Raw genomic sequence first — 227,960 nt, forward strand, 5'->3', positions numbered from 1 at the left:
GAGTGGAACGCAAACACAAATCCTAGAGAATATTTAGATCAGTGCAAATCCGTGTGGCAAACACAGTCAGGAACTAATCCAGACAGAGCTGGTCCCCAAAGGGACTGGTTCCGGGATGCTGTCTTAAGAGGGTTACCGTTGCAGGTTAAAACTAATATGGAGGATAATCCCGACCTCCCTGGATCAGAGCCTGGAGTATGGGATCGCCATCTGATGCATCATTTATCTAAACTCAAAGAGGCAAAACAAAATGAGGAGAGTGAATTAAAAACGTTACAAACTCACCTCCTGAAAATGCAATTAGCAGAAGCTAAACAGAAGGTTGGGGAAAAGAAAAAGGAGGGTAAAACACCTAAAATTATGTATCTCAGCCCCCTCAGGCTCCTCCATTTCCTGGAAATCGAGAAACAGCAGGACAGTGGCATCAGGCCCCGGTCCCATATCAGGGACATGCTGGTCGTTTTGGGGGACCGGGAGGGCCGAGAGCAAGGGGATTCCAGAGAGGACCACAGAGGAGACTGGGTAATGCTGATGTGTGTTATTACTGCAATGAGCCTGGACACTGGGCCCGAGATTGTCCCCATAAGAATGGTCCACCCGGAGGGTATGGGTGTTATGTTCCCGCCATGGCTCCTCCGGCCCGTCCATACAGAGGCAGGGGTGGCCCAGCACGCGGTGCACACGGACCACAACTCCAATTACCGGCCTGGGACGAGCCTAGTCTCTGGCCTGAGCACCACTGAAGGTCCCCACCGACCCCAGAAGACAGCGGGACTGTGTCCGGAAATAGCCTTCCTTTTCTGGTGGACACTGGGGCCAATTGTTCAACCATTAAACAGGCTCCTCCAAACACACTCTCCACCAGGACTACAAATGTCATGGGGTTCTCGGGGGCAAAACAGGTCCTGCCATATACCAAGCCTTTAAAGACTGAAATTGGTGGACAGACACTGAATCACAGTTATCTAGTCTCCACTGACACACCAGTAAATTTACTGGGTAGAGACATGTTAATAAAACTGGGAGCAACCATTTTATGTGGGACTGATGGACTGCAGGTTCACCTGCCCAATGGCATCCAGTTATGTTGTGGCAATAACACTTCTTTTTCACATGGACAATCCTTCCTCCAGCCACTGCAGGACTCAATGGCTGATATATACTGGGTTTTGCTGCAACCTGAAACCACAGCGCACAGAGGCATTCTCTCAGCTTTCCATCGGTGGAAATCCTGGGTCTTCACTCTGGCGCCCTATGTACCTCCTCCTGACCCCCCGCATGTCACCTTGTTTTATGATAGAAATAATTGTGAATGTTACCAGGAAAGCTTTCCTGACGAGTTAGAGGGTACACACTGGGACATCGTCACCACAGACATTTATGTAGCACCATAAGGAGTGGTGGTTGAGGTTCACTTGAATGAAGAGCAGGAAGTGTGGTTTAGGATGTGGTCTGATGGCGTGCCTCATGTCTCTTTGGCTCTGCAGCCGGGTCATGAAGCACGTGAACTTGGAGGTGTGTTAAAACGCTCCCTGAACCTACAGGATTGGCAGCCTTTAGCAACCCCTGACCTTTTTTACTCGCCCTCAGGGAACACTTATCGCATATTCAACCACTCCACGGATGTGAACATGCTCCAGTGTGCCACTGGAGCATGTTCAGTTAGACAGACACCATGGTAGGGAAAAAACAGACCATCCGCTGGCAGCTGCTATTGTGGAAAAAATGCCTTCCACCCTCTGGGCAGAGGGGCCCACAGATGTAGGCCTGATTCAATGTTCCCCCATTACCTTTCAGTTGACCACCGACCAACCAATATGGAAGCCCCAATACCCTCACAAACCAGCAGCAGAATTAGGCATTAAAGATACAGTGGAAGGCCTCTGGAACTCAGGTGTTTTAGAGTCCGCACATTCCTCTTCATGGAACACACCCATTCTGCCAGTGGAGAAAAAAGGGACGGGTAAATGGCGCATGGCACATGATTTACGGGCCATAAATGCATCTTTGGCCACCCCTACCGTTCCCGTGCCCAATCCCTATGTTGCTCTGACAAATCTTAACCCTGACCATTGCTGGTTTACCTGCATTGATCTGGCCAACGCATTTTTCTGCCTTCCTTTAGCTGAGGAATGCAGGGACATTTTCGCATTTACCTATAAATCTCATAGGTATAGATACACTCGTTTGCCGCAGGGATTCAGGCTTTCTCCAGGAATCTTCAATCAGGTTCTGAAAGACTCTCTCCAAGATTGCTTAATACCACCAAACACCACTCTGATTCAGTACGTGGATGACATTCTCCTCGCAACACCCACTGTGGCTGAATGCCTAGAGGCAACAGCAATTGTCCTGTCGCATTTGGCTAAAAAAGGCTACAAGGTTAGCAAAGCCAAACTTCAAATCTGCAGACGCCAGGTTTACTTTCTGGGCAGAATTGTTTCCCAACCTGGCACGGGAATGTCCCCAGCTCACCAATCTGCAGTTTTGTCCCACCCAAAACCACTCCTGGTTAAGGACATGTTGTCTTTCCTAGGACTCACAGGGTATAGCAGATCTTTTTTGCCCGGCTACACCAACCTCACTGCACCCCTTAGAGATCTTGTCAAAAAACAGGGCATGAGAAACCTCACTGCCCCGCTTGAATGGACCAGAGAAGCTGAAGAAGCATTCATTAACTTAAAAACCAGCCTCTCGCAAGCTGCATATTTGGCACACCCAGATTACACGTTGCTCTTCCAGTTGGATGTTTCTGTCACAGCACACACAGCAAATGGTGTGCTGTTCCAGAAAAAAAGGGGGGGGGGGGGGGGGGGGGGTTAGGACAGTCCTCATGTACATAAGTGTAATGCTGGACAACATGGAACAAAGACATCATGAGAGCACCCGACACGCAGCAGGGATGGCTAAAATAATCCAAACAACAGCTCATGTAGTGATGGGACATCCTCTTAACATTGACATCACATGGTGTGGTGGCCTTTGTGAACTCTCAGGCTTTCACACTCTCACCACTGAGACAACAGAGGCTGAGTAAGGTGCTGGAGGCCCCAAACATCACATACACACATGAAGGAATAAACATGGCAGATAGAATAATTACCGGTACACCACATGTCTGCGCAGAAAAAGTGGAGTTCAATGAAAAAATCAGACCAGATCTACAAAGTACATCCCTAACAGACGCCCGAAACCTGTACACAGATGGGTGCTGCTTCAGACATGACACAGAAGGACTTAAGGCAGCATACGTGGTGGTGGAAGACACAGGGACAGATTTTGTCACAGTACAGGCAGAGGAACTAACAGACGCACAATCAGCGCAGAGAGCAGACGTTTTTGCAGTAATAGCTGCTCTGGAACTAGGAGCAGGACAGAAGGTTAACATTTACACAGATTCCGCATACGCTACAGGAGCAGTACATGTAGAACTCAAACAGTGGCTGAGGACAGGATTCAGAACTGCAGGACAGAAACCCATTAAACATGAACAGGAAATGAGAAAGTTGGCTGAAGCTTTGTTCCTCCCTCAAGAAGTAGCCATCATTAAATGCAGAGGACATGACAGCAGTAACACCAGAGTAACACAAGGGAATCAAGCAGCTGACCAGGCAGTTAAACAGTGTGCAGGATATCAGCCCAGGCACATAATGCTGTGTTCAGAAGCAGGGTGGACACCAGAACCCACCCTGGAAGAAGTAATGAAATTACAAAAGGGGGCCTCTCCGGAGGAAAAATCAGTTTGGAAGGCTAGAGGGGGCTCAGAGGATCAAAGTGGTCTCTGGAGAAGCCCAGGTCTTGCCACAAGGTCTTACCAAAGTAGCCCTAGAAGAAGCACATGGAGTAGGACATGTGGGAACAACGCAAATGTTGAAAAATCTTGAACACCGATGGCACCCTTTTTTGAAACCAATGGCAGTGCATTGGATTAATTCAGGTGAGATGTGCAGGTAGTTCAATGTTAGACCAACCTTGAAGCCAGCACCTGGAAAGTTCCCAGTAGACCCAATAGCAGGAAAAGAGGTTATCATTGATTATACAGACATGACTGAGAGAGTAAATAGGTTCAGATATCTGTTGGTGTGTGTGGATGCATTTACTGGATGGCCGGAGGCATGGCCTACAAAAAAGGAAGACAGCAAATCTGTGGTGAAGTGTTTGATAAGTCATTATATCCCTAGACACGGTTTTCCAGCTAAAATAAGGTCTGACAATGGAACACATTTCAAAAATGAGGAACTCAAGGAACTGGAAAAATTTCTGGGACTGAAACACTCATTTGGCACTGTGTACCATCCACAGTCACAGGGGAAGGTTGAAAGAATGAATCAAACCCTTAAAACCAAATTGGCTAAAATCTGTACACAGACCAAAATGAATTGGGTTACGGCCTTGCCATTAGCTCTGATGTCTGTACGGAACATGGTTTGACCCCACATGAGCTGCAAACAGGGAGGCCATTTCCAGGCCCCCAAACAAGGTTACCGTTTCTCACTGAGTGTGAACAATCTATGTCTCATCGTGATTATTACAGATCTCCCCACAGTCTTGTTACAGCTTTCTCCAAACAGATCCCAGAAGAACCAGAGACCAGGGTCGGAACCACCACCTCGGAAGCCGAGTGGGTCCTCCTGAAAGTCATCAAAAGAAAGTGGTCAGAGCCAAGGTGGACCAGTCCATTTCAGGTCACAGGGAGGACAACCCATGCAGTCAGGCTGAAGGGCAAAGGCGCTAGCTACTTGGTATCACTGGAGCCAGTGTGCAGGAGCTGAACCACCTCAAAGATCCCTCTCCCAGGTCCAGGAAGATCTGAGCGAAAACACAGGAAAAGACAATCTCACTTCTCCCACCCAAGAAGGGGCAGAATAATCCCCGGGTGTGAGAAATTAGCCCGGGGTCAGTCTGCCCTGAGAGCTGAAGACAGAGGAAGAAGAGCAGAAGAAGAGGCGGAAGTGATTGAGTTTCCCTCTCACTAGGAGTGGTAGAGCTTCCCTCTCACTCCAGAAGGCATTGTTCGGCAAACATTTTATATTTTATATTACATTTTGATGTTTCTGTATCTTTTTCAGGTTATGATTTAACTTTATATGTTTATGTTTTAAGTTTCATAAGTTTAAAAAAAAATGAGTACCCAAAGCAAGGGAACTAGACTCTAGGAGTTTCATCATAGGTGGAGTGTTTCTCTCAGCACTCATTGTTACGTTTATCTTATGGTATTTTTGTGAACTTCCATTCCAGGCATGTTCTGAAAACCCCTCCGGAAAGGTGTCCAAAAGGTCTAAGGTAAACAAACCCAAGGACATGTGCCTTAAGCATTATGGGGGATTAGAACTAAATTACACATTAGGAGCAACTACCACTTTTCGGTTTGACCTGTGTGATGTCATGAAGTGTGGGAAGAATCCAACTGCCTGGAGGGTGTATGATGTGTATTTGTGTGCCAATCTCGACGTGTCCACCCAATGTGCTGCAGGCAGGACCATGAGTTTATATGGGGGAAACGAGCTTTGCGGAAACTGGGGTCACGCAGTGGGGTACATGGGTAGGTGGACACCCACCCTGACATATATAAATTCACGGAATCGAGAAAAAGCCAAACAAATCAGCCTGGTACGAAATGCGTTGACGCATAACACAACTGGGGGTGTCAATCCACTACTTTTGCCCATAAAATCGTTACAAGAAGGTTTGCATCGCACCTCTCAAAAGTGGGATGAGGTGATGTATTTCACTCTAGGGGTAGAGGTAACAGCACGGCCACACTTAACGACTGACCCGGCTCCTCTGTACCCAGAAGATACATGGGGTTACAATTGTATGTTGAAACTCACACAGGAGGCCACACCTGCTAATTGTACCACCCTAGCCAGTATTTTCCCACCAATATCTAACAATATCAAGACAGGACCATTCACTCCCCAGAGGCTGAATGGGACATATTCTTGTTTCAAGTTCACCTCAAACACCCCAAAGGTGAATGTAGGACAAATTCCCTTGGACTGGTGTAATACCACCACGTCTGGGAAAGTGATAGGACTTTGGGCATGATCAGGATTATATTACTACTGCGGAGGATATAGACTTCTCACTAATATACCAAAAATCACCATAGGAGTATGTGCAATGGTCAGATTGCAGGCCCCGTTGATTTTAATTGGTCCTAATATTACCTCTGTAACATATCAACAAGATAAGGCACTGGCACTCACTTGTAGGAGGAGAAGACAAATTATGAAAAGAAGCGCTTCAACCACTTTTGACCTGAGTCAGGGTTCCCCCACCTATATAGATGCAATTGGAGTTCCGCGAGGAGTCCCAAATGAGTATAAATTGCAGACCAAATATCAGCTGGATTTGAAAACATCCCTATTATAGCTGCCTTGTTCCCAGTAACGCCCAACAAAAACATAGACCGCATTAATTATATTCATTATAATGTTTTGCGTCTGGCCAATCTAACTCGAGATGCTGTAGAAGGTTTATCTGAACAATTGGCCCCAACTTCCCTCATGGCAGTTCAAAATAGGAAAAATAGGATGGCATTGGATATGTTGTTAGCTGAGAAAGGGGGCGTGTGTGCCATGTTTGGAGATATGTGTTGTACTTTTATTCCTAATAACACTGCACCGGATGGTTCAGTGTCAAAGGCTTTAGAGGGACTTAAGACCCTCTCCGCCACCATGCATGAACATTCTGGAATTGATAATGGATAGTGGATGACAGGCATATTTGGACACTGGAAGGGTTTGATAATGTCTGATGATTTCTATTGCAGTATTTGTAGCTATAATGGTGACCTGTGGATGTTGTTGTTGTTGGACCACTTGTTTGCTGAGTATTGGACTATCTGCACGTTGTTGGACGTCACTGTGCCTCTCCAATGGCATCAGCCATTTTGTATCCAGGACAGCCCGCTCCTACATATCCCATTGAGCATTGCGACTGATATGACTGGGCGTCCCAAGTCTGATGTCACAGGACGCTATATAGGAAGGCTCCGTTTTGAAAACCCGCCTTCAGCTGGAAACCTTGACACGGTTACCACGCAACTGGAGAAGAAGAGATCCCACGTGGAGTCTTCATTTATTCTCTCTCGTTGGCCAACGAACAATTCATAACTGAGGTCTCTGGACTAGGAAGGCCAGAAATTTCACTTTGCCGATCGAAGACGTGAGTTTAACACATAACTAAAAACACGGAGTTCGAGGAAACGAACCGCCACCGTGTTTTCATCCCAAGTCGACTTTGATGGTCAGATCATATTTTTCCTTTTCGTCAAGAAGGCCAAAGGACGGGGATTGACCGCTTTCTTGGAGTCTAACTGCGGACGCGCAGCCACGCTTCAAAACCCCCCTCTTTCCCTCTCACTCGCTGCCCATAAGGAAGCTTCACCAAGTAAAACCCATCTTTTATTTTAATCTTTTATTTCTTTATTAGAAGGCCTGGGCAGGGTCAGAGGTTGTAGAGCGATCAGAATCGCTAGTTAGGATCTCATGTGTTCTGAACGATATGTGCATGTAACTTTGTTATTGAAACTTTGATGTGTTATTTTGATATCTGGAGCCGCCACGTTCCTAGCTCTGTTTGTGTTTTACCATCTGGGAGTCAACTGTTATGGAATTTTCTTATCAAAGTGGGTAGAAGTTGACTCATAACAAGAGAAAATCCGGACTTTGTCTTTATAAGTTTTATTCAAAGGCATTCAGCGTTTGAAGACCCTGACCCTGAGGTTAGTCAGTGAAACAGAGCCACGAACAGAAATCACAAACAGTATTTATACCAAAAATGAGGGTGTTATCTCAACTTCAAAGAGTTTTAGAAATATGGCCCCTAGACCCTCCCCGGGTCAGAGTTAACAAAGTTATTTATGAGGGCACCCATCTACCTTCCCTTAAAATATACACTTCAGGAAGTGTTAACCATAAATCTCTCCAGCATTTGAATTTAGAGTCCATCTGCTCTAAATAACAGAACACTAATAAAACACAGAGGTCAGAGGAGAGAGGTGAAGGGAATATCAGAGCACTTTAAAAGAATTTTCCATTACACTCCTTTCTTCTGATTACAAGATAATCAAATAACTAAAAGAAAATTCTACAAAACCATCACCCAAGCTTATAATCAAAGTAAAACTAATAAAAGAAAAGAATATATAACAAATACATGTGTTATTTTATGGCTTTCTCTAAGATCTACTGTTCTCAAATTACTACCAAAACAAAGCTAAAATAATAAGGATAACAACACTTAAAAAAAAAAAAAAAAAAAACTCCAAATCTCTATATATATATACCACTAAAATGCTGAACATCAGTAATAACTCCCCAAACAATTTAGAGTTAGCACATCATTAAAGCATCTTAAGCAACATAAAATCCATCGGTATCCATACCTCCTGTGTAATACAAATATTTGGATCTTTAATCGGATTTCTAATACCCCGAATTCTATAAAGAGTTCCTGTAGAAGCACACGTTAAATTAATCTCACTAGAAAATCTACTAACATTTCTGCTTTTTCTTACAGTATAATTCCTCACAGTTTTGATGCATCAGTTGCCACCAAACATTATCAGTATGATCATAGTAGTCAGAAAAGTGATGAATCTCTCTTCGAATCCGCTGATGAATATTATTAGTCAGATTAACCACACATTGTCTTTGCTGTACCGTTCCCAAAATGAACACAAGAGTTATAAAAATATTTGCAATACCAATCATTAGCATCAGAACAGACCATCTTCCATTTAACTGCATCGTGACCTTGAAGTGGAATGTCCTTTCTTCTGGTACTGAAAGCAAACAGTTTTTTCCAAAGAAAACAAATTATAAACACAACTTAAAAAACAAAAAATTCTGCTGACTCTCCTGAGTGGCTTCAAGCTGCCCTGTTACCAGTCTGGTACAGGTGGGCGGTCGTAGGAAGCTCCTCTAGAAATATATCTAGAAACAGGAACTCTAACCTGCTGGAAGTTAGGCTTCCATAGTCCAACTAAACAACGGTGGAAATGAACACATTCAAATTTGTAATAATACCATAATGATAAATATCAAGCAATAAACATAAAAGTTAGATAAAAGCATCCGAGATATCCTCCTCAGAGTCAGTCTCGCTGTCAAAGTGGGAGGAAAGAATCTCTCACTGTGGTGTGTGTGCAGTGAGGCAAATGACCTTATGATTTCTAACTTTCAGGCAATGCGATGGCCTTAAGTAGATTCTGAAATAACGTTGCACTGCCCAAGGGATTATTGTGCCCTTGTAAGAACAGTGTTCTTCAACCACCTGTTCAATCACTCGCCAGTGATCAGCTTACAGTTCTTTATCTTGTGGTGGTCCGCTGTCCTCACACCTTTCAGCTGTGATGATCCAGTTGGAAGATGACTTGCGTCCTGGAAGCCAGATGAAGCTGGAGGAGCTGGAGCTTTCCTGCAACTTTCCTGGTTGTCTAGTAGGATCTGATATGGGCCATTCCAGCGCCTGGACTTCCTGTGTTTTCTCCTAAATTCTCTGAGCAGAATCCAGTCGCCAGGAATAAAGGACTGGAGGGTGGAAGTGGCTGTTTCTGGTAATGCAGCCTTCACCGTCTGTGAAACTTGAGAAAACACAGTGGACAGGTTTTGACAGTAAAACAACATCCTATCTTCACACAAAGATGTGGAAGAAAATTATCTTGGCAATATCCGCATGTCCAAATTAGGAGACCTGCCACACAGCACTTCAAAAGGACTGAGATTTGCCTGTGTCCTTTGTCTCAATCTCATATAAGTGAGAACAATAGGTAGAGCCTTCACAACACTTGGCTAATTTTCAATTCAAAGTCCCATTCTCAAACCTAAGTGCTTAACTACATGAACTTCATCAAAACATCCAACAAAATCAAAAGAATTGATCTTCAGACTTCACCTGATATACTAGCAGTGACCATCAGCTAAATATTCTGAATATCAAAAATGTGACATGATGTTTGAGGAAGGTCTGATTACAGGTCAACATTTCATAGTTTCAGAATACCCACAAAGAATTTCAAAAATGGTCTAATCTGTGGAGATATAAAATTTCACAAAAGAATCAACACCATAATTTCAGAGAGGTTTTCATAATGTGGTCTTAGGGAGCTATGCACCATTTATATAAACAAAGTACAACGTCTCTCTCGCATTGTCACTAAGTCCTCACTGGAGGTATGAGCTACCCTTTTTCCCATGAGTGCTAAAACTTTTGGAACCCCATGTTACTTTATTCTGACATTCCCCTCTTCTGGCGCAGGGTCCAACCCATGCGACAATCCAGCAAAACGTTTGTACAAAAACGTTTTAGTAACCAAGATCACATAACCTAGAACCAAAGAAATGAATTCTGACATAACTATGTGTCACTATGAATTTAACGAAAGCAACATAAAGAAAATCCAAATGTTTTTAACTGCAATTCAGTTCCATTAACAACTAAACACAAACTTTAGTCATTCAGTTCATCAATGTCTCACTTAGAAAGTAGTCACATATCATCTTGATTTGTCTTGTATGAAGATGAGTATTAGATTAATGGACATCTAATGTAATTCAGATGCATAAACCCTACAAATTGAATCTAATAAATAATTCCCACCAAGTATAAAGGCATGACTCTGATTCTTTATCAAAAATATATTCCTTACTTTTGGCATATCTTGAATTGTCAGCTAGCTTAATGGCACCAGGGAAACTTTCAATCTAATAAATCACCAATGATTCTGCATGCAAAACTAATTCTTCAAACTAGTTTAAACTATTTCATTAACCTTTTAGTAATAAAACACATAAATCTAAAAGTCATGCTACATCTTTAATCATTATACAAAAAAACATGTTTTTAAGGCAACAATCACTACAAGCATTTTGATTCTATTGTCTCTTAAACAGTGTTAAAACTCAGGAAGGGAGGTGCTGAGCGTTACCATGACAACAAAGGCATGAACCAATCTAGTAGGTGGGCGGAGTCAGGCAGAACTAACCTCTGATTGACAGCCTATGGGCGGACCCACAGTTTCTTCATTCCATCCCACATTAGTGTAACTTAAACTGCAAAACTGTTAACATGCACCTACCTCAGAAACAAGCTGCTTCTTAACTCTCCTGAAAACTCAAAGTTTAATCAATCTGGGATTTAGAAACATTATTCCAAACATGGATTATTGTTTCATGCAACATATAATCAAACATTCATACCAACAAAACAAAGACAAAACATCAGAGACAGACAAATGGCCAAATTTGAAGCTTCAAGAAATCAAAGAAATTTTTAACAATCTCTTTTCAGAATATGTTTTCTCAACCATATCTTTTAATGCTATAATTGATCAATTTTGTTATGACAATCGTCAGGATCCTTTTTAAAAATGAGTGCACATAGTCCAAAGAGATCTCAAAGTATTTAGAAGCACAGCAACAGTTTTCTCTTATATGAATCCAAATTTACTGATGCTGAAACCTTTTGCTAATTCTTTGTACTGCAACTCTGTAATAATAACTACAATCCTGAGAGTTATTGTTATAATTCTCTTTTTGTTTGGCTCAATTTGATCGCAGCTGTATAGCAGAATTTCAAGTTAAATGCAAAGAAGTATTTTTAATTTAATTCAATTCAAATTCAAAGATACTTTATTGATCCCCGAGGGGAAATTAGAAAAGTCAGCGTTGACATTTTCATGTTATACCCAAACTAAACAAAACTGCAGTGTTTGATTTAATCATAAATTAAGATAAGAAGCTTGTCTCCAAACTGGACTTTTCCCCACATAATGTTTCAAAAAAAAAAAAAAACATCATTTTCTTTAATTTGGCTATTTAAATTTTGAGAGTTGGGGAGAACTTATTACTAGAACCCCTCTTTTACAATCCAAATGGTGATAAATGTTCCAATATTTTATCTCTTAGTAATCTGAAATCACCTTGTGTATCTTTGTACTCCTATGTATTCCTTTGTTAGGTATTATTTAGTCAACTCAGAGGTAAGAACTATACAGTCAGAGTTACTTGTGACAAGGGTAGCCCACTTTGCAGTGAAACTACAAAGTTTTTGACACCCTATCTCTTTATTTATATGCACAGTTCAACAGACAGTTCAGACAGGGTGTGTGTGTGTGTGAGACGGAAAGGAGGCTGGTTCACACAGAGATAACAATGATCTCACACACACAGGGAGGAAGGCATAGTGCAGGTGCCTTGCAACACAAGGTTTTTACATGAGTGATAACAAGTTTTTGCACCCATCCAACAGTCCCTCCTTTTATCACAAGTAAAAACATTTAATATAAAAACGAGTAAGAAAAATACTTTGTATGAGCGAAAACCCACGGACGGTAAACAGATTATATTTTGTGGGAAATACTCATACGGCCCCGCCGCCCTCGGCGACCATTAAAAGTTAAATGTTGATTAATACTTGAAATCATAAAAATAAAATAATGATACTTGAAATCATAAAAATAAAATAATGATACTTGAAATCATAAAAATAAAAGAATGATACTTGAAATCATAAAAATAAAAGAATAATACTTGAAATCATAAAAATAAAAGAATAATACTTGAAATCATAAAAATAAAAGAATAATACTTGAAATCATAAAAATAAAAGAATAATACTTGAAATCATAAAAATAAAAGAATTAAAAAATCTGCCCTGTTTATGTCATCATTGTACTTTTTCTCATTTCACTTAAGCAACAACTTCTTCCGATTTTCTGCTGTAAGGTTATTTTATGAAATACAATGTATGAGTACACTCAGGCTTTTGATGTGATTTATTTACAACATGTCATCATAATCGTCCCCTTCATTTTCGTGCATTTCTACCTGGTTCAGTGTTGCATATGCCACCATGAACAATACCAGAAATTCTGTAGGAATGGATGTGCGTCATGTTCTTCCGTCAGTGTTCTGAGATGGGTCCCGTCTGATGTCCATCTCTTCTGGTTCGGTATCACCTCCTGTGGATCCTGCTTTAGATAGAGAAAGAGTCCTGCTACCAGAATTAAGCTCAGGCTTATCAGTCCTGTCCACATGTTACAGAGAGCCATTTTATAATTGGGCGCAGATCAGCTGTTTTCTTCACCGGTTTGAGACGCTGGGCCATCTTTGAACCCGGACTTCCTCTGCTACCCCGTCGGTTGGTTTGGCTCCTGTAACGGCAAAACTGGCTTACAGTGGCTTTTATGGATCCAGGAAGGCCTCTCTGCTATTTTCAGAACTGTGGGCGTTGTTAGGAGTATTTGAAACGGCCCTTTCCACCAAGGAGTGCTCCAATCCTTCCGGTGGAGTGTCTTAATCAGGACCAGGTCTCCAGGCCTCATTCTGTGGGATAGGAGCAGAGATTATCGGCAGACCACTGGACATTTGTTCTTCTTTTGTCTGCAACATTTTATTCATCCACTCAGCTAATGAAGGTTCCTGTTGTGCTTTCTCTATTTCATTCATGTCAGAGGGCAGAGAAAACGGTCTGCCATGTACTATTTCTTTGAGAATACAAATTCACATCAGCAACTTGGTGTCACGTGATCTCAGACTCAGAACACAGTGGGTGGAGTTATACAATGATGTACAGTAGGTGGCAAATGGAGTAAGACCGGTTTGATTTGGAGTTATTCTCATCCATAATTAACCAGGGATAGGCATTCGGGCCATGGCCTCCCTGTTTCTTCCATTGTTTTCCTTAATCGTTAACTGAAACCCTAATGCATTAGAACTTAGTTCTATTAATTTATTTACAAAATGAGTTCCGTTATCTGACCTTATAATCTGTGGGATACCATATGTGGGGAAGAAATGTGTCACTAGGTTCATCTATTACAACTAGGCAATAGTTCTTCCCCCGTGTTTGCAACAACTTATGCATGATCTGCAAAAATGATTTGCATAGTCAGAAATATTTATAGTGTAGCATTAATGCTTTACCAGATGTGACATATTCCCCCCTTGACACGTGGGTCTTCCCAATGTGTCACTGTAGCCGCTGTGTTGTATAACTTTTTTGGGAGGATTGGTTTATCTTCTATCTGATAGATGTCATCTTTTTTCTGTGCTCCTCTCTTTAGCCAGGCCTTTATTTCTGTCTTGGTTGCTGACTGTTGGGCGTCTTTCAGCACGTCTGTGTCTATAAATAGCAGATCTGACATTTTCTCTTTAATAGGTTGAAATGAGTTAGTTCTGTCCCTGATGATGTTTTAAAACTTCTATTTTGCCAAATCTTAGCATGGTGATGTATTGATCCGAAAACGTATTGGCTGTCTGTGTATATAGTAAGTATTTGTCCCTCATGTAATTCACATGCTCTTACTACAGCATATAATTCTGCTGTTTGGGCTGAGCATGTATTGGGTAGAGATTTAGCTTCTATTATCCTATCGATGGTTGTTACTGCATAACCAACTCTATTCTTTCCATATTCATCTTTAGATGCTGAGCCATCTACAAACACAACACATGAATCTGGTATAAGGGTTTGAGAAATGTCTTGTCTGGGTTTGGTGTCTTCTTCAACTTTTGCTTTATAAGAATGTGGTTTTCCATCTTCTGCAGTAGGTATTAGAGTACTTGGATTTAAAGGGCACATCTTTTTAGAGTTGTGTTTGGCTGTGATAATAATAGCGATGTCAGTGTGATATGCCTTGCATGTAGCGTCAGGTGCTTCTCTTAATATTCCTGACTTCAACATATCTTGTATTATTGGCTTAGTATCTTCTTCAGCTTCTGGCTTTAAGGGGTATTGGCGGACTAATGGCCTTTTTTCAGATATTAGTTTAACCTTGTATGGTGGGAACCCCTTTATAAGCCCTACATCAGTTGATGATTGTGACCACAGTTCAGGTGGGACAGCAGATAGGGCAGGATGCATGTTGCTCTCTTTGCTCTCAGCTAAGCCCTGTATTTGTCCCTCTGCCTCATCTAAATGTATCCTTAGATGGACTTTGACTGTCCACGCCAGAATGAGCTTCCAGATTCCTGTATTAGGATCCACCTTTGACAGTGTCAGTGCTGTTCCTGCAGAGGTTTAAAGCCTCTGTTTTTCCAAATTCTTATTATTCTTTTTTACCATATTTTATAAAGTAAGTCCTTATTACATTTAAAAATGAGATCAATATTTTTGGTAGTTGCTATTATTATAAATAATGGTTGGTTTAGTTCTTATTAAAAATAAAAAATAAAAACTCACTCACTGATGAACACAAAAAATGAAGGGCATATTATATCTTATAATCTTAGTTTATCTTACCCAGTTTTATAGGTACAACATACAGTTTCAGTCAGCTTTGTATTTAGTTCAAGTAACTAAAGTTTGTTTCAATTAACTAAAGTTTTCTCTATTTCAGTCCAGTCCAGTAATTCTGTTAAGGTTCATTTCATCTTATGTTAAGTTTGAGTCTAATTCAATCATTTTGAACCTGACTGGAAAACGTCTAAACGTCTGTTAAAATCTTTTTGTTTTACCATAGAGAACTGACCTAATATTATTATGGTAATGTTGAGGACTCTAATTTTTACATAACATGAATCAAACATTTATTTCACAAAAACAGAAAGTCAAACACAGACATTTGGCCACATGAAAGTTTAAATAACCTGTTTGTACAAGAATTGTGAAAAATTGAAGACAGATCTATGAACTTTCCTATGGTTATCAGTATTTTCAATACAGGTAGAACCTTTGCCATCTTTATATGATTTTTCGAAAAAGATTCTGGAAACCTTATTAAGATATAAGTTTGGCAAAGATAATCAGAACATCAGACCTTTATTAGCACTTTTAAGGTCCCTCAAAGATGCATTACAATGAAATCAGTCATTCCCATTCACACACATTCACACACTACTTCCTTATTTTTCTGTCAGAGTAATTTTTATTTGCAAAAATTTGAACATAATTTGACTTCTATTATTCTTAAAATGCACATTGTTTCCTCATAACCCCTTTGTTTCCACTAGGTCTGTTTTGAATGCTTCAATTCTTTTTTTTTATTCACCAAGAATCAATAAGGTGGTCTTAGTGGGGTCCACCTTAAAGGTGTTGTCTGTTGGGTGTCATGTTATCATTGTCAGGTCAGTGAGGTTCATAGGTCAGTCTGAACCTTGGTCATTTGTTCTGTGCACATAATGTTTCATAGATCCAGCCTATGATTAGTCAGCAAAACTTCCACCTATAGGAGAAAAATTGATTGTTAATGAATGAGCTGCATTTCCTAGGAACACTGTCTTCCTCCTGGATGAGCATCACCTGTTGAAAAACTTTCATCATTGTTTGTTTCACATATTCAATCAGATCTTTATATTATACCAGTAGGTGAAGTTGTTAGTATCTCATGTAGACTGACATATACTGTTGCATTTGGAGAGGATCTCAGATTAAATAAACTTAGTTAGAGCTTCAATCCAGGTTCATTTTGTGTCTGCAGACTTTAGCCAATTTTTCTTTTCTTTCTTTTTTTTTTATACATAAAGAGCAAGATTCAAAACATTTTCAAAAGGCAGATTGTGGCAGAATGTAGACAAAACTGCTTATTGATTGACAAAATAACATTCAAGCACACAATCACCATATTAAAAGGCTCTACTTCTAGAGAATCACTAAACTTCTGGGGTCCGGTTTTGGCCCGCGGACCTTGAGTTTGACACATGCAGAGGTAGAGTTACAATTTTTTTCAGACCTTTCAGCAGAGACAGGCTTCTGCTGTTTGCAGAAGTTTTATCTTTGTTTTCAGGCAGCTGCATCTCTTTGTCAAGGTTGTTTCACAGAGCTGAAATTTAACTTCTCTCAAAGAGGAAAAATTAAGAATGCAAACAATCTGAGCCAAATATGGAATTATTTCCCTGTAAAATGAATCTTTTGCATTTTATCATGATATTGTTGGTAGTATAACACCATAGAATGATTTTTAAAGCACCTGTTTCTCACTAATGCTTGCCTACAAAATCTTTTACTCTCAGATTACTTCTTTAACAACTCTAGTCATTGTTCACTGGGTTGTCCAGTTGGACAGTTTCCATGTTGTCCACATTGTCACCTCCTCTTTTAACTTATTTTACCACGTCCTCTAAAACCATCTCTTAGTCTTTATAATTTGGGGCTACCTTGGTATTCTAAACTGGGATGGGTGGCAGTCCGCCCCCCCCTTTATTTGTTTTCAGTTAAGCTGAAAGTTTTTTTTCTGTGCTTTTCTTAAGGCCTCAGTATTATGGCTATGTCAGTTAAAAGCTGCTCTTATTGTTGTTTTTTTTAATTCATCTTTTTGTTTTAATCTGTTTATCAACTGTGAGCACTCAGGGACTGAAAAGTCCCCTTTGAAATTATAACCTGGCAAGGTTTTTTATTGTCTCTTGAATCTTTTGAATGCATAATCTCCAGTTTAAGATCCCCGTGTAGTTTTAGGATTTCAGTGATAATTAAGTTACCTGAAAATCCGTATTTTTATGCCATCGTGCACATATTTCTGTTAAATCAGAGCTTTTTCTCTGTTCTTCCCCCATTGTTCTTTGTTATTTTTCTCTTTTTAGTTTTCATTATTGCTAATTTTAGATCCCCTTGTAATTTTAAGACATCCTTTGAATCTAATTTGCCCAAAAACCCATGTTTTTTATTTTTTATTCCATCTATGACAGATCATACCTGCTCCTTTTACATAGTTCTCCATAAACTTTACCTCCCCTTCTAAGTCAATTAGTTTACTTTGTTTCTTCTCCATTATGTTTTATGTTAGTTTAATTATAGTATAAATGTCCCAGATAAAAGGTCACTGGCATGAGACTTATGGAGAGGACATTAACACGGCCTTCTACTGCGACTAATTCGCAGCGGTGTTAATTTTCTGGAATGAAATCCGACCTGAATCTCCAAAGTCACCAGTACGTAGTTTTAATCTGGGCAAAAGAAAACACAGGACTAGCAGAATCCTGCTATGATTCTATTAAAATGCTTAGTCCTCCAAACACACACAACACAGTCACACAGTTAGTTTCAGGTACCTTGTAATTTTTCTAAGTTAACTTGGTGTTATTTTATGAGCTCAATTTACTCCGTTCTTTTTACTTTTATAGCGCTTATTCTATTCCCTCGCAGGGGAATAACCCTTAGTCGTTTTATTTGGCCCCCTTCTTGGCGGGGCCCTACCTTAATTTGTCACTATTCCTTTCACGGTGGAATAAAACCATCCCAATGCAGCGTCCTTACCGGCGACGCACTACCAACGACTTTTAAGTACTTTTCTTCTTTTATTTATATAGCGCTTACTCTATTCCCTCGCAGGGGAATAATCCTCAGTCGTTTTCTTTAATCCCCTTCACGGCGGGATTGTACCAAATTTGTCACTATTCCTTTCACGGTGGAATAAAACCATTCGAATGCAGCGTCCTTACCGGCGACGCACTACCAACGACTGTTAAGTACTTTTCCTATGAACTGTATTTTAAAACTGTCTCACCTCGGAGTTGACTTCTTGGTGACTCTTTGGACCCTGTGAGAGTCACCCCGCGCAGAGGAAGGCAATAACCCACTGGCCAGGTGTGAATTCACACACACCGGGACTTTCAGCCACTCCGGCTAATGGAGGCTGTGCAGCGGTGCTTCACTCGACGTCAGGCTTCCCCCACGGATCCCAGAGTCACTGTTAAAGCAAAGAGAAATAAGGTTATTGAATTAATCCGGCTTCGAAGGACCAATAAATGTTAGGTATTATTTAGTCAACTCAGAGGTAAGAACGATACAGTCAGAGTTACTTGTGACAAGGGTAGCCCACTTTGCAGTGAAACTACAAAGTTTTTGACACCCTATCTCTTTATTTATATGCACAGTTCAACAGACAGTTCAGACAGGGTGTGTGTGTGTGTGAGACGGAAAGGAGGCTGGTTCACACAGAGATAACAATGATCTCACACACACAGGGAGGAAGGCATAGTGCAGGTGCCTTGCAACACAAGGTTTTTACATGAGTGATAACAAGTTTTTGCACCCATCCAACATCCTTTAATCTTTAAACCCTAAGAAATCAAACAAGGAGACTTGAGTTTGAGCCGACCATCCTCTTACTGTTAAGAGGGCCTTTATTTCTTTTCTTTTCCTAAAATAAAGGATTTTACTTGCCTTTATTCCGTTATACAAGTCCTAACCTTGGTTCCAAAACTAAACTCTTCAACCCCAATCTGTGTCCCCAGAGTAGAAATTTTGAGTATTATTGCATTTCAAAGTCACCAAAATGACTGAAACTCATCATTGGCTTAGATCTATTTTAATAAGTAATCAGCCTACCTTTAATTAAGTATTATAATTTCAAGGACCCAAAATCTATGGCTTACAGGCTTCAGGAGTCCAGGAACCACAAGTTGAGTACTACTGCATTGAACAATGGTGTTAACTTTCTGCAGAGATTGAAGGATTGGCTAAATATATTGTTTCTGCTTGGACCATAATCAGATTTAAAATTATTAGTTCACAGCTCCTAATTTACCTCAGATCATATTTGCTTCTAACCCAGTTCATAAGAAGCTTCAGACAAACATTATGCTAAAAAAAAAAAAAAAAAAAAAAAAGAAAAACAGATCTGTTTTAAAATAAAGAAAAAGCATGCTTAAAAAACTTGTTACTGTGGTGGAAAATAACTCCACGGTTCTGAAGGCCTTTTCATGCAGAGTCTTTTAGGAAGCATGAGATTAGTTTAATTTTTGTGTGGTACCACTGTCCAATCAGATTCTTTCTAAATAACCCAATTTTTTCATACTCATTTTAAAGGTTTGTTTTACCAAGGAAAATGTGTTTAACAAAACCAATTACTCTCAAAAGTTTTAAAAGTTTTTAGCTAGTGATATCTTAGAAAACAACAAGTGTTTTAATATTTCTATGCAACACAGAACTGATCAGGTGTCCTTTCCTTCTCCAAAGGGAGAAAAAAGAACCTGCAGAACCAAACCTTTCATAGTTTTTTGTCAGGACCTGATATAAGGTACAGTGTAAATCAACACGCTGCATGAATCAGAAGAGGGAAGAAAAACCTAATATAACCTCTTCCCAGCAGCTGCTGTGAAAAACAATGAATTTGTACTTTCCATAAGCGTCAGTTAACACTTGTGGACAAAAACTGCACCAAACTGTAAATACTGTGTCAGAAACTGTATGAAGACCATCTGCAGTAGAACTAAGCCTGTTTTAATGAGGTCTCTACCCATTAGATTTATGGAATACAAAATCTGACAACAGAAAATAATACCTGAAGGAGAAACCCATCAGGTTTTACGCATGTGCTGGGTTTTAAAAATACTCCTTCATGAGATCTGTCCTGAGAATAACATAGAAACACTTGGTTAGTGCTGAGTTTTGGCGATGTTGTAACTTCCTCTGCTTTTAATAACTTTTAATAACTAGAATAATTGACCCTGAATATTCCACGACGAAAGAGAACTTGCTTCTCTGAAAGAATTAACTGGAAAGTATCAAATGAACTAAGTTATCACCTTTTTAAAGATACTTTTCTAACCCTAAAATAATATTTTAACCCGCTATATCTGTCAACGTCAAGCAAGCGTCACATGAGCAGCGGTTAATAAGCGTTCTTCATTGCAGAAAATAGGAAAAGATTTATGCAAATGTGTGTGTGTTTGTACGTTACCCCCATCAGTTTCTAAATCGCTCCAGAGTCAGACTGTCATGGCACACAGTTCTCTATCAGTTCAAAAAACAACCAGGCCCTTCCCAGGTCTGTTGGTGAGACATTCACTCATTCTTTGTCCACTTTAACTTCTCCAGGAGGGAGAAAGAAGAAACTTTGCTCCGGTTTCTCTTCTGCCCGCACAAGATGCTTTCAATATAAATCCAGTGTATCGCTCCGCTCTTCTGGCTCTTGCAAACAACATGGATCTTTGTCCATCTCAGAGGGTCCAGATTTCTTCTGAGTTTCGTTTTTTTTTCTTGTAGAAAGTCACACTGCGATTTTCAACATGCAGGAAGGCAGATCTCTCTCTTTCAGGCCGTGCTGGAGAAGCGTCTCTGGTGGAGTAGCCATGGAGAAGGGCAGGTTTCTAAAATCCAGACTCAAAAACGCAGATGTTGAACTCAAATCCCATATATGTGTGTATTTGTGTGTGAGAGAGGCAGAAGAAAAGTTTAGTATAGGTTCAGATTTTGTACAAATAAATATTATCAGTCAGTCAGTCAGTCATCCACCTTCCTTCCATAACATGAACTATACTCCTTTCTAAAACAACTTTCTTTTCGACTCTCTAATGTCCCTTTTCACTTTTACCTTCTTTTCCGACTGATCGCAATATTTAAGACAAACAAAACTTCCTTTAGGAAAGTTTTAACTCTTTAACCCCTTAATTGATGCACTCTGTGCTTTTTAATCTTTTCTTATGTTTTTTTTATTTTTCCATCAGCTGTTTTACTTGAAACTTTTTAAACTATTTAACTTATTTACACTCAAACTTCCACGCTGTGAAAAACCAAACTTATCTTCCAAATTAAAGCACATTTAACACAATCATCCCCACTTTTTCCTTTCATTATTTTATAAATCAGAGTATGAAGAAGGAGACACCCCTGATGCCTCAAGGTTCCGGAACCATTTTTTGTTTTTACCTGTTCAGCGGCACGTCTGCCCACTGGCTTTTCTCCTTTATGAGGTGTAGAAAATTGCTAAAAACCACCCGCAAAACCCTGTGTTTTGCTTTATCCCATCGATACCAATGAGAACCTCCCTGCAATTCCTTTTGCAGGGTAACCGGGCCCTCAGCTGATGTCCTCCCTCTCGCAACTCTGGAACCTAATTAATTAGTTAGGAGATGATGGTTAATGTGTAATACAAATAATAATATACATTATATCATACAGAGCAACTTCTCACCCAGATATATTTGAAGACAAATAGTTCGGATCTAATCAGCGGACATGAGGACTCCCCTCCGTAAAATGGAAGTGGACTGAGAACAACTCTCAGGCTGGCCAGGCGTCCGTGTCCCATCCTGCGGTCTCCTCTGGCACATTAGATCCTGTTCGTGACGCCAAAATTGTTGTGGAATTTTCTTATCAAAGTGGGTAGAAGTTGACTCATAACAAGAGAAAATCCGGACTTTGTCTTTATAAGTTTTATTCAAAGGCATTCAGCATTTGAAGACCCTGACACTGAGGTTAGTCAGTGAAACAGAGCCACGAACAGAAATCACAAACAGTATTTATACCAAAAATGAGGGTGTTATCTCAACTTCAAAGAGTTTTAGAAATATGGCCCCTAGACCCTCCCCGGGTCAGAGTTAACAAAGTTATTTATGAGGGCACCCATCTACCTTCCCTTAAAATATACACTTCAGGAAGTGTTAACCATAAATCTCTCCTGCATTTGAATTTAGAGTCCATCTGCTCTAAATAACAGAACACTAATAAAACACAGAGGTCAGAGGAGAGAGGTGAAGGGAATATCAGAGCACTTTAAAATAATTTTCCATTACACAACGCAAGTGCGCGGTAAGACTGGACTGTTAAAACGACCTCATGGTAAAATTCTCCATTTTCCTTTGTCTCCAATATCACTGCTCGCTAGCTTGCCGCCAAAAGCTTTATAACCCTTTGTCTGCTCAGGAGTTGGGGGAAGTTTTATGACTCAGAATAACTGAGTTACAGTGGAGCTGCGCCCCAATCTCCACTCGCCACCACACCCCTTTTGCATATTCTCATTCCTTCTGTTTGCCATAATTGCTGGTTGATTCAATACACACCCACTGCTGCTTGCTTTATTTTTGCTTAGTTAGATGTGTTACCCTTGTTATGTAGAATTTTGCATGTTGAGTAGGTGAAGATTAATAAATATTCACATAGATAAAAGAGAGCGTTTTGTGTTCATTGTGTGCAAAAAGTGATTCGTCAGTCAAGATAAGGTTAAAAGTTACACACGTTTCGGCAGAAACGGTCGATTAAACGGTGACATCTCCTGCAACAGTTATTAATTATTACGGAGTATTTAACGGTTGTAATTGTCAGAGGCGTGAGCCACAATTACAACACCAGAAACATCTCTGGTCTCGATTTATAAATGAGGATTCTGGTTAAGAGGTTGATTTTGTCAAAGTATGATTTTTAATTATAATTATTGATCAAGATTAATCAATCAATAATCATAACCCCCAACATTGTGTGCCATGCATTCGTTCTCTAATGGTGCGCCTCATCACCTCCGCAATTGAGCAGAGGGATCCAAAGATAACGCTGCCACTGTTGCAAATTGACCTTAACCAGGATGAGGACTCAGTGTGAATTCATGGACGCATAATAAGATGGATGCATGTTTTCTTAATGATTTTCTCGTTTTACAGGTGGTACAGTAATATTTTTACTTATTTCTACTTATTCTTAGAAGTACTTGGTTAAAGGAAATTTTAGATTGTGAACTCTTTTTGAGAGTTCAAAAGGGAGATTGTAGAATATAAACAATCTATGTGTGTAACTGGAATATGCAGATAGAGGAGAGGGGAGTAAAAGCATAGGGAGTGAAGATAGAGGTCATAAATTGGTGAAGGACAGGGGATTACCGAATGGGGGTGAAGAAGATAGGGGAGGATAAGCTTGCTAGAAGAAAATAACCAGAAGCACTCCTTATTTGGACATAAGGAACTGTTATGCTATACATGAGTGACATGATATATGTATATGTTGAACACACCCTTGAGACATAATAAAATGAGCTGGAACCAGAGGGTAGCAGAGTTGTTGCTCGCAGGTGTTCGGCTGGGGCATCTTTCTCTCACTCTGCGCAGAGGCGAACTTAAGTTGATTGAACTTTGTGTTTATTTCACTCTTTTGAAACCTGTGCCCAAATCAACGGACCCGGGGAAGCAGAGACGGCTTTGACATCTTACATAACCTTTTCTATGCCATGATCTGTTATTTCAAAGATACACACCAAGACCAAAATAATGTAGTCTTTTTACTTAAATATTTCAGTGAAAACTAAGAACATCTTCTTTTAGTGTGAGGCTTAAACTGCACATCAGTTTCCTTCAGATTTTGTTTTTTCGCAGGGTCACAGCAGGGGCTTGGTTTTTTCAGGCACAGTGGGCAATTTACAAGTTGCCACTTCATTACAAGGCAACACAGAGGTGAGCAGAAATAATTAGCTTTAACATATGACTATGCAACTTTCATAACATATATATATTTAAATCTTTTTCTATGTGTAGAACTGATAGATTTGTCAACATGCCCTGCCTGAGACAAGCCCCAGGCCAGCAGGAGGGTCAGGCAAAGTTTACTTATACATCAGGCCAGCTCTGGGTCAAAGGTTAAGTCCTTATGAAGTGCATGTTGGAGCTTCAGACTACCAATGACAGATCTGAGTTATCTGTACAATGATCGGCTCAGTGTCCAGTAGGGAGTTGTTTCTACCTCTGGCAGTGCCCTCAGCCACAGTAGGGAAAGGCAGGTAGCTTACCTCTCTAACATGAGAGCTTCTCTATTGTGCAGTTGAGAGCAACTATGTAACTAACTCACTAATTGTAAAATTAACACAAAAGGTTGATGGGTAGAGTAATATTTTATTGTTATATCTGTCATAATATTACATTTTATATAACAAAATATTTTTCTTTGCATTATTTATTTTCCCTTTTTTAAGGTGATTCGGAACTACATTTGTGAGCGCATTTAGTTCCGCGCCGAGGGCATTTGACTGTGACGCTAGAAGCTACGACGTTTCCGGCCAGCTCAGCGCGTCTCTCCTGTGGTGTTGTCACTTTTACAGCCCGCCCGTCCGTCAGACAAACGCTGCTGCCAACCAGCTGGGACTTTCTCCGGGTCGTGGACACAAAGCGGGACCTTTCGCAGAGATGTTGCTGCTGACGATGATCGCTCGGCTGGCGGACGGTCTGCCGCTGGCCGCTTCCATGCAGGAGGACGAGCAGGTTCACTTCTCAACCTTTCTACCCCTGTGGCTCTGGCTGCTGTAGCTCAGGCCTCGGAGGTTTTATAACGCAGTGACACGTTAGCTGACAAGTCTCAGGTGTGAGCATCATAGTTGGGGCCAAGTTTCCCCCAGATGTGAAGAACCGGAAGGGTTAAAAGCTCCTAATCGGGCTGGTGTTTTTATCAGCTGAGTGACATGTTAAAGCTTAAAACAGCAGGCCTGCCTTCCTGAACCAGCCAGCATCTTATATACAGCAGTAACTAGTCTCTTTTAATGTCAGATCTATTGTATTTCTAAGCATTCAGAAGCTGGATTAATAAACATTATCGCGGCTTTTCAACGTGGGTTTAGTTTAGCGGGTGCTAGCTTTGTTGATTTCTTCACCAAAAGGAGATGAATGAATGTCCAATAAGAGCCGCTAAGAGCTTTCGCAGTGGGCACCAGTTCAGTTAAATCACAAACCAAGGAGTGTCGAAGAAGTAGGGATTTCATTATAAATAGTCGCTATAACTGCTATAAATACAGTGCCTAGCAGAAGTATTCATTTTTCTCATTGTGTCACATTGCAACCACAAATGTCAATGTATTTTATTAGGATTTTATGCGATAGACCGACGGATAATTGTGAAGTGGGAGAAACACACATGACTTTTAAAATAATAATCTGAAAAGTGTGACATGCATTTGTGTTCAGACCCCTTTAATCTGATACCCATGAATAAAATCCAGTGGCAAGAGTTTGACTCATCTGCAAACCTACTGAGACATGACTGTCCACCTAAACCGATAGGCCAGGTAATCTGGCCTTTATGGAAGAGTGGGAGGGACATTTTTATACAGAAAGCCATGAAAAGTCCTGTTTACAGTTTGACTGAAGATATTTAGTGGAGAAGGCAAGCATTTGAATGCCCACAATGAAACATGGTGGTGGCAGCATCATGCTGTGGAGATGCTCTTCTTCAGCAGAGACAGTTAAGCTGGTCAGAGCTGATGGATGGAGCTAAATACAGGACTGAGGGACTTGAGCAGAGGTTCACCCGCCCTAAATATACAGCAGGCCTACAGTGGAATGGTTTAAATCAAAACAAAATCATTTGTTGGAATGGCTTAGTCAAAGTTCAGACCCAAATTTAACTGTGAATCTGTGGTGAGAAGTGAAAATTGCTGTCCCTCATCCAGTTTGACTAAGCCTGAACTATTTTATAATGAAAGGGCAAACATTTCAGCCTCTAGATGCACAAAGGTGGTAGAAACATTAGTGCCAAGGAAGCCATGTTTTAGAAAATAATTAGTCTAGAGAAGAAAAGAGCTTCCATGAGTCTGTTTTGTCAACATTGAAACATCCTGATTTCAAGCATGTGAAAGTTAGCTTCCCATACAAGAGACTTATGTCTACTCACCCTTTTGCCCAACAGAACTGCAATGGATAAAGGATCAAAAAGTCCTCCAAGAGCAACTTCCTCCAACAATCTAGATGTATTTTGTAATGATTAGTGTGTTCTACCCAATAATAGAAATAATGTTACTGGTAAAACAAACTGGCTCAATGATCCTCCCCAGCCTTACCTCCACTGAGAACCTGTGCACACTTCTCAAGAAGTGAGATGGATGAGAAGAAGTCACCAAGCTGTGATCAGCCCCAATGACTGATGAGACCAAGTTTAGTTTCTCACCATCAGACTGGATTTGGTCCAGAATCCAACGGGCCAGATTGCAGAGATTATGAGGAACGCTCATCTTGCTAAATGTTACCCTTCACCTAAATTTGATGCCTTTTCTAATTAAAGAAACATAAAACTTATGTAATGTTTAACTGTTCTGCAGAACACTACAGAAACTAAACTACTAAACTAAATCTAGAGTTGTAAAAGCTACAGAACAAAACATTTGTTTTCCTGGCCAACGGTTTAACCATGACTGTACACACTGCACCCAGACAGACGCTGTATAAGAGCCTCCAGAGGTCAGTACTGGTATGTAGGCATTGGGTATGCATCTGTGCACTAAATAAGAGGCCAATGTAACACAATGAGCTGTTTTACTTTGTGCTTACCTTGATTAGGAGTCTAATGTGTTTTTCTTCACTCTCTTGTGTGCTCTCAAAAAGGGAAGCGAGAAGGTTTGTTGTGCCTCTCCTCTGTGCTTCGTCATCTGTCTTTCTGTGATGCTGCAGTGATAAAACTGTCATTTACTGCAACTCGACTCAGCCTTAAAGGCCCCGTCTTCCCTGTTAGAAATAGCATGGTCTTTCATTTAAATGCATTCTCAAGGCAAGGAATTCAACCTAATGAGGAAAAGTAGTACAAAATTTGAACTGCAGGCAGTTAGTATTTTTTGTTTTTCCTCTTAGTAGTTAAATAAGTTATCACCCTCCTCCCCCCACGTAGAGACATTTGCTTGTTCATTCAGCCTGTCACCGTGCTCATAAAACCAGCCTCTTGTGTGTTATGATTAACATATTCAGCGATTTGTGCAATAACAGTTTTATTTTTTATTTTTTTTTAGGTGGGTCGAGATCTTCAGCAATACCAGACTCAGGCTAAGCAGCTTTTCAGGAAGCTCAACGAGCAGAGTCCCACACGGTGCACGTTAGAGGCTGGCTCCATGGCGTTTCAGTGAGTGTGAAAAACAATGTCGGCTGCCAAATGTTTGGAGAAAGAAAAGGATTAGAGCAGCCTTAAGAGACAGTGGTTCTCTTCAGAGGAAGTAAATAGTATGGGTCAAGTTTAACTGTGACAGCAAAACAAGATCACGATTTATATACCGTTCCCTTCAGATTTATTGGCTTCCTTTGTTATAATGTGTAGCCTTAAAATAAATTCTTTATTGGAGTGGTTTAATAATACAGTGAAATGTTTATCTCCATTCCTGTTGGTCACAGTTCCTGATGTTTTCCACTCTTTAATTGCTGCTCTGACTGTACATATGGCCACGTGTAGGTGAACAGCTTTGCCTGACCTTTGCAGATCAACACACATCTGCTGAATGGGAACCTGATCGGTAACCAGTTACAAAAAAATTTATGTTTATTTCCCTACTTACTGGATACCTCAAAACTAAGCAGTCCTTCCATTTTTGTCCTTGAAACCAATAAACCAATAGCATATACTTTGCACTTTTCTGATTTGAATAAAAATCACATAAAGGTTTTTCTGTTGGATTCAAAACTATCACCCCTATCAAGGAACCTGAAGCCCTTTTTTTTCCTGTTTAGTATGTTTTATTCCTTTTCTAAAGCTAAATAAAACTCCAGAATTGACCTCAGAAGAAAGCTGGAAATTGGCATCGGCCTGGGAAATCCTGATTAGTGCAGCTTTCCTTCACTGTTTGTTTTGGATTCCAAACATTTTTTTTTAACAAGTTAACTTCTCCCATTCACTGCTTTGTGCTTTTAACATGATCCCACTCTTTGGTTCTTCTTGCAGCTATTTCATAGAGCAAGGAGTGTGCTACCTGGTGCTGTGTGAAGCCAGCTTTCCCAAGAAGTTAGCATTTGCTTACCTCGAGGACCTGCAGGCGGAGTTTCACGAGCAGCATGGAAAGAAGGTCCAAACAGTATCTCGTCCGTACTCCTTCATTGAGTTTGGTAAGAAACACAAGACAGCTCTGGACTCTGAAACTACTACTGGCAGCATATGAGGACCTGTTGTGGTATTTTTATATTCAGCTCTAGTCAGAAGCTTATTCATACTCATTATGGGAAGGACTGTCATTTAGATTTTGGGCTTTAAATTATGTATCGGGAATTTTCTTTTCCAGTATAGAATTACACAACTTCAATGGCTTTTAAAACTAAGAATTAAGTGCATGAGTTTGAATTTACTGTTATTTTCAGAGAGTTGAAATTAAACATAAGGGCTCAAATAAATGCGTGCACCCCATTAATAACTGGTAGATGTTCGTTCGAATGTTTGAGAATTGCACACTTTTTTTGTAGCCATCAACAAGTGTCTGGCATATTTCTAACCAGATATTTGACCTCTTTTCTGGGAGGAACTGATAGTTTAGTAATTGACTCAGCTTTTGAACAAAGACAAGAGTGGAAATGTTCAATTTAGTTGAGGTCAGAGCCATTACAGAAACTTAATTTCACCCTGCTTTCTCCATTTCTAAACCAGTTTGATGTTTTATATGGGATCATTATCCTGCTGGAACACCTAGTAGTATCCATGTTTCAACCATCAGACACAAACTGCGTCTCCCTTTAATGAAATGGATTTGGATGGTATGGTTAGGGGCAACCCAGTCACCAAGGCTCAAGCCTATCATGAAATGGAAACCGCTGGAACACCAGCATCACCGTCCACTAGCATCAACATGGACTTAGAGGGTGCAAAACAAGAAAGAAGCTCCAAAAACCAACACCGTCAAGGTTGACTGACGTTTTCCACATTGGCAAGAAGTATTCTCGGAGGAGGCTTTCAAATCTAAGGACACTGTCAAGCATAGTGGTGGCAGCATCATACCGTGGGTGTGTTTATCTGCCAGTTGTACTGGAACTTTGATGAGGTGGATAAAATAGTATTTGTAACAGGAAAAAATCCCCAAGATACATCAAAACTCACTTTGAAATGTATAAAACAGAATAACATTAGTCTTCTGGAATGGCCCTGACCTCAACTTAATTAAACATGTTTGATCTATGCTTTAAAAGTCTGGGTCCTTTCCAACAAAGCAAACCAGTTTAATTGAACTCCACCTTTTTAAGAAGAGGGGTCAAATATCCAGTCTGTATTATGCCAGAGTGATTTACTTCCAAAATACTTCTCTGCAAAGACGTGCCACCAAATATTAGTGGAGGTGTATGTATAATTTTGACCCCATGTTGACTAAAGAAAGTAAACAAATTAAATTCTGGTCTCAATAATTTCGAAAATTATTGAAATTGCTTATCATAGGATAATTTTACCCTGAAATAAGAGCAGTGCAAAATAATGATTAAAAACCTCAATTATAGTCATGAGTTTTTAGCTGTTTTTTAAAAGACATCACCGAATCCGCAGTCCTTATACACAAGGGGATAGAGTTCCAGAGTTGGGGAGCTACTGTTGCAAAAGCTCTATCACCCTTAGTTTTCAGCCTTGTGTGATGTACAGCCAGTAGGACTTTATCGCATGACCTCAGAGACCTGGGGGGAATGTACGGATATAAGAGTTCACTGAAATAGGTTGGGGCTTGACCATGAAGACCTCTATAAGTCAGGACCAGAATCTTAAACTGAGCTCTGAATTTAATGGGGAGCCAGTGCAGCTGGATGAGTAACGGTGTGGAGAGGAAATACTTTGAAGATTTTGTCAGAAGTCTAGCAGCAGCATTCTGAACAACCTGGAGACGTTCCAGGGAGTTTTTGCTAAGACAGGTAAATAAAGCATTACAGTAATCCAAACGTGAGGAAATGAATGCATGGATAGCAATCTCAAGTTCAGAACGTGACACAATGGGACTTAACTTAGCAAGGTTACGTAAATGATAAAAACAAGAGTGAACCAGAGATTTGATGTGGGTATCTAAGGAGAAAGCAGTATGAGTCTGAACCTATGGGCTTATTAATGTTTCTACTGTTTCCTCAGACACCTACATTCAAAAAACCAAGAAGTCGTACATCGACAGCCGAGCAAGAAGGAATCTGGGCAACATCAACACGGAGCTCCAGGATGTGCAGAGGATCATGGTGGCTAACATAGAGGAGGTTCTACAGAGAGGGGAGGCTCTCTCTGGTCAGTCTGCATTTGTGAATATGTCCTGAAAATGTCTGCTTTGGGTGTGCACTCATGTTCTCTTCTTCATACAGCACTAGACTCGAAGGCCAGCAACTTGTCCAGCCTGTCAAAAAAGTACAGGAGCGACGCCAAATACCTGAACACCCGCTCCACCTACGCCAAGCTGGCAGCAGGTGGCGTCTTTTTCATCATGCTTATTGTCTACGTGCGCTTCTGGTGGCTCTGAGTGACAGGGGAGGAGGAGAAGAAGAGGAAGGAGGTAGAGAAGTGGAAAATGAGCCACATGCAGTCTGTGGACGTGGGGAGAAAGCTTTCGCTTTTGATGAAAAACAGGATCCCTGCTTCTTAAGGAGACTTTACAGACATGCTGTACCACTGCTCTGTCTGTCCTCACCTTGTCCATGTGTGGGTGTTTGATCTGAAGATAAATGATGTCAGAATGCTTCATTTTACTGTTAACAGTTATACAGTAATCTTCTCGAAGTTGCCCTGAATTTCAGAGTAAATTAGTAAACGTGTGTGAGAGAATGAGGGTTGCCTGTTTATGAAGGTGGTTTGTGGGTCAGTGAAGAGGAAAACGAAGAGCATTTTCTGTGTTGTGAGTTTCTAAAGCTGTTCTGAACTATAAAAGAAGTGTGTGGTTTAATCTTCTGTATGTCTAATTATACAGATGAAGGAACTAATCACCCTTATTCTTAAAGCCAGATCACATTACTTTGGCAATACTTGTTTTTTAACATCCTTATAGTTGGGATAACCTAATGGATTATACTCTAAATTCACAAATATATAGAAAAACATGAGATTAAAAGTAAATAAGGGTACATGATACAAAGCAAAAAAAACTTGCATAATTTCCTACTGTTAAAGCAAGTAAACCTGTCTGATTTTTGTGTTTTTCACGTCTATTATGGGATGCTGGTAACACTAAAAGTTATTGTTATTAAGATAATCTGCAGCTGCAGCTTAATTTGGCTCAAGCCGACCTGAATTTCAGCATTTTCTTGCAAGGTAAATGTGGATGCATGTGGCTAGGAACTCATTAATGTGCTTCATATTGCACACAGAAGACAGCACTAGAGATGCACCGATCAATCAACCAAAGATCAGAATCACAATTTTCATATTATGTACAAACGTCAGATCTGGTATTGTAAGATTTAATCTTTTGGCTCCCTGTTCTTAGCCTTTAACCTTAACATCAAACAGAATGCACTGTGCTGCACATTTTTCCAGACTAGACAAAGATTTTGCATAAATGGGGGAAATCTGGTAATTTGTTGTTTTCTCTTGGATTCAAAACTATCCCAAACAAAGAAGCACATTGTGTTTCTTAGATTAAGATCAGGATTAGGCTTTTATTTTCTGCCAAAAAACAGAAAAACAGTAGGTCTCACCTTGAGGAAAAAGCCTGATCGGTGCATCTCTAAAAGCAGCCTTGTTTTTTTATATCACTTTAGTCAACTAAGCAACAGAATCGCTTAATTCATGTTTCTATTGCCTCAGTTCTCAGTTAAATTTTTATTCTTTGTCTTATTAGGTTCAAATTTACATTAACCTTTTTAAAAGACTGGTGGGAATATTCTGAATTTACATTTACCATTAGTGGAATCGCTTCCACCAGTCCCTGTAAGTTATTAAATTAATTAAAGCTGCGATCTACGTAATCCATTTCTTAAGTTTTATGCATTGCTTTTTATAGCTGACAATGATAAGTTGGAGCTAAACCGAAACAAAACGTACAGTTGGAATTACTGGCACCCCTGAACTGTAAGCAGAATAAATGCCTAAATAAAAAAATACCTAACTTTGCAGAGGCTGTGGAGTTTAATAAAATGTCTGATGTTATCGATCATAATCGGTGAATTGACATTCGGGGTTCACAGGTTGTCAAACAGTGGTATATGAGTGGTGACACTTAGGCTTCCCTTATTGAACTCTGAAAAATAATGGGTAAATATGTAGCAAACTGGCTGTTGAGCTGCTAAGCCCAACAGGTCACAGAGGTGAGTAGTTGAAACACAATGATGTTTGCTTCAGATACTTGTCAGAAGGGAAGTGGAGTGGGGAATTACCCCCCTTGGCAACTGAAGCGGGAACTGGTTGCAGCGTACTGTGTTTCTTTTATCTCTGAAATTAGAACTTGGTTCTGGAAATAACATCAAAGCCGTTGTAACCGTGTTCTGGTTGCAGGTTGGAAAACCAGTAGGATTTCCAAATTGTAATGACAAGGCTAATTACTGTTAGCAAAACAAGCTAATAGCAATGTAAGTAAAGTTTATGTGTCAAGTGCCTTTCTCAGACAAAACCATCACAACATTAAAAATGAACTACCATAAATAAGATAAAATTATGGGGTTCCATTAGTGCCATAAATATGTCTATGTTAAGTGTATATGTAGTGTGTCTATGTCAGGTGTGTATGTTAGGTGTTATATGTAGTGTGCTTATGTGAAGTGTATATGTAGTGTTATGCTGACCTATAGCAATTTTAAATAAGGACCCATGCTCAAAATTTTTTTTCAGTTCTTAAAGAAATAAAAACGGAGGGGAAGTCATTACTGGCTTTATTTACTAAAATATGTAATTTGAAAATAAACCCCCAAAATGTCAGATTACTAATCTTCTAAATTAGGACGAACATTTTGGAACTATTACAGTTAGAAAATTCACGTTTTTTGTTTTTTTTCACTGAAAATGCATATATTTTTTTTCCAAACACTTATATTGAAGAAACTGAAACAAACATCATTTGTTTCCTGTTATTCAACTTGTGTTGACTCAGAATATCTTTTTATAGAATATCTTTTCAGTAAACCAATCTGTCAATCGAATGCCGCACTAAGATCAAGTAAAATCATTACAGAAGAATTCCCTACATCAGAAGTGATTAAAAAATTATAGACCTTCAAAAGAGCCATCTCAGTGGAGTGCAGTTTTTGAAAGCCTGACTGAAAAGGGTCAAAAATCTGAACCTTATATAGCTTACAATGTAAGTCTCTTAGGAATATGCATTGAAAGGACATAATGCCTTGCAAAAGTATTGAACACAAACTGCTGTGTATTGTAGTAAAACAACATAAAGTAGTATCTGATAGTGGAGTAGAAAGAGAAATATGCATGGTCTTCATTTTTTTTTTAGAAATACAAATCTGTAAAGTGTGCCATGCATTTGTACTCAGCCTCTTTTTCTCTAATAACCCAAAATGAAAGCTATTGTGACCATCAAGTGCACATAAACTGTTTTCATTGTTGAAACTATCTGTATTATCAAATAGTAGCCATTTTGAATTTTGGGGTTGTGGTTTGTAAAACACCTCCCTTTGTACCTCTTATTTTTCAAACTTGGAAATTTCTTGCTTTAAATGTGCAGTTCAAAAAAACAAGATCAATCTTTCCTTCCATCCTTAATTAGCTGCTATGCATTACAACAAGTTTAGCAACTACTGTTATGTGAAGTTCTATTGAATTTGCTGAAGATCATTTATAAGTGGCAGATTTAGCCATCTTTGGAGGTTTTCATGAGAATTTATGTCAGTCTACCTTATATTTAGAGCTCTTGGACAAGCTACACTTCAGGTCGCCGTTCTGCTGAAAGCATCACCTCAAATGCAATTCCTTGAAGCTGGTTAACACAGTTTACTCCTATGTGGCCCTATGATTGCTTTGATGTACAGTGCCCTCAGTATTGTCAGAAGCTGCAAAGCACTCTGTTCATTTACATTTGGTGTACTGATGCTTTCAAACTTTGGCACCAAGGTTATGTTTTTTTTTTTAAACCGTGTCCTGTCTGGCAGAGTAGCACTCAGAATTGTTGTCTGAGTGCCAAGAAGAAACTCAACAGATTTACTTTCACAAGTGGAGCATTACGGCAGATGCTATAATGCTTCGCTTGATATATATATATAGAAAATATTTATTAGGAACTGCTTTGGGATTATTTCAAATGCAATGGACACAAGAGAATACAAGATAACACCCTAGAAGACTTCTACAACTGCAGAAACGCATATGTAACAACAATGTTACTGCTTTCCTTTCATTAGCGGTGGACTCTCTGGCCATTGCTCATTGAGCTCTGCCTAGTCTAGAGCATGGCTTATGCAACCACCATATTTCACACTGCTTCAGGTCAGATCTCATGCTTTCACGAAACCACCATAAAACCCTCACACACTGCTCCAAGCTGGACTCATGTAGCATTGTGAAACATGCATTACATTTTAAATCTGGTCATTTTCAACTTTAGCTGGAAGTTCGGTAATTTTGACCAATACTATTAATATTTTAATCCCCACTGCTCTCTGTACAATGCAAAATCTTGTACAGACTACAGTGTCTTGCAAAAGTATCCCTTCAACACTTTATGTTGTGACAACTTGAATGGATGTTGTTGGGATTTCACACTGTATTCTCTAGAAGTGTGGTGTACTTTTGTATTCAACCTCCCCAAGTCAATACTTTGTAGAACCAACTTTCGCTGCAAATACAGATGTAAGTCTTTTAGAGTATTTCTCTACTAGCTTTGCACATCTAGAGACAGAACAATCTCAGTCAGACTGGTTAGAGCACATCTGTGAACATCACTTTTGGATCTGGAGTTTGGTTGAACCACTGTAACATATCTATAGGCAGAATTAAATGTGCACCTCAACTCTCCTGTTTCCACCAGAACTGTCCGTCGGGAGCTCCACAGGGTCAATATACACGGCCGGACTGCTATAGACAAAGCTTTGGTCACTCATGCCAATGCCAAACGTCGGTTTCAATGGTGCAAGGAGCACAAATCTTGGGCTGTGAACAATGTGAAACATGTATTGTTCTCTGATGAGTCCACCTTTACTGTTTTCCCCACATCCGAGAGAGTTACGGTGTGGAGAAGCCTCAAAGAAGCGTACCACCCAGACTGTTGCATGCCCAGAGTGAAGCATGGGGGTGGATCAGTGATGGTTTGGGCTGCCATATCATGGCATTCCCTTGGTCCAATACTTGTGCTAGATGGGCGTGTCACTGCCAAGGACTACCGAACCATTCTTGAGGACCATGCGCATCCAATGGTTCAAACATTGTATCCTGAAGGCGGTACCATGTATCAGGATGACAATGCACCAATACACACAGCAAGACTGGTGAAAGATTGGTTTGATGAACATGAAAGTGAAGTTGAACATCTCCCATGGCCTGCACAGTCACCAGATCTAAATATTATTGAGCCACTTTGGGGTGTTTTGGAGGAGCGAGTCAGGAAACGTTTTCCTTCACCAGTATCACGTAGTGACCTGGCCACTATCCTGCAAGAAGAATGGCTTAAAATCCCTCTGACCACTGTGCAGGACTTGTATATGTCATTCCCAAGACGAAGTGACGCTGTATTGGCCGCAAAAGGAGGCCCTACACCATACTGATAAATTATTGTGGTCTAAAACCAGGTGTTTCAGTTTCATTGGCCAACCACTGTATATGCATGCAACACTTTTTTTTGCAAATACATTTTTAAATAATTTTTCCGTTTCACCGCTGTGCAGTACTCTGTGTTGGATGTTGGTCTACCACATACATTTTTGCTAAAATACATAGATGTTTGTAGTTGTATCGTGGTGGAAAAAATAATTGTGGGGGGAGGGGGGTTGTACTGGGGCATAAATACTTTTGCAAGGCACTGCAAGTTAATTATTCTAAGTGAAAGGATTCACATAATAGCTCATGTCTGGTCACTTTAAACTGAGAGAAGATTAAGTGACTCAAAGTGGATTCACGTTGAGGTACTTCTCTCCCTCTACTCACAGCAGGAAGAGACGCCTTCTCTTGTTCTGTTCCTGTCTATGAATAAAATTATTTGCACAAAACAGGCTTCCTGTCTGTCACAGGGGCTTGACTTGTGCTGATACTTATCACTTTATGCAAAGCTTGGAAGTCTGGAGTGAAATTATCAGCTTTAAAAACTACCACTGGTTTAACCTGATGCTTTCCCCTGCAACATAAGAGCTTTCATCTGTGAACTGATTCTGTCGCTGAATAATTTACAGCAGAGGTTCTCTAAAATGGTTAGCTATTGAGCCACAAAATTAACAACTTCAGCTGGTTTACGTATACAAACATTGCTAATATACCACTTCAAACAAAGACAGTTGTAACAACATTATCTAATGAAGGCCTCAGTTTTTGTTACAACGTCATATATGTTAAATATGTTTTACAACAGGGGTGCCCCCAGAAAGTTTTCAAAAGGGCGGCCAGATGGGGGGCCACTAATAACCTTGGGGTGCATCTGAAAACCAAAAGCCAGCACAGAATTCCTGGACTTTTGTGCTGTCATATATGGAAACGCTATGAAGAATAAAAAAAACTCTTTTGCAACTCACTGAAACATGTACTCTCCTATCGTACAATTCATAATGAAAAAATATTGCACAATCTGGTGGCATGAAAGAAGTATATACCCCCTTACCAATTTCAGATGCTTTTGCCTTTTCTATGTCACATAGAAATGTTTTAGATTATCAAACTCATTGTGCTGTCAGACAAAGTCTGAAGTGGAGCTATTCTTGATTTATTTAAGTTATGTAATTTCAGGCAGAAATTGCTCTAAACGCCCCCAGGTTTAACAGGTTAAATCATAAATTAACTGTGATTAACCACATTTTTAGGTCAATTTCCCTAGCCACACCGAGGCCTCATTACTGCCTGATCTGCAGAATAAAAAAACATTTAAATAGAATCTGTCTGACCACATGAAGTTGGCTTAAAGATCTGAAAATGCAGCATATCATGTCCTGGGAGAGTTCCAAAGTGAAAACCATTGCTGACCAATAAAAATACAAAGGCTCATCTGGACGACTTGTTGAAACTGACAGAACCATGAATTCTGCTCTTGAGGAGAAAAAAATCCTAAAAGAGAATGATAGTAGCAGGACAATGATCCTGATTGCAGTCTCTGAAAGTCTCTGAATAAGCCTTAAAATAACAACAGAAAAACAAACCAAGAAAAAGGGACCTTATCAAAGACCAAACTTAAATCCAATTGAGATGCTGAGCCATGACCTTAAACAGGCTATTCATGCCTTCCAGTGTAGCAGAATTGAAACAGCTCTGCGCCACAATACCTCCACATAGTCATTTGTCACTTTTGCAGTTGGATGGCCAGCAAATGTCTATACTCACAACCAACTGACCAATATCCCCACCCAACCCCCCCCCCCGCGCCGAAGCCACCACCACCCCTTACACAACCCTACTGGGTGCTGTCACTGTCCTAGAACCACTGACGTACAGCATGCAGAATACTTCCAGGAAAAGACCATATTAATATAGCATGGTGGAAATATAAGTAAAACCAAACAGTCAACACAGGATTATGAAAAGGAAACTCTATGAGTCAGAGTACCCTCCCAGGTTCAGTATCTAAACGTTTAGTACATTTACATTTTCCAGCCCCAGGTTTTGTTGAGGAAAAGGATACATGCTGTCTCTCAATTGTTTTACAGTGCAACTTTTCCTTAAGATATTGTCTTACAGCAAACTAAGCTTGTTAAAGTGCTCTGTTTTAATAGCCATGCTGCTTTTGTCCAGCAGGTAGAGTGCTTTGCTCACTGTTGCACAAATGGAGCTGCAACACAGGGCTTAAAATCCTCTTCCCTCAGCAGCTAATGCATTTAGCTTAGCTTTAAATGTTATGTCAAACATAACAATTAGAAAACGGATTTCAAAGTTAGGCAACAGCACAGGATAAATGCCTGATGCAGCAAATGCGTGCTTCTGGCTCTCGGACTATAACAGTCTGAGTATTCGTCTTCAGATAGAACAGGAAACGTCAGAGAAAAAAATGAGAAGCAGCAGAGGGGTAGCGTGCCAAAAAACAAACCACAGGGCACAGGCTAACCTTTTCACCTCTCAAGGGAAGTGGAGTTTGTTACTGTTGTGATCAAATTTAACTCACTTTGTCATGTCCATTAAAACAACTTTAAGTTTTTGCAAAAAGCTTGTTTTAATGATTCTGAAGGCTGGTTTTTTTTTAGTAGTTTGCTCCTAAATGCAACCTATTGATTGCAGCGTTCTTGTATTTTGCAGCTTCGTCCATCCTGTCAGCCTTCCTCTTACTTTCAAAGTCTGCGGCCGTTGCCCAACCATTCTCTCTCCTTTAAAGCCTGGTTGGACCTGTGTCTGTAAGCAACCTCTCGAATCTTGCTAGTTCTGCAAAAATAGTAAAGGTCATAAGTGCATATAAATTCTGCAATTGTCTAAGTTCAGTCAAGTCTTAACATAACCAAGCATACATTGTGGTGGTAAAAGTTTAAAAAACGTTTTCTGCTCTAGAAGAAAGTAAATAAAACCTTGTGTAATTTGTGCGATACTTTCACTGTGATTAAAGGGGCGACAACATGCCCTACTGTTTCTCTTCAGTACTTTCTCTTCTTCCTCTGCACGTTACCATGGCAGCAGCGAGTGTGTGACAGTCATGTGAAAACGAAGCTGATTGGATTAAAATACTTTGCGCGATCAGAGGTCAGGAATACTGCACATGTACTAAACACACAGAGTCACATTAAAACACACACACACACATATTACGTCTTTCTGTCTTTACAATAACTTTGCATTGACTTCGATTCATTTTCCAATAATTCCTACGGCCTAACCCTGACTCTCACCATAAACCTAACCATTACCAGTACATACCCAACCTTGAACCTGACCAAAACGCAATTTATACCTTAGTCCTAAAACTAACCTCTAACCCCAAAACAGCACTTCTTCTTTTAGGGCTTAGTCTTTGGGGCCCAGAATCTATGTTCTAAGCAGTGGATTCTCAGAACGAAGATTACGTTGAGAAAATGGGCCTTACACTGTTATAAATGCTAGAACACATGGCTTTTGACAGAGACAGACTGAAACATTAGCTTTTTTTGCGCACTTAATCTGTGTTTCAAAACATACAACCTCTGGGGTAATCTGCTGCCAACTCATATCACCATATCTTGATTAAATGACCTGTCAAAGACGCAAACCAAACCACAGGACTGCACACCCAAACTTGACTTTAGAGTCTTGAAGCAACAGCACCTTAAATTATTAAATTACCTCAGCCTTCTACATATGTTTCAGACATGCTGACTGAAGGGTTTAGTTTGGTCTGTGGGTTTTCCACAGAGGCAAATATCCAGACAGAAAGCTTAATTAGAAATCCTTTGATGATTAACTGCTTGGATACTAATTTTATCTCGTTGACCAATCAAGACTTAGGGTGGCCTCGAAATGTGAAAACATGCACAATCTTGGGTTGTGTCAGCTCCTTATGATTTATGGGGCTGACTTTTCTGTGACCAATAAAAAAAATAAAAATAAACAATGTTAGGAACATTTACACCCATAAGCTGGTTAGTTTCCCACAGCTTTACACATTAGGCCACCACAAAATGCTATCAACTAGATGCTAATTGTGGCTCTGGCTGTATGTTGTCCTTTTAAAAGGTGATTTTCCTCCCCAGTCCCTAGTCTTCTACTGCTTCTTACAGGTTTTCTTCCAGGACTGCCCAGTATTTAGCTCCTTCAGCTAATAACTGTAGAGGCAGTTCTGCTTTTTTGTAACCCCTTGCTAATATACAGAACCACATTTATTTTCTTTTCACAATACAATGATGTGTTACTTTGAGTTGGTAGATTTTGGTTTAAAATAATCTTTGAATTTGACCAAAATGTTTCTTCTGACTGGAAGTCATTTTAACATTTTGAAGTGGCCCAGCCTGAGTCCCAACTTGAATCTGACAGAAAATATCTGCAGGAAAGATGGGCATCACATCGTTTATAGTTATCTGGAAATGGTTTTTTTTAAACAAAGAATTGTGATATCGTTATCGTGACAATAATAAACTCTCAGTATGGATACTTGTAATCCCCAAAAACTAACAGTGTGGTTGAGATGGTTACTTTCACTGTTTTTCTGCTGCTTGTTCCATAAGAGGATAGAAACAGTTGAGAATAGTTGAGAATATGATTCAGTGCAGTTATTATGTTCTTTTAAGAAGACCTCAACCTGATAGAACACTGTTGAGATGAATTAGAGCAAGGTCCAACATCAGTCTATGACCTCGCAAATGTGCTGGAAATCCAATTGAGATGCTGAGCCATGACCTTAAACAGGCTATTCATGCCCTCCAGTGTAGCAGAATTGTAACAGCTCTCCACATAGTCATTTGTCACTTTTGCAGTTGGATGGCCAGCAAATGTCTATACTCACTGACCAATATCCCCACCCAACCCCCACTCCCGCACCGAAGCCACCACCATTACCACCACCCCTTACACAACCCTACTGGGTACCCTGAGAGTACCCTCCCAGGTTCAGTATCTAAACGTTTAGTACATTTACATTTTCCAGCCCCAGGTTTTGTTGAGGAAAAGGATACATGCTGTCTCTCAATTGTTTTACAGTGCAACTTTTCCTTAAGATATTGTCTTACAGCAAACTAAGCTTGTTAAAGTGCTCTTTAACACTTTTAAGAAGTATTGTTGCGCTCCTTAATGTAACAGCAAGTTACCTACTCTATATTGCCAAAAGTATTCACCCCTTAGTTCCAGTGAAATGAACTCTGAATGCTGCAACATACCAAGAGATTTTGGACAATTCATGCTCCCACCTTTATGGTAACAGTTTGGAGATGGCCCCTTCTTCTTCCAACATGACTGTGCACCAGTGCACAAAGCAAGGTCCACAAAGACATGGATGAGAATGTTTGACATGGATGAGCTTGTCTGGCCTGCACAGAGTCCTGACCTCAACCTGATAGAACACCGTTGAGATTAATTAGAGCAAGGTCCAACATCAGTCTATGACCTCGCAAATGTGCTGAAAGAACGGTCAAAAATCCCCATGAACACGCTACTAAACTTTGTGGACAGCCTTCCCAGAAGAGTTAATGCTATAGCTGCAAAGGGTGGACCAAGGTCATATCGAACCCTATGGATTAAGAATGAGATGTCACTACAGTTCATATGCGTGTGAAGGCAGGAGATCAAATATTTTTGGCAATATAGTGTATTTGATGATGGAAAAGTCTCGTCTTTTAGAGCATGACTTTCCTTTGTCATGTTTTTTAATATGCAGTGACAAATTATCATAACTGTGCAATATATTGCCAAAACAAATGCATTGAATTTTTAAATACATTTAATCATCACTTTTATCATATTTAGAACTAAATACCACATACTTTTGTGATAAAAGATTAGGTCCGCATTGGCCCTCCTTACTATAGAGGGAGCTAAAGATTAGGGTGATAGCAAGAAGGCCCTCCAGCCTCAAAGACATGAAGCTAATCACCAAAGATGAAGAGTCAAAATTCCAACATGCAACTTTTTGTAAAATATAAATGAAAACAGAGCCAGTATATATATATATATATATATTTTTTTTTTTTTACTTATACATTACTTATTATACTTTGTAAGATGCCTGTCATTTCCTAGCAGAGTTGACTGAATGAAAATACAATAAAATCTAAATCTGCCAGGGGTATGAATAATGATTATTAGTTCATGAAGTATGGTTGTAAATTATTTAAAAAAAAAGTTCAGGGGGTATAAATAAACCAGAATATCAGCTCTCATGTTCGGTAATGTGGCACAATGGAAAAACGTCAAGGGGTATGAATAGATTTGCAAGGAGTTAAGTTATTTAAAGCCGACATTGGGGAAAACAAATTATTGTTTCATTACCAAAATAATTCAGACTTTGCATTTGTTTACCAAACAGAGACCAAAAGTCTTAACTGGAACATGTCTTACTCTTTAAGTTGGGTGAAATGACTAATGGTCAGCAAAATGTTAATAAAGGAAAAAGATTATTTAATTTAAAAACATGAAACAGATGATTTTGGGATGTTGTATTCCATAATCTAAAAATATTCCATAATCTTGTTTACATTGTTTTTATAAAGTAAGCTGCTTTGATGGTCAGCACTGTTGCCTTGAGAGCATAGGTACTCCAGTTTTCTCCCACAGTTCAAAAAAAGAAAATATACCAGGTTAATGGGAAGTTCAATGTGTGTGTGTGTGTGTATGTGTGTGAAATGTTGTCTGTCCTTTGAGTCAATGTGTCCTCATGTTCTGGCTTCTGACGTGACCATGGTGGAAGGCCTGTGACTGCTGGAGATAGGCACCAGCTTCCCTGTGACCCTGCACATGATTAAGCAGATATATAAAATAGATGTTAGGATGGAGGGCTACAATAAATCACTGAAGCCAAAGTAAAACACTTAAAAGTATTGCTGAATGATTGTGTCCTAAGGTCCTCAGGGAGCAGCATTAACAAATATGAATCCAATGTGTTAAACATTGCATAGGGTCAATATCTCCTGAGAAACACATGGTCATAAAACACTGCTATTGCATCCACAGAGAGGTAGGTTAAATATTTTTCCATGCAAAACACATATCACAAGAACTCATCAATAACAATGTCCTTGTCATGATTTGCGAATTTGTAGAAGGACAAAACTGCAGACAGGAGCCTGAAAGTAGCATGGTGAAAAAAGGGGTTAATAATGCACAAGGAGATTGGGACTAGGAACTGGGCAGTGGAACGTAAAAATCCAGTAATGCACAGTTAAAAAACCAGGAGCCTAAATACTGAGGGAAGACTGGAGAATGACATAGAATACAGCTGAGTTAATTAGATGATTAGGAACAGCTGTTGAAGACAGGAAACAGGCAGATTGAGGGAAGGTGAATAATTTGACAGAAATAACTAGATTAGATACAAAGGAATGTAAAAATCAAGGGGGAAACATACTAAAACACTGACTTTGAGGATAAGCTAAAATCCTTAATACAAAAAACAGACTAAGAAACTAATCAAAAAGGAATTAACTAATATGACAGAACCCTAATGGCAAAAATAATGTCAAGACCTTTGACAAAAACATAGTAAACAACAAGAACATAGTAAACAACAAGGAAATAATCTAAAACACAAAGACAAATGAAAACCAAAAACCAATCACTCAGGGATTGTTTCAATCCTCTGATCCAAAGAAAAATAACCTGGACGGTCATCAGTACTATCTTAACACATTTTGCTTTTGTCTGCTCTGTTCCAAACTGCTTTCAGTGTTGTAATTACAGATAAGGGGGTACATCACAGTTACCAAGGCCAAGGCTGTCTGTTGGAGCAGGGGGAACATTAATTAGAGAAGCAGCCGAAATGTTCAGTTTGCCACCGGTCATTTAGAAGATCTGAGCACATCACCCCCCACTGCTAAACGTGGTGGTGGCTGCATCTTGCAGCGGGGATGCTTTGTTTTTTAGGGAGGAAAAGTAGGTCTGGGTTGATGGAATGAAGGATGGAGCTAAATACAATGCAGTTCTAGGAAGTAAATATGTTGGACTCTGCAAAATGACTTGTAAATTGAATAAACATTTCCCTTTCAGCAATACAACAACCCTAAACATGCAGCCAGAGCTACAATGGCATGGTTCAGATTAGAGCATTACTCCGTCAATATTGCTCTTCATCCAATCTAACTTGGCATGAACTCTTCTACAAAAAATAACAAGGAACTATTTCAGTCTCAAGCAGTGCTAAACCAATCGAAACCTGCTGTACACCCTACACGCTTGCCTGAATACCTCCGGGGACAGAAACTTTGTTTCTACGTCTCCCAAGCTCTAAAACACTTTCCCTTCCAGCATTAGATCAGCTCACAGTTTGGGCAGTTATAAGTCTGTTCATGAGTGATGCTGGAGTTCATCCGTTGTTTTTTTTAAACCTAATTATAATGGATCAATTCGATGCTCCACTTTCATGTTTTGTGGTCTTCTACTATATTTTTTGAATGGATCTGAAAAGTGCAATATGAATGAAACTACTTCCTTACCCTCTCACCAAGTATCTACTCAGGTGAGCTGAATACAACTACACACCACACTTTTCCCTTTCATCAACCTTACAATGATCCATAACTGTGTGTTATGTTTAAACTTCTCTACAGCTTTATCCCCGGGCTGTCTGGTGTGTTCCCCCTTCAGGGGTACAAGAATAAATTTAAATGCCCGCTGCATTTTTAAAAATTCTGGTTTTAAGTTTTTGAAACCATGCATCCCTTGCCTTCCCCTTCACAAGCATGCTATACTTTGTGTTGGCAGATCTCATAAAACTTCAATAAAATACATTGATGTTTGTGGTTGTTAGATGACAAAATGTGGAAAACTTCAAAATGCTATGAATACATTTGCAAGGCAGATGCAGTATGGTGGGAAAGTGCAGCACAACAAGGACCCGCGGATGTGTCCATCATGTCATCCAGCTTCCCACCTCATACCAGCTGCTTTCTTGTGTCTTGTCTTTAACCATCTCCTGTCAAACGTCTGCCTCGTCCAATTAGAGCAAAGGGAATCTGTAGAGACAGCAGCTGTATGACAGAAATGAGGGCCATAAAATACAGAAGACTGAAAGAGGAAGTTGAGGGGGCTTGGCACCTTATTGCCACACAAAAATATACACTGATTCCTGGGAACTTCTCCCAGTGTAGTTTTTCTTTTCTTTGTTTTCTTTGGATTGAACCTGCATTGAATGTTGTCTCTGGTCAACGGCATCATCTTAGACGACTTTCCTGTGAGGAGGTGGCATGTCTACTTCAAAAATAGCTGGGCTGAGATTCTGTGTGCACTAGTAAGGTGTATAAAATATTTATACATGTGGACAAATGTAGAATTAAAGAGAAGATTGAAATCCCGGAAAATGAAAGAAGGAACTGAAAAGTCTGTCACCTCGGCATGTCGGTTTAACACAGAGCCATGAGTTGTAGCCCACTCACAAACACACCTCTGCATTACTGAATGTAAGTCAAAATGTTTTTGTAGAAGTTAACATGGTGTAATACACAGTAGGTAAATATTTGTCTGTACAGTAGCTTTTAAAGATTTACACACACCTACTAACATGCCATTTTTGTGATATAAAAAAATTAGACCATAAAAAGTCAAATTTCTTAATAAACACATTGAAAAAGAACCGAACCTGACCAAAGTGCTGTATACATAAGGCACTTAAGAATGAAAATGAAATAATATAAAATAGAATACAAGAATAAAAAAAAAAACAGTACAGGCAAAGAAAAACAATAAAAGATGGCATAACCCAACTTGATTTGAATGCCAAGGAATAAAAAGACGTTTTTAAACTGTGGCTAACATCCAAATTTGAAGGAACAGGATATTCCACTTTAGGCGCAGCAACAGAAAAAGCCAGATCGCCTCTGTTTATTAATCTGCCCCTCAAAGCATCTGCTCCTCAGACGTCAGTGACCTTTTGGGATATTACAAAGTTAGGAAACTTGACAGGTAAGCAGGTGAAAATGCATTTACATATATATGAATACACAAAATCTTGAATTCTAAAATGAACGGGAAGTAACTGAAGAGATGCCTGGACAGGTGAGATGTGGTCTTGCTTACGTTTCCCCATCAGAAGTGGAGTTGCTGCATTTTAGACGAGTGGAAAAAAAAACAGATGTTGGGAGAAACTAAAATAAAGGCTATTACAACAATCAAGGGGTGGATAATTTCAGAACATTTGAAAATAGAAGGAACACGTTAACCTTCGCAAGGGCCCCTTAGCTGGAAATTATGGTTTTCTCAACTGCATTGTTTGTTAAAGGAAAGTGTATTGTCAAAGATATCACTACGTTTTATTTCTATGAATCTAGGAGCCATGGTCAGATATTTATTTTTTTAACCCTAACCCTAACCCAGAATTAGATCTGTTTGTTTTTTAATTAGACCGTGAAAGCTGATGGACATGCATGACTTTAAATCATTTAGTCAGTGGTGTAAGGCATTCAGAGGAGATGCAGTGGTCTTCTTGTGTGTGCGATTTGATGTTTAAAATCGAACCAAATAGGGAGGACACCACAGGTGAGGGAGGCAGTGGAAGATCATGAACACCCCAGTCAAACAGTCGAGTTCCAGTCTTTGAGTAGGACATAAATCATTTCCAAACTTTTTCCACCTTTAATACAAAATACATCCTGGACAACTGAACTTGTAAACAACTACGTCTGTTAGCTGGAAAATACAAAAAATAAAAAAGGTTCAATAACTCACACTGATACTTGTTGAAACACCTATTTATCCAGTTTCACCGTTAAGTCGTCCTCGGTAGGAGTCTATCGGCATCCCACATTTTGGCTTTATCAGCAATCACCAAATCCAACAGATTGTTATCCAATTTATTTAGATATTTGTTTAAAAAATTACAATTTCTCTTCATAGCTGAAACACACACACATGCGCACACACGCACATCCGTGTTTTACTATCTTTATGAGGACTTTTCGGTTACTTCCATTGACTTCCATTCATTTTCCTTGATTTTTAGTGCTTAACCCTGACCCTAACACTAACCCTAACCCAAACCAGTTAATACCTAACCCTAACCCTAACAATAACTCAATTCATACCCTAGTCCTAAACCTAACCCCTGTCCCAAGAACAGAATTTGAAAAAGTGAGGACCAGGAAAATGTCCTCACTTTGTGATAAAAATACGAAAAATGGTTCTCACTCAGCAACAAGTACAAGAACACACACACAGTGTTAAACTGTTGGCTGGGAGGAGAAAGTGAGGGCTCATGTGTGAATTCCAGCAATGCCTGTCTTTTAACAGCTAGTGAATTTATGATACAATTAACCTGGGAAGACGAGTCCAGTGCACTCACTTTACACTCCATGACTTGTAGCGTGTGAGTTAGAAACACAAATATATATATATATATATATATATATATATATATATATATATATATATATATATTTATGTAACAAAAGTTGGATCTTCACTTTTGATGCGCAGCGGTGCAGATCTTTCTTTACACTAATGTTGCAGTTTAATCTTTGGTTTTTATGGTTTCTCTGGATATTATCCTCTAAGGTGAATCCAGTAGTTTAAATTAAACTTATCCTTCGAGAAGTAAGCATAGCCAAACAATATTTTACAGAGACAAGGGTCAGTAACTATGCCGGTGCTTCATCCCTCAGTGTGGCTATGCGCTGCACTTCAGCCCAGAGTTGTGCCGTTTTTGATCGAAGGAGTTGGGAACTAGGTTGGTGTTTTGTATGTGCGCCTGTGGGTGGAAAGTATAAACCTTTCAGGACCCAGATTGCACTGCCGAGGATGTTATTTTCCCACAGCGTGGTATAAATAGCCTGCTGGTGTGGGGTGATGGTGGGCATGCTGGGACGCTCAAGGGAGGATCCCATTCACATACAACAGCACATTCCTGTCCACCTGGCCTCACCACAGGTCAATTTACAGGATGTGTTCACATTCAGACACCCCTACTCCTTCTCCTTCTTCTTCTCACCTGTTCAGTCACCCCTCTTCTCCTCAAGACATTTGCCTCTGAGGGTTGTCTCTGCCAACATTACGCCGTGCCGTGGCGCTCATTGACTCTCCACCTTTTGACCACCGTGGAATGTGCCCAAGCATTCAGTCATGCACGCCGTCTTACTTTCTGACACAGACATACTGATAAAGTCCCCTCGTTCCAGCAGGAAAGTGACTGTCCAACATTAAATGAGTCTATCATGCTCTGCAACATACACTGCACTGCATAAGTATGACCTTTGCAGATTACCTCAGCTTTATATTAACAGATTGTACAATCAGAGTAAATCTGCTTCAAACTACTGCGAGCAAGGATTCCTCTGAGAATGTTTTTATTTTTTTTTATTTATGACTTGACTGCAATCTGTTTAATAAACAATGAAGCTGAAGCTTTTAAAAAACTTCCACAGGTATGTTTACCTTCCTTGGAGATTATCCCATGCCTAGCCAAGTAAATGATTACACCGACACGGAGTGGACTGGAGAGCTTTTTTTCACCTACGATAGCATCACTGTCCCCAGTGTTGACATTTGGGTCATAAAACTTGAAGTTCACACAGGAAAATTATTTAGCGCGATTAAATACTTGGAAACCCTTAAATCTGATTTATATCGCTCTCTAAATGAGAAGCTGGGTGGCTTCTCGCTCACTTGACTAGATGATTTTAATGCTGGTACAGAGAGATTTAACTCTAAACCCCACAGGGCAAGATTAAAACAACACCTTTAAACTTTATTCCAGAAATTTATTTCAAAGTTCTGCAGAATCTATATGCGAATTAATAAACAGATATGCTTCTTTACTTTTTTTTGCAGTGGCCTTAACATATCACTGAAAAGGGAAGAGGTGATTATCAAACCTAAATATACCTCCATTAGTTTCCTGTCTACGAGGCAGAGCTACGCAGAGAAACATTAAATAGACCTTGTTCGGAGCAGAAGTCATGAATGCATCTGAGGTATAAACGACACAACTGACTCTTTGAGGTTCACAAATCTCTACAAAGCTGCAGAATTCTTAGTTATGAATACTTGTATAGACTAAAATTTATCTCTGAGAACTCCAACAAAAACTGCATTAAATAAATAAGTGCATAAAGAGCATAAATGGTCTTTAAAGTATGGTAAAAGAAACCAGAACCTCAGTTCTGTTTAGCTGCTGATGCTTGCACATCATCTGCCACAGCTGAGTAATGACAAGTGTATCATTCCCTGCTGCTGCTAATTATAGAAAAGCATCAGATGCACACTTCACACTGGCTCTGATGTCCAAAACGTAAAGGCAGAGATTCTTCCTGAGTAGCAAGTACGGATTTGGTTTCCCATGGCTAGGGGACTGTGGGAATATGGCATGTTTATGGTTAGGGGGAGCACACAAGAGGACACATACCCTCCCCAGCATAATCAGTCAATACTAGCTGCCCTGTGAGAGCCGCGCTCTGCAGAATAAATCTACAGTCTGACAGCTGGAGTCACCCTGACTGATGAAGCTCCATATCAGTGTGAAGAGCCCCCCGACACTGATGAAGGCAGCTCTCTCATCAGCATGGCAGCTGCTGATGGCTCTGATCCAGGTCAAGTTTTATTACAGCTCCACAGTACACCTGATATACAAAGGGCTAATACTCACGGGAGGTGATTCAAAATGAATTGCGCTAAAGCTGAGGCAGTCAGGTCTCATTTTTGGTTTTCTTTCTTTTCAAAAGGTCTACAGACTGATATATATTTACAGTGCCTTACAAAATTGTTCCTACCCCTGGATATTTTTCACATTTTGTCACTTCACAACCAGAAACCTCAGAACTTTTATTGAGGAAATCTGTTAGAATCAGCAGCACAAAATAGTGCAAAACTGTGACATTTCGGTGAAGAAATTCATAGTTAAAAATCTGGAAAGTTTGGCATGCATTTATATTCAGCCCCACAAGTCAATACTTTTTAGAATAGTATTTTGGCTCAATTGCCACTGCTAGTTTTTTGGGGTATGTCACTATCATCTATTGACTGAAATTCTAGCAAAAGAACATTGTAGCTCTGGCTGAATGTAGAGGGTCTTTGTCGCGCTGGAAGGTGAACCTCCACTACAGTCGCAAGAATTTAATGACCTCCAATGAGATTATATCCAGGACCTTTTTGCATGTAAGGGAAAAGTTGAATTTTGGTCTCATCTGACCAGAGCACCTTTTTTCAACATCAGCCATCACTGTCTTCTTGCCACTCTTCCAGATTTTTTGAGTATATGGCTAATACTTGACCTTTTCACAGATTATTCCACCTGATCGGTGGAGCTCTGTAGCTCCTCCGGAGTTGCCATGGACATCTTGGTTGCTTCTCTAATTAATGCTCTCCTTGCCAGCCTGTGAGTTTCCGTGGATGGCCATGTATTGGTAGGTTTGTAGCTGTCTAATAGTTGTTCATTTTTGGATGATTGATTGAACAGTGCTCTGTGGGATGTTCCATGCTTGGGATTTTGTTTTATAACCTTACCCTGCTTTACCTTCTCCACACCTTCATCCCTGAACTGTCTTCTGTTGGTCGTTACAATCTTTTACCAAACTGACAAATTTTTGTTTGCTGTTATCTTTTGATTAGCTAACTTTAATTGTATTGAACAAAAATTAGAATTGTAGCTTAATTTACTGGGATCTGAATTTAACTATATTTGGTTGAAATGATTTGAATTGAACTTGGACCTCTATTTGAACTGGGTCTGTTTGACTACAACATATTAGAAAAATCAAATTAATTAATGTTTTCTAACAAACCACAGAGGCCTTCACTAAGCAGATGCATGCATACTGACATTAGATTATACACAAGAGGACTTTACTACTTAGGTGACATCCGAAGGCCAATGAATGAACTGGGATTCATTTATGGGTACCAGCGTAATGCATGATACACCTTTCAGGTTTTTATTCAGAAAAATAAAACTATGTATAATTTTCCTTGCATTTGAACATTATTTGCTACTTTGTGTTGGTTGATCACCTAAGAAAAAATAAACTGCATTGAAGTTTGTGCTTGTGACATTACAGTTAAAGTGGCTGGGAGACTTCTGAGAGGTGCTCTTTTCTGATTCAGCTATGTATCTTTTTACATTTTTCATGTCAAACCAGAAAATGGGATTTGGTGACTTTAATATGGCTGCTTAAAGTCATATAGCACTTTCCTAACACCTTGTTTTTAAGTGGCTGTTTTTTTTCCTCAGAGACATCTATGGTCTTTCATCAACGCACTAGCAAGGAGGAACTAATCAGTATTTTTTGCTTATGCGGCAGAGCCGCACCCTCTCTCAACCCCTCTCTTCCAAACTACAGAAGCCCACATCTGGAGTGACATCATTAAGAAAACAGCCCCGCAGACAAAATGATCCTCTAAGCAGATCCATCTCACATTATTATATACTCCTATACTGAGACTGGATCTACCAAAAGTTCATTTATAGCCCTACAAAAACGTTAAAAAGAATCAACTTACAAATTGGTAAGAAGTCAGAAGGCAGACAGTAGAAAACAAAAGTAAACACAAGGCCAAAAGGCAGGGTTTGTGAATATAAAGTGTACCAAATGTTTGAGCAACAACGCAGTGCCGCCCCCTCATAACAAACCACACATGCAGAGCAAAAGTCGGACAGCAACAAAAGCCCTCTTGGTTTGGACCCCCTGAGGAGATCAATTTGCTCTCCTCTGGTTCCAAGCTATTCAACAGGGTTGAATGGAGGACAAAGGACCGCTCGTAGCAGCAGGAGGTTCAGCAATGTTTTGCTAATGAAGTGTAAAGACAAACAAATGACCGGGATGAGACATACTCATGTCCTTTAGGATGAGCCTGTTATTTATACCTGGATTATTGACCTTAATAAGGGATACTTAGTCAGGATTTCTCTGCTCAATCATGGTTTATACAGTTTAAGTGACAGTTTAATGCCATTTCTATAAGATTGATGTATACTGGGAAAATACTGGGTCAGATGGATAATAAATCAAAAACTTTACCTTATTGAGAATTTTTATTTGTATTTACTTTGCCTACATATAAAAAGATAAAATATGTTAAATATATACATGACTGGCAATTACTTTCCTAACACAATCAGATCCAAAATCCCCTTTATGCTCTCCTTTACTGTCAAATACTTACACTATAAAAAGGAATTTTGTGGGTTTTAAAATTTTTACCATTTTAACCTCTACAAAAATCATATTAGGGATATCAATTTTATGAAAGCATTGTTCAATAATGGTTAAATTCCAACAAAATCACATTTTGTGGCAATAAATCTTATAAATAAAGCAGTTTGATTAGGATTTGACTGAAGATGTTGGTTCAATAAACCATTATTCTTGATCCTTGTGTGCGGTGACCAGAAGAGAACAGTAAGAACAGTATATTTACACAACTTTTATTATGACTGAATATGAATTATATAATATGATAATGAAAATAATTTATCAGGTATGGAACAAATTAATTTATAGTGGATCCCTGAAGTGTACAAACCCCTGTTAAAATGTTATTTTTTTATTTAAGAAAAATTAGACAATAAAAATTATTTTTCTACCTTTAATTTGACATTTATCCTATACAATTGAATTGAAAAACCAGGAAATCTGTTAGTGAAAAAGAAGTTAGAAATAAATAAGGTGCAGTAACCTGGTTGCATTAGTATACACCCCCTAAATTTAATACTCTGTTGTAAGAACACTTGATTGAATTGCAGCATTCAGTGTTCTGAAGTTCAATTATCGTCTCAAAACAATTCAGTCCATTCATACAGATTACAAACATTTTAGTTCATTGAATGTACGTGTGTGTATTTTAATGCAGCTACCTAAACACACTGCCTCCTTGTGAGACATGATGCAAAAATCAAGAAATAAGGCAAGGTATCTGAAAGATAACTGTTTACCTCTGCAGGTCTGGTTCCTACTTGGGTACAGTTTCCAGATGTCTGAAGGTGGCATCTGTTCAAACAATTATATACATTGTGTTATTACTGTTCAAACAATTATATACACAGTGTTCATGAGGGAGAGGGCTTGTTTTCTGTCCCAGAGAGGAACATGCATTGGTGTGAAATTTGTGAAACAACCCCCAACATAGAAACACCTTGTAAAGATTCTGGCTGAAACTGGTGAAAGAGCCATTATCAGCAGTGAAAAAAACACATGCACAGGCACTCAGAAAGGAAGAAGCTATTACTTCAAAAGTAACATAAGATTACAGTTTGTAAATGCAAAGACGGACAAAGGCCTTCATTTGTTAAAGTGCTTAGCCATAATGACACACATTACATTTGGAGGACAAGGGGGAAATCTTGCAAGCTTGAGTTTGCTATCCTAAATGTGAAGTACGGTGGTGGCAGCATCTTGTTGTGGGGGCATTCTGCTTCAAAAGGAAGGAACATTATGTGGACATATCAAAGCAACATAAAGCTTGGGCACAAATTGTTTTTCCTAATCCTAACGCCAGTATAGTTACAAAGTAATTTAAAGACAGCAAAGTCAATGTTTTGGAGTGGCCACCATAAAGACCTATAGGCAGGGCTAAAGTGCAAGGTGGCTCACAAGGTGGCTTACACTAGCTCCGTCAAAAGGAATGGGCCAAAACTCCAGTTGTATCTTAAATCCCAAATTATTTAAAGCAGGAAAAGTTTTTTCTTTTTTAATGTCAGACAATGACAAAAAAATGTGTCTTTTTAAACAGTATATGTACATATCAAATTTTTAACTGTTTACATATACAACAGTGATCAGTAATTGGACAGAATATGATACTATACTCAAACTGGATATGTTTCCAAAACTGATGAAAAGATATAAGAAAACGGGTTAGAAAACCTGCCAAAAGGCCAACAGCAACACTGAAGGAGCTGCAAAGATTTCTAACAAGTACTGGCTGTGCTCTGCATGTGACAATAATCCCCTCTATTCCCCACATATCTTGACAAAGTATTAGGGGTTTGTGAGACAGTAGTTTTTTCTTCCAATAAAACATAAAGGCTTGGCTAAAGTCTTCCAAAACTATCTGATGAAACCAAATTACAACTTCTAGGCCACATTTTCAAATGGCATTGTGGGTATAAAACATCACTGTGTAGAAACAACAACCCTACCCAGAATGAAAAATGGTCGTGGCAGCTTCATTATCTGGAATTACATTTCTTTAGATGGAACTGAGATTTTGTTTACCACTCAAATACCACTCATCAGTTTAGACAGAAAGCCTTCAGGTTTTAGCGAGAAAGATGAAAATGAAGACTTCCTGTTTCATCATGAAAGTGAGTCAAGCATACATCCAATTTAAGAAAAAAATGCTTCACAGATGCTTAGGAAAGTCCTAGCCAGAGCCCGGAACTAAATTTGATAGAAACTTTGTGTATTAACCCAAAGAGGACTGTGTGCAAGAGATGTCCGATCAGTCTAATATATTTGGAGAACTTTATCAGAGTAGTGGCAATGTTTTTCCAAGTCAAAGAAAAGAGATGATTAAGCTGATTTACAAAGAGCTTGAACTAAGCATCAGGATGCAAACACTTATAAATTATTAATGCAGCTATTGTATTGTTTACATTTCCATCTCTAACAGGTTTGTTTTGTTTTCCATATATTTGTCACATAAAGGGTGAAAAATTTTTTTTTTTAATGATTTATCATTCATCTAATGCATTTTACATAATTTAACCCTGGTGTATTGGATGTTGATGCTTTTAAAATGCTATAGTTTATCTACAGAAATAAAATGGAAGCAAAATGTAACACAATGTTTTGGCTTAATTCAGTGTAAGATAATAAGAGCAGCTTTCATCGCCACTAATAAAACACTCCTTAACCATTATGTGCTCATTAGAGATGAACTAGTCTGTTTTAATCCACCACTACGTTGTATGTAAAGTCTGTTTGTTGCAGCTCAAATTACCTTAAAGCAGTGATTGGCACCTCACTGTGGACCTGAACCCTGGGCACGCATTATGATAATGATTGGGTAGGCCTAACTCAAGGTGATTTAAAAAGCAGATACTGAGGCGTAGGTGTTAAAGGAGATACCAGGGGGAAAACGTGAATTTCACGGTAAGCAGAGAAGAAAGAAAACTCATTGAACGGGTTAACTTTGAGTCATACCAGACTCCGCCAGAAGTAGAAAAATGAGAAAAGAAATTCCTCCGCCACGACGACACTGAGAACGACTACTTCTATATTTTTACACCTTCTTTACCTCCTATCCTCGACAAAATATCAATTCTTTCATGAATATTTTTAAAGAAAATTTCGATTAATGCCGCCTTGTTTTTATAAAAAGCGTAATCTTAAAGACTTTAACTATCTTTTTTTTTTTTTTTTTTAATCTAACGAATAGATCCCCTGACTTTGCGCGGAAGGATATCTCTTTTTTTTTTTTTTTTTTTCAGTCGTGTTGACTTCAGCTCCAGCAGCGCAGAGAGGTGCGAGACTTTTTCAGCGCCGTGTGTACGCAGATGAAGTTAACTTTTTTCTGGGAGGGGGGTCATTTTTTAGGCACTTTTAAAGTAACAACTCATAGAACACATGTAGACGAGCAGTGAGATGTAAGTAAAAGCTGAGTTTTAACCCTTTAAAATTTGCGTTAAACCTCCAGTGAGACATTTTTATTTTTATTTTTTAGAAGTAACCGTTGAAGGGAGACAGCTCAACTTTTGGGCTGGCTGCCCTATGTGGATTTTACAGAAAATATGGAACACATACCCGGTTTCTTCCTGGGCACGGCTCTAGTCGTGGTCTTCTGCTTCACTCGGCTGACTCTCGGTAAGTTCTCTACATGTTGAAGACAAGTGGTGTTGGTAGGAGTTCATGGTTCGTCTCAAACACGTTTTGTTGCCTCGGCATCTGTAGGACATGGGGGCAGGTACAGCATCTCTTTGCTTCGCCTGTGTGCTTCCATCTGACTTTAAAGTTACGCGTCATGCCTCGAGAAAAACAAGTTAAAAGTTAGCAAAACCCTCTAACCTTAAAGGAAACTAATTCTGTGGTTCTTGCTGCCTTTGAATAAGTACAAGTGGTACGTTTATTCACACCTTTAAACCAAACCTCGCTTCTTTTTTTTTAAACTCCTAGTCACACGCTGTAAGTTTGAGTTTCACCTCCGTAAAATGGTGGCCTTCTTCCCAAAATGTTGGGAAGGAATGTATTTTGTTACATTTAGAAGGACTGTGGTCAGTTTAATCCGGTTAGTATGGCCTTAACTGAGCTGTGCTGCACCACTGTCCAGATGTTGTCAACCAGAGCTAAAGAATTCAAAATGGACACTTAACCTTCATTAGGCCGCTGTGCTGAATTAGAAGAGCTGTCAGTCATGATGGAGTTGAAGCTGTTTTGGGTTTTATGTTGCATATGCTGCAAAATCCATGGCTTTTCGGTCCTATCAAGAGACTGAGCTACCTGGCAAGTTTTTCCACCTGTTGGGTTAAATGTCAAGTGCATATCTTCACAGTGTGTAGGATAAAAGGACAGGAAGGGTGATACGCACACTGATCAGGCTTTTCCTGGCCAGTAAAAGTCTTTGGTTTTCTTTAAAATCTGACCTTCTGATTTCAAATTTTGACTGATTCAGATAATTTTATCTTAAAAATTGTATAAGTCCTCAGTTTTGTTTATGCAGCCCTTTAGTTATAAATAGTTGTGTAGTGATCAGGTAATTTGTGAATATAATCACCCTCCACAAACAGTCAGAAGTGGGGATCTGGCTTTTCCTTTTGGAAACTGATTTCCGATTTTCTTCGAGGTCTGAGCTGCCGATTTCTGATTTTCACTGATTCAGATTCTTCTTATTTTAACTATAACATGTACAAGGAAATAAATGGTGCTGCAGGTCCTTTTTATAGCGGTAGTCGTTTTGAATTCAACAAAAAGTTTAGGAATTACAGGATCATCCCCACTTACTCATCAAACGCATGATGCGTTATAAACCAAAAATAGGGAGTTCGTAGTTTTTATGTATTTAATTGATAGGAAAATAAGATTGTGATTTTTCTCAAATGCCCTCCTAAATAGGCTTCCTCCCACAGTCCAAAGACATGCCTGTTAGGTTAATTGGTAACTCTAAATTGCCCTTAGGTGTATGAATGAGTGTGTGCATGGTTGTTTGTGTGTTGCCCTGCAATGGACTGGCGACCTGTCCAGGGTGTACCCTGCCTCTCGCCCATAGACTGCTGGAGATAGGCACCAGCTCCCCCGCGACCCACTATGGAATAAGCGGTAGAAAATGACAGACTGACTGCCCTCCTAAATAAGCCGTACAGGACTGTGTGTAAAAGACCTTAAGTGAAACAAATCATGGATATTGGCTATCAGTAAGTTTTATAAACACGGCAGCCATATTGGATTCTGAGGTTGAGGTAGGTGAGAAACCTCTGACTCCTCAACTTCAAATTCCAACTTGAATGCATAATTACACTGTATCCTCTAAACAAGCATGCAGTGAATAGGTAAAAAGTATTTTTTCATCTGTTTATCTTTTTATGACATGACACTAAAACACTTCAGAGCTGCACAATATATCGAAACACAGTTATCATAGCAATATCAATGCAATATCAATGCTTTATGATGACTATAACCTCATCCATTTTGTGGATAATTTATGTCTGGTGAAGAGATGCTGATCATTTTGCAGCTTCACCATTTCGTACTTGTGCAGTTTTGTACCTAACTCATTTGACTTGTTCTCACCCAATGGGGGAAGGTTTCGTACCTCTTTGACAAGCGTTTTAAAGCAATTTTCTATTATCTGATTGTAGTCTAATTATTTCATATATTTGTATTTTCACTGAATATAGTGTGATACTCTTTGGCGTGGATATGTTACAAAAGTCGCTATGCAGTGTTTATGCAAACGTACCCAAATAGTAAAATATATTTTACATCAAAAAACTTGGGAAGCCTTTGCTGTGCTTTCATGCAGCATAGGTGACTTATGAATGGTCATATCAAACAAAAGAAGCAAACACAATGTAAAGGTGCTGCAGGCTGTGCAAGGAGAAACCCTGGAATGCTGTTGGTGTTTGACATTCCTTCCTCTGTTCGTTCTCCTTCTTTCTCTTAAGCACACACGCACTTAAAACTTAGTGCTCCATGATTTTCTATTCTTCCGCTTTTACCCGCTAATAATTGTTTTAGGCACTGTGGTGTACCATCCTATTTGAAACTATTGCAGCCTTTAGATTTTAACCCTTAATGGAACAGTTCAAAAACATGTTTATGGGCTCCTTTGTTGAGTCATATATATATATATATATATATATATTTATATATATATGTGTGTGTGTGTGTATGACACCCTCATCAGCTACTTTTCTGCAAACAACAGAGAGATCTATTCAGTTTATAACAGTTATTTCATAAATTCGGCATTCGTCTTTTGCTGACACTGTAAAATTGGTGATGATTCTGCTTTATTTTTTCATTGAGGTCACGTTGCTGTGCAATGTTGTAGAGTTACTAATGTCTCAAATATCTGTGCAAAACCTGGGTCAGCATGAGATTCTCACTGTATAAAATGACCTTAGGCAAATACACCACGGTTACATGCTATCACCACAAAACGTTAAAAAGACAATGTCCAACATGGTCTAATTGCCTTTATTTGAAACAAAAAACCAACAGTTGTTTGAACTGCTGCTAAAACAGTGTTACATGTAGAATATTACAGTTATCTACAACATTAATTTGTTATTGTGAATACTGATTTAGGGAAACGTAGAGATTAAACACCTGCATAATTTAATGCTGACTATTTGCAGACTATTATACTTTGTATGATGGTGTTTTTCTTAGGAGTGATGGGAGTCCTTTAATGTCCACACCATGACTGTCCGTGTGTTTTGAGACTGGAAATATTTTCAAACAGCTAAATTTGTCTTAAAAAAGTGAAATAGTCTTCTTTCAGCAAGCTGACTGGCTGTGCACAATAACATGTGAGGGTGCTATAGTTAAGTCAAGTTTATTTATTTAGCGCTTTTCAGCAACAAAGCACTCAAGGCGCTGTACATAAGGAAAAACATTACAATGATACAGAAAATCAAACAACAGAGGTAATTAAAAAAATAAAGAGAATAGAATGATGGATGAGAAAATGAAAGGAAAGTTGGACTGAAAACTTAACTAATAATGTTTAGATAACACATTCAAAGGCCACTCTAAACAAATAAGTTTTTAATCATTGAGAAAGGCATCATGGATATTGCTTCTCAGTGTTTGTGCTGCCAAAATCCCACACATCACTAATATCAGTTGCAAAGTGCAGCTGATTCCACACATTTTGCTAGCATAAACGCATGTATGTTTGTCATTTGAGGACATGTATATATGTCCTACAAAGTAAGCTATAATCAAATGAGTCAGTAAGTAACCTAAGATGTCAATGTTTCAATGAAGAACAACCCTAATTGAACAGCATTGATACAAAAAAAAAAAAAAAAAAATTTGATAAGGGAGAGAAACCTTGAATTTTGTGTGAATACTGCTCAAGAAACGTTTTTTTTTTTAGAATAAAATCAGTATGAAGAGACAGTTTACATTCCCAGTCTACACTGAGTAAACTCCACTTTGCATTCCTATCTCTACTCTTCATCTGTGTGTGGTCTTTTTTTATCTGACAAAATAGTTTTGATTTGTTTTGGGGGTTCGGCAACAGTGAAGCCAAATGCCTGCAGTACGATAGCATGATTTAAAACCTGAATGTGGCAGGTAGTTTTATTACACATTTACAGTGAGTGATTTGATGTGACTGCTGTTAACGGTTGCTCCTTCAAACATTTGTCCTGTGCCTGCTAACCTGTTAGTTTCCTATCAGTCACTGAGTGGTCATGTGAATGGCTTTAAATACATACATCTTGAAATGATCTTTAAGGAACATCGTTGTTTCAAATAACACAGATAGTTAGATAGTTTTCATTATATGATCCCTCCTGTGCTTTCTGACAGAAACTCCCCACAGCATTCCCTGTCAACCCCTCTATGTTATGTGGAGTTTATGTATGAACATCAACTGTTTAAAATGTCCTGACTAAATTGTGCATGCACATCTCGTATTCTGATTTGTGAAAACAGCTTACCCCCTTCTTACAAACTAAATTTAGATTATCTGGAATCTTAAATCATTACGTCATCCTCCCCTGTTTACATATTTCTTCGTGAAATATAGCCTTGCTTTGGAACATTTCTACTTTACTATTGTTTCCTCATGTTTTCTGTCATGATTTTGATGCATTACATTGTTGCATATACGTTTTCTAGGCGTCTTTGTGAGAAAATTTGCCTGACATAGATAAAAATGAATGAATAAACTCAAAGCATTTAGTTTTGATGGATGAGACTCTTTGCAAAAGCGCTTGCTCTAAGATTATTGCTGTCATTGCCTTCATAATTACACAAAACAAGGCGATTTAAGCTGAGTGCATCACAGCCTGGCAAGGCTGGGGCAAGCAGTTCGACTGATGAGTAGGTGCACAGTGTTCTCCTTCTTGAACAAGCGTAGGTGTCATTGTTGTGCCACACGACGTAGTGCTACTTGTTGGGTGTGGGCATACGGATGGTTACATATTTTAGCCCAGTGCGAAGTAGACAAGCCGCCATGCGTGTGTGTATTTGCTTGTGTGTGCGTATGCGTTGGCTTGTGCAAACCGACAAAGGCCAACAATTGTGCCATCCATGGTTTACTTCCATTTGACCAAAGCTGGAGCGTGGTGTGAAATGTGATTTATCTCCATCAAGTTTTATCCTATGCTCCGGAAGACAAAGATTTTCATTGAAGAGCCCACAACGCTGAATTATTTACTGACCTTCAGATTGGACTCTAATATTGTGGCTTCTTTTATGATAATCTGAGTTGAAATATCTTCTGTCTGATACGAATCAAACCATTCTTTTGCTTTCTTATCTATCCCTCTCCTCACTCCACACTACATTAGATTGGGTTTATTACTTTGGCCTGATATATTTAGAAAGTTTGTTTTATTGCAGATTAGTTAATTTTGTTCGTTTCAGTGAAATTTGGCCCCAACTCATAAAAAGGGCTTTAAACGATGCGAGTATGATGGAAAATTGTAAAACTTCGGTGTATCGTATGACTGATATCTAGTCCCAGCGTAATTGCTGCTGTTGAAGGTCACTTGTTGTGTCCGCCCTGTTGCTAGCATGTCCTTTTACCCTGAAGACAGGAAGGCAGAGTATGTGGAGGAAAGAGCTTAATACATTTAGCTACATGGTTCAATAATGCAATGTGACTAAGTAGCCCAAATGTAAGAAAATTGATCTAAATTTACTGATACAAAGATAATAGTCTTATATGTAACAGGTTTATCCACCCCTTGATTGAAATAAAGTAAAATGATTAGACATAATGCTTTAAAAGGAGGATAATTCTGAATATGAAAAGAGTGGGGAAAGTCCCTACAAATGTCTTTTCTGGACTGCTCACCTTGTTTTTGTCTCTTTCAATCACACTCTGACGCATGCTGACAGGGCCACAACTGACTTTTTGCCTATAATTTAATTTTCTTCTGCCCTTCACTTGAAACACACTTTTATATTTCCTCCCTACTGAACTGCTTTCATGTATTTTGCTCGTCATGGTGTGTTACTGTTGAATTTGTGCAGGAACCCGTGTCACCGACACAGACACAAGGCAGTGATATTTTTGAAACCTTCTGTATATGGAGTCTGTAGTACGTGAGGTTTAAGAGTATGGAAAACAATTCTAGAGAACTGGCTTCAGACATCCCACATAATCACACAATTTACCTGTTTTTGCTGGCGCTCGTCTATCTCTACAGTTAGACACCACCCTGAATGTGAAGCAGGTCTGAGACTAAAGACTGGAAGCCTGTACTTGAGATTGTGTGGATGGTTCCTGTGCTGTTGTGTGGGCCATTAAAGCTCCCTTCAGGGTAATAGTGTTTAGTTTGAGTTTCTCTTGCTTACTCTCTCTCTACTCCATGCTGAGCTAAAAGTATTTTATTGCAAATTACCATGGTAACGTTTTCACCTTGCTAGATAAAGAGGCTTGTGGAGCAATTCCAGGAAATTGGGTTACTTCCTCACTCAGCGCCAACAACTTCCTGCCCTCTCCTGTATGGAAATGTGCCAGTCGTCAGGGTAAGCCGCCTGTGCGCAGCGTTTTGTCTGCAGTTTCATAATGACTTCCCCTTATCAATCCACAGCTTTTAGCCCAAAACTTCATTTCTTTCACATTATTTCCTCCTTAACTCGTCTACCTCCAAAATTTAAATTTCTTCGTAGACTGGGCGAACTAGAGGTTTGCTGCTTTTTAAAAAAAATCCCGGATAGCAAAGGACAGTAATCCTACTGCTTAAGACATTGTTATGCCCCTTTGCTGTAAAACAGCCAAAATGTTAAAGCAAAAGCTTCATCCTGCACAACTACAGTAACTGCTCAGCTGTGATTTATGCTGTGCTGTAAATGCTGCACACAGTGTGGGGTATTTTTTTCAGTGCAAGCTAAGCTGCTTTGTAAGTTATCACAAACATCTCTGTACAAGAATTCATACCACAAACATTCATCACCTGAGTATCTGTGATAGGCCAATGTACCACCTTACAGATATAATGCAACAGGTTGTAGCATGTCATTAAACATTGAGATGTTCACAAATGGCCTAAACATTGATTTTATCACCCAGTCCTTTGCAGTTATACAACACAGTCTATCTAACTTTGACGAGTTAATCAGTGCGACTCTTATTTATAAATGATGAATACAACAACAGTGTCTTGTCTGTGTCTTTTAGCTACTGGAAAAGGTATTGCAATGTTAAGGGCGAGGGCTCTGTTTGATTATATTAGGTAAACATGGATTAACTGCATCGCTCACGCTGGGCTTTGCCGTACTTACTTCTTTTTCGGTAGTTTTGGAAAACATGTTTTCATATTGGAAAACATGTTTTCATATTGGAAAACATGAAAACAGAGTGCTCTTGGGTTTTAGTTTTTAAACTTTGGTATAAAGGCTTTTAGAGCATGTTATCTGCGCTTTCCAAACGTGACCACTTTTAGTTGTTTACCTTTTTTCAAAATGAGTAACTGGTTTCTGGTGCAATTGCAACTCGGTCCTCCATTAGAAAACATGGGCAATGTGGTTTCCTAAACCTCCCTCTGTTATTATCCTCATTATGGTAATAGTTGGTGGTAAATAAAGCATGACAACCATTTATTCTAATTGCAGACAAAGCATGGTTTGTCCTGTTTCCAGTGTTATAAGTTGGGGATAATATGGGTGTAGTTTTCATTGTTGATATTTAATATTAACTGGTTGCAGGGTGCAGTTGTTGAAGTAACCTAATGATATAAAGTGACTCTCAAACATGTACACACTCCTCTATGATTCCTGGCTTTTGATACTAAAAAAACTAAGAATAATTTCTAAACATTTTCCACCTTAATTATGATATATATCTCAAACTGTACACCTGAAAAACATACAAATCTGATAGGGGTAGAATAATTAAAATTAAGAAGGTGTAAAAACCTGCTTGTATCAGTGATTGTTGTTTTAATTTTACCATTCAGTCTTCTTGAGTTCACACTTGTCTTTAATTCTAGTGATTCTGATGAACCTAAAATAAAGTTCAGCTGTCCTAGTATCTGACCCTATCACAACGCTATCAAATCCCTAGGCAAGACCTTTTAGCAAAGAGATTAAATACCCCCGAAAAAACTAATAAATTACAGAATATTTAAAAAAAATCTGTACCACCAGCTCTGGGAAAAAATGTTTTGGAGACAAAATGAGAGCACCTTGACAAAACATGGCTATTTTTGTAAACTTGACATAAACCAGTCAAGGAGGCTGTCAGGAAGCCATCAGTAACACTGAAAAATATATTTTTTATACATAAACAGCGCTGGGCATCACCATAAGAGCACCATACCTTCAGTGAAACATGGTGGTGGCAGCATCGTGCTCTAGGGTTGCTTTTCTTTCGATGGAACTAAAATTGGGATTTTGTCAAGGTAGAAAAAATTATGAACACTTCCAAATGCCAGTCAGTTTTTACCCAAAACGTCCATGTATCTGCTAGAAAACTCAAGGTGTAGAGGGATGCGGGTTTTCACCATCACAGTCAGTCCAAGAACAAATTCATCTGAAGAAATGGAAAGTTTTGGAGTGCCTGGTCAGAGTCCAGATCTAAATCTGATGAGAAATCTGGGGGGTCTTGTAAGGACAGCTTTGGACAAGAGTTTGTCTCACAGTCTAATAGATATTGAGAACTTTTCCAGGGTAGAGTGGACAAATATTACCAAGTCAAGATGTTGCATGCTGATAGACTTTAACCAAAGAAGACTAAATGCTGAATTTGAATCCAAAGGGGCTCTAGGAAGTAATAGTTTAATGGATTTGTTTCCTTTTCAATCAATTTATAGGGGACTTATGTGGCAACAAAGGAGGAAAAGAATTGGAATTCACGTATCATGATATGACTGTAAGTCTTACATTCCTGGAATTTTAACAGGGATGTGTACACACTTGGGTGCAAAAGAAAGCATTATCTGTACTAAATAAATTGATTTTATGCTCTAAAGAGGGCACACTTGTGGTGAAACTGGTCTGATACTCTTTAATGCTACTGTTTGTGTTCATGTCCTTCCTACAGTTGCCAGAACATTTCATGGGGTTTAGCAGACCACTCAGATGTTTTATGTCTTCTCTGATGTTATCATCTGGAGGTTTTTTAAAACCTTAATCTGTTATTTGCAGTTTGATGGTATCTTTCAAGATACATCTACTATCAGTAGACTTACTTCAAGGCTCTTCTGCCTCACTAAATTGTTTACACTGTAGTTTGCTTTGTGCTGAGTTTGTTTCACACGTTCTTAGGCTGATCATGCCTACATATATCAAAGCACACAACACTAAAAGGTAAGATCCCCTTTGAAATCAGTCAGTCAGGTGATGTCCACACAGTGTGGTTATTGTTCTACTGTTGACCTGGTCGATCGCGCCAGTCAAGGTTCTCACTCCTGGGAAATATTTCTGTTTATGCTGCATTGATAGTGAAGTTTGAGAATAGCTTGGCAGAAAAGATCTAGTACCAGTGTTCACCCCCAATCTGAATGTTTGTGAACTTCCTCCTTGTTTTATTTTCCAACAAGTCTGTGTCGGAAACATTTTGTAAACTTTTATTCAGAAGTTTGGTAACCTCTGCAGGATGAGGTAATTGACTTTTGAGTGTCTGCTGATGTGGTATTATGCAGGATGTCCCAAATATGGTAAGATGAACCTGCTGGGGGTAATGGAGGCCTTTTCCTGGGCTGAGCTTCCGTTCTTTTTCTATCTCTATTTAATGAAAACGGATTAACTATTTTAGTTTAAAAGTAATAAAAACCAAAAGGGAAAGTGAATTCCATGTTACAGGCCTGACCAGATACAATTATTGTAAAAATAGATATACGTCTTGTCTCAAAACATTTTTCCATATTGAAATTTCTGCTTTTAGTGAAACCAATGTGAATTCTTTTACTGTTTGGCTTACACAGGGTGTCTTTACCTCTCATCTGGCTGGCTTCTGTGTAGAGGCAAGTTGTGTAGTCAACAACAACAATCTGTGTTGTTGTTGACTACACAACTTGCCTAAAGGAAAACATGTTCAGGTTTAATCAGACGTCTTTAGAGACGTTTTAAAAGCAAATCTGTGTCCTTTGTGTTGCTATGGATCTTCAGGTTGGTGGTCATTGTGGCTGCAATACCTTAAAATAATATCTCCTGTACGACCACATCAGTCTCTCAAATCTCGTCTAGTGCCAAACTGAAGTGCGGTCAGGATTGTGGGTATGTGTCTATGCTCTTAAAGTTCTTTTTACATTATTTTAATTGGCTTGTTTGGAAGTTGGCTGATTCTACTATGGCTATAGGAAAGAAAAAGCCAGAAATATCAGCCTTCCACACCCATGCTTGGCTGTTGGTATGAGATGTTACCATTTACAAATGTTCAGTTTGTTTTTCTAAAGCACATTTGCAGATGTTTTTTCAGATACAGCTTTGAGCTATCGTAGTGTGTTCTTCCTAGAGAGAATACTTTTACTTGGTCCAAAGAAACCAGGCTTTTCCAGTTGTTTTCCTGCTGATTAGTACGGGGCAGTTTCTCTTAGTCAACTCTGATATGGTAATCTGCCGGTCAAAAACAGAAAAATCAAAATTGTTGCGTTAAATATATCAAAACTCTGAACTCCTACCATTTTTGGAGAATAAACTCATCAAACTTTGTGTACCAGATGCACATACGCATTTATTGAAAGTCGGATAAAGCTTGGTGAAATGTGCTTTAATGTTTAATTTTCTGTTAGATTCAAAACTAATAACATGTAGCGCATTTCTGTCTTTTATTTTTTATTGCCCTTAGATCAAAAAATCCGAATCCTGTCGTATGGGATCCAACAGATCAGCCCTAAAAAAAAAACAGAAATCACTATCAGCCCGGAAAACCCTGATTGATCTCTAATTATTACTGATGCATTTTGCTTCTTGCCATTTTATTACCACATTCCTCAATGTCTGAGAGCAGCAAAACGTTCAGGCTTTTGCTCCTGTTAAAATGCATACACTTGGCAATGAGCAGTTAATCGAGCAACACCTGACTTCTACTTACCTGCTGAAACCATGAGGGATTTGCGTTTGCCTTTTGGCTCTGTTTTGTTAGTGTAATGTCATTTGCTATTTATCTGAGTTTGAGTTAATTAACTAATTGTAATACTTCCCCTGTCCTGATACGTAAAAACTTTGATTTAAATACAATTCTATTTCCTTTCACTATTCTTACAGTATTTGTATGATCTGCTTGACGTTCAATAGTCCTAAAATAGCAAAGTATTTTCTTTGGTGTTTTGTTATGCATCAGTAGTAAGATGACCTTTACATCACTTTTTTGCAAAAAATAGATCTAGTAGAGTGCACATGCAGGGTGAGTGTCTGTGAGTGTGTAGAGGCCTGTTGGGATTATAAATTTCATAGGGGTTTATGTATTGGATCTCCATGTCTAAACGGGTATGTCTGTTTGCCACACTAAACCATTAGCTTGCAGTTGCTTTCTGGTCTCAGCAGTTCAGAGATGCATCATCCATAGACCTTTGCAATAAAATGTGTCCCCACCTCTGACACTGCATAGCTACAGAAAACAGGACAAATATTGGTGTTTGTGTCATCATAAGGACTTCCTAAGTTGAGTGACATTGAGATTAATCTAGGTGCAGGAAGTAACACAACTGCTGAGTGCACTTCCTGTAATGCAATGACTGTTTTGCGAAGACATGATTTCTTCAAAATCAGCTGACCTACCCTCGTGTTTTATAAAAAAAAAAAAATTTGAATACATCTGAGGTTACTTAGAAAATAAAATACTATATAACCACTGGTTATAATTCATCCAAGTTTTCTTAACAAAAACACCCATCAGGCTTTGCTTTCCAGCCTTATAACATTAATAGATGAAATGTGAAAACTCCACTGTGGTTTGGCATGTTGTCTTGGCTTGGTGCGCATGAGGACCTCTTCAGCCACGTGTATCTGGTGGCTTGAAGGCACAGTGGCTGATGTGTCTGGCAGTCAGTGTTTCAGTGGAAGGGGAATAGTTGGGCTATGTTGTCTTCGTCAAGGTCTATTTTGTTTTCCTCTGCCTAGCCATCCAGCTTGCTTATGGTCGATGACTTGTTCCAGGATGGCTTTGCAGAGTCTTCTGCCTTATGCTGCTGCTAAAATAAGCAAAGGAGGAAGATTTAGACCAAGCTTTTGGGATCTTGCCATTTTCTTTAAAAGACTTTCAGGGGTAATGATCAATGCCAAGTTTAATTTGAACTTAGTTCTAGCTTCGATGTTTCTCCTTGTAGGAAAATCTTTTCACTGAGTATCAATATATCTTGTATCAATGGGTATACATAAAATATTTAGCTATTTTATTGAATAAGAAAATGAAAATTGTCATATAATCTCTGTGCTACTTTGTCTAGAAGAAAAACACGAACTGCAGCATATAATGGAAAATCATCTAATTTATTCAGAGGAGGTGATAAATGAGTCATTCTCATTATACACCAATATTTGAATTTCAATAAGGAAATCAGTGTTTCTGAAACTGCTACTTTTTGTTGCACTGTGAAGCTGTGAGAACTGTCAAATCTCTAATATTATTACAGTTGGAAGAGGACTGTTTAGTTTTGTTATTTATCAGAAATATTGTTCTGATTTAGAATTAATTGCACATTTTTCCAATATTTTGGAACCTTTAGCAGCAAGTTAATGTGAGTGTTACTCTGATTGTCTAACGTGACTCACGTCTGTTGCAGCTCTGCAGTGTGTGGATGATAAGGCGCCTTGTGTTAACAACGCGACATGCCTGACCTATGACAATGGCACCGAATACTGCAGGTAAGATCCTCTGGCTAGATGCACCACCAAACACAAGCTTTGCAGCTTAATTTCTGCAGTTCACACTGTGATCTGTGCACAGAGGTAAACACCCATTGTATTAATAGTTGACTATAAAAGCCCAAGCCATAAATATGGCTTCTAGATCAACCCCAGCCTCTTCAGGGGATCATGAGGTTTTGTTTGATCGACGCTCTGCTTTGTCTGACCAAGTCCATAAGCCCTGGGAACAAAACCAATTTGTTGGGGGTTATGTTGGGTACTATCTTGTTGCAGTAACCCTTTAGCTTAGGGAGGTCTAAACATATTTACTCCCTCCTACTCCTAATAATGCCAGAACAGCAAGGAGGCATATTCATTGCAAACAAGATTTATGGAAACTATGTGAAACTATCCAAATCCAAAGGAAATTGAAGTTATCTATCAAAGAGTGCCAAGTCTGTGTCAGCTAAAAGCTAAAAGTCACTTTGTTTCCTGCTACTGAAGTAATCAGACCATGTAGGAAATGTACTGTAATGTAAAGAGTGTAAAAATGACTACTTTTTGACGACTTAGCCTAGTTTGTAATTAGGTCTGGGCTTTCTTTTTAATTCTGTTGCCACTCCCAGGCCCAATTCCCAACAAAAACGTGCCATAGTGGGTTCATGAACCTGATCGTGTTTCATCAGATGTGATGAGAATGCTGCAACGTGTCTGTTCCCAGAGCTTTTGGAATGTTGGCTGCCATTGTAGAACGTGAAGATAAAACCTACAGCTCTTAATCACTATCAGGCAATTTTCTGTTTAACTGAAGGTCAAATAAACATTTTTTTCCTGCAGGTGCAGTTACCTGTTGTCACTTTGCATGTGTGTGAGAATAAAGCCTTGTTGGAGTCAGCTAGGCTTTCTCATTCCTCTGATGAGAAATCAAGGCACTTACATTTCATTTCTAGTAAATTATTGCATTGTTCAAGGCAGAAGAAGGATTTTTATTTAAAATTCAAGTCTCAATCATACCTAACGTCTGAAGTAAAGATGGTATGGGTATGACATTCTGTGACCTTCATGCAGCTTCTTAAGTCCCAAGAGATAAGAGATGGTTGGGATGACCACCTAAAGGACATTCATTGTGTTAAAACTGTTATGTTGGCAGACATCTTTAAACAAGCCACCAAAAAAGACTTGGCCTTATATTTGCAACTGTGTTTTCAGTGGAACAAACAAGCATTAGGTAACCTGTTCTTTACAATTAAATCACTCTAAAGCCACACTCAGATCAGTTACACTCCTCTGTGTGTATCGACACACACAAGACCTGAGGATGGGAATGAGATAAATTGGTAAACATGGTGGAGCCAGAGAAGCAAAGGATGTTGACCAGAATTGGATGATTTTTAGCTTGACTGACCATGCCGGTTTAAAATGTCATTTTGTCTTTGTTGTAGAACAAAAAACCCCTGTTTTACGCACACAAAGTGTTGTCACCTCTTTTCCACATCTCAATAATAAATGGCTGCTCATGGCAGAAAGACTAGGAAAACTATTTTGAATGGCCAACAAGTTGTGATCAGTGCATCTTTAGGTAGACTGGCTAGCAGCCCTCAGGACATACAAACAGGAGTTTCTGAACATAGAAGAGTCAGCTGACAGAGCGCAGGCCTAGTGTTATACTGATTAACTAGCGGATTTTTTTTCCTGCTGTTTACAAGCCAAAATGAACAACATGTACATTATCAAACAGACATAGGGTACGTACCCATGTGCGCACAGTTGCCTCTGGAGTTCTGTCTCTACTGCGTTGTCTTTCAAAAGACACATTGTGCAAAAATCTGATTATGTGTTTATTAGACTCTGCTGCAAATTAAAGCTAGTGAAACAGTCTGTGCAGCCTTTTGACATCAACCAGCTACAATATCACATGGATCCTAGTGGGGTTCAAACAGAGTAACTGAATAAATGAATAATCCTTTAATATGAAAAGCCAAAGCCAGAAAATACACACAATTACTTTATTTGAAAAAAATAATCTAAAACCACAGATAAATAATTGTGTGGCGTTTTGAGTTTTGAATTGTTTTCAGTTGGCATCAATTTATTCCCTCTTATGGGTTTTATGTCAACTAGCCTTTGGGATCTTCTGCTTATAAAACTGCAGTATTTAAGCATGTTTGCGTTGGTGTTGTGATCAGTTATATGTTTACCTGGTTTATGGGGTTTTGTTGATTCTATTTGATTATCTCAATCTCTACTACTAAGGAGAGAGGCTAAATTGGGCAGAAAGCAACTGTGCTATGGAGGGAAACTGTTGTTCAATCTAGTTATTCAGTGTATTGAGAGATATTTGGACAGGTTAAAGTTTCCATGTATTGTCAAAAATGTTACAAAGTGGAGCATAGCTATAAAGTGGATGGAAAAGGTTAATTTTTTTCAACATTTTAATTAATACAAAATCTGTAGACTGTGAAGCACATGGGTATTTAACCTTATTTTGTTAACCATAAATATAATCTAGTGCAGCCAAATGCCTTCAGAATACAGCTAATAAGCTATCGTGTTAGATGGGTGTTAGGTTTGTTAGGGAACATTACAAGACAAACCATATCATAAGGACTAAGGGGCCAGAAAAGTTTAGAGCAAGTTTAAAGCAAAGTTAGGTTATACTACTATTTCCCAAGGTTTGAAAATGCCACAGAATGCTATTCAATCCATCCTCTCATCATGGAACCAGGGAACCAGCTAAAACGTCCATAGCTAACTCTGGAGGAGCTACATAGATCCACCACTTAGTTGGGAGAATTTGTTGAGAGGACAACTGTTAGATAACTGCACTCCACAAATCTAGTCTTTCTGGAAGAAAACCATCGTTGAAAGAAAGCCAAGGTCATTTCATGAGACAGAAAAGCCCTCAAAAATCAGATATTGTGTTTTTCCACTTCACAGTTGTGCACTACTCTGTGTTGCTCTATCACATGAAATCCCAGTAAGCTACAATGAGGTGTGTGGTTGTAATGTGACAAAATATAGAAAAGGGGTTTGAATATATCTGAATGCTAGGTGAAGTGAGGTTTTTTTAAGACTGCTCAGAGCTCTGTCTGCATTAGGTTAATACACAAATGTGGTGTTTGAGTATCACATGTGAAGATCCTTGGCAGGTAGAAAGGAAGGGAGGTAGAAGAAGGAGGTGCTGATCCCAGTTCTGCATGGCTTCACTGACATACAGCACCCCAGTGCATTCTCAAAATTCAGCCGAGCTCATATTTTAGTCATGAGATTTTGAGAATTATCTCTTGTTTTTTTTAAACTTTCATTTAAAAGAAAACTTTTCTGCTTCCATTCGAAGATAATTAGATATGTGCCTACAATGCAATGGCATAAACTAGGACTCTTTCCCAAAAGATCTGACAATGTCGTGGAATTGTCTCGCATATGCAATCGTCTTTTCATAGAGCGAAGAACTTTGCTACAGAAAATTACCGTCTGTGGGAGAAGTCAGTTGGCTGCTTGTGCAGGGCAGGGTGCAGGAAAAGCTGTCTAACCGGTGAAACTACAAACCATCAGCTTTAGGTGTGAAAGGTGCATGCTACAAATAAGTCGCTGCGAGGATTTATGAATGTCAGCTTCAATAGTAGGCATTTGAAAATGACATCGAAGTGAACAGGGCACATGGTAACAGAAGTAAAACAATGGTTTTGTATTCAGGTCACTGAGGATTCATGTTTAACTTGAGCATGAGGCTGCACACCATGTTCATCGGATCTCCTGAACAACACCTCCTTGTCTTGTCTTGGCTTTGGTGCAAACTGATTACTTCTTCCTTCCTCTCATTTTGTGAAAAGGTTTTTTTTTTTGGTTTGCAAAGTTTTTCAACAGGATATTTGAAGAGATTTATGATGTTTTGTGGGTCTACTCCCTGTTTGATCTGACAGGTAGAATTAACCTGCAGGGGAGGCAGAGGAAGAGAAAGGGCCAAAACAAAAGAGGATGTCTCCTTTTAGGTAATTTGAGAAGGAATAGCTCAGAGCACAACTCCTTACTAATGATGAGAGACTGTCAGGCAGGGGGGATGGGAGACCAGGGAGAAGTGGAGAGGGGAGTATAATTTCCCTTCTTGCCTAGCCTCCTTCATCAATCTGTCACTCAGCCATCCATTTCTCAGTCCGTCCCACTGCTGTAGGGATTCAGATGCCTCTAGACAAATCACCTGGTATTAATCTTTGCGTGACTATTTCCTAACTGTAGAGGGGGTTAAAGGATCATACATCTTTAGTCAGTGTTTTTAATAATCACTCCTTTATCTGCATTTTGTATCTTATGGCTTTATGAGCTTTGTGCTGAACTTTCTTTTCCTCTGTTGTTTTTTCTATTAGTCACCAAATAAAATCCCAGAAGACTTTTTAGAGCTGAAGTGCCCGTCAGACTCACACACATACATACCTTTTAGGCATCCACACTAGGTTTTTGAAATGGTTTCATCATATGATTCTGACAAAAGTCCCCACATCCAAAAGTAGGGGACTGTAAGCCAAAGCAGTGATTTCTTAATCTTACACTCCCAAGATTTATCTTCTTTCCACAGCTCAACAAGCAGCAGTGAACTTGTGGTCCAGACGGGAACCACAATGATAAGAGTTTGATTGTAAATGTGTGCTTGAGCTCTTCTCTGCTGTTGTATCAGGACATTCGGGGCACCCTGAGCTGAGAGCCAGCTCATATGCTGCCACATAAATGCCTAGCTCTCAGTTAGTGCATGATTTCAATATTTGGATGTCTGCATTTTAGTTTTGCATGACTCATGTGCGTGACATTTCATTAGTGCCAAACAGCATTGCACCAACCTTATGTAGCTGTATCATTTGCCCTTATGCCCTTTGTCTTGTAAAGTTCCACTGGACCGGAAGCTGTACACGAATATTTGGATTCCTCACAAAGGGGAAGACTTTCAAAGCTGTGGGGAATGTAGCAACCAGACCATAAACCCACATGCAGTGCAATGACAAGTGGCCCTCTGTCACACATAAATGCGACACTTTGAGGTTAAACGTACCTCTTTTTTGTCATAAGGTCTCTAATTGTCCATACATGCATGATGATGATGATGAGTTTTTATTTGGCTGTGCTGTAGTAATGTTGTTTCAACTTAAAAATCCTAGTTAATGGGCTTCCCTGAAATATTTTAAATTACATTAATCCCAGCTGGGGTCAGTCCCTGCTGAGCTGGATGTGTCACCAGGGTCATATGATGAAGGGAGCCAAATAACAAATAAAAAAAAACGTACTTTGAAATGGAAAAAAATTTGAGATTTGTATGCAATTTAATTTTGAAGCGTTCTACCTAGAATCCTAAATCTAGTTAAAGGAAAAGTGGCCTTATCAGCAGAGAGGAGATGGGAGGAACAAATAGCAACAACATATTCACATCACTGTTCTTTAAAGTAAGTTTTACATTTATTGCAAATGAACTTTTAAAATAACATTCATTTATAACAAAGTCTTTTTATATTTTTTTTTATATCTCCTGAAAATCCAATTGGCAAAAACACATTTTCCAGTGTAACAGAAATAACAAATTAAGAGACACCTTTTAAAAACGTTTTACATGTCTTTGATTTTCTTGTTCAGCAGGCAAACATTCAGACAGAGACTGTCTCAAAAATCTACAGCTTTTTTTTTCAGTTTCTAAGCTATCATATGCTGTCATTCTGTACACTTAGAGCCAACCGTCAGGTTTTTTTTGTGTATTTCCAATTTAGCCAGTGGAGGACTATGCATAGCGTAAAATTAGATGTGGAGCTTTCATCTGCCGACCGACCCATTGTTGGAAACTTGACTTTAAACAACCACAGGAACAGGATAATGATAGAGCAACATCCAGAAACGGGCACTAGGAACATTCGCAGGCTGAATTGGACTTGTGCTGTGTACCGCGGCAACTACGAAGAGTCTTTTTGGATGCATTTCTAAACATGGCCTGTGATTTTTACCACTCCATGCTAGTGTGGACTCCACCCTAGACGACACTCCTTTTTCTGGTCAGCGTTGATGGTTTTAGTCTGCTTGCCTGACTTCCTTTTCTTTCTGGTATGTCTTGCGCTCCCTTTACTTTTCTTGGCTTTTTAATTCCACCTCATGTTACACTCTTCGTTTTATCTTTGGTCGTCGTTTGATTTGAGTAACTTTGACAAGAAAACCTTGAGCCCACCCAACCCTCCAAACCCACAGTGGCATTTTGTGCTCTTTTGTTTGAAAACGAGAAGTAAATGTTGGTAAATTATAGTGTGGCAATAACTCACCTCCAAATTATGAAAAGGAAAGTTATTATTGAAGTAAAATATGAGTTGAATTGTAGTTTATGTTTCTGTTGCCCTCCTTTATTCAGCAGCTGCTATAGACTGAACCACTCAGGGCCTTTTAGATGCAGCTTTCAAGCATTTATCATGTTTGAAATTATGCTGATGTTGGATGTTTTTATTGTATCTGACGGGTTTTTCATGCCATGGATATTAGTGTATGTAGTTTAAAACGTTGCAGTAACTTTTCATCAACAGCAGCAAATTGTCTATTAAACTAGAAATGTTAGTGTAGGTTAACACCAATTAGGTGCTTCCTGTCCCATTCTGAGTTTTGGTGGTGTTTGAGGTCTGACGTGCCATTTTCAATTTTTAACATCAGATTTGTGTTTTGTTTTTTTTTTTGGGTCAGGGATCTAATGTTATGTAAACCTTATTTAACAAATAGTTTTGAATCCAACAGAAAATGTATGAATCACCCAAACATCCACATTTATGCACCAAAGCACATATCCCAAACTAGTGCATGAAAGAACTGTTGGTTGAGTTATGATGGAAGTTCTTAATTGATGCATTTTATGAATTTGAAAGTAATTTCTCATCGCTTGATCTGCTGATCAGAGCCAATCATGGGAAAATTAGTCGGTACCGTTTGCTGCATCTGTGTTTTAAAAAGGCGGGAAACTAAAGAAATAGTGAGCTTATTACTTAAAAACTGCTTCAAATACAGACGTTTTTCATCCATTTATAAATAAGAAGCTTTTTCCTTTTTGCTGCATTTAATTTTCTATGAAAAAAAACATCTATTTGACTTGCAAATCACCAATGAGAGTTGGTCCAGGGAAACTGACCGGATGATTGATTTCCTCATTACTAATGTTTGCTTTATTTGTGTTTTTAAACTTAAATGTTGCATGATTTTCATGCATCTTTGTTAAAAAAAACTCAGTGAATTAGGCCACCTGTGCTCCAGTCAAGTGAGGGATTGATCTGGTTTATACTCTGTCATACTTCCCTAACACCAAGTCTTCATGACGGGCCACAGTGGTTCAACAAGTTATTAACCATAGCTGAGAATGGAATGGTAGCAAGAGGAGGTGGGGGCGGCTCGACTGTAGGTAAGGATAGCAATGTAGGTGGAAACATTTGGCAGTAATACAATCAGACAGAAGAAAATCTTTGGAGAGAGGAACTGGGAACAAAAGAGCTTAGTGATATAAGATGTGTTAGTTCACCGCTCACTGAAAACCCCCTACAGCTAGCCAGGACAGGCAGAGGTCAGCAAGGGAACGAAGAAAATGAAGGAGTACAGGGAGAGGGTGAAGAAGGGGTGTGCATAAGATGGGGGTGCTAATGTGAACCAGCTGTAGAAACCTGACACCTCAAGAGTGGGCTAGAAATGAGAGGTGGAGGAGTAAGAAAGAGAGGGATAGAGGGGCTGCTGGAAACAGCAGTAAACGAGGGACGGAGAGAAGAAGAGGGAAAAAAAAAAAGGCCTCCTGAAGTAAAACAAAGAAAGCCATAGATGACTGAGGCCGCAACTTTCTCTGCTGGCATGTTTTATAAAAGCAGAGGTGTTGGTGTGCAAACGTTTCTGTCCATTGATTTGTGGGGAAATATTTGACTTTAGCGTAGCTTTAGACATTTTTCAAAAGAATCACATTGGGACCAATGTTGTTTTTAACCACGGAGTGTGTGACAGAGTATTTGGTTAGAGCTTCCTCCGTGAGACACCACTCCCTCACAATAATGTGAATCATGCACAGCCATGTCTGTTTGCCTCTGGCTCTAGTGATAAAGCCAGCCGCTAATAATGAGCTCTCTATCTGGCTGCGAAACCTGACGGACAGGGTATCGTTTCCTGACGCCACTGCGTTTAGCTCTGTCAACAGTGGCTAGATAGCACCGATTGAATTTTAATAGAGCCTACCATGCATCTTTCCTGTCAGCACTTTTACATTTTCACAAAGATCCCTGACAAGCAACTAATTCTTGACAGGTGGGGCTGAGTTCAAAGAGACCTCCAGAACAGATGTTATAGCCATTGAGGAGCTCTGCTCCCTGAAACAACACAGAGAATATAATAAATCACCAGCAAACCCGCTGATTTAAAACATCTTCAAGTTCCTATGCCTCATGAGGTGTTATCACCTCACTTTGAAGATTTGGCTCATTTCTTTGTAAGTGTAAAAGGTAAACCTTGAATTAATCAGGACACCGGGTCCTTTGTGTGACACTCTGCTAATGTGATATATGTTGCAGGGCAGAAGGCCGTGTCATTACTCTAGGACACGGGCCGTAGAGGTGGCCCGAACAAAAACGAGCAAGCTTTATTCCCAGGACAGCCGTCTTGTTGTGATATCATGACCAAGCTGTGTTTGTGTTTACAGTGGGGAGTCAGACTGGGTGGGGGGGTGTCTCTCTGTGTATTTATGTGTCGTCTTGATTACTCGTGCGCTGCGATTCAGCCTAGCTGATACAGAGACAGGGACTGATTGACTGTGACCTCGTCTAATCTGAAATTTGTCTTGTTTTTGAAGATTTCACATCACTCATCTTGTCTGCCTGTGTACTGACTTCACGACACTATTTACGTAACTGACCTTTTCAAGGGAACTTTTTAGAATATCAAATCATATTTCCATAAAACACCGGTCACGTTGGTGTTGTTTGTTTTATTATCGTCTATAGGTCCCACAAGTTTAAACAAATATAAACAAACAAGTCTCTCTTATCCAGCATTTTCCTTTGACATTTATACAGTCACTTTGAAAAGTTAGGACATCCTATGTCAGTTTGTGGATTTTTGTAACATGTTAGATGTATGGATTTTTAGATGAATTTTAACAATACTGGGAAAGTAATATAACACAAATAAACAAAAAACACTAGAATATTCTGTAAATTGTAAAAAAAGGAATTACATTTATGGTGAGATATACATTTGGACACCAAAACATATGTTCCCGTATAAAATGGCTAAAATGAAACACAGGCCTACCACGGGTTGCACATGATTAGAACATCATTACTCTGCGTTTTGAAGGAGGTTTGCCCTGTGTAACCCTCAGAAGTGTCGTTTCGTGTGCTCCTGACCGATGAAGTGAGAGTGGACACCATGATTAGCTGTCTGAGGCCTTCATAAAGAAGGTTGTAGCACCTTATGCCAACATATCTAGGTCTGAACGTCAATGAAAGTTCGACCACAGCAGCAGACCTTTACTATTGTTGGTATAAAAGCATTTGTGTACAAGGAGGAAATTTAAAGACCAGACTGAAGTTTGCCAGAGAGAATGTCCACAATGGCCAGAGCTTTTGGAATAATGTTCTCTGTACCGATACGTCAAAAACCAAATTATTTAGAAGTTGTTTGTCATAAACCAGATACAGCATTCCAGTAGAAGAGTCTCATACCAGGTATGAAAGACAGAACTGGAGTTGACATGATTTGTTGATGCTTTGCTGCTGTAAGACCATACCAGCTCACCGTCATAGAATCCACCAATATTACCTTGTATCAGAAGGTTCCAGAGGAAAAGGTCAGGCCATCTGTAAAAAACATTACCTAAATTATACCGGCAAATCCACCAAGGACCGGCTGAAAACTAAGAAACCGAAAGTCCAGGACCGAGTCAAAGCCAAACGTTGATCTCACTGAGACGCTGTGGGGTGAAATGGGCTGCGAATGCAAGAAACCCCTCAAACATCTAACACTGGGGCAATGGCTGGTGTCAGAGACTGAATTTATTTCAGGCAAAGGGGGGAAACACTACCTATTAGGGGGTCGGATGTCCAGAGCTTTTTTTTTTTTGTTGTTTAATGCATAGACATGGACCTGGCTTTTCCAGGCTAATACTGCTTTCCAGTTTTCCTTGAGGTCTGACATTCATCTGCTGGTGTCATTTTTAAGGGTTATAACATTTAAAAGAGTAGAAGAGAGTAAAAATCAGCTGCAGGTGCCTTGATAGAGGTACTAGTTTTGAATCTAACAGAAAATGAAGGAACTACCAGATTATCCCCACTTATGCATCAAGCATGTGCCTAACCTTTTTCATATTTTTTAATATACTCAAAAAAAGGCTAGTAAGGTTCATGCTGTTAGGTGATGCTCTTGTAGACTGAATATAGGGGAAAACAATGTGATTTATCAGTGTTTAACTGCTCAGAGCCGATCAATTGAAAATTGTCTGACTACTGTCGCTGGCTGGTTTATTGGTGCATCTCTAGCCTAAAGAGACTGAAAAGCAGAAGAATAGGCATATTGCTCAGGACTTTTTTTTAGGCCTGTTTATAAGCTAGTGCCTTTGCAGATTACATGTGTAAACAGGCTCAATTAGAGTACGACTTCACTGTCAGATGTTTGTTGTTGAGAAGACTTTTTGGTGACTCACATATGGTACCAGGCAGAAGTTTCTAGGATGTGATCGATCTGTGAGCTTTTGCTTTGACATGATTCATAACTCCCCTCCATTCCCATGTGCTTACAACCTAATAGTTTCAAGCTGCTTTGGGGTGGAGCAGCAAATTTTAACTATATGTTAGACTGAATTTCTCACAATTCTCTACTCCACTACCTCATTTAAACGTTCCAGCACCGTTTTCTGCTTCTTCTCCTTATTTTTTTTAAATGTTTTACCAATCTGTTTGTTTGTAAAATTATTTAAAATGAGATGTTAACATACCCGTGTGTATTTACGTGTGTCAGTCCCTGCAACATGTATCTCTGCCCCCTATTGTGTTACCTGAGCTCCTCAAGGGAGGAAAGTTTAGAGGCCTCAGAAAGAGGCAGCAGGTTGCTCTGTCGCCCACGGTCCCCAGACAGCATGTCTACCATGTGCCGCTGCAGACACAAAGATGACGAATCTGTGCAGCATACACAGGAAATTACCAGACTACAGACATTTTTGTCACTAACAGTATACTATCTCTGACCAAAAACTGCCTCGCATAGAGAAGTAATGAGTGAGAGTGGGAGTGACTAAGAAATAACAGAGGAATAGAAAGTCACAAAGGGAACCTTGTCCCAGATAAGATCCCTGGTGGACACACTGTGCAACATTATAAATGTCTCCAAGCTGCCCAGCATGTGGATGAATCACTTTACTGAAAAAAGAAAGAAATCAAACTAAAAGGCTGATGAATTAGAATTTGTAGAGTGTAATTAGGAAAACACCACAACAATTACAATTTGTTTTTTAGTTGAATGAAATCTATAACTTGAATAACTTGTTATAAGATGTTAAAATGTTTTGCAAATTTCATTTAGCTTTTGTTTTTGGTTTCCGCCAGGCATAGCCAGCCACTACCATGTCATCTTACTCCATATCCTTCTGCTTTTTAACTTGTCATTGTCACTAGTGGCCCAGGTTAACCCTTCCACAGGACCAGTCCTCTGTGTTTTCTCTGAGGACGATTCACAGGGCAACAGCTCGGGGTTCACAGCACTTCCTGTAGCAATTTTAGGGTTAGGGTACGTATTCCTGTCTGCTCTTTCGGTCATAGGTGTGGATAAAGGTCATAGAGCAAAATGCAAACCACTCAAACAGAACAACAGGCTTTAAATAAACAAAGTCAATTAACCCTTAAATGTTCAAACTGACTGAGCACCACTTTCTCTTCAGGATCAACCACACATTTAACTAATTCTCTTACAGGGATGTGGTTCCCCACATACTGCTCTTTAGGCCACTTTATAGAAGCAGAAGGTCATTAAAACAAGTATTTACTGGTGCTCTTTTATGTGTGTTTTAGAACAGGATTTGTTTTGCAGATGATACTTGCAGCACGTGGTAGCAGTTGTCTGATGTGGTGTACTACATCCACCTAACTGAAACTCTCTTGTTTTGTCTGTTTGCGTCTCTTTAAAGCACTCTTACACAATTGTCTTCTTATTCACTTCATGTTTTTTTTGTATTATCTGCACTGAGTGCTGGTTTGCTTTAATTCCTTTGTGCTTTTGTGTGTTTGATCACTAATATCCATGTTTTTTTATGTGTGTACAGGTGTGCTCCAGGCTTTCTGGGAGAGTACTGTCAGCACAGCAACCCTTGTCAACCAGGATACTGCATGAATGGGGGGAACTGTTCTGTGTCCATGTCAGCTGGTGTACCTGTTCCGGGTAGCGCCTCCTGCACCTGCCCTTTGGGCTTCACTGGACAGCAGTGCCAGACTCCCCAGAACTCCACGTGTTATCCAAACAATCCGTGTGCCAACAAGGGTGTCTGTGCCTTGCTGTCCCTCGTCAAGTACAAGTGTGAGTGCACCAGAGGATGGACAGGTGAGGATGATGTTTCATTAACTTTTTGATCACTTCCCAGAACTAGTTGGTGCAAGACAAGCCACCAGCAAAATTCTTAAAAACCTAGGTCTCTATGTATTTATTTTATGTTGCTTCTGGAACTTTAAAGTTGTAATTTTCTGAGCTAATTGTTTTAACTCACTGAAAACTTCCCTAAACAGTTTCAGCTATTGTATTTGACTGTCTCAGCATCTTACAAAAAGAGGAGAGCTTATGAAGAGAAAAACATGAAAATTCCATCAAAGATTTTGAAACAGCTCTGATTGCCTAATCAGTTGTATTTTCCCCTTAAATGTCAGTTTTGAGTCACCGCTAAGCTAAAAATGTGACTGAAAACACAAAGATTATTTGCTTCTCTTTTTTTTTTTTTTGCATTGGGCCCTCTGTTGCCCACCTTCACTACTTTCACCAGCCTATTATTTAAATAAAATGTTGCCCAAATCTCAAACGTACTTTATGAGAAACACTAATGGGGCATTAGTCATGGAACTGTATGAGATTCTCAAGAAATGGGAACCTATAGTAAAAATACCACAGCAAATATAAAACTTGCTTTTATTTCAACCAAAAAATTTAATACTAATGCACCTCACAACTGCTGTAACAATATAGCCTATTGATTATTACTGCTATAATAAACATAATAACAAAACAATAAGCATTTATTGATTGTTTGTTTGTATTTTTTCTACAAAGATTCAAGCGACAATATGGAAAAAATGCCTACTAAATGTTGTAGTTGTCAAAGAAACACACTTGTTGTACAGAATATTAGACCTTTCCATTGTCCTGCTCTCTTTAGAGTAACACAAGTCTAACAATATGACATTCACTCTTAATTAATTCAATTCAGTTTTATTTATATAGCGCCAATTCCAGCAGAACCAGGCCCAGTGTGAACGGCCGTGTGCCACGGCCGACTCGGGGTTAGTGAGCCATGTGCTCGGGTAGCCAGCCTACAGTTTGCTTTTTAACACACATGATGCTCATAGTTTGGCAACTGTGGTTTTAAACAAGCATCACCTTAATATGAGGGATGGGTGGTACTCCTTTAGGGTGCACACCTATCTGTCCTTTTTTTCCCTGGAGACATTTCCAAACAGCAAAATCTGTCTTTCTCGTGAACAAAGGAAAAGTGTTGTAGCTTTCTTTAAGACAGCTGACTGGCAGTGAGCAGCTATTCTGGTCCATACAACCAGGAAAAAAGGCATTTCCCAGGTATCTCATTGAAAATGACTTTAAACCATATGAACTGTGTGATAAAGGTAACAAACCCTTAATAGTACAACTTGGATTTGCATTGTTTTACTAAACATCTGTAGGTAGTCACTTTTCCTAAAGAGCCTAAGGACAGCTAAAGCTCCAACGTTAAGCACTTTCTCCCCACAATTCCCAGGTCCACGCTGTGAGCATGAGGACAGCTGTCTCTCGAGTCCCTGTGCCAACGGTGGAAGGTGTAGTTCTCTGCCCGGTGGTAGTTACACCTGTTCCTGTCCTCCTGGCTACAAAGGTCCCCGCTGCCTTAATGACACAAATGAATGTGCAGACACACCCAATCCCTGCCAGAATGAAGGCGAGTGTGTCAACACCCCTGGCTCTTACAAGTGAGTTTACAGTGATCAGATGGGGAAAAAAATGTTGCTACTTCCAAATATTTTTCTTCAAGGAATAGCAGACGTTTTCTGCTGAGGCTGAGGAAGTGAATTAAATGAAACGGACTCTGCCTTTGCTCCAGGTGTATCTGTAAACCAGGGTTCACGGGCCTCCACTGTGAGAGTTCATACATCCCTTGCTCACCTTCACCGTGTCTGAACGGAGGCACCTGCCACCAGACCTCTGAAACCACCTACTCCTGCCACTGCCTTCCAGGTAAGTTTGTATCACAACAAAAGAAAGATAAAACCGCCACCGCACACTTAGTGAGAGATGTTTACATCAGGAGAAGAAATAAAACTCAATATAAAATTGTAACTCTGTGGCTGGTATTTATGAATAAATAACAGTAGCACTTGAGGTTTTTAATTCTTACACTCTGTTGTTTGAGGTGCAAACTGTTTGATCTAGGTGGTTGTGTTGTATTAGACACATAGCAGCAAGTTGCAGTTAGCTAGCGGACACAGCAAACACATACATTCACTGTTTATACTGTACCAGGACATGTAGACATACCTTATATTAAAATAAATGTACACAATGATTGTCTTTCATAACAGATGCATAATTACAACGATGAGCACCATATTTTAACAGATGCCTCTGTATTTCACTGATGCTAGGTTTTAATGGCACCAACTGTGAGAGTAACATTAATGACTGTCCTGGACATCAGTGTGCAAATGGAGGAACGTGTATAGATGGAGTCAATACTTATAACTGTCAGTGTCCTCCAGAGTGGACTGGTAAGAGCTTTTTTGTTTTTGGATTGTATGTTTTCTGTAGCGGTGGTTAAATTATTCCCCTTCCCAGATCTGGTCTGTGACCGATTGTCTCCTTTTAGACTCATGGCTTTAATAATACTATATATTTGTAACAATTGATTATATCTATACAAATAAACACATAATCTGCATGAAATGAGTTTTAAACCAGCCAGCGGAAACACAACCAACGAAACTATGAAATAAGATATCTTAAACAAAGTAAGGCACTGTGGGAAAATTAAAGTGTTTATATATTTTCAATCTTTGTCCAGAGCAACTTCCTTCTGGAAGTGCTTCATCGGTTTTGTTATTTTACCAGAAATGCGGGCTACCTCAATTCTGTTGAAAGTTGGTACCCAGAGTGTTTCAATTTAACACTTCCTCATCTTCATTATTTCCCATCCACAGGTCAGCACTGCACGGAGGATGTGGACGAGTGTCGGCTGCAGCCGAATACTTGCCAGAACGGTGGCACGTGCAGCAACCTGATCGGCAGCTACGTCTGCGTGTGCGTCAATGGCTGGAGCGGCCCCGACTGCTCTGAGAACATTGATGACTGCATGACAGCCGCATGCAGCCCAGGCTCCACCTGCATCGACCGTGTTGCCTCTTTTATCTGTCTCTGTCCCCACGGAAAGACAGGTGTGCTTATATTGAGAAGATAGAGTGAACTAAATATTTTTGAAATATTTCTTCTTTGAAAAGGAAGTTTTTATCTTGTTGAAGGAGCATGCTGGTGTACTTAGGGGAACTAATTAAACCAGGTTATTGTTAATAACTTAGAAATGACAGCAAATGACACTATTATCAAATTAGACTTGGGCCTGTGTGATAACCTCCAGTAAAAATATCACGTTATAATGGAGAACATGAGCTATATGCTTCTATTTAACACAGAAAAGCAATATTTTCTCCTCCCTGCTACAAAAATAGTATAAAATATTGGTTATTACAGTTCTAATGTTACCTAGAGCTTTTATTTTATTATTTTTATTTTGACTGATTCAAAGAACCCACTAAGTTTGGTAGCTTTCAAGTGACTGTTATGCAGAATAGTATGAGAGGGTGATTTAAGGAAAGTAACCAAATAGACTTTATTTATAACAACTGTCACAGATTAAAAACAACAACATGTATTACAATAATAACAAGCATAAAAATAGAAACACAGAAGAGAAAATGGAAAGTCATAAAAGTAGAGAGGACAAGGTGATAGAAAAATTACACAACGTAATATACACTGCTCAAAAAAATAAAGGGAACTCTCAATCCTAGATCTGAATGAATGAAATATTTTCATTGAATACTTTGTTCTGTACAAAGCTGAATGTGCTGAAAACAAAATCACACAAAAATCATCAATGGAAATCAAATTTATTTCAATGGAGGCCTGGATTTGGAGTCACACACAAAATTAAAGTGGAAAAACACACTAGAGGCTGATCCAACTTTGATGTAATGTCCTTAAAACCAGTCAAAATGAGGCTCAGTATTGTGTATGACCTCCCTACAACGTCTGGGCATGCTCCTGATGAGACGGTGGATGGTCTCCTGAGGGATCTCCTCCCAGACCTGGACTAAAGCATCCGCTAACTCCTGGACAGTCTGTGGTGCAACGTGACGTTGGTGGATGGAGCGAGACATGATGTCCCAGATGATCTCAATCGGATTCAGGTCTGATCTCACAAGGGGTCTGAGGATCTCATCTCGGTACCTAATGGCAGTCAGGCTACTTCTGGTGAGCTCATGGAAAGAAATGCCACCCCACACCATTACTGACCCACTGCCAAACCAGTCATGCTGAAGGATGTTGCAGGCAGCAGATCGCTCTCCACGGTGTCTCCAGACTCTGTCACGTCTGTCACATGTGCTCAGTGTGAACCTGCTTTCATCTGTGAAGAGCACAGGGCGCCAGTGGCAAATTTGTCAATCCTGGTGTTCTCTGGCAAATGCCAAGCGTCCTGCACGGTGTTGGACTGTGAGCACAACCCCCATTTGTGGACGTCGGGACCTCATACCATCCTCATGGAGTCGGTTTCTAACCGTTTGTGCAGACACATGCACATTTGTGGCCTGCTGGAGGTCATTTAGCAGGGCTCTGGCAGTGCTCCTCCTGTTCCTCCTTGTACAAAGGCGGAGGTAGCGGTCCTGCTGCTGGGTTGGTTGCCTCCTACGGCCTCCTCCACGTCTCCTGGTGTACTGGTCTGTCTCCTGGTAGCGCCTCTAGGCTCTGGACACTACAGCAAACCTTGCCACAGCTCGCATTGATGTGCCATCCTGGATGAGCTGCACTACCTGAGCCACTTGTGTGGGTTGTAGAGTCCGTCTCATGCTACCACGAGTGTGAAAGCACCACCAACATTCAAAAGTGACCAAACCGTCAGCCAGAAAGCATAGATACTGAGAAGTGGTCTGTGGTCCCCACCTGCAGAACCACTCCTTTATTGAGTGTGTCTTGATAATCGCCAAAGATTTCCCCCTATTGTCTATTCCATTTGTACAATAGCTGTGAGAAATTGATTGTCAATCAGTGTTGCTTCCTGAGTGGACTGTTTGATTTACTTGGAGTTATATTGTGTTGTTTAATTGTTCTCTTTTTTTTTTTGAGCAGTGTATAGTTACATTTTTGTAATCTTGACTGGTGGCTCATTTTTGGATCTGGATGGAGCATAACATCTCTGGGCAGTCCTTTTTGTCAGTACAGCCAGTACAGGCAGGAGTCCTGGCAGTAGTATCTCAAGTTTCTTACTTTTTTTTCTTCATATGGCTAAAGACATTTTTTACAAAAAAAGTCCTAACATGTTGTCTTTTGTCAGGTTTGCTCTGCCATAAAGATGATGCCTGCATCAGTAACCCCTGCAGAGAGGGCTCACATTGTGACACCAACCCCATCACCGGGATGTTCAACTGTAACTGTCCTCCGGGCTATAAAGGCAGCACCTGTAACGAAGACAGAAATGAATGCGACATTGGTGAGACAGTGTCTGAAAATGTTTCCCTGCTTAACTTTCTAAGCAGTTTAATGTATTTGTTTAAATTTCTCCTTCTGTTTGGTCATCAGGTCCCAACCCATGCGAGCATGGCGGTCAATGTAAGAACACTGATGGCTCCTTCACCTGTAAATGCGTGAGAGGTTACTCTGGGCCTCGCTGTGAACAGGATGTCAACGAATGTGCTTCCAGCCCCTGCCTGAATGATGGCACATGTCTGGATCGTATCGGGGAATACACCTGTATCTGCATGCCCGGTAACTTTCTTAAGAAACTGAAAATTACCAAACGAGTTGAGAAAGAAACAGCAAAGTGTAGCTTGTTCGAATTGTCTGTCTTTGTTTTTGTTTGCCTTCAACAGACAGCTAAACATAGTGTGTCCAACTTAAAAAAAAAAACATATTTTTGCTATGAAAGCATTCAGACAACATAAGTCCACCAAGATTGTACTTCTAATATCTTTATTTCAGTAAAAGCAATAAAACCATTTTTATTTTGTCTGGAAACGTAAAGTGATTTCATACAGGTGGAGTGGTTAATAAAAAAGAAGACCTTTGTTGTTTTAGTGCCTTGTTTTTATATACCTTGATGTAAATCCACTCAAAAAAATGTGTGTTTTCCCTAAATACTTACAGGATTTGAGGGGACTCATTGTGAGATTGACGTGAATGAGTGTATGAGCTCCCCCTGTCTGAACCAGGGTAAATGTGTGGACCAGGTCAGCCGTTTTGTTTGCCAGTGCCCAGCAGGTCAGTGTGGCACAAAGCTGGTTTTATCCATTTCTCTGACAGACCAAAGTCATTTTAAAGTTTTGCACACCTTGTTTAGTACATTGCTAATATCAGCTTGCTTTTCTGTAAAATGCCCTCAGGTTTCAGTGGAGAAATGTGTCAAATAGACATAGATGAGTGTTCCAGCACGCCCTGTTTAAATGGAGCCAAGTGCGTCGACCGACCCAACGGATATGATTGTGAATGTACAGAAGGTGAAGGCGAATAACCAAAGCATAAAGTTTGGCTTGAATTACAAAACTACCTGAATTCCTCCTTTGTTCCATAGCCAAACTTCTCCTGTTGTTGCTTTAACAAGAACTTTTCTCCACAGGGTTTACTGGTTTTCTTTGTGAGGAGAACATAAATGACTGTGATCCACCTCCTTGTCACCACGGTGTGTGTAAGGATGGCATTGCCACCTACTCTTGTGACTGCAGCTCTGGGTACACTGGCTCCATCTGTAACATCCAGGTCCAGGAGTGCCTCAGCAACCCATGCCAAAATCGGGGGCGCTGTATTGACTTGGTTGATGCGTACCAGTGTAACTGTCTACCTGGAACCTCTGGTAAGTCCTTGAGCTGTTTGAAAAGTTGACCAAATGGGTTGTTTTTTTCTACTCTCTTTATTCAGAAACAGTGTTATTCGCCAAGTTTGTGCACACAAACAAGGAATTTGACTTCAGTTCTGCTTTGCTCTCAATGAAGACGTTTTAAATTTAAATATATAAAAGGAAATAAAAATAAAGGTTTTTTCGTAAATATGTAACTATACGGTGTTTTTACAAAAGACGAGGTTGAATTAGTGCAAACAATCCTGGTATCGATCTAGGCACTTTAACTTTTACATGTTCACCCGAGGGACAGGCTAGGGGAAGAAGCCGTCTCTGTGGCGTCTGGTTTTTGCTATTAGCAATCTGTGGCGCCGACTTAGAGGTGAATATCTAAACAGTTGGGAGATGTCAGTTGCGTCCATTTTCGGCATTTGGATTGGCTGGGTTGGAGAGCTGAGCTGGTTGGTGGTTCTCCCTGGGCTGACGTTGCAGTGGCGGTGATGTTGTGTGTTTCCAGAGGCATGGTGTATGCTGCCTGCCGGGGACTGCATAGTGAGTGAGGTAATCCCGTCTTGGTGTGGGGTCAGGGGGTCCAGACTCCTCCGTGTCTGCCTCGCGTCCTGGGGGGCGGGTCTGTGAGTCCTCACTCCCCCCACTGAATATTCTAATGGAGAAACCTGATATACACAAGCGCGCTCACACATACACCCACAGATGAGGTGAATTCTGGTGTTTAGAGATACATGGTTATACTCTACATTCAGCTGCAGATACCACTAAATGCATCTTGTATTACCGTGTACTTTTTAGTAATGTTGTTGTATATACGATTGTTGGTTTTTTTTCTCTCTTTCTGCACGTGTAGAAGCAGTCTTATAGGGTGTTCTATTTCTTTTATCATTCTTTCTCTCTGCTCTTATCTCCTTCTCTCCCTTTTACCTTTTTGCCCTACCTCTCCCTTTCTTTCTTTTTTTTCCCCTTTTATTTCCGTCTCTGTGTCCGTTGCATTTGAAATAATCCCAAATCAATGTCTAATAAAGATGTTTATGTTCATATCAAGCGAAGCATTATGGCGAAGCCGTAATGCTTCGCTTGTCAAAGTAAATCTCTCGGGCTTCTTCTCGGCACTCAGACAACAATTCTGAGTGGCACTCTGCGATACGGACACATAAAAAAATAAATAAATAAAGCGGACCGAATGTGGCAGGTGTGAATACACCCATAGAAAACACTAATGAGAGACCTATGGTCAAAAATGTTGTGATCATGAAGGCAGTTTTTATCTGCCAGACATTTACTTTGTGTATAAGGAGATTCCATTTTTCCGTTTAAAGGAGAACGTTGAATATTCCTTTTGTGAAAAACTGCCATTTGCCAAATAATTGTTGCATAACAAAAAAACTTTGGCTTGTGGAGCATTTTAAAACTCCAGATAATTGGATAATTTGGTTAAGTACCACCCTTGGACCTGGTACTAAAGACTGAATAGTCTTTACTGCACTAAGCCTGTTGTCAGGTCGCCCTGTAAGGTTTTGTACTCCACTTCCTCTCCTCTGTTGTGCCTTCCCTTTATTTCTGTTTTCTATTTCTCACTTCACCTTTAGTAAGCGTTCCAATAATGTTAAGCACTAATGCTGTTCTTGCAACATCCCTGTGTTTTACTTGAAGTCTGTTTCAGTTCCTCTTTTATAAGGTCTTGCTAAATGCCCTTTATTTGGAGTCCCACGCCCCCTGGTGGTATAATCTAAAACATTATCAGTTTGCACAGAGATATTTTTCAGTGTTTCCTCTAACTTCAGCCTATACTTATTTCACATCAGCAATCAACACGACGCTTTTACTGTCTGATTTCTAAAAGTCTGCAAGTCGTATTTATTGACACAAAACAGGTTTGTTAAATTATTTGACTTCATCTTTGCATTTCTTTCTGCTTCAGGTATTAACTGTGAGGTAAATGAGAATGACTGTGACAGCTTCCCTTGTAAGAACGGAGAGTGCCAAGATGGCATCAATGAGTACAAATGCGTGTGCTACCCTGGATACACAGGTATGTATTTGCTTTGTGCCTGAATAAAATCAGTTATAATGATCGATACAGTTTGAGTTGCAGTAGGCCACTATACTTCTGATGTCGCTGACGTCTGAATAACTCTCCAACAGGAGATCGATGTGATGTCAACATCAATGAGTGCGAGTCAAACCCATGTATGAGTGGGGGAACCTGCAAGGATATGGTGAATGGGTTCCAGTGCCTGTGCCCACCCAGCACCTATGGCCCCCTGTGCCTTTCGGGGACTGATCACTGCGCTTCTCAGCCTTGTGATCATGGAGATTGTATCGAACAGCAGCATGGGTAAGAAAAACTGCTTATTTCAGGGCTTTAATGCCAAACAGTACCTAGGAACATTAGTTAACACACTTAAAATAATCAAAAGAAACATTTAAAGTTTCCGTTTGCTAAACTTGTTCTAACTCCTTTGTATGCTGCCTTCACACATACTGAATCTGTTTCTGGAAGCAAAGATCCATTAGAAACAGAAATATGAGTTCATTGTATACTCATACTAAATATTTTTTTCTATTAATACCGACAATGCCTGAACATGTTTTCACTCATTGAGATCAACAGGTAGATGCGGCTTCTTGAATCAAACACTGTAATCAAACTAGAGTAAAGAGGTGGAAAAGTATGTCACGTGTGTGTCAGCACAGATTTGCAACATTAAGTTAAAACAAATTAAGACTGCTCTTAGAGAATCTTAAGAGACTGCTTCTCACAAGAAACTTGGTAGGAAAAGACTCATAAATCGTCCACTGTGGTGAACCTAAGAGTTTCCAGTAAGAGAAAAGAATTTCCTGAAGAATAATGACAAAAAAGAGAAACACTGGGGAACATAGCTTGTTGTGACAATAAGAATAAGTCTGTATCAGCTGCTAAATCTTAAAATCTGATTTCATCTTATAATTATCAAACGAAAGGCAGCGGTCACTTTTTCCCATTTTAAGTATTACTATTAAGTAGAAGAAAAGGATGTATGGATATATTTCACAAATATCTGAAAAATGGGCTATAAGGATTTAGCCCATTTTCATCAGATACTTGTAAATCAAGTCCAGTGCAACCAGCTGCCCTCAGAAGTCATCTCATTGGTAAATAGTCCACCTGTGTGTAATTTGATCAAAGTATATACCCTCTAAAGGCCTCAGAGGTTTGTTAGAGATCATTAGTGAACAAACAGCATCATGTCCCACCTAAAAGAAAGCTACCATCAACTCATCTTGTCCAGAAGTTTTAAATGTATTTTTGTTTTGGTGAATCAAACGTAAAGAGGAATTTGCTTTTCCAAATTTGTACAATAAACTGTAACATGTCATATTTCACACACGGTGATCAGTTTAATGGCTAAGGTGCAGAAACACACCGACTTCACATTCTGAATCACTGGTTTCCGTCTTATCAAGGTACCGATGTGAGTGTAAGCCTGGTTGGGTGGGGCTACACTGTGAGCAGGAAAAGAACGAGTGCCTGCCAAACCCGTGCTCCAACGGCGGCATCTGCCAGGACCGACTAAATGGCTACACCTGCCAGTGCAAACCAGGATTCAGAGGTAATACAATGAATAGATTAAGCAAATAATACATCCATGGAACCTCTTAATGTTGTTCTCATTCCTCAGTATTTCAAGAAATTACAGGACAGTTTTATGAAGTAGATGAAACTGTCCTCTAATATTTAGGGAGATGTGACAAATGAGTGGTGAGTTATCTCTTCTCTTGTTAGGTGTCAACTGTGAAAAGAACGTAGATGAGTGTGCATCAGAGCCATGTCTGAACAAAGGCATTTGTAGAGATGGGATCAACAGTTACACATGCCAGTGTAGTCCACCATTCACAGGTTAGTAATGTTATATTTACACCAACTTGTAAAACCAGGGTTTGCCAGATGGAAATGGGACAACTTGAATGTTTTTTTTTTGAAAACAGGAAAGCACTGCGAAGTGGAGCAGGTTCCCTGTGCCTCCCATCCATGTGAGAGGGGAGGAGTTTGCCTCCCGTCTGCAGATTACACTTCTTATACCTGCCGGTGTCGACCTGGCTGGCAAGGTACCTGTTAGGGACAGATATTTGTTATTGTGCACAACTCAAATGCTGCTTGCTTTGCTAACAACATTTTTTTCTCCAAATAGGAAAACGCTGCAATGAAGACGTAAACGAATGCTTGAAGAACCCCTGCCTGAACGGTGGTCGCTGCATTAACAGCAATGGAAGCTACATGTGTAAATGTCAACGTGGATACAGTGGACACAACTGTCAGATAAACGTCAACGACTGCTCACCAAGTGAGTTTAACTAAACCTAGTTTATTCACCTCATTTTCAGTGATACTCAGAACCTTTAGCCCTTTTCTGATTTATTGTTTCATTTTGAATGTGCTTGAACTGGTCATTTTAGTCTTGGGTTTTTAGAGACCTTACAAAGTTATCACTGAAGCATGAGCATCAAAAGTGCAGATTGTAAACTATTATTAAAATCCTAACATCTTCTCCAAAAACTGCTGTAAAAATGTTGTATATTGATATTTTCTCCACTGTAAACATGTCAGTCCTTCAAAACTACTTCAGTCTCAAATATACATGTCTTATTATATATATTTATGGGGGTTTTATTCCTTTGAATGTTACTATGTGTACTATGCTACACAGTTTAATAAATTTAAAAATACTAAAATAATTTAGATAAAATAGATTTAAATAAAGTATTTGCTTATTATAATTATTATTCCCTGAGATGGATGAGTGAAAAGTAGCAACATTGATTCCTATTGATAATTAGTTCTTTCTGCAGTGTCAGATTGGGAAAAAACTAAAATGTTAGGGTCCCAACAAACAGCTGTATTTTGTATATACTTTTTTGTATATAATTTGTATATATATTTTTTTCTTTTAAAACCACTATGAATAATATAGTTTGAAGTGGAAATGTCAGTATATTTACTTAGATCCCCTCTATTTATAGATAAAGACCAAACAAAAATAAAGGATTAATGATTGGCAGCAGATGAGTGTGTTCATGGTTGTTTGTGTGTTGCCCTGCGATGGACTGGCAACCTGTCCAGGGTGAACCCTGCCTCCCGCCCATAGACTGCTGGAGATAGGCACCAGCTTCCCCACAACCCACTATGGAATTAAAAAAAACATGAAAAATTAAAAAACAAAATTACGTCTTCTGGCGAATTTGACCAATATCCATACAACGCAGCTAAAATACCTCAAAAGCAAAATGTTCCTAAGATCTATGAAGGGATAAATAAAGATTTAATTGAGTTCTGAAAAGTGTTTGAATGATAATTTTGGTCAGAGAACACCTCTATTTCCCCAACTTTGCCCTGTCTAGATCCGTGCCTGAATGGAGGCATGTGTGTGGACGAAGTGGCGAGTTTCTCCTGCGACTGCCGCCCAGGTTTCGAAGGGGAGCGCTGCGAGACTGATGTGAACGAGTGTGCCAGCCAGCCCTGCAGGAATGACGGCGTATGCCGCGACCACATGAACAGCTTCGTGTGCAAGTGCCCACCGGGGTTTAACGGAATCCAGTGTGAGCACAACATTCTCGAATGCACTGAGAGGTGAGCAACTTTTTATCCATACAGTCACTGTGTTACTACAGATAATAAATATTCAGCAATTTATCCTTATCAGGTGAATTTTATATTAAATTCATATCATAAGAAGAAGAAGTATCGTATGTATACTGGGTTTTTTACAAAAGAGGAAGACAAGGTTGAATTAATGCAAATATTCATGGTATCGATCTGGGCATTCTGACTTGTGTATTATTTTCATATTAAAAAACATTACTTTCCTGTTAATTTTCTCTCCAGCTCCTGTCTCAATAATGGCACTTGCATTGATGATATTAACACCTTTTCCTGCCATTGCCGGCCTGGTTTTTACGGGAAGTACTGTGAGTTTGAGGAGAACGAATGTGAATCCCAGCCCTGTAAGAACGGAGGCACCTGCACAGACGGCCTGGGGACTTACCGCTGCACCTGTCCTCTGGGATACAGTGGACAGCACTGTCAGGTAAAGTGTTTGGTTGCTCCTGCAAATGAGGAGCTGCACATATTTCTTTGGTTATAAAGAGACAATTGGTTTTTTCAGGATGTTAGATGTTGTGGATCTGCTTGGTTTACTTTGAGCTGTAATACTGGCATTGTAAACGCTCCTTGTTTTTTTGTTTGCAGAACTATGTGAACCTGTGCAACCAGGTTAAATGTGAAAACGGTGGCACCTGCTCTCAGACAGCTACGTCCTGGACCTGCCGCTGTCAGATGGGGTGGACTGGACTTTACTGTGATGTCCCCAACATGTCCTGTCAGGACTATGCTGCCAGGAGAGGTGAGGGATTGTTTCAGTTTCAAAATAATTGGCAGTTTATGCCAGTGTAATTCATGAACAACTGTTTAATGTGTGAACTACCTGGTTATCCTGAGCTATCTTCCTTATTTTTACCTCCGTCTTCCTCCCTCCCTGTTGGATGGAGTCAGGTTTAGCCTAAACCGGCTCAGTTATGGTTGAGGTGCAAACACACCCTCCATTTCTGCTACCTGTATGACCCCCTCTCTTTTCCAGTGGTTATGGTCAATCTGACAGAGAGAGGTATCCCAATCATTGTAGTTTCTAGTATAACAATGACCATCAGTGGGCTCTAGATGGACAAACTGTCTACTTTTAAGGCTAGGCTTAAAACTTTCCATTTTGATAAAGCTTATAGTTAGAGTGGCTTAGGTTATCCTGAGCTATCTCTGTAGTTATGCTGCTATAGGCTTAGGCTGCTGGAGGACATAATGACCACTTTCACCCTCTTCGCTACATTCTCACACTACTCTCCAATTTTGCATTATTTGCTGTTATTTCAGCTTTTAACTTTGTTCTCTCTACTTTCTCTTCCTAGAAGCTACACCTGGCTTGACTCTGTGTCTACCTGTGACACCTTTCTGGAGAGGGGCATCGTCCGAGCTTCTGCTGGCAACAACTTAATGCTCACCCTCTACCGATGATCCACATGGCCCTGTCTTTCAGTGTTTAACCCTTTCTCTCTCCTAGACATGGCGATTGACTGAGCTTTTACTGTGACTAACTCTATGTCCTCTCTTTCAGACTCTATCCTTGAAAACTGGCTCAGAGTTTATCTGTTCTTTCTTTCTAGGGGAAACAACTAAAGGAGCTACATCCATTAACATTTACTTTTCCTTCCCATAGAAAGGACTCCTGGATCAGTGCTTCTTTGTTCTCTTTGTGTCTCTGCTCTGTTCTCTCAAACCCCCAGTCGGTCGTGGCAGATGGCCGCTCACACTGAGCCTGGTTCTGCTGGAGGTTTCTTCCTGTTAAAAGGGAGTTTTTCCTCTCCACTGTCGCTACATGCATGCTCAGTATGAGGGATTGCTGCAAAGTCAACGCCAGTGACTGTCCACTGTCTCTACATGCTCATCCAGGAGGAGGGAATGCTGCAAGTCACTGACTGGATGCAATCTGCTGAGTTTCCTTAGACAGAAAAACCTATTTATCCTAATGGAATAAAAAGCTAACTCTGACTGCAGTGTTCAATGATTAGGATTAATTGGAATGTATGTACCTGACTTTTGTGAAGTGCCTTGAGATGACATGTGTTGTGAATTGGCGCTATATAAATAAACTGAATTGAATTGAATTGAAATTGAATTTATGTTGCTCCCTGTCTACATTACTACAGGTTTGGAAGTGGAAAATATATGTAAAAATGCAGGTCACTGTGTCAACGTGGGGAATTCCCATCAGTGTAAGTGCCAGTCAGGATACACAGGCAGCTACTGTGAGGAGATGGTGGACGAGTGCCAGTCCAACCCCTGTCGAAATGGCGCTACATGCAAGGATTATCAGGGCACCTATGAATGTGTAGTAAGTACATTCTAAGGTTTATTTGTCTACATGTCTCTGAAAGTAGCCGTTCAGTGGAACGCTCATGCAAATTCTATATTTGGACATTAACAAAAAAATAAACAAAGTCTCTTGTTTAATTGTGTCCAGTGTAAACCAGGTTACCAAGGAGTAAACTGTGAGTATGACGTTGACGAATGCCACTCCAAGCCCTGCTTCAATAGAGGAACATGTATCAACCTTATCAACCGCTTCACCTGTATCTGCCCACCTGGGACAAGCGGTAGGTCTAAATATCCGTTATCACTCATTAAGAGCAAACGAATCGGTGAATTTGTCTTTTAAAGCTTATTCAATACATCCTTTCACAGGATACATTGACTGTTAAAAACAGATATTTACATACAATCTTTTTTTTTCATAATTATTCACTTATATGTTTTAGGTCTGTTAGAATCCAGAATAAAGAGGAGGAGGAATGTTTAGATTGTTTTAAAACTTTCTCCAAATCTGACGTTTGAATAAATTTCTCAGGCTTGAAAGCTTCTCCTTTTTTATCAAATGTAATGATGGGTCGTTATGGTCAAACCTTTCAGATTTCATCAGATCATCATTAGAGGACATGTCTTCAAACATGAAGGTCATCTTCCTTTGCAAACTGTAATCAAACTTTTTATGTCCTTTTTTTTACCTCCGAGTGGCCTCTAAGCCCATGTCTGTACAGGACTCATTTCTTCATGGATCTTCACAAGCTTCTTTGCTTTTGTTCTTGGGTTCATTTAAACATTTCACACCTTTGGTGCGTTCATCTCATGGAAACAGAACCCGTCTTGTTCTTGAGCAGCCTGATGGGTGGACACTCCCAAGATGTTTGAAAATAATTGAACAGATGAATGCGGTGCCTTCAGAGATCCGTAAGGGTGAACCAGCCTTGTGAAGGTCCACAATTCTCTTCCTGATGTGTCGGCTGTTTTCTGTTGAGTTTCTCATGTTGGAGGCAGTGTTCAATATTTGATAAGACGCTTACAAAGCAAAGACTTCATCATTGTATTATTCCTATTTGAATGTGACAATTATAGGTAAAACCGCTTACCCTCTGCTGGTGCCTCCGGCTTTAACTGGAAGATAATAAAATGTTACATTTGGCTTGTAAAGATGCCATGAAGTGCACGTAAAATGCTCTCTTAAAGAAATGCTTTACTTGATGCATGTGTTAAGTAAGATCTTTTCACCTTCTCTGCAGGAGTCCAGTGTGAGGTGAATGAGGACGACTGCTCCCCCAGCCAAGGCTCCTCTGAGCCGCGCTGCAGAAACGGAGGGCAGTGCATCGACGGTATTGGCCATTACACTTGCTCCTGCCCTCCAGGGTTTGTTGGAGAGCGCTGCGAGGGGAATGTCAATGAATGCCTGTCTGGACCCTGCCATGACGCTGGCAGTCTCGACTGCATTGAGCTGGTCAATGATTATCAGTGCCTCTGTCGCCTCGGATACACAGGTATATACACTGTCTCCTCAAATTAGTGGTACGCACATGTACCACAAACTGATATAGTGGATGTAATGAAAGGCAAGTTTATTTGTATAGCACATTTCAGACAATTAAAAGAACATTGAAATGGCACAATTCTTTGACCTTTTCGTGGTCTTCTGTCTCTTTCTCCTGTACTTGCTCAGGGCGCCACTGTGAATCCATGGTGGACCTGTGTCTGTCTAAGCCGTGCCGTAATGGCGGCACCTGCTCCATGAACATGAGCTCGGTGCACGGCTACATCTGCACTTGCCCTCCAGTAAGTCCTTCTTAATGGTGGCCCTTTTTTCCCATCATTTTTACGATATGGTTATTTTAAATAATACTAATTTTTCAATGATCACAATCTTGGTTTTGTTTTATGTGTGTAATGGCACACACCTTTTAATTTCTAACGTTCACACGTTCATAATGTGAGCTGAACCCGATTAGCAGTCTTCTGTTGTGAAAAAGAAAAGGATCATTCCCAAGAGATAGCATCTAATGTGTAATTATTATTATTATTATGAGCTTTACTTCATGTAATTGTAAAGTTCTCCTCTGATTCAGTTTTAAGTTTCTGAATATGTTGACAATGTCTGTTTAGATACTGAAAATGTATATTATTTCCTTAATATTTTTGTATGTTAATTGGAAAGCTCTATATTGAAATATACCGTATTAAACATGATAACTCTGGAAGAGTATCTGTTGCTGTCCTGATTTATTTGAGCGTGCTCAGCCTATAAAATATTCAAGGTGGCAACATAGAAAAATAGTCTAAGCACAACTGACTTCCCATGAAAGGACACCAGATTAGTTCCTGTAACAATACAAATTTCTGTTTATGTGCCTGGAGTCCAGGCAGAAGGTGGCATTTGGCTGTCAGCTCTTTTCTTTCTTTTCTTGTCAGTTTCTCTTTACTAACTGCTTTTGTTTTCTACCCTAACTTCTTGCTACCTTTATGTTTTCATGCTTGCCTCAGAGGGCTAAACCATGGCTCAGGTAAAGTAGAAGCTTATTTGTGGGACTAACTTGTGGCCCTCATTGTAAAATTATCTACAAGGTTGTCCAGTGCTTTGAACAAGTATTCACACCCCATACTTTTCCTCAAATTTTCTTCTATTACAGCCTCTAGCTTTAACGTGTTTTTATGTGTAAGAACATTAAACTCATACCAGGATTTTTAATATAAAATAGCGTTGAAAATGTCAACACTGTGCTTTTATAGGGCTTTTCTGGATTCAGCTGTGGTGAAATAGGTGTAGAGGATTATAACTGTGCAAGGCTGGGTTGCCAAAACGGCGGACGCTGTCTGAGGTCACAGGCAGGATACCTGTACTGCCAATGCCAACCGGGTTTCAGTGGGTCACACTGTGAGAAGGAACAGTCGTGCTCTGTGCCCTGCCAGAACGGTGGAGTCTGTTTCAAAGATCCGTTGAACCCATTTCAGCACAGCTGCCGGTGTCTCAAGAACTTCTTTGGACGATTCTGTGAGAACAGAGTAAGCGTGTCAGAGCCTCCGAAATGTCCTTACGTGCAGTGTGAGCAGCACTCAGGAGATAACGTGTGTGATGATCAGTGCAACAACCATGAATGCCAGTGGGATGGAGGCGACTGCTCGCTCAACTGGCTGCAACCATGGGTTGGCTGCAAAGCCAGTGTTCCCTGCTGGGATCTCTTCAAAAACGGACAGTGTGATAAGGAGTGTGACAACCCTGGGTGCCTCTTTGACAGCTTTGAATGCCTAGATACGCAAACCAGCCCCTGCAAGTATGTCACTCTCCCTCTAATTCTGTTGATGATGTGTATAGAAATCACCACAAGCTAACTAACACATAATGTCCTGTGTTTTCAAGGTATGACAGGTACTGCAAGGACCACTTTGGAAATGGCAACTGTGACCGGAGCTGCTACACTGAGGCTTGTGGCTGGGACGGACTGGACTGTTCTAATGACGTGCCTGCCGATCTGGCAGCTGGCACGCTCATTATCGTGGTGCGACTGCAGCCGAAGGAGCTTCTTGGAGACTTGAGGGGTTTCTTGCGCTCCCTAGGAGCCCTGCTCCACACCAGCGTGCGGGTGAGGCTGAACGAAAAGAAGGAACCAATGGTGTACCCTTACTATGGAGTGGACTACCAGCAGAGACAAGCAGGTCGAAGGAGCAAAAGCAAGCGAGAGCTAGACAGAGAGGTTATTGGGTAAGAGCTGTTCATAATGGGAAGTGATTAAGAGACATCCTGTCCGGGGTTTCTACGCAGTCTGCCAATAATTTGCAAAATAATGGAATAGAATTCATATACATATGAAAATAGAACTATGGAAGCAGATTTTTATTTCCAGACTTTATTCCCACTCTTAGTGTAAATATTTTTACCTTCCATCCTTCCTCCTATCTGTCCTTCCTCCTATCTGTCCTTCCTCCTTTGTGTCCTTTATGTTCTGTCTTTTTTTTTGGTTTCCTTCCTTCCTTCCTCCTATGTTTTGTTCCATCATTCCTTCCTTACGTTCCTGCTTACTCAAAATCTCCTCTACCTCATTTTGTCCTTTTTCTTTTTATTCCTATTTTCTATCCCTCCATACCCAGTATTACCTTACTCCCTCATATACTTTCTTCTTTTCTTCCTTCCATACTTTCCTTCCTCAAGTATTTTCTTCCTTCTTTCTTTGCAGTTTCTGGTTTTGCAGCATCCACATTTAAAGCCCGCCCACTGTAGAGATATCTGCCATAAATTCTTAACTTTATATTTTTCGAATGGGTGTAAAGGAATGAGAACTGTGGAAAGTTGAGTCTGGGGAAATGACTGAATTTTTAACTCCTCGGTGGGTTAAAGTAATTAATCAGTGCATGTTTTGTTAACTAGTTTTGTGTTTTGACACAGGTCTGAGATGCATCTGGAGATCGATAACCGTGAATGTTCCAAGAGCTCCTCTTCTAATTGCTTCTCCAACACTTCTACAGCTGCCTCCTTTATTGCAGCAGCTCACATCAAGGCTGACCTGCCTTACCCCCTGGTGTCTGTCAGCAGTGAGTAGATTTATCATTGCACATGTCATTTTTGTCTTTTGATAAAGGACACCAGACTTTCTCTGAAATGTGTTCCAGTAAAAAGAGACAACTTGCCTTTTTGGTTCTTTAAGGCTCATTACTTCTTTTCTTCTTTTTCACCATATTATTATTCTGAACTGGATGATCAAAACTGAACACCACATCTGCCTTTCTTTCAAGCAGGTGATCCAACAGTGGACGAACCCCCAATATATCTAATCCTGATAGGAGCTGCTGCGTGTATCGTTCTCCTTATTTTGGTGCTGGGGGTGCTGGCAGCCAAGAAAAAACATAAACATGGTGTTCTGTGGCTGCCTGATGGTTTCTTGTCCACCAAAAACGACAAGAGAAGAGAGCCTGTTGGGCAAGACGACTTTGACATGAAGTGAGTGAATTTACGGTGTGGACTAAACAAGGGAAACCCAATAAATGAGAGTCCTGTAGAAACCTGAGATTTGTGTTAGTAATTGTTATGTCCTGGAATCAATGCATACAGCATACATTGTTGATTTCCTACAAAATCTGTTTTCTCCTCATGTTAGAAATTTCAAGACACATGATGACAGCATAGGTGATGGAAATCAGAGTAAGAGATGGCTTGAAGATGAAGCCCCATCCAAAAAACCAAGAGTATGTGAATGATGACTCAAACATGATTGTTTATGGTGTGTTTAGCTGTGAGTTTTGATTCAAGTTTTGTATTTTTAATTTGTATTTTGCAGACCGAAGACAAACCTCTGCTTCCCATCCCGATGGATGGAGGTGTCGACCACAGAGAGTGGACCCTGCAGCATCGCAAAGCTGCTGATATTACTCTTACTCCTCCACAGGCTGAATTGGATGCTGACTGTCTGGATGTTAACGTCAAAGGACCTGGTGAGAGGACGTTTTTTATATCATTTTACGTCTGAAAGTATGAGCAAATATGTTAAGTTATTAATTTTGCCCTTGCTCAGATGGCTTTACCCCTCTAATGGTGGCATCCCTGCGACATGGAACTGGGCCTGACTGTAGCCTGCATGGAGAAGAGGAAGACGAGAGTGGAGGAGACGAACCCGGACCGAGTGTTATTTCTGATCTGATTGCTCAGGGCGCAAATCTGATGGCTCAGACTGACCGCACAGGGGAAACTGCTCTCCACCTGGCTGCCCGCTACGCCCGGGCCGACGCTGCTAAGAGATTGCTGGACGCTGGAGCAGATCCCAATGCTCATGACAACATGGGCAGAACTCCACTTCATGCCGCTGTGTCAGCTGATGCGCAAGGAGTTTTTCAGGTAACTTTCTGATCGGGAGATATTTAAAACTAGCTCTAATGATGTAAGCATTTACAGAGTCCTGAAAAAGCAGTCATGGCCACGATATCACTTGTAGTGATATCAGAACCACAAAATCCAATGTATTTTAATTAGGAGTTCATAAGGCAGTGCGTACTTGGGGAGGCGGAAGAATTGATACTTAGGTTTCCAATATTTGTACAAGTAAAATCTAAAAGGTGCATTTGTATTCAGCCCTCCTTGGTCAGTACTTTGTTGAACCACCTTGTGCTGTAGTTAGTCCTGTAGGTCTCCACCAGCTTTACTCATCTAGCTCAGTAAGTTCAATAAGGATTGTCTTTTGGAGCCTCTGGGAGCTTTTCTTCCAGGAATGCCTTTTATCCTGTTTACTGTCACATTAACTCTGATCACCTTCCCTTTGCCTGCTGAAGAAAACTTGCCGCCACCACCATGGGGATGCTGTGATCTGTGATGTTCAGTGTTTTGTATTAGGACCAAAAAGTTTCATTTTTCTCTCATCTGAGCAGATGTTTGTGTCTTCTACATGGATGTGCATAAGCTTCTCATGACTTTCATCAATCAGTTGCTTTATTTTCGCCACTATTTCATAAAAGCCATATTATCCCACCCCAGCTGTGGATCTCTGCAGCTTCTCCAATCACCATTGGCCTTCTCCAGAACCTTAGCTCTGACCTGTCTGCTGGGTTCCTTGGTCTTCATGATGCCGTTTGTTCACTGATGTTCTCTTACAGACCTCTAGGTTCTTCTCAGAACATCTGGATTTACAACTTCAGATTAGAATTTAAACACAGATGGACTCTTTTTACTAAGTCAGTGACATCTGAAGGAAATTGGTTTTACGGATTAAGGTTGTTAAAGGGGCAGGACACCAGTGCGTGCCATACTTTTTTTCCAAAACCATATATATTGTTTCTTCCACTTCCCATGGTGTCGTTACAAAGTATCCCAATAAAAAAAACTGAAGTCTTTTGGCTATAATGTGAGAAAATGTGAAAAAGTATGACTACTTTTGCAAGTCAAAGCTTTTTGTTTGTGTTCCTCCAGATTCTGATCCGTAACCGTGCTACAGAACTGGATGCCAGGATGAACGACGGTACGACTCCACTGATCCTGGCAGCAAGGCTCGCTGTGGAGGGCATGGTGGAAGAGCTGATTCACTGCCACGCTGACATCAATGCTGTAGATGACCACGGTGAGGGAACGTTATACATGATGTGTGGGTTTACTGAGGAGTATTAATGTGGCTGCTCTAGGTGAGCAGAGCAGGCTCCAAGGTTAGATCCATCCGTCCAAATGGGAACACACAGAAGGATGACGCTATGTATTACAGGCTCTCATTTTAGATTCACGTTGTTCATATTTTGGGCAAATTTGTAAAAAGCACAGAATAGAACTTGAGATTAATTTGAAATAGACCTGCAGTGATTAAGAAAACTATCTTTTTAACCAAGCTGTCTTTTTTTCCACTGCTTAGGTAAATCTTCTTTGCACTGGGCAGCGGCTGTTAATAATGTGGAGGCCACTCTTGTGCTTCTGAAGAATGGTGCCAATCGTGACATGCAAGACAACAAGGTGTGTTATTATTCTTTTTATCTTGTGTTGTTTTTCCTGAAGTATCCAGAAAATGGTTTAACAGCTGAGCATAAAATGGGTCTATTAAAATAATCACAATATCTGCACATAAGTACAGAGTTTTTGTGACGCAGTTCAACCAGAAAAAAAATATTTACTAGTTTACTACCAGTAGTTGCTAAGCCAAGTGTGCACATTTGTTATTGTATGAAAGATAAAGGAATGTATCTGTTGGACCATCACTGAAATGTATGTTGTTATATGCTATATTTGTTTCAGGAGGAGACCCCCTTGTTTCTTGCAGCACGAGAAGGCAGCTTTGAGGCGGCTCAGGTTCTTCTTGACCACTACTCCAACCGTGATATCACAGATCACCTGGACCGGCTCCCGCGTGATACTGCTCAAGAACGCATGCATCATGACATAGTCCGTCTGCTGGACCAATACAATTTGGTTCACAGTCCACACAACGGGCCAAACCACATGGGTGGAAACTCCTCGATTATGTGCGGGGCTAACGGAGCAGGATTCATCGGTATGCGCAATGGACCTCAAGGCAAGAAGAGCAGAAGGGGAGGAGCTGGGGCGAAGGCGGGAGGCGTTGGCGGGGGGCCAAAGGAGCTTAAAGACATGAAAGCAAAGCGAAGAAAGAAACCTGCTGGAGGAGAAGGTCCAGGTTTGGCTGCTGCTGCAGGAGGAGGAAGTGGAGGTTGTGCAGGTGGAGGGAGCACCAATGGTGTAAAGGCAGCAGGTGGACTTCAAGAGAGCTCTGTCACCATGTCACCTGTCGACTCCCTAGAGTCACCTCGCTCCTACACGGGTGAAGTTTCTGTTGCAGCCTCCATTACAGCTAATTCCCCTCCTCTACTGAGCAGTCCCACCTCCAGAGCAATGCTGCCCCCTGTCAGCCACATGCTGGGACAGCAGCAGGGCTGGGTGGACATGGCCAAGCATGGCTACAACGGTCACATGTTTGGTCTCCTTCCACACCCGATGAGAGGAACACACCCAGTCATGAACCATTGCCAGAGTGGCATGATGACTCCCATGAACGTCACCATGAGCAGGGAGCAGCTGCCCTCCATCGTCACTTTCCAGATGATGCCAACGGGGACGGGCCAGGCCATGCTGAAGCAGTCTCAGTCGGGACAGGTGCAAGTCACACAGGCCCAGGGGCAGAACCAGAATCTGTGTCACACCCAGCAAGTACCGGGCCACGTCCACTGCAGCCAGGGAATGATTTACCCTGATCAGATGAATGTGGTGCAAGGTCCCTCACACAATCTGCAGCATCCCCATACCATCAATCACTCCAGTGGGATGGAGGGCCAGTCTCGACCGTTGCCACCTTATGCAATGCAGAGCCCGGTGGATAAATACCCAACACCTCCCTCCCAGCACAGCTGCATCAACACCGGTTCAGAAAGCACCACCCCGGGCAACCACCCGCAAAACGAGCACCCGTATCTCACACCTTCCCCCGAATCGCCAGACCCCTGGTCCTCCTCTTCGCCTCACTCTAATTCGGACTGGTCTGACATCACCACCAGCCCCACCCCGCTGGGGAACTCCCACCGCACACTGCCGTCTTCACGCCACACACACATTGCAGAGCAGGCGCAGATGCAGCCGCCGTCGCAGCAGATGCCGCAGCCCGCTCAGCAGCCTCAGCTCGGAAACACGCAGCTGTTTGCGTGAAGCCGCCAGAGGAAAGCAGACACAGACTGACACAAAAACACACAACCAGTGCCTTTCTCTGACCTCCGTGTTCGTTGAAATCTTAATCAGCCCCCTCCCCTTTTTGCATCCCTGTCTTTTTCCAGTCAGGAAAACAATGTATAGTTTGTATAACGTAACTCAGTACTTTCACCCAAAATCAAATTCTCTGGAGCAGAACTTTGACTCTAAAAACTTTTCCATAAATTTACATTAATCAGCCAAGACCTTTTCTCTTCATTTGGAACCAAATTTGCACAATAATAACCACTGCCACACCATCCAGGCGCATCCCAAACTGGTTCTGATTTCTGAGGGATCAAGAAGAGACTGTCGACCACAAGGAGCTCAGCACTTGTTGCTTCAGAAAAATAAGACTTTTTCTACACTGACACTCTAATCTGGAACGGTTTGTTAAATCTGTTTGCTAGATGCTACCTTCATGTGTTCTTCAGTGTTATGAACCTGCCGATACTAACTCCTGGTTGACACCGTTCACTCTAAATGTTTTTATTTAACAAGTCTAAATCAGTTAATGCTTTTATTAAATATGGAAACCTCCTTGCTGGTTTCTCTTTTTTTTTCTTCTTATTCCTGCTTATTTTGCTAAAGGCTAGTTTGTACAAATGTTCTGGAATGGTGGGAAAGACGAAAACATAAATGTTTTATGGTTCTACATTTGCAGTTTAGTTTGGTACATTGATTATCTCTGGAAGCTCTTTATGTGCAAACAGCAATGTTGAAATATTTATGTTTTATCCGTTTCCATTCTTAAGAAGTAGCGGAGGGATTCATTCTGTTGCTTTAAAAAAATATGCGTTGGTTTTGTTGATCGTTACCGTTGGTGTCTCCAGGTTTAATATGCTGTAAGAAGAAATGTACATACACTTAAAGCAGGTTCTGCTTGTTTTAGTTGAGCTAAATTTGTTGTTGCCCTCTTAAAGTGCCTGTTTTTTTTTATAAATATCTGCACTTCCTGAATGATTTTGAATGTTACAAAGGCGCATGTTCTTACCGTTAAACTGCCTCTCTTCTAAGCAGTTGTCTTCCAGAAATATATATATATAACCAGCTTTGCTTATCTACAATCAGCGTATGTCATGATTCATTACCAAGTCTGACCACGAGCAGTAAAACGTGGGGTTTCCTCTGTTAGTATTGTTTCAGCTCTGTGTTCACAGACAATCATAAAAATGTTTTAACTGTTGATGATTTAAAAAAAAAAAAAAAAAGAGCGAGAGACCAAATTTTGTTTTAGTCAAGCCAAAAATCCTCACTGTGTACATACATGTGTAAAAGTTTAAAAGACTTGCTTTTTATCAGAAGTAGGAGACGGAGCGCATCAACCAAAACGTTGAATCACTGTCAGCGAGGACGAACCAATCGATATTCCTGAACTTTGCCTTGGTTTCCGTACACACGGTGTCTCTTTGGTTTCACAAACCCATGTACTGTACGGTGACATGTCAGTCTACATTTTTAGTCATAACTATCTGGTACATATGCAAGGCTGTGTCTATGTTCTGTATATAAAATGTATTTCGTATGTTTACCATTCTTTTCTAAGTTAACCACATAGCCTGTATTATCCATGCAGTATGAAGTAGTTGTCACTATGTCTATAATATAAGGCAGAGCCGAGGTCGATTGAGGCAATGATCTGTTCTGAAAAAACAAAAAAACAATAATAAACCAAATGTGTTTACTTAAATAAAACCCTGATCTTAATAGACCTCTGCTTATGGTCATTTTTCTCAGTCATATTCTAAGGCTTTATCCCACTTCATGACTTATGCAGCACATTGCAAAAGTATTCACACCAGTTTTCTAATATATTTTACTGGGATTTTATGTGACAGACCGTACACAAAGAAGCACATAATTATAACGTGGAAGGAAACAAATACATAATTTGCTGTTTTTCTATTTTCTTTAATTAGCAAATTAAAATGTGAAAGTGCCATGCATATACTGTGAAAAAGTATTTACCCCCCTAAAAATGTCTTATGTTTCCCTCTTTTGTAAGACTTAAATGTTTCATCATCAAAGAAATATCAGTGAATATCTGACATGAATAAATAAATACTAAATGCAGTTTTAAAATGATTTCATTCATTTCAGGTATTAAGGGAAAAAAGCTATCACCCTACCCCACCCCTTGTTTAATCGTGAACTGTGATTAACCACATTTATGGGAAAACCGATTACTGTCAGACCTGTAGAATCAAGAATCCACTTGAATACTGTAGAGCCTGTCACACAACATGAAGTAGGCTAAACGTTCTAAAAAAACAACACGTGCTGATGTAAAAAAATTAAGAACAGATGAAAACAAAAACATTTTTGGGGCAAAATGAGTCTAGAAAGGGTTACAGCTTCTATTCTAAGGCATTGGGACTCCAGTTAGAGCCATCATCCACAAATGGAGAAAATAAAATGACTCCAAGAGTGCATTAAAGACTCGTGCAGGAGGTTCAGAAAAGAACCCAGAACATCATCTAAAGCCCTGCAAGCCTACTTCCCTCATTTAAGGTCAGAGTTCATGATTCACCAATAAGAAAGAGACAAAAAAATGGCCTCCATGGGTGAGTTCTGAGGCGAAAACCAATGTTGAGCAAAAATAACACAAAGGCCTGTCTCACGTTTGCCAAAAAAAAACGTCTTGATGATTCCCAAGATTGTGGGGAAGATATATCCTGAGGCAAAGGTGGACGTTTTTGGAAGGTGAGCGTCCTGTTAAATCTTGAATAAAACTAAAACAGCATTTCAGGGAAAAGACTTGATTCTCTCAGTCAAACATGGTGGTGGTAGTATGATGTTCTTGGGCTGCTATGCTGCTTCAGGACCTGGACGAGTTGCTGTAATTGGTGAAACTATAAATTTTGCTCTGCCAGAAAATCCTGGAGGAGACCTATGGGCGCAAATTCCATTCATGAATATTTAAGCTTTAAGTTTATATATGACAACAGATCCGCTGGACTTACCTCCCAGGTGGGGTCCATACGTCCAACCTCTGGACAGATGCCACTGAGTAATCTGCGCACACGGGTTGCTTAACGGAGCGCAGTTTATCAAACCGTGCAGACGGATTGCAGAAACCGAGAGCACAGTTTAGTACACCGTGAGCACGGATTTCCACCGGCTTTGTTTGTTTTACCCGCTGACGCCTCCCGGCCTCCGTACTCCAGCTGTTGAGTTGAAGTAATTTGTTGAGTCTTTTCTGTCTGATGGTGTCTGTCAGTTATGTTGCTGGGTCTAATATATTCGCTTTGAAACGGATGCAAACCGTCCATATGTATATTTACACCTTTCATCCATGTGGTATTTTAGCTCTCATGCTGACTCCAGATAGCTGCATGTTTATATGTTTGCAGAGGTTTTGAAACCTTGGCAAGCGAAGCGGGGTATGTCATGTTATAGATTTATATTGTTCTTAAGTTTACTTGCGAGTAACTGCATCAGAATCAGAATCAGAATCAGAAAAGCTTTATTGCCAAGTACGTTTTTGGACATACAAGGAATTTGTTTTGGCGTAGTCGGTGCAATACAGTACAAATTAAACAGTATAAACATATCTACAATATAATATAAATATATGTGCACAGTTTTAAGTGAGTGAGAGTAAATATAGAGCAGTATAAGATGCAAGAGCAATACAACAGTGCAGGTGATCATTGTGCAAGTAAAGCAGTGCAAGTAAAGCAGGAGTCCAAGCTGAGCGTTAATGTAACACATAGAGTTACATGCTATTCTATATAAAAAGTGTTTGGTTTTATGACTTGGAATCTTGCTTATTCGCATTTATTTTGTCTTTTATGAGAATGTAAAGCTACGTTATGAAGGCAGGACTATGGTGCAGTTTTCGAGGTCGCCACTAGGGGCGCGGGTGGTTTGTGAGTAATATTAAGAACAGATGTAAAAAATACAGTATATTTTTTTAAGTAAACAGTGACAATCTTCAGAAGCAGAGTTTGGATGCAGTTTATGTAGTATCTTTGAGACTGTGCGTCCATAAGACTGGTGAGTTGTGTATACTGTTCTATAAGTGTAATTTGTTAATTAGGTTTGTTCTGGACATTTTCTGTTTGCTCCTTTTACTTACTAGAAGATATACGTTTTTATCTTGAGTTGGTGATTTCTATTATATTTAGTCACCTTTTTCTAACTTGATCTCCACATTATAAGTGATTGAAACACAGGACTTGAGTAAATATTAAACTGTATATTTCATTTGTTACCAAATATAGTTAAGCCTACAAATAAGGGCCTTTGGGCCAATTAGTTAGGCTAAAAATACAGCTTGTGGCTGTAATATTGTATGTAATCTACTCATATGGTTAGGTTGTGATTACAGTCAATTATACACAAACGTTTGTGTATTCTGTTTTGTAGAACCACAATAACCCTTCCCTGGTACCTGAATCTCCTTATTAAAGAAAATGTAAAGCATCACCTGGCCTTACTTTCGACTTGGGGATCATAAAGCATTTAACCAGTGCATGCTGTACAAACACCATGGTAAACTGGTCGGTAATCTTAGAAATCACCATTACAATTAATTGATTCAGTTATGTTTAGAACTTTGTTTATCAAACACTGAATGAGCATTAATTTATGTTAATATGTTATATGTTTCACTGTGCTGCAAAGTGTTCTGGAGATGCCAGGATTATCCCGGATGCTCTGAAAAGGAGAAATAAATATCTGCACTTGTCAGAGACTCTTCTGGGATGTTTTGATGTCAAGGGCTTCTACATGTAGGCTGTGAAACTTTAAATGCTGGGAAGTGTTCTGGTGAACTTAAAATGCTTTTTTCTAGTCACTCTGAAATATAATTTTATAAAAACAAAAGACTGTGATAAGGTTTTTTTGCAGTTCCTATTAACATTACGGCATCATAGAATTTTTCAAAGTGAGTCATTGGTTTTGATTTTGTTGTGCCACCCCAAGATTTGTAATGGCCCCAGTGGCCCCCCTGTGAGAAAAATCTGGGGGTGCCACTGTTGCTAAACAGATCAAGGCTCAGCAGATATCGGCAGTTATTGTTAAAAATCCAGAATTTAGATTTTTATTAATTACAATAATAATACGAAAGAAATTATTATTATTATTAAAATACGATAAATTACACCCGCATACAATATATTTAAATAAATGTTTCTCTAAAGATTCTACTATAAAATGACACACCAGGTAGTGTCTTCAGATATTGAGTCATCCTTTGTGTCTGCTACTACTGCTCCATGCTGCTCAGCTTTGCCTCCGGTTGTTTTACTCAGTGGCATATTTACTGTAACCCTGGATTTACACTGTATCTGCTCCAGTTCGGTCCGGTCCGCTTGGAGCCGGAGGAGCTCCAAGAACCACATGCAGATCGTGCAATAAAAGCCAATGATAAATGCGGTAAAAGTCCAAAACAACTCATTCTGTGGAGGTTAAACCAGTTAAACTGCTTCACTTTTCATTTTGTGCATCCATATATTTTCCTGTGTTTTGTTCTACAGTGGGTAGTGCATTTAATGTTTAATTGTTCGGTTTATAATACCTTAGTTAATGTATATAACCCAGTAACTGATCTAATTGATCTAATGTTAACAACTGCTAATATATCACGTGTATATTTAAATGTATGTGTGTATTTATAGATCTAGTCCGTCTTTAGTAAATTATTTAGAAAATCTGGATGTTGTGCTGGATCTGTTCCTGGTGGTGCGTTTTTATTCATGCATACTGACTCCGGCCGTGAACCTGCATCTGGCAAAAATAAACTCTGGTCGATTTAGATGGCCGTCTGCACGCCGCAGCACTTGTGCTCTGCCATGTGATGAAAGCTGACTTTTTTCTCCTGACTGCTGCATCTCTGTGATAGTGACTGAAATATATCTAAAGAAACATCAGATTCTTCGCTGCTGTCTGTGTTGCTGCCATTGTAGCAGCAGTCAGTTTACGTGGCGGGGTTCTCCTTTGACGTCATAAAAGAGGGCAACAAAATCGCAAAGGAGTAGTGTGGAAATGCCTTTTTAGTAAACATTTATGACCATATATGTCAACAACTTCATTTCAGTGGCATGAATTTATTTTTTTAAATGTTTTATCAATGTTTCCCTTCCATAAATGTAATTGGATTTATCATAAAAATTCAATGTCACAGGCACTGTAAGGTAAAACAAACATGGGTAATGCAGCAAGATAGCAATCCAAAGTACACCAGCAAGTCTAAATTTAAATGGCTCAAACAAACAAGCAAATAAACTGAATACAGGTTTTGGAATGGCCATGTCACAGTTTAATTGACATGTCGTGGCACGTGACATTAAACAGACCCGTTTATTTTTGAAAACCCTTCAATGTAGGGCAGGGCAAATACTTTTTTCACAGCACTGTATCTATCTACTCAGCCACCTTTTCTTTGATACTCCTAAAACATTCCCAGTTCCCTTCAGAAGTCACCTAATCATTAAATGGAGTCCATGTGTGTTATTTAATATTACGTTAAATACAGAGTGTGTTCTTAATGCTGTGACTACATGCAAATAAACAGTTTCTGTAGATCAAACATAAATAAGTGGAGTCCTATCATCAACAGGACAAGAAATCCTCACATTTGAGGTATTACTTCATCTGAAAGCTTTTTCTGTTTAAAATCACTTTTAATAAATATGAATTAATGGCATACAGCCACTTACATCTACAGGTCCTTCTCAAAATATTAGCATATTATGATAAAGTTCATTATTTTCCATAATGTCTTGATGAAAATTTAACATTCATATATTTTAGATTCATTGCACACTAACTGAAATATTTAAGGTCTTTTATTGTCTTAATACAGATGATTTTGGCATACAGCTCATGAAAACCCAAAATTCCTATCTCACAAAATTAGCATATCATTAAAAGGGTCTCTAAATGAGCTATGAACCTAATCATCTGAATCAACGAGTTAACTCTAAACACCTGCAAAAGATTCCTGAGGCCTTTAAAACTCCCAGCCTGGTTCATCACTCAAAACCCCAATCATGGGTAAGACTGCCGACCTGACTGCTGTCCAGAAGGCCACTATTGACACCCTCAAGCAAGAGGGTAAGACACAGAAATAAATTTCTGAACGAATAGGCTGTTCCCAGAGTGCTGTATCAAGGCACCTCAGTGGGAAGTCTGTGGGAAGGAAAAGGTGTGGCAGAAAACGCTGCACAACGAGAAGAGGTGACCGGACCCTGAGGAAGATTGTGGAGAAGGGCCGATTCCAGACCTTGGGGGACCTGCGGAAGCAGTGGACTGAGTCTGGAGTAGAAACATTCAGAGCCACCGTGCACAGGCGTGTGCAGGAAATGGGCTACAGGTGCCGCATTCCCCAGGTCAAGCCACTTTTGAACCAGAAACAGTGGCAGAAGCGCCTGACCTGGGCTACAGAGAAGCAGCACTGGACTGTTGCTCAGTGGTCCAAAGTACTTTTTTCGGATGAAAGCAAATTCTGCATGTCATTCGGAAATCAAGGTGCCAGAGTCTGGAGGAAGACTGGGGAGAAGGAAATGCCAAAATGCCAGAAGTCCAGTGTCAAGTACCCACAGTCAGTGATGGTCTGGGGTGCCGTGTCAGCTGCTGGTGTTGGTCCACTGTGTTTTATCAAGGGCAGGGTCAATGCAGCTAGCTATCAGGAGATTTTGGAGCACTTCATGCTTCCATCTGCTGAAAAGCTTTATGGAGATGAAGATTTCATTTTTCAGCACGACCTGGCACCTGCTCACAGTGCCAAAACCACTGGTAAATGGTTTACTGACCATGGTATCACTGTGCTCAATTGGCCTGCCAACTCTCCTGACCTGAACCCCATAGAGAATCTGTGGGATATTGTGAAGAGAACGTTGAGAGACTCAAGACCCAACACTCTGGATGAGCTAAAGGCCGCTATCGAAGCATCCTGGGCCTCCATAAGACCTCAGCAGTGCCACAGGCTGATTGCCACCATGTCACGCCGCATTGAAGCAGTCATTTCTGCCAAAGGATTCCCGACCAAGTATTGAGTGCATAACTGTACATGATTATTTGAAGGTTGACGTTTTTTGTATTAAAAACACTTTTCTTTTATTGGTCGGATGAAATATGCTAATTTTGTGAGATAGGAATTTTGGGTTTTCATGAGCTGTATGCCACAATCATCCGTATTAAGACAATAAAAGACCTGAAATATTTCAGTTAGTGTGCAATGAATCTAAAATATATGAATGTTAAATTTTCATCATGACATTATGGAAAATAATGAACTTTATCAGAATATGCTAATATTTTGAGAAGGACCTGTACATCTCGTGATCTGCTTTTCAGGTTCACAAATCAAGTTCAATTCCACACATTTAGCCCCGCAGTTTGTACTTAAACCATCAGGTGACAGATGGTACCACAGCCGACTGTCCAGAATTGCTGCCGAGATTGAAATTTGGTAATAGTATCGAGCAGATAGATACTGAGAGATTATTTACTTTTGGAAGTGGTGGTAAAAGGCATAAACTGGTATGTGAATGGTTCAGAATGGATACACCAGAGGACAATATGGACTTTGATGAATGGACGCCAGTAAGTAGAGGGAGAGGACGCGGAAGAGGTAAAGCAGAAGAAGGAAAAATGTTAGACAACCAAAGGCGTAAAAGAGAGTTGGAAGAAAACAGTTCTGAAGAAGAGAGAGTAGTTAGGAAGAAAATTGGAAGGGAAGAATGTAAAATAATATTAAAGATAAAAAACGAAGAAGAAAAAGAGAACCTGAGTCCTATTTCACTATCTAGAGAAATAAAAAAAAAGATAGGAGATGTTGAAATGGTGAAGGTATTGAGAGATGGAAATATACTGGTGGTGTGTAAAACCGAAGAACAAAGAAGAAAGGCTTTACAAGTTGAAAACATTTGCAAGAAAACGGTGACAGAGAGGAAGATTATAGGAGAAGATACAATCAGTCGGGGGGTAATTTATGGCATTTCTCTGGAGGAAGATATAGACAAATTTTAAAAAAAGCATTGTTGGTGCAAAGGTAAAAAATCTCAAAAGACTGACAAAAAATGTAAATGGAGAAAGAGTAGGAAGCCTGTCAATTTTAATAGATTTTGAAGAAACAGTGTTGCCACAAAATGTCAAAATAGGATATCTGAGTTTCCCTGTGAGGCCTTTCATTCCTCCACCACTAAGATGTTTTAAATGTCAGAGATATGGTCATATAGCAGCTGTCTGCAAAGGAAAACAAAGATGTCCAAAGGGTGGAGAAGACCATCGAATTGAAGATTGTGGGGAAGAAGTGCAGGAAACATTTTGTAATTGTGGAGGGCAACATAGAGTCACATTCGGGGGATGTGAGGTAAAGAAGAAAGCAAAAGAAATTCAACAAATTAAAATGACTAAAAACATAAACTATGCTGAAGCAGTCAAAAATGTACAACATGAAAGATCAAGGGATGAAGGTCAAATTAGGATTCCAGATTATCAACAAAGAAAAGTAGAATCAGAGGAAAAAGTCACAATGTCTGTGGAAAAATTTATATTATTTGTAGCTTATGTCATTAACTGCATGGAACAGGCTAAACACAAAACAGAAAAGATTAAAATAATAGTCAGAGGAGCAGAAAAGTTCTTAGGGTTTAAAGAAGGAACTAGGGAATACATTAATAGAAAGTTGGAAACAGATGGAAGGCAAGGATGAACCCCAGCTGATAGAAATATATGATAATATTACAGTGGAATGAAAGAAGCTTAATTGCTAATGGACAGGAATTTAAATGGTATAGAGATGGAATTGATGGAAAACCAGAAATTATATGTATACAGGAGACATGGTTAAAACCAAACCTAGATTTTGTGTTTAAAGGGTACAATAGTATCAGAAGGGATAGACAAGAAGGAAGTGGAGGAGGATGTGGAATATTTATAAAAGAAGGGATACAATATCAGATATTAGGAAAAGGTAAACATTTAGAATACATAGTAGTTGAAATTTACAATAAAAAAGAAAAATGTAAGATACATTTTTATAATCCATGTAAAATATTATCATTTGAGTTGATCGATGAATTAATGGGGTATTTAGAAGGAAAAGTAGTCTGGTGTGGAGATTTTAATGCTAACAGCACATTATGGGGAAAATGTAATGATAAAAATGGACAAGTTATTGAAGAAATAATGGAAATGAAAAATTTGGTATGTATAAATGATGGAAGAGGAATAAGAATTAATGTAAAAACAGGTACAGAGTCTGTGATTGATTTAACAATAGTATCAAATTGTTTAGCCAATAACTGTGAGTGGGACATTGACAAAGATACAACAGTAGGTAGTGATCATTACCCCATTAAAATCATAACAGGAATATTAATAAATAACAGGAATACAGGATTATATAAAAGATGGAACTTTAATAAGGCTGATTGGGAAAAATTTAAATATTTAAGTCAAAAGAAATTGGAAGAAATAGATGAGTCAATTGATATAAATAGTTTAAATATAAATATCTGTAAAAAAATCTTACAGGCTGCAGAAGAATCAATAAAAAAAGGAGGAAGAAAGAACGATAAAAAAATTGTGCCATGGTGGACAAAAGATTGTAGTGAAGTAATAAAATTAAGAAATAAAGCATTTAAAATGTTAAAAAGTAACGCAATTTATCAGAACCTAATTGAGTACAAAAGAAAGCAGGCAAAAGTGAGAAAGATCATTAAGAATGCAAAAAGAGAATATTGGAGAAACTTTTGTAATACCGTAGGGAGAGAAACAAAAATTGACCAAATTTGGAAAACAATTAAAAGAATGAATGGTATTAGAAAAGAATATGGATATCCTATATTAAAAATAGATAATACAATTATAACGGAAGATAAAGAAAAAGCGGAAATATTAGCTAAAACATTTAGTAAAATTCATAGTTCAAGTAATATTAGTGACGAGGGAAAGAAAGGCTAGGAAATCACAAAGATGAAATATAAAGACTTAATGTGAAATAACGTAGATACGAATAAATTAATAAATGAACCATTTACAAAAGGAGAATTGAACTTTGTAAGCAGGAAAACAAAAAATACATCACCTGGAAAAGATCAAATTTACTATACAATGATAGAACATCTCAATGACAAAGCAAAAAAAAAAAATATTATAATTATACAATAAAGTCTGGGAGGAGGGAGAGCTGCCACAGAGCTGGAAGGAAGCAATAATTATTCCAATAGTTAAACCAGGAAAAGATAACACAAAACCAGAAAATTATAGACCGATCGCATTAACATCAAATATTTGTAAAATAATGGAAAAAATGATTAATAATAGATTAACATAGTATTTAAATATTAATGGATATATATCTAGAAATCAAAATGGGTTTCGAAAAGGGAGAAGCACAAATGACTCTGCATTATGTTTAGAATATGAAATTAGGAGAGCACAAATAAACAAAGAAATGTAGTAGCTGTATTTTTTGACATAGAAAAAGCTTATGACATGATGTGGGTTGAAGGATTATTAATTAAATTAAATAAAATGGGTATTACTGGAAAAATGTTTAACTGGATTAAAGATTTTTTATCAAATAGAACAATACAAGTAAGAATTGGTCAAGAATTGTCAGGTAAATATATAGTAGATAATGGTACTCCTCAAGGAAGTATTATAAGTCCGTTATTGTTTTCTATAATGATAAATGATGTATTTAAAAATATTGGTAAGGAAGTTGGTTGCTCACTATTTGCAGATGATGGAGCTATATGGAAAAGGGGTCGTAATATCAAACTTATTGAAAAGAAAATACAGGATGAGATTATTAGAATAGAACAGTGGGCCAATCAATGGGGATTTAAATTCTCAGTGGAAAAAACAAAAGTAATGGTGTTTACACAGAAAAGGAAAAGAGAAAATATCAAACTAAAATTATACAATCAAGTTTTAGAACAAGTAAAAAATATAAAATTTTTAGGTATATGGTTTGATGAAAAAATTATATGGAAAGTACATATAGAAAAAATCATAGATAAATGCAAAAAAATATTAAACATTATGAGATGTATGGCTGGTATTGATTGGGGAGCAGATCGAACATCATTAAAAAGACTTTATACAGGATTAATTAGATCGAATATTGATTATGGAAGTATAATTTATGGATCAGCAGCAAACACTCATCTTATAAAATTAGACAATATACAACATCAAGCTTTAAGAATTAGTACAGGAGCAATCAGAACCAGTCCAATAGCAGCACTTCAGGTAGAGATGGGAGAGATGCCATTAGATCTAAGAAGGAAACAGTTAGCAATAAATTACTGGATAAACTTACAAAGCAATAATCCGGATCATCCCACACGTGATATTTTAAAACCATGCTGGGAAAAAGAAAAAAAACAAGTTAAGAGTTTTGGTTGGATTATCAATAATATAGCAGAAGAATTTCAAATATATGAAAAAGAAATAAGTTCAATGTTGCCTTTGCCAGTAGTGCCACCGTGGCTGTTACCAGAAGCAGTGGTGGATATGGCGTTGATGGAAAAGAAAATAGATACGAAATGTAGATTAGATTCAAGTATAATACAAGAATATATAAACAATTACTATCATTATGTCCAGATTTACACAGACGCATCAAAAACAGATGAAAAAATAGGAGTAGCATTTGTAATACCAGAATTTAAAATAAAAGGTACGAAAAAGAATTACAGATGGATTATCAGTATATCCAGGAGAATTATTAGCCATATTGCTAGCAGTGCAGTGGGTGGAGGATATAAAACCATTAAAAACAATCATTTGTTCAGACTCAAGTTCAGCATTATTAAGTTTAAAACATAATCATTCAGAGGGTAGACCAGACATTTTGTTGGAAATAAAACATACTTTATTTAGAATACAAAGAATGGGATTAATATTAGTGTTTTTATGGGTACCAGCACATGTAGGAGTTGGAGGGAATGAGATGGCGGACAGGATAGCAAAGAAGGCGAGAAATATAAGTAAACAGAGAATCAGGAAAGAGTGGCAAAAAAGGTGGGATGAAGAAAAGAAAGGAAGATGGTTTTACAGAATCAACAAGGTAGTAGGAGAAGTAAGAACAGGAAGAAGGAGCAGAAAAGAGGATTAATTACAAGATTAAGATTTGGACATAAAGGACTTAATTCTACATTGTTTAAAATAAAGAAACATAATACAGGAAAATGTGATTATTGTGGAGAGGAGGAAACAATAGAACATGTAATATTGAAGTGTCAGAAATATGAACAAGAAAGAACAATTTTAAGGAGAATTTGAAAGTATTAAAGAAAATTTTATTTTGATAGATACTTTGCAAAGAAGTTTAGGTAGCAAGCATATTCAAATTATAATTAGATTTTTTTTTTTTTACTAAATGAATAAATAGAATTTGATTGTTTAATAGTAAATAAGATTTAAAACCATGAAGAACCACACTCCATACCAGTCGGTGGCGGTAATGCACATCATAAAGTTATTTGCCAACCGCCAAAAATAATACAAGAAGAAGAAGAAGGTACCACAGTCAACCCTTAAGGAAAAAACAAACAAACAAAGAAGAGACGTGAACAAGGAAGTGATCGAGGACCTTCAGAAGCATGAGATTGCTCCTTTAAAGTCCTTTCTGTTGTTTGTACGTGTCTCTTCTGAAGTGTAGTTGAACTGCAATGGCTGTGAGCGTCCTTACGGTCAGTACGGAAAGCCGGAAGGAGTTACGGTGTTAAAAGGACGGGCTGTTGAGGAGCTGCTGTTTTGACAGCTGGGTTTATCCTCCACTGTCTCTCTGAGAGGATCAGTCTGCCACAAACTGAGCTTCAAACTACAAACAGAAGGATCCACTATATGTTGTGGGGAACCTGCGGGGCTGACTTTAAAGAAACGGTGAGATAAATTGTCTGGTTCCTCTTTTCTCACCTGCTCCTGTTTCCAAGTCCTCCTTCCCATCAGTCTGGGTCCTCTTACTGTCTTGTGTTTCCTCTCTGTGCCTGCAGCTTTCCACTGCTCGGCAGCCATGGCGTCAGCCCGGCTGAAGTACCTCTCCCTGGGCGTGCTGGTGTTTCAGACCACCTCGTTGGTGCTCACTATGCGGTACTCCCGCACCCTGCAGGCCGAGGGCCCGCGGTACCTGGCCTCCTCAGCCGTGGTGGTGGCCGAGGTCATGAAGATCCTCGCCTGTGTGCTGCTCGTTTTCAAGGAGCACAGTGAGTGACACTGGGTGCGATGTTCAGAGGTCTTTACCAGCATGAAAGTATTGATTCCAGAGCCGATCCAAAGATGTTCGGGGTCCTACCCAGACTTTGATTTAGGGGCCCCATATTAGCGTCATTTAAACTTTGATGCTTCACTAGAGCCCATTTTGACATCAGTGAGTGTTACGTCTATACATAGACCTGATGTAGACCTATATAAAGTATTGCATCTAGGTTCAGAGCAAACAAAACTCTCCGGTCTTGACTTAGAATTAAAAATCTGTAAGGTTTACAGAAATGTTAAGGAAAAATGCCAAAGGTCAGCTTCTTTGGATTTAGCATGAATGAGTGTCATCCTTTTTGCTGTAGAGGTAATAATATTAATGTGTGGAAAAAAATATATTCTTATTTTTTTTTAGACTAAAACATGTAAAAAACAAGAAACTAGAGGTAATTATAACGTGACAATTAGATATTTTAATTGTAAGGTGTTAGACTTATGAGCTGTGCAGGCTTTACACCGACAGGAAGATATTTTCTGGATATCACCAGAGACAAAGTTATGTTTGTTTTCATGTAATAAAAAGTCAGTTGTTGAGCATGAATCATAACTTCCAACAAGAGCTTCTAGGGTCTCATACAGCGGCAGCATGTCAGTGGATCTGATGTCAACTCACAGTTTCCATCATAACGCAGCGCTAACAGAACGTCTCCAGGGCAGATGAGGAATGGAGTTGGATTAGTATTTGTAAAAGAGCAAAAAAGGTGACAGTAATTCCCTAGCACAGGTATGCATGGCAGGAGTTGACGTATGTTGTTTGCACATAGCAATGTGTGTGGCTCATCTGGTAAAGACGCTATGTCAGTAATCGCTCCTGGGTTAGAACCCAGCTGGCCTTCTGCTTTTCGTCTGCTTCTCATTCTTGTCCAAAGTTTTATGTTTAGACTTGTTATAGACTTCTAAAACTTTTAGACCAAATACAAATCGAGTTTAACCTTGACATCTATGAACAGTTTAGCGGCTCAACGATTGTTATGCCCAATAATCACTCAAAAACTAATGTAACTTCCTCAAATTTTACATTTCTCTTAAAAAAGTTTCACAGTTTCCAGAAACTCTCTTGGAACTAAGAACAGCAACAACTTCATTGTTGCTGCACGCATATGAGGGCAAACAATCCCCACATGCAACCTCATTACTGCATTCATTTTATCCCAGAAAAGCTACTGGATTTCGGTAAAAATGGCTCTCCCTGTTCTGCTGCCATCATCCAGGTTACAGCATCCGAGCTCTGAACAGCATCCTGCGGCAGGAAATCCTTCACAAACCCGTCGATACGCTGAAACTGGCCATCCCGTCTGGGATTTACACGCTGCAGAACAATCTGCTGTACGTCGCCCTGTCCAACCTGGATGCTGCCACATACCAGGTACGACCAAGGGAAAATGGGGACGACTGATAAATCTGTGTTTTATATTAAAAACATTTTCCTCAGAGTGGAGCGCGCGAGCCATATATAGAGGTTTCAGTCCTCAACGCAGCTGTCCCAAGTTGAAGTCCTGACCTCGGCAACCTGTGCAGCATATCTTCCCCCTCTCTTCACCTCACTTCCTTCCTGCCTACTTTCAAATAACAAAAAATAAAGACCCCTAGTGCTGCATAAAATAAAATTCTCCTGTCTTTTTTTTTTTTTTTTTTTTACTTCAGGTAACGTACCAGCTGAAGATCCTGACCACCGCCTTGTTCTCCGTGTCCATGCTGGGCCGCAAGCTGGGTGTCTACCAGTGGCTCTCCTTGTTGGTCCTAATGGCTGGAGTAGCTCTTGTGCAGGTAAAGTAAATTGTTTAGTTTTAGTTTGCTTGAAAAAAGTGGAATAATGTTGCTTTAGTTTCAGTTATCGTTAGGATAACAGCCCTATATAAAGCTAGGCAAAGACTTTGTCGTGCTATATATATTATTTTTGGAGAAAAGCAGTACAGTGATGGAAGCCAACATAGACAAATGTCAGAACTGGAAGTATTACAGTCTCACTGGGTCAAAAAAAAAACCAACTAAACTAATAACAAAGAGTAAAAAAAAAAAAGGTCTTTGGTCCTCTTTTTGCTTTTTTTTTAAGATATGTTTTTCGGCACTAGTGGCCTTTATTTATTTTTTTTGACAGTAGGCAGACAGGAAAGAGGGGTAGAGAGAGGGGGAGACATTCGGTAAATGTCGCCAGGTCCGGGACTCAAACCCGGGACGGCCGCTTCGAGGACTGTAACCTCCATATATGGTCGCGCGCTTAACCCCTACACCATCAGGGCCACGCCTCCTTTTGCTTTTTTGTCACAATGCTTCTTGGAAATAAATCTTATATTTTAATCTTTCCAGCAGACTGAGATTTGTTGCCAAAAAGCTTTGAAACAAGAAAGTAATAATCAGCCAAACACAAGTTTCCTGAGTTTAAGTGCTGGTTTTCAAGCCTCTTTTTAAATGGTTTTTAATATGTTAATATTTGAGTAAAAAGAAATGATCTACATCTTTGTGTCATTATCTTCTATCTGACCAATGTTTCCAAGTATGTGATGAGGCTGATTTTTGGTGGCTTCTGACACTTTTTATAAAGCCTCTGGCCTTTATAAGCTGATCATTATGACCATTTAAAAGTTCTTTAAATGTGAGGCAAAAAAATGTTTTTTGCATCACTTCATCCCGCTCTCTGGCAGTAAAAGTATTGTGGAAGTCATTCCTGCTATGCTTGATGATGAAGTGGAGGAACACGACTGTGATCTTTATCAGCTCATCACCTGAAGGTTTTATTGTGTTTATTCTTGGCAGCAGACTCCAAATTCAAACAATGAGAAAGGAAAGACTATAAATGCCGCAATTGTCTGGTTTTCCATATGCCTTTTATTCTTGTCTGGATATTATTTTTCACCCAGACTGTCCAAATAAATCATATTTTTATCTAGAACAAAACTTATTCTAGATTCTGTCATAAAACTAATTCTCTTTTTGTTTAATTGGGGAAAAAATATTATAGCTCCAAAATATTTGTTTCTCTGCTCCACTGCTCCTTATCTCCCTTTTTTGTCTGTTAGCACCTTTTTCCAGCTTAGAGCAGCACATAGAGCACAAAGAACAGTTTTCTCACAACTCAGCAAAACTGTGAAGATGCCGGCGTATGAATTTCAGACGCCTAGGGTTATAAATCTAAGGACCAGGCTGTGAATATATGAGACTAGGGTTGGAGCCTTTTCTATCAGGTATATGTTGGCTGATCCAAAGCACAGACTTGTGATTCAATCTGTATTGTTTGATTAGTCTCCTTTTACTTTCATATTGGCCAGGTGTTACTATAAGGCATCCATTTGAATTTAATACATGATTATTTGCATTGGTGGAGCTCTGAGTGTTTTCTTTTTCCAGATTTATGCTTTTTTACACATCTGCAGAAAACACGATTTTTCTCGACCATTTGTAAATCTGTTAGCTCAACTTCTCAGTCGCCAAACTTAAAATGAGCTCTACAGGAGTTTATCTGGGATAAACATAAGGTGAAGCTGGGCTGTAACAAAGGGAACAAGCAGTGTTAGCCCAGATGGACCCGACCGTGAGCACAGTGTGCAATACATCTGTGACCATCTGCTTCTGTTACGTAAAGTGGAAAACTGAAATGAAGCCTTACATTATAATGAAGTGGTTGTGTTTTTGTATCATAGTCTCTTATACTGCATTTTTCCATCCAGTAAAATATCTCGAATTTCCTGCTCTGTTTTGTAGTTTTTAACTTTAACAAGTTTATGCTGAGGTGAAGATCATCTCAGGTTCACAACTTGACCCACATTGAAGTTTTGCAAAACAAATTGTCTGTCTTCATGTTTTTAACTTCTTTTTTTTTTTTAAAGATATGTTTTTCGGCACTAGTGGCCTTTATTTTGTATTTTTTGACAGTAGGCAGACAGGAAAGAGGGGTAGAGAGAGGGGGAGACATTCGGTAAATGTCGCCAGGTCCGGGACTCAAACCCGGGACGGCCGCTTCGAGGACTGTAGCGTCTGCATATGGTCGCGTGCTTCGCCCCTACACCATCAGCGCCGCAACCATGTTTCCAACTTCTAAAACAACCCGTGCGTGAGGGAAAGACATGCTTAAATCGGACTGTTTTTTGTTTGTACTTACAGTGGCCCTCTGAGTCTGCCGCGGCCCCAGAGAAGGAGGCCCTCTCTGCAGGCTCCCAGTTCGTCGGGGTCACAGCAGTCCTGGTCGCGTGCTGTTCCAGCGGGTTTGCCGGTGTCTACTTTGAGAAGATCCTAAAGGAGAGCAAACAGAGCGTGTGGGTCCGCAACATCCAGCTCGGTCAGTGGAGCATCGTACACAGAGTTATGGGAAATCAGAACAGATCATTACTGGGGTATACTGCTGTATGGTGTTGCTGCTGCACATGTCTTGATGTAGGCACCACTTCCATAGACTGTATCCAAAGTTAAAACCGAGGCAGCTGGGTTTTCTTTCCCTACTATAAATTTCCGTTAGGACAAATGTTCCTGTTGGGTTTATTTTTACCGTGCAACATGTGAGGCATGTGCTCAAGCTCCTGTGACTCCTCCTGGGAGCTCAAAGCTTTTTCACCTGTATTAAACATTTGAGGCAGGAGTCTGTACTGCTGACTTTGTGTTTTTTTTTTGTTTTAAGACCATGAAACCCAAGCTACTTTTTTGGCCCCAGTAAAAATCAATTCATTCAATTCAAATTCAAAAATACTTTATTCACCCCAAAGGGAAATCAAATGTTGTAACTCATAATATGCAGGTTTCTTCAAAGAGCTGTTGCTTAAAGAGATGCTGATGGCTGTGGGCAGGAAGGATCTCCTGTAGAAGTCTGTCTTACAGCAGATCTAAAGAGGCCTCTGACTGAAGAAACTGTGTTTTTGTACAACAGTCTCAGGAAGCGGATATTCAGGGTAAACATACTTTAATGCTCTCCAATGGCTAAACTTGTTTACCGTCAACAAACTTCTTGGCTTTAAATAGCTTTCAACACTTAAAGGTCTATGCCCACAGAAGCATGAAACCCCGTTATGATTGCAGATTTTTTACATTATTATTCTCTCCTTTAAAACTTATACAAAAGTTAACTCGCAAAAATAATCTTGAGACTTTCCTGGAAGATTAATTAATTAATCAATTTCCCTCCACCAACAGGTGGCACTAGTCATGCGGTTCACACAATTTTAAGGTTTTAAAAATCCTAAACTATAAATTACAGCAATCAAACTTGTTTTTTATTTTTTGGTTTTCAAAACAAATGTTGTGCCTCAGACCAGAGTTCAGGTCTGAGCAAGCTAGGACTTACTTAAGAGGGCAGTTTTCGAATGATTTTTTACCAAAAATAAATAAATAAATATATATATTCTTCTTTTTATTGTTTGTGTGTGTTTATACCTCCAGGGATGTTCGGCCTCGTGTTTGGCCTTTTTGGGATGCTAGCCTACGATGGGGAGAGGGTCAGGGAGTCGGGGATGTTTCAGGGATACAACACAATCACCTGGACTGTCGTAGCCCTGCAGGTAACTCTTTCTCCTCTACCAAGAGATCTCATGTGCGATTTACCCACAAGCACATCCACTTTTGTTGAAAAGACCCTGTCAGCCCCTTCAGGTCGGGCCTTTGTCCATCTGTGCCTGTGTATTTGTTGTTTCTCCAGGCGCTGGGTGGTCTGGTCATAGCAGCGGTCATCAAGTATGCAGACAACATCCTGAAAGGCTTTGCCACGTCACTCTCCATCATCCTTTCCACTCTTATATCCTACTTCTTGCTGCAGGACTTTGACCCCTCAAGGTAAAGGAAACTGTCCTTTTTTTTCCCGTATGTCGTGTTTGTTTTATTTGGTAATCTCAGTTTCTGAAGCTGATTGTTTTGTTTCCATAGTGTGTTCTTCCTCGGGGCAGTTTTGGTCATCGCCGCCACTTTCCTGTATGGCTATGAAGGCAAGCCACCCGCCAACCCCAGCAGGGCATAGGCGGACTCAACAGCGGCATTAGGAGGTCCTGTTGAAGCCTCAAGATTGCGTGGAGGAGAAATGACAGAGAGAGTGGTGAGGGGATGGAAGAAGGGGAAGTCATCGCATATTGTAAGCTGGGAAAGGAAAGGCAAGCACAACACTGTGGTTGGACTCACACCGAAAGTGCCTCACTTCTGAAGGAGAAGCAATATGAGGAAAAAAAAGAAAACTCGAGTGTGTTTTTCTTTCCTCTCTTTTTACTGGAGCAGAGATCCTGCACCAGAGTGCAGAGTCCTGGCTGCCACGTCTACAAGAAAAGGACAGAGTGATTATGTTCATGAAGGACCAGTTTGACAACCAGTAACTGTTAACTGCCACGTCAGACACACCCATGCAGTAAATGATTGCAGAGGAAGAGGGCTCCTCTTCAGCCACAGTATTTATTGCTCGTTTTGTCCATGTTCGTGTTTACCTTCTGGAAGCAAACGTTCAGCCCTGATGTGAGACATTGTTTTTCACACCAGTAAACTCTGACAGGTAAAATAACTTTGACTGAAATGCTCCAGTGTAGTTCAGCTGTTGCGACCTTTACGGAGACTTGAAATATTAATGCCCTTCACACTTTATGGCACCCTTAATAAATATGGGGAAAAAAAGGTTTAACATAAATGAGACTAATTTTTCTCTGAGCAAGTTTTAAAAATCAACCCTTTAATTTAAGCGGATTTATTAGAGAAAAAAATCCTACATTATTTTTCTAAAATCCCTATTATTCAATTTAAAAATAAATGCAATCCTTTATGTTTCCATGACATTTTAATATGACTTTACACTGATGCCCTTTTCTTTAAGCCACTCTTCAAAATGGGAAACACTGGAAAACATGTCATTCATGGAAGACACCTATGTGATGATCTTTATCAGTTGCTAAAAGGCTTGTAGAAAGTAGCTTCTTGCTAACATAATAAATAAAAACAATAATTAAAAAGATTAAATCAGCTGGGACTGGAATGAACAAGGCTGTACTTTTATTTTACCACTTTATTGTCTAAAAGCAATCTCTTTGACATCATTAAGCCTTTTTATACTACAGTCACAAGCACAAACATAGTTTGCTAAAGTCTCCCGGGATTAAAATTGAAACCTTGTGGCCCCCAGATAAACCAGATGAGACTGGGGGTTTTCCACTGCAAATGTTGCAGGGGTGAAACAGAAGATATAAATGTTGAAAAGCACCTCAGGATCTGTGATGCTGTGGGCCTGTTTCGCTTTTAAAGGGCCTGGGAACCTTGTTAGCATGCATAGCATCATGGATTCTACCAGTGAACTGGAATTAGGTCAACATCAGATCTTTCAACAGGTTAGTGATGTTAACCATATGGTCATATGAACACAGAGATGGTTCACCAAAAAGACAAGCTTTCTTCTTTATGCCCAGCTCCACAAACCTAAAACCTGTAGAAAACCTGTTTGGAGAGCTGAGAAGAAGAAAGCATAAGGGAGGACCCAGGGCGATCTAGAGAGATGACCTCTCTCTGTATGCTTCAGCCTTCAGGAAGTGATGCCCTTTTGGTAAAAGGCGGGTTCAACGTATGAACAGCAGGGGTGGAAACAATGAGTTTGTGAAAAACTATTATTTTGTAACATTTCCCACTGAAGACGTTTACTTGAATCAAAGGTTAGATTTCTCAAAATCTCCTTCATTTGAGGGCTTTTTACGTATCTTCACCAGGGTGCCAGTCAGGATGAAAGGTGCTTTATACACGTTTGAGGAGATGAGTCTTAAGACACTAGTGGTTGCAGCGATCCTACCTTATGTTTTCTAAATGATGGCTTTCTTTCTTCAGCTACACTCAGTAAAAGGTCTTTGTCACCATACTCGGAGGGGTTCAGTGACAGGAGAGTTACCCTGACATTCTCAGCCAGCTGGATTTAGCTGTAAATGGACTGAATTTATATAGTGCTTTTCCAGTCATACAGACCACTCAAAGTGCTTTACACTAGCGCCACATTCACCCAATCGCACTCACTAACGCTCACACATTCATACACCGATACGCAGATCGGTAGGCAACTTGAGGTTAAGTGCCTTGCCCAGGGGCACATCGACATATGGCAGGAGGAAGCTGGAATCAAACCCACGACTATTTGGAATAAAATGTTTCATTATTGAATGAACCCAACAGGTTCTGTAACACCATTTAAAGGAAAACCTGGTGATTTAATGAATTATGGAACGTGGGAAAAGCAACCTGAATCAGTCTTTTGTTTTAGGCTTAGGTTTACATTGTTTCTTTAGACCAATGATGATGGAAAGCTCTTATGTTTTGGAGGTATATTCTGCTGTGGCTGAACAATCAAAAACTGAATCTGCTGAGGGTATTTATGATTTAATGTTTGTTGGCTTTTTGTTTTGTTTTTCTGAGCTACTTTGGGATAAAGCGGGTATAATTATTACGTTTATTTTAATTGTCCACATGTGAAGCTTTTATAGAAGGACACAGTGTCTAACTTAAGAGTGTGGACTACTGTGTGGCTCCTGTTTGAACTTTCCTGCTGTGCTACACATATGAACAGGTATATTCAGACTGGAATGTATTAAAACACATTATACTGGTGACAGTCTAGTGGGATTTTTCTGTTTTTGTGTTGACAATCAGGAAGAAATTAAAGGTGCTGCTTAAATGCTTTTTTTTGAATGAATATTTGTTTTATATTTTTGTTCTGTTGTTTACCATTTCTAAGCAGGATGTATGAACTTTGACCCAAGTATTTTCCAGGTCTGGATACATATAAATGGAGTGATGTATGGTAAACGGATTGAGTTTAATTAGTTTGTCCAGTCATATTGGCCACTCAACAAGCTTTACACTAGAGCCACATTCACTCACTGCATATTGGTAGGTAACTTAAGATTAAGTGCCTTGCCCAGGCCACATCAACTTGTTGCAGGAGGAAACTGGAATTGAACCCACAACATTTGGATTTCAAGACAACTACTTTTCCCACTGAGCCACAGTCACCATATAAATGTCAAAATTTTCCTTCTTTACTTCCTTTCTTTGTTAGTTTCTTCCTTTATTCTTTGTTTCCTCACTTGTTTTCTTCCCTTCTCCTTTCTACTTTACGTTTTTCCTTACTTTTACTTCTTTTGTTCCACCATTCTTTTCCCTTTCTTTTGACCTTGTTTCTTTTCATTCCTTCCTCTTTTTCATTATAATTATTTTATTATTTCCCATCTACACTCTTCTTTCCTTCTTTGTTTTCTAGAAACTTTTATTCTTTCTTTCCTTACATTTCGCTTACCTCCCTACTTTACTTTATCTATTTCCTCTCTCCTTACTCCATTCTTTGATTAGTTAAGTTTTTCATTCTATATTTATTCAGTTGTGCCAACTCCGAGGGAAGAATGTCTGGAAACCATGAACTAGATTATTCTAAGATGTGGAGAGGAGTCAGGCCTGGATGCTTCTTTGTTTTCAGAAAAGAGTAATTTTCTATCTTTTTTTGGACTGTTTTCAGATTAGTAAGACTAGAACCAGTTTCTTCTTTGTGTGTCTTTTAGAAGAACCTTTGGTTTCTAGGGGAGCTCGATTAGATGCCCGGGATCTGGGCAGATTTCCTTACTGACAAAGACTGGTTGAGAAAAAGGTTTGTCCAAATCAGATAAAATTGTGAATCTGACTGGAATGAATTGAAAACCTGACTTTTGTTGAAAGGAAGATGTTGGAGCAGAGATTGGAGATGGGGCATACCTTTTTGCAGGAGTGTTAAATATTGATTCTGCTGGAGTGGAGGGTCGTGAATCAGGAAAAATGGAAGATTATATAAAATATTTGAGGATTTAATAAAGACAACTAAATAGAACAACAGATAATGTTTGAAACAAGAATCCTTTATTTCCTTCTCTCCTTTTGCCTTTACTTTCTTCCTTCTGTCATTACGTTCTTGTTTCATTCCCTCCCTTCTTTCTACGCTAATTTCTTTTCTCCTTACTTTTCTAATTTTGTTTTATTTTTCTCTCTCCTTCCTCTATCCAGTGTTGTCCCAGCTTCCACATATAACTGACTGACCACTATAAACATATCTTCTCTAAATTTAAGAATTACTTTTTAGATTTAAACTTAAATTCTAAAAAGGATTGAGAGGTTTTAACAAGAATATAAGTTAAGACATCTAAATTACTTCATTTCAAACATTTGTAAAATCTCCATAATCAGTTTATTTTCATTTCATCACACCCAAATATGTGATTTTCGCTACTTTGATTACTTGAAAATAATCTCCATATGAAGATGCGAACTCATCCACTGAGAAAAAGACTTTTGAGACCCTCGTACACAGATAACAGGTATGATCAGATATAAATATATTTTCCTTTATTTTTGTTCATTGAAACAATCCAGTTTTCACTATTTTTACACTATAAAAGCCAGAATTTGTTGAATAATAATGAATTCTTCCATCACAAGTGCTGCTCTGATGTTTTTTTCCTGATTGTCAGCGTGAGTTCAGAAATTTGAATCCTCAGATCTTTCACCGACTGCCCCTGTGTTGTGGTTAAGGTAGGTGTATCCGTTTCCCAAGTATCTGTGTTACAACACACCTGGCTGTGCGCCTTTCTGAAAATGAGGTGAGTGGGTCTTTGCCTGAAGGCTCGTTCCGCTGGCACCACAACTAAGAAGCAATGGGAACAATGAGATGGGAACATCATCCATTTCTCCTCTGGATGGGCTCAGCTGTTCACCAGTCATGTTTTTGTGTTGATGAGGCCGTAGAAAACGACACGATACCAGAGGAAGTACTACGGCTGTATTTAAATCATTAGGACATCTTTTTGCATTTATCCATTTTGGTTTTCAGCAAAAACAAATTTGAATCACTTTTGAATTGATTGAATGGAATTTGTTACAGACCTACAATCAGCCTTAGAATATAGAGCCTTTAAAACGTGTCCCTACACCTTCAACTTTTTCACATTTTGTCATACTACAACCAAAACATCAGAATTTTACATGATAGACCAGCACAAAGTAGAGCATATATTTACTAATAACCAAAAGTGTGACATGAAGTTGTATTCAGCCCTGTTTACTCTGATACTTCTAAATAAAATCAAGTGCAACCTTCACAAGTCATCTGATAATAAATTGGGTTACCTTTTGTGTAAATACAACGGTTCTGTGAAGGCCTCTGAGGTTTGTTTAGAGAACAGCATCATGAAAACCAAAGAATACAGCAGATAGGTCAGGGGTGCTCATGATGTGAAATAAGATGTTCCGGTTTGATGAGACCAAAGTTAAAATTTCAATGCAAGATGATGAGGGGCAGAAAACTAACCATGTACATCACCTTGTACACACCATCCCCATGAAAAAACATGGTGGTGGTAGGATTATGCTATGGGAATGCCTTTCTTCACCATGGAGAAGAAAGGTGATCAAAGTACATAGGAATATAGATAGAGGTAAATATGGGACAATCCTGGTAGAAAACCTGTTAGAGCCCATAAAATGCTGGACACTGGGAATGAGATTCATCTTCCAGTAGAATGACCCTAAACATACAGTCAGAGCTACAAAGGAAGGAAGGTTTAGATCAAAGCAGATTCATGTGTTAGATTGGTTTAATCAATGCGCAGACCTACATCAAGGCAAGAAAAATGGCTGTTTACAGATGCTCTCCATCCAACCTGATTTTGAGCTTTTTTATAGAAGACAAATTGGAAAAAAATTACTTTCTAGATGGGTAAAGCTGATAGAGACATACCCTACAACACTCACAGCTGTGCTTGCAGCAAGTCGTGGTCCAACAACGTACAGACTTTGTGAAAGCACATAGATTTGCAAAAGCATGCCGCACTTTTCAGATTTTTGCGTTTGATTTGATTTGGTGCTGTGACCCAATACTTTTGGCAAAATAGTGAAGAGTTTGTGGCTGCAGGTGGCTATGTCTTGTAAAATGTAAAATAAATCAACAGCATTGTGAACTGGGTCGACTTTAGGCATAGGGGAATTTTCTTGTTATTTTCTAATTTTTGGTTCAGCTCATCAGCATGGTAAATATTATACCTGCAGTATTCATATAATCGGGTCGTTTTTTTAACCAGTTTAGCATTTTCACAGCAGCTATGCAAAATCCCATTTTTTCAAAGCACTTATGAAGAAATTTCAATTTTCTGCACTTTATTGGGTGATGAGCAAATATATGTGTAAATGTTCTTTAAAGGTTTTTTAATTTTGAGAAACAAACTTCTAATCATTTTAAACACATTTTTAAATTACAATTAAACTGAATAGGACATATAAAAAGTGAAAATTCACATTTTTTCAAGGATTTGCCTGTTTTGAATTTAATCTCAGCAGTTCTTAAAAAATTTAACTTGATGGTCTATATCTGCAGATCAGGGATTTTACTGTGTATACAAAGCATACTAAAGAGGTGCTCTTGAAGTATCAACAGGGAGAACCATTCATTATTTTGTACAAGAGCTTTGTGAAACATCTTCAATGTTTTTTTGCACAAAATGAGGATTTTGTCATTTTTCTTTTTCAATATCCATAAAAGATCCAGAAACTCTTGGAAAGTTTCTGTACACAACAGAAGGAGGCTATAAAACAGTATTAAAACTCCCCTGACAGCACTGCACAAAAAACATTATTCTGTAAAACAAAGACTGACAAAAGTCAGCATAGAGGCTACAACCCTTTAAAAAAATTTAAATGTAGGGGAAAAACAACCAAAAATATCCCAGAAATAGGATCAGAGGTAAATTGTTCATAGGTTCAATCTTTTTTAGATTATATGTCACTATCAAAGCAAAAGCTTTAACTATTAACTCTGTGTCCTCCAGGCTGAAGAGAGGCCTGCCCATCCATGAACACAGAACGAATCCACTACGGATATAATGAGGTGAGGTGCGTGAGTACACACATGACATGTTAAAGTTACAAATCAAACAAGGCACCATTAATACTGACGGATTTATGCATGTACTGTACTGGAGCAACCCTTACTGATAGTGCTGTTCCAAGTGTTTTACAGCAGCAAATCTCTAGTAAAAAAATCCAGACGTCAAACTGACCCAACCTGCTTGCCATTGCTGTCATCTGCTGACAACAAGGTGAAACAAAAGTACAAGAACATCAAACCAGTACGCAATAAAAACCCTTAATTTACACAAGAACCAGACACCTTTTACATTTAAAACCCCGTTGCTGTTTCTGTCATGGTTTTAAAAACATAGTGTTGTACAGAGGGATATATTTGCCTCACTATCTACTTTGTGTTTCAGTATCTGCCTTTGAGATGATGTCTTTGTATTATGTGTAATAAATTAAAGAGAATATATATATTTTTTAATCATTGTAATCATTCAGTTATGTTTACATTTAGTTTGCCGTCAAAGACCAAACCTGTGTAGAAACTGTTCATTATTGGTTAAAAACACAAAAATCTGTGTATACATTTTACATATTGTAAAAAAAAGTTTATCCATGACTGTATCCATCCTTTATCCTTTGCTTTTCAGAGATTTCAACTGATCCATTAGGCAAGCTTAGGTATCTCTTCCCCAAAGACAACACTTTCTAGCTTATTCTGAAAAATCCCCAGAAGGGATGCAAACTCCCAACAAGGACTATTGGGACTTTGCAGAGGGATTTCTTCTTGTGGGATGTGCCTGGAAAACGACCAAAAGAAGGCCTCTTGATCAGATGACCAAACCAGCTCAGCTAACTCATTTTGATGCAGAGGAGCAATGACTCTAGGTTTTTGGTTTAGTTCTTTTTTCACCAGTAATCTTTACTGCAGATAAAACCCCACATTTAAAACCATCTACAGCTCCAGCCTAGCATCACCATGCCAAGATAATTGAATTCCCGTGCTTGACCTTATTCTGGTAGCTTACTACCTTATTCAAGCCCCCTTAGGTAGTATTGAAAGACTATGAATTTATGGAGGTGAATGTGGAGGCAGAGGGTTTGAGGATGTGAAATGGTTGAGGGATGGTCGTACTACCAAAATTGTAATTATTTCATACCTTTCCTTTCTAACAAACAGTCATACGGGGGTTTGTTCGTCTTCCTTCTCTAAATCTAATAGGAGAGGCCTGAAAATCCGCTTTTACTGTTGCATGCTGACATCGGCAGGCATCTCTGGCTTTGCAAAGGCAAAACTGGAGTAAACTGGGACGCTTGGATGAAGTCGCTACTAGAAAAGAAAAATCTCTCTGTTGGCTTCATTCATCCGTCAGTATGTCCATGAGCATAGGTAAATGTTTCGCCTACACTTCCTGTGATCTGCGTGCTGAAAGCTGAATCCAAAGCTAATTGGAATGAGGCCTCTGGTGTGTATGAGGCAGTCTGGTGTGACAGCAGCAAGCCTGAACCCAGCTCTGAGGGCTCCATTATAAAAACAAATCAGCACAGACAAATACACCTGATTACCTACAGTCACATTATCCATCTGAAATGAAAATGATCAATTAATTCCCACATTAGAGTTGTCTTTATTAGACCTTCACCTCCAGCGCATTTCTTTGTTTATCTACACAGACTGGAGGATCTTTAAGGCTGTAAACCTTGTTTTTTTTAACTGCCCATGTCAAGGCTTGATCATGTCCTCCTGAGCCTGAGGAGCTACATCAAAGATTAACGTTACATCTCAGCATTGATGGTGTTTTCTCAGAGTTATACAGCACTCCTCTCTGGTGTGCTGGGTTAGAGTGAACTTCTGTGATCTCCATAGTTCAGCAGTACCAGAGGCAGAGGCTGAAACCTTCTGGATAGTCAAAGGCAGCAGTGGGGAATTAAGGCAGCTGTCCACTCAGAATTTGAACACAGATTCAACAATTAAATACTTGACTCTGTTTCAGTCTTTCTTTATCATATTGAGTCATCTGTGTCTCACTGTGATGTTGTAGCAAAAACAGTTATAAAGAGCCTCTCCTCGCTCTATTTAGGTGGAATGACAACAAGTGGAGGACCTCTCCTTGGCCTCCACATCAGAACCTGGGCATCGTTGGCGTTTGGCTTCCCCATGGCGTTAGGAGGGACGGGCTCCATGCGGCCCAGCACCCGTGGCTGCTCCTGGTACAGCCGGCTCACCAGCCTGGCTCTGGAGCCCAGAGGCTGAGACGGATCCACGACAATGTCCACCCTCATCCTCCACTTGATGGTGTGCAGCAAGATCTTTTCCTTCGATGTGGTGTTCAGCGCCACCAGCCAGGTGGTGAAGCTCTGGTCCCTCTTGATGTTGGTCAGTAAGGGCGTGTTGGACTCACTGACTGGCACCGCCCAGGTGACGCTGGGGTAAAAGTTATCGTTCATGCTGACGGTGAAGCGTGATGGCTTGGAGGTGGGGCCAACTATGGTGACGGTTTCTGTTGTGTTTCCGTACCAGGGGTAGCTGATACCATCGGAGTCGCTGATGGCCCTCACCAGACCTTCTCGCAGCTGAGGTAGCTCCCAGCTTGACCTGCGGGGAGACAGAAATAAAGCTTTGGTTTCATAAACTCAAGCGATATGTATCATCAATCAAGTACTTTGTCAACAAAAACAAAACGAAACAGCCACCCATCCATGGTTGTGGGGGGGCCATCTTCTGTAGTCAATGGGCAAGAAACAGGGTACACCCTGAATGGGTGGCCAGTGCACCAAAATATGATCTATAAATCATAAAGTCCCTGTACCATGAATCATGTTTTACCTGAGTTTAGACTTTCCATGATCTGTTATAAAAGAGGGACTCTGAAGTGAAAAGTCGCATACCCTACTGTGCTGTAAAGTAAGGACTTGCTACATTTGAGACGCACATGATGGAGAAGGCTTGATCTAGTTAGTGCCATTTTGTTGTGGAACTGCTATTCAGATATTGAGAGAAAACACAATTTTCCTGTTTTCCTGCAAGAAATTTAAAACCTTTTGAGGACTTTTATCAACATTAAAATAATTTTCTGAGACATCAGACAGCAGAGAAGTTACAACAACTCAACACCTCAATATGTTAATTACTGTTGATGCTTTATGATGGGAGAATTTGGATATTTCTAAAATAATGCAAAACAAAATCACAGCATAGATCTTGCTTAAAATTGAATTAAATGCTTCATTTTTTAACTCCATTCTTTTTGTTGATCATATAACCCAACATAACTCCTCTTGAAGGTGTAACTATCTTGTTTGATTGTTGTGCTCCTTTTTATTGTATGTTACTTTTATGGTTATTGGAAAGGGATTTATTCTGAATATTTTCTGATAGTTTGGAAATTCCCAGAATAAGTGCAAAAAGGAAGGATTTATAACCTTTTTTTTTTTTTAGGAAATAATGGTCTTCAATTGTTGGCACTCCCTGCAGTTGATACTTTATACAACGCCTTTTGGCCAGCAGGACAGTCTGCTCCTGCTACATTTTGTAAGGGTGGAACATACAGAGAGGGTGATCTTTCACCAACACTCTTTGCACAATCTCCTCCTACATCCTCTGTTATGTTCTTTTTTCTTCATCTCATTGCACAAGATGTCTTTAGGTCTTCAGTCCGATGAACCATTTCTGCGATGATTTTACCATGTGTTTTCAATAATTAGCCTGTTAAAAGACCCATGTATAGTTTTCTGTCAGAGATCGTATGTAAAATGTCCTGGTATTTCAAAGATTTGATAATGCCATGAAGGTTCTAACAAGGTTCGCAGGGCCTTTGGAAGAGAAACTGGCCCACAGCATCACACATTCCCCACCATACTCAACAGTGAGTTCCTCCTTTGTTCCTCCCCAGACACAATTGGATTGTTTGTTCCAGCATAACCCAATTTTAGATAGTAGATAGTGTCTAATGGTTGTTATAGAGACTCTGTGACCGCAAGATGCCACTCTTAGCTGCAGTTTATTACCAGGAACTTTATTTTGACCTCCTTTACCTTCCTTTTCACTCTTCATAGTGGCCAGATAAAATAGGCTGATTGTCCTGCCAGTGGCTCAAAGTACTGAGCCTGTTTGCTACTTGATATTTATACGCCAGGATAACAGAAAGTCTGAAATTTGTAGTTCTTAGACACTCTTATCAATTGAAAAAAAGTTGTGCACCCGGTGATTTTATTCAAACAATTGTGCCTTAACCTGGGACCCCTCCAACCCCCACCCCCTAATGAGTATATTAAAGGTAATATTCAGCTAATGCAATACAAGGTGAGTTTTAAGGTGCTTTACACATCTTTACTAGAGGTGCCAATGTCATGCCTGTCAGTGCATGATAATCTCTTTGTTCTGCTCTCACTTTGGTCATCTGGTGCCCTTTCTTCCTCCTGTTTGTTGAGCTTTTATGATTCGAAAGCCCCTTCCTCTGCCCGGGTCATGCAGTACACCCATCTTAGACCTGGACCCAGCAGGATTAAACACCCCCTCACATATGCCTTCCCTGATTCAATTCAATTCAATTCAAATTCAAGATACTTTATTGATCCCCGAGGGGAAATTAGAATTCCAGTACAACCCATCAAACATACATCATGACACAAGACAAGGGGGGCGGGTCACCGAGGCTTTGCTGTCCACGCTCAGGCGCTGCCCTTGTTAGATGAGAAAAGAGGCCACATTAGGAAAGTAGAGAAAAAAAATCATATTTCACACTTTATCCTTAGCAGGATACAGTTTGAGATTGCAAAAAACCTCAGCACAAAGAAGCAACAAGAAGACAAGACACAGAGCTGAAGCAGGGCAGATATGGGAGGGGTGCGGGAGACAGAGAAAAAGCGTCCTCCTCCACCGAGAGCAGAAAGAAAAAGAAGATAACGCGTGTTTGTGCGTGTTGTGGGGGACGACATGTCCCCGTGGGCACAGCTTGAGTGCCAGAGAGCGAGCAGCAAATGTTGTTTTATCTAATAGCAGCTTTTCTATTTACGTGACAGAGTCACAGGAACAAAATCTGTCGGTGGGCGTCTGAATGAAGGAGGCTGACAAGTACATTTAACCTGCTGCGTGCACAAATGCTCCAACTCTCAGAGCCATGCACCGGCATCTGCATGCTGGCGGAGCTTTGCCTAAATAACACTTTTCATTTGCGTAATAAATCAATTTGTTTGTGATGGAGACTCTGGGGACAGAAGTTTTAACTCACATGCCGATATCCCCGTAGGTGTTGTAAAACTCCATCTGAGTGCACGCCTGGATCCAGCCCACTACCCAGGTTTCGTTGCGCGGAATAGGGGGCATAACAATCCGGGCAGCGGCTTTAAAGTAGGGCGTCTTGTATCGGAGCACAATGGGAGAGTTTTCCTCAATGACTGTCGGGCAGTGGTCTATAGTGGCTGACAGGTCGTGCACCACGATGTTTTCCCGTTTGATTCGCGACTTGTTGCAGGCAATGCTCTGAATGCAACCCATGACTGTGCAGGAGAAGGAGAACCTCAAAGGCCCGGGGAACCTCGCAGCTGGCTGGGACTCGACCAGTATCAACACTACAAGGCCGTACATCAGATGAGACGAGGAGGCAGAGGTGGGTCTCACCACGCTGAAGGTATGCAGATCAGAATTAGAATAAGGATCACAGGGACTTTCTGATCCATGGAGGCTCCAAACCAGAAGATTGCTACCCTGGTTAAAAGCAGGTATGCTTGAAACGGAAACCTTCAGTTTCTTTGTACCCTTTCCTTGAGGATCTGACCCATCTGTGCTCCTTCTGCAACCCCTGTCCGCAACCTTTGATCCTGGTCCTCCTGCCCGGAGCTGTCATGTCATAAGAGGCTTTGAGGGACCGGCGGACACTGGGGCGCCGGCTGGGAGACCCGGTGTTCGGGCGGCGGCAGCTGTATTTGCGAGAGCAGCTTTGTGCATGAGAAGATGAAGCAGCTGGACAGAACCCGAGGGATGGTGTCATTAGAGTCCGTCATGCCTTTGGACTAGAAGCGAAGCAGACCAGGCGAAATAAGCGATATCTGTGAAGCATCCGAACATCCGCGATGCAAGACCTCCTCTGAAGATAAGACGAACCCGCCTGCTTGTTACCGATCAGACTGAGAAATATCATGGTTGTTGATACTTCCTATGGATGGATGAAACAGTGTCATGCAGAGTAAAAAAAGAAGAAACCCGCTGTCATAGCAACCGCGCTGAGCAGGTTCCACGGCATCCCGATCCGATGAAACTGCGGAGTGTCGCTGTTCACCCTCCGTGGTGCTGAACCTGCTGAATGGACCAATGAACTGCGGGGGGAGACTCGGGGCGTAGGAGTCTACACTGTAGAAGTTCTGCGATTTGCTTCCTCCATATTGGAATAATGCTTTCAAATCCTGCAATAATATAAAAAATAAGCCCCCAATGGATGGGACGAAGACTACATCAATCTAGGCGGTGCCCTGTAGGTTCCAGCTTTCTACAGGTCTTATCTTATCTCAAAAAATAAAACACGTCTAATTAATATTTATACATTCTACTGTATTACTGTAAAACAGATTTTTAGATAACCTAAACTGAAAGTGCTAGACCACTGTCAGTTAACGGCAGGGGACCACTGTAGTTTCAAAATAAATCTTAATTATAGAAATGAATTACGAAATAAAATCTTCAAAATATGTTTAATGTGTAACAGTAACTGTTCATTATATGACCACCAACTTGGTGAATTAAAATTAGAGAGCTGTTCCTCGGTCCGGCAGTACAATAGCTGCTATTCTTCCACCACAGTAGCGTCAATGAGGTTGTTTTTCAAACCCTTTTTAAAGACTCTTTTCCAAGCGAGCTTTATAGACGATTTATTTGGATTCGTTTGGAGAAGGCCTGACTTTATTATCATGTATTTTAAAATAATATCAGATAGTTCAACAATATTTAACCCTAGTATTGTTTTTTTTATCATCAGTGTCCTTCTTAGTGGACTTTGTTTGCAATTTCTACCTTTTCTATCGCCTTTAATATTTGGTTAAAGTTGCACCCTGAAAACGTGTTTTCTATGGTCATGAACAAACTATGGATACACCCCACCTCCACATCAACATAGTAGGATGCTACCACCCCCGTGCTTGGTGTGATGAACCATGACACTGAAAAAATGCCATATATAGTAAACATGTATGTTTAAAAGACTTAGACTGCCGTTTTAAAAAATTCTCATGTAGCTCCATCTCATCTGACCGTAATTTGTGGGCAGCTTCAAATTTTTGTCAAGCCTGAAGGTGTAAGTTTGGAGACGCTGCGTCACTTATGGTCTTTGGCGAAGGCTCAGCAAATAATTAGCCCCCTCCTGATCAAAGAACTACTACATTTAACTGTGATTTATTTTTTATTTTTTATTAGAAGACACCCGTGAAGCCAAGCTATCAGCAAGAAGACCCAGAAAATTGCTCCTGAACAGTGTAGGGGAGACTTTGGGGTTTTTCCAGACCTTAGTAAAGATGTGCCACATTCAGATATGGAGTTCTGCCACTATTCTGAGTGTAAAACATCGTTCTGTAAATATGCAGAGAGGCCTGGAGACCAACTCATTTGGATAAATTTAAAAGTTGCAAGACAGGTTGAGTAAGAGGTTCAGATGTGTTGGGTTCGTATCAAATATTAAAAATTCTATATTTTTTTCCATTATCTTTTGTTGCTGAAGGGTTGCTGAGTGCGTTTTCTGTAGGCTGAATAGACTATTCCATTGTTTACAGCCTCTACACTGGCTGTAAATAAATTTAGAAATGATCAGTTTTTAAATATAATGCTGATAAAAATGAAAAATACTGGTTTCATGACTTTTTACGTTTAAAAAAAATATAAGATGTAAAATGTCCACAACATAGTAATACTAATGGTACAGGTAACACCCTTTTGTCTTGTTTTTGTCATAAGACCACTACCTATGTGCTTTGTCCTCTTACGTTTCCATTGATATGCAATGATCTATTTAAAAAACGAATTTAATCTATTTTTATAAAATTATGTTGTCTTTCATCTAAAACCTAAAAAAAAAGAAAAAACATGTTGACTATTTCACTGTACAATAAATAAGTTTAGTACAGTACCTTTTTATAAAACTTGATTGGTTATCTTTCTTTAAAGGGTGATCTATATTTTGGCTCAAGCCAAATTTTAAGACCGAAGGCAACAACAACTCCATGCTTTTACTTTGAAGGCCCGTTGTTTACATCGAACGTCATCGTCATTTCCGGTTTGCTCAGCTTACATGCTGCTTCTTGACTAAAAGAAAGAAAAACATAAACGTTCTTCGTTTATTCCATGTAAACACGATGTTGTTATAAAGCAGCTAGAACAGATCGGTAGTATTTTATATTAGAACAACATGGTAAGAGTCTTGCATTTCCTTTAACCGTATTTTCATATCTCAACGCTAATGCTAAACTAGCCAAGCTAATAACAAGCTAATGTTGCAGATGTGGCTTAAAGAGTTGTGCTAAGAAGACAGGGTTTTGGCGTGTACTGTTGAATACATGAATACAGGAACGTTATAGGATATTTCATATTTATGCTAGTTGGATGGATATAGGCTGTCTATCCTGATCTGAAAACCAGATTTGTTGTATTTTGTGTAACTTTATTCATCAGGTTCCATCAGACCTTAAGACCCTGATCCAGAGGTTTTATCAACTTCAGTCTGAGCGGATAGAGACGTATCGACTCTTTGAAGAGTGAGTTTGGGCTTCAGAAACATGCCCCAACGCCTCACACAGGAAAATAAATATTGAACACAGAACCAGTTTTCTGAATAAATATATTATTAAAGGTGCAAATGACATGAAATTCTCACCAGATGTATATTTGAACCCAAATTATGTTTAATGAAATTGAAAAAGTATTGAACGTGCTAAATTAAATGTATTTAAAGCCTTTGTAGTTGATAGCTTCAAGACGCCTCCTGTATGCAGAATCTCGTCACATGCGTTGCTCAGGTTTTATTTTGGCCCATTCTACCACACAAACAATTTTCAAGTCCTGAAGGTGTTTTGGACCCTTTCTATAAACCCTGAAACGAAGTCCTTCCCATATGATTTCCATAGGATTCAGGTCATAGTAGTAGCTTTATTTCCTTTCTCTGAAACCAGCTAAGAGTTTCCTTGGCTGGTTATTTGAGATCATTGTCTTGCTGACACATCCACCTTCCTTTCGTCCTCATCATCCCTCATCATGATACCTGCTACTTCCAGCTCTTTCTGTCTCTCGGACAGCCCTTCTGATAAGAAATTTCACTCCTCTGTGTGAAATCTTGCAAAGAGCACTGGGTCGTGGCCTGTTTATGATGTAATGAGGTTCTTTCCAGCCCCAACAGTGCTGGAACTGGAACCTTGAATAGTTTAGACATTCTTCTGTAACTAATGCCATCAGCACATTTTGCAACAATAAGGTTGGAAAGAAGAGGAAAGGTCTTATGTGACACCTTGGTCATGAGGCACCTTTTTTAGGCCATCATTTGGGACTCAACCAGCTGATATTATTTGCACTAAGGGGCAGGATTACTTTCTAATTTCTAATAGATTTCAGTTGATGTCATGACTTTCTGTGTCTTTTTGCCCCTTCATTGCTTCATTTGTTAAATATTTTTTGCCTGTGCCATTCTATTTAATTGCATGTAACTTCATTTATAGACAACTATAGTTTGATTTGTTTGCTTATGTGGACTTGGTGGAATGTTACCAACATCTGTGGAGAATTTCATGTCAATTGTACCTTTAGAAACATGGAAAGGTGGAGAATACAACCAGTGTTTAATAAAACATTTGCCTTTGTTAGCAGAAAGTCCTTGTTGAAAACAGTATAGAAGCTTAGACAGATCTTTAAAATAAGTTAAATTAAAAGCCACCCGTGATGATTGGACGTTCACATGTGCACCTAATATTATGATTTCTTCTCTGTAAAGGTTTGAAGGATCTTTTGGCATGGAATAAACAATCAGATTTACTGCAACAGCAGTGCCTCGCAGAAGTCATGCCTCTATAAATTGGTGGCCAGTCAATACATAAATTCTCTGCTGACACTGGTGTCAGGTTTCTGCTCAGAAAGAGCATGAGGAGGTCTACAGCTGAGAAGCAGCTTTAAATGCAGTACTATCATGTTGCTACTGATGCTTCTGCTCAAGTCTGGATTAGCCCTCTTACAATTTGCTATTAATTCTCATTATCATCAATAATCACCTGTTTAAAAAATCTTGTTGAAGCTAAATGAACCTGCTTCATTTCAGACTGTTTTTAAGGGTATTTGACAGAGGGATATATAGAGCTTTATGCTGTATAAATTAAGTAAATTTAAATCTTCCTGCATCAAGGTCACTTTCAGGTTGACACAGCTCCAGTGAGAACAGGTGAACTGGGCCGGTCAGGTTCATACAGTATAGAAAGGTGTGAGACGAGCTCTGACATTATTGAACAAAACTCTGCACACGCATGGATGAATTTACACAATTTCTTAAAATACAAGAATTTATTTACAAAAATAAGTCAACTCAAAGTCAAACAGATTTCAATCAACAAACTCTTTACTATGCTAAAACAATCCAACTAAACTACCAAGCAGAATTAAAGAATAACGAAGACTAATGTTCTATGTACAATATAAACAAGTGGATTAAAGATGATTGAAAACCATGACCAAAAGAATGATGCAACATTAATGCAATGTTTATGTTTGAGAACCAAGGATTATCTTGAAGAATCTGGAAATGAAGTTAAGTTAGTCTTGGAACCAACTTAGGCAATAATAAGCAAACGTTTAGACAACCCTTCACAATGCAAGATCAGATAAAATATTATTTAAATAAAACATTTTAAAGAATGATTTTCTGAATAAAACCAACCTTCTGGATGGCTAATTCTCAACGGTGTTTAATTACCTGCCTTTATTTATTAGAATAATATTTACGGAAATATTATTTTGAATAAGAACCAAACTTTTGGATAAATGGGTCTTCATGGTGCTTATTTAGTTATCACGTTTAGTAAAATAATATTTAAGGAAATATTACTTCCTAGATTGGAAACTAACAACCTTTCTGGATAAATGATCTTTAGCTGACTCATAAAGTGAGCACATGTTCTTCGCCGTTAGCGGTTGGAGCTAACAAAAGAAACTTATAGCTGGTTACCAGAATCAAACACGTACCTTTAAAATACCACTAATAAAAGGTTTGAAATGCATAAGCGTGGACGGCGCGTTATGGCCGATCTTCTGTGTTTAAAACCACTCTTTAAATAAAGTTTGTCTTAACTTTAACAACAACACAGACCACATCAGTAGCTGAGTTTCTGAACACAAACAAAACAAACCTCATTAAACGAACATTTAGATTATTTAACTCTAAACTAATCTTCTCTGCCCAAACACAACCTCTTACATGAACCTTGCTGAGGAGAAGTTGTCCGGGGCGACGAAGTTGAGGAAAGCATCCACAGTGAACAAAGGGTTAACTTTCAGCTAACCTCCGTAGCTGTGGGGCGGGGCGGCTCGTTCTGCCGGCCCAGCAGGCCTCAGAAGAAAAGTCAAGTCACGCTTGTCTCATTACACCCTTTAAATGAATGAATGCCGGATACTCAAACAGCAAATCATTATTTAACTTTGTTGCATGTGATCGAAGTCACTCTGGATCCAAGTTGAAGAGTTATGTCTGCTTGACAGCAAGAAGATGCTGTGTCTCCTTCCAGCTCCGCTGGAGACCTGTGTGGAAGAGGTCAGGTTTGTTGGAACGCGGGTTTTTATTCAAACAGTGGCGTCAGGGGAAGTCCGCTGCCCTTCTGTTCCTGGGCTGAGTTAAGAGTAGGTTACTGTGATTTATTTAGAAAATTCCAGAAAAGATCAAACTGGCCTCGACCCAACAGTTGACAGTATCATGGTATAAAAACGGTATGTACAATATGGTCTGATCACTTTTATTCGAAACAGAAAAGTGACAAACATTCATACTGCCGCTAAAATAATCAGCATTTATTTGTTCTGACATTGATACATAGACAATTAGATAAATAAAGATGTGACATTTTTTAGTAGCTTGTTGTGCAAAGTAATTTCCAAAAAGCCAACTTTGCCTCTCTTGTAAGCAAGGAAGAAGTACAGTAGCCTGCTTTCAGCCAGCTGACTGTCAGTGCTCCTGCAAACATGGGGGAGCAGCAGTGATGTGTTTGTTAATGCTCAACTCAGCCGGAGACTACTCCGCTCGGTCTGACACTTGATCTGGAGTAACATTAAAAACAGAAGTTAGTGCAGAAGTTGCTGCACCAGAAATGTTCACATTTAATGTAAAGACTAAAGAAAGGACACCAATTTTTTAATTAGGTTGAATAAATAAGGTCATATTTAAACTATTAAAAACCTATGCTGGAATATTTTAACTGATGTGTTAGTGTAATGAAACCTAACATAAAGTAGTGATCCCATGCCTAACACATATTTCCTGAACAGCAAGGAGACAAATATAACTACAAAACAAAACACTTGGTTGTTGTCAGTAGATGTAATAATCTGCTAATAAATCTAATAAACATCGACATTGGGCATTAGTCCTTGTTGTCTTAAATAATAATCCCCTGGACCATAAATATCTGGACTATTTTAAAATCCAGATATTTATGGACTTTTTTTCTGGCTGACTCACTTTAGCAAGAAATCAATAATTATGCTCCCCAAAACAAATAGTTTGTCACTTCCAGGTAAATATTTGCACAGAAACTAACCCTAATATGCATTTATACACGTTCTTTGCGCAGCTGTTCAAGGGAATAGGAGCTCAATCCACCCCACAGGTCTAGATCCAAACTCTGCTTGTTTTTTTGGTCAAACGTTTGTGATCCATTTTAAATATTCAACAATAAGATCCATAATTTTTAGCAGGAGCTTGTTTCCTCTCCCTGTCCAGTAGTCGTGCATCAGGTGCAGAGAACCCTGTCTGTGGAGCACCAGGGGTCAGTGAGCCTTTAGAGTGAACATAATGATGTAAATGTCACACTTAGCTTTAATCACTCTCCCTTGTTTTTGTTCACATTTTCTCCCTGTTTGGGGGGGGGGGGGGGCTTTATCACATAGAAATCTGAATCGTATGTCAGTTTTAATTTAGTTTTTCTTTTTATTTTGGGCTGGCTGCTGAAACTGTTCAGAGGACATGAAGCCTACTTGCGGACTGGGCCCCATTATGACTTCGAGCACTATAAGCAGTTGGTCCACGAGATAACGCAGGCCTTCAGCGGCATTTCTAAGGAAGTCCTGGAGATCAAGGGAAGGCTTCAAGAGTTGGACCAAGCTGACCTTTGTGAGCACATTGAAAAGCTACAGAGCAAAGAGAAGCAGAAACTTGAACTGGTGGGTAAACATCACTGTTTAACACAAAAACACCCCTCCATTGTCTAAACTCTTATCTGTTGCTTCATTGATTCCACATAATATATTTTGCTCATAATGCTATCTACTTTATTAAACGCACCAGTCCCTGCTGCAGCAAAACGCTGTGATTTCATCAGGCCTCTGGAAATAAACTAATTATTCTGGCATTTAGCAAATAGAAATAATTTAAGTGTCCGAGTTACCGCACCCTGTTGGCGGTCAGACGCCTCGGAGCCCCTCCGGTCCTTGGACCCCAGAAGCGATCACCCACACTATCTAAAGACTATTAAAGCAACGACTATCAAACTGTTTCTAACTTTTAGCTTCTTTAATCTAAATTAAGGCAGAGGAATGATTACAGAGATCAGCGCCGAGGCTCCCGTCTCGGACCGTCGCCGTCTGTTAGAGGATGACGAAGAGCCCCGATAGAAGGTCACATGTAGTTTTTATATCTGGCACTTCAATGCAATGGATGTTCTCTCCCTCAGTGATTATCAGTAGACTATGTGTCACCATTGTGGTGTCTATCTGTTAGATTGTGTAGTAGCGGGTATCCATACTTAATCTAAGTGTGTTGTAGGTTTCTAATCAAACCAGTTATACCAGCTGCTCCACTATCAACCCCAGTGCCCCAGCTTCAGGTCATTTATGACAAACCTTGGGCCATTTATCCTTGTAATGTGTGTCTATGAGCATTCTTATCCTCTTCTAACAAAAGGGAAACATTAGAACTTATACTTTACTTCACTATAGTATAAAAGGGAAAAACAGCTATGAGCATATCAATAAAGGTTATTCCTAACATAAGAATATAAACTGACTCAAATTCAATGACAAGTGGTAAAATAAAATTGGTTTTGCATCTTTTTATGCAGTTTATGTACATGTCTGTGTAGCGGTTTCCTAGCTGCTGGCAGATCAGTCTGTTCCAAATTGAAGCAAAATCTAATCAGAGATTGTGGTGAATTAATGAATAATTTAGTTAATATCAAACAAAAAATAAACTTTTACATGAAGATGTTTCCTTATTTCTAATTTGCCTTTTGCAGGACTGTTTACTTGGATAGCATTCGTTAAGTTCAGTTTTAAAACCTATGTTGTTCTTGCTGTAACAAAGCATGTTTGTTTAATCTATAAGGAAAAACGTGACTCTTTAACCCCCCCGGATGCAGAGAGCTCATGCATCATATTTCAAGCTAGGTTTTCTTGTATAAACCCCATTCGCCACTGATTTACTTTCTTTCAGTGCTGATGGCAATCCGTTAATTTAGTGACCCTTACAGAAGCTCTTTGAAGCTTTGAGTATCGACAGGAGAACAAACACTAGCTTGATTCCAAACAGTTGTTTTTGTTTGTTTTCCTCAAATGATTCTTTTCTCTTTCAATCCGATGGCTCTCGTTCTGCCCCAAACTTTGCTTCCCAGACATTCTCATTTTCTCCATCTTTTCTGGAGAACGGAGTAAATGAGTTTTACATTTCTCTGATACACATTTGTTTCCTGGGAAAGTTCAGTTACCTCTGACATTTTACCCATTTTTGCCTCTGAACAGACAGCCAAGCTGCAGCTGGCCAAGCAGCAGGCCCAGGATCATCTGGAGGATGAAGGCTGTCTTGAAGGAATTCAGGAGATCAAGCACGAGTAAGAGACGCTTGCGCTGCCCCTTTATTTGGTGCATTAGCTCATTATTACTTGTGTGCTGATGGGGTTAGAGCTAATCTCATAACTCTGAGCTGATATATCAGAACAGATTTCTTTTAAACCAGTGTATTTGTTTGATAGAACAAGCGGCTGTATAACTGATGCAGTATCGTGGTCGTAAGGAACGTCTTTGTTTCTGTCTTTGGACAGGATCATAAAGAACAAAGAGGCTATGAGTGAGATCATGCAGGACTTTAAATACGATTCAGAAGAGTGTGATTGACAGCCAGCTCCCTGGAGGTCTGAACCAACGGCCCTCTCACATGACGAAACCGCGGAGTCGACTTCGCCCTGATGCAACTTCCATCTCGGAGTCTTCATCAGCTCTTATTGATTCGCCTCCGGCTCCACCCTGCTCTCTGCTGCAGTCTGATTCCACCCAGGGGGGGTTCTCCCAATCTGCCTCTGTGTGATTTTATGTGTAGTCGTGTGTTTGCTTTGCTGCATTGCTGAACATAGAAGAGTGTTTATAATGTGATGATATGTTTGGAAAAAAAACCACCAAAACGAAATCATTAATGGAGTTTGTCTTTATTAATAAAGACAAACTTAAAGAGTTATATTTGAACTTTTATTGGCTGAATTATATAGGAAAATAAAACTTAACATTTCCTTACATAGGCAGTTACAAAAATATAAGTGCTTAGAAACAAATATTCTGGTTCGACAATAGGACTTGTCACGTTTTAAATTACTGATGATTTACTTGAAGAATATCTAATTGTACTGAGATATTTTAATGAATAATAATTGATCATTATTGTCTATGTAATTCTCATTGAATTCCTTTTCATGCTAAACGATATAAAATGAATAGAGATTTACTTGAAGCGTACCTACCTCAGGGTGATCAACAGAAATAGGCATTATCTCATTAAAGTTATTTTCCACTTAGAGCCGGTCCAAAGCTGTCAGGGGTCCTAAAGGAAGTTTGATTGGGCCCCCTTCCAGTGCTTTTTGTCACACAGTACAGACCAAAAGTTTGGACACCTTCTCATTCAAAGAGTTTTCTTTATTTTCATGACTATGAATATTGTAGCTTCACACTGAAGGCATCAAAACTATGAATTAACACATGTGGAATTATATACTGAACAAAAAAGTGTGAAACAACTGAAAATATGTCTTATATTCTAGGTTCTTCAAAGTAGCCACCTTTTGCTTTGATTACTGCTCTGCACACTCTTGGCATTCTGTTGATGAGCTTCAAGAAGTAGTCACCTGAAATGGTTTTCCAACAGTCTTGAAGGAGTTCCCAGAGATGCTTAGCACTTGTTGGCCCTTTTGCCTTCACTCTGCGGTCCAGCTCACCCCAAACCATCTTGATTGGGTTCAGGTCCGGTGACTGTGGAGGCCAGGTCATCTGGCGCAGCACCCCATCACTCTCCTTCTTGGTCAAATAGCCCTTACACAGCCTGGAGGTGTGTTTGGGGTCATTGTCCTGTTGAAAAATAAATGATGGTCCAACTAAACGCAAACCTGATGGAATAGCATGCCGCTGCAAGATGCTGTGGTAGCCATGCTGGTTCAGTATGCCTTCAATTTTGAATAAATCCCCAACAGTGTCACCGACAAAGCACCCCCACACCATCATACCTCCTCCTCCATGCTTCACGGTGGGAACCAGGCATGTAGAGTCCATCCGTTCATTTCTTCTGCGCCGCACAAAGACACGGTGGTTGGAACCAAAGATCTCAAACTTGGACTCATCAGACCAAAGCACAGATTTCCACTGGTCTAATGTCCATTCCTTGTGTTCTTTAGCCCAAACAAGTCTCTTCTGCTTGTTGCCTGTCCTCAGCAGTGGTTTCCTAGCAGCTATTTTACCATGAAGGCCTGATACACACAGTCTCTTCTTAACAGTTGTTCTAGAGATGTGTCTGCTGCTAGAACTCTGTGTGGCATTGACCTGTTCTCTAATCTGAGCTGCTGTTAACCTGCGATTTCTGAGGCTGGTGACTCGGATGAACTTATCGTCCGCAGCAGAGGTGACTCTTGGTCTTCCTTTCCTGGGGCGGTTCTCATGTGAGCCAGTTTCTTTGTAGCGCTTGATGGTTTTTGTGACTGCACTTAGGGACACTTTCAAAGTTTTCCCAATTGTTCGGACTGACTGACCTTCATTTCTTAAAGTAATGATGGCCACTTGTTTTTCTTTACTTAGCTGCTTTTTTCTTGCCATAATACAAATTCTAACAGTCTATTCAGTAGGACTATCAGCTGTGTACTGCATCCACCTCCTGCACAACACAACTGATGGTTCCAACCCCATTTATAAGGCTTGAAATCCCACTTATCAAACCTGACAGGGCACACCTGTGAAGTGAAAACTATTTCAGATGACTACCTCTTGAAGCTCATCAACAGAATGCCAAGATTGTGCGGAGCAGTAATCAAAGCAAAAGGTGGCTACTTTGAAGAACCTAGAATATAAGACATATTTTCAATTGTTTCACACTTTTTTGTTCAGTATATAATTCCACGTGTTAATTCATAGTTTTGATGCCTTCAGTGTGAAGCTACAATATTCATAGTCATGAAAATAAAGAAAACTCTTTGAATGAGAAGGTGTGTCCAAACCTTTGGCTTAGTTTAATTCACAACAAGGCCTGATTACTGCCTGATTACCAGCAGAATCAACAAATCACCTCAGTAGAACCTGTCTAACAACATGAAGTAGGCTAAACATCTCAAAAAGCAACACATCATTCCGCAATATAAAGGAATTCAGTTAACAAAGGAGAAACAATTTATTTGGCTTCCTGACACGTCATGTAAGCAAATAATTTTCCCTCTGATATCCGACAATTATTTACAGAAATAAAGTGCAGAACATCCAGGAAGTCTTCATAAGCCTCTTCCACTGCAGCACACTCAGATCATATTTCTCAGAGACCACATGAGAAAAAAGTTCTGACCCGAACATGCGTCAAGAACAAGGAGACAGTTCCTGCAGCTTGTCTTTGACACATCATCTGGACAGAAATACTTTCATGTTGTGTCCTAGTAATACTAGGAGTACCTTAGTAATTATTTTAAATACATATGCTGCAGTGGGAGGGGGCAATTACTTTTTCACGTATGGCCAGATTGTGTTGGATAGCTTTTCTCTCTTAAATAAAATCTTAATTTGTAAACTGTATTAAGTAACCTTTGCCTGATATTAAAATTTGTCTCACGATCTGATAAAGCAAACACAGAAATCCATAGGGGGGCAAATACTTTTCACAGCACTGTATTGGATATAAACATTATTATAATAGTTTATGTTTTCTTCTGCAGTGTAGCTGATTGTACCAAGTAGCCAGACGAAACATAAGAACAGTCTTTTTTGTAAAACATTAATCCATTCAACAACAAAACATTTGACTCAGAAACAAACCTTAACTTGTCTGATGTACATTTATCATTTCAAACATGAACTTCTACAAAAAAAGAGATTCGTTCACAATTGTGTGCTCTTCCGTATTGATTTTGGGAGCACCTGCACAGCTGCTTAGTTTGCTTAAACATTGGACCGGGTCTGCTGTTATCCAATTCTTTTTTAACTTAGGTAAAGCTTTAATGGCCCAGCTGCAGATCGGCAAATCTTGGACCTCTTATCCGGCTGGGACCATCATGACCACTTGGCTGGTCTTGGATTAAACTCCAGAGCAGGTCAGAGTTCCAGGGTCTATGAATTATTGTCTTGTAGAACCTAAAAAGACAAAAGTGGTTCACACTTGAATAATGTTAAAAATATGTTAAATGTAAAAAAAAAGAAAACCTACTAATTACTCTGTCTGCCTGCCTCTTTGATCTCTTTCTCAGCTCTGCACGTCTCCTAACTCTCTTTTGAGGTAATCAATGAGAGCCTGTCACACTTGGTGAACAAAGACATTACTCAGGAGACAGTTTGTGCCTCAGGAAGCAGAAAAATCTGAGCATTGCTGAGCTAAGTCAGGTAGACTGAAGGTTTCTTGGAGTTCAAGGACTGAGGATGTGGCTGAAGGATCTGAACTCGTCACAGAGGAGCACTTAGAGCTATTTTTGTAAAAAGGGACCTGCATGCCAAGGCAAAACCAAAAGGAGCACATGACAATGGGCTGTTAATCATATGTACATTTTACTCTTTGTTGTGGTCATCAGCTGAAGATCACAAGTTTGCTCATTAAAATATGAAACACAATCAGGCATCTTGACGAAGACCATATCCCTCTTTCTGTTCCCACTTCTGAGCCCATAAAATTTAAACCGCACATTTTTACCTGATCATAAAGCACAGAATGAAACTTCCCAAAGCCAGTTCAAAGGAAATATTTCCTATTTTTCTTGTAAAAATGCTGAGCAGATGGCAAATGGAAAAAAGGCCAGGTCACAACTTCAGCTCAGAGTATTGATGGAGTAATGGGGTGTTTGTAAGGGCATGCTGAAATTCCCACAGAAGAAAAGAGCCTGTGCTTACCGACCTGGTTGCGTGTTTTGTGTGATTTCTGCAGCCACACCCTCCACTGATCGTACAGTTTGATTGACATGCTGTTGCAGCCAGTGGCATGCTTGCGGACCCAGCCGAAGAACTGCTTGAGTTCTCGCCGCAGGGTGGAGTTCTGCTCACTGGCTTTAGGATCACAGGAGCCTCTTTGTAGCAGCTCTGATGGGAGGAAGGAGGGGGAAGTTGAAGAGGAGAGAGACAAGAGAGAGAAGAAATGTGGGAGAAAATGTCAGGAGCATCAAGGTCAGAGTGCCTTGGAAAAGGTTACAGCTTGAATCTTTCCCACTTTGTCACTTTGCAAACAGAAAAGTAATCCACAGTTTTGAAGCAAAAAGAAAATAAGGCTTAGTTTAAGCAATTTGTTTACAAATAAAGTGTGGCTTGATTATGCATTCATCCTGAAACGTTTGCTGCAATTTCAGCTGCAAATCTTTAGCTGTATATCTCTACCCACTGTGCATGTCTAGAGACAAGAAATGTACGTAGACTGTAAAAGACGTCAAGCTCAGTAAGACCTTTTCAAGATCTTGATTTTTACAGGTCTTGCTGCAATTGGCCAGTTAGATTTAGTTCAGGATTTAGCCTAAGGAAAACTGCTGAAGTTGTCCAACATGAAGGAGATTAATCTGCTCTAATGCGAAATTACAAAAAGGTTAGAATCCTCATGTTTATATGCTGAGCTTAACGATACACAACACAGAACAGTTTGCAGTGAAAGCGGCTCTACAACATACAGTTTTATTTTAGTAAATCAACAGCTACAAATCTCCACAAGGCAACTTTCTTGTATAACATCAGCATTTTCGTTTGTTAGCATGAAGAGTGAAGTTAACATAAAGTAAAAAGAATCTGCTAGACTCTATTTAACTTATACATAATTTATGAATAAATAATAAATTCCTAATAGCAGAATGCAAATTAGTGTAAAGGTTAAATCTTGACATGATCTCATACAGAATACATGGTGCTAAAGTGTCTCAGTAACACTGGATCCTTTCTTGCAAACTGATGCTTGAAACTGAGACATGTTCCTCGGTTTAATGTCCTTAACCGACGAGGAGACATGCCACATTTGGGTTTCAGAGAGAGAACGTTGTCATCTGCCAAAATCAATCCTTTGTGGCAAATGACAGAGCCCGATAACAACTTCCTCCCCCTGGGAAGAAAATACCACCATAACTTATGTAGCTCATTATCTGCCCCCAAACCTGCTTCCACTCAAGCTTTATAGGCTCTGTGTGTGCCACAGACTGACAGCCAGCTCAGTAACTAGATCAATCTTTGAAGCCGACAAGAGAAATTCATCGAATGTCCCCCTGGCTCTCTACAGTTCCCTCTAATCCTCTGCGTGGAGATCTCTATCTAAGCAGCAAGCAGACTTATGTTTGGTTTCGTCCGGGTCACATGCGGTTTGGATCTTCCTATGCAGGATGTTTAGTCACGGATAAAGGACGTTTCTTTGGCTTTAATTGCCAATGAAAGGTTGAGTATTAGAAAGCATTTGTTGGTCAAAATCTGTTGGGATGCATTTAAAACCAACTAAAACTGAGTCAGCCAACGAATGTAAATATTTCAAACTAAGTATTTGTTGCAGTCTTTTCATTTAAACATCAGTAGCTATTACTATAAAGTTTCCATAAAGGCAGATCTAGACGGATTTCAGTGTACTCCTTAAGAGGAATGTCTTTCTGTTGAACTTTGTGATCTGAAAAGTGCATACCTCCGCTGGGGGTGGAGGCTGCAGCCGGGTGGCTCCAGCCACTCCAGATTCCAGGTCTCCTGGAGCCAAAGATCCCCACGGGGTTGCTCCTCACCTGGACAAAATAGACTGTCCCAGGCCTGAGGCCTGCCAGCCGGCATGATGTCGGGTTTCCAACGTTATCAACCGCCTGAGAGAGGAAACAACACAGTGATTAAATAAAGGAGAGGTGGAGGATGCCTTCCACAGAAACTTCTTTAAAAATGTACTTGTAGTTCAGTAAATGTTCAGATACTTATAAAATATAACAAGGACAGTGAAGGTCAATATAAAGTCTTTTCTCGTTTCTTCTTGGTTAATCATTTTTTCTAACAGAGAATCAACCATTCTTCTTTTTTTAGAAATATTTAGCAGCCTTGCCTTGAAAACATCAAAGAGGCAGTCTGAAAGCATTACATCTTCAAAACCCATACCCCACACCACTTCTGCTGAGTGGGATCAAAGCCAGGTTTCAAAACAGTGGGATTTAATTAAATTGAAGATTAAAATGAGCAGAAAATTTCATCAATGCTGCCACAAATGCTGAAGCAGAGGCTGGGATTGTTGGACAAGCTGGTGTGTGGATCACCTTCCAGTCAGTGCTGTCCTCTAGTCTGTAGCGGATCTGATATTTGGCCTGAAACAGGATGTCCTTGAGCTCGGTGGGGCTGGTCCAGCGGACCATCAGCTGGTCCTCAAGGATGCCGATACGACTCACCTGCACGTTAGCAGGAGGGTCCGTTGTCACTGCAGGGACAAGGGCAAACATTAGAGACTTTGTATACAGCTCCCTTACAGTCACTGTGCACATGAAAAAAGACGACATTAAAAATCTTAACAAATATTAGGAAATACTGAGGAGGGTTGTTGTGCAGTATTTCTAACATGGACTCTAAGGTGTGATTTTGTTTCATTATTCTGCTGCAAGAGCCATTATTCTTTCGCATTCAGTTTCAATACACACAAAAAAATGTAGGCTTTCCACATCAGCTTTCCACTTCAACAACCCAGAAGGTCCAAAAGTCAAAATCCCATTTCCTAAGGGTACCCTTATGCCTTCTTCATAAACTGCAGAAACATATGCCAAAATAAAATAACATGATAATATAAGGCCTTTATTTCTGTATAACCTGGTCAAACTATGTGAAAAGCACCAAATCTCTACTGTGCTTTGTATTTATTGCAATGAATACTTTTTGTCACAGTAAAACAGCACAAAAAAAAAAAAAAACTAATTTGCTGAACATGTAAAGATCCCAAATATTCTAGATGTGCATTTTATCTTGTCTTTCTACAGTGATCTGGTGGTTTGTGGACTTTGGCTCTGCTAAGTTGGTGCTTCCTGTGAGAGCATGGTGTTCCACATTAAAAACAACAGCCTGATGAAATAATTCAGCTGCTTTGAGGGAGAGGAAACCAGACGAAATAATAAAGAGATAACAGCGCAGGAGACAAATAAGCAGCTGATTAATGATCTTATTAAGTGTCTGTTAGTAAACCTCTGACCAACACATCCGCCGCTGCTTTTACTTCTCATGGGTATCAGCTATATTCATACTAATCGAAAGGATTAGGGAAATCCACCCAGTATTTTTCTACTATTGTTGTAGCGTAACGCAGCAAATGAGTCCCATTTGACCTTTATTTTTTTCTAAATGGTTACAATCTCCAAGATATTGGTTCTGCAGTTTGCAGAGAAGATTTAGTGGATAGAAAATGCTCCAGGTGTCAAGCACTGCTTAAAAGGATGTGGTAGAAAGATAGAGGACTACTGTATGTTAGTGCTTTAGTATTACATGCGGCTCTAAATCTAAAAGCTGTGAATCTGCTGGGCCGCTACCTTTCCAACAAAACCTTTCTGAGAGTGCAGCACCCTGGAAATAAAGTTGTTATTTATTGGCAGCAGACCTGAACGAAAACAAGTGTAAAAGAATAATTGACGAGAGAAAAAAGCCAAAGCAATAAATAAAGTCACACCTAGGCAGACCTGTACAAGCAAGAAACCAATTACACAGAACCTGTCTGACAACATGAAGTAGGTTAAATGATCTCAAAAGCAACACAGGAAGTTATTACAAGGCCATCTTTAAGACTTTGAGACTCCAGATCTGGACAAACTGCCATAATTGATGGCACCATAAGCTCTACTGTCAATCAGAAAGTTGTGAAGGAGAATGTCGAAGCTAAAGAGCACTTGGCTTTTGCAGCCAGTTGAATTTATATCCAATTGAGATACTGTGGCATGACCTTAAAAAGATCTGTTCATGCCTAAAAACCCTCCAGTGTTGTTGATAAAATAAAACAAATCTATGAAGAGGAGTTGGCCAAAACGTCTCCACAGTGAGAGAAGAAACACACATTCCCAAGTTGTCGTCCTATAAGGCAGTTGTTGCAGGTAAGGTTGGCACAACCAGTTATAAGATTTATGGGGCAAAAACCTCTTTAAATAGGAAAAAAAGGATCAGAGAGTTTCCTTACTGACCTACATCCAGAACGTCAAGGGAGCTGACGTCGGAGATAGCTGCGCCCAGCTGATTGGTGGCCTCCACCCAGATCTCATACGGGGTAAAGAGAGCGATTTTTGCTGAGATGTGACAGGAGTAACCCTGCTTCTCTGAGCTGTAATTTTCACACTCAGTTTCTCTTTCATGCCACCTGAAGACAAGATCAAAAAACCCCAAGTCCTTTGCTCTGAAGATCATTATTATATTCTAGTCTGTCACTGTAGCGCTAAAAGAAAGTGATAAACTATATGAATCAGACCCTTGTATACCCGAGGAATGCCAGGCGATCTACTGTGAGCTGCCTCACCTCAGTTTGTACTTTAGGGTGTATTTGGTTGGGATGTGGGTCTCGCCCTGCCCACCCACTCTCCACCTGCAGCTTAAGTCCTTTGCGTTGTGGGACCAGCATGTTAAATTTACTGGCTTCTCTGGAGGCACTGGAATATAATTAAAATGTGTGAAATTAGGTTTAAGCAATCAAAATCATAGAATATACAGTGAACTCTGTCTTTAAAGTCTTCATTTTGACTTTTAAAAAAGAAAAAAAAAACATATTGAAAATGTCTGTTGCTGTTGTTACAGGAGCAAAGAGATAAACCTAGGGTGACAGGTCAAACATTTCAGGTCTGATTAAAGTGTTACTTACTTTATACAGTTTAAACTAACAAAACAAACATCACCTTGCCATACAAGGGCCACAAGTTTTAGAGACAGGTTCTGTTTTGCAGTTCTTATTTGAATGAATTCCACACCTAAGATTAGAGTGCTGCATAAAGCTATTTTCCTGTATTAACTTGCAGACTGATTTCTTTTTAAAGTCACTACCTTGATGGACTTTTTAATAAAAGGGTCCTTGTAACTTTAAACCAATATTTAAAATAATTTCAGCCAATGTTTTTCAGAATTTCTTGCTCCCAGAAATCAACATTACAAGTGGGCTTAAAATGTAGCATCAATTTTCAAGAAGCAATTTCCTTGCCTCTAATTTAAACAATTTCTTATAGTAACCTCACATAACCTTTCTTCTTTTCTTCTTTGTGGACTGCACAACAAATAGTTTGCAGTAGAATTTTTTTAAATCAGAGTAAGATTTATAATTGTAAAATGTTTTTTAAGCCATTTTATCAATATGCAACGATTTCTGTTGGCCTATTAAATAAAATCCCAATAAATACATGTTTGGGTTTGCAATTGAAAAGTGACCAAATGTGCAAAAAATTCAAGGGTAATCAAGCTAGTACATACTGCCCACATAGAGACAAGAACCCGCAAGAATGCGCCCATCTGCTCTGTGACACATCAGGTTGTCTCCAGATTTCTGGTTGGAGCCGTTCAGGCTGTGAAGCTCGATGCTCAGGATGTTGGAGGACACAATGCTGTAGGTACTGCTGGACAGACGAGCCCCGTTGAGAGTCCAGTACAACGAAGTGGCGTGAAGGCCCAGCTCAGCTCCGAGAGTGCAGGTGGCCGTCAAACTAGAGCCAATTCTCATGATGGGATCCTGAGGGGAGATCATGGCAACATCTGGACGATGGAAGCACACCAGGCAAGATTTTCGGATGAGCTACTTTTAGAAATACTTTTCACATGAGCAAGACCTCAGTGCAAGGCTGCTCTGGGTGACCTGGAAATACCTACGACCACCTACGACCACAACTACTTCAAGGAACTTTCAATTTTATTTTCAATGTCTTCCTATTCCTCTGAGGGATAAATCCCATTTCCGTTTGCCGCTCCTCACAATGGGAAAAAAATACACTTAAATCAGATTAAGCCTTACAAATTAGAAAAATCATAAAATAGCTTCTCATCTAAACTTGCCCAGATCTGCAGTCAAAGAAGCAACTGGGAAATATGGCAGCATTTTCAAAAGATTTAGAGTTAATGACATGCAAAACCTAAATATTTCCTTTCTCTAAGCTATGCTCAGTAAAATGTTTCATTCTCCAGAGCAGAAAAACACAATAATTGATTACTTCTGTGTAATCCTTTCATTAGTAGCAGTTTTTAATAGGACGGCAGGCTTTTTGTCTATAATGTTTCATTGGTTTCAGTGTTTTAAACTACAGAGATTCTATGGAGACATGGCCACATTTTAGGAGGAAATCATTAGAGTTGTAAGAAAATGTTTTTTTTCTTTAGAGATCTTTAGAGATTGCAGCCACACTGCAACACAACAAAGCAGGATCTCAGCTCCTATTTATAAGCTTATAATGAAGAAGATTTATGGAGCAACAGCAGTACTAATCAAAAGGGTTCCTCGGGTTTGTGAGTAAAACCATTAAATGTTTTTTTTTTTTTTCTATACCAGAACCCCCTTTAAAGTATAAAGCTTCCCAGTGTGATTGATGGCCATGAAAAACTCTTCCTGCTGTGCTTTTTTAAATGTAACTGCCGGGTTTTTTAAACCAGGCAGCAGATTTGTGGCAGTTATTTATTGTGTGTGTCTCAACACTTTAAAATGTGTTCCTCAATAATAATAATGATAATAATAATAATAATAATAATAATAAATAATAATAATAATAATAATAATAATAATAATGATGATAATAACAACAACAACAATAATAATAATAATAATAACAAATTCAAGCAAAGGCTGTGGGCCAGTTAAGTACAAATATCAAAGAAGATGATCTTAATTTTACCTGAAAAATACAAACAGGTCTTGCTCAGTCATTTACCAAATATCTGCATCTGCATGAATTTATGTTTATCTAAGCAAGAGCACTAAAAACACACTACTAAATAATGTGTCTTCAATAACTTTAATACATGGAAGAGTCCGTATCTTCATTTTTATTCTCAGGATTAACTGTGACATAAAACACTGCTCATTACCTCATACCTGTTGTTCAGGTTCATTAATAATTTAAAGACTGAAGTGTAAATAAAAGATTTTATTATAGCAAATAATTCTGTTTTACATTTTAGAGCTGCATGACGTTATTTATTTAATTTTAATATAGATGTATTGGGGCTTAAATGGATTGTTTGTCATCTATTATTTGCATAAAACCCCACAAATAAAAGTGAAATTATGTTAACAAAGTTTACTGATGTTGCAAAAATTAATTTGCACATTTGAAGTAGCTATAGTGCATATTTAGCTTTTCTAATTAAACTAGTGCATGTGATAATTATTATATGTGAGATAATAATAATGTGATAATGAACTAATAATGAACCAATTAAAAATAATACAAATATAGAAATAACATTATGAATGCTTATCTTATGAAAGATGTCAGTCTGTCTGCAAGCATCGTTGTTTGGAGCAACAGAAGTGAGATAAAATGACTCATACTTACGTGTTAAGGAGAAGACCACATCTGGAGCGAGGAGCAGCAGAAACATGAAGGAAATCATAGTTTATGGGCTGCTTCTCTTTTGTTTTGCTGTGTCTGTCCTCTAAGTTTCAATATCCAGCACCAGATGGATATAACGGAGAGAGGAGGACCTGTACAGCTTCCCAGTTTGAATTCTTATGACAAAGAGAACTGACTGCTTACTGCCTGAAAAACACAAGTTGTACCTTGTTACGTCTTCAGCTGCTGAAACGCTCAGATTCAGTTTCCTCCTCCGACTCAGATCGTTAGTGTTTCTGAGCCTGTTCCCTCCCAGATGCTCACACACCCTCAGATGTTAAAACAAGTCCTTGGCGTTGAGAATGACGACCAATTTACCCAAATTAAACATAACAATTCAATTTATTTATTGACATAAATGCTTCTTTCTGACATGTGGAAAGCAGCCAGGCAATTATAGAGTTTAAATAAACAGCAGCCAGGCTTTTCAGGAATGGTTTATCCCTCCACACCAGCTTGAAGACATTTTTGACCGTTTCATCATTGTAATCTCTGGATTTTGGAAGATTTTTCCTCACATTAACCTCTTGGTTCAGTTTCTTCCACAGATATTTTTAGTATAAAGATTGGGACTCAATGCTGATTTAATGCTCAGACAGAAACAGGCTAAAATCCTGACATTTCTCATAAAGGTCTAGAAATTACAAAGAAATCTGCTAAGTAAAATTTTGAATTTAAAAAAAGGTAGTAAAATAATATTTGTTGTAATGGATGCTTTTTTACTTGTGAACAGAGAGAAATGTGTTTGATTAAGAGGAAAACCAAACGTTTTTATTTGGAATGTTTCATACATCTTAAATTAAAATGTTCTGCTTTGGCATTTGGTAGTTCTATACATTTTTTAACAAAAATGGTGCCTTGTGCATAAAGCTAATTGTAGACATAGAGTGACATTTGTTTTTGAAAACAGGCTGTGGGCATATTAACTCTAACATAAACTAATCTGAGATAGCCCTTTACTTTTTTAGAGCTTACTCTGGTGCCTCTAAGACACCAAGTTTTTGGGTTTATATTTGCTAGTGGGAAACTCCTTGGAAATGCATGGTCTCCACATATTGTTCCATGAATTTGTTTTATGCCTAAATCAGTCTTGGTCACTAGCATTCTGGCCTCCATCTGCTTTCAATTGATGGGTCATCAATTGTGTCATTTTATTTTCTCAAATGTGCTACGGGGTCTTCTTCGGGTTTTTAGGAACAAACTGGTTTTCAGATGCAAATTAGGTTATTCTCTAACTCTAAATTGCCCATACCTGTGAATATGTCTGTGTATGGTTTTGTATTCCTGTGTTGGCCCAGTGACGGAGTATTGAATCGTTCAGGGTGAACTGTGCCTCCTCCTTCTAGGACAGGTTTCTGTCCCCATGGTGATGTTGCTCAGATTAGGCAATTATAAACAATGATGATAGGATGGATGGATGGATGGATGGATGGATGGATGGATGGATGGATGGATGGATGGATGGATGGATGGATGGATAAATGGATAAATGGATGGATGGACCAATTGTGGTTCTTTAGAGGAAACAGGACACCCACTCATAACTGCTCTCAATGAATAGAAGCAATTAACTACAATTTTCGTGAAGATAATTAATGCTTTTAGGTCAGATTTCTGCATAAATACAAAAAAAAAAATTTAAGAACTTTAAAGTGTAAGTGTATGTTAATGTTTACGTTATTTGAAGACTTTTCAGGCAAATGGCATTCACATGCAGCACAAATCAGTATACAACAAACAAATGAATTTAGATATGAATAATACCATCTAAATTAATACAATGCAATATAATAAATTAGTTTAAAATATAATAATACATTGTAAAAGGGTTGTACTGTTCCTATGGGTGCTCAAATTCTAAGTTATGTTAGAAATGATAAAAATAAAAAAAAATACAGCACCTCTGACACAGATATGTTCAAAAAATCTTTTGGAGTAACTCAGCCATAGTTATTGCAGTATTTCAAGGTTTGGAGATTTTTGTTCACCTCCCTTACCTTTCTACTTTCTGTGGTGGCAAGATAAACGTGTGTTTTCATCCAGCCTTGTTGGCAACATTTCCAGTTGTTTTAAAACCTTTTACATGTTGCCCCTTTGACTGTATATATTATCAAATTTAGTTCAGTTGCTATTGTAATGATTTTTCTGATATAAGAAGATTAACATACGTAGTTTGTTAGGCTCCAAAGACCACTCATTTTCAGTTTTGGAGATATAATTGTTTTTAAAATCTCCTGCTATTTAAATGAGATCATAACATCATACGCTTTAACAAGGTTCCTTGGTTTTTGGAAGAGAAACAGGCCCACAGCATCACAGATCCTCCACCATACTTAACAGTGGGCATTGCCTTGTTCTCCACATAGTCATCCTTGCAAGAGATATAACTTAGAGATATAACATGCAAGGACCGCCAATGTATCTAAGTTATGATCCTTCTCACTATGTATAGCAAGCTATAGGGCTTCATCCAGGCTTACTTTAAACCTGAGTAATTATTCCTGGGATTGCGGTAGATATGGTCAACTACTGGTGAATACAACATTTCTTGCAGCCTCATTTAGAACAATGCAGATCAAATGTACCTTATTTGAAAAGGCACTTCTGTATGTTGTTCCCACATTAAATAATGCGGACAGCATGTGAGCCACATCATTTCATGGAGCAGGAAGTCATTTGTTACTAATTAAAAATAAATGTGGAGACGACTTTATAATTATAAAATAACAGTGTGTTCTCTCATTGCCCTCTCGCTTAGAAGTTATGGAGGAACTGTTTAAAAAATGTATTATTTTTTTCCGTCTAGGATCATTTGTTTTAGCTTTTATCTTTTTAATTATACTGTTGTCATCATTACCATCATCATCCATACGTAGTTGATCAACTGTCACTAGGACACCGCAATCTGTTACCCACTGCTCGCCCTTTACTTACATCTTCTTCATCTTCGTCAAAGTCATCAGAGCCACATTATGCACTGCAGTGGAGGCTGCGCTGCAGGTTCAGTTTAAAGAGGAAACGGCGCGTGCGTGCGTGGAGGATGGCGATGATGCTGCGCGTGACGCCACGAGCTGGAGCAGATCGGAAGAGCAGCAGGCATACAGGACCCGAGCTGAGGCAGCAGCAGCATCACAGGGAGCTCAGTGCAGGTTGAAGGCCGACTCTCCGCTCCTCTCTCCAGGCTCTCTCAGATGCTCCGGCGCAGCGGCAGTATGCGCGGCTTGTTGCCCGCCCTGCTCTCGGTTCTTTTCGCCGGGCTCGCGGCAGCTGCGTCCTCGGATCTGTTTGATAATCAGCTGGGTGACATCAATTACTGCAAAAAGCAATGCCAGCTCACCATCAAAAACAAAAGCCCCGCTAAAGTAAGTTATTCCTGTGCGCTTGGCTGTCTTTGCAGAAAAATCGCATGTTTGGCGACAGGCGGTTATAATACTTGTTATTGTAACATATATTTCAACAGCGATATAAGCGTCTTCCATAATGAGCTATATTTTCGGTATAACATGCATATTTTATGTCAAAATGAGTAGCTAAGGGAGACACATTTTTTGCGCTACTAGATCCGGACTTGGATGTTTCTCTGCATCTTCTTTGATGCTTTACGGTGCGCAATTAGGCCGAAAAGATGGAGCTCATTTTCGTCTGCACCCTTAAGGCAAGTCCAAGATGTGGACTGCATCCAGGCTCATCCCGTGGTTTAACCTGCTCAGCACTGCACCAGTGACCGATTAGGATCAGGCGTCACAGAGATATAATTTAGCGGCTGTTTACGTTAGATCTTTGCTGCGCAGATGGAGGCCAAACCGGCCCAGGTAGGGTGTGGGATGAAAGTGGAAATTCTTTTGCAGTTTCTCTGGTTTAGTGGTTAAATTTGCAGCCTCGATGCTTTTATCCCCTGTCCCCTCCCTCTGCTTCTCTGCTTTCAGGTGTGGTTCAGTCATCCTGGAAGGCTGGTAGGAGCAGACCTGCAAAGCGGATTTTAGGGCACGCTTGAGGACTGTGATGCAAAGGAGTAATGGGATTTAGGTTTACAATGCATATTCAGCGGCCTGCTTTATTCATCATATTTTGGAAAGACATTAAAAGTTCTTATCTTGACTATCTCTGAATCACTAAAGAAAGCCTCAGAAAAGATGCTGAAACAGCTGCAGTTAAGATTTCAGGGCATCTCTTTGTCTCTCCTGTGCTCACAGTGGACACTAGAGGGTGCTGTTCCTCCGTTTATCGGAGAAAATTAAAACATTGTTTCCCCCCTTTCCCCACAATCCCATTAAACTCTTCACAAGTCTAAAACATCTTGCTCATTACCACTGGTTTTCTCTGACAGTGTCTGGAAGCCTGTTATAAACTGTATATGACAGGCCATAATATGACAGCCGCGCTATGTCATTAACAGATGCCGTGGTCCATTGATGTCACATTCCCAAACAAACCTAAGTGGCATTTTTCCCAGACTACCAAGGGACATTTCTAATTTCATATCCCTGTGTCTGGCTGTTAGGACTCCATAATGAACGCCTGTCACCGTGGCTGTCGCCTGTACTCCATCTGCCAGTTTGTCAATGGGGATGCCGGCTTTAATACCAGCAAGGAGGAGTGTCAGGGAGGTGAGTCAGTGTGGTGGTCTGTGCACTGGACTGTTTTTGCAGATGAGTTTGGCTTTTCCAAATTGAATAATTTCACAGATTTGCATCACTAATGCATACCGACATCTAAGAGTACAGAATCTCTCCTGAGATTACTTTTTGAATTTTTTGCATAAATCCTGCAGATTCTGTAGATATTTTCATCACATAAGAGGATAGTCTCGCTGTTTGAACTGCCATATTAAAAAATAAATGATGTGATTTTTCATCCAAACATCAGGAGTTCTGTTTCAGTACCAGGAAATTTGTTCTGGAGGAACCAGCAAATGCAAATTCTCCCTCTCATCATTATCGTGGAATCCGTGCAAAACCCATAACTGTGGAGCTCTATGCTTCTTCTTTTTCTTGCTGATTTGTTTTACCATTCTTTTTTGAGCTTTATTCTGTCAGGTTTTACAACTGTCCTCTTTTTTCTTTGCAGCTTGCCAGGAGGCATACATCAAGCTGCTGGAGCAAGAGGCCTGCAGTACCGGCTGCTCCAGCCAACCCTCTGAACCTGAGATCATGAGGAGGAAGGTGAGAAAGCCTGTTCTGCACCCAATAAATTCATGCTCCCATACCTATGAACACTAAATGCTGCTTTCAAATGCAGTATGATTCACCAGTCATCTCTGAAAATTACCATTACAAACACGTTTGAACATACAGAAGCACAGCTGTGGTCAGCCAGTCTTTTCTCGTCTAATTGTTTGACCTGTTCTTGTCTCCTTTGCAGCTGAGGGCCATGACCCTGCGCCCGAAGCCCCCCTCTGTGATGGAGGCTATGTCTAGCTGGTGCAATGACATCGTCAGCTCGGCCCAGAGCTTCATCTCCTCCACCTGGACCTTCTACCTGCAGGCTGACGATGGCAAGGTTGTGGTTTTCCAGGTAAGATCATTATGTCTAGATATAAAAAACACCTTTTAATTTAAAGAAGAGAATTTTAAGACAAAGTAATAATTTACCAGGCAATTTGTACAATATTACTGATCCACTTAAAAGTATTTAGATATTTTGCTTGACATTTTCATTTTCATAAAGCCTTTTTTTTACCTTTAGAATTTTCCAAAGGTTTTCAAACCTAGGCAAAGTTAGTTTATTCATTTAATTTCAATTCAGTTTATTACTATAACACCAATTCACAAATATCATTTTTAGCCCCTTTAGAAGACAAAAAATCTGATTCATATCCGATTTTATACAAACCAATGGGGTTGAATTTCAGTTCACATCAATACAATTATTTCAAAAACAATCCAGTCATATAGAAATGTTAAGATTCTATCACTGCACACACAGTGAAAAGTATTTACCTTCGTACAAACATCTTCTGTTTGTGCATTTTTGTCACACTTAAAAACTTGATCAAACAAATGTTAAGACCAGACGAAGATAATCTGAGTACAAAAAGCAGTATTTATATGATGATTTAATTTTTGAGAACCACACATGCTGGTATTATTGGACCTTAGTGCAGCATTCGACACTGTTGATCACTCCATTTTATTAGAGCACCTGGAAAACTGGGTCGGCCTTTCTGGTACAGCACTCAATTGGTTTAAATCCTACTTGAAGGACAGGGATTGTTTTGTGTCAGTATGTAACTTTACATCAGAAGACCACAAAAATCACATGTGGCGTTCCCCAAGGATCCATCTTAGGGCCCCTTCTATTCAATATCTACATGCTCCCCCTAACTCAGATTTTAATAAACAATAACGTAAGTTATCATAACTATGCAGACAACACACAGCTATACGTTACAATGTCACCAGGTGACCACGAACCTATTCAAGCGCTGGGTAAATGCTTAGAAGAAATCAATGCATGGATGGGCCTAAAATTTCTTCAGCTGAATCAAAACAAAACTGAAGTAATAATCTTTGGACCAAAGGAAGAGCGTTTAAAGTTAGCACACAGCTTCAGTTAATACAGCTAGAAACCACCAGTCAGGCTCGAAACCTGGGTGTAGTGATGGACTCTGACCTGAACCTTCAGAGGCACATAAAGGTAGTAACAAGGCCGGTCTTCTATCACCTAAAGAACATCTCCAGGATTAAAGGACTAATGTCTCAGCAGGACCTTGAAAAACTAATTTATGCGTTCATCTTTAGTAGAATTGATTAATGCAATGGTGTCTTCACAGGTCTGTCTAAAAAGTCGATCAGACAGCTGCAGTTGATCCAGAACGCTGCTGCCCGTGTCCTCACTAGAACTAAGAAAGTGGAGCACATCAGCCCAGGTTCTAAAGTCCTTACAATGGCTCCCTGTAGCTCAGAGAATAGAGTTTAAAATAATTCTGTTAGTCTATAAATCACTGAATGGCTTAGCACCAAAACACATTACAGACTTGTTGTCAGTGTATCAACCACCCAGACCTCTCAGGTCTTCTTGCTCAAATCTACTCTGCAGAACCAGAACCAGAACCAAACATGGAGAAGCAGCTTTTAGTTCTTATGCTCCACTAATCTGGAATAAACTGCCAGAAAACTGTAAAAGCGCCGAAACCCTAAGTTGCTTTAAATCAAGATTAAAAACGTATTTGTTTAGAGTGGCCTTTGACTGGGCCATCTAGGCATGATTAGTTGCGTTTTCAGTCCAATTTTCCTTTCATTTTCTTGTCCATCATTCTATTCTATTCTCTTTATTTTATTTTATTTTTTTAAATTACCTCTGTTGTTTGATTTTATCATTTGATTTGTTTTTCTGTGTCTGTATCTGTGTTTATTTGCTTTGTGATTGTATTGTAATTGTATGTACAGCGCTTTGAGTGCCTCGTTGCTGAAAAGCGCTATATAAATAAACTTACCTTACCTTTGAGGGAAGAACTTTTCAAACCAACATGAGAACACTATGAGAAAACATAATTTCCCTCTCCTTGGTAATTTTTGATTCAATTTTACTATCCATTCTTGAGCTTGGTTACTGCCAGACCTGTAAAATCAAGAAAATGCTTCAAAAGAACTTGTCTGACAATCAGTGCCAGAGCCAGAAAATATTCACTGGCGTGGCCAGACTGAGGCCATTTCTCACTGAGGGGTGGCCAGAAAATTATTTTAGGTTCTTTTTATTTTCCTTTATTTTTTTGAATTTGAAAGTAGGATGAAGTGAGGGGGAAGACATGCAGCACAGGTCGCCGGGGTCAGGACTTGAAGCCTCTGTATACACACCACACACCGGGCCCTTGCTCTCTCTTGCAGACACACAACTAACTTTGCCTCCTCCACCATAACTAATTACAAAAATACACAAAACCTAGTTCTAAAAAGAGCATGAATTATGAATCTGTCTTCTTTCATGTTAGCATATTTTCAATGTGGATAATTAATCTTAATTCAACTTATAATAATAAAACTGCATTTTTTCTTCTAAACAGCAGGGACACCATGAAACTATTTACAGTTTTTATGGAAAACACGTTAATTTCTTTCAAAAGAAAAAGGAGAGAAAACAGGTCCCTTCCACTTGTTAGTTCAGAGGCTGGTTATGAGATATCAAGCATGAACACATAACACGTTGCCCTTTCACAACTGTAGTTATGTGCGGTGCACATAACACGTTATTGAACATTTTCTCATTTTTTCTTTTTTTTATAGAAAACCAGCCATTTTATTTTAAATTTAAATAGGAAACCTTTCAAAGTAAATAAATGTTATTGCCTTTTTAACTTAACTCAGAGTCTGACCTCTTCAGAGGAAAATGAGAGATAAATTGCACCACAAAATCCTTCTGTTGTTGCCACCTTTGCTGGTCTTGTGAACCGGAACCAAAACAAATTCTTTTATTATAATTGTGTTAGTGGATAACATTCCATTTGGTGCCACCATCTGTTCTGGAGGGGAACTGCTTGTTTTCTGGAGGTGCGCTGTGCGGGTAAATTATGTCCTAAAGGAAAAAACAAATCACTTGGCTGGTGTGCCCACAGTGGTGGCCAAAGATTGGCTTATGGCGGCCATGGCCTCCCCTGGCCGCCCCCTGGCGCTGCCCTTGCTGACGACATGAAGTAGGCCAAAAGATGCCAGAAAGTCAAAAATAAGAAACAAAGTCACTGACATCTATCAGCCTGGAAAGGTTTCCAGTGCCATTTCTAAGGCTTTGTGACTTAAGTTAACCACAGTGAAAACGATTATCCACAAATGGAGAAAACAAGGAGCAATGGTGATCTTTCCCAGCAGTGGCTGGCCAAAATTAGTTCAAGAATGGAAAGATGTCTCATTCAGGAGGTCACAGTAAAATCCAGAACAACAATCAAAGCTTCGCATGCTACAATTCCTCAGTTAAGGTCAGAATTCATGATTCAACAATAAGAAAGACAGTGGATAAAAACAACATCCATGGAAAAGTTCAAAGGTGAAAATCAGCGCTGACCAATGAAAACACAAAGGCCTAGCTTAAATTTTCCAAAGCAAAGCTTGATGATTCCTAAAATGTGTGGGAAAATATCCAGTTGACTGAGGAGACAAAGTGGAACTCTTGGAATGACATGAATTTTAACTTTTTGTTTTGTTAGTCAGTGGACATCTGCTTGAAAGAAAGACATTTTGTGTTTTAACGGTACTTATGGGTCTGTATACATGTCTAAACCTGCATTCTATAAAAATCGTATTATATGCACTAACTAACCATTTAAAGGTGCATCACAATAAATTTGAATATTATTTAAAAGTTCATTTATTTCAGTAAATCCATTCCTTAAATGAAAATATCGAGGCACGTGACGTCGCCAGTACGGCGGAGCCGGGTCCCACCCTGGAGCCAGGCCTGGGGTCGGGACTCGTCGGAGAGCGCCTGGTGGCCGGGTTGCTCCTCGCGGGACCCGGCCGGGCCAAGCCTGAACGAGAGACGCGAGGCCATTCCCCAGTGGGCCCACCACCTGCAGGGGGAAGCGTGAGGGACCGGGGCAAAGAGGATTGGGTGGCAGATGAAGGTGGAGCCCTCAGCGGCCCGATTCCCGGATGCTTAGGCTGGCTCTAGGGACGTGGAATGTCACCTCGCTGGGGGGGAAGGAGCCTGAGCTTGTGCGGGAGGTCGAGAGATATCGACTAGAAATAGTCGGGCTCGCCTCCACGCACAGCGTGGGCTCTGGAACCCATCTCCTTGAGAGTGGTTGGGCTCTCTTCTACTCTGGAGTGGCCCATGGGGAGAGGCGGCGGGCTGGTGTGGGTTTGCTTGTTGCCCCCCAGCTCAGCCGTCTCGTGTTGGGGTTTACCCTAGTGGATGAGAGGGTCGTATCCCCGGGCCTTCGGGTTGGGGAGAGGTCTCTGACTATCATTTCAGCCTACGGGCCGAGTGGTAGTGCAGAGTACCCGGCCTTCTGGGCGTCCCTGTCGGGGGTGCTGGATAGTGCCCCTCCCGGGGACTCCATTATTCTGCTGGGGGACTTCAACGCCCACGTGGGGACGACAGTGACACCCGGAGAGGCGTGATCGGGAGGAATGGCCTCCCCGATCTGAATCCGAGTGGTGTTTTGTTATTGGACTTCTGTGCTAGTCACGGATTGTCCATAATGAACACCATGTTCAAACATAAGGGTGTTCATCAGTGCACTTGGCACCAGGACACCCTAGGCAGGAGGTTGATGATCGACTTTGTTGTCGTATCATCAGACCTTCGGCCGCATGTTTTGGACACTCGGGTGAAGAGAGGGGCTGAGCTGTCCACTGATCACCACCTGGCGGTGAGTTGGAGAGCTTTGACCAGATTCCGAGGGATGTTGGAGACATAGAGTCCGAGTGGACCATGTTCTCCACATCTATTGTCGATGCTGCTGCCCGTAGCTGCTGCCGTAAGGTCTGCGGTGCCTGTCGCGGCGGCAATCCCAGAACCCAGTGGTGGACACCGGCAGTAAGGGATGCTGTCAAGCTGAAGAAGGAGTCCTATCGGCTGTGGTTGGCTTGTGGGACTCCTGAGGCGGCTGACGGGTACTGTGAGGCCAAGCGTGCTGCGGCCCGGGCTGTGGCAGAGGCAAAAACTTGGGCCAGGGAGGAGTTCGGTGAGGCCATGGAGAAGGACTACCGGTTGGCCTCGAAGCGATTCTGGCAAACCGTCCGGTGCCTCAGTGGTGGTCCCCCTCCAAGGGGGATCGGAGGGTGTGTTCCAACTACAGGGGGATCACACTCCTCAGCCTCCCTGGTAAGGCCTATGCCAGGGTATTGGAGAGGAGAGTCCGACCGATAGTCGAACCTCGGCTTCAGGAGGAGCAGTGTGGTTTTCGTCCCGGCCGTGGAACACTGGACCAGCTCTATACCCTCTGCAGGGTGCTCGAGGGTTCATGGGAGTTTGCCCAACCGGTTCACAAGAGTTTTGTGGACCTGGTGAAGGCATTCGACTGTGTCCCTCGTGATGCCCTTTGGGGGGGTGCTCCAGGAGTATGAAATCGGGGGCCCTTTATTAGGGGCCATCCGGTCCCTGTACGAGCGGAGCAGGAGTTTGGTCTGCATCGCCGGCACTAAGTCGGACCTGTTCCCGGTGCATGTTGGACTCCGGCAGGGCTGCCCTTTGTCAACGGTCCTGTTCATAACTTTTATGGACAGGATTTCTAGACACAGCCAAGGGCTGGAGGGGGTCTGGTTTGGGGACCAGTGGATTTCGTCTCTTCTTTTTGCGGATGACGTGGTCCTGCTGTCCCCCTTTAGCCGAGACCTACAGCATGCGCTGTGGCGGTTCGCAGCCGAGTGTGAAGCGGCTGGGATGAGGATCAGCTCCTCCAAGTCCGAGGCCATGGTACTCGACCGGAAAAGGGTGGCTTGTCCTCTTCAGGTTGGAGGGGAGTTCCTTCCTCAAGTGGAGGAGTTTAAGTATCTCGGGGTCTTGTTCACAAGTGAGGGAAGAATGGAGTGGGAGATCGACAGACGGATCGGTGCGGCTGCCACAGTATTGGGGCGCTGTGCCGGTCCGTTGTGGTGAAGAGAGAGTTGAGCCGAAAAGCAAAGCTCTCAATTTACTGGTCGGTCTACGTTCCTACCCTTCACCTATGGCCATGAACTTTGGGTCATGACCGAAAGAACGAGATCCCGGATAGAAGCGGCTGAAATGAGCTTCCTCCGTAGGGTGGCCGGGCACTCCCTTAGAGATAGGGTGGTGAGGAGCTCGGCCATCCAGTAGGAGCTCGGAGTAGAGCCGCTGCTCCTCCACATCGAGAGGAGCCAGTTGAGGTGGCTCGGGCATCTATACCGGATGCCTCCTGGACGCCTTCCTCGGGAGTTGTTCCAGGCACGTCCCACTGGGAGGAGGCCCAGGGGACGGCCCAGGACACGCTGCAGGGCCTATGTCTCTCGGCTGGCCTGGGAACGCCTTGGGCTCCCCCTGGAGGAACTGGAGGAGGTGTCTGGAGAGAGGGACGTCTGGGCGTCTCTGCTGAGTCTGCTGCCCCCGCGACCCGGTCTCGGATAAGCGGAAGACGACGACGACGACCATTCCTTAAATGGTTTATATTGATTAATTATACATAGACGGAGCCTTTACATCGTTTAATTATGATGATGTTTCACTTACAGTCAATGAAAACATGACATTTAAGATTAGAATATTACATCAGAGCAATAAAAAAAACTTTTTTAAAACAGAAATATTGGCTTAATGAAACATATTCTCACTAGCAAGCATATTCAGAACTTCTAATTTTCTGAGATGTACTTGTAAATCATAAGTGGCCAGTCCCATCAAGATGCCTTATCAATATGGATTTAAAGCAAACCTTTACAGGATGTCAGGCAAATAAAGCCAAAAAAGAAATGATGTGCACCAACTTGAAAGTAGCCTTGACTTGATCTGAAATTATTATTATTATGAAATTAGCAGATTTATGTGCTTTACGGAACATCAACACAAGGATTAGAATAAACCTTATTTACTATTAGCAGCACTAACAAATTTGATAGCTTTAGGTTAATAAAACAAAAGAACCTAAAATTAATTTATAGAAGCCACTAAAGATTTATTTTCATGAAGTTCAGAAATTAAAGTTTGGAAGTGAAAGCTGGAAGTTATTAGAACTTGTGATGTAAACTTGAGTCTAACCCTCCTTTACTTAATAACAGAATAAAAAAGTCAACCACTGTAAGTGTTTTAAATTTTCTCTGAGTAAATAGGTTTCCATGAACAACCTTTTGAATCAGTTTGTGTGTCATGTTGCATGTTGATCACTTTAGCCTGTCCTTTTTCAAACAAAGAACAATCATGCTGGAACTAAACATTGCAACAATTACAAACTGTACAACTCCATCAGCCTCATCTGATTAAAATGTATTGAGAATAAAATACATGTGTGTTCACCTTTAAAACGCTAACAATAAGCCACGTTAAGTGCAAAGAAACCCAACAACCAATCCTTTAAACTAAACTAAATAATACTGAGTTCAAGAGCTAAAGCGTGTCCTCACTGACATGAACTGATTAACTGAACTAAACTGAACATACAGTGACTTTACAAATGTAACCCAAACCACAACCACAAACCTAAATGGATTTTATGTGATAGAATGGCAGAAAGCAGCACTCAATTGTGAAGTGGAAGGAAAACGATATTTGGTTTTCAAAATCTTAAAAAGTTTGCCATGCATTTGCATTCATCTCTTTTTCTCTAACACCTTTAAAAACAATCTACATCAACCAACAGCATTTAGAAGTCCCCTAATTTATACATAGAGCCTTTTATAACTGAACCTCGGTATAACTACAGCTGTACTGTCAAGGCCTCAGAGGTTTGAGAACAAATAGCCTCATGAAGTCCAAGGAACCCAGAAAGCAAAGACAGGTCTGGATACAGTTGTTAAGTTTAAAGCAGGTTTAAGTTATAAAACTTTATTCTAAGCTTTGGAAAACTCACAGAGCTCAGCCAGGAGGCCCATGGTAACTCTAGAGGAGCTGCAGAGATTCAAAGCTCAGGTGGTGAAATCTGTTGGCAACTATTAGATGTGCTTTTCACAAATCCAGGCTTTTTGAAAGAGTAGAAAGATGAAAGCATTGTTGAAAGGAAGCCAAACCTAAATCTGATGCAAGTCTTGAAATGTAGTGTTTACAGACTTTCTCTTTCTTATTTGACTGAGCTTGAGCTATCTTGTAAGGAAAATGTGTCAAAAGGTTTAGTCTATAGATGTGCAAAGTTGGTAGAGACCAACCCAAAAGAGGCCCAGCTGTAACTGCAGTGAAAGGTGGTTCTATGAAGTATAGACCTATGTTGGTCTACTAGATAAATTCTCTGAAAATATGTTAAAGTTTGTGTTTGTATTTTGCAGAAAAATATCCCAATCCCTTGGATTCACTAGTTATTATATGGCTCAAAATGAAATGTTATTTTTATTCCATACTGTTTGAATCTGGGGTTTAAAGCAAGCCAGCAGACCTTTATAGATTATTTGATGATATACTTTCTGCTTCCTGTTGAAACTGGGAATTATACCCTCAACTTTATGCCTCTCTGGAGCTTGGGTGGATTCCGGCAGCTCTCACAGTTCATTTGGGAGCCATCATGTACGTGCAGCATGAGTGAGCATGCAGCTGGGCAGGGAAAGGTGGCTGAATTGTGACAGTGACAAGTTATCTTTTTTTTCTTCTCACAGCACTTTAAAGCTTTAAAAGCATCCTCTTACATTATGTCATAACTCACCGGGGCCTATCTGTGGTGAAGTCACATTAAAATGGAACACAATACACAATTTAACAGCCAGAGGACTGCTAAGAATAAAATCTGGATGTAGCATTTAGATGATCAGAAGAAAATGATCAATTTAGCATTTTCTTTTTAAGAAACTTTAACTGAAAGGCTTTGAGGAACCGTTTATTGTATAGATTCTTTACATTGGCATTTCCCTTAAACATTTTAACCAGCTCTTTATGACCTACTTCTTTGGGAAGTGGGTGTATTTTAATTTTAGTTAAGATCCAGACAAAAGATTACTCACCTTTTTTAATTTTGAAAATTAAGGTTCATGCAGCTTTATTTAAAACCATGCGATGTCGTGTTGCTTTCTAGATGAACTTTAAGAATCTTACCAAACAAACGTCAGCACACTGAAACACCTATATATTAAAGCTATAACAAGATTTGCTTTGTTTTCTGTTTGGATGTGTGGATGACAGTTTTAGCTGCATAATTAAATGTTTGAAAGGAAAATGATAGTGTTTATGCACTCTAACCCCGTTGCGGAAATGCTTCTGTATAAAACAAAACCTCTTCATGTGGGAATTCAGTATGACGTGGGAGAATCGGTGTGCTGACATGGCTGTCAGGCTTTACATCACAAAGAGCAATGCGTCCAGCTCAGAGTTGGTTTTGGACTTGGTGATGGATCTCTTCTATGCGTTGCATGCTGAACAGAGCAGTGAGGGGAAGCTTGCCTCAGCAGGGCAGTAGGGAGGCTATCAGGGCTATGTTTAGTTTGCAGTTGGTACACTGCCAACTATGTGACAGGTTCAGATTTAAAAAAAAGGGAGCAACACTGAGGGATGGCAAAGGTGGGAAGCGCTCTCTGAAATACAAATGACTGAATATGAATAAAAGCAAAGAACTGAGAATCTACATGCAAGCTTTTATGTGGTTGTGTCTAACTTCATGTTTTAAGAAGAAATATACATTTGAAATACTTTGAGATACTTAAAGTATAAAAATATACAATTTTGTTTTCAGTGCATGTCATTAAATTGGTGTAACTGAGTCAGGTTTGTAGGCCAACTTGGTCACACACACCTTTCAGCCCTGCATGAATATTTTATATCAGACTGACATTAGAGCTCTGTCATGAACACTCCAGGAAATGCTTTTGTTATTCTTAAATCCCTTTGTAACTAATTTGGTGGTATGATCAAATTAACTGTCTAATTTTAAGACTTATTTGTGTCCAACCCAATGTTCTTTCCTCATGATGCCTTCTATTTTTATAAAGTGCACCAGTCCCTCATGCAGCAAACACTGATGCCACAGTTTTAGTTTCATCTGACCACAGGACGTCTCTCCAAAAATTAAAGGGTTAGTTCAGATTTTTTAATGTGATGTAATATGTCTTATCGTGATGAGTTTGTTGAAAATTGAAACGGAGTGGTGGAAGCTAAGTAAGAGATATTGTGTCTGTAGTAGACCATAACAGTTTTAAAAAACTCAAACAAAAAATGTTCATAGCAGCAACATAAAATGTTATGTTAGCAGATTTTAACAGTCTACACATGTAAAAGTTGCTTGACACCTGCCCTCAAAGTCTGAAGTTTGCGATCCATGATATAGTGGATTGATACAGCAGACTCAACCAATTTAACTTGGAACAGTGGGAATTAATGATTATGTGTACTTATATGTAAATATCTGGTTTCCACTTTATGTGTTAAGTGTAAAACACTCAGCAATGCCCAAAGTATAGCCAATAAATAATTATTTAAAAGCCACAAATCATCCAGATAACACCTCCCTTTTAACCCAGAGCCTGTTTGGCTCTTCTTCTGCTGATGCATGACTGATGCAGATCATCATTTCAGTCTACAGCACATTGAAATCACCCCCACACACCTTTGTCTCTCACAGCATTTTATACTGGTGCAACATCTGGTTTTACTGCACTTGGTTAGAAAAACAAGACTCACAAGAGTTATCCTAAACTCAGTTGTAAAGTCGCCTTTTCATTTTGCCGTTTTGGAGGGTACACTAACCTTGCATCTCTCCACAGTGACTACAGGACATGGCAGCACTTTGTTATCTTGGACTAATGAATGAATTAGTTTTCAGAATAAAGTGCAGACCAACATTCTCGTGCTACTAAAGGAGGTTCTGAGTCAGATGAAACATAAATAACTACATAAAAATATAATTGGGAGAATTCAGACTGCAGTGGGAGATGATTTACTGTTGTAAATAGGTGCACATGTGAGTGTTGTTGCTGAGGCCAGCAATACTATTAATAAAAGTGACCGCAGTTGCTGGTGGAGGGGAATGAGGGTCGGCAGTGGGGAAACAAAATCCTCTCTTAATGAGTCCTCTAGGTGAACCAAAGACACAACGAAACACGAATAAAACAGTGACGACAAGCCATCTGTGTGTTTAAGATGCATTTTTTAGAAAGCACCTCAGTGCTAACTTTAAACAAATATAAGTATGTAAAATAGAAATATGTAGAAAAAAAGAAAAATAAATAAAAACGCTATCCTTAATGGACTTTAGGAAAAATATTATTTTGTCTGAAATCCTAAGATTAGATGGAAATGTTTAGAAATTACCAATATATTATTTTATACAGTGTATTCAAAAAGTATCTGCCCCTTGCAAATTTCTTCTTTATATGCTTTCTAGTAACATTTAAATGTTTCGGATGATCAAACAATTCTTTGTTAGATAAAAATGTAACCAGGGTAAAAACAAAATGTACTTTTCTAAGAAGGATTTCATTTATTAAGGGGAAAAGGTTATTCAAACCAAGCGGGCCATATGTGAAACGTAATTGTAATAACTGCTTTGCGCTAACTGGCAGTGGGTCCGTGTTTTTTTTGACACACTCTTTTGTAGGATTGTTTTAATTTAATAATTGTTTTAAACAGCAAGGCTGTTTAAAACAATTGGCTGTTTTTTTTTTTTTATTAAATCTGAGAGGGGACTCTGCTCTTTCTGGTCAGCAGTGGTAATTTAAATGGACATTTAAATGCTTTGTTTCATCCTTTTTTTTAATTACTCAGTTCATCTTTTACTGATTTTGAAATTGGTTTGATGACCCAAAACATTTAGGGTTGATAAAAAGCAGGAAAAAAAAAATAAAGATAAATCTATGAGGGGGCACAGCAAATTCTAAGATATTTGTTATTTATTAGAGTAAATTACCAGTTCCAATGAGAGTGGAATTTCAACACTATATTATCTAAATTACAGTATGTTGGATGTGGAGGACAAACTTTCATTAGCTTTCATTAAATGCTGACCTCAGTGTAATATCTGGTGAGTATCCGCTATGTTTTATTTCAATATACACAAAACATGAGAATTTGCATGGGAAAAATATAATTTTTTTTTGCAACCAAAGACTGAATCCCAATGTTGCGAGATGAGTGCTCTGCCACTTTTTACAGTTTGCAGGTCATATCATACATGTAAAACAAGAAGCTTTAAGTTCTTTGGTATGAAACATTACTTTAGGTAGTATATTAATCATGTATCTTCCAGAATAATGATTCCGATCTGAAATCTACACATTAATACAGAGATTTGGAATTTTCAGCAGGAAGGTGGTTGAGGTTTTCTGTCTTTATCTCCACTAACGGTTAAATGTTTTTCTGTTCTTGTTTATTTTGTCGTCAGAGCCAGCCAGAGATGGAGTACTCTATGCCTGAGCTGCAGGCTCCTCGATCCAGTGTGGCTGACAAACCCTGGCCCCAGGTCCACTCCCACACCCAAAGACCCCATGGTAGGAACATTTTACACACAAACAGTAATCATTCAGGGGCATTTGTAATGCACATTGCTGTGGTAGATTGCCTTACAAAAATGATGAAACATTTTTCACATTTTGTCATCAAACAAAACCACCAACATTAACATTCATTAAAGTAGCTCTGGGTGTATGTTTGAGATCATTGTCTTCTGCAGCATCTAAGGTTTCCTTACGGGTTTGCCTCTGTCCATCTTCTTATCAAGTCTGACAAGCTTTCCTGTCCCTGCAGAAGAAAAGCATTCCCACAGCATGATACTGCCACTTCCATGTTTCATCTTGTAGATAGTGTTGAGCTGTGTTAGCTTTCCACCAGACAAAGCATTTTGCTGTACTTGACTAACAAATACTCCCCTCTGAGCTGTGGATTTCTGCAGCTCCTCCAGAGTAACCACAGGCCTAATGACTGCTTCTCTTGCCTGTCAGTATAGTTGGTCTTTGTAGGCTTGGTGCGGTGTACTCTTTCCATTTTCAGGTGATGGACTGAACAGTGCTCTGTGAGATGTTCAAAGCTTGGGACATTTTTTCACAACTTAGCCCATCTCTCATAGAATAACTGTATTTGTACTCGTATTAAATTTCACACAGGTGTTTTCTATTAATTGATAATGTGACTTTTAAAGGTGATGGGTTGCATGGGATTTTATTGAGGGACATTATGATCGCCATACTTTTGAAATTGTTATTTGTAAAAACTGTAGAAATATTACTTTCCTGTTACTTCACAGCTGTGTGCCATTCTATGCTGGCCTATCCCATGAAATCCCAATATGTATGATATGTTGTTGGTGTAATGTGACAAAATGTGAAAGAGTACTAGGGGTGTGAATTCTTTAGCAAGGGACTTTATATATGTTGAGAATATTAATAAACTCTTTTACCCTGTGGCAGGTGTTAAGGGACGAGGAGAAAAAGGGGCAGGCAAAGCAGCGGTCAAAGGGAAGCATCCAATCCAGCACACAGAGGATGCTGCAGCTGACCATGACTTCCTGGGCTGCATGTCAAGGTTAGATAGATGCAGAAAGATGCAGAGAAAAACATTAGGAATGAGGTCAGATTTTTGGATTAGTCAGAACTTTGTTAGTCTGTACCAGATCTTATTCATACCACATTTCTTTACACAGTCACATGTATGCAAAGCTCAGTGCTCTAATTCTATTGCAGGATCAGTCAACTCTTTGAAAAGCATCCTTGTGATAATATTTAACTGAAAGAAACACAAATCTATGATTATATCTGAGATTATCTTAATTTATCTTGAGACTTAATTTAACCATGTACATTAGACAACACTTTAGGTAAATAGAATTTGCAATAAATTATTAATAACATTTAACACAGCATGTTTTTTTACTGCTTTGCATAACAGCATTTCTGTTAACGTGATTAATAATACATATTTTCACACTTCTGCTGGTTATGAATCTTGCAGTAGTTTCTCAGTGTTTCAGTAGTGCCAAAAAAAGTCTTTTTTTCCAGACGTTCAGGCCTTCCGCGGTGGATTTTAGCTGCTTGTCTCTTTCTGTCCATCATGGTCATGTTGTGGCTCAGCTGTGCCAGCCTCGTCACTGCACCGGAGCAGCACATCAAGACACAGGTATTTTTTTGGAAGAGTATCTCCATGTTTTATCTCCTGCTGTATTCCCTGTTTTGCCTGCAGTTTTTGATCACTGTTGTAGTGTTTGTGAAGCTCTTTAAAGTAGCACAGAATCATACATGATTTTACAAAATCCTACAAAATTAACATGGCAGGAATTCCTGGAAGGTGTATAATATGAAACGTTTTATGCGTTTTCCCTCAACAACAGCCAGAAAGCAGAATTACAGAATTTCTGTTCAGTGTATTAAATCCTGTTTGCCAACTGTGTATTTCATCACCAAATCTTTGTTATGCAAAATATATTTAAGTGATTAAATTGTACTAAGCCTTATCCTATGTCGACCCGCTTACTTTTATGCTTCTAAATTATTTGTAGTTAGTTACTGTTTCTGCAAAAGTCTGCACAGTTAAAAATATGTACAGCAGAAATCATCATCATCATCAGTGGCTATAAAACATCACTTTGATACAACTGCTTGTATTGTTTGAATCCCTTAAAATGTGTCACTACTGCCACCTCTATGTACATAAAGTATTAAATACATTAGGGCAATAGATGTTTAACTTCTTTTCACAAGTGAAACGATTATTAAGGCTGCACAATATCAGGAAGACATGCTATTGTGGTATTATTCTATTAATGTTTTCAGTGACAGTAATGGTTACCGCTAATGAATATTTTTCTTTAATTTTTTTCCATCGTTACAATGTGCCCGTCACTCTCCATGAGCTTTAGCATGTGGACCAATATCAGTCAGTCATTAAAAGAAAGTACACCCTTAAATTTAGAAATGTAACATCTAAATTATCCAGTCTTATTCAGATGCTAAAATTATTTAACCTCATGTGTACAGAAGTGCACACCACAGATTCCACAAGGTTATAGTGTATTCAGCAAAGATCAACCATAAAAAAGAGAGGTTTTTAAAGAACTGAGTACATTTTAACAGTCATAATAGCCTACCAAATACTTCAAGCAGTTGTCTGGGATTTTGCACACATTTATATTTTGAGACTCTCTAGGATTTTATTTACATACATTGCTCTGTTAAAGCACAGAATTATTACAGAAATTGTTCCTTAATCTATGTTAAAGATAAATGTTTGATAAGTCGAGGTAACATGTATGTATTGGGTAGGATGTACCTACCCATTACCCCATTGTGACTGTGTCTTGCCAATGGCCAAAATCCAATAGTCAAGTCAAGTCATGTCAAGTTTATTTATATAGCGCTTTTCAGCAACAAGGCACTCAAAACGCTGTACATGAGGAAAAACATTACAATGATACAGAAAATCAAACAAAGAAAAACAAATCAAATGACATTAATAATCCTTGGGAGTTTACTGGTAAGAGCTGGTTCTAATCCAATCTTTCTAATAGAGTAATTAGCTCATTATGTCCTCTGTGGTAAGGATGTGGCAATAGATTAAAAGCTAACCTAAAAGAAGAAAAGTCGAAAATCTCATAAAAAAAATATTACTCTGACTGAACAGATAAACAAAACAATTAAATGTGGTTTATTGAACATAAAATCTCTCTCTCCAAAGACTTTAATTAATGCCTTGATTTGTGATAACCAGATTTATAGAAACCTGGCTGTTGCAGGAGAATTATGTTAGTATGAATGAGTTCATTATTCTATTTAAATTTGTACATTCCTCAAATTTTTACAATCGTTGAAATACTAAGTGAGAAGGAGGAGTATCAACCATCTGTCAATTGTAGGCCAATTAATAGCAAATATTTTGTTTTTCTCTTCCAAATTGCAAAGCATGAAAACCGCTTCTGTTTGTTGTTTTGTGCTGTTCACCAGCTCTCAGTTTGTAGATCAGCTCTCAGGTTTCTTATCTGATTTAGAGTTAAATAATGATAAGGTTAATTATAGTGGGGATTTTAACATTTATTTGAAATACAATGTATATCCTAAATGTAGCCTTTAATGCTATGTTAGATTCCATTGGCTGTGCTCAAAATATATATGCAGACCTACCCACTCTTGTCTTCATATTCTGGACATTGTGCTGACATATGGCATTCAGGGTGAACAGATAACAGTATTTCCTCATAACCCTGTCGCAGCAATAACACAACAACAACATCACTTCGTCTTAATCTATGATATGCTTACCTCGAGATGCCAGATGATTGAAACTGCAAGTGAACCTGACAGCATGGCCACATTCTGATTATTTCAGCTAAAGCTTTTTTGCCACTTTGCAACATTTATAGCGAATTTAAATTTCATTCCCATAAGGTTCGTCGATCTTGAAATATGAAAAATAAAGTAATTAAATGAATAAAATAACAAGACAGACATGAAGTCGAAAAGTAAAGTATCCAGTCCAGGCACAACAGAATGCTGAGAAACACACACTCATTATTTAAAATGAGAGCACAACAAAACGACTCATACTTTATAGACGTGAAAAGACCTGATATTCCACAAATTCTTCTTCATTTTCATTTAGACCTATGCAACATTTTTTTTAACACTGCAAAGTAAAAACCAAGATAGGAGACAGTGTTGCATCGGCTTTAGATAATTGCTTAAATAACCATTATTGTTTGCTCATTGCTATTGTCTCTGTTTCTGTGTTTCTTAGCTCAGTATCAACGGAGATAAGGAGTTTATTGAACATGTGCACAAGGTCAACCCGTTTCATCTGAGTTCCATGATAGCTGTCAGTGTGAAGCAGTCGGAGGAAATTCAGGAGGCGGGACCACTTCCAGTCAAAGTTGACCTCAATAAAACCTGTGTTTAGAGAGAAAGCTACTATTTCCTGTTACTTCTGGTAAACATGTGCAAAACATGTGGCCTGTCATCAATTCGCCACTCAGCAGAGTTTTTAATAAACATTCAATAAAAAGCACGGCTCCATATCCTGCTATTCAGAATGATCAGTAACATCTCATGTCAGTCAGATGAACATTTCAGTTTTTCACTGTACAGCCCAGATTTCTGCAAGTTCATCTTCAGATTATCATTAATGATATGCTTTGCTCATTGGCTAGGGAAGAGACTCAGCCTTGTCTCAGATCTACACATGAGACGAGCAGAGAGGATAGATTACAGCGAAGAGCTCACTGTCATTTTTAATGTTGAGTTTAGACAAACGTGAAGATTCGTGTTAGATTTAATTTATCTTGTTCTTGCAGAGTTGGGATTAATTAAAATGGCTCGCTCAGACTCGAGAGATGAAAAGAAGTGTGAGAGAGGGGAGAGGAAGATGAATGAAAGGTGAGCAAAATACTTGACAGCGCTGCAGGAAACAAACACAGTAACAAATACGCAGTTTATGATCTGTTTACATAATCAACTTTATGAGCTCTTCAGAAATATCGCCTTGGCAAACAGCTCTGAAATTGAAAATCCTCTTCTTGACAGCGCTCTCAGGTGAGTAATCCTCACCAGGGAGACAAAAACCAAATTAGCGTCTTTATGTAATCTAATTCCTGTGTGTGTTTGGATAAATCTGCAACAGCACTCATTCATCTGTGGAGAACAAATTCAAACGACTGCATCTGGACTTGCGTACTGAAAATGAGAAAAGCTGAAGCCGTTATTTATTTTCTTCTCCATTTATTTTGAATCATCAACATAGGTAATCTGTTAAAATGTTACTGAAGTGCCATGGACATTTGATGCATCACACAAGTGTAAATGCTCTTTATGTTGAACCATTACAGCACAGACTTTACAAAAGAACAATAGAATCAGTTACTGTATTAATATAACTATGATTATTATCATTATATCACTTCAAGACTTTGTAGCTGTTACCTGTGCAATGTGCTTTCTAATAGCTGACTACTTTGTATGTCCTAGGAGCACACATTGAAGGATAACCCCTGTAATAATGTGTAATACAAAGCTTTGAATATAGACCTTTGTTATTGACCAGAGTTGCACAGTCCTAGACAAGATATTTTGTTTTTCTCTCAGTGCTTTTGGTGTCCTGTAATGCTCTCTTTTAACCCTGGCTATGTAGACAATTAACCGTGCATGCAAGTGGTATATCTTTTTTTTACAAATGATGGTTTATTCTAAGCGCTTGCCATGCCAGTAATGGCAATTCTCTACTGTGGACTTGTGTTTTTTTTCTGTTTTTGTGTTCATATTTACCTTTAACCTAGAACGTATAACACTGATTTATAGCAAGGACTCTTGATTAAAAAAGCCATCTGATCAATGTATGTGCAGCTTCAAGCTGATGGTTACAGGATTTCAAACTGTATTTGCTCCTTTTTACTGTTTATTTCCAATGAAATGATATGACATAAAATAAAGTGTTTTCATTGTAAATAAAAAAAATATGCAAGTTGGGGTTTTCTTTTTCATTTAGAAAAAATATTTAATAAATGGATGATTGACATTATGTATTCAGTGTCTGTGTTTTTCTTTGTCAAAGTTTAAACCACTCTTTTTAAAAATGTTCCTTCCCATGTGCAATGTGTTTATTTTTCACCTAAATATGAAAAAAAGAATGCTGCTGTGCAAAAGTTTTAACCCAGTCCAAACTTGGTTATATTTTGCATCCATGAAGCCAGACTTCCTTGTATTCTTCGAATGTCTTTGAGAGTTTGTCTTTGGACTTTGGCAGGTTTTCTCGTTTGCTGTCTGGTCCTTATATGCTGACATGACAGTTTATTGTTCTATTTGCCTAAAAGTGGACAGTCTAAGGCTTAAAAAAACATTTATAACAAATGAACAGTGTCTAAAGTACATCCCTTGAAGAAAGGAAAGACCCTGTCAAAGATCTGACACATTGCCTGAGATATGCATCATCCTTAAGTTGCCTTTTTTTTAACTGGACTAAACTTATTCAGCACTTATCACGCCATTAACCACTCAAATAACTTTTACACCAGAGCCACATTTACCCAGCCACACTCACATGGAAATAGGTGGGGAACTTGGGGTTAACAACCTGCAAAAGCAAATTTGACATGTAGCAGGGGGTGTAGCTAGAATCAAACTCGCAACTATCAGATTACAAGACAACCACTCTTCAAACTGAGCCAGAGTCTCCTAAATTTTCTGTGGTTCTCAAACCTTTTACAAATACAGGGCCAGTAAACTGGTTTTTTAGATACCACCATCTTTACAGACATTTAGTGTTAATTTTTACAGCACAATTTATTTTGTTTAGTCATAGTCTTTTGATTAAAATGTAATTTAGTTTTAGTGACATTTTAGTCATCTGTTAGTTTTTGTCTAATTCTTTTGACTAAATTTCCTAGAAGTTTAATCAACAAAAATATGAAACTGTAGAGGAATATCTGTATTGATTCCCAGGTGAAATGTTCATCCTACAATGGAATATTGTTAGGAATAATTTGCAATACACAATGTATAGGATTGACTTTCATTATTTTATTTGCTTGTTCAGAAACGTTTAAAACCTAACCTCTTAAGTAAGATGTGTATTTTAGAAAACATTACCTGAACCATAAATGAATTAATCTACATGTATTTTGCTTCTAAATGTACTGCTTTAAACATTACAGGGCAAAAAATTAGAACTGCACATTTTAGGGCTACTTTCTGGATCCTAAGCTACTTATTCAGTCTCAGTCTCAGCTTTAAGTTGTCTGTTGTGTGTAGGCATAATACTCCCTGAATTTCAGGAGCCTTTCTATGACTGAATGATTCATAGATAGGAGACTGAAAAAGATTGGGAGAAACCTTCAGAGTTAAAACCTTCAGAAATTATGCCGAACCTCTGATCAGAACCGATTTAAAGGATTGCAACAAAATCTGGTTTCTTGGAAGCAAAGAATAAAGAAATTATGGATGACATTCTTTTCTCTTTTTTTCCAGCAGCATCTCTAAGCAAAAAAAATCCATCTGCTCTATGCTGATGCAAGAGATTCTGTGAAAATCTTGCATACATTCAGGAATATTGAGATATTTGTTTTTTAAAATGCATATTATTGGAAGCTTTAGCAAATAAATTAATCACCTTTGGTGCTTTAAGCAAAACAAACAAACAAACTTCAAAATTATGTAGCAAAAAAAAATTGTTACAAGCACATTTGTTACAAAATGCAATTTAATTGTCAAACGAAATGCTTTTATTTTTGGAAGGACGTTCAGCCAAAAAGGCATAAAGCTGTGTAGCAAATAAAAAATCCACTTGGTGGCAGCAAAGTTCAGGAAGTTTGGCAAGTGGCTTATGATGTCATTTTTTATTATATTTAAGAAAGACTAAATAAAAACCCTCGTGTTTGGGATCAAACTGAGTTCAGGCCTGACAAAAAACTTTCAGATTAAACCATCAGATATGCAGTTGAAGATCTGCAGTTCATGAAGGGTTTGTATACTTATTTGACAGACCTCTATGTAAAGTGTCCTTGACCTGTGCAAAGGTGGGTGTAAGATTCATATTCACACAAAAAAATAACAGCTGAGTGACAGTGTGAGTGAGTGAGTGTGACAGTTGCAGGTAAGACAACCACTGAGTAAATAAATGCTTTTTAAATGCTGCACTTGCTAGCCTCCATCTGGAAGGGAAGAGATCAGGAACTCAGTTCTTTCTACAGTATAGATGATTCACTGTAAATTCAGGGAGTTGTAACCTGTTAAAAACAGAGAAGAGAATAGGAGAAGAAATAAAGGAACAAAGACAAAAAAATTGCGTAGGCCTCTTTATCACAGCATCAAACACAGACCAGATACATTGAATTCATAATCCAACAGCTCAAAACAAGGCCAGCACCACAGAGCTTCCAGTGCATGTGTCCAATTAGCATAACATGCTGGTTGGCTGTGTGAAAGACACAAAGACAGAAGGAAAATATCAAAACATGCCTCAGCTGTGACACATAATCAAAGGGTGGAGGCTGCACAATGAGAGGGTGTTACATTACATTACCCCTTGATGTTATGACAGACAATCAGAAGTGGAGTTGGTGCAGGGGCTTCTGGTGGTCACCATGCATGATGTGTCACCATGCGTGCATTGACAAGAAAGTTTATGTTACAGTGTATCATATGCAGCTATTGCAAAGCGAGCAGATAAAACAACATCCATCCATCCATCCATCCATCCATCCATCCATCCATCCATCCATCCATCCATCCATCCATCCATCCATCCATCCATCCATCCATCCATCCATCCATCCATCCATCCAAACTCTGATTATATAGAATATACTATTTACCTGCTTCGTCAGCTCCAGTCCTTTATACAGAGATGTTATCTACAAGCTAAAAAAGTAAAGGTATATCAGTACTTACACAGTAATAACTGAGGTTGCATTTTATTGAAGGAGGTTGGGAAACCTGATATGCCTTAAAGCAGAGGTAGAGCCTAGTCAAAGACACATATTCCAGGATTTCCACCATCAAAACACAGACAGGAGGCTGCTCATATGTTGCAAGACCAGGGTGATCTTGCTGCCCCTCAGCCGTAATTGTTTTGGAACCTAAAATATATTTTAATTTGATACTAAAATTGGATTTTCTAAGCTTTTAAACCTGCTAATAGCACATTATTTGTAAGTTTTTTTTGTGGTTTAAGAATGCATTTAGTGAAAAGCAGACTGAGACATTATGCCCTGATGAGTTATTTCTTACCATGACAGGAGTTAGCTGTTACTTGTTATGTCTTAAACCAAAAATCATACCTCATCAGCTCTCAGCATTGTTGTTAATCCTTTTCAAAAACAAACCGTTCTTTCTTGGTGGTTGGCCATAGGTGTGAGGAGGATTTCCCTGTGCAGTTGCAAAATGACAAAGTTGACAAAGTGAAAGGTAAGCACTTTCAATTTACAGTCTTTTGCCTCATTTCTTTTGTTTCTTTGTAACAGATGGTAAATGAACCACCAAGAGCAGGAATAGTCCTCTTTCAGTTTGGGTGCATGTTTTACACACACTTATTGAACACACAGGTGAAGACTTGTCAGATTATAGGGGCAACAACAAATGACAAGTAGAAGGAGCTTTGAATAAACATGTCTAGAAGTTTGTGAGTACTGAAGAAGACAAAAAGGATGACATTTAGCTAAAATGCAAACCAGTTACTTCAAAATTACCATTAGCCATAAAACCAAACCATTTTACTGCCACTTCTTTTTTTGTTTTTGTGAACTGAGCACCCACAATCAGTCCTATACAGCACCACTGCCTGGAATGAGATGGTTATTCCCTTCAGTGGGTTTTGGGTCTCCTCCCAGTGGGATGTATGTGGAAATCTTCCAAAAGGAGGAAATGACCCTTAACCACCTCCGCTGAGGCCTTTCATGGCTCTACTTCATGCGCTCCCTGGATGAGGAGCTCTTCCTTGTCCAACCTCATCAACAGGTAGTGGAAAAAACCATATCCTATAGCAGATTAACTTCTCAACCCATGTGGGCAAAAGGGTCATATCTAGATTTTTAACTCCCCTTTCAGAGGAGAATTAGAGCTCTAAATTGCCTGCTATACATTCAGATATTTTCGGTGGAGAGAATACAATTGCCTGCTGTAGCACCACTTCAGTAACTTGACCAAACCGGCCTTTGCTCTGCGTGCTGTGAAAGGGTTTGCCAGCGATGGGATCTCATTCAAATCAAACTGGAGAGAGATCCAGAAAAGAGAGGTGTGAGGGTCTGATGTGATGTGGTGAAATATATCCCTCTGAAAGGTGTATAAAAACTAAAGGAACGGGTTGTACTGTCCATGCTGATGTGTTGACTCACTGATTGCAAATAAGCAGTGTTGTCCTACTCTTTCTCTGCCTCCTACAATCAGCTGCTCTCTGTTGTCGGAGGAGAAGATAAACAGGGATTTTATGGCTGCTGCAGCCTCAAATTCGGACATGCGTCATGCAAGCTGACATTTACGACCTGATGGGAGTTCCAACTATAAATTCACCTACAGCGTGTGGAAGGCCATGCTACATAGTTGGTTCATTTTACCCTTTAGTCTGATTATCTAAAAGCTGTTTTACATAACTGTCCTCAGTATTAGGTGTCTTTATGTTGTTTAACTCATAAATGACATATCAAGTTGATGTCAAATCTCCTCCTTCCATGTTCTCCCAAACCTCAAATCCACATTCCAGTTCATCTTCATCTGTCACTCACTTGGTTACCCTCAGGGGGCGCTATGGAACTATGCTAGAGTGCTGGTGGCCCCATTATTACAATTTAATGGTTTATGTGAGTGAAGAGGCAATGTTCCTCTCTAGCTCTCCTCCCTCCCAGCAGCACACAGCTGTGTGCTGCTCTTATCTGGCCAGACCTGCTGCAGGAGCCAACCTGCAGTGCATTAAGCAAGTTACACACACACACATTACACACACACACACAAACACACAAACACACACACACACACACACACACAGGTGAACACACATATAAAACAGCTGCAGCATGAGTATGTGTGTGTGTATGTGAGTGGAAATGAGCAGAATAATGAAAAAGAAGTGTGAGATTGTTAAAAGAAAGGAGAGGGGAAGTTCATCAGGGGGACTGATTGGACATTGTATTGTATATTTGTGAATAATTAATCTGAAATTTTACACTAAGAGAAAAATGATGAAGCCGTGATGCAAGGAAGGGACCTGAAGATGAGAAGTTCAATAATAAGGCAGTTTATCTGATGGCAGCATGCAGTTCAAAAAGTTCTCGGAGAGGTAGTCAGGAGCGTTGTTCAGTGTCCTGTTCCTGCATTGGCTCTGAAACAGATCCTGGACAGAGGTAGAGAGAGGTAGAGAGGTACCATATATGGAATCACAATCACTACCACAATAATAATGTGTGCAACATTGCAAAGGTTCAACTGACATTGATTCACTCTTTGCATGCAAATGGTCAGTTTAGTGTGCTTCCACATTCCACTTGATGCTCACACCTGATATAGTGTTTAATGGCCGAAATGTTTACACTCCACTGGTATAAAGGATAACACAACTACAGTTTCAAGGCAGCTAATAGTTTTCATCACACTGCTCCTACAGTTTAATGTCCTTTTAATGCGATGCCAGAGAAAGTGTCGGATTGACTAGAGTTTTTCCCTACTGTACAGAGCATAAAGTAACACAGTCTGCCCACCTGCTGCTGTGCACTGCCAACAGCTGGCTGCACAAAGGATTCATGCATCATTTTTACAGGAAAGATGAATATAGCTGTTTGGGGATTTTCCCAGTTGCAGAAAACAGACAATAATGACCCAAAATCTAAGACGAGGCACCCATCAGGTTGCTTTGAAGCTACAGTTGGCAAGACAGGAACAGCATGCCTGTTAAGCAGCAGGCTCCAGGCTGGCTAGTGAGACAAATTTATATACTTAAATGAATCAAGCAGTTTTTACATGTCATAAAGTGACGTACAGGATATAATATAAACATCATGAAACTCAAAGCCAATATTAAACATTTTCATGAAAGCTGAACTGACAAAAAAACATAAAAGAAAAATATAAGACTCTGCATAATAAAACAGGTTAAAAAAAATAGTAATGCACATATAAAGCCCCATACTAAATCGATGGGCCTATAACCTTTTTTAAAAATGAATCAAATGAATAGACCTAACGCAGCTCTCCCTTAGTTATCAGTCTTACTGTGGAATAACCAACAAATGTTGATCTTGTGAACTAATGACAGACTGTTTACAGAGATTAGATAGACTGGTGCCTGACCATTCCTTGGTTTACAAGCGAGGACTAATATTATAAAATGAACTCAACAGGAAGCCAGCGTAATGAATATGAAAATAATCTGCTTGTGTTACTTCAGAAATAGACAGAATGTCAAAAAGGTATATAATATAATATTAATAATAAAAAAGACTACTAAATTTTACGGGTGTTTATTCTAGTATTTTCTTTCTGCCTACACATCTAAATCAAAAATAACAACTAATAAATGTTACTGATTATTCCAACTGTCATAATCAATATGTTATATTATTTTAACAGCAGCATAAATAATTGTTACTTTTATGTTTCAAATGAGAGTAACCAGATCATGTTTTATTTTAATTTTTTGTGTAAATACCCTGAAGCCGTTGTAGTTTTATTTAAGATTATCATCCTGTTTGTAATGATGCATGGGGCACTATGAGTCTCATAGCGCCCCATGCTGAGTTGTTACATTGAAAAACAAATAGACAAAATACTCAATATCATCATTGCAATATTAAGCAACAGTGTCACAACTGCATGTTTTTCCAATATCATGCAGTACCGAATGAGGGGAGACTTCACTAGCCTTTTCATCTCCCGTCACTATCGTTTGCAGGGCCCTCTGCAATTACATTAATACTATACATGCTATTTATGACACTAACATTTGAAATGTCTACATTCATTTTAAGGCAAAGACAGAAATTACATTTTAAGAGTTAACCTGCTGTAATACTAAGAACGAATACTTAACTTAAATCTAGAGTCAGATTAGTTATTCTTTTAGAAGAAAAGAGAAATAAGAGAGTTAGTTGGGTATGAACCCGTCACATTTGCAGCTGTCTGAGTCATGGCAAGTGTGTGTTACAAGTGCCAAAATGAATGTGAATCAGTGTCAGATCAGTTTTTGGCATGGTGGAAAGTTTTGTTTACTTATTTATTTTTTGTAGGGGGAGGAGAAATGCTCAAATCCTCTCCCATCACCATCCCTCTGTGTGTGTAGCGCTTTGTTTCCAACATGTTTCCAACATGCAGACTCCCCCACACTAGCCAGCTAGACATCCATCCATCCATCTACCACCACCGCCAGCAGCGGACTTTGTTGGAGCATCAACTTTATTTCACCACGATAACTATCATGAAACCGCAGAAATCAAAGAATCAATTAATTCCGAGCACTTTTATCCCCCATTTCTTTAGCCTTTCACCACCGTGGCAGTCATGGAAGTGCACATGCGGACTAAGACGTGTACGTACAGCACGGATGCTACCTGGACTATTAAACTGCGAGCAGCCCGACACGCCGCTCTCTCCACACTAAGCGCGCAGGCATGAAGAGTCGGTTTCAAGCTCCCCACTCTGTGAATTGATTCTACTATGAGCCTACACGATCCTTTGCTCTCAGAGGCGGGGGAACTCTCAAAGAAAGGACAGAAACCAGTTCTGGACAGAATAGCTTTTTATTTTACCACGTGTAAAAGAACAAGGCTAACAGATTCGACTAATTACGTTTAGCTTTATGAAACAGGCGAATTACTCTATTTTTAGGCGAATATGCAGTAGTTTCACATAACGCCACCCCCGCGGCGCTGAATGGAACATTCCACAATTTATTCCAGGGAAAGACTGACAGTTTTTTGGGTCATGAAGCGGCTGTTGAAGTCAGCAGCCTGTCCCCCCTCCGCTAGAATAAGAAATTAGTCCATTTTAAAGTAAATAACTAAAGCTTCTGGCCGATAAGGCGGAATTATACAATGACAAAACATTTAAACCTATAAATACGAGTTTTTCCCCCCTCCCTGTGCGCCTGTATCATATTATTAAACACATTGGTGCTAGTGTTAAAATTATTATTAATACAACGCTGTGTATAATAAGCAACTTATGGAAGAACTACGTTTGTAAGGCAGCTCTGTGTGGTTAGGATCATCATGGTGGTATGAGCAATCATGATGCAAATTAACATATAATAACACAAAACAGATTTTCAGGGTTCAAATGAAATTTAAAGGCCCCTGGAGGTGATCTAATGAGGAATTTCTATAAATGTTAATTCCTCGTTTCTAAAACAGATTCCTGATCTTGCTGATAATGATACAGCAATAATGAAAAGGTGTCTATCATTACACTACCTAATTGGAAATTAATGCTTGGTAGAAATTCTGTGTAGCCATAGTAGGGTTTCTATTCCTGAGTTCCTAGTTACTTTACTCTCAAGTAAAGTAAAACATACAAGTATTGCTGTGGTTTAAGTGAGCGATATTTAATGTTTTTACACTGCTTTGCCTATTTCATAGTTACTGTTACTGGAAACAGTTTACAGTTTACAGTTCTGTTTTATTATTTGTTTTGCTTAGGAAAGAGTGGTAGGAGGCAGTGCGTTACAAATGGTCTTCCTGTGTGAAACACATGTTGAGAAGTGGACATGTAAAGCATTCCTGGCCCTAGTTTAAGTAACTGCTTCTGTGTGCATAACCACCAAATGCAAATGTGATAGACGTTTAGATGTGTCTTAAACATTTAGAAACATTTAAAATATTTAAACACTCTGTTTTTTAGACTGGGGGTATTTTAAGAATGATGTTATTGCTTTTATCTGAACAAAGACCACTCTGAAATTATGTTGGGTGGGGGGGCTGTATGATACGCCTTGATCAAATGATTGTTAACTCACTGGGATAATTTCCAAGCTGAAGTGCAGAATCTTATTCAAATGTCACTCTGTGTCAAAAAATTGGAAAAAAAAAAGTGGAAAAAAAGGTTCACTACAGTTGCAGAGGACTGATCAGGCGGATTGAAACAGCCTCAGCTCACATAACTTTGGAGCAGCAACATGGACGTTGTTTGGCTGAGAAAATACATACAAACTTGACAAACGTTTATTGTGAAGGTGTTTAATTTTCAAAGATTTAGTACTCTATCCTACAATTATGAATATTTATCATTTGAGTTGTTTTGAATTGCTAGAACTAGGGCTCCTTCTGGCTAAATCTTAGCCATCTACTCCATTAAAGATTTCTTCACTTCTTTACAAACTCACTGCGACATGAGATTTCTCTACGACTGGTAGGGGCTGTTACTGATAATAACTTCACAAAAGACTGCTTCAAAAATTCCAAAGTAGTCCTTTAATTCCTTTAAACCTGTAACCGTAGGTGAACATGTTACACATTTTTAAGCGTTACCCTAATGGTAGTTTGGTAAGTGACATCTAAGTACATTATGACTATATTTTTTGGACCCTGCACTCTGTGTCATAATGTATCATTTATGTACTGACTTCAAAAGCATCTCATTTTCAACTAAGTATTGCTGAATATAGTTTCTGAAACAGTCAATACTAAAGAGATGTTCTGAATAACCATAAAATGTTATAAATATGTTGCTTGTTGATGTATTGTAAGACTGAATCATTGAACTTAAGCACCCGTAAGAGTATGTACTCATAACCTATTGGTTGAAGGATTGTTTTGTATGACTCTAAACTGCTTTCATAACTAACAATAACTAAACTGAAGTGCACAAATTACTTTACTGAACATAAAACATGCAGTTAGCTTATAGAATATGTTGGAAAAAAGATATTTATGTAAACATCTTTCAAGGTTGTGTTTGACATACAGTTTAATGCAAAAGTCTTGACTTATCCTTCATTACTTTAGTTTATCTTTCAATGTGGCCTTTTCACTCTTTTTTCTATCTTAAAACTAGAACATTTTTAAAAGAATGTTCTTTTAGTTGTTAAAGCCACCTAACTCTGATCTACCAATTAACAACTTAGCAACAGTCTTGTCTTGAATAGGATCTTTGGGCACTCTTGTAAAAGCAAGGAGCCAAAGAGACATAGTTTACATCTATGGAAAATTGTAATATAACATAGTTTGACCATTAGAAAATGGCATTTTAGCATCAACAATCTGACTTCTAAAGGACTGCTACTTCTTCTTTTGCCTCCCACTTTTCCATCATCCATATTTTTCTAAGGACATGAGGCACAACATGCTGTAGACGTTAGAATGAAGAAGCCAAAGCACTACAAAAATCATTAAAAGACTTACAGAAATCCTGAAGATGTATTGTTAAAGACTACTTTTGTTTACTGCACGGTACTGTAAAACTAATAACCTTGCCAAAACCTCTACACATTGCATAATGGAAGACATACATTTAAAAAAAAAAATTCTGCTTTCATTGGCTTCATAAAGATCTGCTATGCAGTGAAGACCAACAATCAGGTGGAGTTAGATAGAATGAGATTGTTTTCGCTATAGACCTTTGTTTGTGCTGAAAAAACAGAATCAAATATTTGGTGTAACACTATATTACCTACTATCAAGTAAATATGAAAGCACCTAGTTGTTAATAGCCTACACTGGCTTGTTTTTATACCAAATTCCATTCACTTTTTTCACTTAACGCACCAGATTTTATATTTATATTCTCTTCATGTCCTGTTCACCTAAGCCAGAGGACTCTACATTTATTCCTTCCACCATCTCTTCTTCCAATACCCCTCCCACCCTCTTCCTGTCTGCCCAGAGTCACCAGTCATCCACCAGCATGCATCCCTTCTCTGGTTATAATTGACATCATATGCCGAAACCGGGGCTGAAACCTAACACTGGACGTTCACATCAAATAAAACCTGCTGTCAGCAGCGGGGCCCAGCTCCGCCAATCTGAGTGAAACCATATCTGAGCCCGCCTCACCAACACGCCATAAAATGTGAGCCCAGAGGAGCAACAGACGTAGACCAATGGACCACACCTCTGTTAAAGACATTTAATTCTGCATCTGTAGGGCTGAAGGTTCTGTTATGCATGAATTCAGATGTTCTCAAATGTCTAAGGCATAGTTCTCTAGCTTTTTCCACTGCTTGATCTGTTACTGTCAGTCACACTAAAAAGGGTATTCGCATAGCCCACTGGTGAGGTGGGCAAATGACTTAATGAGCTGCATGTAAGTTTGCTGATTTATGTTTATTTTTTTTATTTTTTTAAATGCTCTCTGTACACACACTTAAGTCATTGTAATGTTGTTATTATTTGTTAACTGATTGAATCGTCTTTCTTGTCTTGAGAGACCGGTTCTATAAACGTTTTAAACTAAAGGAAAATGCAGGCATACCAGAAATTTGTATTTGTCTAATTTTTCAAAGTCCTTGCAAAGGAACATTGGTTGACTCTAAGCAGATAGTGGCTCCCTTTGCACTGTGCCTATATCTAGTGGATAATCTATTTGATCATTTATTTGTATGTTTAAGAAAATTACAGGCTATTTGACACACAGGCTGAAATATTACTGGTTTCTTGTTGCCAGAAATAATTTTGGTGTACAAGAAGAAAGGCGAACAAAACACTGCTCCACTGCTGGCTTTATAAAAAGAGGACACAAATATCATATGAGGTATAATTCATTTTCTCATTCTATCTATTTCTCTACTAATAAATTGCCAAAAACCTGGGTAAAAATGTCATAATCTGGTTTTTGTGTTTTTTGAGTGTTCCTCTGCACTTCCCTGTTTAGTTGCTGTTATTCATGTTAGATTCGATTTATGATTCATTATTGTGTTTAGATTATTTCTTTGAATTCCTCTGTGTTAGGTGTTTTAGTTTGAATGTCCTTGTAGATGTGTTCATCTCTGTCTTTCTCCAGGTCCCTGCTGTAATGTGTTAATTGATCTCACTTCTTCAGTTGCCCTGCATGCTCTCTGTCACCAGCTGCTCCATATTTCTCTTGATTAGCCCCCCATGTTTATTGGTCCACTCTCCACCTTACCTCTGTATTTAAACCCTCTAGATTTCATTGTTCACGCCTGGTTTTTCAAGGCTACTACATGCTCAAGGTTCTTGCCTTCACTTCCCTGATTGCTACCCTGTCTGTGCCTGTGTTCCATGTCCTGCTGTTTTGTAAGTTACCTGGTTACATTATTCTACTTAGCATGCTTCCTCTTGTCTGCACATCGGTCCTGCAAAATCCTCACACTCCATGACAAAAAACCTTTTTGTTGCAGCCTTACAAAGCAAAACGTACGATTCTAGAAGTTTACAACAAGTGCTTCACATCCAGGCTTATGTCATACCTGGCCAGGGGTCATGATGAGGGAAGTCCCAATGCTTCCCAGTAGGAAAGCACAAATGTTTCTCTTTAGTTCCAAGAACATCAACATCACTTATTGATTTATAACAAACATCTGAATATGAATTTTTTACCACAGTATGAGATGTTTTCTAGTAATTTTGAGGAGTGTCTTCATATTTCCTCTACTCACATCTGGAGCTTGCTGTGAGGACACATGTTTCTCTTTCTCTCCTTAAAGTATTTGTAACTGCTGTGTTTTTTTTGTCGTCGAATTTTTTTGTCTGTATAGCAAGAACAACTGTGACCTGATGCGAGGAGTGCAAATTACTTTCATTGGTTGTAAATGATTAGTGTATTTGTACCATCATTCATTTAGTGCAGTTTGCTCTGTCACATAGCAGCTGTGACAGTGCAACTAGTCTTCATAAAAGATGCACAGAAATATAGGTAATATGATGCATTAGGGGATGAGGGTAAGTACACTACTTGCTAAAAGTTTAAAAACATTGTCTGGATAGAAGAAAAATATGGTTTTGCGGGTATATTGTGCAACAAAGTAAACATGATATAAAGAATCAATTTGTTTTTTAAATTTTGCTTAGATTTTATTCAAAATGACTTTATTCAAAATAACATCCTCTTGTTGCTTATCTTAACCTTAAAACTATCTTCTAAATGGAGCTTTATCTTATAGGTAGGGCAGCTATATTGGATTTTGAGGTCAGGGTTAATAAGATACTTCTGACTTTCCCAATATAAATTCTTACTTCAGGTGATCTTTTCCGTTGGTTTTGTTTATTTGGAAATATCAATTTTGGAGTAAAAGTGGATGACATAGATGATACACTTGGCTTTGTCTTTCTGTGCTTTATCATCTTTCTCCTAGACAAAGCTATTGAAGGATCCGCCATTGTTATAAACTACATGTTTTCTGTTTTGCATTCCACAGATTCTCCTCCTGGCTCACAGCTTATCTGCTTAGCTGTGTTTCTCAGCAAAGAGGAAGAGGATGGTCACAATGTGCTCCTTGCTTGACTACGAAACAATGAGTGGTGCAATGACAAAGTTTCTACACTTTATTTGGTTATTGTTTACGGTTAAGTGTTTACCATTAGTGCATTACCTTAATTCTTATATTTCATGGTGCAGCTGGTGAGTTTTGCCACAGCGCAACACTTTTGTTCTCCTATTTTGTTACATTTTGCTTCCTTTTGTTTCTATATTACATATAGCACTAAAATGCTATAAATGCACACAAGACTTATAGTAAAGAATTATATAGGTATTTGATATTTATATTTTGATTTTCTTTTTATACTTCTATGAAAATATTTACATAAAGAAACATTTTGTTTTGAATGAACCTACTGTCATTCTACTTTGCATCTTTTAAATTAGAATATTAATCTTACTCAATAAAGATGATTCACCCTTTTGTGAATTTCACCCACAAATGCCAGGTTTCTAAAAGTTATATATTTGAAACTATGTTAGGGATTATATGTTCTTCAAAATATACACAATTTCAAAAACAGATAATTCAAATGGCTTTTTGAAATGACTGCATCCTGATGATTTGGTTCCTCTTAAAGAGCCATAAGTCCCTTATGGGTCACACTGAGCCATTTTCTGCTCGAAGTTTCTTCCTAAGAAGCAATTTCTTCCTACCTTCACCACATGCTTGCTCAGTATGAGGGATTCCTGCAAAGTTAACACCTTTAATAGAAAACCTATCAAAATTAGGCACTTCACTTGATTCTATTGTTTTTAACTAGGGTTGTCTATGTAATTAAATTTGAATCTGCATATATAATTGGACTGGTTTTTAATATGTATTTCTGTAAATTGGATTTGTTTGTCTTGTAAAGTGTTTTCTTTCACACTTGTGTAAGTAAAATTTTATTTATGTAGCACCTTTCAAGATAAAATTCAACAGTGCTTCAACAGAAAAATAGGATAAAATTAAACAAAAGCAGATTTAAAAAAAAGTTTATAGCTGGCCTGTAATGGAAACCACAGAGTCTGCTGATCTCTCTGAGTCCGAGGAAAGAAGTTCCAGAGTCTTTGAACCACAAAAGAAAACACTTCGTCCCCTTTAGTTTTCAATTTTGTATGGGGGACAATCAGCAGGTCTTGATCATAGGACCTCAGGGCCCTAGTAGGGGTGTAGGGATGTAATAGATCAGAGATTGGTGTGCTCTCCAAGTCAAAACTAGGATCTTGAAAAGCACTCAATGAACTGGGAGCCAATGAAGTTGCATTAGCCGTGAAGTTACATGACAAAATTTTAGCCAGGAGCCTAGTAGCAGCATTTTGTACAGACTGCAACCAGTCTAGGGAGGTTTTAGTAAGATGTGTGTAGTGCTCATTGCAATAATCCAAACGAGACAAAAAAGAATCAATTAAGATTAAGGGCTACGTTTGGCAATGGTAGAAACGGGATCGAACCAGACAACTGACATGATTTTCAAGTGTAAAGCATGAGCCAAAGGTTATCCCAAGGTTTCTAACAGAAGATTTAGCCAAATAACCAAGAGGTCCAAAGATCTGCTGTATCTTTCCAGTTTTATCTGCTGCAAAAATTATTTCTTGAGTTTTTTCATTTAATTGAAGAAAACCTTCAGTCATCTGACTCCAGGCATTTATAAAATGTGCAGTTTGAAACTTCATTTAGAAAAAAATAAACATACAACTGGATATCATCTGCATAGCAATGATAGGACATTTCTTTAAAAGATGATAGAATTGTGAATTTGTGCTTAAACAATAAACTGAAGTGGATGAATATTAGTCCTCCTGATGCAATTCATCTGCTATCACTTACACAACTTCACAATACTATAAATGCAAAATGGCTGTATGAGGGAGTGGTTAGCACTTTGCATGGTAGCAAGAAGGTCCTGGGTCTATGCCTGCTGCCTTTTTGTATTCTACATGTTCTCCCCTGTGCATACATTGATTCTCTCTGGGTACTTGGGCTTTCTCACCCAGTCCAAAAACGTGACTGTTTGGTTAATTGGTTACCCTGTATTGCCCTGTGTGACCAGGGACCCCGTTACCTGTCCCCCACCCCCACCGCAGAGTCCCATAGGCATGGAGGTGCAGGTATAAACAATAGATGAATAACTCAAAAACTCAACTTCAGAACATGTAATTAACAAAAACTATTCGCAGCCTTTTGCAGAAAAGTCAACGCTCATGTTTAACTGGTTGATGAAGATGTAGCTAAACCCGACTCTGAATTGTTAATCAAATCTTTGTGGGATTTTAGGATTTTGAAGATCTTCAGCACATTACAACACAGACATATATGCTGTGTATCCAGCCCCCTGCTGCATATCGCAGAAATAGCAACACCATCCCTTTCTCTACAGATACGACTACGACTGAATTGCCCTTTAAATCCACATGTCTGAGCAGAGGAGATAGAGATCCAGAGAACTCGAAGATGGATGGAGCACTGGCAGTGATGGTACTGGAAGACACAGTGTCCTGTTGTTCGTCAAGTAGTCTGGAGATCAGATGCTATCAGGCCAAGAGGTGTGTGCTTTTCACCGCAGCCCAAGCGCCACACACAGCAGTGAGTTTACGTAAAGGATAAACATTGACCCTTGGGTTGTAATCCACTTGAAAGCACAGCAGAAGCTGTGTGTGGATTACTGAAGACTGCAGGCTCTTCACTTGTTTTACACCTCAAGAGGATCCTAATTGAGCCAAATCTCATTATTTATAGCTGGCTGTGGACAGTACTCCATGTCGCTGGTGTATCATCAAGCAGATCAGTCAGGAACTGGATCTGTTCCTGTAACAGCGAGCACACGCAAATTTAGCCTGCTTGCAAGTGGCTCTCCAGAGAAGAATTAGGAGGTGGGAGAAGAAGTGTTTGCTGGTCATTAGAAGCTACATCTTCACTGCGTTGCAAGTGAGTGATGACGGCTGCAGGCAACGCATAATGAGGATAAATGACCATCACTGTCAAAAACAAATTGATTATTTTCATAAAAAAATATTTTCCCTCTTTACTTCCTCTGATTTAATGAATCCAGTTGATGCAGATCCAGAATATTCATTGCACGCAGCTTCCTATACTGGCAATTTCCCTCATTATTAAAAGGCAAGGATCGCCGATTTGAAGATACGGAGATATTAAGTTTCATTGCTGACTGATATCAGAGTTATGAATGGTGACAGAGTGCAAGAGCTGACCCCATGTGGAATCACAATGCTCCATGGATTGACAAAAAGCAAAGACAACCTCCAAGAGGCGTCCACATAAGTGTCACGCTTCTGACCCGCTAATAATAATTTAAAAAGAACATGACTTCTTCTAAGGAGTGAGAGGATAAAGAATTAAAGAGAACCAGAAAGCAAAAGAAGAAAAGAAGTATGTTAATATATTTCAAACAAAGGAATAAAGCATATCAGATGCAATTTTGAAATTTTGCTGATTTTGAGATGGCTGTAGTCAGGCGATGTGAAACTGGGCGAGGCAGAGAGAGAGAGAGAAAGAAAGATGAAGGAGACAGGGGTGGGGGATTTGGGAGTAAGAAACCTCTCAACCATATGCATTTCTGCATCTGCAATATCCATGCAAATGGTGGCATGCATTAGTGATAGGAAAGCAATGAGCGGAGATACTTTTTCAGTCGTGTTACCATGAATGATGCTGAAGTCCTGCCTACCTTGTACACAAAACCTGCAGAGCTACAGATGACAGCACAAATGTAACTACTTAATTCAGTCTTTGGAAGTGGACAGAACAAAGTTAGCCAACAATTCTCCATTGTCATAAACCATAAATTGTTTTCATAATAAAAAAGACAGATTTTTAGCTTTTGGGGTTATTTATTCATGGATAGATTTTAATGTGAAATAGCACAGTGGGGAAAGAATAGATACAATTTATAGATATGATAAATATTAAAAGAATAACAATTTCATTTAAGCATAGAAACAAAGAATAGAAACAAATAAATTGCAAAATCTTGACAAAAACAAATTGATAATCTGCTCCTTTACAGAAAAGCTGCAGTTGACGGTAATTTAGGGTGTTGGTTACAGAGCTAAGGAGAAACCAAATGTTGCCTCCCATTGTTAGTTCTGGTCCTGGCAATGCTGAGTAAACATGTCCATGATGACCTAGATGGTTCATACTTACCAAGCAACTTTTATATGTATTTTGGATTAAAACACAATACACGTTTGAGTTGTAGACCATTAACAAGATTTTAAAATCTACTCTTTTCACGCAGCAAATCAGTCAAGTAATTCAAGAGCTGGTGCATTTTGCCAGTTTTGGTCAGGACTCTGAGATCAACAGTTGTGGCTGCCTTAATGATTTTTTTTAAAGAACGGAGGATAAGAGAAATACAGGAGAGGGACGCCATGGAGCAGAACAAGCTAGGGGATGTGTGATGATAAGCTAACACTACCTGATGCTTGCTTGTTATAGTGGTCCTCTACACAATAAGCCCAGCAGATGATTTAATTGTTGAAGATATTAGTTATTATATGTATGCTGTGACTAGAGACGCCACCCAATCAGTGATCAAAATTCTTCTGACTTTGTGTTTTCAGCACGACTTGGCATGGTTGAAACCACAAGCAAGCAGGTACTAAAAATAGTAACAGTTCCGAGTTACTAATTGAATAGCCTAAAAAGCAAGTTGAGCCGTACCCAACTGGGCTGAGTAGGTACTAGTGGAAAAGGGGCATAAATGTAGAAGCAGGGTCTGGCTTTCATTCAGGTACAAAGCATACAGTGGAAACCAAATTGATTGAGTTACAAATCTATCTAGGAAAAGGCTCTGCAAGTGTCATGCTTTGTTATGACACAAAAGTTTCTGAGAGGTTATTTTTAGATAATCCATGTCCAAGTACTGTATGTCTTAAAACAACAGAACACCTCTGGACATGTACTTTAAAATGTCAGTTGGGTCTCGGAAGTTGGGTCTCATAAGTTTGGTCTTTCTCAGTTAAATTATCAACTTGGATTAAAGGATAAAAATATTAGGTCACAGAGATTATTGTGTAGTTTAAGATGTGGGCCATGATTATGGGTCCTTACAAAAATTAAATTTTGGAGTTTGTTTTTGCAGAGTAAACAGTGACAGACAGAGTTGTGACATAGCAAATACATTCGAAACATGAATCATGTATCGACACACACCTTCCACATCAGATGCACTATCCAACCTTTTTTGCAGTAATAGCTAGTATGAATAGGAGCTTGACTGACAATGTTGGACACTGTGGAGTTATCATCATCTTACCTGCCCACACCCTTCAAACTATTTACTATGGTAGTAACACTGGAGGATCTGCAGAGATTCAGAGCTCAGGTGGTAAAAGCCATTAGTTGTGCACTCCATGGAAGAGTGGCAAGAAGAAAGCCATTGTTGAAAGAGAGCCACAAAACGTCCTGTTTAAAGTTTGCCACAAGCTATGTAGGGGACACAGCAAACATGAGGGAGAAGATGCTCTGGTTAAAAGAGACAAAATTGTGACTTCTCAGCCAATATGTAAAATACCTTGTGTAAAGAAAATAATACTGCACCTAACCCAGGACACACCATGCCAACTGAGGATGATGCCAACAGCAGAATCACTCTTTGGGGACGCCTCCCTTTGGCAACAGTGATTCTGTCCTTATAACCTAATAAAAGGGGTTATTATATAAATATAACAAACCCATATCATATTATCTGGGCTGCACGGCCTTTCTGCATGGAGTTTGTATTTTCTCCCCGTGCACGAGTGGGTTCTCACCAGGTACTCTGGCTTCCTCCTACAGTCCAAACACATGCCTGTTAGGTTAATTGGTCACTCTAAATTGCCCTTAAGTGTGTGAATGAGCGTGTGCTTGGTTGTTTGTGTGTTGCCCTGCGATGGACTGGCGACCTGTCTAGGGTGTACCCCGCCTCCCGCCCATAGACTGCTGGAGATAGGCACCAGCTTCCCCACAACCCACTACAGAAGAAGCGGTATAGAAAATGACTGACTGACCATAACATATTAATGTAAAATAAAAGATGACACACAAAACTGCTCTGATTTAGTTTCCAAATAATCCCATGTGCACAGGTAATTAGAATCTTCTCAAAATGTTTCTTAAGATTTTTGGTAAGAAACCATAAAGCAACAATGTCTTCATTGTCAAGAACTGTAATCGTTTTGGGGACAAAAATGAAACCCAAAAGATAGCTGTGTGAAGGTTTATTACTAACATTAACATGGAACTGTTATGACATTTATGATATTGGAGTCAGTTTTAAAGCAGTAACCTGCTGTTAAAATAGACCGAAGCATAAGCTTTACACTAAAGTCATACGTTTGTATTTCTTGAACCTCAAAACTTCTTTTAAAATATGTGTATCGAAGCTAAGGAGATGTTGGGTTATAACTCCACATCTCAAACACTATGATGAGCACAGGGTTTTTGTGAATGGAACTGAGATTGTATCCGGACGCTGAATCTAGCAATGATATTAAAATAAGGTTGACTTCCCTTTTTTCAAATCTTTTTTAAGATAGCTACTATCTGTGCCATTATGATCTCCAGTAAAATCACATCAATCTATTAGTGGTAAGCGTTTGCTGGTATAACATATCTGAAGTTGTAATGTATGAGAGTAAATTACACTGCTGTGTTTGACGAGACAAACTACTGTGCATGGCTTTTTAAACAGCGGTTTAGGAGCGCATATGGGTAAAGAAGAAGAGTCTATGTAAAAGTATTAATGTATGTTGTACCACGGGTTATACAAATAAAAGTACCTCATTTAACGTGTCTTTGTGTGCATACTCTTGGACAAATTCAGGGTGCGTCACTGATTGATAATGTTTTTAGTGTACTCCATTTTTATTGCAGCTTAGAGGAGATGCATGCATAATTCATATGTGTGACTTTCGCAGTTCTTGTAAAATGTGTGTATTTGTGTTAAAGCTGTTGTCAGAGGAGCTGGCAGCAGCCTCCTCGCTCCCCTTTTCTCCTGCAGTAATCAGCAGGAGTGGAGGCCCGCTCTTCTCCACCTCTCCCTGCCTGTGGTTTCTTCACATACCGTCTCAGCCGAGCGGGTAGGAATGTGTGTCGATGTGTGCGTAAGCTTTTCTATGTGCTCTCGTGTGTCTTTGTTAGGTGGGTGCATGTGCGCTGAAACACACAGACTTGGTGCACAGCAAACGTCAGTGCATCAGTGGGTGTGTGAGACAGAGAGAGATTTGGTGCATTTGTGTGTAAGAACAAGGGGTGGGGGTTGAAGAGGCCATGAAAGGGAGAAGACAGAAAACCTGATGGTAGTTAGTTGGCCCTTTCCCTGCAGTAAACAGAGCTTTGCACAAGAATTCAAAGCAGTTGTTTTTTGTGACGAGTGTGCACATTTTATTATGATGCAAACATTTTAGTCAAACTGTAGAGAATTCAGCATCCTAGGAGGGCTGTTTTTTTCTTTCGTTTTTTCCTTAACCTTTCTTTGGAAGGAAAAATAGATTAGAGAGACAGAGGCAAATTTTCTGGCACCTTAGGTTAAGATGTGTAAAAGTCTAAAAAGATAGTTTTTGCACAATCCTTTAGATTTACGTCTTCTTTCTTTGCTCCTGTCAATTAGCTTTCCGCCCTGGGTTTTTATAGGATTTAGATCTTGGACAATCAAACAGTCACGAGAGAAGGTTGACGTCATGTTTGGTGAAGCATTTCTGTGTTGATTCAGAGATATGTTTTGAATGATAGTTCTGTTGAAAGACCCCATGACAACCAATTTTCTGTTTACTGTAGAGGCTTTTTACTAGAAGAATTCTGATATTTCAAAGAGTTCATGATATCACTTAATCATTTGGAAGAGAAACAGGCCCACAGCATCACATGTCCTCCACTGTACATAACAGAGGGAGTGAAGTTCTTTTCCACGTATTTGTTCTTTGTTTTACACCAGACAACCTGGAGTGTTTGCCCCACCGTTCCAAGTCCTCAACCCTAATGTTTCTTTGGGGTAAGCCATACCAGTTGTTGCTGTGGTGTGGTGTAGGGGCTTACGTTAAGGTCCTTAGCCCATAAAGATTTTTCAAGGACATATTTGAAAACAAAGAGCTAAGCTCTCAAATACACTTACAAATATAAATATTTTTTAATTTACCAAATTTTTAATGGTGTAAGTTTGGTGTGTTCACATTTGGCCTGACTAATAATCATGTTTTATTAAAATTACAAAAATAGCAAAAAAGAAAATAACATTTTCTTCACAACAATCATTATACTGTGTTGTTTAAAATGTACCAGTGTATTTAGGTATTTATTTTTTGTTCTTTTAAAAAGCAGAAGCAAACAGCACAAGACACATCTTTACAGTTGTTATGTACTGTAAATGTTGGGATCCTTTAGGTTTTCTCCCAGCTATTTGATTTCCTACAACACAAATGTAAATGAACAGGAAAATATAAAATGCACATTGAAAGTCTGATGATTTTGAAAAAGAAGAAAGTCAAAAACACATTTTTTCCTCATTTTGAGCGGGATGGTGAAATGCTCATTCCTGCCATATTTCGAAAATGATGTGATAGGAAAAAACCTACTTTTCTAGCTCAGTATGAAATTTGCAGGGATTTATTCTCATTAGCATCCACTAAAAACATGTTGTTTGTTTGCTTTTCTGTTTGCTTTGTTGAAAATATGCCAAAACATTGTGCTGCTGACATTTGTTGGAACATTAAGGAATAGTGCGAATAAAGAGAGACCCATGAGTATCTATCACATTTCCTGATGCAGATCAGCAGCCTTTCTTCCATGTCACAACTGTTTTTACCTCAGAGAGATCATACCTCAAGTCCATGTTAAGCAGATCAACATAAAGTGGAGTAAACTTTCAGCCCTAAACATGCAGTAAACACCACTGCTGCTCCAGGAGACCTCATGTTGTTTATTAACATTAGAATTTGTTGACAAAAAATGACCAATTAAAAATATAACTGAGTCCCAAAACATATTACCACCACAGAAAATACATGTCATAAAAAATGCTTGTCTCATCCTATTATTACCAAAATTACCATAAATTACACAACATACCAATATCGGTCTCCAAGGTGGTTGGCTGCTCAGTCAGCTCAATCTTCCCATTGTTGTGGCTTGCATATTGTTCCTCTGCAACTTTTCATGTGTCCAGATAACAGTACTTACATCTGCTTAAAGGCTCATTATCTGTCTCTGAAAAAGCCTTGCTGCATTTTGGCTATGATTTTTAGCCTTGCTATCTTTATGGCAAAAAGCCATTATGCTGCCATGTTTACTGTTGGCTGTATTCCTCCCCCCACACTGCCCCGCTATAGCTGACCTTGGGCGAGTGTTTGGCTATTTCCATATCATGGCTCTGTGGAATATCCGTATGTATTCGAGGCAGACTTAACACAGACTCAAACCCTCGCAAAGTTAAGTTTTTATGACTGCATACTCATACTCAGTTTCACAATAAACTGCTCGGTGTGAAAATTCTGCTCTTTGTGAAAATGTCTTTATATTGCACTGTTTTATATGTAATACAGTGCTCGAAGCAAACAGTCGCGGGGGCTGGCAGTGTCACTGCCACTCTCTGCACTACACTGACAGGCGTGCGGTAGGTGCCCTGGTGAAGAAGAAATGGGGCTAGGTGCCCAACTAGTACATCAAACTTGCTATTATCCATTTGGAAGTATTCAAAGTGTTACTCGCCATCCATCGTTTTCATGTCCTTCACCAGTGTATTGTATTCCCCTTCTTCTTTTCTAGTCTAGACTAATGGTCTTATATACCACAAGGCAAATTAACTCTTCCTCCCCGTCCGATGACCCCATGGCAGAAAGTGTGGAAAATGTAAGAATTTGTCACCAGAAATGTATTAAATTGCTCGAATGAAATTTTAAATGCCTGCGGACCTTGCGCTACTCTATTCACAGTAGACGCACAGTATTCCAGACTCTGTAGGAGCCTTAGCTGTTTAATTAGTTTCAAATTCTTATTCTTATGTGAAAAATACACATAATATTGAAAAGAGGTGCGTTAGAGGGCTTGGTGGCGTTGATTGTATGGTATCTTCCCATCTGTCAGTCTGCCCCCTGTAAATGATGGCAAAAATAAATATGGGTCCTCTTTAAGCTAGTGGCTTAAAGAATAAAGGTCTCTGTCATGTCATATTTATACCCCAGGAAAACAGAAACCCTGAAGTTATTTATCACTTGACATTCCTAGAAACTCAACTTGAAAAAGTGTAAATTTAAAAATGCTTAAGTTACATTTGTTTTAAAGGGATTGTTAGGGGTACAGATAATTAATGTTTAAACCATTATCTGTTAACAGGGATTTTTTTCCACAATCAACAAATGTACTCAAATTAAAGCTTGAATTTTTCTAAACTTCTCAGTGTAAAATTATGTTACCGCAATAAAACATAAATTCATTTGAACCTTTTTAAACATCTTTACCAGGGTCTCCAGCAAATGTGTCTGTATTCATTCCCAGATAGAGTCAGTCTGTTTTGTCTTTATTAAACAAACCTCAAAGCAGACTCAAAAAATGTGTGCTTCACTGCTGTGGAGTCAGTTGCAGTCAATTGAGAACAGAGGGAAGCATAACAACAGTTTACAGCTTTCCCCTCCAACTGTCTGTGGAGATGCCGAGACTCTTAACTGTCTCCCAGAAACTACTGCACGCATTGAGCCAGATACGTGCATGAATTTCTCTCCCTCTGCAATGCCACACACATGATGGACATGCAAACAAAACTCTTTATCTTTCTCTGACACACGTGAAAAAGCACAAAAAAACCAGCCATCAAGTTCATTAATAAACTGTATCTCTTCAACAAGCCACAACGCTGGGCTTATATTACACAGACCTGGCGTAATCTCTCAGCTGATATAATCAAAATGTGATGAGAGGTTGTGATGACACATGAACAGAGAACATTTGGTGCCTCTCCAAAATGTGTCACTGTTACTATAACCTGCTTAACATGTTATGATGACTTTGCAGTAATGGTAAAAAACATGAAGTACATTTCAGGGGCATTTTTTACCTTTTCTTGTTACATCTTAGTTAGGAACAGCAACAGAAGCAATCTGGATCATAGAGCATTATGTCTGAAAACAGGTCCTGGAGCAGGTCCACTACCTGTTGCTTCTGGCCAAAGTGGCTGCAGGATAAGTTGACCTTTTAGAAATGGAAATGGGAACATTGAGAAAATCAGTCCAAGTTATGCATTAAGGATCAAACTAATGGATTTTACTATGTGTTGACCTTGTAAAACTTAATAAAGAAATTAACAAAGAAATGTAAAAGTGTGGGTACTAAATCAATAGAATTGTTTAAAAATAAAAATGCTTCGGAGATCTAAGTTACTGCAGACCTGCAAAGCAAAGTTAAATGGACCTTAATATGTTTCATTTTTCCACTGAAAGTTGGATTGACTCAGTTTTTTTGATGTCTCTAGTATCGAAGCCTTCCTGTTGACCTGTGAACCTGCCATGACTTTAGTTCATCATGTGTGGTAGCAGCATGCAGTAATAATGCACATGATGTTCCAAAAATGGTTTCACAAGCTGTTATCTGTGGACAAACTGCGGACATGCTGATTACATCATGGATTTACTTTAAAATAAATAAAAAAATCAGAACATGCAAAAAGTAGCTTTGGTTCTCTTGCCACACCCAGGCCTAAACCCTCTCTGATATGTACTTTCAGCCTTTCAAAACAAAGCACAAACCTAAACTAATATAGTCTTAAAAAATTGTTTTAGCTTTGTTCCTAATTATTTTGGTTTTTAGACAGTATTGTTTTACAAAAATGTAGTTTTGTAAAAACAGTACTGTCTAAAAACCAAAATAATTTGGAAACTGAAGAAATATTTACGGCTGTTGAAATACTTAAGACGTTGTAGTTCCAGTTTTGCCAAAATGGTAATGTAAAGTATAACCAGTGATGCATGGTATCTACTTTATTGGACAAATGGTTAATTGCAATTAACAAAAAAGATCTTAATCTTTAACATTTTGAAAATGAGTTGTTAATGGATGTCATCAAAAGTCCTTTAACTATGATGGTCTCATAGTGTAGAATGGCTGGGAAGAATTTTTATTTCTGGATGACTAATAAAGTGGGTTTGACAACGTTTTTTTTTTTTATGCATTCACAATGGGCGGCAGGTGACACACTAAACCATAACAAATTGACTTGGATGCTTGTGAATCTTCCCTACCCACACATACAAGGCAACTGCATTTATATAGCTGTCCACTGTATGAACCTGTCATTTTCTTCAAGATAGTTCTGACCCACATACAGAAAAACAATCAGAACAACAACTGAATCAGTAAAAGGTGTTTTATTTACAAGAAGTGAAACTTGAACATGAACGGTAGAATCGCCAACTGTATGAAAAGAGGGGGGAGAGAACTGGTGAATACAAGAACTATAATGCTGCGGAATAAACGAGAAGTAACTATGATTAACAGTTGAACAGCTTACTAGGTGCGTGTAGTCAAGTCGCCAGGGGTAGCGAAGCGGAGAAATCCAGATGGTTTTACTTGAGCTGTAGAGTGAGTTCTGGTGAGTTCAGGAGTTAATTCAATATTCAGGTACTTGCGTTGGAGGGTGGACAGGGTACGCTTCTGCCTTGGTTCAGGAGACGGAGAATAACAGGAAGCTGCCAGCTTGGTACTTGGAACGAAATCCAAACGAAATCCACCAAACATAGGTAATCTTGATCGTCCAGAAACGTCTGGAATCGAAGTCAAAGTTCAACGAAGAATGATCAGAAGGTTCAGGTTTCTGCCTGCGAAGGAACATAAACAACATCAGTTTAGAGACAAAGAACAAAGCATAGCTTAATCACTGGAATCACTAGAAATCACAGGCTTTATTTGCGACACATGGAACATAGGATGTATCTGAAGGCTTGCCGGTAGGCGAAGGCGAATGGCAGAGGGGCTGATCACAGTCTCTATCTCGTACGGTCCGATGAAACGAGGCAATAGTTTCCGAGACATGGACTTGAGTGGCACATCACGTGCCGATAACCATACCCTTTGTCCAGGCTGATACTCGGGTGCAGGTCAGCGTTTCTGGTCAGCAGTTCGGTGAAGGGCTTGAATGGTTGAGTTCCAGATGGTTCTGCAGCGGCGGACATGTTGATGGACTGATGAAACTGTGATATCCTTCTCGTCAGCGGAAAATAAAGGAGGCTGGTACCCAATAGATGCTTCAAAAGGGGAACGACCAGTAGCTGAAGAGATGTGTGAGTTGAGTGTGTACTCGACCCGAGGTAGGTACGAGCACCAATCTGTGGTGTTTGTGGATGTGAGGCAGCATAGAGTGGATTCCAGTTGTTGATTCAACCTTTGTTTGACCATTGGACTAAGGGTGCTAGCGAAACTTTTGCTCCTAGGGCTAAACAAAACTGTTTCCAAACCTGAGAGATGAACTGTGGACCTTGGTCTGACAGAATGTGCTGAGGAATCCCATGGAGACGAAAGACGTGCTTGGTGAGGAGTTTTACTGTTTGTAGAGCTGACGGATGTTTTCTGAGGGGACTGAGATGGCATGATTTAGAAAAACGATCAACGATTGTGAGAACAGTAGTCATACCTGACGAGTGAGGCAGTCCAGTAACAAAGTCTAAGGCAATATGAGACCATGGTCGATTAGGGATACTGAGGGGTTGGAATAGACCTGCAGGAGGCTGGTTACTGGATTTGTTCTGGGCACAGGCTTGAACAAAATCTCTGACATCTTTATGAATAGATGGCCACCAAAACCTTCTCTGAACCAATGCCATGGTTCTGTTCACCCCAGGATGAGCCGAAAACTTAGCTGTGTGTAGCCATTCAATTAGCTTAGCATGTACATGAGACGGGACATAGATTCGGTTTGGTAGTCCTGTGCCAGGGTCAGGCTCCAGTTGAGCCCTGTGAATAATGTCCTCCATTTCCCACCTGAGTGCTCCTACTGTCCAAGTGGATGGCAGAATAGGAGCTGGTTCCTTCATCGAATCAGCGGTGAACTGTCTGGACAAGGAATCAGGCTTAGTGTTCTTGGGGCCTGGTCTGAAAGAAATACACAAATTAAATCGAGAAAAGAATAAAGACCACAGAGACTGCCGTGGATTGAGTCTTTTAGCAGCTTGGAGATAGGCCAAGTTCTTATGATCAGTCCAGACTTGAATGGGCTGCTAAGCCCCCTCCAGCCAGTGGTGCCACTCCTCAAGGACGCGTTTTATGGCCAATAATTCTTTGTCACCCACATCATAGTTTCTTTCGGCGTTGCTTAACCTGCAGGAGAAAAAGGCACAAGGATGAAATCTCCCGTCCTCAGAGTTCTGAGACAGAACAGCCACAACCCCGGTGTCTGAAGCGATGACCTCCAGTATAAACTGCTTGGAAGAATCGGGGTGAATGGGCCTGAAAGAATTTCTCCTTTAATGCCCGGAAAGCAGTTTCAGCCTCAGGCAACCAGAAAAATTAGATCTTGGAAGAAGTTAATGCAGTGAGAGGTGCAGCTGTTAGGCTATAGTCCTTGATGAACCGTCTGTAGAAGTTCGCAAATCCGAGAAAACGCTGTAGTGTTTTGCATGAGTACAGTACAGTGCCATTCCAGGACAGTCTTGATTTTCACTGGGTCAGAATGTACCTGTCCACCCTCAAGTATGTAGCCCAGAAATGTGACGGATGGCTGGTGAAACTCACTTTTCGGCTTTCACAATCTGGCTATTTTCCAAAAGGCGCTGGAGTACCTGGCGAACGTGTCTGCTGCGATGTTCTTCAATGTCTTTAGAATAAATGAGAATGTCATCCAAATATACAAAAACAAAAATATTAAAAAAGTCTTTGAGAACGTCATTAACTAAGGCCTGGAAAACAGCAAGTGCGTTACATAGTCCGAAAGGCATGACCAGGTACTCGAAATGGCCCAACGGTGTCTTGAAGGCTGTCTTCCACTCATCCCCCTGGCAGATCCTGACGTGATGATAAGCGTTTCTAAGATCTAATTTGGAAAATATTGTTGCACCATGAACCAGTTCAAAAGCTGAGGTAATGAGAGGGAGTGGGGTATTTATTTTTAACAGTGATTTGGTTTAAGCCCCTATAATCAATGCATGGATGTAACGAGCCATCTTTCTTACCCACAAAGAAAAATCCTGCCCCAAGAGGTGAGGAGGAAGGCCAAATAATACCTGCAGTCAAGGAGTCATTAATACAGGGCCCTATCTTTACTAAAGACGTCTTTCAAATCATGGTACTCAGTGGCACATGAGACAAATCAATAACCTCGTCCTCCTTGTTAACCTGCTCGGGGAAACTCGGGGAGAAAGCTGACTGTAGACAAGATGAATGACAACTAGTGGACCAGGACTCGATGTGACACTCAGACCAATCTAAATGAGGGTTATGTTTCTGTAACCTAGGGAAGCCTAGAACTATGGAACCCTGAGTAAGAAGCCTATTACGCTGCTTTAAGGTTTTCAACTGTCGACCAGTACTAGTCTTGTCAATAAAAGGAGAAAAAATCTGCTTAAATTCTTTCACAAATTCTTCAAAAATACAACCAAAATCTCTGCAATCAGAGAATCGGGCCTCTGCCCACTGTAAGGCCTTGCCTGTTAATAACCCAAGTACATACGAAATCTTAACATCATCATGGGGAAAGGAACATGGAGAATGGTCGAAAACTAAAGTACATTGAAGCAAAAATCCCCTACAATTACTAACCCTCAGAATTTCTCTGGGTTAGGTGAGGTGACATCATGTGAATGAGGAAGTTGTTAGGATGACGGTGGTGCAGCAGCACCATCTGCATGACCGGAGGACTGAGAACTCAAGGTTTGCTGAAGCATGGAAGTAATCTGTTCTAACTGTTGATGTGTATGACGCTGTTGCTCTGAACAGGAACGAAGAGAAGTGTCATGAAAATGGATCTGGTTAGCGTGTTCAGATAATGTTCTTCGGAGTGCTTCTGCTGGGTCTTGTTGGCCAGAGTGTTCTGTCATTTTCTTCGAGTATGTTCTTCTGTATGTTCCCACATACAGAAGAACACTCAGAACAACAACTGAATCAGTAAAAGGTGTTTTATTTACAAGAAGTGAAACTGGAACGTGAATGGTAGAATCGCCAACTGTATGAAAAGAGGGGGGAGAAAACTGGAGAATACAAGAAATATAATGCTGTGGAATAAACGAGAAGTAACTATGATTAACAGTTGAACGGCTTACTAGGTGAGTGTAGTCAGGTCACCAGGGGTAGAGGGAGTCAGGACGCAGGTGTGCGAAGCGGAGAAATCCAGATGGTTTTACTTGAGCTGTAGAGTGAGTTCTGGTGAATTCAGGAGTTAATTCAATGTTCAGGTACTTGCGTTGGAGGGTGGACAGGGTACGCTTCTGCCTTGGTTCAGGAGACGGAGGATAACAGGAAGCTGCCAGCTTGGTACTTGGAACGAAATCCAAATGAAATCCACCAAACATAGGTAATCTTGATTGTCCAGAAACTTCTGGAATCGAAGTCAAAGTTCAACGAAGAATGATCAGAAGGTTCAGGTTTCTGCCTACGAAGGAACATAAACAACATCAACTTAGAGACAAAGAACGAAGCATAGCTTAGAAGTAGCTGAGCTGTTACCACAGAAGGCAAACGCTCTGGCATCAAAGTGATGGCAGTCTCCTGCTTAAATACTCCTCCAATGCAATCAGCAGATCAGTTGCACCTGTCACCCAGCACACCTGAGAAACTCCAGCACCATCTGGAGACTGAAAAAAAAAGTGCAGACAAAACACAAACACACACACTGAAGCCGAAACCCCGACAGAACCACTATGCATGAAATGGTTACCATCTGGGGTTTAGTTGCTGTTAGCATGTTGTCAGAAAATTGACTCTTATTGTCCAATTAGAGGGGCTCTTCACTGCTCACTGCTAAAGCTCGGTCTGCACATGTAGCCATGGATATTATGATGCTGCGGACTAAGCTAAATTGAGGTGTGCTGTCTTGCAGAAGTTTAAAAAAAGTGTAAACAACTATTGAATGCGCATCTGTTTTAGAACCATGGAAGAAGAGGTAACCCCTAAGGAACAGCTGGTCTGCCTCAATGAGTTGTACATCAAATCAATAAATCCAAAAACAAAGACAAAGAAGCACATTGGAGACGCCATCCTCTTGGGACAGTTTGTCAAGATTCTGAACCCTGACCTTCAGACATGGGTTAAACAGCTCTAAACAAAACTGGGTAAAGCTTTCTCAGTGGCCCGTGACCATTAAAAGATTTCATTCAAAATTCAAAAGTCCCTTTCTTACGTCCAATCCAACAAATCATTTACGCATTGCCGATTCAAATACATGGAAGAAAGGCAAGGTGAGGCAGTGAATTTATGTGCCTCACCACTGATGGCGCTGTGTCACACACACTGAATGAATGATACAGGTGGAGCATGCTCATTGGTGTCTTTCTTTAGAACACCAATTTACATGCTGGATTACACATGTTCTGAAAATGCTGATGTTCCACTGTCTGTCTTATATATTTAATCAATGTTTGTGACATATTTAATCTTTCTAATCGGCCATAAATGCGCAGTGAAAATGTACATGGTGAGGCAAAATATACCGTGCCGCACTGATAGGGGGCAGTGCTGAGAACTGGAAAAGGATTTTTCTAAACTGGATTATCAGTCGAAAGAGGAGGTTTTAAAGAGAGAAAGACTAACTCCGGAGCTGGAAGATCTGCTTTAGACAAGTGGGAGAAATGTTACCCGCTCTTTTCAACCAGAGTGGTACACCTAGAAAGAGTGTGGAGTAAACAGATTTGACTTGGCATTTAATAGGCAGCACAGACCGAAGATTAGGATTCGCAGCAGAAAGGTGAGGGAGAACTGGGACATTTTAAAAGATTTTGATTAATGCAACCTGCTTACATGGACTCCATAAACAACTAAAGATAAGATCATACACAATTTTAATAAAAAAAGAATCAGCCAAAATGAAAAGATAATTTGAAATAATCATATTTGACCTTTTATAAAACATTCTTTTGTTTTTTATTGCTATCCTATAGTTGAACAGTATGAAATTAATTAAAGCATAAATAAAAGCTTTTAAAAATAATTTAATGTTTCATAAAAAGGTAAAGTTTGAAATGTAAGCCTCTATTTTAGGGTCATATATTTGTACATCTGACTCCAGAAGACTCTGTGCCTCACCAGTCATGAACCCCATCACACACCACTGTCAAACCGGCCATCTTACAGCACAGTGTATAAAGATCTCTGTACATAAAAACCACTTGTGTTCTGCTCTACAAACTCTGGTAAGTCAGGAAGATAATATGTCTTCAGCAGAGGTGCTTATTAAAGAAAAACCATGTGTAGCTCTGTTAGTTCCAGGAAGTAATTGCACCCTAGTTAGACAAGACAGCCTTCCTGAGGATGTAATATTTCATGGAGCAACAGCTGCCGTTTGCTGTATTCATGGTGAAGAGATGCATTATCCTGTTGCTGAGGTAATTATTAAAGTCAAAGGCCAGTGTTTTACTGTTTTTGGAGGAGTACTGCAAATGCTGCTGTATCAAGTGGTTCTACAATACAATGGCTTTCATATGGGATATCACCCAAAAATATATTAGTTTTGCTTTTAATGATTAGCATATATCAATGATCCAAGGTTTTAATTTGTTAATTTGATAAACCTGCTTGTTGAGCACTTGGTCCTCCACACCTCCAGCTCTGCTCCACATACATTCAGAACAAAATGCTCCCATCAACGTTTTCCCTTTTCTTTGAGCTCATCCTAGGATACCATCCGGTCTAATTCCAGTCTGTATTTTAGTTCCAGAGAGAAAAAAACTGTCATAAACATGCCAGATTAGGTCAGAGCTGGTTTTGTAACCCTTCCAAGACCTCTCTCGTTAGTTTTGTCTTTCCCTTCTGTTTTTCTTTGTTTCTTTCTCCTTCCTGTACCCGTCTCTGCTCTCTCTTCCTCCTCTGCACCCGCTCCTTCTCCTCTCCACTTTGTGCAGATCAATCTGTCTTCTGTTTGGCTTTGCTCTCTTGTTCAATCTTCCCCAATTCACAGTTCTCTGTTTAGGTGCTCTATCTTCACCATCTTTCATCCACTTTATAAAGTCCCACTGTTGAAGGTCTAAACTTCAAAAGGCCTGACTCATTGTAGTTTCATTCTTTCCTTTTCCCAGTCTTTTCTTTTTGTTTGCCTCTCCTTCTGCTCACATATAATTTATTTTCACTTTTCTACATTGAAGTTGTCACCTTTCTGCTGACTGGTGTCTCAACAGGGCAGAAACTATCACGGCTCTGAGCTAAGACTAACAATTGGCGTTGTGGTTAGGATTAAGACTAACAGAAATGAAATATTCCTTCTTGGGTATGTGATTCTCTGAACGTTTTACACATGACCTTTGCTTTCCGGTGTGTCTTTCAAAATATAGTATTTTTGATTGAATAAAATCAGCAGTGAACGCTTTAACAGTAGTTTTTGTCTTGATTTGACACCTATTGTATCTCGTTTCTTTCTAGCTAGTTTTGGATCACTTGAGGACTTTCTCTCACCAGTTTTACACAGTATAATCTGTATGGCTGTGATGAAACTAAGTGCTCCACAGCTAATTAAATTATTCATAAAATGCCTTGTGACTTTGCGTTGTGAAAGATGTGTAAAGTCCAAGAAAATAACCCTAATAATCTCAAAGTAATGTCCTACTAGATTAGACATACAGAAAACATATATTTCATTTCTGAGATCTTTAGGGTGCATTCATATTAAATAAGATTTCTGCTCTGAATGCATGCCTCATTAAATGGGGCAAACTGTTTTAGCCAGAAAAATGCTATTTGCATGGTAGTACAGTCTTGAAGAGCAAATCCTACAGAGCAAGAACTACACTATACTACACTAAGTATTGGGACGCATCACCAAATCAATGAATTCTGGTGTTCCAATCACTTCCATGGCTGCTGGTGTATAAATGTTGCTGGGAAGAAACAAGATTGGCCGCACAGAGTCCTGACCTCCACCTTCTTGAACACATTTGGGATGAATTAGAGCTGAGGCTACAGTTCTGGTTTTCTCATCTAACTATGAACACACTCCTAAACATGGTGGAGGATGTTTACGGAATAGTTTAAGTTGCTATTGCTGGCAACGGTGGGCCTGTCAACAAATTGCACCTCATAGATTAAGAATAAGATGTCATCACAGTTCATATACATGTAAGAGTAGACATACAAATACTTTTGGCAATATAGTGTGTACAAGCACAACAATGTGTCCAGAGAACTTTTAAGCTTAGCTCTGGTTGTTTATTTTTTACTTGATACCTTTTGAAAATCAACCATCAGTCCTGGAAACATAGAGTTAATTGTTTTAAGAAATGAAAAACATGGTCATGGGTAAAAAAAAGACTGTAATTAGTTTAAATAAAATGAAATATAGAAAGTTTGGGACTTAAAGTTTCAGTACACCAGTAGTTTTAAAAAATGAATGAGTTTATGAACACAGACTTTTAGAGGTCATTATTTATGACTTGCGTTCAAAACCATATCTAAGCTCTTAAAAACAAAATTGATAAATCTGTTACAATATTGCCAAGGTCAAAAAGATTATAAACATGATTTTATTATGCACATTGTATCAAACAAATATCGTTCCAGATACATCGATTTTAATGTTGCTCAAAAAAGGTTTTATTGTTCAAAGCAAAATCAGAATCAGAATCAGCTTTATTGCCAAGTTCGTACATACAAACAAGGAATTTGAGTCTGGTACAGCTTGCTCTCTGGTTTTTGTTTTTGCATTACAGAATATACATATATAAAATATACAAATATAAATAAAAAGGTGCATTTGCAACATCTGTATGCTGTTGTTTTGTACTCTATTGAATGTTCAACAGAGAAACAGCCTGGGGGAAGAAACTGTCTCTGTGGCGGCTGGTTTTAGTAAACAGTGCTTTGTAGCGGTGGCCTGAAGGTAAAACTCTAAACAGTTTATGTGCAGGGTGTGTGGGGTCTGCAGAGATTTTAGCAGCTCTTTTCTTGACCCTAGACCTGTATAAGTTCTGGATGGAGGGAAGGTCAGCCCTGATTATTCTCTCTGCATTCCTGATTATTTGTTGCAGTCTGGACCTGTCCTGTTTTGTGGATGAGCCAAACCACATTGAGATGGATGAAGACAGGACAGATTGAATGAAGGCAGTGTAGAAGATCACCAGCAGCTCCTGTGGAAGGTAGAACTTCTTGAGTTGCCTCAGGAAGTGCAGTCTCTGCTGGGCCTTCTTCCGAACAGTGTCTATGTGTGAGGACCATCTCAGGTCCTCAGAGATGGTGGTTCCTAGGAACCTGAAGTGGTCCACAGCTGCTATGATGTTGTTGAGGATGGTGAGGGGGGTGTATGGGGGTGGTGTTCTCCGAAAGTCCACCACCATTTCCATAGTCTTGAGTGGGTTGAGTTACAGGTAGTTCTGACAACACCAGTGTAGCAGCCGATCCACCTCCTGTCTGTATGCAGACTCATCACCGTCCTGGATCAATCCAATGACAGTGGTGTCATCTGCAAACTTCAGGAGTTTCACGGACGAGTCCGATGAGGTGGAAAATGATTCTAAACTGTCTCCTAAAGTTGTATCCAAAAAAGACAAAATAAATAAGAGCTTTTAGGAAAATCTATGTAAATAAAAGCACACAAACGAATAAGAAATTAAGTTTTATACAAATATATAGTTTTTGAGAGACCTAGTCAAAAACACATTTCAGGTTCTTTCAATTAAATCATTTTATGTTAGATGCAACAACACAAAAACCTTCCAAATAGCTTCAATTTTGTCTTGGGAATTTTTGAGATTTTTTTCTTTGGCAATTGTGAGACTGGTCTTTATGTCCTTTGTGTCAGCAGTGGTTTTGGGCTTGGACCTCTCGCACAGATGCTGTTTTGGTCTCTTTCTTATGGGTAAATTATGAATACTTACCCAAACTTAAGCAAGTGAGGCATGCAGTAGTTCCCAAAGCCTTAGAAATGGCTTTGCAACTCTTCCAGACAAATAGGTGTCAGAGATTTTATTTCCTCTCAGTTCTTGGATTTCTTTAGATCAGGACACAATGTGTTGCTTTTGAGATGATTTAGTCTACTTCACATTGCTAGACTGGTTTGATTTAGATCTTGATCCGATTTGTCTATCTGTAAAGTGTGGCTAGTAAAATTGAGCTAAGCTTTTCAAAAAATTAATGAATTAATTGCCCCTTAGGTTTAACAGGCAATTACTTTGTCACACAAGGCAACGTTGGTTTGAATAATTTCTTTATTTAATAATCGAAAACCTTTCACAACTTTGTTTGATATCAAAATCTGTAAGGGGGAAATATATTATATATTTTTTCATCTGGCTCGAACTCCTTCTAGATGAGTGCAACACATCTTAGACCACCAATTTCAATTAGATTTCAGGATTTTATCAATATATCTTGTAGGAGAAAGCAAATTAAATCCAACATTTAAACCAGATTTCAATTTCAAAAGCTAAAAGGGAAACTGCAAATCTCAATTAAATAGCTCCTAAGTCTAAAAAAGTAAAGCAATTGAAAAATAATTTCCGTTTACATGTATCGGTAGAATCCATTTAAAGATGCATGATTACAAACCCATTGCATATCATGAATTTCAGGGAACATGTTCATAATCTAGACAAACCGACTATGCTGGTATAGTTCTACTACTGGGACAAATGTTTTGCAGAATTCTTGTGATTACATTTTGTAATGCACATCCCAATGATTTAGTGGCAGTAAAATTCACTGATCACAGCTTTTCAGAAATACATAATGCAACTCAGTTAAAAACAAACAGCATGGCTGCTGGGTGTGTTTGTGGCTAAATATTCTGTAATCTCTTGCGGTAATTTAATTAGCCAGGAAAGAATGTGATTAATCAAATCAATTAGATTGCATGAGGAAACATAAATCATGATGCCCTCATCTCATTATCAACCTCAGGGTGGACATGTGAAGACTGTGTGTCTGCATGCAAACATGCGCGTGTCTGTGTTGCAACGTGTCCAAGTGTGACGGTGAGAAAATGTGGCTTTACCCTTCAGCAGCAACCATTTTATTCTCTGTTTGTGAGTGTGCATGTGCAGCTAGTGTACACTGGAGAGTAGTTGAAGAGGAAAAAGAGAGGGATAAGCGTTTGCAGGCTGCAATTATGGGTAATTTTTCCAACAGCAGCAAAATTAAAGCCCCTCAAAACAAAACAAAGAGGGCAAATTTACTCCCTGGACTAGTCTGTCACCAATGCTCTGGGAGAGAAAGGGAGCATGGAGTTACAGCCAACATGGGTTATGTATACACTGATGTATGACCGTCATCATATTTTATAGCTAGTTTGGATTATGCACAAAGATTCCTCCTATGTTTCCTGTAGACAGAGAAGAAAAGCACTTGTATTTGGTTGCTATGCTACCACAAAATTTGACCACAAGCAGACAAATGTTCATGTCTGTATCTCCTGGTTATTATTCATATCTGTGGTATATTTCCAGACATTTCAGCAACATGTCGTGGACGTGGATATTTGAGTCCTTCTTTGCTCAAACCCATGTGGATTTCTCATTGATCCACTTCAAGACCTCAGACACCTTGTAGACTACTTTTAATCTTTAGCACCAGATGTTAAATTCCAATAAAACATGCTTATGCAGCTTTTTTATTTTCTTTTGTTACATTTTCAAATCTGCAGAATTTCAACATTACCTTTCACTATACACTCACCTGCCACTTTATGAGGTATACCTGTTCAATTGCTTTTTGAAACAGCTAGTAGTTTTGTCAATCACATGGCAGCAAATCAATGCATTTAGGCATCTAGATGTGCTGAAGTTCAGAGTTTATAGTTGGAAAAAATAAATAGTTACATGGATGATTTCTTTTATAAATATATTTATAAATATCATACATAAGAAAAACCTTTAAATAATGCAAAGCTTGATCTTGAGTGTCATATTTTGCCATTAATGTGAAACAAAAAGTATCCATTTTTATTTGTTGTCCTTTTTTATTATTAGGTTTTAGCTAGCAGGAATCCCAATGATTTGTATAAACTGAGTTCTTAAAGTAACTTTGATTATTATTGCAACTATATGCTACAAAAATGCAAACAATAATCTGTCTGATCTGGAGTAAATGCATTGACCTTTTAAAGAAAAAAGTATATCTGGTTTCAAACTTGAAGGTGTTCTCAGTCGTATTAAGGAGAAAATACTTTAAAACTTCAAATCACCTGGTAAACTCATAAAGTGCTTTCCTAAAATTAGTTCCCAGTTCCCAGGGAAGAAAGCAGAAAAAGGCATATTGCTAACACAAAGTATTTTCAACTAACACAAAATATTTGCAACTTCATCAAGAAAATGGGACTACAAAAGTTTAGAGCAAAAGCTAAATTTGGGCAATGTAACGAAAAACGTGACATTGGACAGCACTGTGCCATTCCCAGAGACAATTAGGAAACAATTAGGAAGATTTATCCCGTTTTGAAGATGCAAGACACAGTTCAGGCCCTAACCTGGCTGAGAATGTGAGAGGCAGACTTTAGACTAGAGTGATGGAAAGCAAGTCATCACCTGGAAAGTATTACTGCATAAGACATGCAAAAGGTGCCTCAGTAGTTACAATTTTAATTGTTGCTATGACAGTAAATACAAAGCTGGCTATTATGATGGGTAAGAGTTCGGTCAACCCAAATAAGAAACTGAATTGTTTCCAGTTTTGTTTTTTTGTTTTTTTGCTGGCTCATTCTATTTAAACTATAAATCTGAAGTGTTGAAAAATATGTTCTGTATGCAAAGTCAGGCTATCTTCGGGGCCCCATGCTGACTTGGAGGCCCTAATTAGTCATTAGTTTGCTTATGCCTTGGATCAGTTCAATGATTAGATGCTGAATGAGTTGTTTCCTTCTCTTGTCTTGAAAACTTCATGAAAGTACCTTTTCATCAACAACTAACATATCATGACTGTAAACTGTGCTTGAACTACTGTTCAACTCATTTCATTTCAAGGCAACCTTCTTGTATATTGATTTTATGTTTATTCATAGCACCTTTAAAGAAATAAGTTACAGATCACCTTTTCTATCAGTGCAAACAAAGGTACAGAAAGGTTTTTCGTAAAATATAAGGCAATCATATGTCACATAGCCAGAATTAACCACTGACCTTTTCTGTTTCCATCTATTAAAACAGTTGACATTAGGTTGGTGGAGGCTTTACTGTGATGCTGTCATTAAACTCAACCTTTCACCCCGTGGGGGCTCACACTGTGATTTACCTCTTTGGGAATGTACAGTAGGAGGATAATATCTCTATACACTGATAAATCTCTCTTCCTGCCTTTTCTCCTGTCATCTCATCTCTTTTGCTCTTGTCAGGCTGAACCCAGCTGATCTGTTCAATCACCCGGGAGCGACGAGGCAGGACCCCGTAAAGGTGATTCACTCCATTTCAGCCTTTCATACAACACTTCCCCCGCTTTCTTCATCCCGTGCCCTCTGTGTTTATAGCCCCTCTCGGTCAGCTGTTGTTAACCTAACATTGCATGATATTAAAACAGAGGCCATGAAAATTGTCTTTTCCATGTAGTACAAAAAGCGAGGTTTATATCCTTTTCTCTGAGAGCTTAGGAATGCACACTCCAATCTATTTTCTTTAGAAAACACTTTTGTTGCACAAGTGTCACTTAAACTAGCTTTTTCTGGTTTTGCTCTCCTAGACTTCCCTGTAACTTTTGTGACATTTTGACATATTTGACAGTTTGAACCGCTGCAGACTGCTAACAGGCTCACTGTACCTGCTATCAGTGTCTTGTTTGCAACCATTGACTGACATCATGAAGGCAGGTGCCAGTGCTTTCTAAACTTTTGTACACGTTTGTTATTGCTACATGTACTTTAAAGAGTTTAGTCTCCAAGAAACAGAACCAGATGTGTAGAATGATGTGCACCATATTAACTTTTCTTTTCATGTGGCCAAACTGAGCTCTTGATTTGGACAAAAATAAATTGTCTTTGTCTGAAAAATATAGTAAACAATTACGCTATGTTCCCTTCTGTTTCAGGCATTGACCCGTGAAGCCTGGAAAGTGACTAATGTCTTATTGCATCACGTCATGTCTCCTTATCTTCACTCAGTGTTGCCAGAAAATGCAGAAGAACTGGGCAATTATTTCTGATGTATCTAGTTGGACAAATCCTGGCATCTTGAGCAGAGCTCCAGAGTCTAGTTGAGGTTTGTGTCCTCATTATTGATATGCTCCATACTGTTGCTCAGTTCAAGCTTTTCCAAGATGCCCTGTAGTCCATGGTGCATGAATAAGTTTTTGAATATTTTCAGTCATGTAAATTAGATCGTCAGTGAACTGGTCATTAAAGGAGATGAACACGCTCAGATTTTTGTTCTAAAATCGTTCCTCGTGCCCTAACACACAATCGTTCCTGCCACATTGGATGTATAATAATGTAATCTAAACAATAAAAATGTACAGTTGTTTATCAGACTTTCAATCAGATGCCAGTGACTTGAACTTGAGTTATATTAAGCTTTTAAGGTCATTGGGTCATGTAAAGTTAACATTGGCTAAGATGTGCTTTTATAGATACAGTGGGGAGAGTATATATTTGATACACTGCCAATTTTGCAGGTTTTTCCCACTTGCAAAGCATGTAAGTCTTTCATTTTTATCATAGGTATTATTTAACTGTAACTGAGAGAATCTAAAACAAAAATTCAGAAAATCACATTGTTTGATTTTTAAGTAATTAATTAGCATTTTATTGCATGACATAAGTATTTGATACATCAGAAAAACAAAATATTTGGCGCCAAAAACTTTGTTTGAAATTACATATATCAGACGTTTCTTGTAGTTTTTGATTAGGTTTGCACACACCGCAACAGAGATTTTGGACCACTCCTCCATACAGATCTTCTCCAGATTCTTCAGGTTTCAGGGCTGTTGCTGGGCAATACAGAGTTTCAGCTCCCTCCAAAGATTTTTGGTTGGGTTCAGGTCTGGAGACTGGCTGGATCACTCCAGGACCTTGAAATGCTTCTTATGGAGCCACTCCTTAGTTGCCCTGGCTTAAGCCATTCTTCTTGCAGGATAGTGGCCAGGTCACTACGTGATACTGGTGGAGGAAAACGTTTCCTGACTCGCTCCTCCAAAACACCCCAAAGTGGCTCAATAATATTTAGATCTGGTGACTGTGCAGGCCATGGGAGATACTTCACTTTCATGTTCATCAAACCAATCTTTCACCAGTCTTGCTGTGTGTATTGGTGCACCGCCTTCAGGATACAATGTTTGAACCATTGGATACACATGGTCCTCAAGAATGGTTCGGTAGTCCTTGGCAGTGATGCGCCCATCTAGCACAAGTATTGGGCCAAGGGAATGCCATGATATGGCAGCCCAAACCATCACGATCCACCCCCATGCTTCACTCTGGGCATGCAACAGTCTGGGTGGTACGCTTCTTTGGGGCTTCTCCACACCGTAACTCTCCTGGATGTGGGGAAAACAGTAAAAGGTGGACTCATCAGAGAATAATACATGTTTCACATTGTCCACAGCCCAAGATTTGCGCTCCTTGCACCATTGAAACCGACGTTTGGCATTGGCATGAGTGACCAAAGGTTTGGTTATAGCAGCCCGGCCGTGTATATTGACCCCATGGAGCTCCCGACGGACAGTTCTGGTGGAAACAGGAGAGTTGAGGTGCACATTTAATTCTGCCGTGATTTGGGCAGCCGTGGTTTTATGTTTTTTGGATACAATCCGGGTTAGCACCCGAACATCCCTTTCAGACAGCTTCCTCTTGCGTCCACAGTTAATCCTGTTGGATGTGGTTCGTCCTTCTTGATGGTATGCTGACATTACCCTGGATACCGTGGCTCTTGATACATCACAAAGACTTGCTGTCTTGGTCACAGATGCACCAGCAAGATGTGCACCAACAATTTGTCCTCTTTTGAACTCTGGTATGTCACCCATAATGTTGTGTGCATTTCAATATTTTGAGCAAAACTGTGGTCTTACCCTGCTAATTGAACCTTCACACTCTGCTCTTGCTGGTACAATGTGCAATCAATGAAGACTGGGTACCAGGCTGGTCCAATTTAGCCGTGAAACTGTCATAATGTTGATGGCCAACTTGACCCACATGCAGAAAAATATGAAGAAACAGAGAAACGTTTAGTAAAACTTTTATTAGGAAATCTGGTGCAGGAAACCGCAGTAGCAGGGAGACTGAAAAAGAGAATGAACGCTGGTGAACAACCCACAATTGAAATTCTCAAATATGTTCTATGGAGAAAGCTTACATTGGGTAGAGTTAAGTCTGCCAGTGAGAGAGGTTGTGATCCTGGTAAGAGGTGGCTATGCCGTAGCAGATGAGTCCTGAAAGGCTTGGAGGAGGGTGGACAGGGTTCGCATGAAGCTGTGAGAACAATCTCTAATCTGGTTGCCAGTGGAACAAAAACAAGAATCCAGAGCCCAAAAAGCTATTGGAAAGTTTCTTCAGATATCTCACATGAGCAAGGCTTGGTCAACCTGAGACAAAAACAAAACATAAGTCAAGGAACAAGAATTAGAATCTTCTCAGACAAGCAATAATCAAAACCATGATTTGGCCAGGTAAAATACCACGAAGAGGCAAAACACTCAGGCGTCGAAGTACTGGCTCGCCCCCTTCTTATAGTCCTCCAGCTGATGACAATCATGCGAAACACCTGACGACCAGCTCCTTAGCTCTTAACGCCCCTACTGGTGGAAGAGGGTTAGTAGCAGGCAAAAATGACCAGGATCTGACAGAAACCTCCCACACTAAAATGACTGGTGTTTCAGTTTCATTGTCCAACCCCTGTATATACAAATATACACATATACAAAGGTGCATTTGCAACTTCAGTTTTCAGTTGTTTGGTACTCTATTAAATGTTTATCAGAGAAACAGCCTGGGGGAAGAAACTGTCTCTGTGGTGGCTGGTTTTAGTAAACAGTGCTCTGTAGCAACGGCCTGAAGGTAAAACTCTAAACAGTTTATGTGCAGGGTGTGTGGGGTCTGAGGAGATTTTACCAGCTCTTTTCCTGACCCTAGACCTGTATAAGTCCTGGATGGAGGGAAGGTCAGTCCTGATTATTCTCTCTGCAGACCTGATTATTCGTTGCAGTCCGGACCTGTCCTGTTTTGTGGATGAGCCAAACCACACTGAGATGGATGAAGACAGGACAGATTGAATGATGGCAATGTCAAAGATAGCAGTATGACTGTATGCAACGTACATAGAACGTACATTGAACTGCCTGAAGAGCAATAAATGTTAACTGATTATTTAATCATTGGGGGCATTGTTCTATGGGGATGTTTTCTTCATCAGGGACCGGGAAACTGGTCACAAGTAATGGAAGCCGGTTTGGAAGAAAACCTGTTACACCTGCGAAAAACTTGGGGCAGAGGTTCACCGTGGATCAGGACAATGACCTTACACATACAGCCAGAGCTTCGATGGAATGGTTAAGATCCGGGGTGTCCAAAGTGTTGCTCTGGAGCCATTGGAGACCCTCTAAATTATTTTTTATGACACCTCAACTACTCAAAAATTGTAAAATCTATTGTTATTGTGCTCTTGGTGCTGAGAATACATGAAAAATATTTCTATATGAAGAAAACTGAAAACAATTGACTTAAAACACTAAGAAAATCAATAAATCAATCAATCAATCCCGTTGCCCATTGCATCATTCTGCCACCTCTATGGTTTACTTTGGGAGGTGTGCTTTTAGAGGAATAAGAAGAGCTGAGCTCACACCTCACACAGTGTTTTTTCCCATCTGTATCTGTTAACAATGAAAATGTTTTAAGCAATGTTTGTAAGTGTTTAGAGTTAGTTTGGCTTTTTGTTTTTCAATGAAAGCGATAAAAATGGCAAGCTTGATCATTAAGAAATGTCACTGGTGCACCACAAGCCCAAGCCACAAGCTATTATTTCTTCTAATGTTGCCCATCACATACTTATATGTGGATCAATGCACAATGTGTGCATCTGATTAGATAACCTCTTCCACATGCTTAGAGACTTTAGAAAAAAGATTCTCTGTAATTCCCTCCATCCTTGCTTTTTGAGTTTTGTTTCCTTTGTGGAAAGGATTGTTGTGGTGACATTTTCTTTCCAGGTTTTAAAAAGGATTTGATGGAGCTGTTAAATGTGATAGTCTGCTTTTAATATTTTATAACAACTCACCCATAATTAATTGTTTTTCCTACATTTTTTCCGGCTTATTTTTGGAACTCATTGGCCATGTACAGGGGTTGGACAATGAAACTGAAACACCTGTCATTTTAGTGTGGGAGGTTTCATGGCTAAATTGGACCAGCCTGGTAGCCAGTCTTCATTGATTGCACATTGCACCAGTAAGAACAGAGTGTGAAAGTTCAATTAGCATGGTAAGAACACAGTTTTGCTCAAAATATTGAAATGCACACAACATTATGGGTGACATACCAGAGTTCAAAAGAGGACAAATTGTTGGTGCACATCTTGCTGGCACATCTGTGACCAAGACAGCAAGTCTTTGTGATGTATCAAGAGCCACGGTATCCAGGGTAATGTCAGGATACCACCAAGAAGGACGAACCACATCCAACAGGATTAACTGTGGACGCAAGAGGAAGCTGTCTGAAAGGGATGTTCGGGTGCTAACCCGGATTGTATCCAAAAAACATAAAACCACGGCTGCCCAAATCATGGCAGAATTAAATGTGCACCTCAACTCACCTGTTTCCACCAGAACTGTCCGTCGGGAGCTCCACAGGGTCAATATACATGGCCGGGCTGCTATAGCCAAACCTTTGGTCACTCATGCCAATGCCAAACGTCGGTTTCAATGGTGCAAGGAGCACAAATCTTGGGCTGTGGACAATGTGAAACATGTATTGTTCTCTGATGAGTCCACCTTTACTGTTTTCCCCACATCCAGGAGAGTTACAGTGTGGAGAAGCCCCAAAGAAGTGTACCACCCAGACTATTGCATGCCCAGAGTGAAGTATAGGGGTGGATTGTGATGGTTTGGACTGCCATATCATGGCATTCCCTTGGCCCAATACTTGTGCTAGATGGGCACGTCACTGCCAAGGACTACCGAACTATTCTTGAGGACCAGAATTCATTGGGGGGTTGGGACTGTTTCAACCTGTGGCAGCTCTGGTTGGTGGCCTGGTTTGGACCATGTAGACCCCTCTTTCGTACATGGCCCCCCTCCGTATAAGGATGGGGGTCGTTGGAGACTGGGGTCGGGGTGGGGGGTCGGGTCCCGGGCCGGGGTCGCTCGGGTTCAGGTGGTGCCGGCACTTGTCTGGGCTGGTGCTGGGGCGGTCTGCCTGTCTCCACCCCCGGAGAGAAGGGGACCACCTTCTGGGTCCGGCGGCTGGTTGCCCCTATGGGCACCTGGACCTGGGAGTATAGAGTATGCATGGGGAGCGTGAGTCAGTGTATGATGTCCACTGTTGTTGGTCTTTATGTTGGGTGCATGGGTGTGAGTGTTTTTATGTGTATGCATGAGGGTGGGAATGTGTGA

General features: G+C 39.5%; 7 protein-coding genes and 1 long non-coding RNA gene across 10 annotated transcripts; 5 read left to right on the forward strand and 3 right to left on the reverse strand.

The window, feature by feature from the left end:
* The first annotated feature begins 24,675 nt into the window (after positions 1 to 24,675).
* sec22bb (SEC22 homolog B, vesicle trafficking protein b) lies at positions 24,676 to 32,444 on the forward strand. 2 transcript variants are annotated; one of them, XM_047375942.1, is made up of 6 exons: positions 24,676 to 24,908; positions 27,018 to 27,029; positions 27,416 to 27,525; positions 28,336 to 28,496; positions 30,481 to 30,627; positions 30,702 to 32,444. In XM_047375942.1, exons 1-6 carry the CDS (start codon positions 24,834 to 24,836, stop codon positions 30,854 to 30,856), a joined length of 660 nt encoding a protein of 219 aa, XP_047231898.1. In that variant the 5' UTR covers positions 24,676 to 24,833; the 3' UTR covers positions 30,857 to 32,444. The 2 variants fall into 2 exon arrangements, with proteins under 2 accessions (XP_047231898.1, XP_047231899.1); XM_047375943.1 differs by lacking the exon at positions 27,018 to 27,029 and having other exon boundaries at positions 24,679 to 24,908.
* Positions 32,445 to 42,087: 9,643 nt separating this feature from the next.
* LOC124873567 lies at positions 42,088 to 56,216 on the reverse strand. The gene is made up of 3 exons (XR_007039575.1): positions 55,734 to 56,216; positions 52,922 to 52,976; positions 42,088 to 42,801 (listed from the first exon to the last, which is right to left on the reverse strand). It is a non-coding gene; the product is annotated as an uncharacterized LOC124873567 (long non-coding RNA).
* notch2 (notch receptor 2) lies at positions 55,422 to 106,503 on the forward strand. The gene is given in 37 exon segments (XM_047374297.1): positions 55,422 to 55,576; positions 55,654 to 55,793; positions 68,339 to 68,420; positions 80,689 to 80,963; positions 82,381 to 82,588; positions 82,720 to 82,853; positions 83,261 to 83,383; positions 83,813 to 84,046; positions 86,221 to 86,376; positions 86,466 to 86,651; positions 87,030 to 87,143; positions 87,266 to 87,379; positions 87,499 to 87,732; positions 89,654 to 89,764; positions 89,878 to 90,070; positions 91,180 to 91,325; positions 91,499 to 91,612; positions 91,702 to 91,821; positions 91,905 to 92,057; positions 93,112 to 93,340; positions 93,596 to 93,797; positions 93,959 to 94,112; positions 95,467 to 95,651; positions 95,781 to 95,913; positions 96,874 to 97,125; positions 97,305 to 97,417; positions 98,369 to 98,910; positions 98,997 to 99,338; positions 100,020 to 100,165; positions 100,370 to 100,571; positions 100,729 to 100,816; positions 100,909 to 101,062; positions 101,143 to 101,462; positions 102,528 to 102,675; positions 102,958 to 103,055; positions 103,335 to 104,627; positions 104,629 to 106,503. Coding segments are annotated over 36 exon segments (7,731 nt in total). The 5' UTR covers positions 55,422 to 55,576; positions 55,654 to 55,720; the 3' UTR covers positions 104,989 to 106,503.
* An 11,756-nt stretch (positions 106,504 to 118,259) lies between these two features.
* On the forward strand, positions 118,260 to 127,622 carry slc35a3a (solute carrier family 35 member A3a). Its single transcript, XM_047373775.1, has 8 exons — positions 118,260 to 118,643; positions 118,754 to 118,963; positions 120,227 to 120,381; positions 120,660 to 120,782; positions 123,114 to 123,288; positions 124,380 to 124,498; positions 124,636 to 124,769; positions 124,860 to 127,622. The coding sequence occupies exons 2-8, from the start codon at positions 118,774 to 118,776 to the stop codon at positions 124,948 to 124,950; spliced, it is 987 nt and encodes a 328-aa protein (XP_047229731.1). The 5' UTR covers positions 118,260 to 118,643; positions 118,754 to 118,773; the 3' UTR covers positions 124,951 to 127,622.
* Positions 127,623 to 129,254: 1,632 nt separating this feature from the next.
* On the reverse strand, positions 129,255 to 138,611 carry fam78bb (family with sequence similarity 78 member Bb). Its single transcript, XM_047373914.1, has 2 exons — positions 137,045 to 138,611; positions 129,255 to 134,409 (listed from the first exon to the last, which is right to left on the reverse strand). Exons 1-2 carry the CDS (start codon positions 137,398 to 137,400, stop codon positions 133,887 to 133,889), a joined length of 879 nt encoding a protein of 292 aa, XP_047229870.1. The 5' UTR covers positions 137,401 to 138,611; the 3' UTR covers positions 129,255 to 133,886.
* A 1,438-nt stretch (positions 138,612 to 140,049) lies between these two features.
* rex1bd (required for excision 1-B domain containing) lies at positions 140,050 to 147,479 on the forward strand. Its single transcript, XM_047374214.1, has 5 exons — positions 140,050 to 140,206; positions 140,467 to 140,549; positions 144,999 to 145,200; positions 146,773 to 146,861; positions 147,072 to 147,479. Exons 1-5 carry the CDS (start codon positions 140,204 to 140,206, stop codon positions 147,142 to 147,144), a joined length of 450 nt encoding a protein of 149 aa, XP_047230170.1. The 5' UTR covers positions 140,050 to 140,203; the 3' UTR covers positions 147,145 to 147,479.
* Positions 147,480 to 149,456: 1,977 nt separating this feature from the next.
* On the reverse strand, positions 149,457 to 162,048 carry crlf1b (cytokine receptor-like factor 1b). 2 transcript variants are annotated; one of them, XM_047375683.1, is made up of 9 exons: positions 161,937 to 162,048; positions 158,946 to 159,149; positions 156,877 to 157,155; positions 155,939 to 156,068; positions 155,610 to 155,782; positions 153,717 to 153,874; positions 153,110 to 153,278; positions 151,367 to 151,548; positions 149,457 to 150,615 (listed from the first exon to the last, which is right to left on the reverse strand). In XM_047375683.1, the coding sequence occupies exons 2-9, from the start codon at positions 159,001 to 159,003 to the stop codon at positions 150,592 to 150,594; spliced, it is 1,173 nt and encodes a 390-aa protein (XP_047231639.1). In that variant the 5' UTR covers positions 159,004 to 159,149; positions 161,937 to 162,048; the 3' UTR covers positions 149,457 to 150,591. The 2 variants fall into 2 exon arrangements, with proteins under 2 accessions (XP_047231639.1, XP_047231640.1); XM_047375684.1 differs by having other exon boundaries at positions 151,363 to 151,548.
* Positions 162,049 to 162,080: 32 nt separating this feature from the next.
* On the forward strand, positions 162,081 to 182,954 carry tmem59l (transmembrane protein 59-like). The gene is made up of 8 exons (XM_047375685.1): positions 162,081 to 162,364; positions 163,504 to 163,609; positions 164,070 to 164,164; positions 164,364 to 164,516; positions 176,899 to 177,004; positions 177,920 to 178,034; positions 178,508 to 178,625; positions 181,236 to 182,954. Exons 1-8 carry the CDS (start codon positions 162,194 to 162,196, stop codon positions 181,392 to 181,394), a joined length of 1,023 nt encoding a protein of 340 aa, XP_047231641.1. The 5' UTR covers positions 162,081 to 162,193; the 3' UTR covers positions 181,395 to 182,954.
* Positions 182,955 to 227,960: the final 45,006 nt, after the last annotated feature.

The sequence above is a fragment of the Girardinichthys multiradiatus genome, chromosome 9 (genome assembly GCF_021462225.1).
Source record: "Girardinichthys multiradiatus isolate DD_20200921_A chromosome 9, DD_fGirMul_XY1, whole genome shotgun sequence".
Taxonomy (NCBI): Eukaryota; Metazoa; Chordata; class Actinopteri; order Cyprinodontiformes; family Goodeidae; genus Girardinichthys; species Girardinichthys multiradiatus.

Coding starts and splice junctions, on each gene's coding strand:
- slc35a3a (XM_047373775.1), top strand. CDS start 118,774: ATGGCGTCAGCCCGGCTGAAGTACCTCTCCCTGGGCGTGCTGGTGTTT. Junction 120,783..123,113: donor CTGGAGTAGCTCTTGTGCAG/GTAAAGTAAATT, acceptor TTGTACTTACAG/TGGCCCTCTGAGTCTGCCGC. Junction 124,770..124,859: donor CAGGACTTTGACCCCTCAAG/GTAAAGGAAACT, acceptor TTGTTTCCATAG/TGTGTTCTTCCTCGGGGCAG.
- fam78bb (XM_047373914.1), bottom strand. CDS start 137,400: ATGTACGGCCTTGTAGTGTTGATACTGGTCGAGTCCCAGCCAGCTGCG. Junction 134,410..137,044: donor ACCTACGGGGATATCGGCAT/GTGAGTTAAAAC, acceptor GTCTCCCCGCAG/GTCAAGCTGGGAGCTACCTC.
- rex1bd (XM_047374214.1), top strand. Junction 145,201..146,772: donor AGAAGCAGAAACTTGAACTG/GTGGGTAAACAT, acceptor GCCTCTGAACAG/ACAGCCAAGCTGCAGCTGGC. Junction 146,862..147,071: donor ATTCAGGAGATCAAGCACGA/GTAAGAGACGCT, acceptor GTCTTTGGACAG/GATCATAAAGAACAAAGAGG.
- tmem59l (XM_047375685.1), top strand. CDS start 162,194: ATGCTCCGGCGCAGCGGCAGTATGCGCGGCTTGTTGCCCGCCCTGCTC. Junction 163,610..164,069: donor CAAGGAGGAGTGTCAGGGAG/GTGAGTCAGTGT, acceptor TTTTCTTTGCAG/CTTGCCAGGAGGCATACATC. Junction 177,005..177,919: donor CCACACCCAAAGACCCCATG/GTAGGAACATTT, acceptor ACCCTGTGGCAG/GTGTTAAGGGACGAGGAGAA.
- sec22bb (XM_047375942.1), top strand. CDS start 24,834: ATGTTGCTGCTGACGATGATCGCTCGGCTGGCGGACGGTCTGCCGCTG. Junction 28,497..30,480: donor GTACTCCTTCATTGAGTTTG/GTAAGAAACACA, acceptor CTGTTTCCTCAG/ACACCTACATTCAAAAAACC. Junction 30,628..30,701: donor GAGAGGGGAGGCTCTCTCTG/GTCAGTCTGCAT, acceptor TTCTTCATACAG/CACTAGACTCGAAGGCCAGC.
- crlf1b (XM_047375683.1), bottom strand. CDS start 159,003: ATGATTTCCTTCATGTTTCTGCTGCTCCTCGCTCCAGATGTGGTCTTC. Junction 155,783..155,938: donor ACCCTAAAGTACAAACTGAG/GTGAGGCAGCTC, acceptor TCTTGTCTTCAG/GTGGCATGAAAGAGAAACTG. Junction 150,616..151,366: donor CACACAAAACACGCAACCAG/GTCGGTAAGCAC, acceptor TTGTCTTTTTAG/GTTCTACAAGACAATAATTC.